Raw genomic sequence first — 288,358 nt, 5'->3', positions numbered from 1 at the left:
TTTGGGGGGAAGTGTAGTATTTCATGGGCTGTTCGGATGTAAGAATCAAAGTAAGCTCAGTTTTCATTGTGAAATGAGATCCTGTTTATTGTCTGACTTGACACGTTAGAATCTAATTTCCATGAGATCAGGATTCATGTCTCATCTTGCTTATTCCTATATCCCCAGTACCTAGAACAGTACAGTGGACCCTTTAACAATGTGTGGGTTACGTGTGCCGCCCCCCGCGCAGTTGAAAATCTGCATATAACTTTTGACTCTCTAAAAACTTGCCTACAGTTGACTGGAAGCCTTACCAATAACATAAACAGTCCATTAACACAGATTTTGTATATGTGTTAGGTACTGTTCCTTCAATAAAGTAAGCTAGAGAAAAGGCAATGTTATTAAGAGAATCATAAGGAAGAGAAAATACATTTACAGTACTGCACTGTATCAAAAGACGTCTGTGTATAAGTGGACCTCTATAGTTCATAACCGTGTTGTTCAAGGATGAACTGTGCTTGGCACATAGTAGGCACTCAAAAACTATTTCCTGGCGAATAAATGTATAGTCAGATTATTCCCAGTAAATTGTTTAAGGAAGCGAACATGCGTCTGTCTATATGTATCTGCACATCCTTTTGTTTATATTTTTTAGCTTTTACCATCACAACAAGTGCACTTTTTAATCCCCATCTCCTGTTTCACCCAACCCTCCAACCCACCTTCCCTCCGGTAACAAGCGGTTTATTCTCTATAGATTGTAGTTATTTATTCATTTGAGAGAGAGAGAGGAGGAGAGCACAGAGGGAGAGGGAGAAGCAGGCTCCCTGCTGAGCAGAACCACCCCCCCTCTGCCATGTGGGACTTGATCCCAGGACCCTGAGATCATGACCTGAGCTGAAGGCAGACACTTAGCCGATTAAGCCACCCAGGGGCCCAATTTGTTCTCTATAGTTAAGACTCTGTTTCTTGGTTTGTCTCTTTTTTTCTTTTATTTGTTTTATTTCTTACATTCCACATATGAGTGAAATCATATGGTATTTGTCTTTCTCTGACTTATTTCACTTTGCATTATACTCTCTAATTCTATTCATGTTGTTGCAAATGGCAAGATTTCATTCTTTTTTAGGGCTAAATAATATTCCATTGTATATACCACAACTTCTTGACCCATTCTTCCATTTATGGACACTTGGGTTGCTTCCATAGTTTGGCTATTGTAACTAATGCTGCAATAAACTCAGGGGTGCATGTATCGCTTTGAATTAGTGTTTTTTGGGTAAATACTCATTGGTGTGATTGACATCTTTTGTTGTTTGTTTTTAGATCTTTGTCAACACTGGTAATCATACTAAATGTAACAAGATGAATCCTCATCTTGGGGCCTGCATAGAAGGACAGCATGGCTCAGGGAGGGATGCCAGTCTGTGAACTTGGGGAAAGCTCAGTGTGTGTGAGCTTCCCTGGGAGGCACAAGAAAGCATCACAGAATTCCCCCATGGCACCTGAAGAGGGGCTTGGAAGTGGTTGGAAGGTGGATGGTCCACCTAGAAAGGCCTGGCATCAGAGCCAGGAAGAAGCAGAGTGAAGGGGCCCAGTTCCAGAGGCCACAGTGAGGTGTGACCGTCACAGTGAGACTAGTTCATAAGGACGAGGACTAGATAAGGACCACTAAGGCACTGTTCAGCAGAGCCAGCCACCCCTGACAATGGCTCTTGGTGCAGACACCTCCCCATTAGAAAGAGGGATGACAAGTAGGGAAAGGTAGAAAAGCTTGCACTGAGTTTAAACTGAATTCACCATGCCGAAATATGGAATCACCGAATTACATTAAACCTAACACACATGTCTACCATTTTATGCAGGAATCTGGCCAGACAAAAAGCTTTTATGATACCTAAAGTCAAGTGCTTAAAACCATATGATTTCGAAAATAGTCTGAGTGACAAAACAAAATTGTGAAATGTGTTCTCTAAAAACCTGGTGAAGTGGTTTGCCTGGCAGGTGCCAAGGTCACAGTTAATTTGGTAACTCATTATTTATCAGAAACGCAGCTGCTTGTCAGAATTAACCGGGTTGAACTTTGGTCTGGGTTGGCAGTTTCCAGAGAAGCAGGTGGCTGGGTGACCATCCAGGGTCGAGTTACACGAGCCAGTGTCTGCGTTTGTTTTCAGTGGGGTATTATGGCTTAGAGGGCAATGACACGCAGCTGCTGCAGCGGGTTTATGGCGCTCACATGGGGGACAGGAGACCCTGGGCTCTCGATGGCTGCTGCGTCCTCTAATTTTGTTTTCCTTGCTTTTCCACAAAAGCCCCGCAGGATGTGCTACTCAGCTGTAGGGAGTCTGGGTTGGGGGGGTGGTACTCAGGAGGTCAGGAGGACCAGCAGGAGGCATGAATAGGAGGCTGGGGATGGGGGAAACTTCTAGGCCTCCGAGCGGAATAGGAAATATACAAGAGGGGCGCCTGGGTGGCACAGCGGTTAAGTGTCTGCCTTCGGCTCAGGGCGTGATCCCGGCGTTCTGGGATCGAGCCCCACATCAGGCTCCTCCGCTGGGAGACTGCTTCTTCCTCTCCCACTCCCCCTGCTTGTGCTCCCTCTCTCGCTGGCTGTCTCTATCTCTGTCGAATAAATAAATAAAATCTTTAAAAAAAAAAAAGGAAATATACAAGAAATGAGACCAGAGCAAGAATTAGCGTGTCCCAAAAGGGGACTGGCTGACACCAGCAGTACCCCAGTTATCGGACCTGGGGCTAATCTAGCTGCTATCAGACCTGTGACGCTAAATGCCACATTAGGTGGCTGGTCTGGTAAAATCTTTTTGCACTGGGTCAAGATAGGGCCCGGGAGCTGGGAGCAACAGTGACGCTGCGTCGATTCTCTGTTCGTAGCCTCTGTGTTGTTGCCATGATGCTACCTATGAACACCCAGTGTAGCCAGCCAGGCCCCCTAGCCGGCTTCAGGGGCCTGGTCTCTTCCCTGGAAAGCTCCTTCTCTCTCCAAGCCTTAGTCCACTTATCTGCAGAATCGGACAATAACGTTGCTCTCAGTGTACTGTGAGGGTGGGATGAAATAAAGTAATTAAAGGCATTTCTTAAGAAGTTCAAGGGCCAAAACCATCGTAAGAGAAAGAGTTACAATTAATGATTTTCCCACCTATGGGAAGATGTGGATTTGGAAGCGTTGTGCATGGAGAGCTATACAAAACACTGATGTTTTTAATTCATTTCACGTGTTTTTTTCTTGTTTGCGTCAGATAATAGTAGGGGCCTCTAAGTCTGAGTTTTTAAAAGGTAAAGAAAGACATCAGAGAAATATTTGATAGACTGTGAGCAGAACCCAGTCTCCTGATAAGATATTTACATTTCCACTGGATATTAATGGACATGTGTTTTAACAGAAGGAAAAAAAAAAAAAGCTTTCCTGGCCTTGATAACAGTCTCCTTGAACCACATGTCTTAACTAAGTATATTTCTGCTTGCCCAGAAAAACAAGATATCTGCTGCTATTGGGTGTTTTTGATTTTTTTTTTTTTTTGCTAATTATCTTGGTAATCCTGTCACGATCCCACCTCTTTTTAGTATTTTATTAATAGGATCTTTATGGGATATTCTCAACTACAAAGATTTTAAAGAATTCTGATGACATCATTGTGCAGCAAGTGTTAACAGCATGGACCTGTTATCAAAGCGGGGGGTCTGTGATCCAAGGGGGGCTTCGGTGCTCCATCACAAATTGTCAAAATGTTAAAGAGAGGGAAAGAAGAGGTCTACTAATACAATTAAAAATAGTTCTTAAAGAGCTGGGTTAACACGAATGAGAAACAAATTTTTAATGTGACACCAGGGGGAGATCGGATAAAAAGACCAGGAATCCCAGTAAAAACTTTGAGAATTGAGGTAGCAATAGGGGGAAGGATGCCTAGTAGGAAAGCTTAAGAAGTGGGATTAGAAGTTTTGGGGGAGGGCCCCCAGTTGTAAGTAATATCCTTTTATCTGTACTGTTTTATCAAAAATAACTTGCTGACATTATTTTAATTTGAAGACTATGCTAATATTTCAGAAAGTTAGGAAAACCGAGAGGAGATGGTAGCCACAGTCTATTTTACCACAATGGTTAGAATCTCTTTCAATACCCTCCCCATCCTTATCTACTCGCTTTTCAAGATTACAGTCGTACACGTAGTACAGCATTATACATTTCCGTGTTGTGCCAGTCTTCATAATTACAGTTTAAATTGACACATTTTGTTTTTTGCCTTCTTCACTGCTTTTTCCCCCTTATTTCCCAAACCCAATCATATTTCTTCACTGTAAAAAAAAAAAAAATCTTCCTTATCTCTTTAAGTAGAGCCAATATGTATTGTCAAGTGAAAAAAAAAAGCAAAGCTCAGGAAAAATGTCTATGGAACGTTGCTTGGCCCTTAGAAGTAAGACATTCTCTTTGATTAGAGCAAGTATTGATTTTTGAGATTCCTCTTGTTAGGAAGGGTTATAACTCTGCCAGAAGCAAAGCTGTTGTGCTCTGTGAGCAATTCTTCAGCAGCTTTCTCTTTCGCTTAGGATTTCTTGTCTTCCCCGTATTGCTTTTTAACCTAATGAAAAACTGTTTCCATGTTCTGCCCTAGGAGCCAGATCTATAAAGTCATAGCCTCAACTTTCTAATGCAACACTTAACAGGTACCCATTATTAAAGGACAAACTGAGGCATATCAAAAATTTTGAGTTTATTGGACCAAAAAATCAATTCCAACTGGGCAGCCCCAATCCAGAAGTGGTTAGGAACCCTCCATCAACAAGAGCTCAGGGCGAGAACTTGATAGAGAAAAGGTGGAATCCAAGTAAGCAAATTATTGAGTAGCTCTGACCGAAAGCCTAGTTGGTGGTTTGTGATCGATTGTCCTTAGGGTTTGTTTCTGTAACCTTGAGACATTTACAGGCTTAGATTTTGGTTTGTCCACATACGTCCACCATTGTGTTAGAGCCACGTCAGTCAGTGGCCTCCTGTTTAGTGTAACATGATTTAGAGGACCCAAGGAAGGTTCAACACAAACCCCTTGACCTGAGGCCAGAACCTAAACTTAGTGCCGTACTTCCAAAGACTACATTGCTTCCAGACTGCAGCCATTGGTCTGCCTGAGCTCCTTTAGGCCTCTGAGTTAATCCCTACAAATGTCTGGGGCATGCCCATATTGTGCATTTTTATTTCTGTATCCTATTAATGCATACGCTTGGGCCAGTATTTCTTGAACGAAAGAGCGGACCTCAGCCAAGTATTTTAAGGAGGTCCCTCCAGCATTTAGATGAATTAATGCCAGTACTTGATGGCCTCATTCAGGAGGTTGTTTCACTTTTCTGAACCATTTTCCCAACTCAGACACTCACCCCTCCCAGCACCCTCCTCTTTAGAGCAGCCAAAGCCCTTGCTCTTGCCTGTCCTCCCCTCTTTTTAGAAATACACGTCTCAGCACTGTGAACACCCCCTGGTATGTAGTAGGTACTCAATAAATCTATCAAGTGAATAAATGAAAAATACTGATTCTCACAGAGCAATTACTAGATGCTGTACAAGGTCTTGCACACCAGACCTCCTTCAAGTCCTGTAACCTTGCAAGGTGTTATTATTCCCACTCTATAGAGGGGGAAAAAAGGAAGATTCTAAGAATATGGTGATTTTTTTTTCAAGATCATCTACCCATTTGTGGTGGGCTGAATAATGGCCCCCCAGAGATGTGTGCATCCTAATTCCCAGAACCTACAACTATGTTACCTTATATGGCAAAAGGGATCTTGCAGATATGTTACATTAAGGATATTGAGATGGGAAGAGTATCCTGAATTATTTGGGGGGAGCAAGGGGTGGCAATATAATCGCAAAGGTCCTTTTTTTTTTTTTAATTGAGCCAGCCACGCAAGCATGGGAGGAGGGGCAGGGAGAGAGAGAACCTTAAGCAGATTCCATGCTTAGCACAGAGCCTGATCTGACGCAGGGCTCGATCTCACAACCCTGAGATCATGACCTGAGCAGAAATCAAGAGTCGAACACTTACCTGACTGAGCCACCCAGGTGGCCCCACAAGGGTCCTTTTAAGATGGAAGCAAGAGGGTCAGCTAGAGAGAAGGCAATGTAACCAATGGTGATATGAACTGGTGATGTGATCTGAGACCACCACATAGGGAATGTGGGAGCCTTCAGAAGCTGGACAGGGTATGGAAGTGGAATCTCCCCTAGAGCCTCCAAAGGAACACAGACTTGATTTTAGCCTGTAGACCCATTTTGGACATCTAACTTCCAGAGCAGTCAGTTTAAAATGTGTGTTGTTTTATGCCACTAAGTTCGTGGTCGTTTGTTAAAACAGCAACAGGGAGCCAGTACACCACTGTAACTGGTCATTGAAAGGGCAGGACTCCTAACAATCTTACACCCATTTAGTCCTTTCTCACTGCTGCCCTGTACCCCCACTGTGGGGCTGGTTCTTTCCTGGCTTGAGATAAAATCTCGTGCAAGTGCCATAACTTCTCCTATGTAATAAAAGTCCCCAGTCACCTTAGTCTTCCAGTGGTCTCAGATCCATAATTAAAATGTCCAGTGTTATGTAATTTAATTTTTTAAACACAAATAAGCCATAAACTTCCAACATAAAGCTTCTCTCTTTCCCCAGTCAGGACCTCCTGTAGGAGTGAAGCCTGCTGTGGCCACTTTGGCTCTCCTGATAATACTGGCTTCTCCTTCCCTCATCCAGACTTGCTATAAATTCCAAAGACTGCAGAGCTGCAATAGAGAGAGGAAGCAAAGGGAAAGAACAGGAAAGGTCTTATCTGACCAGCACCTTTCTGGTTTAGTCTCCTCTGACCTAGCAAGTGTTTAGAGACAATTTTTTCTTTTGTGGATTTCTCGGCAATGTGCTTCCAAGTTGAAGATTTTTTCCCCTGCCGTTCCTTTGTTGGGGAAGGATATGTACCCTCTGGCTGGTCACTCAGTAGCTCCCCCTCTGCCCCTCTGTCTCTCAGTGTACTCAGCTCTCATTCTTCCAAGGCAAAGCCTTAAGGTGGCCAGGCAAGCCTTTCTGCCTGGGCCCTGGGCAAACACTAGCACGTCCTCTGGGACCTCCAGGACTGCAGTGACACCGGAACAGTGCAGCCCACTCTGCTGCCCAGGCTGCTTCTACCAACCTGTCCTCTCTAGTTGTCTCGCCCACAAAGGAAGCCCTTTGAGGAAGCCCTTCATGCCATGATGAGAGCATGAGGGGGGACCCCCCCAACACAGGCACATACACACCTCCCTCTCTGGAGTGGGGGCTGGGACCCACATCACACTGGCAGTTCTCTACAGACATGTTCCAATCTCTAAAATCCCTCCAGCTCTCTGATTTTAACTCATAGATTTGCAAGTGGTGACAGGGTTTCAGCCACCTCCTTTGAAAATAAAACTGACACTTTGTCCTCCTGCCATTTTAAGTCATGTGTATGTCATTTTCTCACAACCAGACAGGGGAAAAAACCTAAACCAGATTGCACTGGGAGATAAGCCAAAAATAATAAGCTCACCAAGTCTGGTTCTGATCCCTTCAATAAGTGAAGCCTTGACCTTCTGCAGTCTAAATAGTTTTCCAGACTCTATAATCCCTACCTCTCCCACTGGGGATGGGAGCTGTCATTTGATTCCTACCTGACTCTATCAAAAATTTTACCCTGACTTTTGCAGTGTTGACATCTGACCATATGTTATGACTTTGGAGGACATGATAATCATGTGGAAAAGTTGCTGCTTTTCTACCATGACAGGCTAATGTCGACGAGGTAATCTTGCTGATACTGAGGGGTTTTTTTTCCTTAAAATATCTCTCATGGATTTTATTTTATATTTTATTTTCGCCAGTCAGTCCTTCCGAAGTTTGACTCCCTCGAAAAAGTGAACTTCTTTTCTTTCTGAAATGCTTTTGTCTCTGAATCTTCTTTTCTCAAATCCTACACAGGGTGCTACTATTATACTTTGGAATGTGGGAGTGATGGGCACCTATTGTCTTGGAGTCTCAGACAAAACTGAGACCAGCATCATTCTCTTATTACATCCTGGCCCACGAGTCAGGGGCAAGCCTGGGATTCAAAGCTGGGTAATCTGAAGCCAGTCCATTTTCTACCACACTTCAGTGTCCCAGCTATTACGGAGTTAAAGTGCCCTGGTTTCATTCATATTTGAACAACTATCAACTTCATATAGACTGGTATTTGCAGGAGAGGTTATATACAAAACTAACGGTAACCGTATATTAAAAACCACTAATAGACATGTAAAGAATAATGAGAGAGAAATCCAAATACAGCAGTACAGAAAATCAGCAAAACATGAAAGAAAGGCAAGAAAGGATCAGAGAAAATCTCCAGAAACAACCACAAAACAAGCAATAAAATGGTAATAAATACATATCTATCAATAATTACTGTGAATGTAAATGGACTAAGCACTCCAATCAAAAGACATAGAATGGATAAAAAATAATAAGACCCACCTATACGCTGCCTGTAAGAGGTCATTTTAGACCTAAAACACCTGCAGATTGAAAGTGAGGGGATGGAGAAACATTTATCACGTAAATGAATGTCATAAGAAAGCCACAGTAGCAATACTAAATTGGACAAACCAGACTTTGTTTTTTTTTTTAAGATTTTATTTATTTGAGAGTGGGAGAGCATCAGCAGGGGTGGGGGAAGGGCACAGGGAGAAGGACAAGCAGACTCCCTGCTGAGTATGGAGCCGACATGGGGCTCGGTCCCAGGACCCTGAGATGATGACCTGAGTCAAAGGCAGACACTTAATGGACTGAGCCACCCAGGTGCCCCCAAACTAGATTTTAAAACAAAGACCGTAACAAGAGACAAAGAAGGGCACTATGTAGTAATAAAGGGGATGATCCATCTGGAAGAGCTAACAATTATAAAAATTTACACACCCAAATATATAAAACAACAACACATAAAGGAACTAATCAATAATAATACAGTAAAAGTAGGGGACTCTAACACCCCACTCACATCAATGGACCGATCATCTAAATAGAAAATCAGCAATGAGGGGCACCTGTGTGGCTCAGTCGTTAAGTGTCTGCCTTCGGCTCAGGTCATGATCCCAGGGACCTGGGATCGAGCCCCGCATAGGGCTCTCTGCTCAGCAGGAAGCCTGCTTCTCCCTCTCCTTCTGCCCCTATTGTGTTCCCTCTCTCGCTGTCTCTCTCTCTGTCAAATAAATAAATAAAATCTTAAAAAAAAAAAAATCAGCAAGGAAACAATGGCTTTGAATGACACAGTGGACCAGAGGGACTTGACTAACAGACATAGAACACTCCATCCTAAACAGCAGAATATTCATTCTTTTCAAGTGCACATGGAATGTTCTCCAGAATAGATCACCTATTAGGCCACAAAACAGGCCTTAACAAACGCAAGAAGATTGAAGTCATACCATACGCTTTTCTGACCACAACACTATGAAACTAGAAGTCAAACACAAGAAAAAAAATCTGGAAAGAGTACACATACATAGAAGGTAAATAACATGCTACTAAACAATGAATGGGTCAACCAGGAAATCAAAGAAGAAATAAAAAAAATACATGGAAACAAATGAAAATGAAAACACAATAGTCCAAAACCTTTGGGATGCAGCAAAAGTGGTCCTAAGAGGAGAGTATATGGCAATACAAGCCTTTCTCAAGAAGCAAGAAAAATCTCAAACAACCTAACCTTATACCTAAGGGAGCTAGGGGGAAAAAATGAAGCCTAAAGCTAACAGGAAGAAGGAAACTATAAAGATTACAGCAAAAATAGATGATACAGAAACTAAAACAAAAACAAAAAACAACAGATCAATGAAAACAGGAGTTGGTTCTTCAAAAAAATTAATAAAATTCATAAACCTCTAGCCAGACTTATCAAAAAGAAGAGAAGGGACCGAAATAAATAAAGTCACAAAAGAGAAAGGAGAAATAACGACCAACAAGGATATACAAACAATTAGAATATTTATGAAAAACTGTATGCCAAAAAATTAGAAATTTCTTCTGGAAATGGATAAATTCCTAGAAACATATAAACTACCAAAACCGAAACAGGAAGAAATAGAAAACTTGAACAGACTGATAACCAGCAAAGAAATTGAATCAATAATCATAAAACTCTCGACAAACAAAAAAGTCCAGGACCAGATGGCTTCACAGGTGAATTCTACCAAACATTTGAAGAAGAGTTAATACCTATTCTTCTCAAACCATTCCAAGAAACAGAAAAGGAAGAAAAACGTTCTAATTCATTCTATGAGTCTATCTGGTTTTGATGCCAAAACCAGATAAAGACACCATACACACACACAAAAGAACCATAGGCCAATACCTCTGATGAACATAGATGCAAAAATCCTCAACAAAATACTAGCAAAATGAATCCAACAATACATTAAAAAGTCATTCACCACAATCAAGTGGGATTTATTCTTGGGTTGTAAGGGCGGTTCAATACTCACAAATTAATGTGATACATCACATTAATAAAAGAAAGGATAAGAACCATATCATGCTTTTAATAGATGCAGAGAAAGCATTTGAAAAAGCACAACATCCGTTCATGATAAAAACCCTCAACAAAGTACGTTTAGAGGGAACATACTTCAACATAATAAAGGTCATATAGGAAAAATTCACAACTAACATCATACTCAATGGTGAAAAGCTGAGAGCTTTTCCTCTATGCTCAGAAACCAGACAGGGATGTCCACTCTCACCACTTTTATTCAACATAGTACTGGACGTCCTACCCACAGCAATCAGACAACAAAAAGAAACAAAAGGCATCCAAATGGGCAAGGAAAAAGTAAAATTTCACTATTTCCAGATGACATGATACTCTCTATGGAAAACCCAAAAGACTCCATAAAAAAAGCTGCTAGAACTGATAAACAAATTCAGCAAAGTCACAGGATACAGAATCAGCGGACAGAAATCCATTGCAGTTCTACACACCAATAAAGAAGCAGCAGAAAGAGAAATTAAGGAATCAATTCCATTTACAGTTGCACCAAAAAGAATAAAATACCTAGAAATAAACCTAACCAAAGAGGTGAAAGATTTGTATTCCAAGAACTATAAAACACTTATGAAAGAAATTGAGGAAGACACAAAGAAATGGAAAGATATTCCATGCTCATGGATTGGAAGAACAAATATTGTTAAAATGTCTATACTACCCAAACCTATCTAGACATTTAATGCAATCCCTATCAAAATACTACCAGCATTATTCACAGAGCTAGAACAAACAATCTAAAATTTCTATGGAACCACAAAAGACCTCAAATAGCCAAAGTAATCTTGAAAAAGAAAAGCAAAGTTGGAGGAATCAGAATTCTGAACTTCAAGTTATATTACAAAGCTATAGTGATCAAAACAGTCTGGTACTGGCACAAAAATAGACACATGGATCAATGGAACAGAATAGAAAATGCAGAAATGGACTCACAATTATATGGTCAATTAATCTTTGACAAAACAGGAAAAAATATTCAATGGGAAAAAGACTGTCTCTTTAACAAATGGTGTTGGGAAAACTGGACAGCGACATGCAAAAGAATGAAGACCATTTCCTTACACCATACACAGAAATAAATTCATAATAAATTAAGGACCCAAATGTGAGACCTGAAACAATAAAAATCCTGGAAGGGAACACAGGCAGTAACTTCTCTGACATCAGTCGTAGTAACTTCTTTCTAGATATGTCTCCTGAGGAAAGGGAAACAAAAGCAAATATAAACTGCTGGGACTACATCAAAATAAAAAGCTTCTGCATGGTGAAGGAAATACTCAACAAAACTAAAAGGCAACGTATGGAATAGGAGAGGGTATTAACAAATGACATATCCAATAGAAGATTAGTATCCAAAATATATAAAGAACTTATGAAACTCAGGGTGCCCGGGTGGCTCGGTTGGTTGAGCATCCAACTCTTGATTTTGGCTAAGACAATGATGTCAGGGTCGTGGGATCGAGCCCCACCTTGGGCTCTATGCTCAGAGTGGGGTCTGCTTATCCCTCTCCCTCCCCCTCTGCCCCTTCCCCCCTCAAAATAAATAAATAAAATCTTAAAAAAGATTTATAAATCTTTATAAATTTATAAAACTCAACACCCAAAAAACAACCCAATTTAAAAATGGGCAGAACACATGAATAGATATTTTTCCAAAGAAGACATCCAGTTGGCCAAAAGACATGAAAAGATGTTGAACATCACTCATCATCACGGAAATGCAAGTCAAAACTACAATGAGATATCGTCTCACACCCGTCAGACTGGCTGACACAAACAACAATTGTTGGTGGGGATGCGGAGAAAAAGGAATACTCGTGCATTGTTGGGAATGCAAACTGGTGCAGCCACTGTGGAAAACAGTATGGAGATTCCTCAAAAAGTTAAAAATGGAACTACCCAACAATCCAGCAATTGCACTACTGGGTATTTACCCAAAGACTACAAAAATACTAAGTTAAAGGGATACCTGCAGCCTGATATTTATCGTAGCATTATCTACAATAGCCAAAGGATGGAAACAGCCCAAGTGTCATCAACTGATGAATGATAAAGAGGATGAGGTATATGCATACCATGACCAGCCGTACACCCGCTCACCAAACGAGCCTCCCCCGGTTGCTCAGGGGATGTCCTCACAGGCTGTTCCCTCCTGGGTCCTGGAACCTGACAAGAAGCCTCTGTCTCAGGTGCTAATAGCATGTGTCTCTGTGACTTCTCACTAACCAAGCAACTAGCAGAGGCATTTCTTTTTAATACGGAAACGAAGGAAAAATGACCCTCCCAATTACCTAGCAAGGTATAACTGACTTCTATTCCACTTTGCTCCCAACTGGCTTTTGTTTAAAAAAAAAAAAAAAAGATTTTATTTATTTGAGAGAGAGAGTGTGAGTGGAAGGAGGGCAAAGGGAGAGGGAGAAGCAGACCCCGGGATCATGACCTGAGCTGAAGGCAGATGCTTAACAGACTGAGCCACCCAGGCCGCCCCCCGCCCCACCGCCCCAGCAGCTGGCTACTTTTTTTTTTTTTTTTAATTGTTTAGCTTCACACTCACTGTTGCTGCCATGACTTCAATGAGAGAGCAGGACAGGACGCAATGCATAGAGCAATTCGAAGGGATCATCAAGAGTTTTAGTGTCCTTTCTCTTCTTCGCAGGCTCTGCTCCTACCCAATGGCTTCACTGCATGCACACATTTGCTCTGAGAGCGGTGGGCTGGAGGGGGCAGAACACCTTCAGGATGATGTGCAGTAAGAGGAGACTAGATAGAACCCAACCCCCCTTGGAGGGGAGCCCACTGGGCCTTAATCAGGGCAGACTGCCTGGCTTGTCCCTTTCCAGGCCAGATGCTGTGACACCACGGCCTTGTTAGCCTTGCCCATCAGCTCTGCCACGTTTCCGTTTAGGGCTTTCCCCTGCTCACTCCAAGATGCCCCCTGCTGAACTACCTGTCTCAACCTTGTCTTCCCACCAGCGTCTGGCACCTGGCATGTGGACGCAGGTGCATGTGATGCCCTCACTCTATCTCTGCCCACTTGCTCTATGTCTCCCCCGCCCCCCAACAGGGCCTGACTGACTTGAGAGCATATTATTAACTGAGCCGAATTAATACTAGCATATGTGCTTGAGCAAGGTGACCGAAGTGGGAGTTTGTCTGTCCTGATGCCTCTCATACTCATTCTTTTTCTTTAAAATGTGTTTTAAAGATCAACTGTATGCTAGGCACTGTGGGGAGCTGACTAGCTCACAACCTGATGAGAGCAGCACACTTGCAAGCAAATAATTACTATTCAGTGTGACAGACTGCTGTCACGTTCATTCACAAAAATGGATGGTGAGCCTAAGGTGGGCTCCTTCCCAGGGCAGGCTCTGTGTGGTGTCAGGTACTGTGCTAAGTGCTTTGGCTATTTGATGAGTCTCTTAAAGTGGATACATTGTGTGTATATGTGGGGGGTGGGGGGCGTCCGTGCTGCCTGTATGAATACAATCACACACATCTTCTGGGGCTTCTCAAAGCCATCTGTCCTTTCTGTGATGCCCCGCATAGGGCCGGCGCCCCAGGCCTGCAGCGCCTCTCCACCCAGGGCTTTGTGTCTTGCACTCAGGGGGGCGGGCCTGCCTGCCCTACCGCTCAGGGTGCGAGCCTGCTGGCTGCTGCTGGGAAACCAGGGGGGAGGCAGTGAAGAAGAAGGGGCAGCCCGCCAGGAAAAATAGGAAGCTGGTGCATTTGGACGATGATGGGGCTTTTTTTTTTTTTTTGGGCTGGAAGATAAGAGTGTTTTTGTTAGTTTAAGGGGGGAAGGGAGCTCATAGCAGTTATCTGAACGGACCTGGTTTGTGGATGGCTCCAGACTTTGAGACCTGGCCAGTGCTGGCACTAGGTGAAACTGAAGTGTTTTTAACCCAGAGGAAAATCCCCAGTGTCTCCTGATGATTGGCGTAGTGCTGAAGTCTGCAGAGGGAACAAGCGCTCAGGCCAGCTCGTACCCACTTGAGGTGGTTGTAGGGACGCTGCAGAGGCCCTGTCACTTTTGTTGGGTTTCTACTGAGACCAAACAGGGGGAGGGTAGAGGGAGCCCTGAGAGTGTGAGGGTAGAGGACCATTCCTCTCTCTGATATGCGGTGAACTAATTGCAGCAGCTGATCAGGGGGACAGCTAAGGTTTGCCCATGTTCCCAAGGCCTCCTGGGGGAATGCTACGAAGACTTCACTGTGCTCCTAGGTGGGGCTGGCACGCCCTGCTGGGTTCCCATGGGGCTTGGTACAAACCTGCATTATAGCTCTTGCTGCAACCACACACATTGGCGTTTGTCTGCCCCCCTGGGGTTAAAGACTAGGCCTGAGTCACTTTACTTCTGTATTAAAACTCTAATCTATTTTGGAAGTATCCTGATAAACAGAGAAATGGATATTTTAATCTTTATTCCATATGGCTATCCAGTTATCTCCAATACTGAATATTAGAAAGTCCCACTCCTCCTCACTGACTTGGTATGTCCCTTTAACTCATTCTGAAGGAATATTTAATAGAAATCAGTGAGCGGATTCTAACATTCACATGGAAGAGAAAACATGAGGACTAGTTCCTCCCTCCAAAATATTTTTGCAAAAAAGAACAATAAAGCCAAATATCAAGATGAAATAAAAAATTAGAGCCAGGAAAACAGTGTGCTATTGACATTGGACTAAATTAGAGACCAAAAAGCCTTAAACAAAAACAGAGACTTGCAGATTTGAAAATGAGGTTTATGGTAAAGGAAATGTTTTAAATCTTTGGGAGAATGGGTAACGTTTATTAAATTGCGTCAAGACAACTGGACCCAAATGTGAGACCTGCAACCATAAAAATCCTAGAAGAGCTGCTCTCTGGGCCAAGGGTCAGTGGAGGGCAGCAATCAGATATGCTCTTGGTGTGTGTGCTCTTTGTCACTGGGTCTCACCCAATGCCAACAATAGGAAGACATATGGCGGTGAAACTGCAAAAGTTGGAAGACACAGGGAGAGCCTTAAAAGCAGTGAATGGAAGGTTAAGGGGGAAAGAGGTGCTAACTGAGGGAAGATTTAAGGGAAGGGAGTTGTTCGGGTTTGTTGGTTGGCTTTGTTTCTGAAGATTAGGGTGACTGAGAGCTACTTATGCTGAGGGGAAGATACTCTTTTTAAAAGGGTTTAAGGTCCAGGAGAAAATTCTCTCCACAGTCTCACCAATGGCAACAGCTTCAATTACCAGTCAAGCTGCTATTCCCAGGCCCCTCCTTCAAGATCCTTATTTTCAACTATTTCTCTAACTTCACCTTATCTGCGGCAACTTAATTTCTTACACAGAGAACCCACTCGCAGCTAAAGAGTAATTGGAAATTAATTTGAAAACACAGCCCCCAACATAGAAGGGAAGAATTTCTTTCAAAAGATGAGGTCCAGAGCATAGATGATACAAATGTTAGTCTTGGATAAAGAGGAGGGAATAGAGTGAAGATACAAGAAAACTAATGTACAAATAAAACTAAAGGTATTACCTGTCTCTGTGAAGTGGTTTGCACATTCTTTCGCCTGCTGGGCATCAGGGGAAATGTGTTTTTCTAACCTCTGCTGATTGGGGGAAGGTGCTTTTCAGCCTTCGGTGGAAGGAAGTGTGACCGGATCCTTTGCCCTACCTGCTGGTCAGTTGAATCTGGGGACATGGTCCTATATAGATAGCCATCTCTGGTAAACTCATGGTCAGTTCTGATCTGAGCCTAGAAAAGCTGCTGGTGGGTTAGACTGGCCTTGGTGGACTAGCAGGGGCATAAAGCACAGGTGAATCTACTTGGAGTAAAGGATTAGCAACAGAGTGGACCAATCAGAGAGGAGATCATCTGCCGAGTGTCTGGGAGTGGGGAACACAGAGAGGGTAAAATAGTGTGTAATGGAAGTTGTTGACCAACTGCCCGAAAGACCCACTTGTGTGCATCAAGGCGCCAAACGAAGTTCTCAGCCATTCTCTCCATATGTAAAAGGGAGATGAGGAGTGATTTTCTGTTTTATTTTATCTAAAATATCCCAACTTCATTAACTCATTAGTACTACTGAAAAATGATCATGTTTCTGAGTTTTCCCAGGGAACCATGCATTTCAAAAGCTTGCCTATAATATCAGTGATTCAGGAACAGTCAAGATTTGTACTGCCCTGAGTTACTTATGGTTGCAAATCATTGTCAGTAAAAGACAAGCACTTTCCTAACCCTTTAGTATGCTTATTTTTATGCAGACTTTATTTTAGTCTTTTTGTCTAGAAAGAAGCCAAAGTGGAACAGCTACCTTGACACAGGGGTTTAGAACTCTGAGAAACTCATTAAGAGCTCTGAGAAAGAATCTCAGAGTGTGGATCGTGATTTCACTATTAGAGTCACGCGAGCTTGCAAGCCATTCAACTTCTTTGGTCTCAGGTCCCTCACCCTGTATAGTGTGACCAGTAATAGCATGGGCCCCCTAGCATTGTTTTGAAGATGAAATGAGACAGTCCATGTGAAGCACTCTACACGGCACCAGGGTCTAGTAAACCCTAAGCACATCCTGGCCGTATACAACAAACATACTATAAATGTTAAACGATGCTGGGTAGTCCCTGAACTACTGAAATATAAATCAGAAGCTTAGAGCTGGAAAGGATGCTTGAGATCATTTACACCGGGATGGCAAATACCTAGCCTATTTTCCATCAATCTTTCCACCATCGCCCATGGCAGACATCACTAATCTATCCCAGTGTTCTTTCCCACTGAATTCAACATGCTGTTTTATGTGACCACTACCAACTGATTGGAGTTGATCCTTGAAATGAAACCCATGTGCCACCCCTAAATGTACTCAACAGGTGAGGAAGTGACTTTCCTAATGTGACAGAATTTTTCAGTTTCGGAGCTTAGACAAAAATACAGTTTCTTCTTGAACTGTTCATTGTACCCATTGCCATGTAACTTCAGCTTTATAGAATACACACTCTCCAAAGAATCTAACAATATTAATGTTCTTTGAAGGAAAATGGTATTTGGAAGAAAAATTTGTGGGCTAAATGGGAAATGGGGAGTTAATGTTCATCTGTATTTTATCTCTTTTTAATCCTGATTATTGGTCATGGTTTGCTTAATGGAAGGAATTTAGCTGAGTGCAGAAACCATACAGGATACATCATTTCACAAGACTTTATTCATGTACTTATTCAACAAACAAATATTTGGTGCCAGCTTTGTACCAGGCACTATACTACACACTGAGAAGAAAAGATGGTCAAAATATGACCTTGACTCTCAATCAGTACAAGAAACAGTAGGGGGGACAGACACGGACAAAACTGGGTGTATCAGCAGCGTGCACTTCAATAAAGGCACGCACACGGTACCACGTGAACAAAGCAGTCAGTTCTACCCAGGCAGATGGGAATCAGGAAGGCTGCTTGACCTGAATCATCAAGGAAAAAAGCAACCCTATAACAAGAGATCCTGGAAAATGTTAGTAACCTTTCCTGGAAAGCCAGAAGTTGCATTTTTGGGTGATGCAATATTTGTGGACCTGGACTTACTTCATTAAAAATTCCTCTTAGTAGCCCATATGGTTTTGTTAAGGGAGGGTTATAGTAACATTGCTGCCTGCTGTAAGACTGATGACACAAAGTAACGTTTGTTACAGTCACATTTTCAGGAGCAGATTTTTTTTGTACATTTGCCTGAGTGGCAAAAATACTTCCTAGTCTAGTAGACTCTCCTTGTGTGTCTGCAGGGCTGATGTCAGGGAGTTGAGTCTGACGCTGGGTGAACCAGGTACTGTTCAAACCTGCTTGAAACCACCTGCAAGACCAAGCTGATGTTTTACCCTGTTTGACGTCATGGCCTTAAAATCAAATTTGCTCACCCTCATTCTTTTGTTGTTAAGCATACTCTGGTTATTGTTCTGCTGTTTAGGTAAGGGGGAAGGATAAAGAGCCTGTATCCTGAAAACACTGGGTTATAAACAAACACATGGTGGTGGCTGTGAACCAACCATCCAGATGCCCTTGGGCAACTGGTGGCCAATGAAACCCAGTGCTAAGTAGGTGGCCCAACCTGTTAAGGCTAATGTTGGTGGACCAACTTCTAAAAGTGTTTTTCCACTCTCTTTGGCAGGGATGAGGGGAAATGTGCTCATTTAGAGAGGTCAAGAAAATCAACCTTGCCTAGGGCTCCATGTCTAATGAATGGCTCTACCCCAACATCAACCATGGCAAAATGTCATTGACCTAGATTCTATGCTGAATCAACACCACGAAGAGACAGTGACCTAGCTTCCGCAGGGCCTTTACTTTCTCTTTTTACATTTGGGTTGCAGAGGTTACTACAGATGTTAAGAGACAAAGGTCCCACTGAGTAAAAGACTTGGTGTGAATTCCCCAATTGCTCAGTTAGGAACCCTTGAAATGAAATTTGAGGCTGAGCCTGGGATGCCCTTGAACAGTATCACACATAGATTGGATTCTTTCTCCACTTGGGGGAAATTTGGCTAAAACAAATGTCATTCTTACTCAGTGGTGGCTTTTCATGCTGGAGACCATCATGGGGTGGGGGTCAAGTTTGGAATTTAAGATGGATTCAGAGGAACGGCACATTTAGGGATTCAGCATAGCGGAGGAGGCAAGATTGAACTGAGGTGCATGGGCACCCTGGGTAGGATAACAGTGTAGAGCCCCTTCGGAGAGTCGTTGAACACTCATTTAGAGGAGTGGCCTGCATGGGGAAGAGCAATGAGGCAGGTCTGTCACCACTAGGTGGTTTCGGCAATTCAGCTCCGGATCCAAACTTGTAAACCTCACTTGGCAAAGCAGAACTCTGAAGTGAGCTGAGGTTTTTATTACGTTTTGTTGCCAGAGCACACCCATTGGGGTTTTATATCCTGCATCAAGTTGCTTTAACTACAGACAGTTCGGAGTTGTAGTAACTACGAAGCATTGTATTTCTGGTGGGGTTTCAGTGCCCTTATAAAGGCCTGCCCTAGGGGAACGACTCACTGGCCCGTGCCTGTCGTGCCGAGATGAGAACCAGTAATGCCAGGGAAGAAAAGCCAGGATTTCCCCCAATGAGTCTGCTCTGAGACTCTGAGGGATCCCTTCGTTCACCTGAGGATGGGTGGCCAGGGCTGAAAGCTGAATCCTGAGACCAGAAGGGTAGCCAGCAGGTGGAAGCTGCCGGTGGCTGCGGGGCTGAGCTTGCCAAACAATGGTCCTCAGTGTCCATGAAATAGAAAATCTGAAAATGTGATAGAAATATAATCTGTAAAGAAATGTGAGCCTTGACATTCAGAGCTTCTCGATCAGTGACAAACTCTCTCAGGTTACATTTTGGCCCTTGACTTCATGCCACTTTTCCACTATCCTGACCCTCTATCTTTTGTTTGTTCAACACATGTTTATACAGTATCTGCTTTGTTTCCAGCACGATTCTAGGCTTGGAATAGTGAGGGGGAGAAACCAACTCTTGGCTCTATTGGACACTAGGTTCTAGTGGAAGAACAGACAATAACAAATACAGATGTAAGTATATACTACATACATGTCACAATATATATTATATTGTATTATATTATTATATTATATTTACACATTTTTAAGGTGGTATTAAGTCCCTCCTCCCCTGGGAAGGAGGCAATGAGAGGCTAGAGAGACGTGTCCCCTGCATACTGTGCCTCCTTAGGCTTAGAGCATGAATCCCCTCCCCTTCGTGAAAACTTGGGCCAGGGAATAAGTGTTCCTTTTAACAGGAGCAATGCCTGAAGCGGGAAGTGTGTGCAAGGTCAGAGGGTGACACTTCCATTCTAGGCAAGGTACACAGCAGTATTCCTCATCCCTCAGGCTGGAGAGCCCTGGAAAGCCCATTTCTTGTGCATGGTGGGTCTACAGAGAAGCAAGCTGTCCAGGGCAATGCTCACTCGGGGCTCCCCGTCCCTCTCTGACTGCTTCTATACCCGCTCACTCTGGGTGTCAGTGGTAGCGAGGTCCGCGGGCTTCTCTGCTGTCAGGGGTGACATGGCGCAGGCAGGGAGTCATCCTCATGGTTAATGAAATGACAATGGTGCTGGCCTTATGCTGGGCCCAAGGGACTTCATCTCTGGTCAGTCACCTAGCTGGTGATGGCTGGGGGATTCAAGGGGAGGGGAGTGGGGGGGGGAGCAAACAAGTCTAGAAGCAGGTGTTGGCACCCAGTGAGGGGGCATGGGGAGTGACTGCTAATGGGTGTGGAGTTACTATTTGGAGTGAGAAAATGTTCTGGAATTTGAGAGTGGTGATGGCTGCACAACTTTGTGAATATGCAAAGAACTGTTGAATCGTACCCTTTAAAGGGGGGATTCTATGGTATGTGAATTATATCTCAATTAGCAAGGCAACTCCAAATTCAGCAGGAAGAGGGGAAGTCTTCTTATTTCAGCTGTTACATTCTTCCCGTCACACCACAGCCACTTCCTAATTATATCATTATGTTACCTTATCTTCCATCAATGGAAAACACCATAAATTCAAAACCATTTGACCTGTTCTGCCTTAGGGTTCCCAGGGACTTTTGGTTCTGTGTTTGCTATAGGCTAAGTCATTTAATCCCAGTTCAGATAAAAATAAGAGCAGCACACTAACAGGAAGTTGGGGCCAAGGCCTACACACAATAGCACAGGCATGGATTACTATAAGAACCACACGTTTCTGAATCACCCAACTAACGGAAGGCAAGCGGGGTCACAGCATTGCTGAAGGTGAGAGCTTAATTATGTTTCCCAAACTGTGGAATTCTGGAAAGGCCTGAGAGGGGCTGTGATTACAGACAGTAACCCCATATTCTATTTTTTAAAAGATTTTATTTATTTATTTGACAGAGAGACAGCCAGCGAGAGAGGGAACACAAGCAGGGGGAGTGGGAGAGGAGGAAGCAGGCTCCTAGTGGACGAGCCTGATGTGGGGCTTGATCCCAGACTCCGGGATCACACCCTGAGCTGAAAACAGATGCTTAACGATTGAGCCACCCAGGCACCCCAATAACGCCATATTCTAAACATAACATGGCAACACCAGCTCAACTGGAGAGAGAAGGGAAGCACCTTGTGAAGAAGGTGAAAGTTTTGTTGGGACAATGGACGGGTCTTCCCATGGCTCCCTGCAACCACAGCAATACCTAGAATCCAATGGGCATATGGAGCCTCACCATGACCATCCCTGGAATGACTGGGGAAACTTAGCAAAGGTGAGGCTCTCCTGGCTATGCCACGTATATCTATCTGTAAGACCTAAAGGAAGTCACATCCCCTCCATGAACCTGTTTCTGCATCTGTCTAGTGGGGATATTAACAGTTCATTCCTGGTAATGTTGTTGAGAGGATTAAATGAGATGCTGCATGCCCACACGGCCCATACACTGTAAGATGTCCGAACTATGGTAGCTCTTCTGGGCTCTGAAGTAGCTAGGGGAGGGATTATGGCCTGATTTAACAGATAGAGAAACTGCAGCCAGAAGACAGATTCATGGCATCTTAGAGACAGAACTGAATACATTCTTAGTTTATGGCTAGCCTAATAAACTGTCGATGTTGTCTTAAAGACAACGTACAAAGGAGATGCACAAAAGCAGAGGACGGAGCCTCCCAGAGTGCCTCCCCAGAGAGCCCATGTTGCCCACTCTCTCCTGCTCTGTCTTTTGAAGTCATTTGACTACCTGCTCACCACATGTATTACCTCACCTCCCCTTTGGGAAGGAATTCCTTCCTGGATCCCTGTATGATGTTTGAGGCCCTTCAGAGATTGGCCTAGTTCCACTGCCTGGCCTCCCCCTACTCTTCCTCCTCTTCCCTTGGCCCCTGGCTTTTCCCATCATCATGTGCCATGAGTGCTACCCCACGTGCCTTAGCACAAACCAGGGCCTCAGCCCAGGGTGCCCTTTCCCTAGCCCGTCATCTCCCACTCGTCCGTGAAGGTCTAGTTTAAATGCTGCAGGCCCCCCAGAAGCTTCTTCCCTCACTTAATCCTTGTTAGTTCCTGCATCAGCAGTGTCCACATCAGGAGGGATTCCTTAAGCCCAAGGACTAGGTGCCTGGGAATCCATGGGATGGGAGGGAGTATTTTGCCTTTAAATAACTTACTTAAGGCTTATGAGAAACATAGAATTGGAGACATTGATGTCACAGATCTAAACACCCTTATTTCATTTTTACATTTAACTAAAAATAAAATAATAAGAACTGTACCATTACTAAACCATCAGTAATGTTTTTGCACCTATTAAGTAATAAGTCCTTAGAATGGTTTAGAATCTGCCTCCATTGCAGTTTCAATGATAAGCTTGTCTGTGCATGTACTTTATATGCATGCCTGGAGGTGTTTTGTTTTCCTTGTCTCATTTTATGACTTGGAGTCAGTGACTCTTGTCATCAACGACACCACCTTGTCCCAGAAACCCATTTAAATACATGCCTTCCCTCTCTTCCTTCTTATGAATGAAGGAATGCAGTTATAATGTCATGGTTTTCTTTTCCTTGTCATTCTCAATCTCTCCCCAGGATGCTTCGTAAATACCTTTACTCCTGCCCTGACATGTGGGCTACCATCCTTTTCCTTTCGGGCAAACCGTTTTGTTTTTTTTGGTTTTTTTCCCTAATTATATCCAGGAAAATGATTTGTTATTCTGTGGTTGCTGAGAAAGCGTGTAGCAGCAAATATGCAAATCCCCAAATTTGGCAAAAAGAGAATACATCACTAGGATGTAATTACCTAATTATCTTAACTGGGAAATGATGGAGAAATGTTGATTGAACTATGAGCAAGTTAAATACAAGAATCTGCCTCCTGCCTATAAGGTGTTTGCTCTATGAGAACAGGGCTATAATTTATCCAGCTTGGGATGTCCAGGTCAGGGCTTGTCTCATTGTGGATTTCCTAAGATACGTTTGTCTAATCAATGAATGAACAAATAAATTTGTAAGGAAAGAGTTGAGATGACTAAAGTCCAGGATGAACTTAGGCTTGAAGAATCATAATGACTTTTTATTTGGTTCAGAGCGGGAAGAACCACGGAGGCATGAGCTTAGAGTTTAGGGCAGATGATATAATAGTTATAGGAAACAAAGAGAAAACAGAACAGTTTTCTATCAAGGTTAATGGTCTGCAGAATGAAAAACGTGGGGACCAGGAAATGAAAGCCCAAGATAAGGGAAAGGAATAGGAAGAAATAGCGAATTGTTTGGAATAAGTTCATCTTGTGGTTCAGGCAAATAATATGTAAATAGACGAGCATGCCTGTCACAGTCATGGAAAACAGGAAAGTAGTAAAAGGTGGGAGATAGGAAAACACTGTCTTAATTGTCAATAAAGGAAGGAAGGTGGAGTCTAGAAGGTGGAGTCTAACTGTTAAATGGATGCTTTGTGAGCTCTCAGTGCAGTGAGTAGAAATCCACCAAGAGTATCAGTGATTCACTGTAAATCATGCCCAGTGATCTTTATTTCCCTTAAATAGGACTATTGGCAGGTCAGATCAGGGGTGTGCAGCAGGCATGGCGCACCTGGGTTGGGAGGAGGCATGAAACAGACTCTTCGGTAATAATTTGGGGGCAAGATTAGGAAATGGAATTATGAGAGAGCATAGTCTGTAACATTGTGAAAGATGGAACCTACAATACTATTGATTAAAGAATATATGACAGAACGGGAGGAGGAGTTCTAGATGCATTCTGTCAAATTTTGGTCTTTGTCATGGTCAATGTTCCCATCAATGACTTGGATGCACGCTGTATGTCTTGTCAAATTTGAAGTCCTAAAGACGAATGAGGTAGTGAGTTTGATGTAGAAGGAAGACACAAAATAAGTTCAGCAAGATGGAACTGTGGCGTGTTTTCAGCAAGGTGGAATGCCATAGATATAAGTGTAAACAAATCTTTGCATTTAGATTTTCAACATTAACTGTCCTAGTAGACGAGGTGTGAGAGAAGTAAGTCCACATACTAGTGAGCTAGGGGCTTAACTGATGACCAGTTCTGTGCCAGTCAACAGTATGTATGTTCTGGCTTCCAGAAAAGTGAATTTAAACCTCAGAATGTTGTTGAAAGTAATAGTATTCAATAATCAGAAAATAATTAATGACATTTTAAAAATTGGAGTGTGGTGTTTGGTTGAAAAATATTCTATCCTTTATTTTGCAAGGCAGACACCATCTGGAGCACTGGGTTCTGTTTGGGGTGCTACAAGTTAAAGGGACTTTGATGCGCTGGAGAACATCCCAGAGACTGGATTCTAGGCAGTTTGGGGTTCCTCGAGCTGAGATTATACACACAGTCTAACCCTGGGGGGCAATAACACATCAATAAATCTGAGCCTTAGTGTCTCATGGTGAGCTTGGGGCTGGACAGGGTCTGAAATACTGGCTGGTTGGTGTATGAACACTGTGTACCAGCGGTCAACTGTCTCTACATCAGGATCTGACCATTGGCGTGTAAATTGTTAGACACAGCCACCCTGTATCACACTTCTTCCTCTAACCTTCCCACAGAAGCTGAACGACCTTCCTACCATCAAGTCCCCTTGAATGGTTGAAAATGCACCTCTTTAGAGAAGAGCCCAAGGAGTGTGGCCACTCCCTGTGCTCCTCCAGGTATGCCCCATCTCCTTATGAGCTCAGCTTCCTGAGAGACCCCCCAGTTTCCTGCCAAAATTGTCTGTTTTTTGTTGAGCTAGTGTGAGAGGGTTTCTGTTCTTTGTTCCCTGGTTAAGATGCTCACATTACACAAGGGATAAAATGACAGTTACTTGCCTGAGGGAAGGGGGTCTGAGCCCCAAGGAAGGTGCAGCTGCTGCCTGGGCCTGGGGCTGCAAGAAGTTGCCTGTGGGTGGGAAGGGGGCATTAGCTTTACAGAGACGGGACTAGAAAGGCCTTTTAAGTGGTTGAGGTGTGGAGGGGAGTGGAATTTTTTTGTTAATTCAAAGTTTAATAATCATCTCTTTGTTCCATGATGAGGAAATGTGGGCTCATCCTTTAAAAACAGGGCTTCGCCGTCATTGGAAATGCTTCGTATTTTATTCTCGTGTTTACCATGTCTCAGCTCAGCAGAGGGAAAACACAGCCCATCCGTGACATTACTATTAACACGTACAAAGGGAAACATGAATAGTGTTTGTCTCTCGCAGAGAAGAACATACGATAACGCCGAGAGAAATGTGAGTAAATTATTTTGACGGGGACTCAGTAATTCTGCTGCCCCACATGAATCACTTGTAGAGGCCAAACAAGTATTAATACAGAGGACATTGTCCCGAACAGAGGGACAAATCTGACATTCTGTAATAGCTCTCTTTGTCATTTATGGTCCAAAACAGATGAGCTCTAGAACACGTAATTTTATTGCTGAAATCAATAAAGGCTGGCCTGGGGCCAGGGCTTAAAATAGCTGTTGCAGCTGCCTGGCAAATGGAGAGATCGCTGTCACAGCTCTCTGGAGCTCACCCTGTTTGTCAGTGTAGACGCAGATGTGGTGCCCACCCCACCACCTCCCGTCCCAGGCCACAGGCCTCAGTGCCCATCGTCCTTCCCCCGTAGTTACCGAAGGGCTTCCCGGCGCAGCCCCAGCACCTCCACACCCTGGTGTGATGTGTCTTGGCTTCTCTCCTTCTCAAAAACCAAACCAAACTAAACCACGCTCTGCAGGCTGAGTAATAAAGGCCACTTGTCATTTCAGGACTTTTCTCTCCCATGTGGGAAAAGGATTTCACGCTTGGCTACGTGCTGACGTCTGCCGCTGTCCTCATCATGGGTCGGGCTCTGCAGTCTCTGGGCACTTTGGGGTAGAGGGTAAGAGCGCTGATCTAGGAGCCTGAGGTTTAAGTTTCTCGTGGTCTCTTCTCATTGTCTGCCACTGATGGGCTGTGTGAGCTGGGCAAGACCCTGTGCTTCTCTGGGCCGTGTTTCCTGTATCGGGGTGGGATCGGACTGGGATCGGGAGCTTTCAAACTGTCCTACAGAGATGCTTCGAGGGATCCTAAGTCAAATTTCATTAAAATAGTAAAGTGTCTTTAAAAGTAATAAAAGACAGCAAGAATAATCAAATCGATTAGATTCTAATTTTAACGGTAGGCTATCTGAGGACATTAATTTGTATTTCCATGTGAACTTGCTCTGTGGCCGTGGAAAAATCTTGTCTGGACACCTGCTCCATACATGTAGAATTTAGATGCCTTGTGGATGCACACTGGCCTGGAAGACTGCCTCTCCTCACTGCTCGTACCTTAAAATCAGGCTGTGTACGTGCATTGCCTGGCTCCTGTGTGCCACGCTGGATTAAGGGCTAAGCCTTCCATGCATCTGCTTGGCACACACTCTCATTACAGATTCATTCTCACTTGTGCAATCATTTGTGAATGCCAAACATGTAGCAATGTGAAAATATTATGCTGTAGAAAATTTAAGCCATTTTGTGATTTCTGGGTGCTTACTGCCTGGTCTATATATTCTTACATAACATGTATACAATATATACTTTATATGTTATGTATCTAGAACCTTTCAGGGTTTGATGGTGGTTTTATCGAACCAAGCGTCTCCTGAGATTGACAGAAGAGCTATTAAAAGACTGGAACCATGAATAGTTACTTATCTGTGTGGCAGGGTTTTGTCCCTACTGAGCAAAAACTATGAACAACGATGACAATGGCAAAATAAGTTACTGACGGTGACAATCTAATTACCAATTAGTGTTCCAATTCCATAATGGTCTCTTGCTCATATTTTTGAGGTTATTATGTGCAAATTTTAAGTTTGAAGTAAAATAAATTTCTATTAATAAAATATGGCATGCATTTGTTTTATAAACATCGGGATCCAGGGCAGGATTTCGTTTGAAAGAAGAGAGGTGTTTCCTACTAAAAGTGTTTGCAGTCCCTTTGGGAGGATAACCCCACTTCCACTGCCTTTCCCGCAGAGCCCGCCCCTGTGAGCGGGGGACACCTATGTGATGTGATTTGGAGCTTCCAGAAGGCTCTTTGCTGTTGGTGTGATTTTCTTTGCCAAGATGTAAAGTCTTTTCCGTGATGAGGCCGAACAGTTGTCATGACATGCTTCTAAAAGAACTGTCTGGAGAGGTTAATCACATGAGGTGGGAAAGATTGACATTAGAACCTTCCCAGAGTGTAGGGTTTGGCTGCTCCGGAGGCTCTGGATATATAAATGGGGTAGAAATGGAGAACCAGGACAGTGGAAACTGGAATTTTCTTATTTCCTCAGTGGTTCTGGCCACAAAATATTTGCTCTAACGCTAGAAAAAATAATTTTCCGGTGACTGGAGAGAGGGGCCATAGAATACCAACCATGAACTCACCGTACTAGGAGACATTCTCACCTGTGTGATCTCCTAATCCCCATAACAACTTTGCAAGGTTCTTTCTAATCCTCATAACAACTTTGCAGGGTTATTTCCAAGTTACAGATGAGGAAATTGAGATGTTGAGAGATTAAGCAATTTGCCCTAAGTGATCTGCCTGGAGAAAAGGCACATCGGGACCGAGAGCCTGGTCTTGCTTTCACATTCCACGTGAAGCTCCTGGCATGGAAGACTGAGGGAGAAAGCAGGATGAGTCTGAGTTTCCAAACCTCTCCCCAAACTTTCCATGTGTTACTGATTTCGGACAGTCGTAACCACACCTCTTGAATCCAGCTGATTACAGTTACTGATTTAACCAGGGTGTGGTCATGTTCTGTGGCTGCTGTTCTGTGAGGCTTTTGAAGACGTCACTTCCATCCACAGGCCTGGAGCTCCCGGTGGGTGGGCCGAGGCTGTCCTGTTCAGCACCCTACCTGTCCCCCAGCATGTGGCACACCGGTTCTCAAGGACGGCTTTCCCCGACAGAGATGGGGCCCAGAAAAGGAACTGAAAACCAAAATCTCCACGGTAATTTTGTTGTGACGTAATCAGGTTACGACTCACCAAGGACTTCACAGGTGGTCCATTTATTTTTCTTGAGCAATTAAGTAAATGAAGATTGAGTGTTGTGGTGACCATGGAGATGCGCCACTTGGATCTCTTGCTGGCCGGAGATAATGAGCTGATGGCCCCAGCTTTATCCACGGTTGGATCCACCACTGTGTTCACAGGAGGCCGTGCTCCCTGCCAGTGACAGAACACGGTGGGGATGCTTGAGTCCCACTGCTGTGAGATGCAAGGCTCCTCTGACGGGCAGCTGTGGCTTCAGGATACCCTATGCTGTGATGGGCTGCATTATGTCCCTGAAATTCATATGTCAAAGTCTCAGCCCCCAGTACCTCAGAATATGAGTGTATTCAGAGATAGAGTCTTTAAAGAGGGGATTAAGTTAAAATGCGTTCGTTGTGGTGGGCCCAAATCCAAAATGACTGCTGTTCTTCCCAGAAGAGCCGTAAACAGAGGGAAGATGATGAACAGACACAGGCAGAAGGCAGCCATCTACACTCCAAGGAGAAAGGCCTCAGAAGGAAACCAGTCCTGCCAACACCTTGATCTCAGACTTCTAGCCTCCAGAACTGTGAGACAATTTCGGTTAAGTCACCCAGTCCATAATCCTTTGTTACAGCAGCCCTAGTAAACTACTTTCTCTAACTGAAATGTTCTTGGAACTGTCCTGCCTTCCGAGACTCTTCCTCCCCAGCCCTCCCATACGCCTCTCCCTTCACGGGGGGCAGGCCTGCACTGGGGCCTAACAGCTTTCTCTACCTCCATGCACGTTCCTGCTCCTTCTCCCTCACAGCTGCTTCCCTCAACAAATCTCTTGCGTGTCTAAGCCCATCTTGGTATCTGTTTCTCAAAGGACTCAAACTACTTGCAGAAAAAAATTACTTGCAAATGCACTATATTCCTGAGATTATTTTAAATTAAGTTATTATACTAGATGACAGATTTTTAAAAAAAAATAAGCCCAAATTTATTTGGAAGTAAGTCTCACTTGCCAGGATAGACAGGCTTTCTGCTGTGACCATGCTTCCTGCCCCGAGCCTCTGGACGCCACAGCCATGTTGGGGCTGCCTACCCCTGCTTGGGAAGGGAAAGAAGGGAAATGACCCGCATGGGTAGAATTATAGCATGCCAGAGCTCGCAAGGACCTCAAAGGTGATCACTCAAGTCCTGCCCCTCACCTTACACCGGGGAGACTGAGCACCCAGATGTAAATGTCCAGTTGACTCACTCAGGGTCACAGAGCTGACAGATGGCTCTTCTTGGCAATTCCAGGAATGCCTTTCTTGGAAGAAAACAGAGATTGTTATTTAAAGGAACATCTTTGGATTACCTGGGAGTTACTAGTCTCTTCTACTGGTTATCTCTGGTCCTATTAATGAAATACTGGGTTTTTTGGTCACACACGTGACCAGAAGGAGAGAGAGGCCTTTCTCCCTTCCATCAACCCTTGGGGCTATTTGTAGGCACAAGCTTCTGCCAGTGTGCGAGCAGGCTGACGTTTTATGAGCTGTCACAGAGGATAAAGCCAGGCTTGGTAACTGAAGCCACAACACACCCACGCAGAGCAACAAGACCCGCCTCGGGCCGGCAGCAAACTGGATCGGGTCCACCTCTCCACGCGTGTGTCTCCAGCAGGCCTCATGTGCCCTCACGCAAGCTGCCTGAGCCTGTCCTGGTCAGCGTGGGGTGGAGCACGTGAGTGTGGGGCCGGGAATTTTGAGCAGAAGCTTGGCTGGAGTCTGAGCCCTCCCCACCCTTCCCATTTCTTCAAAATCATTTGTCACTGAGTGGTTTGTGCGATTAATAGGGGGGCGATGGCTCATCACTTCCCCTTTTGGGATGGAGTTATCCATAAAATGGAGCAGGCAAATTGACCCTGGTGATGATGGTACATACCCGCACCTATGCTGGAAACCACTGAACTGTACGCTTGAAATAGGCGAGATGTGCGGTGCATGAATTATATCTCAATAAAGCTGTGTTTAAAAAAAACTGGGGGGATGAGCTTAGCTGTTGATAAGACGGGTCATCCTCTTTCTGCACCTCTCAGAGTCAGAAGGCCGATTTAGAGCTGAGTCAGAGGATAGGAAAATCTCACCGTTCTTGGATTAAAAGAGGCCACTGGGCCCAGAGAGTTTCTTCTAAAACACCAACAATTCTGTAGGCAGTGATGGGGCAGGGCCTGTGTCCCCAGAGAGGTAGCTCAGCCACTGTAATGAAAGTGCACTTATATAAAAATAGCCAGCTGGCCGCAGGCGATAGTTTGCCGCTAACAAGACTGTATTAAAATATTATTTACCTTGGGGTTGGTTTTTTGCAGCTCCCTTAAATTTCACACCCGAGGCGAGTCCGCCCACTGGGTCTTACTGCTTCTGCCCAGCATTTGCTCTGCTCCTTCTTCCTACCAGTATGCCAAGTCCCTTTGAAAACAACCCCTCTGTCTCTTATCCTCTGCTATGTGGTTCCAGTGGGACTGATCCCACTCTCAGCCCAGGAACGGGCCATGGTTGGCTTAAACGAGTCAACAGATCCCTTCCCCACAGGGTGGCTGGTTCAAAGGGATGGGTAATGAAATTCATGGAGGAAGAAGGAGCTGGAAACTTACGCTGGGAATTCAGGACCATGCATATATCTTCCTCCTTGGGTTTGTGGTGTGGGCAGGTGTGGCCAGGAGCTGCTGGGATACTGGAAATGACCTGGGAGCTCTGGGCCATCCTCTGGGTCCTGCCAAAAGGGAATCCAGGAATGCCGGCAGGTTCTGTGAGGTCTATAGCTGTACAGTTTGGGTGCTCTCTTTAAGAAAATGAATACGTAATTACAGATACATAAGTAAGGACAAACGTGATTATTTAACTAGAATGAGAGAAGACATTCTAACAAATTACAAATTTAAAAGACCCGATAAACACCACAAAGGCCAGGTAAACAATACACTTCTGTTAATTAATATCTGACACACGTCTAAAGCACTTTCCCATGGTTTTGGCTGCCTACTATTCAATCACCTCTTTATATTATGATTTAGTAATGTCATTTTTTATAGAGAGGATAAATAATAGTCTTTCCTTTAATATGGATGACTAAAATATTTTGCTATTGGTACTTTAGAAAGGTTTAGTTCAGGGACACCTGGGTGGCTCAGTCGTTTAAGCACCTGCCTTTGGCTCAGGTCATGATCCCAGGGTCCTGGGATGGAGTTTCGCATCCGGGCTCAGTGGGGGAGCCTGCTTCTCCCTCTGCCTGCTGCTCCCCCTTCTTGTGCTCTCTCTCTTTCTGACAAGTAAATAAATCTTTTTAAAAAAGAGAAAAGCTTCTTTCAGCATCCTAACTCATTGTCAGTAACATCACCTAACATTTTTGGGATTGCGGTCGGGTATAGAAAGCATAATCTTCATTAGCTTCACGATAGATCGACCTCTTACCTCGCTCCTCTCCCTGACATAAACTACATATTAGGTGATGCTCCCCTGCCTCTTAAACTCTATGTAAAACCTTGACTCAAATTCCTAATCCAGGCTTTATAAAACATAACGCCCTTCCCATGATTTTTGCAATTCCTGTGTAATGTATCATATACTTATGGTAGTTGTTTTTGGGTAGCTCAACATCTATTGACTGTATTTCTAGCGGCAGTATTTTTGGTCTTTCCTCCCCTCCCCCACTATGAATCTGTAGAGTTGAATGGAACCTAATATCATACCCAAGATCAAAGCCAAGAAATACATTACATTCCTCCTGGCCACCACCTTTGGCTCTGGGATAAGCATGAAACCATGATACTCAATTAGTCTTTTGTTGAAACTTTTGGGGAAGAGATGCTTGCTCCCTCCTGAGAAGGTGTGAGGTCTGATAAAGTATTGAAAGTCTCCAAGGAATTTTAGGACTGCCCGAGCCAGTTTGGAGAGAGGGGAAAAAGCGGGCTAATTTACCTATCTAATATTTGGGAAAAGGGAATCCATGTTTTGTTGTGAGGCAGATAGATACTAGGTTACTACTAAAGGAGAGAAGTCACCAAAAAGTGAACTGAGGAGGGTGAATAAAAAAGGGAATTTGATTTTCTTAGAAAAGGGAGACATTCAGCCCCTTGACCTTAAAGAGTAAATGATGTGCCCAGCCAAAGGCAAAACAATCCAGTCTCTCTATAGCCAGAAAGGTTTATAAACATTAACCAATGGCCCATATATTTCAAGTCACACTTAATGCCTAGAATGTTTGAGTCGGAAGCGCTCTTCTTAAAAGACAAGGTTTGGAAATAGTAGGATTTCATTACTAAAAATAAATTTCATATTCAAGAGAGTCTGATTTGTAATTTTTATTAATATTCTTTCTCAAAGCAAGACATTGGTATCCCCATCTCTACACAGAGATCATGAAAGTGCAAACCACATTCCAATCATGATGGCCTTTTTCTCAGTCTATGTGGGTACACTTACGGATCTATCTTCCCCACTAGATTTTAGCTCCTTCTAAAGATCTTGCTTATATTACGTTTTCCCCAACAAAGCCTGGCATAGAATGGGCACTCCAAACAAGCCAGGCAGATTTAGGTTTGGAATCTCAGTTCTTTCACTAGGTAGATATCCTTGAGCAAATTATTTTAACCTTTATGAAAGCTCTCAGCACATGCTTGGTGCAGAATATATACTCTTCCTTCTGAACAAATGAAACTGAGGAAAAAGTTGATTTCCCAGCAAACTATTAAAAACAGGTATGACCAGAATCCATGACTTTTAAATGCTTGGCCCAAGAGTCTTATATACCAGTCTTTCTTTGGTCAAGAGGAAGCCGTTTCCGGAACTCACTTCTCAAATCCAGCTTTTTCATATTTGACAGGAAAGCTGTAACCCATAGCAACTCCTAGCCCTGGTAGATAGAATGATCTACAGAGGAAACCATGTGGCTGGGCTGGTGCACAGCTGATTAAATATTTGAGCAACTCATTTTATAATGTGATTTCACTAAGTGCCTACCTATTGCACCAAAACCATTGACAATTAGAGGGCACAGAAATTGCCTCAGAATGCAAAGGCACATCTTTCACCGCTTAAAATAGAAAAATCACTAATGCTCTCCTGGAGGACGCAAATAGAGATGTTGGGACACATGCCATTTTTAATGACTCAGGCAGAGACAAGTCCATGTCAATGGGACTCCTCCACGTTTGGCCAAATGTTACATGACGAGCAATTGTAAAGCATGATTTAGAATTCGTGTTCTGGTGGCCAAGCCTAAGGAGTGTAGCTAAGGTTGGGTTTACCTTCACTTTCACCTCCTAGTGATCAATCACTTCTTTCTGAGTTCTCCATGGCTGCCTGACTTCCTCTGACGTCAATGAATTAGCCGGACTTCCTTCTAAATACATTTTTTTAAAAAGAATCTAATGAGTTAGAATTTTCCACTCATGTGGAGCATAGAAAACATCAGCATCCGTCACATATAGTAAGAGTAAGGGATGTTCCATGCAACATTTGTTTTCGTTTCATACATGAAATGCATTATGATAGAAATGTATTACTTATTGTGGATCATTTTACGAAAACAACAACAACAACAGAAAAGCCACTGAGTTTGAGGACTCCTGCTGTTAACGTGGTTTTTACCAAATGTTTGTCTTCAACTATTGCCCCAAATTTCAGTGAAAATCAAGTACAATCACAGCTTATTTTTGGTAATAATACCTTGTGTTGGTTGTATACCCACTACATCCCTGATAGGATGGAAGGTGACTCACATAACTTAATTTCAAGGTAAGGTAAAATATCCCTATTTTAGCATTGAGGAGTCCAAGGTTTAAAACTGTTTGTTGGTATGTCTAACATCATACCACTTGTACATATCTCCCTCTAGACCTGCCTTCTTTTCCTTATGCACAGCATTTTAATGAAAAAAATAATTAGTGCAGCATCTAATGAAAGGAGATAATTCAGTGCTCTTAAAATCTGTTGATTAAGATTTAGAAAAGCTTTGAACTGTTTGGACTTGGGTGTGTGGGAATTTGCACTCCCCCCCCCCCCCCCCGGCAAAGGTCTGGATCTACTGAGAGAATCCTGGGAAAGACAGAGGTGAAGGATGGATGCACCACTGTCCACACTTCCTAGAAACTGACTCAAATGATCTAAGGAAGATAAAAATAGGAGGCATTCTGCATCCTCTCTGAACTGGAGAAAAGTGTCCTCTCGGTTACAGGCTTGGAGGGATTTCTGTCATATATAACCACCCTGGGGTGCCTGCATGGCTCAGTCGTTAAGTGTCTGCCTTGGGCTCAGGGCATGATCCCAGGGTCCTGGGATCGAGCCCCACATCAGGCTTCCTGCTCCACTGGGAAGCCTGCTTCTTCCTCTCCCACTCCCCTTGCTTGTGTTCCCTCTCTCGCTGGCTGTCTGTCTGTCAAATAAATAAATAAAATCTTGAAAAACATATATAACCACCCTGGGCCAATTCATAGCTCTATGTTATGGAAAGTTCTAGCAGTCTCCCCATCCCTGGCTCATACATTCCTTAATTTAGAAGGTGGATACATTGTCCTCTCTAGCTCTAATCTCTTCTCTTTCTCTCCTTCCCAGTGCTTTTCAACACACGCAGAGACACCAGGGTGGGTTTGCCTAACCTGGGCTTGCTTGCTCTTAAAAGATTTCCTTGTTCTCTCCCCTGTTGGGGAGGAGGGTTGTAAGCAGCAGAGTAGGGGGTGTAGGAAAGGTAGCTGACTCCTGCAATTGTGGATCTCGGGTTCTTACATCAGCCAGCTGCTACTGGCAGGAGGTGCTGGTGGCAGAAGATTGGCCACTGGGAGGGAGAAGCTGGAGTATTTTCTTTACCTTCCTCTAACTCAGGGGGGCATCTCCAGCAACTCTGTATTTCCTCTGTGCCTCCAGGTCCAGTTGGACAGGCCTGCCATAATTTCAGTTTCTCCTGTTTGTCCCCAGTCTAGAGATCATAGCATAGTGGTTGCCTGCTATTGCTAATCTCAGAGCTGCCTCATCACACTCTGTTGGCTCCTTGCTTTTCCAACGCCTGTTAATTTGTTCCCTGCATTAAAATCCCATAGTTTTAAATACTTGGAGTCATTTCTCTTTTCCTGGTTGGACCCTGACTGATATAAGGGGGGGGGGCACTGGCCCAGAGCCATTCTCTGAACCCCAGTTAGGTTCAGCTGGATCTCTTTGCTACTTATTTATCTGAAGACAAATAACTATGGCTGTGTGAGTGGGTAAATAATCAATAAAGTGTCGGAGAACCTACTGACGTGTAGATGATGTGGCAGATGCAGGCTCGGGACCTTGGGTGACCTATATTCTGCAACGCACCTTGGAGCATCATGACTGCTCCCCAGGTCTGACTCTGTGCAGTGGACTCGTATCACTGTTGGAGCCCAGGACTAGTTAGATCTTGCTAAGAATGGGGAAAGGAGGAAGAAAGGAAGGGAGGGAGGGAGGAAGAAGGAAGGGCTCCACCAGCCTCTGCACTGCCCCATACTTAATCCTGTCCAGTGACTGTGGGCCGAATAAAGGTCTTGCATGGTTGCGAGGACAAGAACCTGGGATACCCTGGGGTTTCCAGCCAAGGCATATTCTTCCCCTGGCCTTGGCAGTTCGTTTGTCTCTTTTGCTTTTATAACAAATGAAATATATCCTGAAACAAAATTAGTAGATAATAAAGCTTACCTACACTTAGTCACTTTCAGAAAAAGCAATATAATGCAACTATAATATAATGAAGAAATAAAATAAATGTAACAATGATAAAATTTATTTCATGTAAATGGTGAGGTCTGATTTCCCGAGAAGCCATGAACTGGTTGCACCCATGCATAATACACGAGTCAAGCTTTAAGAAAAGGAAGCAGGTAAGATGCCACTCCGTATACAAGCTGTAAGCAACAGTAACAGAGCAGTGGTCCTGTGAAGGACACCAAAGTAGGAACCAGTGTTAGGATACATAGTAGCAGACCAGAGTTATTTAGCTGTGATAAGACAAAGCAGGAAGTAGACTTAATTGAAGGAGGGCTAACATGCCAAGACGAATGACATACTGACATAGCAGAGAAAATGAGGAAGTGTGACACAGTCTCTTAATGAGCTGGGACTTATTTATAAGTATAGTATCAATTACTGGCTTTATTAAGAAATAGGACTGAGTGACAGTTTCATGGAAAACACACTTCCTATATTGAAATCCTGCCACGCATTGACTTTTTTTTTCATTCCATCTCTAGCACATTAAAGACACTTCAGAGACCGTATCCTTCAGCAGGTGATGGAGAATGAAGGCGGACTGGAAACAGAACAGTTTTGTTCTGTTCATTGAGGGTCACTAGGAGAATAAGATGGGGGGAAAAAGGCAACCCTGAAATAAATGTTTAATGTGATTATTAGATTTCTTATCTAAATGGCCGTCCACTGGTTCCTCTACGCCGGCGCTGCCCAGGCTGCTGCTAACCCATACTGTGGTGGTGATGGTGCCTTCCTGAACATTCCTACAAGGCACCCATCCTGGACACTTCTGTAGAAAAATGCCTTAATGCACTGATTTTGTCCTAATAAACCTATAGATCCGTACTGTCTACAATGTGAATGTTCTCCTTCCTCCACTCCCACTGCATAATCAGCCCCACCCTTTTCTTCTGTATGATTCTGGCCACTGCTTCCTCCCGGTTTTGCTCATGTTGCTGTTTGTAATCATTCTGATTCTGAATTAAATTAGCAAGTACCTATTGATCACCTATGCATAGGCTCTGTGCTCGACACTGAGGGGGAAATAGAAGAGGCATCGAGACATGGCCCCCTGAGAAACTTCCCACTTGAGTTTGTGAAAACATAGTGTTCTGTATGTTGCCCCAGCCCCAGTTTCGGTCAGCAACTTCGTGTTAGAGCATTTGATTCACCTGACGGCAGATGGCTTTACAACAGAGATTCAGCAGAGATTCTCCTGCCAATGTTAGTAATCGTTTGAGAAGTGATGCTTTGGAGAAAAATATAGGTAACTCAGACATTTGAAAAGTAGGGGCTTACATGGTTCCCTTCTACATAAATATAGCGACTTTGGAACCTGAGCCTTGCTGGGAAAGTGTAAGCTCTTGCCTTCTAAGAGACTCAATTTTATCTTAGGCCTGTTGGAAGATATATCACTTTTTAGTGTCCACTGAGAATTTTCTTCTAGTGATTTCCTGGTGAGCTCCTTTTGTTTTTTTAGCTGATAAAGCACATAGGATGTGCCCTTCTCAGGGAAAACTACAAACTTGTAATAAGAAAAAAATGGATGGTTTTAATTAGTCTTTAATTAGTCTGACATAATGCAAAAATGCAGCAATCATATTTTCCTTTAGGGGCTCTTCAACGCTCTGCAACATGATTCAAGTGCACTAATAAAGTTGTCCCCATCATAGAAAGATGAGCAAACCATGCACAAGTCCTTAGGAACACTGGCATGGGAGGCTTCACTGTACTAGTCAGGTTCTTGGCTGCAAGCAACTGAAGCCGACTCTAGCCCTTTAAGCAGAAAAGGAATTTATTAACGGAATTTTTTAAAAAAGATGTTATTTATTTATTTATTGACAGAGGGAGAGAGTGCACAAGAAGGGGGAGCAGCAGAGAGAGGGAGAAGTAGGCTCCCTGGAGCAGCAGGGAGCCCAATGTGGAGCTCGATCCCAGGACCCTGGGATCATGACCTGAGCCAAAGCCAGATGCTTAACAGACTGAGCCACCCAGGCGCCCCATTAACGGAATATTTTTATGGGATTAGGAAGGCTAAAGAACCAGACTTAGAAAAGGGGGTGGTGGGGGTGGGGGGTGGAGGAGAGGATCTATATAATCAGAACAAGAGTCAAGAGCACATCCACCATTCAGTCAGGCTCATAAAGAGGATGCAGCCACCATAAGCCCGAATGCTGCCACTGCTCCCCACTGCCACGGAGAGCAGGTGCTGTGGCCAGCCCTGGCCCTGCCTCTCTGAGTGCATATCTGGAAGCATCTGAATGGCCACACCCAGGTCATGGGCTCCTGATCTAGTTACTGAGAGGGTTGGGAAAATGAGTGTGGCCTTTTCCGCTTCTGCAGTGACAGCTGGGCTCTGCATCCTACCAAACATCAAATTCAAGGGAATTCTGAAACATAGGAAGATGGTTCAGATGCTAGGCCATAAAGTCAGACAAACATTCCTTTCTCTCATGGAATGACTAAGGAGAATACTTGGGACATGAATGTGTTTTATCTATCTCAACTGGTTATCTTCATCACTTTTAAAATCATTATCCCTTCTTTTCTAAAATTAAAAAAAAATGTAAAAAGTCCAAAGTAGCACGTTGGCTGTGTTTGTCCAAGAGCTTATGCTTGGAAATAAATGCCTTTTCCTTGCTTAAGAAGCCAAAACCTGGGAATGTAAATTGGTGCAGCCATTATGGAAAACAGTATGAGGGTCTCTCAAAAAATTAAAAATAGAACTATCATATGATCTAGTAGTTCCAAAGTTTTTTGTTGGTATATACCTGAAGGAAACTAAAATATTACATTGAAGATATATCTGTACTCACAGCATTATTTACAATAGCCAACACATGGAAACAGCCTAAGTGTCCATCGACAGATCAATAGAAAATAAAAATGTGAGATATCTATAGAATGGAATATTATTCACCCAAAAAGGAAGGAAATCCTGGCATTTGCGGCAACAGAAATGGAATTTGAGGGCGTCATGCTAAGTGAAATAAGTCAGACAGAGAAAGACAAATAATGTATGACCTCACTCATATGTGGAATCTGGAAAAAATAAATAAACTCATAGAAACAGAATAGATTGGTGGTTGCTAGAGGTGAGGAGGAGGCAGCAGGCAGCAGGGGAGCAAACCTCCTCACAAGATAAATAAGTCAATAAGTCCTTAGGATGTAAGGTGATTGTAGTTAATAATAGATACAACTGTACTGTATGCTTGAAAGTTGCTAAGAGATTAGATCTTAGAAATTCTCATCACAAGAAATAAAAAATTTGTATTATACGTGGTGATGGGCGTTAACTTATTGCAGTAATCATTTCACAATATATACGTATATCAAATCGTTATTTTGTACACCTAAAATTAATACAGTGTTAGAGTTCTATGTCAAATATATCTTAATTCAAAAAACCAAGACAGTATTTGAGGCACCGGGTTTCCTATTGCCATCCTGTCTTTCATCATTTCATTCCCTGATCAAGAACCTTAAGTGACTCTCTATTGTCTGCCAACAGTGAGTCCCCCACTCTCATTTCTTTACAGCGAGCACTCAGTTCTAGGAGGCCACCCACCCGCAGATGAATGGAGACTTGTCGAGCAATCTGTCAGTGAGTCTTGCGCCATTAAACTAGTGTTCAGATACTAAAGAGCTGCCTCCTTCATGGTATGGAACCCTCTGGTAGCTTCCTCTGTATATCGCCAACAGAAAGTTGGCCGCAGAAATGTCCCCAAGCTAAGGCAGCCGACGTGTGGACTTCAGTCTGTGGGCCAAGGAAGGTCAATGTGATATGAATGTTTCAATTGTATAAATTATAGCCATCAAATTAATGATTGTACATTAAAATGAGTATGTAATTAATAATATTAGTCCTGAAACAAAGTTGTACTTGAATGGATACCGACTTCAGCTGGACTTTCTTTCAGGTCTGGCTACAGCATGATGGTCCTGGGGCACACATTTGATTTGGCTTCCTTCTTTCATGACAACAGAGGAGGAGAACAGCATAACTGTCAAAGCACATCTATGCTCTATTCTAATGACCTCTGGGTAATAAGTTATCCAGTCAGTTGCACAAGAACCTAAATCTTTCCTTCCTAATCCCTAACTGGCTGAGCAGTTGTAAGGCCAGATTATATTGCACTGACTAAGAAGTTAATGTGCGCATGGATCACCGAATTACCCTGTATAATGCAGATTTCCTCTACTTCTGCCAAAAGCTGCCCCTCTTTTATTAGTTACTCCTTAGGTTATTGAGATAGAATCTAGCCCACCTGGGTTATTATAATGCTCGAAGAGATCATGCATCCATTTTGCGCATAAAGACCAGAGCATCTGTGAAAGAGCTCTGAACTCTGTCAGCCTTTCAGGTGGAGGCCTCAGAAGCTTTTGTCACAATCAGCAAAGATAAAAAATTGTCACGATGATAGCTCTTTAATGCCTTACCTCTTTTTAGTCAACAGAACGTGAAGGTCTTTGTTAGAATCATACAATATTATAAATGTACAAGCCAAATGGACATTTATTTCTCAATCATTTCCCCCAACAGATAATTTCCCATCTCTTATACTTAGCGGACTCTGATATTTTAAAGCCTCTTTACCGTAAAATATAACATCATAGAGAAATGAGCAAGAGAACAAAAAGGTACAGCTCAAGGATTAGTCACAAAGCAAGTACTTGTGAACCCACCACCCAGGTCAAGAAATGAAACATGCTTATGTGAAAACCTGTACACAACTATTTATTGCAGCTCTTTTTGTAATCACCAAAAATTGGAAACAATGTAAATGTCCTTCAATGAGTGAATGAATTAATAAGCTGTGGTTTATCCACACAATGGAGTACTACTCAGCAATGAAACAGAACTGGCTGTTAATACATGCAACAGCTTGGATGAATCTCAAAGGCATGATGAGAAGTAAAAGAAGCCAGTCTCAAAAGGTTACATGCTGTATGATTCAATGTATGTGATATTTTTTAAAAAGACAAAACTACAGTGATGGAGAACAGATCAGTGATTGCCAGGGGTAAAGGGGTTGGGAAAGAGGTAACTGTAAAAGGCCAGCACGGGGGTGGTTTTTGGGTGATAGAACCCCCAATTTCTGGCTTTGGTGATGGTTACATGAATCTACACATGTGTTAAAATTCAGAGAACTGGGGCGCCTGGGTGGCTCAGTCATTAAGCGTCTGCCTTCGGCTCAGGGCATGATCCTGGCATTCTGGGATCGAGCCCCATGTGAGGTTCTTCCGCTGGGAGCCTCCTTCTTCCTCTCCCACTCCCCCTGCTTGTGTTCCCTCTCTTGCTGGCTGTCTCTCTCTCTGTTGAATGAATAAATAATATCATTTTAAAAAAATTCAGAGAACTGTACACCAACAGAGAAAGTAGTCATTTTTACTGTAAGATTATTTTAAATAGTAAAAGACAAGAAATGGGACAGGAGAAGCACTCTTGAGCCCTCCTAGTTTCCCCTCCCCTCTTCCTTCCATTGAAGAGGTAAGATTATATTACCTATATATTTTTATTTTTTATTTTTTTTAATGTTTTTTATTATATTATGTTAGTCACCATACAGTACATCCCTGGTTTCTGATGTAAAGTTCGATGATTCATTAGTTGCGTATAACACCCAGTGCACCATGCAATATTACCTATATATTTTTAATGATGTATTTATTTATTTTAGAGAGAGAGAAATCACAAGAAGGGGAAGCGTCAGAGGGAGAAGGAGAGGGAGAGGGACAGAATCTCAAGCAGATTCCCTGCTGAGTGGGGAGCCTGATGCAGGGCTCAATCCCAAAACCCAGAGATCATGGCCTGAGCCGAAACCAAGAGAAGGACGCTCAACCAACTGAGCCACCCAGGAGCCCCAAGATTATATATATATTTTTAAGATTTTATTTATTTGATAGAGAGAGCAGGAGAGTATGAGCAGGAGGGGCACAGGAGAGGGAGAAGCAGACTCCCCAGTGAGCAGGAAACCCAACTCAGGGCTTGATCCCAGGACCCCCAGGGATCATGATCTAAGCCGAAGGCAGACGCTCAACCAACTGAGCCACCCAGGCGCCCCCAAAATCATATTTTAAATAATGTATATCAACTGCTTTAGCTTATCAATATGCTTAAATCCATTCTGATTGCTGTCAGGTGTCGAGCAGTGCTTTAAGTCAAGGCGCTACTCAGCAAATCATAGGAGTTCAGGACTTGAAGTGTTGGCTTGTTGGCATTTCCTACTCCAACATATTTCATTCAAATTGAAAATAATAATATAATCTCAAGAAATACTTACAGAATCAGTAAATAAAAACTTAACAAAAAATATGAGATGTTCAAATCACTTGCAAATCGTTCCCCGTTCCACTGCCACTGTACCCAAAATCATCAGAAAGAGACCTTGGAATCCTCTGTAAATTAACCCAAAATCATCAGAAAGAGACCTTGGAATCCTCTGTAAATTAACCCAAAATCATCAGAAAGAGACCTTGGAATCCTCTGTAAATTTGCTATGATAGCACTGCAACCATGAAATGCGGGCCAGTTTTTTTGGAAGGTTATTCTTTACAAATTTTATTTTTGACAACTTGCATTCCTATATCTTTAGCAGAATGTTTTCTCTCTTCCCAAATACAAACTATTTAAGGAACTCTGCAGGACAAGGAAATTGAACACATTCCCATGACTTTGGATAAAAACCTAGGCAGCTGAAAAAAAAAAGTGATCAAATTAACCGTGATCTGATTAATATTTTAAAATTGGTTTTTTTCTTGAGAGAATATCTTCTTTGCTTTTTGTCGTTTTTGGTTTTAAGCTTCTAGGTTGATATGCATGGTAATTTTTCTTTCATCACAAAGAATGTTATTTGGTTATTAATAAAGCTCTGTACCCATGTGTGACAAAGTAAACTTATTTTTATGTACTAAGGGTGGGTGTTGGAGGACTAACATCTGTTGTTTTTGCTCCGCATCCCTGTGCTCTCTCTTCTGGGACAGCACCTGCTTCCCTGGGGGAACTGCCCCTCCTCGGCGCTATGAGGCTCTTGCACCCCTGCCAGCGGCAGTATCTTTGCCGCGGTGATTGGCTCACGGAGGGTCACATGACTAATCCGGGCCCATCGGAATCTTTCCTAGGAATTGTGTTGCTCTTTTTTCTTCCAGGGTCACTAGGCTAGTCTGACACGTGCTGGAAATGTTGGGAGCCACTGCTTCCACCCACTATTCTCTCTATTCCATGGAAGAAGCCTAATGACAGTAGGAGAAGGAGAGATGGAGAGAGAAACAGAACCACAGGTTGTGGTTGCTGCCAGGCATTGTTGAAGACCCCGGTTCCTGTGCCGCTTGACAATACCCTTGTGCACGCTCCTTGCCAGCGTCAGATGTCAGTTATCTATGCCCTGTACCCAACTGTAAACAATAAGACTAATAACAATAATCGCACTCACTGAGCTTGTATGATGCGTTAAGCTGCCCCAAGATCTTTGTCCCCTTCCCCCCCACCCCCTCATGTTTTATTTTCACAACCACTCTAGAATTTTCATAGGTTCAATCACTACCCCTACTTACCAGTTGAGGAAACAGGCACAGAGAGGTTAAGAAATGTGTCCAAGGTCACAAAGCTTACTAAGAAGCAGAGGTGGGATTTAAGCTGAGCAAGTCAAACCTCAGAGCCTCAGTCAGGTTTCCAGGCTTCCAGTGTGAGAGAGAGGCAGACACAGGAATTCATGCTTCCTCTTTGAAGCCTTCCTGCATTACACAGGCTACACTGAATTCCCTCGGTCCCAGCTTTATTTATGCTTATGGCCACTTCACCGAGGGGTTAACCTGAGAGGTAGTAGCTGTGGTTAAGAGTCTGGGTTCATATTCTAACTTGGCCTCCTACTAGCAGCGTGACCCCAGCCTCACTTTACTCATAGTAAAATGGGAATAAAAACAGTACGCGGTGGGGCACCTGGGTGGCTCATTCAGTTAAGCGTCTGTCTTCTGCTCGGGTCATGATCCCAGCGTCCTGGGATAGATTCCTGTGTTGGGCTCCGTGGTCAGTGGAGAGTCTGCTTCTCCTTCTCCCTCTGCCCTGCTTGTGCTCTCTCTCTCTCTCTCTCTTAAATAAATAAATAAATAAATAAATAAATAAATTCTTTAAAAAAAAACAGTACTTAGCTCCTGATGTTGTTTCAAGTATTAAACATGTTGATTTATGTAAGGCGTTTAGAGCGGGATCTGTCATGTGAAAAATTGCTAAGTGTTAGCTGTCATCATCCCAGTGTTCTCCGCGCTGCCTCCACATTGCCTCCCCCGGTAGAGTTTAAGCTCTACGAATGCTGGGTCGCTTGGTTCCTCTGGCATCATCTAAAGAGGCTGTTGTGGTAGGGATTGTACAGTAGGCACTTATGGGTTCAAATGCTCATGGGTGAAGCCTCCCACGTTTTGACTCTGTGTCCCCTCCTGTAAGCATTATTAAAGATGCATGGGGCATAAATGCTCATTTGGAATTTTGCTTTTTCTGTCCTAAGTTCATATTATCTGTGTCAGTGGAGGCCTTCAATTAAATGTTCCTGTCCTATAAAAGCAGAACGCAGACCTGAAAATCAGGCACACTTTCTGGGAAACATCCCACTCATGGCTCAGCATTTGGAAACCTGACGTTTCCCAGCAACTGTCCCAACAGGAGGCGGCCTGCAGAGGAGTGAGCAAGGGAGGGGACTGGAAAGGAAATGGGAGCTCTGAGAAAACAGTCATCTCTTTCAAAATATCACCAGCAGAATGAGGCACGTCACGTCCAGCTGACATTTCCATTTTATTGAAGAGATGCAAACAAACGATTTGGTAAGGGTTTCAGCCTTTATTGAATCAGTGTTAATTGCCCTTGGGGCTTTACTTAGTGAAATCACAAAGATCACCAGGCTTAAGCTACTGGAATCATCTTTGAGAAGAACAACTCCATCATTTGTCAGCTGGAGACACCCATTAGCGGGTAATTTTCCTCTGTATGAGGCTGTGCATGAGCTCACAGAGCTGATTCCAAATCTTTAAGACAGAGAAAGAGCAAAGTGTTGCGGGTGGGCAGAACTGGGTTCAGAACCCTTATTTGCCATCCATAGCTGTGTGACAGTCCAGAGTCTTCTACGTAGGACGGAAATAAATCACACTTGCTCTGCTGGACTGTGGTGAGAATTAAAGATAATAAATGGAAAGCACTGAAAGTGTGCCTTACAAGTCCTGGGTGCTCAAAAAATCACTTTCATGAAATGTGTGATGCCAAAGGCAGTGAACAAATACTGGGTTGAATGTTACCAGATTTACATCGAACAATTATTTCCTCACCAAGCAGATATGAGACAGGATATATTCAACTTAAGAATTAAGATACATAGTTGAGAAATGGAGCTTACCCCTGAAAACATAGATAACATTGGAGTGGATGTTCAACGGGCTTCATTCCTGGTAACTTTTTCTGTTGCTGTATTTTAGCTGGTGTCTTTGAATACAGGGCCTTTTCATGTAAAAGAAAGGGATTCATTTAAAACAGGGATAAAATACGGGGCAATACCTCCTTACCATGTGCCCATGACAGACATTACTTACCAATTACAGTTCTTATCGTTGAACCCGGTTGTGGCTTCTCTATTCTTCTCAACACTGCTCCAGACAGCCTTGACTAATCGAGCACATGCGGTATTTCCGATCAATCCTGGCTTCCTATTATTTCGCATCCTGGCTTACATTTGGTTAATTCCAGGAATCATAGAAACCTGTAGGGTAGGTAATTTTGGCAAGGTAGGCCTTCTGTGCCCCTTAGATCATCTCACAAGAAGCTGCGGATAAAACCTGACTTAAGTGAACAAAAACAAACATTTGTTCGCCTGCAACTCTTTGAGATTTTGCTGCTTATAATATTATTTTATGTGGAGTTAGCAACATGCATTTTAATCGACACAACCTGTTTCCTTTGAGAACTTGCTGTATGTAACCCACGGCGTTATCACGAGTACACTGTGCAGAAAGCACAGAGGCAGTGTATGGAGGGGCCTGAGACGTGAGGTGCCAACTGGTTGCTGCTTCCTTTCTGTCCCCCCGAGGAGGAGGGATGGAACATGCATACCAGGGACCACTGCAGTTTGACGCCCTGACAGGAGTTGTTCCCCACAGCGAGGCACAGGAGGCTGCCCTCGGAACCGGAATTGCTGGCGTGGAACGTTGGCTCAGACTAGACTCTGGTAATGACTTGCAAGCCTGAATAGTTCGCATTATTCAAAATTTAAATGTTCAGGCTGGGAAGAAATTAGGTTCAGCAGGTCACACCATCCCCTAGGCAGCTTCCTAAACACGGTGCTCTAGATCCCTTAGAGATGGGGACCAGGGGAGGCTTGGAGGTCAAAATGCCCATGGATTTGCAAACTGTGCTCCCAGGAGACCAAGAGATTCTGGAAGGTACTCTGGAAGCAGCTAGGGGGAGTGAGTAGGAGGCTGAGGGGTGGGGCCTTGAAACCATGTCCAGACCCCAGGACATATTTCTCACCCTTCTGCTGCTGCTGCCCTGGTCTGAGCTGCCTCATTTCTGGTACGAATGAGGCAATAGCCCCCTATTGGTCTCTTCGCTTCCATCTTCCTCACCATCTAGTCTATTCTTAAGGCAGCAGTCAGAGAGCCTGTTAAAACAGAAGTCACATCAGGCTACTACTCCTTGGCTCAAAACCCTGCAGTGGCTCCCCATTTCCTTCAGCGTGCATACCAAATTCCTGCGACCAGACCCAGAGTGTGGCTTGCACAGTCCAGCCCCATTACGTCTACAGTCTCCTCTCCCTCTGCTCTCCTCCCTGTTCATGCACGCCTGCCACCCTCCTGTCTTTGCTGTTCCTCCGATATGCCAGTGTGTCTCCACGTAGGGCCTTTGCTCAGCCTGCCCCCTGCCTGGGATGCTCTTCTCCCAGATAGCTATTTGGCCGTTTCCTCTTTTTTCAAATCTTTGTTGATGCGTCAGTATCTCCGTGAGGCTTTTCTCGACTTCCTTCTCTCTTACAGTTTTCCCCACAACAGTTGGGCACTCTGGACTCCCCTTCCTCTGGCTTACTTTATTTCTTTCTGTTATATGTATCACTTTCTAACAAACCATATAATTTGTTGATTTTTTATATTTATTGTTTATCATCTGCCTCTCCTTGCTAGAAAATTACATTTTATTAATTTTATTAACAAATAGGGACGCCTGGGTGGCTCAGTCGGTTAAGCGTCTGCCTTTAGCTCAGGTCATGATTCCAGGGTCCTGGGATTGAGTCCCACCTCAGGCTTCATGCTCAGCCAGGAGTCTGCTTCTCCCTCTCCCTGCTCTGTTTGCAGCTCTCCCTGCTTGTGCTCTCTCTCTGACAAATAAATAAATAAAATCTTTTTAAAAAACAGCATAGATTAATTTTATTAATAAAGGCAGCGATATTTGTCTGTTTCATTCACTAATGTTTCCCAGGCAGTTAGAACATTGCCTGGCCCATAATAGGATTTCAAAAATAGGATTTTAGGGCACCTGGGTGCCTCAATCTGTTAAGTGTCCAACTTTTGATTTCAGCTCAGGTCATGATCTCATGGTCCTGAGATCGAGTCCCATGTTGGGCTCTGCCCTGGGCATGGATCCTGCTTAAGATTCTCTCTCTCCCTCGCCCTCTGCCCCTCCCCCTACTTCTCTCTCCCCCTTCTCTAAATAAATAAATAAATAATGTTTCAAAAATAGGATTTCAATTAGTTTATAAATTAATCAATGAGTGAGGGTGTGAGCGAATAAGCGAATGGGTTTCTGGATACATCACATCTTCATCAACCACAGCAATGCCATCTTTAAAATTTGCTTTGATGTTAGGCTTCTGCATAAGATTCCATTCAAAGAAAAGATTCAGGAGCTAAAAAGTCCATGTAGACACCACCACTCTGATCCAATGCTCCCTTTATAAAGATGGAGGAGCCTGGGCCCTCGGGAGTCACACACCTGGTTAGAGCAGAACCAGTGGATGACCCGCCTCTCCTGATTTATAATCTCAGCCTCTTCGGTCTAGTTCATTCATCATTCCCACCTAAATGCCCTCCCTACTCTTGCCTTCAATCTTTACAGCTGCTTTTAAATGAAGCAGCATTTCCCAGGGCACCTGCGACTCTTCCTGGTTTTAGGTCAGACTCATGCTGTCAGGGTCATGCGACCGAGAGCCGAGCTGGGCTCTGTGCTGGGTGTGAGTCTCCTTGAGTTTCTCTCTCCCTCTTCCTCTGCCCCTTCCCCCCACTTGCTCTCTCTCTCAAATAAATAAATTAATCTTAAAAAAAAATTAGTCTACTCAAGAGTTTGACCACTAAGAAATAGTAGCGGAAGTCGTGCTCTGGACAGCCCCTCTGCCTTTTTCAAGCTCCGATTACGGCAAGTGACGGGTTTGTAAGTATGTGATAAGCTGTGTTTTCTATTCCCGCTCAACCACCCCAGGTGTGATTAGGCTTATTGATGCTGTTATTGCTAGTAATTAGCTTTTAGATATATTTTTTCTTCTGGCAACGCCCAGTTCCTAGAAATTTCGCAAGCACTTCTCACATATGCAAAGGTGAATGAAGCAATCGCCATCTGGTCTGTATTTTTCTCCACAGAAGGTGTTTTCCCCTCTCTTCTTTTTTCATTTATGGTATCTTAGCAGGGCAACAGTCAACCAGTCATCCAGCCAGAGTCATAGATACATATTATGGACTTTGTCTTGTTTCCAACTTTATTTTTCATTTATTTTTTTTTATTTTTAGTTTTGAGAGAGAGAGAGAGAGTGAGTGAGCATGTGAGCTGGGGGTGGGGGCAGAGGGAGAGGGAGAGAGAATCTTAAGCAGGCTCCACCCCCAGAGTGGAGTGCAACACAGGGCTTGACCTCACGACCCGAAGATCATGACCTGAGCTGAAACCAAGAGTCAGGTGCTTAACCAACTGAGGCACCGAGGTGCCCCTTGTTTCCAACTTTAAAAGAAGAAGAAAATTCCCTAAAGGGTTAGCTAGTAATGCTGGGGACACAGCATCGTAATGGTGGTCATTTTAGGACAAGTGGTCGAGGCCTCTAGCAGTGGCTGTTCCCTCTGCTTGGGATGCTTTACCCGCCAGGCCTGGCTGGGTTGGCCTGAGCTCCTCAGCATCATCACCATCATGTAAGACAGACCTTCCCAATCTATCACATCTCCGTTCTGTCATCTTCACATTACTTTCCTTCTTATACCTCGTTTATCTATTGCTTTAAACTCATTTACTGTCTGTCTCCAGCCCCATATAGAAGGTAGACCCCATGAAAGTTGGGATGTCATCTGTGTTGTTCCTTTTGCTGCATCCCAGGGCCTGGAAGAGGGCTTGTCATGAGTTAAGTGCATACTTTCCCTTACCAATAGTTCAGAAGGTTTACCTCATCTAGAGTTACTAATCTCTGGCCTACTTTACCATCCCTTTTTTGTTTTCACAGTCCTTCCCACCCTGTGTAAGCAATTCCCTGTATTATCCTACCTTTGTTCGAAATACACAGAGAGGTTTCTGTTTTCACGACTGGACTGGTCAGTGGGTGATGTGACCAGCACTCGACACCTGAAATGAAAAAACACAGCTGAAGGCATTGCGTCCTGTAGTAAGGGAGGATGTGTGTCAGGCGGCACATTCTCTCTAAGCAGAGAGATCTGCTAATATTATATAGGGGATTAGGGAAGCACGGAGTTCAGGAACGGGAGGACTTTCAGAGGCAAAGCTCTTGTTCACATGATCTGCAGAAGTGTGGTCGCTCGGCTGAGACTGTTGCTGACTGGCTACCTCAGAGTCATGTTGACGGAAGTGAGTCCGTCTCTGACTGGCTGACCTTTAGAAGTGAGGGTTGACACTCATTGGCTTTCAGAAGCCTGTTCAATGAGGCAAGCTGCTGATCAATTAAACGGGTTCGAAAACGGTTTTGGGGCCTTCTTGTTACCAGGCCACAGAACAATCAATCCTTTCTCAAGTTTGTGGAAATATTTTCTTTAATTAAAAAAATTTATTACTATTATTTTTTAATTCCAGTATGGTTGACATACAGTGTTATATTAGCTTCAGGCATATAATATTGTGATTCAACAATTCTATTAATCAGCGCTGCTCATGATAAGTATACTCCTGATCCCTCACCTATTTCACCCATCCCCCCACCCATCTCCCTTCTGGCAACCACTAGTTTGTTCTCTATATCTAAGAGTCTGATTGCTTGTTTGTTTGTTTTTTATCTCTTGTATTTTGTTTTGTTTCTTAAATTCCACACATTAGTGAAATCATACGGTATTTGTCTTTCTCTGACTGACTTATTTCACTTAGCATTATACCCTCTAGCACCATCCATGTTGCAAATGGTAAGATTTCATTCTTTTATATGGTTGAGTAATATTATATATACATATATATATAATACAATAATATACGTAATACATATGCCACATATTCTTTATCCATTCATCTATTGATGGACACTTGGGCTGCTTCCATGTCTTGGCCATTGTACATAATGCTGCAATAAATATTAGGGCACATATATCTTTTTGAATTAGTGTTTTGGTATTCTTTGGGTAAATACCCAGTAGTGGAGATACTGGATCATATGGTAGTTCTATTTTTAATTTTTTGAGGAATCTCCCTGATCTTTTCCACAGTGGGTTCTCCAGTTTTCATTTCCACCAACAGTGCATGAGGGTTCTTTTTTTTCCCACATCCTTACCAACACTTCTTATTTCCTGTGTTTTTGATTTTAGCCATTCTGACAGATGTAAGATGATACTTCATTGTGGTTTTGATTTACGTTTTCTTAATGATTAGTGATGTTAAGCATCTTTTCATGTGTTTTTTGGCTATCAGGTTGTCTTCTTTGGAGAAATGTCTGTTCATGTCTTCTGCCCGTTTTTTAATTGGATTATTTGATTTTTTGGTGTTGTATAAGTTCTTTATATATTTTGGATGTTAACTCCTTATTATATATATCATTTGCAAATATCATCTCCCCTTCTATAGGTTGCCTTTCTGTTTTGTTGATGGTTTCTTTCACAGTGCAAAAGCTTTTTCTTTTGGCATAGTCCCAATAGTTTACTTTTGCTTATAGTTTATTTCCCTTGCCTGAGGAGACATATGTAGAAAAACATTGCTATGGCCAATGTCAGAGAAATTACTGCCTGTGCTCTCTCCTAGGATTTTATGGTTTCATGTCTCACATTTAGGTCTTTAATTGTGGGAATATTTTTATTCTCAGTTTCTCCCTTTTGCTCCTCATTTACCCAAAGCTACGAGAGAGATCATCAAGGTATGTCCAGATCTTTGCCACTATCGCTGATTTTCCTAAAAGATGTGGTTTCATTTGTAGACTTCTGGTTTTCAGGGTGCACACTAATCAGTGTGATTCCATCTGTTTTCATCATAAAATGATTTGTTGAATGATCTGTCAGAACAATGGCTTCTCAGTAGCATTTAAGACTCTGGAAAACAAACACTGAACAACTAAAAGACAAATGAATATAACTAGAATGGTGATAAAAAATGGTAATGAGGAGAAAATACAGAACCATGACCAGGATTTTCTAGGACCAAGTAAGAAAGCAAGTCCAAATGTCTCCCTGAATCTATCTCAGACGGTCATGTGTAATTACTTCTTTTAGGTTTGACATAGATTGCTTTACTCACCTATAGCATTCATTTAGGTACAACCCGAAGTGCTAGCAATGGTGTGGGCTACCACCCAGTTGGGAAAAAAAATCCAAGTGCACGAAAGTGTTTTCTGGACGTGAACACTTCTGGAATTATAGAAACATAATCGAGGAACACCTCTTTATTGACTATAGAATATAGTGTTGCTGGATTTAGAATGTTACACCAGTGGATGCTGGAGAAGTAATAGTGATTCATAATCAGCTAAGTACTTAGTAGAAAAACAGTGGGTGATTTTTGCTGAGACTATCTCATCTGGAAGAGATTTTGAAAGACGAATGGAGTTGGAGTACAGGCGGCCCAGTGAATACAAGTGTTGGTCCAGGGGCGCCTGGGTGGCACAGCGGTTCAGCGTCTGCCTTCGGCTCAGGGCGTGATCCCGGCGTTACGGGATCCAGCCCCACATCAGGCTCCTCTGCTATGAGCCTGCTTCATCCTCTCCCACTCCCCCTGCTTGTGCTCCCTCTCTCGCTGGCTGTCTCTCTCTCTGCCGAATAAATAAAATCTTTAAAAAAAAAAAAAAAAAAAAAAAAAAAACAAGTGTTGGTCCAATATTCCCTGGAATGTTACCAAAATAGTCTTCAGATTAGTCCTAGTGGAACCTCCAAAAGTGTTAAAGGATCATAAGAACCTCCACTCAATATGTTTTTTAAAAAGTGTCATTTATTGCTTACTATAGTAAGAGAGAGCTACGTTGATCAGCACAGTATCTCTGAATAGAGAAGTCTGCTAGTATGATCCAGGGGTTTGGGGAAGCATGGAATTCAGGGTTTGGAGGATCTTCAGGGGGAAAATGTGTTGACTTCATCTGTAGATGCTTGGTTACTTATCTGAGACTGTTGTTGGTTAGCTGTCATTCGGAGGCACGGTTATGGAAGTGAGTCCAACCCTGACTGGCCCACCTTCCGAAGTAAGGGTTGACACTGACTGGTTGGCTTGCAAAAGCATGTTCCCTGGAGTAAGTTACTGATTAATTAAACAGGTTTAAAACCATTTTGGTGCCCTTGCATTACCATGGTTACATAACCATCAGTCTTTTCCTAAATTAATGGGAACTTTCATTTTATGTTCAACCCTAACTGATACACCTCCCTTAGTTTAGGTCTGGACTCTGGGTCTATTTCCCATTATGCCCTTTATTAACTTTGTGATGTTTCTTGAAAAGGTTACTTTACTGAACTTTAGATTCCTCATTTGTAAGACACGGTTAATGATACCCACCTTTAGGATTATTGTAAAGATTAATGTTACAATGATAGTGAAATTTGTAAATTATGAAACATCCTGAAAATATAAAACACTTGAAATCCTCTCAAATTGTGGTAATATATGCTGAAGTGGTGCTTAACTTCTAAAGCACTTTGTGATCATAAATATTTATATGATCATTTGTAGTATTTAAATTATTATTATCAGGAGCACCTGGGTGGCTCAGTGGGTTAAGCATCTGACTCTTGATTTCGGCTCAGGACATGATCTCAGGGTTGAGAGATTGAGCCCTGTGTTGGGCTCCATGCTGAGCATTCTTCAGATTCTCTCTCTCCCTCTGCCCCTAAACCCCGCACATGCATGTGTGTGCACACACGCACTCTTGCTCTCTCTCTCTCTCAAAAAAATAAAATAATAAAAAAATAAATTGCTATTATCATGCTCCATTCTTCAAGACCCAGCTCAAAGGTTCTTTTTTTCAAGAACATAGTTTTGGCTACCCAAGTCTTCACTGATTTTCCTTTTCTCTGGGTTTTCACATTTATTATCTGTACCATACAGATTAGACCACCTTGATTTATTCACTGTAATTTCTGATTGCAGGTCTTACTCCTTCGAACAGTTTTAAAGTTACTGAAGGCAAGAATCTTGTCTTCGTTGACATTGAAGAATGTCATGTGCTGTCTTAGAATTCTTTTCACCATAGCACGTGGGGCAGCCTCTGTAAGTTCCGTGGATCTTACACCTGAGATAATGCTTACTTGGTAGCCTGGATTTACTCCAACCTTCTCATTTTACCAAATGATGCGATCAAGGCCCAGAGAAGGAGTAACTTGCTCATAGAATACAGAGCCAGAACTAGAACCTTTGTCCTCTCGACCTTGTCATCATTCTTGCTTCAGGATCACTACACTGCTGCATTGTTAATATCCCCAAGGGTGCCTGCCACAGTTACAGAGCTCACACGGGGTGCTCAAAAAACACCTATACCCACCTTTCTCATGCTGGAAAGCACAGCATTTCCACAATTACTGTCGATACTGTTATTTAATACTGCCGGGTCTTCCTGAGGTGGCAGCTTAATTCATGATTGTGAATCATCTGACATTTCAGTTTGGATTTGTAGTTTTCATCCTCTTTCCCTTCTATAAGAAGTTCTACAAAGGATCTCCCAAATCTCTTAAAGTACATACCCTCCCTCACCACTTGCCAAAGTCTACACCAGTCACACAAATGGAAAGAATTACTAATTGCAGGAAAACTTCCTAGTTAAACATGGCAATGGAAAAATACATCAATCACATTGAAAATCAGATCTAAAAAGCATAAGTGTAAAAATGTATTTGTATGAGATTGATTTATTCTCATTCAAATTATTTAAGACTGAATTTGATACTTCTGAGCTAAAATTGTTCTTTCTAGTTCTTTCTCCAGGCCCTTAAATGGGCATTTAACAAAACAGTAATTAAAGGCAGTAGGTTCTTTTTAACTCCAATGCGCAAATGGCATTTTTGCTTTTTTGAGGCTGTTGCTGTAAATGAGACCCTGACATGGAAGAGAAGATTGGACAGGAAGGGGGCCCTTGCTCAGAAAATGCTCAGGACAGCAAACCCTTTCAGAAAGATTCCTAAGTTTCCATTAATACATAACAATAGTAGCTGCACTTCCCATACCCAGCAAACCATCCTCGTTGCTTTTCACTCGCTGTGTTATCTCTGGGAACACTGGGTCTTCTATAGACAGATACAGCTCTTTAGCTGAAACCCTATTTAATTTAGGATTTTTCTCTTCCTCCCACAAGAGTCCTTTCTTTCCCCGTTTTACTTTGTAAAAGAAAATATAACCAACCAGAAAGGGCAATATGTCAACATGCATTAAGAGCTATAACAATGTTCATATCTTTGGTCTTGAAATCTCTTCACTTGGAACTTATTCTAAGAAAAAGAGTCAAAAGAAGAAAAATAATAAATTGGGAAGAGTGAAAAATGTTTAATAATAGGGAAGTAGTTATATTATTACATATCTACTTCAAAGGTTGTATATCAAAGACTAAACAACTCTTAAATTATAATCATAAATTCAGAAGAGGAAAAAATGGTATGTTTATACAGACACTGTTCTTGGAACCATATGCATCTGGGTATACTTATAAACAAAGACTGGAAAATAGTGGACAAAGACGAAAATACTTAGATGACCGCAGCAAGACAATGGTTGTGTTTTGAAGGTGATAATTTTTCAAAATGTTTTTTAAACCCAAAAATTCATAGCTCATCAGTGTAGTTAGTCTTATGGCATATGGCATTCTAGTCTGGGGAGTCAGGAAATGCCACTAACTGGCAATATGACCCTGGAAAATGTTTTCACTCTTTGATCTTCCTTTCATCATCTGTAAAATGAGGACACTGAGCCATCATTTTCCTAAGTTGACTTGTAGTTTAAAATTCTATTATCTTTCATGGACTTATTTTCTTCTTTATTTAATGTTTGAAAGTATTTTAAATGTTTAAGAGGGGAGGGGCACCTGGCTGGCTCAGTTGGTGGAGTAGGCAACTCTTGACCTCAGGGTCGTAAGTTCAAGCCCCACGATGGGTGTAGAGATTACTAAAAAATAAAATCTTAAAAAATAATAAATAAATAAATATATGTTTAAGGATGGTAAACACTTGACAAATTTCAGGGCCTTAGTCTGGCGAAGAAACTCAAGCCTCAGTCTCAACCTTAGAGAAATGGGTTGCATAAAATAAAAAGTAATCTGTCTTGGCTCAAATCTAGTCATTTTTCTTAAGCTTTAACCTTGGATTTATCCACTTTTCAGAACAACTCATACTTTGAACCTGCTAATGATTACATCGTTAGTCATGCAGCAAATTATCTATAAAAGCTGGATAAATAGGGTTATCCAAGGGCAGTGTGGTATTATGAGTGAATAAATCACGACTGCTGACATAGGATGAGCTGTTCTCTTTTCAAGGCACAGTGGTATCTATATTTTAGTCTTATTGCTACGGTGTCAGCAAGTCGAAGTTCTCAGGAGGTGGCAACGTGATCACTGAAGCTTCCCCCGGGGCGGGGGGGCGCTGGGAACCTAAGAAGCAGTGTTTCCAGAACATATTTTACTTCTCTTGGATCGCATACTTAGTTCCTTTTCCAAGGCTTCCCTTCTCTCTTTTCTCTTTATACCCAAATTCAGCTCATGTCTTGTGAACCCAAGGCCTAGCAGTTGTATGGTCATATGTGCATGGCTCCAAATCACTGGCCTTCCCCTTTACCGGCTGGGTGACAATGGATCTTTCCTGAGCATCAGAATCTAGGTATCATGTCCTTCTTCACGCATCTGGGACACGAGAGATCTACTGCTTAATGTGTCTCTAGTACATGGCCTGGTACATGACGAGTGTGAAATAAATCTCAAAACCTTTCTCGTTTCCCAATTGCCTCTGTTAAGAATCCTGTCTATAGCACTGTTGTTTGTAACATTTAATTTGGTACTTCGTATTGTTTCTCAAATGACTCTATGGGTGGGGCGCCTGGGTGGCACAGCGGTTAAGCATCTGCCTTGCGCTCAGCTCAGGGCGTGATCCCAGCGATGTGGGATCCGAGCCCCACATCAGGCTCCTCCGCTGGGAACCTGCTTCTCTCTCTCCCACTCCCCCTGCTTGTGTTCCCTCTCTCGCTGGCTGTCTCTCTCTGTCAAATAAATAAATAAAATCTTAAAAAAAAATGACTCTATGGGTACAGCTTCTCTATTCAGTCTCTTAGATGGAGGGTCCCAGTTACAGGATAAGCACCTACTGAACATTCTAGAAGCTTGGGGAAAGTCCACTAACATCATCCATTATCAAGAAACCAAAAATAGAACTAATATTTATTAGGTGGCTCTACATACCAGGCACTGTGTGTGGATTTTGAATACATTAGCTACTTCAATCCTTAAAAAAAAAATCCCATGTGGTAGGTAATTTTACTGCCTCTCTACTAATGAAAACATGACATCTAAAAAATGTAATGGATGTGAGCAAGAAATACAGAGAGTAAACAACTGAGACCTGACACCCACATCTTTGTTATTTTGAATATATAGTCGTCTTAAAAAAATGAGTTTACTATCAACAACTTGTAGAGTTGCTGCAGAGTACCCGGCAGCCATCACCCAAACCCAGAACTGTAGCTGGTGTGGTGCTTTTGCAAAGGGACTGTTGGAAACTGGCTCCACAGCAGTGTTCTTGCTCTGTCACTAGAATCTCATGTTTCTGCTCCTCCAGCTGCAGGGTGATACAGAAAGGAAAGGAGAGATTGCCGACTCCTTGGCAAAGGTGATCTCTACTAACCTGCCTGGAAGAAAAGCAAGAGTGTGTCTAAGCCCTGTCTCTATTCAGACTTTTCTTTCTTTTTTTTTTTAAAGATTGATTTATTTTAGAGAGACAGAGAGAGCTGGAGGGCAGGGAAGGAGGCAGAGGGAGACGGGGAGAGAGAATCCTTGCAGACTCCCCACTGAGCCTGAAGCCTGACACCTGGCTCGATTTCATGACCCTGAGCTGAAGCCAAGAGTCAGAGGCTTAACCAGCTGCACCACCCAGGTGGCCCTATTCAGACTTTTCTTTAATGATATAATCGCTATTTCCTTTCTCTCACATTTGACGCTGGTCTATGATAAAATCTCTTTATCTGTATTGGTTTTATTTATTCATTTTTATTTTATTTTTAAAGATTTTGTTTGTTTGAGAGGGAGAGAGTGCTTGCACTCATGAGCAGAGGAGAGGGGGCAGAGGGAGAGGAAGAAAGAGAAGCAGGCTCCCCACTGAGCAGGGAGTCCACGGGGCTCCATCCCAGAACCCTGAGATCATGGCCTGAGTGGAAGGCAGCCACCTAACGGACTGACCCACCCAAGTGCCACTGCCTGTATTGGTTTTATTTATTTATTTTTTTAAAGATTTTATTTATTTATTTGACAGAGATAGAGACAGCCAGTGAGAGAGGAAACACAAGCAGGGGGAGTGGGAGAAGAAGAAGCAGGCTCCCAGCAGAGGAGCCCAATGTGGGGCTTGATCCCAGAACGCCGGGATCACGCCCTGAGCCAAAGGCAGACGCTTAACGACTGAGCCACCCAGGCGCACCTGTATTGGTTTTAAATGACTAAATTTATAACTTTGGGAAACAAACTCAGTAACTCTTACTGTAGTTTAAAGCTTTTGAATCGGCACTGAATATTTAAACATTCTGGTGTTCTAGGATTTTAAATGAGCCCAAACATTTTATGGACATTTTATACTAAGGTAATAACGATTACATTCCCTTACAGAATGTTGAATCACTATATTGTACACCTGAAACTAATACAACACTTTATGTTAACTATACTAGAATTAAAATTTAAAAAGTAATAATTTTAGGATAAAATTAAACAATCTCCTCATCAAAAAAAAAAAAAAAGATTACATCCCTTTGAACTTCTGTCCAAAATATGGCCTTTGCCTAATTGTTATTGCTATTTTTAATTATTAAAATAAAACTGTACTCAAAACCCACCTCTCTGTACCTGGGAACCAAAACACGTAAGGCGAAGACAGAGCTTGGGTATAAAGAAGGAAGTTAAGAAGGGTGATAGTTTATTACTTTGCCAGGTAAAGGAGGCTGCAGCAGGCAAATGCCTCCCAGTCTGCAAGCCTGCCTGGGGTATTTATAGGAAAATACAGGATCTGGGAGGTTTCCAAAGGAATCTGGTACGTGCTGCCAACCCCGTTGGTCTTGTCATCAAGGTGGTCTCCTGATTAGCACTGAACTGGCTGTCTAAGCCTCGGTACTAATTGAGGTCAGCGAGATATCAATATCGATACCAAGTTCCTGAAACAAAGGATTCTATGGGAAACCAAGTGAATGGAAGGGGAAGGCTTCAAGAATGAGGAAGAGAAAAATGTGTTCAGTTTAAAGTCAAGGCTTGCGGAAGCACTAGTGTGTCCATATTAATTTCCGTCCATCTTTATGTTTCTGTAGTGGTTTCAGAAATTCTCAGGGTTGGAGGTACGTGGCTGTAACAACACACCGGTGACCAAAAATAGAAACTTTGAGTACGTGTTGCCTTCAGAAGATCCTTATACGGGCGGGTGTTGTCAGGGACGTAGAACAAAAAGAGTTCTCATATGCTGTCAGTTGGAAAGTAAGATGATAACGACGACTTTGGAAAAGAAGTCATGGGTTTGTTAGAAAGCTAAATCCACACCTATCGCATGATGATTTACTCATTCCACTCTAGTTATATGCCCACGAGAAGTGAAAACATATACCTACACCAAGTCTGATGCATGAATATTCATAACAGTAAAAAATGAGAAACAATCGAAATAGCCATCAAGAGGTGAATGGATACAGACCTAGCTTCCCGAATGGGGTTCGCTTCTTTTCTTCAGCTTAGAATGAGTTCCAGTATGTAAAGAGCTTGGAAGGTGTCACTTTTATTTTTACAACAAGAAAAAAGCTGAACAAACTGAAAAATTTTGACTTGATGACCTTTCATCAGAGGTAGCAGAACAAACCACTACTCTGAAATCTAAGGAGAATACGGAGAATCCCAGCCAAGGGCAGCTTATCTGAAACAGAAGCCATGGAAGTCATAAACTGACAGGAATACTTAAATGAGAATTTTGACAAACTGCTGGACCCTGAGTGTGGACTAATGTGAAGGCGAGATATTTCTGACATCCAAGGTCTTGGGCGGGGGAGTTGTGGGTGCCACACTTTCATAGGTTTTACCTCAGGGAATCCCACCATGAATTCTCATGGTGAAGGGCCAAGCAAAATCCTTGGTAATCATTTTGAAATACTCCCAGCACTTTCTCTATAACGAAAGTCTACTCTACAGGGGAAGAGACTTTACCAGAGCCTTACTGACTTGGGGAGAAAGACAATTACCCAACTTTCTATCCTTCCCATCTCCCTAGGGGTGAAAGAGAAAAGAAAATGTGAAGGTCACAGCCCAGGGACAAAAACATGTGAGAAGACTGAGATTTAATCATAGTGTTATAGATTGCTTCCCCTTCCCAGTTATCTGCCACCACATCAGCAGGCCTCCTATATAATAACAGTGGATAACAGTGAAAAAGAGCTGTAAGGCACATAGTTAGTCTATTTTAGAAAGCGTTCCTGGGGAAACCCAAAGACTACAGATCAGACAAAAATAAGGACATAAAAGGAAACCAAAGCTTCAAATACCTACAGCTACGGCAAATAATATACACAGCATAACTCTGCCAGATAAACTAAAGCCTCACACCAAAGGTCTGTTTTGCCTCAGTTCCTGTTATTTAATACATCATGTCTGGCTTTCAATGAGAAATTACAGGCAAGGAATAAAAGGCAAGAAAAAATAGTATGGAGAGACAAAACAAACATTCAGGACCAGACTCAGATATGATACAGATCTTGGAGATCAGACAGGGATTTTTAAAATAACTATGACTAATATGTTAAGGGCTCTAATGGAAAAAGTAGACAACACATGAAAACTGATGGCCCAGGTAAGCAGAGAGATGGAAATTTGAAAAAATCAAAAGGAAATGCTAAAAATGAAAATACTGTAACAGAAGTAAAGGAAACCTGTGATGGGCAGACTGGATACGGCCAAGAAAAGAATCGATGAGGGGGTGCCTGGGTGGCGCAGTCGCTAGGCAGACATCGAGCCCCACATCGGGCTTCTCTGCTAGGAGCCTGCTTCTTCCTCTCCCACTCCCCCTGCCTGTGTTCCCTCTCTCGCTGGCTGTCTCTATCTCTGTCAAATAAATAAATAAAATTAAAAAAAAAAAAAAGAATGGATGAGTTTCATGATATGTCCATAGAAACTTCCCAAACTAAATACAAGGAGAAAGAATAATGAAGAAAAAAGCCCAAAGTAGAAAAAAACATGAACTGTGTGACTGTTTCAAAAGGTATAACATATGAGTAATACTAGGAGGAGAAGAAAGAGAATGGGACAAATGTAATATTTGAAGTAGAAATGGATGAGAATTTCCCAAATAGTTGACAGATACCAAAGAACAGATCCAGGAAACTCTGATGAACAAGGAGGAACAACACACACACACACACACACACACACACAAATCTACACACAAAAATATCACAATTCAAACTGCGGAAAACCAGAAACAAGGAGAAAATCTTGCAAGAAGCCAAGGGGGAAAATACCTTACCTATAGAGAAATAAGGAAAAGAATTATACTGGACTTCTCAGGGTGACTGGCTGGCTCAGTTAGTAGGACACTTTTTAAGCATAGTCATGCTTTTGTTTATTACCACATTTTATTTTCTGAAGCAGTATTGAAATTATTTTCTATTTCCCCAACTTTGAAAACTTAATTCCATAAGAGTGAGGACATTTTGTATCTTATTTACAGGTATAAATTGAGATTTTTAAAAAGTATTCGACCCATGATAGATATTCTAAATAAACCTTTTGTTTATTTTTTTTGGAAAGATTTTATTTGTTTATTTGAGAGAGAGAGCATGAGTGGGGAGGGGCAGAGGGGGAGATAAAGGGAGGGGGTAGAGGGGGGAGGCAAAGGGAGAGGAGGGACAGAGGGAAAGGGAGAAGCAGGCTCCCCCTGAGCAGGGAGCCCAGTGCTGGGCTCGATCTTGGAGTTGTGAGTTCATGCCCCAGATTGGGTGTCAAAATTACTTGAAAAAAATAAAATCTTTTTAAAAAAGATTTATTTCTTTGAGAGAGAGAGAGAGAACATGAGCATGGATTGGGGCAGAGAGAGAGGGAGAGAAGAAGACTTACTGGTGAGGAGGCAGAGCCCGTCTAGGGCTCTATCCCGTGAGCCTGGCTGAGATCATGACCCCAGCCGAAACCAAGAGCTGGACGCCTAACCAACTTAGCCACCTAAGTGCCCCAAGAAAAACGAAACCTTTAAAAAAGAAGAAAAAAAGAATTATATTGAACTTCTTGTTAGGGATCATACAAGGAGGAAGAAAGTGAAATGTTTAAAATATTGAAAGAAAGAAACCATTAAAGTAGAAATCTATAGCCAATGAAATTATTCTTCAAAAGTGAAGGAGAAATAAAGACTTCTCAGGCAAAGAAAAACTAAGAGAATTCATTATTACCAAATCTGCCCTGCAAGAAATGTTAAAATAAGTTCTTTAGGGAGAAGCAGAATGACATAGCTTTACATAAAGAAAGGGAGCATGTCAGAGAAAGAATAAATACAGGCTAAATGAAATATTTTATTGTTCTTATTCTTGATTGGTTCGATGGATAGCTGTTCAAAATAACAGGGGAGCCTGGGTGCCTCAGTGGGTTAAGCACCTGCCTTTGGATCAGGTCATGATCCCAGGGTGCTGGGATTGAACCCCACATCAGGCTCCCTGCTCAGTGAGGAGCCTGCTTCTCCCTCTCCCTCTGCTGCTCCCCCTGCTTGTGCTGTCTCTGTCAAACAAACAAATAAAATATTTTTAAAAAACTGTTCAGAATAACAATAGTAATATATTGGTAATATAGCATAGTAATAATAATAGTAATAATAATAATTATAGTATGTGGGTAAGTAAAATGAAAACATTATAAGAGATGAGAAGGAGGAACTGGAAATACTGTTTTATAGTATGCCTGCACTATCCATGAAATAATAGTGTCATCTGAAGGTGAATTTAGATTCACTGACAGAGACAACAACATGGGTGCATCCCGGAATAATGATGCTGAGTGAAAGAAGCCACACCACCCTCCCCCCAAAGAATATATATATTTTCCCATTTATATGAAATTCTATAAAGTATAAACTAATCTATAGTGACAGAAAGCAGGTGAGCAGCTCCCTGGGGACCAGAGAGGGGCGGTGAGGGAAGTTCGGGAGCGAGGGATTGTAATGAAGCATGAAGAAGCTATTAGGAGTGATGGATATGTTCATTATCTTGACTGAATTGAGGGTTTCATGGTCATATATGTATGTCAAAACTCATGAAATTGTATGCTTTAAGTGAGTGCAGTTTATTGTATGCCAATTGTATCTCAAAAACAGGTTAGAACAATGGCTTACACGAGAAAAGACAGAAATGAAAAAAGTAGTGAGCATGGAGGTCTGGGAGGTCTGCAATTAAATTAATCATTTGCTTGATGATGGTCTTAGGCAACTTATTTAAGTCTCCTGATTCAAAGTGTCCTTCTCTGTAGAATGGATATTGTAGCAGTTAGGATTGTGTTCATATGTTTCTGAACACTGACAAGAGCTGAAACAAGTTAAGAATGTATTTGTCTTATGGACAAGAACTTCGGGGCTGGGGGGCCAGAGCTGGCATGGAGGGTCAGTGGTGAAACCTATATCCTTTAGCTTCCTTAGTGACGGCTGGTGTGTCTCAAAACTTGTGTATTCCAGCAGGATGAGGGAGGAAGGGGGAAAGACACCGTTAGCTGACCTCTTCCTGTGTTTCATTGGCCAGAACTGAGTCACCTTACTGTCCGTAGCTGAACGAGGGTCTGGGAAGGCGATGTTTGTTTTCTAGACTCTATAGCACATAAGGGAAAGCAGTAACGGGCTGGGGTGGGTGTTGAAGGGGCCTACCTACAGCATCCACCCCAGGCACAGTAAGAGCACCTACCACAAATAGTTGTTGAGGAGTTTTAAGAGCATAAAGGATAAAAATTAGTTGTGAAGACCATAAAATACAAGCAAGAAAAAATCATGTTGTTATTTGCTTCCTAAATGCACCGGAAGGCCTAATCTGACCAGAGTTTGTCATCCTCTCAAATTAATTCAAGTGCCATTATAATGCTGTAACAAAATTCTTAGCTAATGGTCTGATAATATGCAAATGATAGTATGCAAAATAGTAAAAATTGTGTTTGTAAACACCCTGGGCTGCCTCAGGATTATTCTACCTGTTAAGCCTGGAGGCAGAAGAGCTTCTACACACTAGAGCTGAACCACCTGGAAGTACTTCCCACTGGTGATAAGGTATTAGTGTGAGATTTTTCTCTGAATATGTTCGTATATTTAAACCACAAGAGAGGCAAGATTGTGCAATATCACTTGTGCAAAGATGTGCGTACCTAAACTGGATTGAGAAACAGAACTCTAAAAACAGTTTTCTGCAGCCAACAGATAAGGCATTTGTCAGGCTGGCCAACAGATAAGGCATCTGCCAGCAAACTGGCCTTACAAAATTAGCACACATCTTCAAGGTCATTGGGTCTGATATTACATTGGTCTTTACTATTTAGTTGAGATGGTCTAATACCGAGGAGTAAAAACACTGACAAAATTTATGAGGGATCCACTAGAGGGCAGCAAAGTGCAAACCAAATTTAAATTTGCCCAAGGCAAGGCTGATGCTTTCCTGGAAAAATTTGTATTGCAAAGATTTGTTAAATGCAAAACATTCAAATTAGTTCAGTGGTGTAAAAGAACTTACATACAAATTGTTTCTCTTTCTTGGAAGTAGTGGTCCAAAGACTCAGTAGGGTGAAGAGCAAAATGAGAATAGAATTGGTCCTAGCCCCACCTCTTATACTAATTGTGTGATTTGGGACAATCCACAGTTTGTCTTTTTGGTCTTTTTCAATGTTACACGGGTTTGCACAAAATAATTCTTAAAGTTCTTTTCAACTCTAAAATCCCAAGGTTTTATGATTTATGATTATATTTTAGTCATTTAAGTCTTGCTCATTAGGCTCTTACATTTTTTGATCAACCTTAACTTGACATTAGTGGAGATTTTGTCTGGAAATACCCACCATTATTTCATGGAAAATTTAGGTCCCTGAAATATGTTGATGTTACCTTAATAAAATGATACGTCTGCTCCCAAACTATTACTTGTATGTAATGTAGTGACAATAGTGATTGCAATGTTTTCCGGAATAGGTTTTGCTATTTAAGTGATCAGTGTAGTCTGTTTTTTTTTTTTTTTTCTTAGAAAGCAGCAAAACAATGGGGCGCCTGGGTGGCACAGTGGTTAAGCGTCTGCCTTCGGCTCAGGGCGTGATCCCGGCGTTACGGGATCGAGCCCCACGTCGGGCTCCTCCACTATGAGCCTGCTTCTTCCTCTCCCACTCCCCCTGCTTGTGTTCCCTCTCTCGCTGGCTGTCTCTATCTCTGTCAAATAAATAAATAAAAAATCTTTAAAAAAAAAAAAACAAAAACAAAATCCCAACATGATATATTGTATGTAGCCAAGTTTTTTTCACTTTCCATTTATTTTCCTTTTAAAGTACTATATATGTGAACTCAGTATTAGTTACTCTACCAAAATTCTGAAATCATGAAGAAAGTTATACATTTTTTTAAAAGTTGTTGGCTTGAAGGCCAGGGATATGGTGACTTAGAGTAGACTGAAGAGCACGTGAAAGGTCTGAGCTCCTGTTATGTCATAATTCACTTGGTCAACCACATGGAGCTTCTGGATGTGGCTGATTTTGACAGTGAATTCACAGTCATTTTTCACATTTGTTCAATGATGGTCATTGTAAGCACCCACCACAATAACCCATTTTCAGCTTATGCCTGAATTGTGACTAAAACTGAAACCCTGTTTTATACAGCATTTTTTCATGAGCACCAGGGGTTAAAACTCAATGGTTTAGTGAAAGCAGAAATGGTTTCTGAATCCAGACTGTTGATGTAGTCATATTTAATACCACACCACATATTTAAATATTTTCAACTCTCGTTTAAGGACACATTTTCCTCCTATATACATAAGGAGAAATATGCTTGTTTGGCAGTGGATGTGGTGAGGAAGGAAAATCATCCCTTAAAACATAATACACTTACTATCAGAAGCCAGCGGTAGAACAATATTATAGGTATGTTCTAGACTCCCTGCCCTGGCACATTAGCTCCGCTGGGGCCAATTAGGCTGGCACTCTTTTTTCTATGACTCCGAGGCTAGTTAGCATCTTCTCAGACAGAACCTTAGACATTAGTATTAGGTAATAAATTGCTCATTTGAGTAAGCACCAATTTGCTTTTCCACTAGGGTGTGAGGATGTGAAGAGACTCCCAATGCAGAATCAACAGTTTCAGATATAAATTGCAGTCCCACAATGGTCATGAGATGAACCCTTCAGATGCTTGGTATTTTTCAAGAAAGTAATGCGTAAAATACTGATTGCCATACGTGCAAATCTTAACTCTGCTCTATATTCTGTGTTTCAATGTCCTCCTCCCTAAAGTAAGGATAACCGTGCCTGTCTTTTAGGTTTGTTTAAAAATTAAACAAGTTCAGAGGCGCCTGGGTGGCACAGCGGTTAAGCGCCTGCCTTCAGCTCAGGGAGTGATCCTGGGGTTATGGGATCAAGCCCCACATCAGGCTCTTCCGCTATGAGCCTGCTTCTTTCTCTCCCACACCCCCTGCTTGTGTTCCTTCTCTCGCTGGCTGTCTCTATCTCTGTCAAATAAATAAAATCTTTCTAAAAAAATTAAACAAGTTCATACTTGTAAAACTTAATTAGCTTAGAATATTAAAATGGCTTCAATTTTTCCAGTGCTTTTCCAGCAAGATGTAGTTAAAGTATCACGTTTGAGTTTCTATTAATAATTCACTGTTGACCTTGAACAAATTACTTCACCTCTCTTGGCTTCATTTTCTCACCGGGGATCTTAAACGATGCTTCAAAGGTAATAACACGCTCTAAAGATGGTCTCAGCGGATGTTGTGGAATAAACAAACTTCAATATGAAGAGGTTGGGGCAAATAGGTCACCAGGACACCCTCTAGTTTTAACACTTCCTGTGACCCATTATCTCCCAATAGGGCTGTTGGGAACATGAAGTGCAATTATCTACCTATATTGGGGAAGATAAAGTGCAATTGCGTGTCTCTATTGGGAAACAAAACTGCAGAACACCTTACCACTTGCTGAAACGAATTTTGAAGGTAGCTACACAAAATACTACGTTCTTTATTGTGATAATTAATCTAGCAACATATGTGCCAATATTGGCCCGGGTAGAAGAATAAATAGCATTTATTTTGTACGAAGCGGCTGTCGGTGTCCGAGTTCCCAGCGGGCGGAGGGCGCCCCGAGGGGACGGCCTGCGGCGCGGGCGCCCTCAGGGCAGCAGCAGGGAGCCCAGCAGCAGCTCGCCCTGGCCCAGCAGGCGGCCCCGCTCCGGGCCGCGGCCCCGCTTCTCCGCCTTGACGCGCACGGCCAGGCGGCGCACCTGGTCCTCCGAGAGCCCGTCCAGGCACACGTCCTGGTCGAAGGCGGCCTTGCGGCTCGGCCGGACCACGGCGCTGCGCTGCGGCCGCGTCTTGCCCGGCGGTCGCAGGACGAAGCTGACGCGGCAGCCCAGGGCGCGGGGCTCGGCGCTGCCTGCGGCCAGGCCCTCGGCGCCGAGCAGCCGGACGCGGAGCCGCCCGCTGGCCCGACTGTACTCGGCGGCCAGGCGCAGGGCGCCCCCGGCGCGGCCCAGGGCCACGGTGCCCTCGGCCTCCAGGCGCTCGGGCCGCGGATCGGGCCCCGAAGGCTGCGGCGACGGCGGCGGCGGGGCGGCGGAGGGGGCAGGGGCCGGGGGCCGCGAGCCGGCGCCGCGCTCCTCGTCCTCGTCCCCGCTGGACACGGAGCGGGCGCGCGCCAGGCCGCGTTTCCTCCGGGCCCGCAGCGCGCGGCTCAGCAGTCCTTCGGGGGCGCGCAGGAGGCGGCCGGCGCGGGGCGGCGGGGCGGGCGCGTCCGGGGTCGGGCGGGGGCCGGCGGGCAGCGCGGGGGTGTTCGCGGGGGCTGCGCCCGGAGCCAGGAGCCGGGCTGCGCCGGGGCCCCCGAGGAAGAGCGACTCCTTGCGGCGGGTGTGCGGGCTCTCGAGCAGCGCGCAGAAGCCGTAGGCGGTGCGCGCGCGCGGCAGGTGCGGCAGGGAGAGCGCGGCCTGCGAGCGCGGGTCCCAGTCCGTGTGCCCCGCGCCGTCGTCTATTTCCCTCGCTTGGATCCAGGAAACCCGGAGTGCAGCTAGGGCGGTGCAGGGCGCCAGTCGCGGGGGGATGCAGAACTCCGGGATGCGGTCCGGGGTGAGCACGTTTTCCCACGCGGCAGGCGTGAGGGCCGGGACTTGGTGGCCCCGACCGTGAAGAGTCCCGTTCCTGCCCCTCAGGAGGCGCTCCGGACCCAAGCGGAGCCTCTCCAGGCACCACATAAGGCGGCGGGTGCCGGTTGCAAGCGACCCTCTGCTGGTGCTGGTCGGCTTGCACTGCACAAGCGTACAGGAGTCGTCAGAGCGAGCCCTGCAAAGCGCAATTCCCGTGTCTTTTCTTCTACTTTAGAGGTGCTTTCTCCTTCCTCCCCTGGGACAATGCAAGCTGCCCTTTACACTACTATTGCAAGCTATGTTTCAGTGATTGAAGAACGATCGTTCTTCTCTTGTCTCTAGTAGTCCTGTTCACTTCGGGGCTTGTTGATTGAATCTCGTTCCTCCGCTGGCTTAAGGCCGAGTTTCTCACAATGTTGGCCTCTAACTTTGGTCGTGCCGTCCTCAATGCCAAGAAGCGCTTTGCTTGTGCAATCGCTTCCCGAATCCTTGGCTTATTGCACTCTAGTCCTTGGCGAGAATTAAAATAATCATTATTCTCCCCTCTGGGACGCACGGCTTGCTCCCAGGGGAGTTAAACAAGGATGTGGGTCCCTCCTAGCGTACCTGGGGTCCGATGTCAGATGGGTGTCTGCACGGTTCTGCCTGAGGCTCACCTCTGGGAGGTTCAAAGCGCGCGCGGCGGGATTCAGCACCGGTGTTCAAGGACAGCCGGCCCGAGCCTTTATACCTGGAGCCCTGAACGCCGGCCAATGGGCGGGCGCAAGAGGCGCTGCTTGGTAACCCGACGCCAGGCCTTCTGCTGTGCCACGTGGCTAGGTCTACTGCGCAAATTTAAAACATCCAGTTCGTTCTTTCCCTTGCGTGTGGTGGGTCTGTTTTGGTCAGGAACCCTAAATAAACGTCTATTTTCTCACGTGCGAAAAAGGGTGTGCGTCCGGGGTCGGGCGGGGGCCGGCGGGCAGCGCGGGGGTGCTGGCGGGGGCTGCGCCCGGAGCTAGGAGCCGGGCGGCGCCTTCTCCACTATATCGACAGTTATTGGGTGGATCGCCGCACGTATGAATATGAATCCACGGAAGCACTGTACGCGCACCACCAAAAGATAAAAGTCGGGTTTGTCTTATTCTTACCTAATACCGTCCCTGTCCCCCAAAAGCCAGTTTTCGAAGTTTCTTACCCGCTTTCTGGTTTTCAGTCCTGATTTTAAATGCATTTTCTTTGTTGATAATAAGTCACTTGGTACAGGAACCTTATGGAGTGCTGAAAATATCCCATATCTTGATCTGGGTGGGGTTACAGAGGTGTTTCCATATGTTAAAAAATCAGCATACGCTTAAAATTACATACACGATTGTATCTCATACCTTAATTTTAAAAAATCACAACCCACTTCTTAAGCCATGTGTGCTGATTTTTTGATTGGGAAAATATACTCTGGCATACAACTGTGCTGTTGGAACCGACCTTTGAAGGCACCCCGACCACCTCTGGCCTTTCTAGGCTGTACCCACCTGGGATACCCTTTTTCTTCCTTTTGAAAACTGACCTATGCTCATTCTGTGAGAGAACCGCTTCCAGCTAGCTCAGGTTAAAACACCCAAATGTTCAGAATTTGGGTATATGCTATTTCTGCTTAAAATACTGCCTTGTAAGTTAATTGCTTCTTCAAATAATGTTTAGTAATTAAACAAAACAATGTTCAGTGAATCAAATTCATCCAAAGGTAGTTCGAGGCTGGGGCATGTGCATTTTATTTTCAGGATATATATACACAGGCACCGTGCTCGATGATTTACATGATAGTCTCTAGAATTGTCACATAAAGCTGCAAATTATGATTATTCCTAGTAACTTACCATGTTCACAGTGATGGGAAATGGAGGAAATAATGCACATTAGTGGGCATAAATGAGTTGCTTTGGGAATTAAATGAATCTAATAATGTAAAGTACTTAGCATTGTGCCTGGAACATGGTAAGTGATGAATACACAGAAGTAGTGATTATTATTAATGATAATAAAAATAGAAGAGATGCGGTTGAGTGCTGTGGTTAAGAAAACTGGGTCTGAAATTAAATCTGGTTTTGATTGTAGAATGACTCCTTACTATGTGACTTGAGCAAATTACTAACTAAACCTTTCTAAGCCAATGTATCAAATATACAATAGTAGTTGGGACCCTTGAGAGGTAATGAAATTAATGGTGGTATAAAAGAGACCCAGGAGAGCTCCCTCACCCTTCTGATAATAATAGTATGTATCTATAGGGTTGCCATAAGTATATAATAAGATAATACATATTAAGAGTTTAGCATACAGCCTAACATGTACAATGTCTGACATGATATTTGTTATTATACAAGAGAAGAAATGCTCATTAGTTCATTTATTTGTTCAAAGCAATATTTACTGAATGCTTCCTGGGTTTTAGCTGCTATTTTAGGCATGTGGATCCAGGCTGTACAAGATCGCATCAGCTATATACATCCATCGGAGGAGCAATGATGAGGATGAAATATTTGAATTCTGTCTAGCAGAGGCAGGAGTGAGAAGAAACTATTGAACAGGATTTATATGCTTAGTCTTGGTAGGGAGGCAGGGTTGACAGGTCCCTGGGCTTGCCATGCCCTTGATTAGCTATTTCTTTGTCTTTTTATCATCTCCATGCCTGGCCAAAGTTCTTGGAGCAGTGCTAAATCTATGGGAGAATGATTGCCGGATTATATACTTGAGGGTGATGTGCATGTGTTTTGACTCACATTTGTCAGGAGACAAGAGGCTGTTAGCTCTGCAAGTGAGAGCCCAGAGAGCCCTTGGTTAAAATGGTGAGGCTGACAATCTGAGAAGTTGTTAAGCAAAGCTATGTTGTGGTGGGAGAAAGGGAAAAAGCACCAGAGCCTGAGAAATGATTTATGGGTGAAGAAATACAGATTTGGAGTAAATCTGTCCTAGGTTGAATCTGTTTGTGCAACTTTTTAGCTATGGGACTGTGGGCAACTTAATTAACCTCTTTGAATCTAAGTTGTAAAATGAGGGTAATCATAACTACCACCCAAGACTGTTGTGTTAAAAATAGAGGAAATGTCTGGCACACAGTTAAGCGCTGGTGAACTATCAGCTGTTATTATTATACAGGTTTGCTTAGTCGGGGATTTGCTGATTCACACATGAAGTCCTCTAAAAATATTTTTCTTTGTGGCCAAGCAAGGCAGATGTGCTTTGTTTTTATTAACAATTCACCTTCTTCAGAGACACTTTAGAAGCATTTCCTGTGTAATGTTTCTTGAAAACAGCAGGCCCGTCTGTGCGTGACTGGTCCCCTGTGGCCACATTAAGCCTGTTTTCCTTACCTTAGAAGCATGAGCCATGGAGTAAACCTGGGAGGATGGTGTAACAGGGTCAAGCCCCATGCCTGGAACACACAAATGTACTCAGAAGAAGGCTGTGGCCCTTCAGGGCTCACAGCTAGAACCATGGGGACATCCAGTAATGGAGCTCTAAAATAATTTGAAGTAAGCATGAATAGTAGATGACATACCATCCAGGCCAGAGGTGTTCTTGCTGGAGGAGGAAACTGAACAATATAAAGTAGACTTAAAAGATTAATAAATTGGAGTGTTGGGTGTCACAGAAAGCAAGAGAAAAAGAGTTTACAACCAAGTAAAAAACACCAGTGTTCTGGCTTATGTGTCTTTCTCATTCAAGGAAGTAGAGTATGGAGCAATGGAAAAAACAGAGACTTGGGAGTCAGGACATTGAGTTTTAGCTCTGACAGTCACTAACTTGTTGTGGGACATTAGCAAGTCCCTTCATTCTCTTTCATGCTGTTCCCACCTGTCAAATGAGGGGGTTGGGTTAGCCAGATTTGTTTTCCTCTGGCTCTCAAATTCTGCAATCCACTCCAGTGCTTTCGGCCAGCTAGTCCTCCTCCTAACTTTTCTGACAGTCCATGATGTTATGCTTATTCTCTAACTTTCTTTTCCAGTTCCTTCTTTTCCCCCCAAATGCCTTTTGCTTCTCTCAACAAAAGGTAAGGAAATAGCATGTGGATATGAGGTAGTGCAAAGTTAAAATTTCTTATTTTTCAGTTTTTAAGCAAGAGTTTTGTGGGGTTTGTTTGTTTTTTTGTTTTGTTTTGTTTTGTTTTCTTTTGTTTTAGAGAGACAGTGCACACACACATGCCAGTTGGGGAAAGGGACAGAAGGAGAGGGACAGAGAGAATCTTAAGCAGACTCCTCCACAGCACAGAGCCCAATATGGGGCCTGATCTCACAACCCTGAGATCATGACCTGAGCTGAAATCAAGAGTTGGACACTTAACTGACTGAGCCACCCAGGTGCCCAAGAGTTGTTCATTTTTACAAGTGTTCCTAATTTTGACTTTCGTTTTTAAAATGGAAATTATATTTTGCTCATCTGTTTTTATTGCTCAATCCCACATTGCAGTTTACTTTTGCAATTGCCTTTGTTGTCACATTATTCTTAAACCAGATTGAATGTGAGAACTATAATTACTTTACAATGTTCACTTTCTTTAAAGCCCCGAATCCAAATTCCTTTGGAGATAGTGCTATACATCAGAGTGCTAATGGTATTTCTTTACATTACTTTGTTTTGGATTAGGACTGTAAACATCTGATATCTTCAAGAAGTATGTAGGATTTGGACCATTACTGTATGCAACTTATCAAACTGTCAAAACATACTTAAAAAGGAAAATATTAAAATTAAAAGCTTTTTCTATGTTGTAATAGCATTATTTATACTGCCAATATTAAGCTGAATTTTCCACCCTGAGATTTTCTATTCTTTGATTAACCTTCCAAAGTAAAATCTCCAAGAATTACTACTAGCCTAGCAGTGATTTGACTACAATTATTGAAAGAGAAAAGGGTGGCAATGTTCGGGGAGGTAAAGGAAATTAATGCCTGCTGTGTAATTTTGGGTAAATTGCTTGATATTCCTGACTTATTTTCCTGTAAAATGGGGCAGTACTACTACCAGCATTACTTATCTCTCAGATTTTTTGTGAGGATTACATGAATATGCATACCTTGGCATAATAATGGTATGATAGTTCATAAGTTATAACTGAAAATTAATAAAATGGAATAATCCATAAAAAAGCACACACATTATTCTTTCAAAAGTGTAAAGTACCATAGGAGTGCAAGGAATTATTATTATACGAGGATTAGTATTGCCCACTTCTCCCAGCAGATTATGCTATTTCATTTGCTTGACCATGCTATTCTGCCTACGGCATCTTCCGTATCATCTTGCACTGTTATTCGTACATCCTTCCATTTTTTGCTTAACTGTTTTATGGTTCATGCCATTCCCAACCAGATCATGTTGGTTTTTTTTCTTTGTTTTGGGGTTTTTTGCTTTCCCTTCAGTTGGCCTAGTTGGTGTGAGTGTACAGGGGGAGAGGGATTGTTGGAGGAGGATGGATGGACTAGAAACACCTTGGGGATAGATTGGGGAGTGCGTTCAGAACACTGGAAAGTTACTGGGTGGTTTTTTTTTTTAATTTTTTTTATTATATTATGTTAGTCACCATACAGTACATCCCCCGTTTCTGATGTAAAGTTCGATGATTCATTAGTTGCGTGTAACACCCAGTGCACTATGCAATACGTGCCCTCCTTACTTACTGGGTGTTTTTGAGCAGGTGACTGACTTGAGTTCACCTGTGCTTTAGAAAGTAGCTCCCATGGCAGTGTGCAGATGGATGGAGAAGGGAAAAACCGGGGAGACCAGTTAGAAGGTGATTGTGTGCTCCAGATGAGATGTAAGAAGAATTTAGGAAATGTGGCAAAAGTGGAGTAGACAGGTTTGGCTTTTAATTGGTTGCAGATGGTGAAGGAAAGAAGTGCAAAGTGCCTGCTAGGTACTTTGTCAGGGTGACTGAGCAAGGAAAAAGAAATGGTTAAGGATTTATTTTCTGTGCGTGGGAGTGAAGGATGGAGGTGGATATTGATAGTACTGATTCATATTGGTTCTTCTTTTACATCCATTTTACATAACACCAATTGCAGACACTTTGACTTTTTTTTCTTCTCCAGTGGATTTTGAATTTAAGAAGTGATTTTCCTCTTTGATCCTGTCTTAGTCCAGACTGCTATAACAAAATACTATAGACCGTGTGGTTTAAAAACAACGCAGTTATTTCTCACAGTTCTGAAGATTGGAAGTCCAATATCCGGGTGCCTGGCAATTCAGAATCTGCCGAGGACCCACTTCCTGGTTCATAGATGGCTGTCTTCTTGTTCTGTGCTCACATGGCAAAAGCAGTGAGGGGGTTCTTTGGGGTTTTTTTGGGGGGGTGGGGGTTCTTTTTTAAAAGGGTACTAATTCCATTCATGAGGACTTTGCTTAATGACCTAATGACCTAAGTACCACCTTAGGGCACCATCTCCCAATAACAACACATTGGGGATTAGGATTTCAACATATGAATTTGGGGGGACATGAATATTTAGTTGATAGTTTAGGAACGATTCAGTTTTTCAGACAGTACATGTAATGTAGCAAAGCAGTTAATAAATTCTTGACTACAAATAATCTTAGTCTTTCTTAGATTTATTTCTGTTCACTGTATCTAAACAGCTTTTTGAAATCTATTTTAGAAAAAAGTCCTGTTCGCTAAGAGAATTGGTTAGTGGGTGGTTAAATTTTATTAAGGTAGAGAGACTGCACTGTAAAAGCCCCCACTTTCAATGTCTTGCCACACTAGAACAGTTCAATGGTAGTATGGAAGAAAGTGACATATAAATAACAGCCAACCCATACTTAAAGGAAGTACTACGTTTGTTCTTCACTTCCTTAATTAGGTAAGTAACTAAGAAATGGCTCCTAAGTAAACTAAAAGTGAATCAAGCACAGGAGAAGGGTAAGAACAAAATGCATATTCCGTTGCTATTTTACCTTTCATCCTATGATACCGTTCTGTTCCCTCTCCTTTCTCTTTTAAATAATTAAAATTTTCAAGAAGCAAAAAAGAAACGAAGATGTTGCCCCAGGTGGGGTTAATGTAGCAGGACAAGGGTGCAGGATCTCCTTTTCCCCACCTGACGCCCAGGTGAAAGGGTGGTTGCCTAGGAGGCGCTGAGGGTGGACTTGGGGCCTGGGAGGCGCGGGACCCGTCGGGTCGGGTCCGCTCGGGGCAAAACGAGGCGCTGGGGAGCAGCTTTTGCCCAGGACGGAGAGCTCTGAGGACCCGAGGTCGACAGGAGGCGACGGCACGCAAACAGAGCTGCCACATAGATGTCGCTGTGCTCAGTAACTACTGCCCTTCCTTTTTCTGGACAGCCTTCCCATTTGGTGCCTCGGGCGCAGCTTCCCGTCGCTCCTCCGCCCGCCCTCGGGTGGCTGCGCCCGCAGCTGCAGAGAGAAGGCGAGGTTACTGCACGGCGCCCGCATCCTGGAGTTCCCGGCGGCGGCGGCGGCGGCGGCGGCGGCGGCGCGCCTGCGCACAGCCCGGGTCACGCGCGCGGCGCGGGGGCGGGCTGGCGCCCGCGGGGCTGTCATTCGCAGCGCGCATCACCGCCCTTAGCTGCGCCCGGCGGTTCCGGCTCCTCCCTCTCCCGGCGCCTCAGTCCCACCATGGTGCTGGAGTCGGTGGTCGCGGACCTGCTGAACCGCTTCCTGGGGGACTATGTGGAGAACCTGAACAAGTCCCAGCTGAAGCTGGGGATCTGGGGCGGTAAGCGAGAGGGCGCGGCCGGCGGGCTGCCCGCGCTGGCGGAGGGGCCCACGCCGCGGGCTCCTCTCGCCCGTCTCCAGTCCGGGCCCGGCTCCCTCCGCCGCCCGAGACTCCGCCTGCGGGGAGGGGCCTCGGCTGGGCCCCCTCCCCGGGCGGCAGGTGCGGGGTGCCAGGAGGCCTGTGCCCGCTTCCGCCGCCGTGGGGCCCCGGGTCCCCGCCCGGGGTGGGGAGAGGCGGCAGGGTCGCGCTCGCGCTGCCCGAGTTCCCACCTTTCGCGTCCCGGAGGCGGACTCCGTGCCCTGTCCCGCCCTGCCCTCCTAGGAGGGTCCTCTCGCTGCCCTCAGCTAGCCCGGTTCGCTCCACAGCATTTAGAAAAGCTTTCTCCTCCTGCACCGCGTGCAGTGGGCATGGCTGCGTGGTCCACACACGCTCTAATAAAGTGGCGCCAAGGAAGAAGAAAAAAGGAGATTGCGTTTCGCAGTTACCTTCTCTTGGCATTTTATGGCGAGCAGGAACTGGCTTCCTTCTCTTTAGGATTGCAGGGATTTGGGAAGGGATCTCTTGGCCCTGGAAGTTCATCACTAAAGGCCTCTTTAGTATGGCTTCTCACAGTACGTGCGGCTTTTGAGAAAACGATTTCTTCCCTTAATATTTACTTCGCCTCAGTAAGAGCACGACTTTCAGTTTTGTTTTGGATGATAGAAAAAAATAATTAAAGCCACGACAGGCATCGTCATTAATTAGGTGCGTGCTCAAAACACAAACGTTTGTGTCCTCAACATTGAATGTGTAGAAGTAGACAGTAGTATGCTTGCACGCTCTTCGGAAAGATTGATTATTTGCACTGATGGTGCATATTAAGCTTTGGGGATCTTGGGGATACTGTTTCACTCTACAGAAGACTTTTGGGAATTGTGTCAGCTTTGGAAGGAAATCGAAAGAACTACTCAAATGGATGGAACTGCGTTTAATCTAGTCAACAAATAGTTATAGACCAGCCCTGTCCAATAGGGTAGCCACCAGCCACAGCGGCTATTAGGCACCTGAAAAGTAGTTAGTGCGAATTGAGACTTGCTGCAAGTCTAAAATTACATGGAGTCTGGAAAATACTCGGTAGGAGCAATAGTGTAATATCTCAATCTTCTATGTTTATTATATGTTGAAATAATATTTGATTATATGGGGTTAAGTACAGTATATTATTAAAATTCATTCCCCCGTTTCTTTTTCCTTTTTAAAAAACTTGGTTCTTGGAATTTATAATTAAGTATGTGAACCATGTATTTATATTGAGCAATGTTGTTATAGAACCAGGAGTACTGCCCTGGTTGGGGAGGAGCCTTCTTTGAATAGGTCTCTGATCATTTGATTGGTTCTGTGTGGTTTGCCCAACACTACATCCTTTGTTTACATGCCCTCCCCCAACGCTAATAAAATGCAAGAGAAAGCGAAGTAAAGGAGGAGACACTTAAGGAATTAAATATACAGTGCCTTCTGCAGGAGTCAACTCCTTGTTCAGGATACTGTTGAATACAAATTATTCTTTCTAGTCTGTAAACATTATTTTTTAAGATTTTTATTTGAGAGAGAGAGAGAGATTGATAGAGAGCACGAGCTGGGTGAGGGGCAGAGGGAAAAGCAGGCTCTCTGCTGAGCAGGGAGCCTGATATGGGGGTGGATTCCAGGACCTCGGGATCATGACCTGAGCCGAAGGCAGACACTCAACCGACTGAGCCACCCAGGCACCCCTCTAGTCTGTAAACATTATTTGAAATCTGAAAAGGCACTGGGGTAGCATTTAGGAAACGTGGGTTCGCGGTTGTTGTGTTGGACAAACACTAACCTTCCTCCTTGTTCGTTTCTTCATCTTAATTTAAACTTCAAAAGAAAAAAAAATCGTACCAGATAATATAATATTCCTATGTGGTCACTACTCAAAATCATCTACCAAGTTAAAACACTGTGCCCTATTTACGTCAGATTTTTTTTTTAAAGAAATAAAGTTTATGGATATAGCCAAAGATTTCTTCTCTACCAAATCTTTCCTTTTTCTTTAAAATTGGGAGTTGAAATAGGTAACATCTGAGGGTCCTTCCAGTGCCAGTACTCTGTGATTTTAGTTGTAAATGTTTTTACTATGAAATTGTGAATGCTGCCTGGGGAATTTGAACTTTTTCACATCTGAAATTAGAATGCCACGATATTATGTCATTTATTCCGTTCTTTTTTGGTGGACTGTAGGAAAAGAAACTTTATTTTCTTTCATCTCATTTTCTTTCTTTTAGAATGAGGAATGCTGCCAGTGGCAAACATCAATTTTATAGTAGGCCTGAGAAAATAAACTCCTTTCTTTCAAGAATCGTATCCATTGGAAGTCGAATCTGGGATTCCCTCAGCTTTATCAGCCTACATCTCTGCTTCTATGAAGTTTTGCTGCTTTTTATTTTTGTGGTTGTTATAAAGGAAGGTTTTATAGATCTTTTTCAATATATTTTCTTTGTGACACAAATTCTCCCATTAAAAATGAAAGGCAAGATATGTGAGCTATTTTTCTTCTCTGAAAATATTCCTGAAGAAATTTTAACCTTTTATGGTAAACAAGTGGGTGTATTAATGAAATAGCTGATATTTATGACATTCATGATATTGACAAATTTTATAAAGAATTGAAAATTTTATATAATCTTATTTGAAAACTATTTGTTTCAGTAAATAAGGTTTATGTGTCGTAGAGTTTGGCTGTTTCCATTGTTTTTGTTGTTGTTTTGTTAAATCTTTACATCCTGGGACACCTGGGTGGCTCAGTTGGCTAAGCATCTGCCATCCTTTCAGGTCACGATCCTGGCGTCCTGGGATCAAGTCCCACATCGGGCTCCTTGATGAGAGAAGCTCCTGCTTCTCTCCTTTTGCCTGCCGCTTCCCCTGCCACCCCCCCCCTCTCTCTCTGACAAATAAATAAAATCTTAAAAAAATTTTTTTCATATCCTGAGAAAAGAATTCAGCCTGTGAAAATTTCACAGGGCTGATCTCAGTATTCTTTAGAAACAAATGGAAAACTAAATTGAAACATCTTAACTGGAATATTTGACTAGACTAAAGCAGTGGTTTTCAGCTGGACATGACTTTGCCCCAAGGGAGTATTTGGCAATGTCTGAGACATTTTTGGTTGTCACACTGAGTAGTAGAGGTGTGCTGCTGGGATCTAATGGGTAGACCCTAGGCGTATTGCTACATCCTGCCATGCACAGGACAGCTCTCCACAACACAGAATTATCCAGCCAAAAATGTTTGTTGAGGAACTCTAAGGAGAATATTGAGGTTGTCTTCTGCATTTTTAAGAGAACTTCTGGGTGTTGAACACATAGTAAGAAGTGAAAAAAGTACTTAGAGGTTGTATGTGCCTCATGAAATTTATAATTTAAGAGAGATACATGTCTTAAGTGATTGAAAGGTATCATCTTGTTAAAAATGCAAAATCTTTGGATGATATCAGGAAGTAGTTTTAAAAGTCAAAATATTGTGTGAACAATTTGAAAAGGATTGTGGTGTGCATATATTCATATATACATAGACATTCACAGTGAAATTCACGATAAACAAGAAGTTGTGTAGTAAAAAGGATGGGGAAATTTTATTTGAAAGTCTAGAATCAGGAAGTGTACTATGGATATTGCCTTTAAATTGGAGAAGCAAAAAAACTGTCTTTTCCTTTTTTCTGTTTTTGTTCTTTTGTTTTTTATTTATTTATTTGACACAGAGAGCACAAGCAGTGGGAGCAGCAGAGGGAGAGGAAGAAGCAGGCTGTCCTCTGAGCAGGGAGCTCGATGGGGGGGTCAGTCCCAGGATCCCGGGATCATGACCTGAGCCAAAGGCAGATGCTTAATCAACTGAGCCACCCAGGCTCCTCAATTCCTGTGGTTTTTTTTTTTTTTTTTTTTTTTTTTTTTTTTAACAGTGATTTAAGCAGAATGATCTTTTAAAAAATCTTGCTGTTTAGGAAAATGAGGCCCTGATTATTTACTAGTTGTGGGACCCATAGGCAAAACATTTTCATTCTTTAAGCCTGTTTCCTTATCTGTAAAATGGGGAAATAGCATCCTGCTTGTGACTAAATGGTGTGATATCCTTTGTAATTATAATTGTTAAACTGTTAATACTGATAGTAATAGTGAGGATAAACAAACCTAGCTGAGTTATGGAAAGCAGCCTGCTTTATTTTATTTTTATGAGTATGTTTCTTCTAGGCTTCAAACTTAGGGCTTTCATATTCTGTAGTGTGCCGGTTTGGTATAGAGCTAACACAACATATCTAAACATTTCTTATTTGCCAAACTTCTTAAAAGAAAAAAACCATTTGCATTTGAATTTACACTTAAAATACTTATATTTACACTTACATACTTATATGCCAGCCAATTTGTAAGTCAGGTTTTCAAAGGCTCAGAAAAGTGTGTGGTGGGCATGTTGCTTGCCTATGCAAGTAGGAAGGTTTTTGTTTTCCACAAACCGGTACCTAAAGATAACTTGTACAGCCCTTAGCTATTTGAGCTGTGTCCAGGATATAATTGTTTTAAGAGTAACATGTTTTTGAAAGGGTATGTGGAAACGCCATATCTTTTGCAACTTGGTTTAAGTAGTATTGTTGCAATGTAGAACCCCTGTCAGTTTGATTTTTGAAAGTGACTTACTCTGGAAAGTCAGCAGGAAAATCCTTCATTCTGAATTCTCACTTCCATTTGACAGGTAGGGTATGCATAGAGGCTATGATGTGTTGGGTGCAAGGAGTGGCTAGAAGCCAGGTGGAGTGCCCGCAGAATTTGTAGCTCTGCAAACCAGGCTGAACCCGTGCTGGTGACTGCACTGTCCTTCATCTCAGGCCTGACGCTTTTCTGCGAGCTGCCAGATACTGTTGGAGTAGAACAGCATAAGGAATGAGGGATCTAATTCCATCTTTGGTACTGCCTAGTTGTGTAGTTTTTGGCAAGTCACTGACCAGTGACCACTAGTTTCTTATCTGTAAATGAGAAGATTAGACAAGGTCATCTCTTCTGGCTCTTAACCTTTGTGATTTGAACAAGGCCAGAGCAGAGTGATCTCCTTCATTAGTTAAGTCTTTGTGTCTTTGTGCCACTTGCTCTTACATAGTGGGAAATTGTAATCACTGCATTTTCCTCTTTGTTCTTCCCTCAAATGGTGAGCGAAGAGTCACAGTCACAAAATGCAACAAGTTAAATGAAGTTCCAGTCTCATACTGATATCTGCAAGTTCAAATCTACTGTTTTACCCTGTCTTATGAGGTAGCTGTAGAGTAGCTTGAGAATACAAGAAAAAGCATGCCTCTTCGCTTCTTTTTAACCTTGGCAAATAAAACAGAGCAGTATCTAGATATTTCTAAACTTGTAGAGGAATTTTTTTAGTTCTTTCCTCCCAGCCAGCCCTTGGTGTAGTGAAGGCCACATTTATCAGTAGCTTGTCCTATACTATGTAAAATAAATAACAAAAAGTTTAGTATCGTAATATATATTTAGGCTCAGTTATTATCAAAGCAATGCTTAAAATCTTTAATTGAAAATACCTTACCATGCTTTTAAAAGCATCATAAATGAAAAATCCACTCTTTTCCCAGAAATAAAACTGGAAGTTGGTAGCTTGATAACCATTTTTCTAGGAAGCTCTGCCACACTACTCACTATTATGAGATCCCCAAAATGTTCCTGAAAGGGAGAAAGTTTGTTGGTAATCTGGCAACTTTCCACCTTTCTTTGCCAAGACTTCCTGTTTCAATAGGGAAATGGAAAGAGTAAGAGTCAATTGTTTCCTCTCCTGATGTCTCCTAAGACAAAGTCTCTGTGAACTATTTTTTTTTCTTTCTTCATTCTTTTATGGTAGACTCTCAACACCATTATGTTAGATTTAGACAAAATGTATTGAGCTCTCAGAGGAACATGTGACGGCACAGTCTGTGGGAGGGGATTACCTTTCTCATTGGGGAGGAGGGAGGAGCCAAGGAACCTGTATGCCTCTTGATCTTGGGGTTTTGATTTCAAGCCCCACATGAGGTATAGGGATTACTTAAATAAATAACACTTAAGAGAAAAAGGAGTCTGCATTAACTAGTTAATTTGGGTTGAATGGAAGGATTCAATTGAAATGAATTGCTACAATAGTTTCTTCAGTATTCTTTACTAAAACAGTGGTTATTAAAATCATTTGATTTATGCTTTAAAAAACTGTCAGTCATTTACTTGAGCTCACTTTTTTGGAGAATGAATATTTTGATATACTTTCAAATAAATAATGAGTCTGTGATATATAAAGGAAGCAAAACAAATACATAGCACTACATATTCTTTTTTTAATATTTTATAATATGTAAAACTAGTTTCATGGAGTAAGGCATGGCATTTTTGTTTGTTGGGTTTTTTGGTTCTGTTTTGTTTTTAAACATAATTTTGAATTAATCTCTGTTTTATGTTAAGAACATTGACGGGGGAGTCAGGAGACACAGGTTTTATTAGCACTGCTACACATTAAATGTATGATCTTAGATAAACCACCTGTTCTCTTTAGGCTTCCATTTTTTTCATATGTAAAGTGAGGGGGAATTAGGTTTAAAGATCCTTATGGTTCTGAATAGTTATAACTTATGAATTTCTTTTGTTTTTGTTTTTGTAAAAACATAGACTTTTGTAAAGTACTAAAATGGTCATTTTGCAATGCCATCTCTTCCTTCTGTGTTTTCCACTGTGGCACTATCCTTTCTTCTGATAATCCTCCTAACGTAAACCTTAACTCTATCTTTACTTACTGGTTTTGTCCTAGTTAGTTTTACTGATTTGAGTTTCCCTTTTGGTTTTGGATTTTTTTCACACTCTTAAAATGCAAAGACCAAAAGTGGATCCACCAACTGCACAGGCTTCTCAACGTATGGCATTTGTTTCTCCTGAAGGGAGATAGAATTATCTTCAAAATTAAAATTCTCTACCCATTCTGCTCTGCTCTTTGGGAGACAGTGTGATGTTCTGAGCAAAACACTGGGCATCAGAAAATTTGAGCCCTGGCTCTACCAGTTACTAGGTTGACATAGTGTCCTTAGGCCACTCATTTAGTCTCCCCGTGCCTCAGTTTCTTTTGCTTGATGTCTACATCCTATCTCCTTCATTAGAAGACTGTGAGGATCAAGAAAGGTTATAGCTCAGAGAGTTAGAACGATTTTATGTTCCTATTGTAGTTGTTCTATGCCAGTATAATATGCATTCTAAATCAATTATGTCAGTGTTTATTTTATTTATTTATTTATTTTTAAAGATTTTATTTACTTATTTGACAGAGACAGCCAGCGAGAGAGGGAACACAGCAGGGGGAGTGGGAGAGGAAGAAGCAGGCTCCCAGTGGAGGAGCCTGATGTGGGGCTCGATCACAGAGCACCGGGATCACGCCCCGAGCCGAAGGCAGACGCTTAATGACTGCGCCACCCAGGCGCCCCTATGTCAGTGTTTATTGAGCACCTACTATGAGGAGAATCAGTAAGGAGTTTATAATCAGGTTGGGGTTTTATGTAGTTAAGGACCATAAGAAAGGTATAGCTAAATTTCTGTGAAAGTTCAGGAAGATTTTTTCTACTGGAGGAACTTAACATCAGTACTGTCTTTCTTCATTTATTTTGTCGGCTCTTACTGAGTTTTAGAAGCCATTCTTGGATTTAGACTTGTTCCGTATTATTCCAGTACCATTTCGTTTGTGTTCGTAAATGTCTTAACTTGGTTGTTTTCTATAATTTAGCAACCATTTCTTTTTCTATTGTATTTTTTTTGCGATGACTCCAACTCTGCTTACCTTGGTGTCATTTGCTAATTTAATGGATTTACCAACATTTTTATCTTCTGATTCTTTAGTAAAGGTTATTAGATAAATTTTGATCCAGGATTTACCCTTTAAGGTACTTCTGAAAATACCCTTTAAGATTAACTTTGGGGCATCTGGGTGGTTCAGTTGGTTGGTCATCTGCCATCGACTCAGGTCATGATCCTGGGGTCCTGGATTGGAGCCCAGAATGCACTTGGCTTCCTGCTCAGCGGGGAGCCTGCTTCGCCCTCTGCCCCTTCCCCTGCTTGTGTGCCCACATTCTCTCTCTTTCTCTCTCGTGCAAAAATCAATCAATCAATCAATCAATCAATCTTTAAGATTAAGTTTGAAATTTTGTGTGTCACTCCCTAGCTATGTATGCTCTTCAAAGTATTTCTAGTTTATTACTGAGAGTCATAAGATGAGAATGAGAAACCTCTTCTGAAACATACTGCACTTACTGCTTGCTCTCATCCTTTAGGCCTGTCAGTCCATCATAAAAGGAAATCGCTTCATAGAACTTCCTTACTTGTCTGTCACCATGGTCTCCATGGAACTTCTCCGTGAGATTAGAGACATCTGATTGTGGGATTGGCTTTAGTGCCCTCTTTGCTGGCAGTGTTAAGTTTATCTAGTTTATCCATCTCCAATTATTATTTGTTCTTTTTCTTGTTTGTTTTTTAAGGTTTTGACACAAATATTTACCCTTCCTCCAGATTTTCAGGAGCTTTCTATGGCCTCTGTTCTTAGCCCTATGATCTGGCTATAGCAATAAAGTTATTGCTTACATATAGAATTATTATGTTATCTTGAAGTAAAAACAGGAAATTAAATATTAACTTTTTCCTTAGTATTCAGTTAAATATAACATGGTTGATATTTAGGAGGGGGTCTGCTTTAATCTTAGTCTCATAAATTATTTTTTACATAAACAATTTCTAACATTCTGAGGATATAGGCGGTTCAACTCCTGCATTATGTATCTGCTGAAAGGCATGAAGTTTAATGGAAGAGTACATGTTAGCACAGTGCCTTACCTAGATAAAGTACTCATCTACTGGTTGAAGGAGTGCCCTTTTACCCTGCTGTTAATCTGGAATATGCTGCCGTTCCTTCCCTTTGCTTTGTATTAGGGCTAGTGGCTCCTCCTTCAGTGCAAATAACTTACAGAATGTGTCATTCTTACTTCATTGTTATAGTTACTATTTGTTAGATAGCATTCACAATTTTGAGAGAGGAAATATGCATTTGTTTGCTAGACTCTAAGCAGAAATAAGATTTTTTTTTTAATGTGTCTTGTAAGTAAGGTAGATATTAGATGTAGGGGGGATGTATATAAAATATATTGAGGTCCTATTGACATTAGAATTTACCTTTATTTTGTTTTCCATTCTTATTACAACTTGTATAATTTTAACATAAAAATCATATTTGATTATTATAAAAACTAGAAAATACTGAAAAATATTTTAAAAATCCTTAATTTTGTTAACAATAATCACTAATCACTATTATCTCTTTTTGTCTGACTTTCTAAGTATACTTGTTTAACTATGTTAGCCGTGTTGGTAGTTTTCAGTGTTTCACACTTAAAATCTGTCTGTTCATTAAAGAATCAAAGTGCCACTATGGTAGAAACAGTCCACTTTTTCTAATCGCCTTTATGTTTTTACACACATTATGTTAGTGTTTTAATAATTGTTAAAAAAATACTTCATATCTAATGCAGATTATTTATGAGCACTCCTGGTGACATTTGACCCATGAGTGAGGATCGCCGGGTAGAGCAATCCAAATTCATGAACAGGTTTGCAGGTCTCTGTTGTATGGGCCTTAGATCTTGTTGAACTAGTTTGGATTGCTTCAAATATGTACTAGGGTCTGTGCAGTTCACTTCTTTTGGCTTGAATAGAGTTACCAGTTGTAACTATTTATAATTCAGCATCTGATGGAATTAAATCCAGGAATATTTTTCCTTTTTATGTAATTTTTACATATAATACTTCTTAAGGATTTTTTTTTTCCCAATTCCGGAACATATGTCTGTTTTCCACAACTACCTTATTATCCCTGCATTTGGTCTGTGATGTCATCTTGTCAGTTCTTCCTATAAAATAACTTCTTACTCTGGCTCTACCTCTTTGACCCTGAAGTTACTATTTCGCGGTTTAATTTCTCTTTAGTGTTTTGTTTGTTTTTGAAAGAGAGGGAGTGCACACGTGAGCAGGGAGAGGGACAGAGAGAGAGGGAGAGAGAATCTTAAGTAGGCTCCCAGGCAACATGAGGCGGTGGGGGGGGGCAACATAGGGTGACACAAGGTGACATGGGCTCTATTTTAGGACCCTGAGATCATGATAAGAGCAGAAATCAGGAGTCAGATGCTTAATGGACTGAGCCATCCAGACCCCTCTTATCTTTAGTGTATTGTAGATGCTGCTTGACTGCCTATATTCTTTCCCTTTCTTCCTATTATAATGCCAATAGTATTTTCTTCCCATTTGTGAGGCTTCTTACCTCCTTCTCTCCTTTTTTTGTAGCTTTCAACAGTTTATTTTAGGAAATTTAAAATATATCTATAGCAAATGAACTTTATTATATGGAAACAACCACTCTGATCATTATGGTGTCTAGTCTTACGGTTGTTTTCTTTGTATGTGTGCATATATACTCTTTAAATTATATTGGAATGGATCAATCTTTGCCCAAAAAAACCTTAATGTTCTGTAAATATTTTCCCATATCTGTTTTATTTTTTGCTTTATATTATAGATGTATTATGACTTATGCCTTCTTCTTGGACATTTAGTTCTTTAGGTCCTCCCTCCCTTTGTTCTCCCTCCTTCTTATTCATCCATTCTTTCTGCCCTTATAACCAGTACTGCAGTACCATTGTCGCTAAATTGTTTGGACAGATCCATGGTTATTTCTTAAAAGAACAGAGTGATGGTTCTAAAATATAGCTCTGATTTTTGTCATCCCTATTTTATGTGTTTCATCTCTGTGTTGTGACCAGTCTGAACTTTACATCCTAAAAACTCTTTGTTAGTCTGGCTCTTGCCAACCTTTCTGACTTTTATCTCCTATCCTTTTCTCACACCCTCTAGCTACACCAAACCACCTGTGGTTTCTAAAATGTGTCTTACTCATGCACGTGTGTTTGCCCTCTTTTCTTATCCACCTGGTAAATATTTCTTTGGCCTTCCAGCCTGGACTTTGGTGGGAATTCTTGATCTGCCTAGGCAGTTAAGTGTCTCCTTCTTTGCATCTGTGCACTCTTCTCCAGGAATGCCACTAGAATGTTTCCAAAATTTTAGAAATTTGGTCTCCTTTGCTAGGCCGTGAGCTCTGTAATGACAGGGATGTTGTTCTTATCATATCTCTCTTTTCAGCACCTAACTCATAGGAGGTGCTTTCTGTTTGAAAAAATATGTGATCTGGGGTAAAGTACATTTCTAGCAATGGCATAATATAATTAAATGTTAGTTTTAATTCACTCCAGGATACTGTGAGGGAAAAATTATTTGACTGAAAAATACTTATGGATAGCATAGTAAGTATAGTTTTTAAAAAATATACATGTGTCATGAGTGGTTAAGAAAATACATAACTGAATAATTCATGCTTGCATTTAATATTGAAATGATAGTTTTATAAACCTTTAGAGAATTTAAGTGAGATGGAAACTTTTTTTCTTTTGGTTAGGTTTTTATGTAAGCAAGAATATTTAAGTATAATATATCAACAAATATAATTACAGTGTTTAAAACTGGATTCATATAATAGTATCATGATGGCTTAAATAGATTTAAGAAGAATTGGACTAGTTAAGCAACGTTAGAACCATAGGGGAGCCTGGCTGGCTCAGTTGGTAGAGCATGTGACTCTTGATCTTGGGATTATGAGTTCGAGCCCCACATTGGGGGTGGAGAGTTTACTTTAAAAACAAAAAAAGTGACTTTAGAACCATAAACAGTAATCATTGGGAAGGTAGCGTGTTTGGAATTTTAAAAGACCACATTACATTCCTGTAGAGAATGTTCACTGATACCATAATTAAGGAGACAATCCTGGCTTACCATATAATCGATCTGTTCTAATAGTCATTTCTTTATGTCCTTTTTTTTTTCTTTTTGAGGTTTTTAACTTAATCATTCAAAATGATAGGTGTTTTCTTTGGTTCTAGAGTTCTCCAATCTGAGAGTCTCCAAATTCTTTCTCATTGTCTGTTTGAATGTTAGCCAGTTTAAATATTTTGTAATTTCTTTTGTATTGGGCTGACCTATATATATGCTACCACTTACACATATAGCAACTCTTTTTGTTGGTAGCTGCTTAAGATCTTAAAGTTTGCTTTGTTTACCCATTGTCTTAGCACTTAGCATAGTGTCATAGTGTTTGGTACTGCTTTATGACAGGTTACACGAATTGGTATTTTAACTTCATATTTTTCCTTCTTTTTTTTTTTTTTTAAAGGTAATGTGGCTTTAGATAACCTACAGATAAAAGAAAATGCTCTGGTAAGTTTTCAGACTATGTTGATTACTCAGTTAATTTGGTAAGCTCTTAGAAATTCTTGGTTACTTGGTATCTGGTACCAGGTACCAGATAAAGTTGATTGAGTCACTCAGAGAAGGATTACTTATTTAACTGTTTGCTATAGGAAAATCTGAAATTAAAAATTTAGATTTTTTTTTCCTCTTGATCAAAATGGTGTCTCTTGGAAAGCGGAATGTTTTTCCTTGACTTAATTTGACTGAATAGCTTTGTAGTAGACATTTGTCTTACGTTAAATAATTTTCTCCAGAATTATCTTTACATATTTTTTGGTAAATAAGAATTTTATTTTAACAATTTATCAAATGAATAATTGTATTTTTTGAAATACGTTGACAGTCCAGCCTTATAATATTATGGTAATATTAACAAGTCAAGTAGATTTTTTGAATTCTAGCTCTCCATCACCTACTCCTCCTCCCTCCCTGTTAGGCTTTAGCCTTTTGGACTTAATTTGATTTTATAAAGTCACTTAAGAATGAGTTTATTTAAGGTTTTATTTATTTATTTTAGAGAGAGAGAGAAAGAGCAAGCGGGAGCACACACAAGTGAGGGGTGGGAGGGGCTGAGGGAGGAGAAGGAGAAAGTGAACCCCAAGCAGACTCTGTGCTTAGTATAGATCCTAATGTGGGGCTCAGTCTCACAACCCTGAGACCATGACCTGAGCCAAAATCGAGTCAGACTCTTAACCCACTGAGCCACTCAGGTGCCTCAGAATGAGTTTATTCTTTAATTAATAGGTCAGATTTCTAACAAACTACAGTATGTTTTATAATCCTGGTGTTGACTTCTGGTTGGATTTCTACATGATGAACTGTGTAATTAAGGAGAGTCTTACACCCGAAGTGCTAATATGACTGGTCTCAGGGAAGCCAGTTTTGGGTATTGAAGATCCCAGGAATAGAACTTTGTCATGAGAAGTAACAATTGATTATATTCTACTGAAAACAACTTGGCAGACATGGTGGAAAAGGCATGGACCTTGGAGTCTGGCAGACCTGGGTTTCAGTGCTAGTGCTGCCCTTTTATCAGCTATGTGACTTTTGGCAAGTTTCTCAGTTTCTGTGAGCACCAGTTCAATCGTCCTTAAATTGGAGTTAATAATACAAAATGATATAATACATATGTGCTTTTGTGGCTTGAATAAGATTAAAACTAGAGCCTGGCAAGTAGTGGATACTCAAAATATTTAAATTTTCTTTCTCTTCCTTTATTTATATAGGATGCTGCAACTTTTAAAATTTTACCCCAAAATTTGGAACTTAAGACTCTTTTGCTGGAGATTAGAATAAATGTTATTTTTTCCCCATTTTAGGAAAATATTTTAGAAGGAAAGAAGTATAAATAGAATTGGGGTGAGAGGATATATATCTAACATACTTAAGAGACCAGTTGAACTCTGTGTTAGCCTAGTTTGAATTTGGGTTATAGTTAAATATAATAAATTCTTTTGTAATTAATATTCTCCATTAATTCAAACTAATATCCTTTCCCTGATTAAATTGGATTGATGAGGTTTTACTTTGAATATGGATTCTTTACATTTATTTTTTGTGAAAAATTATTTCATGAGGATCAAAGTGAGCATGAGCCCAAACTTTCAGAAGTGTATAGTTCAGAGTTGGTATTCTGCATAACATAAAGTACAATATGAATGCCCTTGAATGCATTCCCTGCCCCCCCCCCCCCCACCTGCTTCTGCCACCTTGGGTATAGAGCTGCTCTCTTACCACCAGAGAGAAATTTTGTTTTTGGTCTACAAAAAGATCAGTATTATATTCAGTTCCTATTCACCTAGAATGTTTGAGTAATCAGATGATTGGGTAAATTGATTATTTTAGTTAATTGTTACCTAAAGTACTACATTTCCGTCATCAGGTTGATAGTATGTAATAAGGTACATCTAACAACAGGGCTATTCCGATTGGTTTAATTTTTAATAATTCTAAAGATTCAAGTGATCATTGTGAATATCAGTTAGTGTTTAGTACTCTGTGAATAAAAAAGTTATTTGTACTTTCTAGTGGTTTGGAATCCAGCTAAATGAAAGTTTGTTTTTATTAATGATTGGTACCTGTCAGTAACTTGATCTGAAGTAAATGCTAGTTTGGTAAGTAATAAGAGGAGAATCTCCCTTTCCTTTTAAGATTCTTTTGTTTATTTACCAAATGTTTTATTTGAGTGAAATAGTTGTTCAGTTATTGTTTTCAACTAATTTTTGTGAAGGGACTCTTTTTTTCCTATTCTAGTATTTTAGATAAGCAGTGTCCATCATTATTTTAAAAGTTCATGGCATTTCTATCTGTCTTGATTTGGTTTATTAAAACAAGGAACCAGTTTATCCAATTACTTTCTTTAGCTACAAACTCTTTTCCTATTGTTCCTATTTATAGTTTTGTTTCTCTTGTGAATTCTTTCCTCAAAGGCAAATTTAAGTCAATAGAAACTTTTTTTCCCCAACAATGTCCTGAGTTACTCAAATACAGAAAATTTGTTTCATGTTTTTCCTTTGAGATGATGGTGTATTTAAATGATGATATATAGATGATTTGGGGGGGGCTTAATAGTTTAAAATTTCTTTTAAATTTTTTTCTTCCTTTTAAAGAGTGAGTTGGATGTTCCTTTTAAAGTCAAAGCTGGCCAAATTGGTAAGTACTATTCACTTGAGTTATTCTTAATCCTTTTAGTTTTTTTATTTTTCTGGTGTTATTTAATCTAAAACATTTTTTAGCTTGAACAAAAATGTGAGAGGTTTTTGGCTTATGTTGGCTAGAGCTCTTGGAGCTCTGGGCCTAATATATGTTGTATGTAATACATAAATACTTCAAAATTTCTGACGAAAGGGTAGAAAATTACCCTCTAAAATGAAAGGACATTTGAAGTGCAATGATACCTTTTAGGCTTTGGTTCTACTACACAAAGTATATCTTGATTTTCAAAATTGATATGTAAGTTCTGTATGCTTTTTCTTTATATGTGAGAGTGGTATAATTTGCAAAACTCTAGTAAAATTTAGGTGTAGCTTATTTTCCTCATGTTTTGTTCAATCATTTCGCTTGATATATTATGCAGCAACGTGGTATAGAGGATGTCTTGGTAAGTAGAAAGTCTTTGCAAAGGCTAAACTCTTACACTAAGATCATCCATAGCTAAGCCTTCATCTTTGTTGAAGAAATTTTTTAATAGAACGTTAACCCATGAAGTCCTCTCAACTATTCCATACTACCTGATTTTTACTTTTTTAAAAATGTCATTTACAGCCCTAGACAACTTGCTCTTACTTTAGAATTTTCACTTATGCCCACCATCAGTCCTTCTACTTCATCACCCTGCTATTTCACCATGTGGCTTTCCTTCTTCATTTATTTTGTATTCAGGGAAGGCTTTGTCTTTCACTATTCTAGCACTTCTTCGCGATTACTTGAATACTTCTGTTTGAGTCTACTTTATATCACCTGTACGTGTTCCTTTTAAAATAACATTTTTATGTTTCTGTCTCTTGAAACAGAAGACATTCCCTTAGATTGAAAGCATCCGTGGGCATGCATTATTCTTTTTCATTTGTCTGTCATACAGAGCCTTGTGCTGTGTGAAGTGGTGATATTTAGCTGTGGTGGTATCTTGAAGTATTGTGGTTCTGCATGCTTAATTGAAATCCTAGAGTAAAGTTAAAACCATTCATTCTTTCTTTTGCCTTTGAGGTATTTATGCACACACTGTTATGTGTGAGACTACATAGGTAGCTGTGGGAGAGGCAAGATGAATATATGTTTGTCTCCAAAGAAGTTAGGTCCAATTTTAGGACATATTGAAATTGTATTTTTAGAGTATTGGTTGAGTTGTATTTGACTAAAGAACTTTTACATTATTATATTATAGAACTAGGTTTATATTTTAGAAGAGGTTTGCTAATGTTTCACATTTTGTTCTTTTTTCTTTTAAAATACTGTAAGAATTTAATGACTCCCATCAGGGTTACTCATTGACTCTTTACATATAAGGATGCAAAGCATATTTTCTTATTATTTATCCCTTTTTTGGTTTATGGAGCATTTATATTAGTTATTCAATTTCTATTAGGTTAAAATATTACACCTAACCTGTAAAGTCAGTGTGGCTAAGTAAGCTCAAGAATGTTTTGGTTTTCTAAGGGCTAGACATATTTGTTCGTGTTCCTTGGTTATCCTTTTACTTAAAGATTTAAAAATTTCCTGTTCTATAAATGGGAGGCAGTGAAATAACTAACTTAATTACAGTGGAATTCAGGATAATGAAGGATGGGAAGATAATGAGTTAGGGTAAGTGGAGAGAAGAAAAGGTATAGGGAACAGACAATCCGTTTTTTGCTGTGCTCTAGTTAAAGGGGCATTTCTGACTTTTTCAGTCTCATGCTCACGATAAGGCAATCAAATCAACTTTTTTTTTTTTAAAGATTTTATTATTTTAGAGAGAGTGAGAGAGTACATGCACATGCACGTGAGCAGGGGGAGGGGCAGAGGGAGGTGGGGGAGAGGATCTTGAGCAGACTCCATTCCTAGCAGGGACCGCATCCGGAGCTTTATCTGAGGACCCGGAGATCATGACCTGAGCAGAAATCAAGAGTCAGACACTCAACCAACTGAGCCACTCGGCACCCCTCAGATCAACTTTTTAGGAGTTTCTAAGTTAGCTAGATATGTAACAGTATCTGTTATACATATAGGTGGTTCTCGCTTATAAAGTCATCAGACTTAGAAATAGCCCAAAAGTATACTGGCATTACCTCTAGACTCCCCTGACATGGGAGCTATTTAGGAAACTCAACAGATTTATAAACAGAAGAAAAATAAAATTTAAATGGAGAAATGATTTGAGATTTTAACCGTGGGAAGAGATTCCCAGGTAAAACTGGCTTACCTACATAAGCCATGCAGGTGAATCAAAATATGCTCCCTTACATTGCACTGTTTTATTTTCTCTTCTGCTTATTCTCCTGTTAAACAGTTCTTTGAACTTTGGGCATTTTTATTTAAAGGTGCCAGTAATTCTGGTGGTATAAGTAGTTGAGTCACTCTGGCATCCACACTGATGACTTAAGTAGACTTACGTGATTTATTTAACTTCTCTGGGAATGAGTTTCCTGTTTTCAAAATTGAAATAATAGCTGTCTCATTCTTCTCCTATGTTGGGAATATCAAATGAAATGATATCAGAAAGTTTGAAAAGTATAAAGCAGTATGAATAGTTACTTCTAATAGTAACTAATATGGAAGAGATCTTTGCAAACTTCAGTGTTGGAATCTTTTCATTTTTCTGAGTGATATACATATTATATGTGTGAAGGGTTTTGTTATACCTTTTCTCTAATTGGAAAGGGGAAATGTGTATCTTCTGGAGCCGCCCAAATAAGAATTTAAGGTTGAAATTATGTTTCTTTAGATAAATTAACTTTGAAGATTCCTTGGAAGAACCTTTATGGAGAAGCAGTTATTGCGACCCTAGAGGGACTGTACCTGCTTGTTGTCCCTGGAGCAAGTATGTTGTTTTGGGTTATAACCATTCAGCAACACCATAGTGAAATTAAATTGTTGCCTTGGTTAGATATTTTAATATGTTTAATAGAAGATACTTTAAATAAACTAAGCATATACACATATCACATATAGACATATATTTTACATATATACACATATATATTGCCACAATTGTACATAAAATATTTTTATGTTGTTGTTGGAAAGAATAATTCCAACCATTTGTTAAATTTATTCTCCTCTCTGTGAATATTTATTTTGTAACTAAGTCTTCATTTTAAGTTGAGATGCATTAAATAATTTCCTTTTGGAGAATGAAATGAAATAAGTTTTTAAAAAGTACTGATGCGTTAATCTGCAGATTTAAAGAATGGAAATTTTTTTCCCTCTATTTTGTTGCCTCTCGTTTTGAATAAATGTTCGTTCAAAAATGTGTGTGAAATAGGTAATTTTTTTTCATTGTAAATGAAAGTATTTTAATTTTTAATGAATGTTGTATGTAAAGCAGTAGTGCTTATTTATTTATTTATTTTAATTTTTAAATAATTTTTTATTATGGTATGTTAGTCACCATACAGTATATCCTTAGAGTAGTGCTTATTTAGGTAATATATTTTGTTATAACTCTTTTTTCAGTTAGAATAACAATATAATATTAAGAAAAGTTTGGATATTTTAGGGAGAAATTACTTGTTTTCCCAACAATAAAGCGAACACAATTTTTATTTTTATATTTTGCTTTCCAATCTTTACTATGTACGTATTTGATTTGATATAGCATTTATCACATTATATATACAACATGGATCTGTTTTTTTTACTTAATGTGTATATTTTTGATATGTGATAGTGGTAATTTTGAAAGGCTGTATGATATTTCATTGTGAGCTGGGCTCATACATTGAACATTATAAACACCTCATTCTTATAGATATCTTTTTTGTTCTTTTTTGTTATTTCCTCAGGATACATTATCAGAAATGAGATTTCTAGATGAAAAGGAAATATATATTTTCTGATTGTTGATATATATTCTTGAATTACTTTCTGAAAGTCTTTTTATTAGTCTGTATTGATACCAGCTAGTACTGGGTGTTACATGTATTTTATAGTTACTCAAAATTTTACCCCTCAGACAAAATAACTGGAAATTATCTGTTATATTTTCCGCCATCCTTCTGTTTCTCCCTTTTACCTTTCTACTCACTCTTTCCCCCCTTAACCTTTTTCCTTTCTTCCTCTATCCCTTTAATTTCTCTCTTTCCCTCGGTTCTGTTTTGATAAAAGCTTTGTAAATAAATAGGAATCATTTATTTATGTTTAAACTTTTTGTAAAACTAATTTAAAGAATTCAGCTCTTTTAGTTACAAAGAAAATGGCTTACAGGACTTACAGTATAAATAAACACTCAATCATAATGTGATTGAACTTTTCCTCTTTATTTAATAATTGCCTTTCCTAGTGTGTGAGCTAACTATATATTTTTAGGTATTAAATATGATGCTGAAAAAGAAGAAAAATCCTTGCAAGATATTAAACAGAAAGAGCTATCCCGAATTGAAGAAGCCCTTCAAAAAGCAGCAGAGAAAGGTACAATATGCTTATGTTTTACACATGATCTTAGCCAAAAGGCTGAGAAGTGGTACAATATGTTCATGTTTTAGATAAACTTACATACACCTATATTTTAGATATGTTTAATGCACTGTAGAGAGGATGCTTTCATAAGCCTCCATTAAGTCATGGTTCCAAAGAAAGAATATTCTTTTAAAATTATATCTCAAAATATTGACTATAAATATTTTCATGCCTTACATTTAGGAATCATTGCCATGTGATTGTATTATCTCACTGCCAGTTTAATTTTCCCACTTTCCTCAACTAGTCATTTTTACAGTGTTACTTTTTGGAGACTTTTCCGTGAGTTCTTGCAGACCTGTTTGTTTTTGCCAAATGTTAATAGGTTCTTAATCTACATTTTTAGATGTATCTATGGAAGATAATGAGGTTCAGCATATCAGTATAGTGAGATAAGGTTTAGAGGAAATGGTGCTGTAATTCTGTTCCTAGCTGTATCTCTTTATATTGTATAGGATACTTTTTAAAACCTGGTTCTTCAGATTTCAACATTTTAACATCTTGCCTTAAGTTTTACTTTTTTATTTTTATCTAAATAAATCTGATGACTATTTGGATTTGTCTTATGGAGCAAGAATAAGGATAAGATGAAAAAGCAGTCTATAGAGTGATAAGTTGAAGGATTTTTCCAAATTTCCAGTTTGTCTCTTTCAAGTCAGATTACACCCCAGTTGCTGATTGTATTCAGCATTATATTCAGATATACTAAGAAATTATATTCAGATATACTAAGATTTTGTTTCCTAGCTTAAGCTGCTGACATTTAATTGAATCAGTAAATCTCTCTTAAAAATAGCTTGCTCATTAAGATTCTTTATCAATGATTCTAATTCTTTTTGCCCCAAGTGCTTTTTCTTATACAAAAAAATTTCTTACACAAAAAAATTACTTAAAAACTTAAAATACAGAGGAGGCTGTCTTAATGGAAGAAAATTTTAAAAGCTTAAAAATGTTTTTTTCTTTCTCTTTTCATACTTGAGCATATTTTGTCTTCCGAAGTTTAAGAATTCTGTGTTTTTATGAAAACAGTGTTCTTCTTTCTATTACTTTTTAGTGCTAAATAAAGCAAGATGAAAATGGTTTTGTTTTATGACAATTCAGTGTGATTATTTACTTTTTTTCACTTTTTGGTAATTAGTATATATGGAAATAGTACCATAAAATGAGGAGAAAGACTTGGAGAGCACTAGAATTTCATTTCTTTCTTGATATAGGTCAGATTAAGAATATTTTTTAACACACTGTATTTAATGGTACATATCCTTGAGTAGGCATATTGACATATATTTAGATAAATTGATACAGGTAATAAAATGTATCATAATATATATATAACAGCATAATTATACACTCATATAATTTATTATGTATATACAAAATTAAGTTATATTTTTCCTTTTCAGAAACAAACCCCAAATTCCTCTTTCTTTTTTATTTTTGGATGGAAATAACTGTGATTGTTTAAAAAATATTTTCACGTTTCCAGTGAACTGTAAGAAAAAGCATGTATAGTCTCTCCTGTTTTAGTAGTTGACAGCTTAATTGGCAAATGATAATGTGCTATACATTTTATATTGAGTATGTATGAAATTTTGACTCCTGGATCTTTAATGCTTAGGAAATTTATATGTTTAGGCCTGGCAGAGAGGCTATTAAGGATGACTTGATATATTTATAGGGGCTGAACATCTGTGGCACTAAGTTTGTGTGAATAGGACTATTAGACTTATATAATATATAATAATTACACTGTAGCTTCTTGGATGATAAAATTTAGGTTTTGCTGATATAGAACTAAAATTCAGAAAGTGATACTGAGTTTTAACATTATTATTTTAGATTTTTTAGAAAAATGTTTTGAGTATAAAAGAGATGAATTCTGGTTGCCTGCCTGGCTCAATTGGTAGAACATGTGATTCTTGGTCTTGGGGTTGTGGGTGCAAGCCCCATGTTGGGTATAGAAATTACTAAAAAATAAAGTCTTAAAAAAATAAAAGAGATAAATTGTGATATATGGGATAATTGGGATATATATTGATATTGCTTTTTTAATTGCACTGAATTTAATTATCTTGACTGCATATGATTTTTTCCCTAAATTTTCTATGAATGTGGGTCACATTTTCATGTATTATTATTCATATGAATGATAAAAGACACCCTGGTCTTTGGATGCTTTGCATTTCTCCATTATTAATAATTATTACTTAATGCCATGCTTTATTTTTGAGGCTTATTATTTTTTCACTTATTTCTTGGTTTTAAAAGCATAAAAGTGGGGCGCCTGGGTGGCGCAGTCGTTAAGCGGCTGCCTTTGGCTCAGGGCGTTATCCCGGCATTATGGGATCGAGCCCCACATCAGGCTCCTCTGCTGTGAGTCTGCTTCTTCCTCTCCCACTCCCCCTGCTTGTGTTCCCTCTCTCGCTGGCTATCTCTATCTCTGTTAAATAAATAAATAAAATCTTTAAGAAAAAAAAAAGCATAAAAGTACCATGGCACGTGTATAGAGACTCAGAGAGGTAAGGAGAGAAAGTGATTCAACTCTTAGCAGCAGATGATAAAATTGAAAACAAAATCATCATGCTAATCTGCTTTAAGAAAGTATTTTTACTTTGTTTCTTTTGTTAAAGTACAGTACTGCCCACAATCATGTGGGAAAAAAATCAAATTGATATGTAAGTGAGTTCATTTCTAAACAGTTTGCTCAACTGTAAAAATAAACTTCTTGATATTTTTCTCCTTTTATTTTATTGTAGTAAGTTTATTTTCCTGGAAGGCTATTATAAAATAAAGGGAAAAATGAAATTCCTAGTGAGGCCAAAGATTCCCAAATCCTATATATTCTATATTTAAAATGTTAATTTTATCTAAGTGATGTATGTATACACACACCTTAAAATTAAATAGTTTTGCCAAAAAGACTTCTGTTGAAAAATGTCAGTCTCCTGTTGCGCTCTTCTTTTCCCTTTAAACCCATTCCTTAAAGGGAACCACGGTTTTAGAAAAACTAATGTTCTGTCATTATCTAATCTATTAATGGAAGGTATTATCTAGGTTTCCTCTTACGGTAGTCAAGGAGTTTACTTCTCTTACCATGTCCTTTCACTCTAAATTCCCCTCCTTCTCATAATATGGTTATGTCCTAATTTTTGGCCAATTAGTAGTCAAAATTTACATTACTATGATGGTGTAATTGTTCACTGTGTAGGTTAAATGTTGTACTATGGTTATATTCCTTTCTTATGCAACGTTTTGTTTTTCTTGAATTTGTAAATGCTTCTTTTTCATTTGCTTTGTTTTCTGTGTAAATTTACGTTTAATTCTTTTCATTTGCTACGTGAAATTTGTTACATGACTATCAGTGTTATTTTCCAGTTGCCCCTACTCACCTATTGGTCCCCTCCCTGGACCCTTTTTTCTCTTGGAGATCTCCCTTTGAAATGGTTGCTTTTTCAGCCCTGCTGCGCAGTTGTCATCTTGGGATTGTCTTCATCCCTATTCTGTGTTTAATTCACTGTTTTCTGGGTCCTTTGCCTATTGTTCTTTGTTAGTTACTTTGCTGTATCCCATAGCTTTTAAGAAAAATACATTAGATATAATTGTAAAAATGCTTTCAAGTCTGAAAGTCTTTACTTGAGCACTTGTTTTATTTGGCTGGGGAATAGAATGCTAGGTTTAAAATTAGAATTTTGAAGGCAATATCATTTAGTTACCAGGTACTTTTTAGAATTCTGATACCAATCTGCTCAACATGTTGTTGGAAACATAAAAATCAGAAAATGCGTGAATCCTGCTGTCAAAAACCTTACATTTTAGTTGAGAAAATAAGAAATGTGCGTAATCAATCCTAAACAGGAGAAAGTATTGAGTCTCTTCAAAGAGGTACAGATAAGAGTGGTAACGGAGTTCAGAATGAACATACCACGTTAAGCCAAAGAGATCAGGGCAGACACTGTGAAGATAAATATTTTAGCTATGTCTAAAAATGAGTTTGCAGAAAAGGAGAAGAGGGTCTTCTAGGTAGAGGGGACAGTAAAGAGAGGGAAGTATAGAACATGTAGGGGGAATAGCTAAGAATTTGGGGGTTTGAGGGAATGTAGTTAGTTAGATATAAGTTGGGAAGCTGAGTTTAGGTCAAGTTTCAGAGATTTGCATGCCATGATGGTGATAATGGTGATGGTTATGACAATGATAGCAGCTAACATTTATTGACTATTTACTATTTGCCAGTCATTCTTCAAATGCTTCATATGTATTGACTTATTTAATAGTCATCATTCTGTGATACAAGTCTATTATTGTTTCCATTTTACAGCTGAGAAAGCTGCAAGTTAGTCCTAAGTCACACATGTAGTAAATGATAGATCTATAATTTGAACTTGCTCTGGTTCTATCTAGATCCTATATTTTTAGTTCTGTGTTATCATGGACTTCCATCTGTAACCATTGGGAGAGTCAGTAATAAGTTTTCCTTTTCCTTTCTTTAAAAACCAGGGCGTGATGCCATCAAAGCTGTGTTTTAGCAAGGTTAAACTTGCCTTCATGTGTCTGTATGTGAGGAGGGAAATGGAGGACGGTGCTATGTAGCCAACACTAACAAGAATGGATAGAAAGGATTAAGACAGTATATCTAAAGGGAACAGATCAGACTAAACCTAACTCCGAAGTTAGTGTAAATATCACAGCAATATTTCATTCTGCAAATGGCTAAAACAGTGGGCAAAAAGGGAACCAAAATAGCAGACTTTGCTCTGTTTGAAAATTTCAAATAATTCAATGAGACATTAGCCATAATTGATATTTGTCTGCCTTGCTTAATTTGAAATTATTAATTGTTATAATTTTTATCACTAGGAAATTTTGTTATAATATTATGATGATAAAGTTTGTAAAGGAAATGGGTTCACTGTGAATATTTCCTTAGAAATAGATTGTTTTGGTGTTGCCACATTTTACTTGTCTGTTACATGATTTCTAATTCTTTGAATTAAGTTTAGACATGTTTTACATGTGAAATTAAATGCTTTGCATTCTGGTTATTGCTGCCATGCGGATGCAGGGGCACATTCAGGGGAGTTCATATATGGCTTGGAAAGCTTTGTTTACAAGGACATCAAGCCTGGTGGGTATGCATGGTTCATTATATTTAGCTATATAAAAATTATATTCACATCCACTTTTGAGCTTTTAATGGAGCCCATTTGATGATATGCCATTTTTTTAAAGAAAATATGGAAATGTAATTCATGTTTTTCTCCTTTACCATCATTTCCATTTCCCAACCTTTTGTAGCCATTTGTTCATTCACTAAATATTTAGTGTCTTCTTACGGCAAGCACTGTGCTGGATGCTGAATGTTCATGGGGTGAAGCAAAGATGATCTCCTGTCCTTGTGAAGCTTACAGTTCGATCTGTAGATAACTTTCAAATCCAGACTACCTTCCTGACTTTGGTTCTGTAGGGTAGTAGTTTCTCAATTAGTCAATTCCTCTCTATAGCAGTGGTTTTCAGACTTGTAAAAAGCATAAAATGGGACCTTTTTTAGTGAGTGAGACTTTATTTAGAGCCTTGATAAGAAGTGTTCCTCTGGGGTTCTTCATATTCTTCCTGATTTGCTTTATCTCTGTAGGAGCTCCAGAGGCACTATGGTCTTATACAGCATATTGAAATTTGAGGCTTCACAAAAGGCAGATTTGAAGGCTGACTGCTTTAGGATTTACAATAGGATTTTTTGTATGGAAGGGAGTTTAATACATACAAGTACATTAAAATAATTCTGATATTATAAAAATACTTTGATGTATTTGATTATATTTTCGATAACTTTATTGGAGTTTATTATATTAACTTAGTCACACTTAAAATTTGTTTTGATTAAATGGCAAGTGGGGTCTGTACTAGAAACGTAAACAATAAGCGTTAATGTTAGAATTACTTTTGCAGCTAGAAGCTTCTTTAATATTTAGGTTCATTTGACAAATGGAAGAAGAATTGCATGGCAAATTTCACAGCATTGAGTGAAATTACCCTGAAAGGCGTTTCTCTTTTAATAAAATCTATCCCTTTAGCAAGTGTAACTGACTATGTTAATTTGTCTTACAATTACTTTATTTAATATAAAAGATAGTCTGGAAATACTCATGGCTTACTGTTTAATTTTGTTATAATTAGACCAACTTTCTGCTGTCTGCCAGGGCAGTGTTTTCTGATCCTCCTAGGAGTAATCTGCCTTCAAGGTACAAATGAATTCTAGTGCCCATACAAGTCATAACAAAAATCACTGGGTAACATTGGTGGTAAAAACAATCCCTCTCCCCCAAAAAACCAAAACAGACAGTGGTCACTATAAAGCAAAACCTAATTGATTCAGAGTTTACTTTTTTTAAAACACTGCATTAACGTAGATAAAAAACTGGGCCCAGAATATCGGTGATTCTGAAGTGAGAATAGTTAATTTTGTTGATGATATCTGATTCATTTGGCTAGGACTTAATGTAGACTCATGATCATTTCATCTTTTTACTTTATGATGTATATTCCTACCTTATTTGATGTCATTTAAAAAAATTATTCCAGAACATATTTCTCAGAACATCAAAACTATTTTCATAATAATACTAGAATGTGATTTTTCACTGTGCCACCACTGGTTCTGGTGGTGTGAAAGCAATGTTGGGTAAAATTGTGGCTGTCTTAGCATGAATCAGGGTAGTGGCACCAAACTTTACTAGCAGCCATTGTATTGTTCAATACCATGTACTCACAGTAAAAAATAAGATGAAACAAAAGAAAAAGAGCACTAGTTTTACTTATGAATGTTTTTGATGGAATAGGAAAAATTTAATTTTAATAAACTTAAGCTCTTGAGTATGTGTCTTTTAATATTTTATGTGACAAAGTAGGAAAATAGGCAGTAAGCAGATAAGTAGGATAATTGTCACAAGGAAGAATACCTGTGCATTGTTTGAATTGTCAGCTGACCTAGTTGCTTTTTCCCTGGAAAACCATTTTACACGGAAGAGTGATTGACAGACTATTTTTCAGATTTGGGTGTTTGGGTGTTTAACAAAACAACTTCAAGAAAAAAACTGATGATGTTTGCTGCCAATAATAAGATTTTTTAGTTTTTGAGCAAAAATTAGAATTTTGGAAACTTGTATTTGCCACCTGGAGCTTGGCAGCTTGCCAGTACTTAAAAGACTTTTCTGGTGAGATTGGTGGTGATACTAACAAATGTGATTTTTGATTTTAAATAATGAAATCACTCAACATTGAGAAAATCTGCATAATTCAATGAAGCAATATTTCCATATTACCAATGCATGATAAAAAAGGAGGTATGTGTCAAAGGTCCATTTAAAGTGTAAGTAGACCAGTTGATTTTAATTCAGATGAAAAATTTATTGATTGAGTTTCAGATTCCAAAATGCACCTAACCTTTAAGAAATTACTACTTGTTGAGTTTGGGTGTAGTATCCATAATTACATGAAAAGACCATGAGGATATTCCTCCCTTTTTTATTACATATCTGTAGTTAGGTCAGATTTTCTTCATGTGCTTCAATCTAAACAACATTTCAGCAGACCAAAGGCAGAAGGAGATAGGTGAATCTAGCTGTCTTCTGCCATGCCAGACATTAAAGAGATTTGTAAGAATGTAAAACAGTGCTTCTCTTTTTACTACAACTTTTTGTTTGGAAAATATAGTTATTTTCATAAATATGTGTTATCAGTGCTATCACATGTTTTTTTTATGTAATGTTTTTTAAAATATGAATTAATAAACATTTTTAAAATTTCTGTTTTGATTTCCAATATGGTAAATATCAATAATTGTAACCCACACTAATAAAAAAACTTTTAAGGGTTCTCAAGTAAGTGTATTAAAGGTGTCACGATTCCCAGATATTTGAGGACTAATTTAAAGAGTGATACAGAATCACAAATTTATGTGGACTCTGGGAAGCAAACTGAGGGCTTCAGAGGGGAGGGAGGTGGGGGATTGGGATAGGCCAGTGATGGGTATTAAGGAGGGTACATATTGCATGGAGCACTGGGTGTTATATGCAAGTAATGAATCATGGAACATTGCATCAAGAACTGGGGATGTACTGTATGGTGACTAATATAACAAAATAAATATTATTAAAAAATAAAAGAAAAAAAAGAATCACAAATTTAGTATCCATCACATTAAATAGAAACTTTAAAGAACTGTGTAGCAGTCAGATTAGATTTTGCAACTATTTGGAAAGTTTTAAACATGATACATGTAACGTTGAGATCAAAGATGGAACATGGAGCTAAAACAGTTGTGAAGCCAGAAAGATGAGAAGAGTGAGTTATGGTAAGATCTAAACCCAGGCAGCTAAACCTGTTTCTGAAAGCTGTTCTAGCCAAGTGGGATGGTTTTCAGGGCCACTCTGGCTTTCTTGTTTCTTTTCAAGTCATATTTCTTTGAAAACTCAGTTTTTCTCTAAATGTTTAATTTATGAATGAAAAAGACTCAGGGACCATCATTATGGCAAGAAATACTGGTAATAGCAAAGTCCAGATTCTCTGTGTGTTTATTAAATATCTTCCTCTTGAAACTCAAGGTTTATTCTTGAAATCCAGGATTTGGTTCTTTATAGTTTTTATAGTGGCAGGACAATTTGCTTTAAAATATCAAGGAAGAACAATTTTAAAATTTCAATCCAAATTTCATGTATAGTCTGTCAAATACTATATAAAAAATAAGAACTGAACTTATATATTTTATTATAATGTTCAATGTGGATTTTTTGATTCATTTGAACAGATGTGTATCATGTGCTTTGTGCCCAGATACTGGATAATTCCTGCCCTAATGTGGAGTCCTGCCTGGTGACAAGACAGTTGTACAAACATTTCGATTTCAGTATAATCACTGGTTAGTGGAAGTCTATATAAAGTGTAGAGGTAGGTGGCCCTGGAGCTGCTTGAAATAGTTGAAGAAGGCTTCAGACAGGCCTTAGTGGACCTGCGATTTGGGAGCCTCCTAGGAGTTTGCCTGGTGAAGAACTTCAGGGAGGGTAACTGAAGTTCAGAGAATGATCTATATATATATAGAGAGAGAGCAGCATTAGCCATTAGGATGTTAGGCTTGTTTTGGAAATTAAGAATAGTGTTTCTGAAGTGTCCGATTCAAGGATGAGTAGAGGAGATAGAACAGCACAGGGAGTTAGGGGTTAGGTCATGAAAGGAACTTTGTGTCATGCTACACCTTTTCATTTTATCTGCCAGGCTGCAGAGAGCCTTTAGAAGAATTTTGAGCAGGGGATTAACAGGCCGTGAATGGTATTTTAGAAGGTATCAGTCTGGTGCACTGTGAAAAGATGTTTAGTAGGAGGTGGAGTGGAGACTAGAGGCAGGGGAAACCTACAGAGACCATCTTGTGTGCAGACTAGAGATGATGTCTAGTAGGAAGTCAAATGTAGAGGTTTGTAACTTGGATAAGATGGGTATTGGTTAATGCCATGAAAGTGAGGCAGTGCCAAATAAAAGAGGATGAGCTTTTAAAGGAATTAATTATTAAGCCAATTTCAAAGTACAGTTCAGTGTACTTTTTTTTTTTTTTTTTTTGCCCTTTTGGTGTTTTTTGTATCCTTAACTCATTAAAGTATTTTTGCTTATGAGATGTATCATCCAGGGAAGTCATCTGTCAGCAGCCTGCCCATTCATTTCATTTGTGTTCCTGTGTCCCTCCCATATATCTACGAAAGCCTTTCCCTGAAAGTTTTATATTCTGTTATTACATTTCCAATATTTTGATAACATTGAAATTAAAATTAAACTTTGTATTGTAAAAAGTCATAAATATTATGAAGGGCTTTATAGATGGATATTTTGCCCAGTTTTTGTGTAATTGTATTTGCCAAGTTATTTGCTAGATTAAAGGTTATTCTAGACTAAAGAAGGTGTGTGAACTTCTGTTTGTATTGAAATAGCAGGTTAGTTTAGAATAAAGTAAAGTGAATTGTACCAAAATTTGCTGTCAGGAAGAATTCTCTTGTTTTCTTTTCTGTCCTCTAGTCTGCTAACTTGAATTTTATCCTTTTCTCACTAAAATGCTTCCACTGAGAAGGACGTAAACGTAAAAAGCACAAAAAACATTTTAAGAAACCTTTTAAAGGTCTTGATCGCTCGAAAGGTAGGTAAAAGTAGTTTTTATGCCATGTGTTATTTATACACATCACCACTTGATTTCTGTCTTCAAAGGTAAAATGAATGTTAGATACAGTGTAACTTCAAAAATAAGTTTTAAGTTACAAGTGCATATTAAAATCTAAAATCTAAGATCAAACAAGGACACCAGAATAGGCTGTCCTTTCTATTGAGTAGTGCCTTAGCTGTCCTTTGGTCATTTGAGTACGAAGTATGTGAGAATTTCAACTCTTGACCTTGTATTTTTCTATTTTTTATAGATAAACCAAAAGAAGCCAAAAAGGATACATTTTTAGAAAAGTTAGCAACCCAAGTTATTAAAAATGTACAAGTAAAAATCACAGACATTCACATTAAATATGAAGATGATGTAAGTAATTTCAATTCATTTAGTTTAAGTTAGTAATTAAATGCATATTTTATTATAATAGTTATTGATTTGTGGGTTACCTGTACTGGATTTTAAATACAAGATTTTTTTTTTTCCTGGTGAATACACTACTGTATCTTCTTTCGTGTGTCACACTTTTTTTTTTTGTTGGGCATTTGTGTGTATAAATACAAAACCACCATATGCTTCTTTCTAAAGGTAAAATGACAGATTCTCCGATTGTCTTCTATTATTTATTTTGAATTTTAATGCCTTAAGACTTATTCTCTTATAACTTTAAGGAACTATATTGACAAAAAAATTAGTTGCAAGTGGTGATGGAATCAGTCAATTATAATGGTAGTTAGAGAGAGGGGACTAAACCCCAGGTCAGCAGACTGCTAGTCCCGTTCTCTTTACATTCCTTCAAATTGGATTGAACATGCACAGTTACTCACATACATGTGCAAAAGCATGTTTAGAAACCACACTTCACTTACAACCAGAGTTTAACATTAGTTGATTAAAAACTATTTGCTGATTAATTTTAAGCTAGATATACATTGCTCTGTTTTAAAGTTTGAAAAATATGTAAAATAACCTTGAATTTTTTCATTTACCTAAGATGATGGAAATATTATTCTATCTCTTTTAAAATTTGGATTTAATTAAAGCAGTACTGACATATATAGAATTTATTTTCTTTTCCTGATAAGTTCCTTATAGAACTTAAATTTCAGTAAGACACATTTGTAGTTTTTCAAGATATACTGTCTCCATCTTATATTGACTTTACCTTTTGGTTTTATGTAGTCATTAAACTGAACTTTGTCAACAAATAAATGTCAAAAAACCTAACTCATCAATGCCCTTGTTTAAACAAACTTAGCAAAACAAATCAACTCAACATATCAAGGAAGTGAAAGAATTATTCTTAAAACTAATGGCATATTGATGAATGAGAACCTCAATTTGAACTTAAACTAAGCTTTTTTTTTACTGAGCAAGTATAATTAGAAAGGTACATCATTTCTCTTTCTTTAATAAAAAAAATACAGAGATGCACAGGAGTGGGCTAAGTACATCAATTATGTTCAAGTTGGTATCACTGACAAAATACGCTAAAATAATCTAAAAGGAAAAGAATTAAAAATGCAGAGATCTTTCTTGTATCATTCCTTTTTCAATGTGATTACCTTAATTATTGTACGTAGGATAGTGAAAAATGGAGTTTAGGAAGTGGGGGAGGAAAAGTAATAATTTATCAGAAAAATGCTCATTGGGTGATAGCAATAGTTTGTGGGTAGTGGCTTAGCAAGTGAGGTTGTGTGTTGGGAAAGTTCCTTCTGAAATATGCGCAAGTGATTTTGAGCTAGTTGTTCGTAGGTATGAAAAGAGGAGTGTGGGAATAAAGGAGGTTATTAAAAACTGAGCTCATAATGCTATTTGTGCTTTTCAGTTATTCTAGAGCATGCATTTTTCCTGCATTTGAGAAGGGTCTATGTGACTATACTTTGGATGACTTAGAACATTATGTTTTTTTTCCTCTCTCTTGAGTTTCCCTGGTTTCTCTCATGGCCCAAAAAAACTCTATATGATTTGGACATCCTTATGATGTCTAAAACAATGACATTGTTCTCATTGTGGTACATTGTAAGCATGGTGTATCAATATAACTTAAGAATTGAAAAATTGAAAATTGAAATTCATAGGTTAAGAGACTATGGAAATTGAATGTTAAGAATCTTGGGAGTTTCCTAACAAAGCATTTTTGAAAAGTTAAGGGCATTAAAGACTTAAAGAGTTCACATTTCTAAGTGTGAAAATCATAAATGTTTGAAAAGTAATTTAGTGACAGTGTTATTATCTGTGACATCTTGTTTTATTTATATTTGAAGAACATCTTTAATGATAGACATAAAACTGTCTGTTTTTCACTGCTTAAACAAGAATCTAGTTAGAAAAGAGTTCACTTCATCAGAAAAGAGTTCCACTGGGAAAGTGTCATATCAGTGTCCTGCCTATAAAATATGGATAATCCTAGCCATGTTATTCCCTTTTTCTCCTATTTTTCTCCACAAATCCATTTGGGCTATGTGACTTACCTGTAGACTGATTGCCCTGTGTTGCCCATTGTACAGAGTGGAACATGAATTCACTCTCCCCATCAGTGTGTTTTAACGTTACCTTTTCTTTTTTGCTAGGTCACTGATCCACTGCAGCCTCTTTCATTTGGTGTCACACTGGGAGAACTTAGTCTGTTGGTAATGTTGGTCTTATTTACAATTTTTGTGAAACCTGTAAAATATTCCTAAGCTACAGGGTGAATTGCCTAAAATCAACTATCAATACAAATAGCTATTTAATTTTTTGTATGATTTTTTACAGTTTTTCTAGAGGTTCAGAATTTATAGTGATGCTGTTATTACATTCTCTAATTATTTTTGTCTTTGAACTTAAGAAATAGCGAAATACCAGTACCAAACATTTTTAAAGAATTAAAAGCTGTATCTTAAACATGTGGGAAAATAGGGAAAGGTAAATTTTTATAGATCATGTTCTCATTCTTGGTATAGGCAGATAGAATTTCCAAATGGCTTATCAGTGTGTATTTGTGTGTGTGTGTGTGTTATTGTGAGTATTATATTGAGATATATATAAGGTCATTTATTATGGTTATGTATTTTATAATGCAGTTTTGTTTTTCTCCTAAAGATCTTTAAGGATAGGTAGTGTGTACATTCAGGTTGGACATTTTTCCCTCTGTTTTCTGTGGACAACTAAGTGGTAGGAAAATGTTTTAAAGTTAAGGACAGTGAACAGTAAATCATAGTAGGTACATGTCTGTCTTATGATAGTTATATGGAGAGGACCTTAGTAGGGAAGGAACAGGAAGAGAAATAAAAGAGGATTGGAATTCCATAAAAAGAAAAAGGACATGGTACATATAGGCCTTCAGAATGATATTTCCCTACAGATAAGTAGAGATATCCATCAAATTGAAGACCAAAGCAGAAACATTGGGGGAAAAAAAATCCTGGAGAAACAAAGTTAAGGGAGCTAAGGAAGTTAATGTTTATTATACTGTTTATCCTCTGCTTCTTTCCAAAATGAATTTTAAGTGGCTTTTGATAAAAAAAGAAATATACAATAATAAAGACTAGAGATAATTGGTATCTCTAGTTACCAATTGGTAGTCTACCAATATTAGTTATAAATTTGGGCTATGTGACTACCAATATTAGTCATAAAAGAGCACAATATTTTATGTTGAGCTTCTAGCCAACAAAATAAAAAATTACAGAATAATCATGTATCTCTCATTGACTGATAGAGGCATAGTAGTGCATAAGAATGATGTGTAGTTTCCTTAGAGTGTATTGTTGTTTGATTCTCTGTATCTTTTCTCAGACTCTTCATGCTGTTTTCTTTGCCTGTATTACTTTCTTCCCTTTGTCTCCTTGGTGATTCTGTTCAGGTTTTAATTTTTGTTAGATATTACCTTGTCTTTCTCATTCCTTTTTCACTTCCCTCTTAGAATTTATCATTCTTTCTTTTACGCTCCCCTTTATATTTTCTTATAGCACCTGTAACATATTGTACTGGTTACCATGGTGATCTTCCGTCTAACCTTCATTCACTCACTGATAAAACAGTACCTTTATTTAGAGTTTCTGCAATGATTAAATGAGATAGTTTGTGTAAAGCATCTGGCACACGTGTGGCTCAGTTATTCCTGCTTCACCTGCTACATTGGCTATAATAACAACAGTAACCCCAAACTTACCTCTTTCTGTATCCATGTCATTCCTTTTTTCCGTCTTTCCAATTACAACCTAACTCTTACATCTAGGGTAATCTTCCCACCTTTGATCTGGAGCCCATCCTCCCCATATCCTTGGGAGCCTTTTTTCCTCCTTTCTCTCTGCCTTTTTTCTTCCCTTCTTTCTTTCTTTCCATCAATTTCCTTCTCTTTCCTAAATCTTCAGCTCCCCTCCCTCCCACTTTTCCCTCCTCTCACTCCTTCCTGTAAGCTAAATTTAAACACATTCCAGTCTGTCTTTTACAACAAAATTAAAAAGACCCTCCTGAGCCTTCTTCCACTCCACCTAGGCCCCATCTAAACTGCTTCCTTCTCTTTCTCTTCTTTCTAAACTAAACTTTTTGAGAGAATTCTCTACCTTTACAGTCTTTGTTTCCCCACCTTTCCTGACCCCTTACCCACTGTACTCTGACTCTGCTACTCCTTTGAAATTTTTCTTAATAAGTCCATTAGTAACACCCTGGCTGCTCAGTTGTTGATCATGCTGACTTTCTAGAAATATGGTCATGCTGTGATTTCCATATTCTCGTGGTTTTCTTTGCAATAATTATTTATTTGATTTTTTAAAAGAATATGGACCTTCACTATTTTATAGGCTCTTTTTTTTTTTTTTTTTTTAATTCATACCCAGTTCCTTCCACACAGACAAAGGTAGCTCAGCAGTTATTTTCTGGATGAATGAACTCAGTTAAATTAGAACCTCTTCAATTCTATTTTCACTGTTCCTTTGATTTTGTCATAGAGATATGTAAGGAAACAGCTCACAGTAGCCATGGTTAGCTAGATGTCTTTTCTTTTATCTAGGTTATTTTGTAACAGTTTATAAATACTAGAATACCGTTTTATGATATATATACTTTGTTTCACAGTTATTTTTTTCTTTTAGACTGCAAATGAACACTGGACTCCATGCATATTAAATGAAGCAGAAAAAATTATATACAAGGTATTAGACTGGATTAAGAATTTCTTGTTATTTTTCTAGGTACAAACACTTAAGGTAGTTTTCTGAAAGCTCGGTGGAGCCCAGTGTGCCATTGGAGTATGAGTTAAAAGTGTAAGGTCTAGTTTTGGCTCTGCTGCTTACTGTGTGACCTTCTGTAATCACTTACCTTTTCCGAGGCTTAGGGTCTTCACCTAGCAAAAGAAATCAGATAAAATTAATATTTCCTAAATTGTATTTTTGGAGCATTAGAAAATTGAGATATTAGATTTGTAGAAAAAAATATTCTGTGGTCAAGATTACTGACTAAAGTTCTAAGCTGTACATAGTTACCCCTCCTTCTAAACAGTCATTCATATCCACTGGCGGAATCATGTCTTTCTTATTCAGCAAAACATATAGAAGTCTGTTAAATAGTAAATTCTCAATTAAGATTTGATAATTGAACGAATGAATCTCCTTGGAAATAGTGTTGCTGGAAGCACAATTTACCAAATACTAAGATTAATAATAAAGTCTATGAATAACATGCGTGTTTTTTCCCCATTTTTGCCTAATTTTTTTCCTTTAAAAGTTCAGAATGGCAATTGGATAATTCTAGGGTGAACATGAGAATAATCTTTTAATACTGATTCATAGTTTTCGTATGTTAGTTGCCTGACCTCTTTCACTTTTCTTTTATAGCTTATACGACTTGATAGTCTTAGCGCCTACTGGAATGTAAACTGCAACATGTCTTACCAGGGATCGAAGGAACAGATCTTGGTAATTTGAGTTTATACCTGGAAGAACTAATTCCCTAAATTTTTTAACTTAAGGGGTCTTTAATGAGGATAGGGTATAGTCTTTTGTTTAAGTTGTATTTAACCAAATCAGAATTGTGAAACACAGTTTTTAGAATCTACTTTTTTATTAAAAACACATTTTTTTAAAAGAATTTTTATTAATTCTGGGGCGCCTGGGTGGCTCAGTCATTAAGCGTCTGCCTTCGGCTCAGGGCATGATCCCGGTGTTCTGGGATCAAGCCCCGCATCAGGCTCCTCTGCTGGGAGCCTGCTTCTTCTTCTCCCACTCCCCCTGCTTGTGTTCCCTCTCTCGCTGGCTGTCTCTCTCTCTGTCAAATAAATAAAATCTTCAAAAAAAAAAAGGATTTTTATTAATTCATTAAAGAGAGAGAGAGGGTAAGAGCACAAGTAGGAAGGAGGGTCAGAGGTAGAAGGATGAGCCGAAGGCAGACACTTAACTGACTCGGCCACCCAGGTGCCCCAGAATCCACTCTTTTTAAAAAAGCACTTATATTTTTGAACATCTTTGTGAAATCATTCACTATACAGTGAGATAATAACCTATAGTATTAAATTAATGTATTTATGGTTTTTTGCACTCTCATTTTGATGGCATTACATTGTGTTTCATATGAGAATGATTACTTAAAGAGTATTGTAAAGAAAGATGACACTTTTCAGATCTAAAGAATATATCCTTAGAAATTTTAAATCGAAGTATAGTTGACCTTAGCAAATGTTTTAAGCATTTGTGATAATGATTTCCTCAACAGCGAAAGATTAATTCAAAACTTCAGTGTGCTAAGTTAGTCCTCGTCTTTTTTATTTACTTAGAGGAAAAGGGAGAAGAGTTGACTTTTCTGAACTTGAATTAATTCCAAGATTCTATCTCTTAGTTCAGAAAGATATTGTAACAAATAATTTGTCTAGAAAGTGTGCGAGATCCCAATTCGTGGATGTTTAGTTGTCTTTTATTTTTAAAGATTTACTTATTTATTTGAGAGAGAGAAGAGAGCACACGCAAATGAGTGGGGGGAGAGGCAGAGGGAGAGAGAATCCTGAAAGCAGACTCCCTGTTGAGCTCAGAGCCTGACCCCAAGATCATGACCTGAGCCAAAATCAAGAGTTGGCCACTTAACCAACTGAGCCACCCAGGTGCCCCAGCTTTTGTTTTTGTTTTAAGTCAGAGGGGAACACAATGCTATAACATTTAGATATTTTAGAATTTTAAAAAATGATCCACTTACATATTTTATTCTGAAGAAATACATCCAGAAGTAATGCTCACTGTATTTTTCTTATGGACTACTAATTATGAAGAAGAGAATAAAGATATTGATTTAAGAACCATTTGTGTAATGGAATATGTGTGCATTTTTTTTTTCATTCTCATCTTTAAATTTTTGTTTAGGATCAGCTGAAAAGTGGAATTCTTACAAGTAGCAATATACCTGCAAACCATCAATATAGTAAGTAGTAGTAAAAGTTTATTTCATGTTATAGGAAGCATAGGATTAAATACTCTGTTTTAATACACTTTTTCTGGTAAAGTTACTTTGACAAAGAGAAAGAATTTTATATTTTAGTTTTATAATACACCGTATTTGGATTATAACAAATTTTTAGGCATAGATTATGACACATACACCACTGGACAGTAACAGAGAAGAGGGCAGTAGGACTGTAGTTTACTCCCAACAGCTAAACACCCTTGACCTCCGTGTTTTCCTTCTTGTTTTCACTTTTGTTTTCAGAATTAGGTTTTCTTCTCTTTGTTTAATAACTAAATCTCTGAGATTTTGGTATTCAGGTCAGCCTTGCCATGTCACTATTACAGTGTTATGACAAACCAGCCACTCTAGAGATTTTTCCAAGTGGCTTTTCTAATTCTTGGCATGCTCACCTTTACTTATTTTTAAATGGACTGCTAACAAAGCAGACTGTTTATTTATGTATGCCATCTGTTTTCTCCATTTTAGTTTCATTCCAAAGAGGCTATTTTTTTTAATTGAGTATACCCCTACCCCTGTATGTTTGTCTTCAGCTTTCATGCCCGTCTTCTTCCATATTCCATATAACTCTGGTTCACTATTGTTTTCATATTCTTTTATGGCTGACTGCCATTATGTAGAGTTGGCACTTACTCTTTATGTTCATAGATCTATTTGGTGATGTTTTCAGATGAAAGTGTTTAGTTTCATTTATGAAAGAACTAGTTCAGAAAAATCTACAACTTCATTTATAAGTGGTATCCTCCACTTATAAAAACCTCAAGTTAAAATTTTTATACAATCTTATGCAATCGTAAATAGTATAAGATATCACAATTTATCTAATTTTAATGCCATTCACAGTTAAATTTATTATATTACTTTGCCATGTCTGTCATCTTCTCCACTACACCTTTGCATGCTAGTTCTTAACTTCAAGAATATTTTCTTACTTGATTCTAAGGTTATATATGTAATGGTCATTTTGAAAGTTGTAAAGCAGTAAGCATTTTTTTTCTTGGTAACATGAATTTAATTTGTGATTCTGTTCCTAAATTCTGCCAATGATTAAATAAGACAAATTAATCAAATTTTGTTCGTACTTTGTTAATATTTTTAATGAATAATAAAATTATTAAATGTCTTTTAGTAAAGAAGAGAAGCCTACTTTTATGCAGACCGATTAAGAGTAGATTGTCTATTACTTTTGTACATTTTTACTTAGAGGCATAGGACTCCAATTTTCTCCTTGGAGATTCCACTTTAATTTGCAGTTGGTATTATGCAAATAAGTAAATGCTTTTTTGGTAGTGATTTTTTAAATTTTTTGCATATTTTTGATTATTTTTCTATATGTCCAGAGTAACAGTGTTCTCATAATTATTTACAGTTGTTCATTTGTAAGGGCATATAAACATATCTTATGTCTTCCCATGTGATGTAAGTTTTCCAGCCAATATCAGCTTCTGCAAAGCTCTACATGAATCCTTATGCGGAAACAGAGCTCAAAACACCCAAACTTGATTGGAACATAGAAGTACAGAATATTGCCATCGAATTGACCAAACCTCAGGTAAGATTCAGGTGGTCATTTCTAGCTTTGATTAACTTTGAATCTCAACTGCTTTTGTCCTTTGTGATTATAACTTCTCCAGTGCTCTACTGGTTCTTTTATATATATGTCAGTATATATATTTTTAAGAAAATAAATACCAAATTTAAGAAATCATTTCCTTCATTTTATCTGGTCTTTTCCTTATTGGTAGAGAATCTTAAATTATAACAAATATTATTTCCATTTTACTCCCAATTGATGGAAAATTTTAATATTTTTTTTCTTCCTCAGATTTAGTAGATGCTTTTATATTAAATATTGTCTATTTAATTTTTAGACCAACTACATTGGCAGCTCTTTTTCTTCACCATTTGTTTCTCATTTTGATTGTATTCCCCAGGAGTTTGGATAACAGACCTGGAGAACTGGAAGTAAAAGGAGGGCAAGAGATTTAGCTAAATCAGCTTTTGTGCAGTCAAATAAAAATATACAGTAGTTCCCCTTCTCCATGGTTTCCTTTTCCTTGGTTTTGGTTACATGGGTCAGGTGTGGTCTGGAAGCAAATGATCTTCCTTCTGATGTATGGTCAGAAGGTCAGTAGTGGCCTACCACTCTGTCACAGTGCCTACATCATTCACCTCATTTCATCTCACCATTAGGCATTTTATCACAAGAAGAAGGGTGAGTGCAGTACAATTAGGATATTTTGAGAGAGAAACACAAACCATATTCACATAACTTTTACTACGGTATATTGTTAGAATAGTTCTATTTTATTACTAGTTATTGTTGTTAATCTCTTACTGTGCCTAATTTATAAATTAAACTTAGTCATAAGTATGCATGTATACAAAAAGCGTATCATATGTAGCTCAGTACTATCCGTGGTTTCAGGCATCCACTGGGGGTCTTAGAACATATTCCCTGTGGATAAGGGGGATTACTATAATGCAGATTGTATATGTAATTTTAAATTTTCTAGTAGCTACATTAGCAAAGTAAAAAGAAAAGATGAAATTAATTAATAAAATAACGTTTTATGTAAGCTAACATTCCCAAAATATTATCATTTCAATATGTAATCAAAGTAAAAAATTGTTAAGATATTTTACATCCTTTTCTTTTTCCTAAGTCTTTGAAACCTGAGGTATATTTTAAACTTAAAATACATTTAAATTCGGACTACCCATATTTTAAGTGGTGAATAGTCACATGGTAACCATTAGGTAGAAGTGCATTAAGAAAAACCAAGAGGAAAAAGCTAGATTTGCCCCTTTCTTTATCTTATCTTGTTGTGTATGTGTGTTTCCCTCATTTGAGCTGTTTACTGGGTACATGCAGAGTTATATTGATGGTAAGATAGGCAATTAAATAGCTTTATCGTGCTTTAGTTATGTAATGATTTTCTGGAGCGATTTGCAAATCAGCTCATAGATTGCCAATGGTGAAATGATGGTCCAGAGGAAAATATGTAGTTTTAGGAACAGCCATGTTCCAGTCACTAGTTACAGATAGCGTATTTTGTTGTTTCTAAAATGTACATTTATTGCACACTGTAACGTATTTGAAAATAGGATGTATATTACTATTGATGGTATGACAGTTTATTTGGGAGCACTTTTTTTTTCTTTTTGTAGTAGAACTTGAGAATTATGTTACAACTTACAATTGATGGCATCTTAAATTTGATGAAATATAATATTAACAGGCAACCATGATATTCATTGTTCATGGAAGTTAGAGTTTTACTGGACTGAAAATATAATAAAATTTAGTGTTTATCCATGTGTGCAATGTAATAAATATAACTGTATTTTTGTTTTAATAGTACTTAAGCATGATTGACCTTTTGGAGTCAGTGGATTATATGGTTAGAAATGCCCCTTACAGGAAATATAAGCCTTATTTACCACTTCATACCAATGGTCGACAATGGTAAGTTAGAATCTTTTTGTTTAATGAGAAATAATACAGTTAGGAACTCTCAGATTTAAGAGACCTTTAATGCCATGTAATGAAGCCACTTTTTTTTTCTTTATTGACATGAGAGGGATATCTTTTGTATTATGTCTTTGTTATTTTTTTCATAAACACATTCTTTTGTGATCTTTTAGATTGTTCCCGAATTGTCATCTTAGCATTAAGACTTTAATCATTTTTTGGTTTTAGTGCCCTTTAGTCACCACATGGGCTCAATGCTACAACCATATTGGGATAGTATTAATTTTGCATAACATGTCATTTTATGTCTTTATGATTTTGCTTTGACATACCCTTTTACTGGAGTAATTTGGTCATTTTGTAATCTATTTAAGTCAGAGAATTGTACTGGGGAATTGAAATGTTAATTACCGTGCTCTTACAGGAGAACAGTTAATAAGAACAAAAAACGTAACAGTGTAGATCTAAAAAGTAAAAGCCATTTTCCTGCTGCTTCTTAAACCTTTGTATTCAAATGTGCATTAACAAAATTTGATTTGCAGGTGGAAATATGCAATTGATTCTGTTCTTGAAGTTCATATAAGAAGGTATACACAGATGTGGTCATGGAGTAACATAAAAAAACACAGACAGTTGCTCAAGAGTTACAAAAGTGCCTACAAAAACAAGCTAACCCAGACCAAAGTCCCAGAAGAAACACAGAAACAAATTCAGGTAGATCTCATATATATTGGTGAAAACTATTCTTTGTTAAATCATCCTTTAAATTTTCCTGAATTTAGTTTGAATTAAAATATAATTTTAGAAAGAATAGAACTGATCTCTTTTTGAGATAATTTTATGGGAAAATTCAGAGTATATTTTCTTTCAGTTTTTTTCTTTAAACAAATCTTTCCCTCCCATCCTAATATCAGATAAAAGATACTAGTAACTATTTGGAGAAATGTGTTTGGTTTTTATAATAATGTTTAGAAAATCAATATCAGAGCTATTAAAGTATATGTTTATTATTAGCTAGATGTATGTTATTAGTTTTGTTAGTGGCTTTTTTTAAGAGCTCAAAGTTTTGTATATAAAAAAATCAGCTCTTATTCCTCAAAATAGGAACTCCTTTTGAAATACAGAAAAATACCACACAATATATAATTTGCTTAATGTCGTATGGTCTTGATTATATAACCATTTCTGCCACAAATTCATAATGTGAAGAATTAATTGAATTCCTATTATTCTGAAATATATGAAAATCACTAATACTACATATTAGAAAAAGCATCAAGTTTCTCAGCATCTCAGGTCTGATGTTCTCTTGTATAAAATGGAAACAATATCTGTTTTACAGAGTCGTGAGAATTGCATGAAATAGCACATGGATTACCTCATACACAGGTCACTCCATACATGTTAGATTCTTAATATACTTTTATATAAATTCCCCAAATCAGTTTCTACTTTAACTTAGTTGTTGATTTGTAGAATTTTGCATTCTTAACTTCTGTGTTTTATAATGGTGCCTTTAGTACAATGGTTATAAAATGGTATGAAAAAGAGTGAGTCAGTACGAACCATAAGGATAATACCCAAAACAAGTCCCCCCCCCAATATTCTTGTTTCTATAATGGTGTCATTAAGTTCTTATTTTTATATTGTATTTATTAAGGACTTGCTTTCTTAGAAAACTTATCTCCCTTATTGCAAAAACTACAAGTATAAAAGCCAAGTGTACATTCAAATTTATACTTATCCTTTCATTAAATCACAGCTACTGTTTGTTCATGGACTGGATAAGCCTAGAAATTCTAGAATAAAATACTTTTAATCTAATGCCATTTTTATTGTTTACAAGTGTCTCTTTGTTTTATAGGATTTGGAGAAGACTCTAGATGTTTTTAACATAATTTTAGCAAGGCAACAAGCACAAGTTGAGGTAATCATTTTTATGAGTTTTAAACATGTTAATACTATTCCTTTAAACTTGAGATCAAGAAATCTTAAGCTTCATGGGAGTTGTTCAAGTAATAATAAATTAGGTTGATTTTCCATGCCTTCATTTAGTCTCAGGAGAAAAAAATTGGAACATTTGGAAAAAAACCCCACTAACATGGCAGGTAAAAAATTTTTAAATTTTATTAAAAAATCTGACCGCCCCGCCCCAAAAAGAAAGTAAATAAAATTTGTCTGTAATCGTAGCAATCTGGAACGCTGCTGTTAACATTTTAGCATACAGTCTTCCAGTTTTTCTCCCATGCATATGTACCAGATGTATGCTTTCTATCCCCCATCCTTTCACTTGACCTTTGCTTTTTTCCTTTACCTTCTCTTCCTTCCTCTTTTCCTTCCTCCTCTCTCCCTCTCTCCCATCTTTTCTTTTTTCCCATAATTGGAATCAGTTTATAGTCCATAATTTATGCTGATTTATGCCACTTGGCATATCCTACCTTGCCCACATTGTTCCATGTCAATCCTATTATTCTGTAATATGACTTTTTTGGTAATTAAAAAAATAAATTACCAGTGCAATACAACTCATGATAGAGAAGTTAGGAAATAGGATACACAAAGAAAGAAAATAGAAACACCTATTATCTCACACTAAAGATGCATACTGTTAATACTTTTTTGTATATTTTTAGTCTTTTTATATTCATGGATCTCCAAACACTCATGTTCTTAAATGGGATTAAAGCTTGTACCTGTTCATTCATTTACTTAGTAAGTACTTATTGAGTACCTATTTTACTAGCATCATGGTGAAGAGTGTGGACTCTGGAGTCAGCTTTGCCTCCTTGTGTGATCTTGGGCTGGCTACTTAACCTCTCTGTGCCTCAGTTTTCTCATTTGTAAAATAGGATTGTTTCATAGTACCTACATCACAGGGTTACTGTGAAGAGTGCATGATGATCCATGTAAAGCACTTAGGCTGCTGAGTACCTGCTACATAATAATCACTAAATAAGTGATTTTCAGCATCATCATCATTATTTGCATTAGCAAACGAAGTGAACAGACAAAAAATCCCTTATTTACATTCTAGTAGAAAGAAGGATAATAAAAACATAAATAAAAATAAAATAGAAATATAGAGGAGGAATACGTCACTGGCAAGGCAGTGATGATGAGGAGGATTGCAATTTTAAATCGGCTGGTCAGGGAAAGCCTCACTAAGAAGGAAACACTTGAGCAAACACCTGAAGGAGGTGAGGGAGTCACCAGAAAGCTATCTGAGGGAAAAGTGTACCAGGCAGAAAGAATATAGCAAGCTGAAAGGTTTTGAGGTGGAGGCATATCTGGTTCATTCACAGAACTAAGAGAGTGGTGAGAGAGAAGAGAGTGGTGGTTAGTGAGGTCAGAGCAGTAGCGTGGTGGAGGAGTGGGAGGGGTGCTTGTGGGAGTTGGGGAGGGTCCCAGATTGTAGGGTCTTATAAATAATTGTGTGAATTTGGCTTTTACTCTGAATTTGGGGAGCCATTTTGAGAACAGAATGATATAATCCAGCTTATGTTTTAAAATGCACTCTGGCTGCTCTTTTGAAAATAGACTCGAAGAGAGAGAACAAGGGTGAAAATAGGGAGATCAGTTAGGATGCTCCTGAAATATTTGAGGTAGAGATAAAGGTAGCTTGGCTGAGAGTAGTTGCAGTGGAGGTGATGAGGAAGGGTCAGATTCTGGATGTTTTTTGAACATGGAGCTAATATTTCCCAACTGATTAGATATGGGTTATAAGAGAGAGAAGTTGGAGAGGACTTCAAAGATTTTGGCCTGTTGCAGTTGGAAAGATGCAATTTTCATGAAATGAGATGGATAAGTCTGGATAGAACAAACTTGGGTGAGATGGAGAGATCAGGAATCCAGTTTGGGACCTATTAAGTTTTAGCTGTCTTTTAGACAGTGATGTGGAGCTACGGGGTAGGCTGTAGATACATGAATGTGTGGTTTAGAAGAAAAATCTGTGCTAGATATATAAACTTTGGGAAGGATCTGCACATAGATTGTATTTAAAGCCATGACATTGAATGAGATTGCTTAAGAAATTAGAGTAGCTGGAAAAGTGTTCCAAAGACCCCAAGTATTCTGTTATAGGTCAGACAGATGAGAACCAACAAAGGTGACCATGGAGGGGTTGTCAGAGGTGTAGGTGGGAAGCTCTGTGAATGTAATATCCTCAAAGTTCAGTGATGCAAAGTTCAGTGCTTGCAAAGAATTGCAAGCAAGAGGGGGTGATCAACTGTGACAGATACATGATTGGTCAACTGAGCTGGGGACTGAGAGTTGACTGTAAGATTTACCAAAATATTGGGTGTTTCAGCCATTATTTTTTCAAATACTTTTTTTTTTTTAAGTAGGCTGCACTTCCAGCATGGAGCCCAACACTGGGCTTGAACTCATGACCCTGAAATCAAGACCTGAGCTGAAATCAAGAGCGGACACTTAACCGACTGAACCACCCAGTCTCTCCTCTTCAAATAATTTTTTATCAAATTTCTTTCTACTTTCCTTCTTGGACTCCGATTTTATTACACACACACACACACACACACACACACACACACACACACACAGTTGACCCTTGAACAATGTAGTGGTTAGGGACCCCTACATAGTAAAAAAATCTGCAGATAACTTTAGACTCTCCCAAAACTTAACCACTAATAGCCTACTGTTGACCAGAAGCCATACTGATAACATAAACAGTTGATTAATACATATTTTTATGTTATATGTATTATATACTGTTTTCTTAAAGTAAGCTAGTGAAAAGAAAATGTTATTAAAATCATAAGAAAGAGAAAATACATTGATAGTACTATACATACATTTATTGAAAAAAGTCCATGTGTAAGTGCACCTGTGTAATTCAAACCTGTGTTCAAATCATTTCTGATCTAGATTTCTTTCTTCTTTCCTTCTTGGACTCCAATTTCATACACATACACACAAATGTTTGTGTCTATACATATGTACATATGTACTTATACATATGTATAAGTTCCTGAGTCTTTGTTCCATATTTTTCATCAATTTTTTAACTCTGTTCTTTAAATTGGATAATTTCTGTTGATACGCCTTCAAGTTTATACTTTATCATCTCTATTTATTACTGAGCCCATCCTAGTTTTTATTTCAGATAATGTTTTTCAGGTCAAAAACTCCTGTTGAGTTCCTTTTTATAGTTTCCATTTCTCTGCTGAAAATTCCAATCTTTTTAGTAATTTCAAGTGTATTTCCCTTTCTGTCATGTAGCAGATAACATTGGTTCTCTGCTGGTTTCACCATCTAGGTAGTCTGACTGTTGACATCTGTTGATTGTCTTTTCCCTTGAAAATGGGTCACATATCCTTTCTTTCTTTCTTTTTTTTTCTTACTGTGTGTTAAGTCAGCTTGGATTATATCCTAGGCATTGGGAATATTATGTAGTCTCTGGGTCCTTCTTATCTTCTGGAAAATGTTGATATTTTGTCTTAGCACACAACCTAAGGAGGCTCTGATCTTTAGTTATGCTTTGCATCCTGTGGATCATGGTTCAAATCTCAATTCCATGTTTTCTGCCTGTGGTATGTTGGTTTAGGTCCATTTTGCACATGAACAGTATAGGAGGTTGTTGGAGACTTGTGCAGGCGGGTTCATGTCTCAGTTCAGATCTCTAAACCTTTGCTACTTTCATTTAGGGTTACATTTATACATGGGAAGTTTGGGTTAGACTGAAATTCATGCAGGTTCATGTGCAGAATTAAGAGATAACCCATGTTATCTCTTTTTCTCCCTCTAGTATTTCTAGTATTTCCCTCGTCCCCTCTGGTTTTCATGGAGTCCATTTTCTCATTCCTTGGCCAGACTCTGGAGTCTTTCAGGGGTTCAGCTGCTTGTGCCTCTGCAGTGCTCCATGACTGAGGCCTGCCTAAGGGTGCAGCCATGTGAAGTAGTTTTCTCTGGCTGCATAATAAACTCAGTGGCTTAAAGCAATACACATTTATTATCTCAGTTTCTGTGGGTCACAAGTCCAGGTATGGCTTACCTGAGTTCTCTGCTTAAGGTCTCAAAATATTGCTGTCAGGGTGTGGCTGGGACTATGGTTTCATCTGGAGAGTCACTGATGAAGGATCTGCTTTTGTTGGCAGAATTTAGCTCCTTGTGCTTGTGAGATGGAGAACTTCAGTTTCTTGCTGGCTGTTGGCCAGAGGCTGTGCTTAGCTCTTAAATTTCATTTCATTTCCTTGCCAGATGGGCCTCCAGACATTGACAGCCCACAACATGGCAGCTTGTTTTTCTCAAAGGGAGAGACTCCAGCAAGACGCTGGTACAGTTTCATGCACATAATCACATACATCTCGTCACCTTTGCCATATTCTGTTGGTTAGAAACAGGCCATAGGTCATGTCCACACTAAAAGGAAGGGGACTGGTCAAGGTCAAGAATAGGAGGGAAAAGTTATGGAGTGGAATGGTGTAGGGAGAACATGTGGGGAAAAAAAAAACCAATAACATGTTAAACTCATTCTGGTGAAGGTCACTTCTCCAAGTTTTGATTCCTTTCCAGCATCTGCCTACTTTGCTTTTCAGAGTCTGTTGTAGACGATTTTTGTATTTTCAGAATTTTTGGTCATCAGCATGAAGGATGGGCTATAGAGGGCTTATATCACCATGGAACTGAACGTTCATCATTGGATTTAACAATAAGGAAATCATTTAAAAGGCAATGTTTATAGAAGAATGTGGGTAGAAACTTGATAGAAATGGGAGAGTGGATGTAAGGGGAGAGCAGGTAAATGGAGTGGTAACTGGTGGGGAATATGGAGTCAAGAAAAGGTTTTATAACTTTTATTTCTTTTAAAAATTTATTAATGTTTCATTTTTATGCCAAAAGAATAATTTATCCAACATTTTAAATAGCTGAATGGTATTCCATTCTGTGCCTGTATCAGAATTTGCTTCCCTATTTCCCACTGATTATATTTAATTATAAATGACACTGCAGTGAACAGCCTTGTCTCCATGCTTTCTCAAACATCTCTTGTTTTCTTAAGGGCAAGTTCCCCAAGGTGCAATTTTTGAGTCAGGGTGTATGAGTATTTTAGAAGGTATTTGCTACTACTGGGCTTGTTCCTATGAATTAAAGGAATTATTTGCCAGAAGGAACAGATCACTTCAGTCCTTCCTAAATTAAGTTGCTTGACTTTCATTGGATGTTCTTTTTAAAAATGTTTTGAGAGAGAGAGAGAGTACAAGTGGGGATGGGGTGGGGGTGTATCTAAATAATACATTTGAAATTTTTTGAAGCTACTTTCAGATTTTATTATTTCATATTTTGTTTCTTATTTCAAGTGCCTCTTCTCATTAACATTTCAACCCTTTCGACTTTTGTTGTTATGGACACGATGAGGTTAGTTCCACTCAAAAAATAATCTCAAGCAAAAGACAAACAACAGTAAGCACTTGGACTAACAATATTGTGCCTACGTCTGACATGAATTCAAGATATTGGTGGCTAAGAATTGATTTGCTTTTGCTGAAGCTTTGTGTTCATGAACATTTTAAAGTAGAAAGTTTAGTAACAGGAAGGAAAATGGTCGCTAACATTTTCTTGATCTGATTTGCTGGGTACCGTCAATTCTGAGGAAAGTACTATAATCTTCATTAGCGAATTAAGACATAGGTTAAATAAATTGTCTAAGTTCTACTTATCATGAAAAATATAAAAAAGCCCACTAATCTTCTATGCCAAGAGAATAAAGAAGTTAAATGTTATTTCATATAGAATATAAAGTAATCAGATACATATTTTTTACTTATTACATTTCTGACTGCAAAAATGGATTGGTAAGTTGATAAAAGATAGTTATGGCTGAGGTATAAATGATAAAACTTTGATAGTTTTGTTCACAGATGTAGACCTGTTCCTCTATTTCTTTAACATCTAGTTGTCAAAGAGAACTTACTTGGGTACCTGGGTGGCTCAGTTAGTTAAGCATCTGCCTTTGGCTCAGGTCATGATCCCAGGTCCTGGGATTGAGTCCTGCATCAGGCTCCCTGCTCAGTGGGGGGTCTGTTTCTCCCTCTTTCCCTCTCCCCGCTGCCCATGCTGTCTCTCACACTCTGTCTCTCAAGTAAATAATTAAATCTTTAAAAATAAATAAATAAAAATAAAGAGAACTTACTTAGTTTAAACTTCTCTTTACTAATTCAGCTCTTTTTTTTTCAACTTCTCTTTTGGAGTATTTCACCTTTTGTTATAGAAGGAGGCTTGCAATAAGTTACCAATTCCCTACCAATTAAAAATATTATAAATTTTAAGTGGGAAAATTATTAAAGTTTACTTATTCAGGGAATGAGAAGATAGAGTCTAAATTATTTATCCCCTTTATTCTACTTATCCTGTTTTCTGCTTTTTAGTTATTCATCTGTGTTTTAGTATTTCAAGGAGTTGCAGAAAATCAAGCCAGGATTTATTGAGAAGAGAATGAAATGAGATTCAAGGACTGTTTTTATTTATATTTGACCCCTCTCCCATGTCCATAGTTAGCAAACCAGCAATGTTTCTGAAATTCTGAAATGAATTCTGAAGTATGATTGTTTTAAACTAATACTTCTGGATGTGGAAGCATCTTTTTAGAGAACTTTTCATTTTATAAATCTGCAGTCTTAGTGGCTTGTTAACTTAAACATTTGGAAGACATATTGCTCAAAAAAATTCACTTGAAACTTTTACTGTATTTCTGTCAAAATGCAACATCATCAAAATTTGATCAGTAGGTGTGAAAAGTAAATTAACAGTGGAACTATGTTAACCAAGTCATTTTGAATACCATTTCAGAAGACTTTCTTGACTGTTTTTAACCTAATGTAGTGTTAAAAAAAATTAACCATTATTCTTACCTGGCTATACCTGAAAATGAAGAGGGCATTTACTCTTTAATTAAATTTAAAAAGTTTTACTTTTCAGGTGATTCGATCTGGGCAAAAATTAAGGAAAAAGTCTACTGACACAGGCGAGAAACGTGGAGGCTGGTTCAGTGGGTTTTGGGGTAAGAAGGAGTCTAAGAAAAAAGATGAAGAATCTTTGATTCCTGAAAGTAAGTTCCAAGTTAGATAATTTATTGTACACTGATAAGAAAAAATATATATAAATTCTATGTTAGCCAGTTAGTGGACTTTTACTGTGTTTATTATTAATAAACGTATAAGCAAATACTTCGGGCTGGAACATGTCTGGGTTTATCTAAATTAAAGCTTTGATATTTTTGAGGAAATTATTTGGGTGAAATTTTGTAAGTTTAAATTCAGAAGTATCAACATCTAACATTTCTTACTGTTACTTTTAACATGGATATCGGAAGTTTCCCTTAATTTTTAACATACTTAGGGAATTCTAAAATCCTTATACGAGACCAGAATTCCCTTAATGGTGTCTCTTTGCCTTTTCTTGACGTAAGCAGGCAAATACATGATGTTTGTTTCAACTAGGCAAAGTAGTATATTAGAGGAAATTACCTAACTGCTTTTGCTTTAGCATTTGTGCGTTTGCTTCAGCATTGATTTTAGGGCACTTGTTAGTGTGGTTTTATTTTTTTTTTATTGTATCTGTAAGACTGAAGCAATTGATTTCTTAAAATACTGTCCTTTCTTTGTAGCTATTGATGACATTATGACTCCAGAGGAAAAAGATAAGCTCTTCACTGCCATTGGTTATAGTGAGAGCACCCACAACTTAGCTTTACCCAAGCAGGTAATTATTTTTAGGTGCTTTAAGAGGTATTTTATTTCATTTTACTGTATTATCTTGAATTGGGTTAAGTGAGTTACTGATTTTTATAAAAATGTAATCATTTGTTTCTTCTCATGAGAGTGTGTGAGAAGAATTGGAATAAATTCTTTTTTAAATGTTTGATGGAATTGACCAGTGACATTATCTGGTCCTGAGGTTTTCTTTGTGAGGAGGTTTCTGATTACTGATTCAATCTCCTTACTCATTATTGGTCTGTTCAGATTTTCTCTTTCTTCATGAGTCAGCCTTGGTGGATTGTACATTTCTAGAAATTTATCTGTTTTTTTCTAGGTTGTCTAATTTGTTGGTATATAGTTGTTCATAGTAGTTTCTTATGATCCTTTGTATTTCTGTGTTATCAATTGTAATATCTCCTCTTTTACTTATAATTTTATTCATATATGGCATCTCTCTTTTTTTCTTGCTTAATCTAACTAAAGGTTTGTCAGTTTTGTTTGTTTTCCAAGAACCAACACTTGGTTTTATTAATCTTTTCTATTTTTTTTTTATTCTCTATTTCATTTATTTCTTCTCTAGTTTTTATTATTTCCTTTCTTTTAACTTTGGGACGCCTAGGTGGCTCAGTTGGTTAAGCGTCTGCCTTTGGCTCAGGTCATGATCCCAGGGTCCTGGGATCAAGTGCCGCATCAGGCTCCTGCTCAGCAAGAGCCCGCTTCTCCCTCTGCCTGCCACTCCCCCTGCTTGTGCTCTCTCTCTGACAAATAAATAAATAAAATATTTAAATTTGGGCTTGGTTTATTCTTCTTTTTCTAGTTCCTGGAGGTGTAAAGTTGTTTGAGATCCTTCTTTTTTCTTGTATGAATTTATCACTATAAACTTCCTTCTTCGAAGGAAGATGCTTCTGCTGCATCCCGTAAGTTTTGATGTGTTGTGTTTCTATTTTTGTTTATCTCATGCTGTTTTTTAATTTTCCTTTTGATCTATTCTTTGATACAGTGGTTGTTCAGGAGTGTGTTAACTTCCACATACTGGTGAATTTTGTAGCTTTCCTCTTATTAGGATCTTATTCCATTGTGGTTGGGAAAGATACTTGATATAATTGATATCTTCTTGAATTTTTTGAGACTTGTTTCATTGCCTAAGATATATGATCTGTCCTAGGAAATGTTTCTGTGGGCTTGAGAAGGATGTTTATTCTGCTGCTGTTGAGTGGGATGTTTTGTGCATGTCTATTAGGTCCCTTTGGCTTACAGTGTTTAAATCCATTGTTTCTTTATTGATTCTCTGTCAGGATGATCTATCTGTTGTTGAGAGTGGGTTATTGAAATCCCCAACGAATATTATATTGCTGTTTATTTCTCTTTTTAATTCTGTTAGTATTTGCTTTATATTTTTAGGTACTGCGATGTTGGGTGCATAAGTATTTACAAATCTTAGTTTTCTTGATTGATCTCTTTATCATTATATAATGACCTTCTTGTCTCTTTTGACAACATTTAACTTAAAGTTTATTTTCTTGTGATATAAATATAGCTACCTTTTTTGGGGAATTACTAATTCGCTTGGAATATCTTTTTCCATTCCTTCACTTTTAGTCTATGTGTGTCCTTAAAGCTAATGTGAATGTCTTTCTTGTAGGCAGTATATCATTGGATCTTATTTTTTTAATCCATCCTGCCATTCTTTATCTTTTTATTGGAAAATTTAATCTGCTTACTTTTAGAGTAATTATTTAGGTAAGGACTTACTGTTGCCATTTTGTTAATTGTTTTCCGTTTTGTGCATCTTTTGTTGCTCGCTTCCTCTCTTAATGTCTCCCTTTGTGGTTTGATGAGAATCATCTCCCTGGTTCTCTTTCCTGCCTCATCTTGACCTATCAATTTTTTGGTCAGATTTTTTTTTTCTCAGTGTTTTTTTAACCCTCTAAAGACATGAGGCAGGTGATCTCTATACTTTGTCCAGTTTTTGAGCGAGAGGATTGGTCTGAATTAGTTTGCTTTAGTAAAAGGTGGTGAATTGAGTCTTTATGTGACAAAATATTTTATCAAGTTTAATTTTTATTATCTCTAAAACTAGGAGAAATGAATTTTTGATCTCTTGTAGTTGTCCTATTTCAACAATTTTGTAATTTTGTATTGAAGTTTCTAATGTTCTTTTTGAACATATTGTATTTAGATCACTTTATAATTCAAATTTAAGTAAGAAATTATTAAAGAAAGTAATAATTACTTAAGCCATAACAATTTTCTTTCATTCTTTTTGTTTAGTATGTTGCCCATATAATGACACTGAAGCTAGTAAGCACCTCTGTCACAATAAGAGAAAACAAAAATATTCCAGAAATACTGAAAATTCAGGTAATTGGCCTGGGCACCCAAGTATCTCAGCGACCAGGAGCACAAGCACTTAAGTAAGTTTTAAAAACTTATTATTTCAGTTTTTATTTCTAGATATGACTTGGCCAAAATAGTGTTATTTAACATTAAACAACTGATTAATAGTAGTTCTTTAGTTTCTTTTCCTTTTATGTGTCAGATGGTCTTTTTATAGTTTAATTTGTTTTGTTATGAAGCTATAAGAGGAGTTCATCATTTATTCTACCCTCAGTTCTTTCCTTCCCGAATACTTACTGGATACTGTTAAATTTATCAGTTTGATACTATGAAGGCTAGCATAGGAACAATAATTTCTGTTTTTAAAAAGTTTATGCCAGCTGTGAAGAGAGGATAACCAAAAAGTTAATAATGTAAGAACTATGTAACATATTAGAGAGCTCATAGGTGATAAGATGCTGTAAAGTGAAATCCTTGTAGTTAATGCCACCCAGGCTCAGGTGCAGAGGAGAATAACTTGGGCTAGAAGAATTGGGGCTTAGGGTAGCTGAGTAGAAAGGACTAGGAGAAGCAGGGATGAGGGGGTTTTCAGGTGACATGAAATAGAGAGATGAGTTCCCTGAGTGAAGTGTAGCTTACATTCATGTAACAGTGATCAGAACTTCTGTAGTGTTTGGGAGTTGGCCAAAGTGGGTTTCTCATGTGGATGAGGAGTTAAGAGCCAAAAACCAAAACAAAACCCCAGATTGTATGGGTAATTAAATTCCAGACCAAGGAGTTTGGACTTTACCTCGGGTAATAGGTATTAGTACTGACTCTCAAAGAAGTTTTTTTTAAAAGGAAAATTTATATTTTAACCCGTTACATTACACAGCTTCTTAATTATATTGTTTATTTACTCATTGGTTTGTAGGGTGGAAGCAAAATTAGAACATTGGTATATAACAGGTCTGAAACAGCAGGGTATTGTACCGTCACTTGTGGCTTCCATTGGCGATACTACCTCATCCTTGCTTAAAATCGAGTTTGAAACCAATCCAGAGAATAGCACCGCTGACCAGATTCTGATTGTTCAGTCTCAGCCTGTGGAGGTCATCTACGATGCTGTAAGTGAAAAGACAAAGGTCAATCTTTATTAAACCCACTTTATACTTTTGACATATGGTTTTCTTATTTTTCTTTTTTCAATGTTAAATAAACTTAACATTTATTTACTTAGCAACTAAGTTTACTAACACTTTTTACTTGTTTTAAAAGCAGTACCTGTTTTAGCAGTTAATTTTGCTTTTTCATATGCTGCCATTTTTTTCTACTATATTTATCTATGCTTGTGTTAAACTAAAAAAAAAAAAATGTAATATACTATTCAAAAAGTCTGTGTTGGTGCCTGGGTGGCTCAGTCGTTAAGCGTCTGCCTTCAGCTCAGGTCACGATCCCAGGGTCCTGGGATTGAGCCCCACCCTGGGCTCCCTGCTCAGCGGGGAGTCTGCCTCTTTGTCTCCCTTTTGCAGCCCCCCCCCCCGACTTGTGTGTGCACATGCATGCATGTTCTCTCTCTCTCTCAAATAAATAAAATCTTTTTTTTAAAAAGTCTGTTTATTATACCAGCTACTCCCAAATAGTTATACACTGACTTCCTGTTCCAGTTCAGTTTTGCTTATTTTCCCTTTCCCCTAAATATCTGGACTAATTCAAATTGCTTTAGGAGTTATTAAAAGAATTTTAAATATTGTTCGTATGAAAGAAAAAGCATTGGCATTTAGATGTCATTGAAAATGCTGGCTTAAGTTCTGTATCTGTGGTTCCATCTTTTATTCAGATGCTCTTAACTGATCTCAGGCTAGCCATCAGGATCACTAGTTATCACATCCCTTGTAAGTTCACCCTACTTTGTTGTTGAGAACCATGACTTTTTTTTTTTTTTTTACTTTCCAGTTTAGAAGTGTAGTCACAGTCAAGGTGGGAGGCATTATATAAAGAGTCTAGACTGATTGTATTCTCTGATTTTTAAAAAATTTAAATTGTGGTAAAATACATATAATTTACCACCTTGGCAATTTTTAAGTGTACAGTTTAGTAGTAATGTCCATTGCTATATCGACATGATGCCTTAGAACGTACAAAGTCACCTAATGACATGCACACATTTGTTGCCTCTCTAGCAAGCTTACTTGGGCTATTCCTTTTTTTAGTTTTTTTTTGTTTTTTTTTGTTTTTTGTTTTCCATCAGAGAGAGATGCAGTAGGACAGAGTATCTTTGGAAGTTATCTCCTAAGTTTGGAGCCACAGTTGTTTAGAATTAAACTGAAACTTTAAAATTTATAATATGGAAAGTACTGTGTATAGCTTGCTTATATTTTAAATTATTTTACAGAAAACCATCAATGCAGTGGTTGAATTCTTTCAATCAAATAAAGGATTAGATCTTGAGCAAATAACATCAGCTACATTAATGAAGCTGGAAGAAATTAAAGAGAGAACAGCTACAGGTAAAGAATTTATCTCCGTAAACATCAGCGGAACTCAAAATTTTGTCTATTTTAATATAAATATTGTATTTAAAAGAGTGTAGGTTGCTCTTTTCTTTTCTTTTTTTTTTTTTAAGATTTTATTTATTTATTCGACAGAGATAGAGACAGCCAGCGAGAGAGGGAACACAAGCAGGGGGAGTGGGAGAGGAAGAAGCAGGCTCATAGCAGAAGAGCCTGATGTGGGGCTCGATCCCAGATCGCCGGGATCACGCCCTGAGCCGAAGGCAGATGCTTAACTGCTGTGCCACCCAGGCGCCCCTCTCTTTTCTTTTTTTAAATTCCATGAAGTTGCATCATGAGTACCTGAGTTACCCGAAGTCACACTTACCTGCTAGACTGACTGAGAAAGAGAGTGATATGGACACAGAGGGTTATGTCTGCCGTTATCTTTAAGAACCTGCGTCTCAGAGTGAGGTTGAGATGGAAAACGTTCCTTTATCTCAGTTCTTAAGCAACAGTTTATCATACTGTGTATTGTGTGTGAATCTGGTTCTGAAGATACATACTTTCGTACAACATGGTCTCTAAACTCCAGCCAACTACTTTATGTGGTTGCTTAACTAGAGAAATGATGAATTATTCTCTCTCTGGATAAAATACTAGCTATGTTGGGTTTACTTTACAGTGTAATGGTACGATTGTATACCATTGACCATATGCAGTTTCACCTTAGATGCTTAACTTTGAGACTCTGGTCTGTGAGAACTGATGCTCCTCCATAGTATTTTCCAGGTGATACTTGTATTCTCATTGTTAATAATATAATTACGTATTTCAACTTGACCATCTGATCTTTTATTATTTCTTTCAGGACTTACACACATTATTGAAACTCGAAAAGTCCTTGATTTAAGGATAAATCTGAAGCCTTCTTATCTAATACTTCCACAGACAGGTTTCCACCATGAAAAGTCAGATCTTCTCATTTTAGATTTTGGTACATTTCGGGTAGGTGTATATACATTTCTTCCTGCCCATTTTTGCTCAGGTTGGAAGCTAGTTATCTGACAGTTTGCTATTTTTCCCTCAGAGTTTACTCAAATTAAACTTTTTCTTCTTAGTATTTTGTCATGCCTAGCTTGGATTGAGTATTTTCTGTATATTTTATGGCTATTAAGAAAAGCATGGAAAACCCCTAAAATTTTCTGTAATGGTAAATGATTTGATTTTGGGGACTAGATTTCTGCTGTATTTTTTCTAATTGAAGAGAAATACTCCTAGTTTTCAAGTACTCCTAGATTTCCAGAGTTTAATTACACAGTGTTATTTGTTAATTTACATATTTTGACAATAGGAAATTATACACATATTAATATATGTTTGTTATACCACTGTCAGCAATTAAGTTGAGTAAGAGAACTCTAAGGTTTTGGGGTCAAACCCATTAGAAATCCAAGCATCTGAGAAAAAGTGAAGATTTGAAAAAATACAGTCCCAAATGGGATCCTTGCTTCCTTTGGGAAGAGGGGAAAGAAAGTAGAGATTGAAGCTGAATTCTAATGGCCCATTTATTCAGGTGATATAATGGGAAGAAGAAGGAACAAAATCAGCGATTTCATGGTGAAGAGGTTAGAATCAGTAGTCAGGGTGCCGGGCCATGAATGGCAATAACTGCTGAGAGCCAGGAAGAGTTGCATGTCTAGACAGGTTATTTGAGGTAGACAGCTGTCTAACTGATCTTCTAATTAATGCAAATATGCTGAGCACCTAGTACCCAAACATATTAAAGACATATACTAAATATTATATTCCTAATAAAATACTTGCAAATAATTGTCAGAAAATTGAGCAGGATGTGAACTCATTAAGGACAGTGATTTCATTTTAGTTAGTTTCAAGAAAACACAACAAAAGTATCAATATATTTTTCTGTTAAGAAAATTGAAGTTTTTGTCCATTTTTAGCTTAACAGTAAAGATCAAGGTTTGCAGAAGACTAATAATTCATCTCTGGAAGAAATAATGGATAAAGCATATGACAAGTTTGATGTTGAAATAAAAAGTGTGCAGTTACTCTTTGCAAGAGCAGGTAAGCTGTTGCTCAATTTTTAGGATCTTGAAATTATGTTGACTAGCGTAGGTAAATATATGTGTATGTACGTATGTATATCAACCCTGCTAATATTTTGAACACATATCTAGTTGGTCACTTAAGAAAACCAATCGGAGCCCATCAGTGCAAATCATTGCCACAGATAGAAATAGAGATACAGGGGGCGCCTGGGTGGCACGGCGGTTAAACGTCTGCCTTCGGCTCAGGGCATGATCCCGGCATTATGGGATCGAGCCCCACATCAGGCTCTTCTGCTATGAGCCTGCTTCTTCCTCTCCCACTCCCCCTGCTTGTGTTCCCTCTCTCGCTGGCTGTCTCTATCTCTGTCGAATAAATAAATAAAATCTATAAAAAAAAAAAAAGAAATAGAGATACAGATATGCCTGTTCATCTTCAGGTACTTAGCACCATTTCAATCTAGGTCCAGTCATTGCCTGTTTTGTTGTGATATGACCATGAAACTGCCCAGAACACAAAAATAGAAGTTGCCATTGGCTTAAGTTTTTCTGTGTCAGTGCTTTTGGGATGTCTCAATGTTGTCTTCCCTTGCTTCTTTATTTTTAAGTATTTTGACTATACTAGCCTAGTCATTATTTCAGTAGTATTACAATCTACTTTTGTAGATATCTGACAAGTATGGGTATAATCTTAAAACCCTAAAGATAGTTAATTATTTTCCAAAAGCTTTCGTGTTTTGTACTGCTTAAGTAAAGAACACTGGTTCTCCATACTTGTTTAGTTTCTGAAAGCAATAATTACTTGCTAAATATCTTTGAATATATCACTTTATGGTAGGTCATTGGAAGAAATAATGTAACTCTCTGTGCAGAGTATATGCTCTAGTAGGAATGAAGAGATTTATTAAGATGTAAATACATGATGCTTTACTTAGTTTTTATATATTATGAGCCTGTTAATTCCTTGGAGGGAAGTACTTTTACACAGACCATTTTACACAGACCATTAAAACTGCCTTTTCTTCCGTATGTACTTAATAATAATTGTTTGAGTTACAAACGATAAAAGATATTCAGTGATTGCCATCAGTTAAGATCTGTGTAGGATTCTGTTGGAAAGTCTGACCTTAAAACCTTTTTTTTTTTTTTTTTGAGAAAAGTGATTATTACACTTTTTTATCATAAAATCTTGCTCGATAAAACTCATTTTTGTTTTAGGATTATGTGCTAAACTAGTGTAATTTCTCTAAAGAACGCCAGAAACCTCTTTTTTTCCTCTGTCATTTTCTATTTTTTTTCCTTTTTTCACTGCAGCCACCTACCTTGGTCGCAAATTCCAGAATCAGGGCAGTAAATTCCTGGGTTTTTTTCCTATTTGCTTTAAAATGCAAGATGTTATATAAACAATCTTCAAATAAATATTTACAATTATTTTTATATCACAGTCTTTGACTCCTGTCCATCTTATTTTACTTAATTTAATTTACTTTTTGTTTTTGTATCGTTTATTTTAGTCTGTTATAAGCCATTTTGATTGTTTTGTTCCCCCATCACATATGCACTAATGCTTATAAACATATTTGTATATAAAACTATTTCTTTCCCACTGATTTTTTTCCTTTATGTTTTTATTCCCCACAGGAGACTATACTTTATCATAATTTGTGAATCACTTTATAGCCTTTGACTACATAAGCCAGATTGATAGCCTAGACATGATAGACCTAGGATGAGGATAAAAAATGTCAAATGGAGTTAGAGTAGATATGTGAAAAACACTGAAACTCCTTGTCATTAATAACCCTCATTTTTAGAGCATGGGTGAATTTTAATTTTTTTCTTTGATGTGGATTGTATAATTTATCATAGCAAATTATTTTAGTATTCATACAGCAGTAATAATCAATTCAATGAGAATTATTTAATAATTAAGTGGCGGAAAATGCCCACTTACTATGAACTGTTACTGCTAACTAGAAAACATTTTAAAATAAGCAGTTACATTATTAACTGTCAATCTTATTTTAAAAAATAAAGGTCATTTAACTTATATGCTGAAAAAAGTAAAAATTAGTATTTATTGAATATGTTTGTTGTTTTCTGTTAAGTTAGAATAATTTTTCACAGAACATCTGAAAAACTAGTTTAATTTAAAAAATTTTTTTTAAAGAGGAAAACTGGAAAAAGTGTCGATTTCAGCATCCATCAACTATGCATATACTGCAACCCATGGATATTCATGTTGAGTTGGCCAAGGCAATGGTAGAAAAAGACATTAGAATGGCCAGGTAATGTATGAGTTTCTTTTATATTATAAAATGAACAAGGTGAAATGTATCTGTATCAGTTACAGGGTTTTAAAAAACTATATTTGTGAAGGACAGAAAAAATGATTATCTTATAGCAGAAACACATTTTTAAGAAGATGTTTTTTTGAATTATGGTGTATCCCCTCTCTTATTTCAGAAGTATTTGGACTTCTGTATTGTGTAAAAGTTGGTTATCCGTGTTTTTGAATGGATCAAATCCATGTCTCAGTATCAATAAAATCTTCAAAAATTAGCGATGTGAATGGAGCTAGACATTAACATGCTAAGCAAAATAAGTCAGAGAAAGACAAACACCAAGTGATTTCACTCATATGTGGAATTTAAGAAACAAAACAGATGAACATAGGGGGAAGAAAAAGAGAGGCAACCCAGAAAACAGACTCTTAACTATAGAGAACTGAGAGATGCTGGAGTGGGGGTAGGTGGGGCAGATGGGTTACATGGGTGATAGATACTAAGTAGGGCACTTGTGATGAGCACTAGGTGTTGTATATAAGTGATGAATCACTAAATTCTACTCCTGAAACTAATATTACACTGTATGTTAACTAACTGGAATTTAAATAAAAACTTGAAACTAGGCAAAAAAATTAAAAGCTCTTTTGATTATGAAACCATATAAAATCTTGAGAATAATTCAAGGGAATGAAAAGTATAAACTGAATTTTGAATTTAAGGAGATAATTATGAAATATTTATGCTGCCTTCTTAACAGTCTAATCGAAGTATTATTGACATTCAGTACGCTACATCTGTTTAAAGTGTACAATTTGAAAAGTTTTGACATATGTATATGTATATGAAACCATCACTGCAGTCAAGATAATGAATACATCCTTCATCCCCCAGAGTCCTTGTATCCTTTTATGCATTTGTCCCTGGAACAACACAAGGGTTAGAGGCACTAGCCCCCATCCCAGTCCCACACCCGCTCATTTGAAAATCCATGTATAACTTTTGATTTCCCCTAAACTTAACTACTGAAAGCCTATCTTTAACTGAAAGCCTTACTGATAATATAAACAGTTGATTAACACATACTTTGTGTATGTGTTATATACTCTGTTTTCATAATACAGCTAGAGAAAAGAAAGTACTATTAAGAAAATCATAAGGGAGAGAAAATACAGTTACAGTACTGCATTGTATTTATTGAAAAAAAATATGCATATAAGTAGACCCATAGAGTTCAAATCCAAGTTGTTCAAGGGTCGACATCTCTATTTATGAGGGATATTTGTGCTTTCATTGTTTTCGTATCAGAGTATCAGGGTAACGTTGGCCTCATGGAGTGAGTTTTTTGGAAGAAGTTGTGTAGAAGTATTTCTTCTTTATATGTTTGGTAGAATTCATTAGTGAAGCCATTTGGACTTGAGTTTTGTTTTTGGGGGGGAGAGTTTTTAACTGCAAATTCAATATATTTCATAGATAGAGGGCTATTCAAATTTTTTTGAGTAATCTTTGGTAGTTTGTCTTTTAAGGAAGGAATTTGTCCATCTTGGTTTTTGAGTTTATTGTCATAAGATTGTTCATGTATTATTGTATTGGCTTTTCAATACATAGAGAATCTGTAGTGATGCTGTCTCTCTCTCCCTGCTGATGTTAGTAGTTTGTGCCTTTTCTCTTTTTTTCCTGATAGTTTATCAGTTTTGTTGATCATCTTTTGAAAGAATCAGCTATTGGCTTCTATTATTTTCTCTATCGTCCTTCCTTTTTTTATTTCATTGATTTCCATTCTTATGTTTATTATTGCTCTTTCCCTTCTGCTTCCTTTGGGTTTCATTTGCTTTACTTTTCTAGTCCTTTAAGGTGAAAATTGAAAACACTGATTAAAGACCTTTCTTTTCTACTGTAGGCATTTAATGTTATAAATTTCTCTTGAAATACTCCTTTACTGTACCCTTCACATTTTGAAATTCTTAATTCATTAAGCTGGGGTATTCCTAGGTCTTCCCTCATTTGTTTTCCATCTTTCATCTATCTTTTGTTGACTGATGCCCAATGTCTTTTAAACCATTATTTCATGTATTTTGTCCAACTTTGTGTTATTTTAGGTGGGAGGGTTCATCCAGTCCCTCTGTTTGAGATGCTTTTAGTTTTATGTAATGTTTCACAAATAATGAAGAAGCATCTTCCATATTTATGGTGCTTTCAACTGACAGAGTACTTATGTAGAAAGTTCAATATTTTGAGACAGCAACAGCCAACTGGCCTCTTTTGAACATTAATGGTTTGTGCATCATACAATCAGTCTTCACATAATGGTTAGGCTTCTGTCAACTTGAGCTGTTCACAGCTTAGTTGGCAAGTCAAAGATACACAGTAACTGGAAAGAACTTCATGAGCAGCAAACAGCTGCCACAAAGCTATTGAGACAGATAAACCTAGGGAGTTATGCTGAATAGGGAAGCAGAGTAGAAGCAAGTGCTGAAAAGTAAGCAGCTAATGAAAGCACAGCAGTGACTCAGCAGTGAGTAAAACAGATGTCCTCAGGGTGCTTATATTTTAATCAGGAGACATAAAATAAGCAAGTATATATATGATATGTTCGGTACTGATAAGTCCTAGAAAAGGAAATAAAGCAAGGCAAGGGGATAGAGAGTGATGGAGTAGATACTCTTAGATATGTATAATGCAAAATCTTTGATGCCAGGAAATAGTTAAAGAATGTATAGTGGTTTTAAAAATTAGACATTGTGTTTGAAAATACATTCATAGGGGCACCTGGGTGGCTCAGTCGTTGAGCGTCTGCCTTTGGCTCAGAGCATGATCCCGGCATTCTGGGATCGAGCCCTGCATCAGGCTCCTCCGCTGGGAGCCTGCTTCTTCCTCTCCCACTCCCCCTTCTTGTGTTTCCTCTCTTGCTGGCTGTCTCTCTCTCTGTCAAATAAATAAATAAAATCTTAAAAAAAAAAAAGGATTAAAAAAAAATATGTTCATAAAAATAAGTTAACTTTAAAAGGTTTGGCTGCTGAAGAGGGATACATGAAAATTATCTGGAAACTTGGCTTACATAGAACCTCTCATTCTCTGACAATGTTGAGGCATTAGTTAGATTAAAACATGTCCAGAGTTACTTTGACTCCATAGTGTAGTCTCTAATCCATCTCCCCCGCCCCCATAATAGAAGCTGGACCTTAAAAACCTTACAACTGAACTGTATTTTTAGATTGAAAGTATCCGGAGGACTTCCTTTGGTGCATGTGAGAATTTCTGACCAGAAGATGAAAGATGTGTTATGTTTGATTAACAGTATACCCTTGCCACAGAAATCCTCTGCACAGTCTCCGGAGAGACAGGTAAGTGGATATAATAAAAATGCTACATCTTTACGTTTGTGTACATGGTGAGTTTTTTTCATCTTTCTTTGAGCTAATTTGTTTTTGAATAGTTTTTAGGGACAGTTTCATTTATTTGATACACTTCTGAAGTTTAATGTTGTGGATTCTATTCCAAAGTGCATATGGCATTGAATGGATAAAGTTTGAAGCCTGTTTTCACTACTGTTTAGAGTGGTGGTGGAAAGTCAGCTTCAGAGAACAAAGGGAATAAAAATACATAAATGAAAGGAAAAATTGTTTTATAAATTTATGGAATGTGTTTAAGTAAAATTAGATATGGAAATCTTCCTTAAAATGTTACAAAATAGAATAATTTGTATGTGATTTTCTTACACATTAGACTTAAATGTTGTAGATAACTTTAATTGGAATTGACCTTTACAACATAAAATAAGTGTTCAATTTCCACTTACGTGGAAATGAAATTTGAGAGCGCCCACCAATGCTGATACCATTTTCTAGGAACCTGTAATACAGACATGCAGTTAGTATTGTCAGAGACAGCAGCGAAATGATACACTCTGATAAATAGACTTATCTGCTAGAGTAGTACATAGTCTGCCCTTATAAATACAGGTGGTAGTCTTAATAATTAGTAAACATTAGCCAACCATTAGTTAGTTGATTGCATAATGTGATTTGTTGGAAGATTTGTGTATTGTGTGTGTGTGTCTTTCCATCTCTCTCTATCCTTTTACTACTTTTTCGGTATTTTTCTCATTTATGTACATTCGATCCTGCTAAATTAGTATGTTAAGAAAACTTTTTGTATTCTTTGCTAGGTATCTTCAATTCCTATTATTTCAGATAGGACAAAAGACCTACTTGGTACTTCACTGTTGCTAGATGGAGTAGAATCAGGTAAGGAAAGTAAATGTTCTTTATTTAGTGAAGCCTATATCCATTTATATATAGAGATAAAATTTTCAAAAAATAAAGGAATTTTGAAAGTGTTAAAATAATTCACTGGTTTTAGTTCTAGTTGGTTAGTTCTACTAACCAACAGTGTCATTTTGAATCACTTTTTTTTGGTTTTATTTAAATTCAAGTTAACATATAGTGTATTATTAATTTTGGGGTAGAATTTAGTGATTGATCAAGACAGCATGGTACTGGCACAAGAACAGACACATAGATCAATGGAACAGAATAGAGAACCCAGAAATTTAGTCACTTTTTTTTAAAACCCAGTTTCTTCATTTGAATGAAAGGATTTTTATTTTTTTGTTTTGTTTTTGTTTTTAAGATTTTATTTATTTGAGAGAGAGAGAGCACAAGCTGGGGGAGGGAGAGGGAGAAGCAGAGTCCCCTGCTGGGCAGGGAGCCCCACGCAGGGCTTGATCCCACGACCCCAGGTTCATGACCTGACCTGAAGGAAGATGCTTGACCTACTGAGCCACCCAGGCGCCCCAAAAGGAGTTTTGTGATTGACAGTGCATAAGAGTCTAAATAGGCTATTTTTCTTTTTTGCCCCAATTTCTACCTGATTTTTTTTTCAAGCTCTTGACTAACTGATTTTGTTTAATTTCGAAGTAGAGTATAAGCTTCATGAGGATAAGGATCATGTCTGCTCTGTTCACTGTTCTGTCGTTAGTGGCTGTTACAGACTGATATATGATGGGCGATGCCCAACAGTTATTTATACTGAATATTGAATGAGTGAACTGAAGTGAAAAACAGAACTATTGAAGAAAAAAATAATAGGGTGGTTTGGTCTTTATATATGATTATCACATGGCAGGTTAAGTCACTTGGTGGGATTTAGAAAAACATTGTAACTGTATTCTGATTCTGAATATGAAGATTATATCTAATAAATGAATTTTACTTTTGAGAGATTTGAGGGTTTTATACAGCTTTCAGTGGACATTCTCTCAAGTCAAATGAATATGTTCTTTAGAGTCTGATGATGAATATTTTGATGCTGAAGACGGAGATACACAGACTGGTAAAAGTGTGAGAAGTTCAGAATTAAAAAAAGGTGCAGAGGCCCCAAATGAGGAGCTCATTAATCTTTTACTAAAGTTTGAAATTAAAGAGGTATGTATTTTTGTTTTGTCCATAAATAAATATATTGTTGTCATCACTATCCTTGTAAACTATCTCATGCTAGATCCAAACATTAAGTAGTATATTTAAAATGGAAGATACTGTGTCTCACTACTTTTTAACACACACACACAGACACACACACAGTTCCAAGAAAATGAAATGTTATTTTGTAAAAACTGATATGAGAGTGATCTATACTGTATCTAATCTATTCTGGAAAAGCTCAAGATACCTAAATGGGATTTTCTTTTCTATAGAAAATGTCTGTGACATGTTTACATTAATTTTTTTTACTTTTAAGCTTAATAGTATTGCTCATTGTTATAATTCAGAAAAGTGTAAACAACCTAATTTTCAGCATGTCTTTATATCCATTAAAAGTCATGTAATAAAAGGAAACATTGACATGGAAAGATGTTTATAAAATATCATTATTTTGGAGAAAAAAGAGATTATAATACCAAGGACATTATGGTTCTATTTAGAAATTACGCATGCATTTTTTTCTTTGATAATGCATGATGGACTGCACATCTCTGTACAGTGGAATTATATATAGTTTCTTATTTATGCCTGTTTGCTTTTACATATACTCTAAATTTTTAATAATAAATATGCATTGCCTTAATAAAACACAAAGGTCTAAAAAGATGTTTCTTATTGACTGCTTTATATCCCAGTGTGAGATGATGTCCTAAAATGTAATGTCAGAAATACCAGATTTTATTGTGTATATAGATCCCTCTAAGTATTATTGGTATTTGTTTTAAGGAAATATGTATTATTTATCTTTAGCCTCCCTTGACTTCTCTCTTTCTTTCATATGCCCATCTAAAATAACAGAAAATCCTTTGACTCTAACTTCAGAATACATTCAAGTGATTGCTCTTGTCTTGTACTGCACTGTCCAAGTCACTGTCTTGCTTAGACTAGTGCAGTAGCCTCATAATTGTCTCTCTGCTTCCATAAGGTACTCTGTTCTCAACATCGTAGCCAGAATGATCTTTTTTTTTTTTTTTTTTTTTTTAAGAGAGAGCGTGTGAGCGGGGGGTGGGTAGGGGCGGGGGTTGAAGGAGAGAAACAAGCCTGACACAGGGCTTGGTCTCAGGACCCCGAGATCATGACCTTGAGCCAAAATCAAGAGTTGGACACTTAACTGACTGAGCCACCGAGGTGCCCTCACAGTAATCCTTTCAAAGTAAAAGTCAGACATGATCTGGCTCCATCTTGATTAGAGTAAAGGGTTCAGTCCTTCCTATAGCCTGCTAGGCTTTACATGGCATACAGGTAGGTCACCCCATGTGACTTCTTTAGAGTCATCTTCAGTTCTCTTCTGCCTTGCTCACTCTGCTCCAGTCATATTTCATTCATCCCTTCAATAAATATTCATCAAGTGTCATCGTGGAGTGTACTGTTTTAGATACTGCTGTTGTAGCAGTGAGCACAACGTTTGCTTTGTGTTGTGTAACTTGCCTTTTTTCTCCCTTATATATACCAAGCACATTCTTTGTGCTTGCTGGGGTATTTTGGGGTTTTTTGTTGTTGTTGTTGTTTTGCCTGGAACACTCTTTTTCTGTATGATTTGATTCTTTACTTCTATTAGGTATTTGCTCAAGTGCCATCTTATTGGAAAGGCCTGACTACCCAATACAAGGAAACTTCACTTTTCCCCACTCCTCCTAGAATATAAGTTCCATAAGGACAAGGACCTTGTCTGTCCTGGTCACTTTGATGTTCCTGGTGGCTGGCATGGCCTCGTACATGGTAGATGATGTCCAATAAATATTTTATTGAATATTGAATGAATAAACTAAAATGATAATGGTAATCAGAATCATCTAAGAAAAAATAGTACTGTTTTTCCCAACTTGACTTCTTTTGCCATTTTGAAGTTTGAAATGTTGCCGTAGTGAAATATATTAAATTTTTTCTTTATATCTTAGTGTATGTTTAGAAAATTCCCCTCGATTACAAAAATATTTACCCACAGTTTAATATATTATGATTTCATTGCTTTCACTTAAATCATTGATCTGAAATTTACTTTGGTATAACAACTCTGTACTGAATATCTTATTATACTATATTATTGTTTCTATTTTTCAGTTGACGCTCCTAGTTTTTCTTAAGTATATATCACTGCCAGCAATGTTATTTTTGCTTTTTTTCAGTATTTACATTGTTCTAGTTATTATTGCTGCCTAACAGGTTATCCCAAAGCATGATAGCTCAAAACAACTGTTTCATTTTGCTCAGAGTATTATGGGTTAGGAATTGTGAAAGGGCCCAGCTTAGCAATTATTTTTTAAAGATTTTTATTTCTTTGAGAGAGGAGGAGGAGAGAGAGAGAGTGAGCATGAGTGGGAGCAAGGGGGGCAGAAGGAGAGGGAGAAGCTGACTCCCTGCTGAGTAGGGAGCCCGACACGGGGCTTGATCCCAGGACCCTGAGATCATGACCTGAGCCGAAGGCAGATGCTTAACCGACTGAGCTGCCCAGGCACGTCTCAGCTTACTAATTTTTGTGTATAGTTTTTCATGTGGTTGCAGTCAAATTCGCTGGAGCTACAGTGACCCGAAGTCTCAGAGGGTCTCAGAAGTGTCTCGCTCATGAGGCTGGCACTAGATACTGGCTGTTGGCTGGGAGCTCAGCTGGGACTATTCGAAATGCCTACTCATGGCCTCCTGAACATGGCAGTCTCTGGATAGTTGAACTTTTTACATGGCAGCCAGCTTCCCCTCAGTATGCATTCCCAGTTGGAAGTTTTATGGGCCTTTTTTTTTTTTTAATGATTTTTTATTATATTATGTTAGTCACCCTACAGTACATCCCCGGTTTCCGATGTAAAGTTCGATGATTCATTAGTTGCGTATAACACTCAGTGCACCATGCAATACGTGCCCTCCTTACTACCCATCTTTATGGGCCTTTTTTATCACTGGAAGTTATTATAGTGTTGCTTCCTCTGTAGTCTGTTGATTGAGTACTCACAAGCCCGTTGATATTCAAAGATAGTAGACAAAGATCTCTATCTCTTGATGGAATATCAAAGAGCTTTCATGTTTTAAAAATTGCCACATAAATGTTTTGTTTTTGATTGACAAAATATACTGGTTGTCATATCCAGAATAAATTTAAATAGGACTGTAAGAGTGAATAGTCTGTCTTACTTTTTACTTTAATGGGAATGCTTTTTTTTTTTTTTTTTAAGATTTTATTTATTTATTCGACAGAGAGACAGACAGCGAGAGAGGGAACACAGGCAGGGGGAGTGGGAGAGGAAGAAGCAGGCTCCCAGCGGAGGAGCCTGATGTGGGGCTCGATCCCAGAATGCCAGGATCATGCCCTGAGCTGAAGGCAGACACTTAACGACTGAGCCACCCAGGCGCCCCGGGAATGCTTTTTTTTTTAATCAGCAGACATGATTTAAACATGATGATAGGTTTAAACATGATAGGTTTAAACATGTAAACATGATAGGTTTAAGAAAACCATTAAGTAAGAATCCATACATTCCTGTTTCTACTAAATAGAAAAAGTAAATAAAAATTGATGTAAAATTATATCATGATTTTTATATAGATGTAGTTATATTCTGAATAATAGAATTTAAGGTGATAATTTCCTGTCATAGTAAATATCTTTATGGTAGTAAGAAAGTATGAGTAAAGTTTCTATTATTCTCGTGATGATATGTATGAAGAAAAATTTTGTTTTTAAGCATGATTCTAAAATTCATCAAGCTTTTATTGTCTGTCCTGATCTTTTAGGTGGTTTTGGAATTTACCAAACAACAGAAGGAAGAAGATACAATTCTAGTATTTAATGTTACTCATTTAGGAACAGAGGCTACAATGAGAACATTTGATATAACTGTGGTATCTTATTTAAAGAAAATCAGCTTGGATTACCATGAAATTCAAGGTAATAGTCATAAAAATAGAAATAATGGTTAATAAATGTAATATCACTGAGTATCTGAAACACTTGTGTATAAAATAATATTTATAATAAATAATAGCTAGCACTGTTTTAAGAATTTTATAAATAATAGCTCATTTAACCCTATGACAATGTTATTATCTCCAGTTTACATATGAAGAAACTAAGGCATAAATTTTACATACTTTAACCAGGGTCATACTGCTGGTTAGTGGCTAAACTGTGATTAAAACCCTGGAAGTCTGGGTTTGTATTCTTAACTACTATGATCTACTGTCTTAGAGAGTCCATATAAATCTCCTTTATATAGGGAATATTATTCTCATTTTACACAGAAAGGTTAAAGAAGGAGGGATTAAGTGGCTTATTCGAGACCATGCATCTTATGAATAGCAAAACCTAGAATTTATCTCTGATCTTATAGTATTAAAGTCTTTGTTCTTTCTATTGAATAGCATTTATATGTCAGAAGCAGTGCCAGGTTATGAAAACTAGAATGGGGGATAAAATTCATTATTTTAGAAGCTCTTGTGGTTTATTTATTTCAGTGTACATCTTGTGTGCTAATTATTTGACTATTAAGTATTTGGAATGTGTGAATCTACAGTAATTACTTAATATTTGCCTAATATTTTAGTAGAATATAAAGTCCTATTTTTGTTATTTTTTAATAGTTGAAACGAAAACACATCTCAGTTTAGAAGAAGAATGTTTTATATGTTAGTTTCTGTAAGCACTATGTTTGAATGGAGTTTACATTACTGTCTTGAGGGCAAAATGTAAAAAATTTGCTAGGCTGTTTTTTGCTTTAGGGAAGGTTATGACCTTGAAGGTGAAGTGAAAATTCTGAGATTTCTCAGGAGCAGGAGTTATAGAACTGAAAATAATGAAGTTGGATAAAACGGTGTATAAATCACCTCTACAGCTTTTTGAGGCCGTTCCTTCGTATGTCTATGTGAAGGATATAGAGGACATCCAATAGTGTATCTGTAGTTTTAAAAATTAAAAGAAATTTAGCAATTCCCCTCCCTAGAAAATACTTTCTTTTCTAATAAGCCTTCTCTCTTAGCCTAAGCAAAGGAAAATTATTTAAATTTCTTTAATATGAATGAAATATTCTTAGAATTTTATAGCTCAATAAGGTATTACATATTTTTGTAGTTCAGTCTTGTTTATATGGTTGCGAAAGCTGAAGTTGAGTATCTCCTAGTAAGGGTTGAAAGGAACTAGAATTAATTTTTCTTAATTCTTAACTCTTAATTAACTTGTAGTCTTTCTACTGCTGTACAAATGCACATATGTCCTTAAAAATATCTAGGGAGGTATTATTTTTGAACACAGATGTAAAATCAAATGAAAATAAATATACATTTTTCAAGTAAGTTGGATGCTAAAGGTAAGGTCAATATTTAGATTGGTTTATTTATTCACCAGTGCATGAAAATATGTGCAGATAGTCTTTTAAAGCTTAATTAACAACATTTTTTAAAAAGAAAAAGATACCCAGAAAATTCCAATCTTAAAAAAAGAGCAATTTATTTGAAACACTTTTTTCTTTTTCTTTAATCTAGGATCCAAAAAGAAGCCCCTTCACTTGATTAGCTCTTCTGATAAACCTGGATTAGATCTCTTAAAAGTGGAATATGTTAAGGTAAGGACCATAAAATGTTTGCATATTTATTGTATACTCTAAACTGTCCTCTGGAAGGAAAAAGATGACAGCAGATTGGTAAATGATCTGGATGTTTGTCATAGGTTTTAATCATAGGGATATCCACTATTTCTCTGAACACTTTCATATTACACTTTCTCTTTGACGTAAGTACAAGACTAGGACGAGTAAGAAGCTACCAAGCTCCCTGTCCTCAAAGATGGAAGCTTGGGATGAACTAGGATGCACTCCTGTCTCTTGGGGCATATTCACCTGCCTGTATTCGTTGTATATGTAGGTGAGATTTGACTGAGTATCCTTCATTAAAAGGGATAAAGTCAAATTTGATTGGAAGAGAACTGCCAGGATTGGGGGAGACTCAAAAAAATATATGAGAAATGCTGAAGGAAGTAATGGTATTTAGCTTCATTCAAGATTAGTTGATTTGTTTAATCATTCAACAACTATTTATTGAATGTCTTTGTCAGGTTCTTTTAGGCACTTGGGATATAGAGATGAAAAACATTCCCTGTTTTCTAGGAAATTATGGACTTGTAGGAAGATAGACAAGTAGATAAAAATTGAAATATATTGTGATTGATTCTCTCACAAAGAAGAGCATTAAGTTTTATTGCATTAAAGAGTCAGAGATGGACACCTGGCTGGCTCAGTTGGTTAAGCATCTGCCTTCAGCTCAGGTCATGACCTTGAGGTCCTGGGATCGAGCCCCGCTTGTGGCTCCCTACTCAGCTGGGAGTCTACTTCTCCCTCATCCTCTGCTTCCTCCTGCCCCTGCTCATGCTCTCTCTCCCTCTCAAATAAATATATAGAATCTTAAAGAAAAGAAAAAAAGAGGCAGAGAAACTGGCCTAGCCAGAAGGCTTCTCACAAGAGGTAAAATTGAATTTACTGTGGATGTTCCTAAGAGACAGAACTTGAACCAATAGATAATTATGAAGGGAGACAGATTTTTGACTTAGTATGAAGACCTAATTAAATCAAATTTCTCTTAAGATTGAATTTGTAAGAAAATGAGGTTTCTTTCACTGGAGAGAACCTAAAATAGACTTCCCAAAGATATAAAATGGACTCTGGATGGGCTAGATGACCTTTAAGCCTGTTGGCCTTCGGAGTTTATAATTCTGGTCTCTAGCTGTAGTTTCCCAGAAGTGAATGTTACCGTGGTCTTCCATATTTGAAGAGGAGAACAAATTCGCATGACTGTAATAAATAATTTGGCTATAAATTTAAAATAATGACAATAAAATTAATTATATAATATACATAAAATTACAGTTCTGAATAATTTAAAAAATTAAAGATCATAAATAAGTGATTTATTTACTTGGGTCTTAAATCCTTCTTTAGAACTTTTGTTCTTTTTTTTAGGCTGATAAGAATGGACCCAGTTTTCAAACCACCTTTGAAAAAACTGAACAAACACTTAAGGTAAGAAATTTTTTTAAAACAATATACCTTTTTTGAAAATAACTTACTGTGAAAGGCTCCAGTATCCTTTGAGGAATAATGACTGAGTAATTTGATAAAATTATCAAGAACCAATAAAAGTTATAAATTAATCTCATAGATACCTTCCATGCTCTATATTTACCTTTGAGTATCATAGAGCTGGTGTTTTAACTTACTGTAGCACATCCTAATTATTTCTTATAAAGGGAATGCTATAGATGATGGAACTTTGATTTACAAAAAAACAACAGGATTTTAAACAAATCATACTATATACTGCTGTTTAATTATGCAGGGCTGAGAAAGTATGTGAAAAACAAGGAGAGATGTTGAGTACTTCTGGAGCCACACTAAGGTAGTCACATGGAGGAAGAGGAGACAAAATGTAGTCGTGGGTTACATGAAAAAGATAATCAGAGATAGGAATTTTAGGTTACACTTTTGAGAGATGGGAGAATTTGTTGAATATTTATAGTTTTTTATATCCACTTAGTGCTTTGAGGTAATAAAAGGAAATTCTTTTATATAAGCAAAGATTTTTTAAAAAACTTTCATTTGCTACTAGAAAACCACATATTCCTGACAGCAATTTTTGTTGGTGTCTTAGCTTTCTGGAGTCATTGTTTTAAAAAATGTTAACTTATTTTTATAAAAGATATATTATCTGTCTGTCTATTTAAATGATAGGGCCATTATGGTTTTAGAAGATCACTTAGTAACTGAGAACTCACTTATTATTGTACTTGTTATATTTAAATCTCATGAATATCACATTTGAAATCATTTCTTGACCTAGTATTAACACATGGTGATTTTGGAGTTTCATGGTTTAACTTACATGTTTTATGTAATCATAATAGAGAGTCCATTGAAGATTCAAAAATATGATGGATATCGGGATGGCCATGACAAGCAGATTATAGGCTCCATGTTAATTATGTTTGGGAAATGGAGTAATTAGGTTACTTTGATATTCATAGGAACTCTAAATATGTGTAAGTGTGATTCACTCTATCTGTATTTTCTGTTTAAGGAGTCTGGGCTGTGGATCTTGATCTCCTCTCTCTTCCTTCCAAGCTGTAAAAGCAGTGATATGAGTCCAGCTAGAAGCCTTTCTGGTCCATCATGGATATTATGGGTATAATTGGCCTGGAAAACTAATTTTCTTTTTAAAAAATTTCTAGGTGGCGTTTTCATCTTTAAATCTGTTGCTGCAAACACAAGCTCTTCTGTCTTCTATTAATTACCTGACAACCATACTCCCATCCAATGACCAAGGAAGTGATTCCAAAGAAGTGCAAGTTTCAGATGAGAAGCAACAAAAAAATTCAGCTCTACAGAAAGGTATGAAAAACACTTTGTTTCTTGTTAACAAACATGTTAGAATCCTAGAGAGAAATGGGGACTCTTAGAGATCATTTAGTTCAGTCTTTTGTGTGCCATTTTCCCCACTTTGTCCTTTTCTTCAAACAAAATCATATGTGGGTAACTGCTATATAAGGTGAAGGTAACTAATACTGTTGCTTTAAAAAAAAATACCTGTTTTTGTTCTTTGGTGGTGGTGGGGATGCTTTAGGTGGATAATCAGGAAGAATACCTATATTTACATTGAGCTCTTCCTCTCCTGTCAGTGGCCCCTGAAGAGACTCCACAGAGGGTTAGTCTTCCCTTCCATTTTACGGTTAAGGAAGTAAGACCCAGAGACATGAGGTTTAGCAGTGCAGGGATAGCATCTAGTTGGTCAAGAGCCCAGATTTTGGATCAGAAAGAATTCAGCTTAAATCCTGCCTCTGCTACTTAAATTATGTGACCATAGGCACATTATTTAACTTCTCTGAGTTTCAGTGTCCTTATGTTATTTATTTTGTGGTTTTTTCTTGCTTTTAAATTATAAAAGTAACATATCTCAATATGAAAAATGCAAACCGTACAGAGTATATAAAGCAAAAAAAAAATATTTGAAATCTTTAGGAACTTGAGAATTTTATAATTTTTAAAAACAGAACTGTGGATCACTTAATCTAAGGAAGAAACCTTACAGAGTTTGAATTACTAGACTCCCATGTGATATAATGCTTTGTTTTATTTTTAGTGATTTTATCCTCTAAAGATAGGGACATTATTGACTTCAGGCTGTTTGCCAAATTGAATGCTTTCTGTGTCACTGTTTGCGATGAGAAGAACAATATTGCTGAAATCAAGATTCAAGGTAAAAGTTTTCACACTGTTAAAAATTATTTAAAAGATAGTTTTTTTTTTTAATATTAAAGAATATACAAACGGAGGGCGCCGAGCTGTGAAAACTGTATAGTTTTTTTATGACGTACTTGAACTGCATGTTTCCTTTGCTCTTTGGGATGTAGATGCTGGTCAGAATCTGACCATCAAATTGAAACACACAAGGTAGTATTTTGAATCTTTCTGGGAGTTGTCTTGGTGGTGAAAAGAGATACTAATGTCCATGTGGGGATGCTGTTGATGGGCTAGGATAGACGCCAACCCAGAATTCAGGTTAAGGTCTATGAATGTGCTTTATCTTGGTACAAATGCAAACAACCTCGTAATGAAGAGAAAACATATGAGCCCATGATGTCTTTCAGGCAAAATCTGCTCAAACTAATCTAACTCTGTCTTTGCCAGCTCACTGTGATCTGATAAACATAAAGAATATATTTAATGAAATTCTTGAATAACTTAAAGACCAAAAAATTACGGCTTTTTTGTTGTTGTTCTTTCCCAGTTGGCAGTGCATCTATAGTGAATTCGATTCATGAAACTTAGAGCTTCTATGTAAATAACTGGATATAAGATATAAAGGATTTCCTAAAATCCTGAGATAATCAGTTTGTACCAGGTGTAGTTTTTTCAGAAGGTTGAAAAGTCAGGTAACTGACTTACAATGAATTTATAAGTTTCATTGTTTATAACACTAAAAATATATAATATTGCCACTTCTTTATCAGTTGGGAGTTCAAATATAGCTAAGTTTTAAAAAATCTCACCCCCAAATAAAATTACAAATGAAAAGAAATATCTTAAAATTTTATTATGGTAGGTCTTTAGAAATTATAATAATATAATTTTTTTTTTCAGGTCTTGATTCTTCTCTTTCTCTTCAGTCAAGAAAACAGTCACTGTTTGCCAGACTGGAAAATATTATTGTCACAGATGTTGATCCTAAGACAGTCCATAAAAAAGTAGGTGTAATAAATAAATAGCTAATATGTTTTGATAATTGAATATGAGATTTTAATTTTAAATATACTTTAAGAAATATTAAATATATTTTGTTACACAAATGTTTGTTTCTATAATGATTAAAAATATAAGCCCCTTTTAAATGAGACTAATTTTGTCATTATCCTCTTGGACAGAGTACATTCAACTCTCTGCTTTTCAGGCTGTATCAATAATGGGAAATGAAGTTTTTCATTTTAACTTGGATTTGTATCCAGATGCTACTGAGGGAGAGTCCTATACTGACATGTCCAAAGTGGATGGTGTGGTATCACTGAATGTTGGCTGTATTCAGATTGTCTATCTTCAGAAATTCCTCATGTCACTTCTGGTAAAATCTCTATTTATATATTGATTTTTCAACTTAGAAATACTTAAGTTTGGTAGTTATGATTGCAGATCTTACAAACTTTGGATTTTAGGGTGTGCGTTGTTTTGATTATAGATGGTATTTATGTATTAATGTAGAGGTCAAAACCTCTTTTTAACAGCTGAAGTCTGAGTCATTTAATTAGATTTTTGTCTAGAACTGGAATTATTTTTTGCCAGAACATAGTGAAACCAAAGTTTCAAGTAAAAAAATACTGAAAATGCTTTTTTCCCCCTTCTGTTTCTCAAATACCCTAGCCTTTATTAGGTAGCTCATAAACACAGACGGATGATTGGTGATTCCTTCCTAATTCTAGATAAATAAGACTCAATTGAAAGTTATGTACAGGAAAAAAAATAGCACAGAGATAAAAAAAGGAAGATTGCATTATTAACGATGTGCTTGTTGTCTGTTTTTCTCCTTTTATACTTTGTGTCTACAGAACTTCCTGAGCAATTTCCAGACAGCCAAAGAGGCTCTAAGTGCTGCCACTGCTCAGGCTGCAGAAAAGGCTGCCAGAAGTGTGAAAGATCTTGCCCAGAGGAGTTTTCGTGTTTCTATCAATATTGATCTGAAAGCACCGGTTATAGTCATCCCACAGTCTTCCATTTCCACTAATGCGGTAGTGGTCGATCTTGGGCTAATCAGAGTTCAAAATCAGTTCAGCCTGGTGTCTGGGGAAGACTTTTTAAACCCTCCAGTAATTGATAGAATGGATGTGCAGCTAACAAAGCTCAAGCTCTCTAGGTATCCTCTCTTTTTCAGTAATTTTGGATTTAAGTATTACTTAACGTTTTCCATGAAATTTTGTGTACATTGAAATTCATACCCACAGTGCTTCTTTTGCACAGAATTGTTTGTTTATTCATCTTTTAAAAAAGATTTTATTTATTTGTTAGAAAGAGTGAGAGAAAGCATGAGCAGGGGGGTGGGGTGAGGGAGAAACAGGTTCCCTGCTGAAGACGTGGAGCTTGATCCCAGGACTCCGGGATCATGACCTGAGCCAAAGGCAGACGCTTAAACGAATGGACACCCAAGGGCCCCTGAATTGTTTATTTTTTAATCAAGTTTTTATTTTGAAAAATTTCAAACTTACAGAAAAATTCCAAAAATATTACCATGGACACACTTATAATCTTCACCTAGGTTCACCAGTTGTTTACATTTGCTTTAACTCTTAAGTGTATGCTATTATTATCATTTAAAACATCTTTTTAATTTAATTTTTCCAGTTGAGATGAAATTTACATATTATCTTAGTTTCATGTGCATGATTGCTGTTTGTATATAGTGTGAAACAGTCTCCACGAGAAGTCTAGTTAACATTCATCACTGCACATAGTTATAATTCTTTTTCTTGTGATGATCTTTTAAGATCTATTTTCTTAGAAACTTTAAAATATACAATACAGTATTATTAGCTGGCCACCTTGCTGTACATTAAATCCCTAGGACTTAATTAATTTTATAACTGGAAGTTAAAATATTTTTTGCTGAACCTTTTGAGTATAGATATCTTAACCCTTTGCTCTAAATGCTTTAGCATGTGTCTCCTAAGAGCAAGAACATATATCCTCTTATATAACCATAATGCAAGTATCAAATTCTGGAAATTTAACACAGATCCAGGATTATATCTAATATTCAGTCAATATTCAGATTTTTCCAGTTGTTCCAGTAGTTTCCATTATAGTAATTTCCCCCTTGATCCAGGATCACGTTTGGCATTTAATTATATCCTATGCTACTGAGGAGGATTTCTGTACTGTTAGGTACTTGCTCTGGAATAGTTCTTCAGCCTTTCTTAGTCTTTCATGATGATGACAGTTTTGAAGAGTGCAGTCTATTTTTTTCAGGGAATGTCTCTCAATTTGGTTTTGTCTGAGTGATTCTTCATGATTTAATTGAGCTTGTATAGTTTTATAAGTATCTGTGTAAGTAATGATGTATCTGTAGAGCTCCCACCAGATGAATATGAAAGTCTCTATACATTTTAAAATCATTTTCTACCCCATCCAAAGAGATTTAACTATCCCAAATAAAAAAGGAAAATTATAAGGCAAGTCTAGAAAATAATCATGGAGAAGAGCTTTATCAAACTCTTTAAAAAATGCTAACTGTTCATCTTGCCATTTAAAAAAAAATCTCTGTATCAATACATATATCAGTCCTTGTACAGCTATATTTGATGATTCCCCCATATATTCAACAATATGAATTTCTTTTTAAAATTTAATCCATGTGTGACCTGCTGTTTGAAGAAGAAGGTTTTCTTAATGGCTGATTGTATATCGTGTATTTTAATCTGTCCCTAAAGTGAATTATTGATTTAGGTTAGTAAATACTTAAATATGTTTCAAATCAATGTTTAGAGCAGCAACTTTTGATTCTGTGTCTTTTTAATGATAAGTTGCTTTTCTCTCCTATGTTTATGCATCAATTATATTTTTCATTAGGACAGTGATCCAGCCAGGCATCTCCCATCCTGATATTCAGCTCTTGCACCCTGTTAACTTGGAATTTTCTGTAAATCGGAACCTAGCTGCATCTTGGTATCACAAAGTGCCTGTTGTAGAAATTAAAGGACATCTTGAATCAATGAATGTAAGTATATGAGTGAAAAAAAGCTCCTTACTGAAATTTTAGATTCTGAAAACTTTCTTAGTATAAATCAATATGATACGTGAAATTTTTTACTGATTGGTACACAAAAATTTCAATGAGATGTTGTCCAAAAAGATGTTTATTATTTAGCAGAATTTAATCTTCAGTTAAGTGTTACTTAACATTTATGTATGTATGTATCTATGTACAATTGACATACAATATGAGTTTTGGCTGTATAACAGTGATTCAACGTTTATATACATTGCATGGTTTTTGTTTTGTTTGTTTTTTAGATTCCACATATAAGTAAAATCTTGCTGTATTTGTCTTTCTCTGACTTACATCATTAGGCATAAGTGTTTTTGTTTTCTTTGGGTAGATAAGCAGTAGTGGAATTGCTGGATCACATGGTAGTTCTATTTTATTTTTTTTTAGGAACCTCCATACTATATTCCATAGTGGCTGTACCAGTTTACATTCCTATCAGCACGGCCTGTGGGTTCCCTTTTCTCCACATCCTTGCTAGTACTAGCTGTTTCTTATCTTTTGGGTAATAGCCATTCTGAGAGGTGTGAGGTGATGTCTAACTGTGGTTTTGATTTGCATTTCCCTGATGACTAGTGATGTTGAGCATCTTTTCATGTACGTGTTGGTCATTTCTGTGTCTCTTGGAAGAATGCCTATTCAGGTCCTTTGCTCATTTTTTAACCAGATTGTTTTTTTTTTTATTACTGAGTTGTATGAGTTCTTTATATATTTTGGATATTAATTGCTTATCAGATATATGATTTGCAAATATCTTTTCCCATTCAGTCGGTTGCCTTTTTATTTTAATAATGCTTCTTTTTCTGTACAGAAAGAAGCTTTTTGGTTGATGTAGTTCCAATTGGTTACTTTTCCTTTTGTTGCTCTTGTCTTTAGAGTCAGATCTAAGGAAAAATCTTTAAGACCAATATTAAGGAGCTTAACACCTTTTTTTTTTTTTTTTAAAGGAGCACTATGGTTTCAGGTCTCATATTCAAGACTTTCATCCATTGGAGTTAATTTTTGTATATAGTGTAAGAAAGTGGTCCGGTTTCATTCTTTTAAATGTAGCAGTTAAATTTGAACACATCCCAAACTCTTCATTCCCCCCCAACAGAGTTTGTTTTTGATGTCACTTTTTACATATTTTATTTTTACTACTTTTGTTTTTTGACATTTTTAGTAGTTTTATAAGTAATTAATCTATTACCTTTACTATATATTTCCCTTTTCCAGTGAGATTTTTACTTTCATATGTTTTCTCTTTATTAATTAGTGCCAATTCTTTTCATCTTAAAGAAGTCTTTTTTGGAATTCTTATAAGGCTGGTTTAGTGGTTATGAACTCCTTTAGCTTTTGCTTGTCTGAGAAACACTGTATCTCTCTTTCTATTAGAATGATAAACTTGCTGGGTAGAGTATTCTTGGTTGGAAATTTTTTTTTAGTACTTTGAATATGTCATTCTACTTCTTTGGCTTGTAAAGTTTCTGCTAAGAAGCGCTAAGATTCTCTATCTTTAATTTTTGACATTTTAATTATAATGTGTCTTGGTGTAGTGCTTCTTGGATTCATCTTTTTTGGTACCCTCTGGGCTTCCTGGATGTCTGTTTTCTTCCCTAGGTTAAGGAAGTTTTCAGGCATTATTTCTTCAAAAAGTTGTCTGCCCCTTTCCTCTCTCTTCTCCTCTGAGACCTCTATAATGTTGATGTTCTTTTGTTCATTGTTGTCCCCAAAGTCCCTTAAGACAGCTTCATTTTTAAAAATTTTTTAAAATGCTGTTGTTGCTTTGTCTCGGTGAGTTCTATTGCTTTATCTTCCTGTTCACTAATCTGTTCTCCTTCATCCAGTCTGCTGCTAAACCCCTCTACTGTATTTTTCAGTTCAATTTTTGTATCTTTAGTTCTCTGACTTCTATTTGGTACTTTCTTATATTTTATATCTCCTTGTTGAAGTTTCCGTTGTGTTCATCCATTCTCTTCCTGAGTTCCGTGAGTATCTTTATGATCATAACTTTAATTCTTTATCAGATAGATTGCTTATCTCCATACCATTAAGATGTTTTTCTGAGGTTTTGTCTTATTCTTTAATTTGAAAATGCTTGTTTCCTCATTTTGCTTGACTTTCTGTGTTTGTTCCTGTATATTAGGTAAAATAGCTGCTTTTTTCATTTTTTTTCTTGCATGAATGGCCTTGTTTAGGTGATCGTCCTTCTCCTTCAACCTTGCCATAGCTTGTGGTTGTCTCTTGAACTGTCGTAGTTGTCTAAGCCACCTGAATTATTATTGGTATGCCCTTATTATTTAGTGTATACCAAGATCTGTCAGTGGATCCAAGGGGAGGAATATTATTTAGCACCTAGTTTCAGGCTGATTGGAAGCCAGACCCTCAGGCAACAGCTTTTGAAATATGCCAAGTGTATACAGTCCTGTGAGACTGCGATCATAATCCCTGCTGGGCTCAAGATGGGAGATCTGGAAGTCTCCATTGAGCAACAACTGAAAAAATTGATGTATTGCATTGGTGTATAAATGAGTGTATGAACTCCTTTCTGGAAAGTCTTGTCTAGTTATGATGAGGCCAAGGGGATGTGCAAGGCTGTTGTCTCCCTGCTTTCATACTCTGAAAGCTCTTCCTTAATCTCTAGGTGTGTGGGAAACCTGAAGTCTGTCCCTTAGGCTGATGCTCCAGGTTGAGTGAATAGGTCTTTTTCACAGACCGAGGTTGTGTTTCAGTCTGCTGTCTGTGCATTGCCCTGCTGGCTTTAGGACACCTTGTGAGTGTAGGGTACAGAGCATGCTCAGTGGCTTCAGAAAGGCAGTGGGAAAATGTCTTGACTGCATGTGCCCATGAGCTTCAGCAGCAAAACAGGCTAGTGCCTTGTATGTCTGTGTACTGACTTTAGGCTAGGAGTGGGAAAATGCCGGCACTGCTCACCAGCTCCAACCATGGGCGTGTTGCAAATGCCTGCACTTGCAAACTTTAGCTGGGAAGTGGGAGAACTCCACCGCAGTTTTCCTCTCTGGCCCAGCCAGGTTGCGAGGGAGCACTTCAATTGCCAGTGCACTCCAGCCTCAGCAAGTATCATGACTACTCTCCCACTCATCCCAGCAAGGCTCTGGGAAGGTGCTAGGTCTGAGCTCTCCTGTCTATGCTAGCGAGCTATGTGGAGAGTGCAACAGCGGCTCTGCTAGCATGTCAGTTTCCCAGAAGTATTTCACATGTCTCCTGCTCTTTCGGCCAGTGCCCCCAGATCAGCAAGTGGATTTCCCTCAAATATAGTCTAGGTGCTTTTCAAACTGCTGTTTTTTCACTGAATCTTGGGACAAGCCATTTAAGAGGGGAATCTCATTTTGGGACCCCTGGAGGTCATCCATGTTGGTTTTCCAAGCCAGACTTTCTGGGGCCTTCTCACTGTGGTGTAGATCTCAGGGGCACGAGTACCCCATGGGGAGCACCAACTCCTCGCTCCTCCATGAGAAACACCTCTCTGGTGATATCCTTCCCTTTTGTGTGACACCATACTGGGGGTGGGCTTTTTTGGGAGACCATGTCTCTCTGCCTCTCCAGCTCATCTCAGTGTGGTCCTTTTATCTTTTGCTTTGAAGAGCAGTTTGTCAGGATTCAGGTCTTTCTCAGGAAAATGATCCACATGTAGTTGTAGATTTAGTGTGTACGGGGGCGGGGGGTGAGTTCAGGATCTTCCTATGCCACCATCTTGGACCCCTCTTCATTACTTAATTGTTAAATTTGCTATATGTACACAATAGCAGAGATCTGTGTGTAAATTATTTATTAGTATATCTCATTTTATATGTTATATATCCATACTTCTAATTTTAGGGGTGTCTAAGTACACCTACAGCATTTAGGGAAAAGCTTATTTTTTATATTGAAGATAGCCTTTTTATTTCATTGGAGTTGTTATTTTTAAAAATATAGAATTTCTGTTTTTTTCTGAGTTTGTCACTTTTTTTAATGATCTGATTTCTTTCATCATTATTATCTTTCACTATAGTTTATATAAGTTAAGTTGATGGAACTAATACTGATTTATAAATCACATTTTTTTCTCCAAACATTTTATTATCTTTGAAACCAAAAATTTTAAAATATAATAAGTAGTGAAATACTTGAGTGCATAGTGAATATATAATTTTTCAGTGTTAAGGTAATTTTTTCTTCAGTGTCTTATGAATAGTAGTTTGTTTTCTATATTAAAATTGTTCCATTTTGTTTATCAATTTTTAAAGGAATTTTTTAAAAAAGATTTTATTTATTTGAGAGAGAGAGAATGAGCAAGGGGAGGGGTAGAGGGAGAGGTAGAAGCAGACTCCCTGCTGAGCAGGGAGTACAATTTGGGACTCGATCCTAGGACCCTGGGATCATGACCTGAGCTGAAGGCAGATGCCTAACCTACTGAGCCACCCAGGGACCCTAAAGGAATTTTTTTTTTAAGATTTTATTTATGTATTTGACAGGGAAAGAGAGAGCACAAGCAAGGGGAGTGGCAGGCAGAAGTAGGTTTCCCACCAAGAGGGGAACCCGACATGGGGCTCAATCGCAGGACCCTGGGATCATGACCTGATCTGAAGGCAGACGTTTAACCAACTGAGCCCCCCAGGCGCCCCTAAAATTGTTTCATTTTAAAATGAAATATCTTTATCTTTTCTTTTAATGATATTTCCACAGGTTAATCTCAATCAAGAAGATCTTAATCTTTTATTTAGAATACTAGCAGAAAATCTTGGCGAGGCTACTGAAGACTTAAATAAAATGAAACCAGGAGTACGAAAGACAGGTAAGAGACTGACAGTAGGTGGCATAGTACACGTATTTGTTTATGTTACAATTTAGTAGGGGAGACAGACAATAAAAATGACATAAACAAATACATACTTACAAATTGTGATTTGTATTACCATGAAAACAAAGAGGATGTTTATTTGTTGAATAAATATTGCATAAAACTATAGTTAGAGCTGATGGACTCTCTGTAGTTATGGCAACAGTCAGTTATAGATTCAGAACTTTTTTCCTAAGTTGCATTAAGTTAGAAGGAACCATAAAGAGACATTTTAAATCTGGTGGATTCCTGGAATAACTACTGAAATTGCATGTATACAAATAAAAACATTCAAAGTTGGCAGTAGGCTATGGTAGCATACTTAATCTGATTTTTAAATTAGGTTTTATGGTAAAATATCTTTAAGAATTGTAACATTTGATAAATTACACCTCGGCAAAGAAAATACTGAAAAATTGTACTGAAATAAAAACTCAGAGAATTTAAATTATTAGTTGCAATGGCCTTTTGACCTAAAGGCAAAGTAGCTACCAGACCTAATTTTTGAAACTGTTTTATATATGTATATTACACACACAGACATATAGTCATTTTTTTCAAACAAATGGCACTATCCAATAAATGTGTGTATGTGTGTATTTCTGTACTTCGCTTTTTTCTTTCAAAGGACAGCTTATCTTGGTGTTCATTCTGTATCTGTAAATATACTACGTATAGGTCCGTCTTCATTCTTTCTGATGACTGCCTGGTATTAAATTCTCTTGAAGTATTATAATTTGTTTAGCAAGTCTGTGTTGATGGACATTCCAGATTGTTTTCAGTCTTTCACTCTTACCACATTGCATTGAATATCCTTGTCCATACACTTTTACAAGTGCACATATATCTGTAGGGGAAATACCAGGACTACTTGATTAAAAGGTATTTAATTTTTATTAATATATGTAAAGTTAATGAATTTAGTTAATTTAAATGAACATCTTTGACACATCTTGCCAGTTGCTCCCTTTAGAACTTGTACTAATTTTGTACTCCCGCCAGCTCATTTTCTATATTAAAATTTTCGCTAAATTGCTAAGTGAAAAATGGTATCTCACTATATTTTTATTATTTAAAAAAACTTTTTTACTATATTACAGAGCACAAATAGTAGTCAAGAGCACATATCTTAAGTATACAATTCAGTGAATTTTTATGTATAGCTTTATCATATAGTTATTAATCACCATGGTTAATATATAGAACATTTTCAGCTTGCCCCAGCAGGCCTCCCTATGCTCCTTCTCAGTCAGTACCAAACACCCACCCTGCCTGCAAATCCACCCAGAATTGACGGCCATCCTTATTTGTAATACCACAGATTAGTTTTGCCTGTTCTTGAATTTCACGTAAGTGGAGTCATACAGAATTTACTCTTCAGTTTTTGGCTTCTTTCAGTCATTATTTTGTTTGGGAGATTGCTCCATGTTGTGTGTGTAGCTGTAGTTGTTCTTTTTAATCCTGTGCATATCCATCGTATGAATGCATTAATATTTATTTTATCCATTCTATCTTTGATGGAAAACATTTGGGTTGTTTCCATTTTTTTGATTGTCTTGAATAAAGTTGCTATGAATGTTATTATACATGTCTTTTGCTATATACTGTCTTCTTTTGGTTGTATAGCTAAGCTTTACATGTTAGGTTCATTTGTTAGGCTTATGTTTAGCTTCTGTAACTTATGCCATATTATACCAAATGATTTTCTGAATGGTTGTACCAATTTACCAGCAATGTATGAGAGTACTAGGTGTTTCACGTTCTCACTGGTCCTTGGTATGGTTGATATTTTTAAATTTAGCCATCCTGGCTGATATGCAGTAGTATTTCTATGCTTCTTATTTAGTCCCTGATTACTAATGAAACTGACACCTTTTCATATGTGTACTGGCCATTTGGATATCCTTTTCTATGACATGACTATTCACGTGTGTTGACCATTATTTTTATTGAGTTTTTTTTTTCCTTAGTGATATATTGGAGTTCTTTGTTCATTTCAGATCTGAGCCCTTTTGTGTGTTGTGTGTGTTATACGTATATGTGTTGATCTAGGCATAGAAATATCCTACCCCTATCTCTGATTTGCTTTTCATTCTTATGGGTCTTTTATGAGCAGAATTATTTAATTGTAATGTAATATATCATTTTTGAAAGTGATTAGTGCTTTTTATTTCTTATTTAAGAAATCTTTGCCTCTTCCAGGAATTATTTTGTAAAAGCAAAATATTTGCTAGAATTATTTCCCCTGGATCACACTCTAACAGTGTTGGAATAAGGTGATAGTTAAGAAACCTCACCGTGTGTATTTCTTTCTCAGAGTTAATTATTGACAGCAGTGGTTTTCCATATGGTTTTCTGGTATGGCTTATGGTACAGGATTCTTGTGTTAGTGATCATAGATAATGTTAACTCCAATAATATTAGTAACTAATGTAATGTTATTGAGGGTTCGTTGAGAGTAAAGGCTATCGTGAGCCTGGTGAGTTTGGACTCTACCATTTGGCATCTGTGTGATGGTGGGCAACATCCTGAATCTGTCTAAACCTCAATTTGCTCAACTGTGAAATGAAGACAATAAAGTTTTTATCTTGAAGGGTTGATATAGGAATGAAATGAGACAATCCATATACAGCCCTTAACATAGTGACCAGCACCAAGGTAAGCACTTAGCAAGTAACAGCTATTATTAGTTTTGTATATTACAGTTTAGAAAGCAATTTTATTGCATTTCCGAGGATGTGAATTTTAGCACAACAATATCAGTTTCATATAACTCTGCTTTTACTTTTTTCTATGGTATAAGAGGTGGTAACCATCCCTCCCATTTTTTTTTTCTTTTCTAGCCTTAACTGTTGTTGTTCTCCTCATGATTTAATCATATCAAACTCTGTTTCCAAAACCTATCATGATGTGCTATCTACAATTTTCCACAATCTCTTATTCTTGGATGTCTTCTCTGTATGAGGAGGTCCTGAAGCTCTACCTGAATGATAACTCCCTTATGAAACTTTTCGTGACCTCCCCATAACAATTTCATGTTCTATAGTTTCTGCAATTTTCTATAGTCTGTTAACATTTGTCTACTTAATGTGACCAGGCATAGCCTGCTTCTTTTGTTTGTTTGTATTTTAAATATATATGTCTCTTCTAAACTGTAAGCATTCTAAGGGGCTGGAGCTATGTATTACTGATTTGTGGATTTTCAGTGCTTACACAGGTCCAGAGTACTCATACATGTCCTCAGTGAGTATTTGTGGAAAAAAATGTGTGGATAGAAGTGAAAGAATTTCTTTTAAACATGTTTAGGTGAAATTAAAGGGCCACTTGAAGCCTTTACAGCAAAACAAGATGTACATGCTTCCCAAGGTACTGTAATAGCTGGAGTGGAAGAAATGAGATCTGTAGACATCATTAATGTCCTGCTGAAATTTGAAATCAAAGAGGTACGTAATTTTCATCTGTTTCTGTTAAGTAAATAAATAATAGATATTTGGAATTACCTCTACTAAAACTTGTAGATTATTGATGTGGATGAAAAAAATCTTTAAGTAGGCTATTTATAATTTGTATGTAGCAGTACAGTTTGTGGTAAATTTGAGAGTTTATGAAAGATGAGTTATATTGGGGTATCCAATATTTCATAGAGAACATGGTAGCATGTCCTGCTTTTCAAATGATTTTAGGGCACTTGGGATGTGGCTTGCTTTGAATTTCTATAAGGAAGTCAGGAAAGGGAAGTAGTGACAGAGAAATCCTTTGCAAATTTTAGAAACCCGTGATAGAATAAAACACGGTATATCTACATTTTTTAAATGTTATATTACCACTATCTGCTTTCCGTTTGCAGATCTTTGAGGAAAACTTAAATGGATTTTCCTCTTCTGTATTCACACATTAATATTCATTGCTTGTGCTAAGTGCTGAGGATACAGAGTTAAAAGGCAGAGACTCTGAACTCTAACAAGAAAACAAACAATAAAAATTTTTAAGTGCTCCCATTAAAAATGTGCCTGAGGAGCTTGTGGCTGTGAAAGTAAGCAGGGGGCATCTAAGCAGGCTGAGAGTGTCAGGGAAGATTTTCAGGAGGAAGTGACATTTGAGATGAGCTTTTAAGGAAGAGTAAGTAGAGTCTAAGAAAAGGGGATCAGGAAAGGGGCTGAGGCAGGGTTAAGGTATGAGTATATGACAAAATATCATAGATAAAAGGACTTGCAAGAACTTCCTGCAAAATCCCTTCGTCATTAATGGTAGAGGTTATGTTCTTATTCTGAGTTAAAAATTAATAATAAACTTTAGAATAAATGGGTTCTACTTTTCTTATCTGAAATATATGCTTTGGAAGTAATTTCTTTCATCTTAAAACTTTACTGTTTTTCTGGTTAATACTAGAGTTATTAAAGATACATAAGCTTTAATAATTGAAACATTGATAGATGAATCATTCTATTTGTAAATGGGCTTCATTAACATATGTGCATAGAAAACCCATAATTGGTTTTTAATATCATTCATAATAAATACTATGCCCTGAGCACACGGGAAGTAGGGGAGAGGGAGCTGCCAACAACTAGTGTTAGAGGCCAGTGTTACCACTAAACATCCTACAGTGCACAGGTCTGCTCCCTCACTACAAAAAATTATCCAGCCCAAAATGTCAGTGGTGTCAAGCTTGAGAAATCTTGCCTTAGGATTAGTATAGAAGTTGACCGTTTATCATATAGACTTCCAGTTGAAAGGCTGTCCATCAGACTAGAACTCCTGGGAATTAGGCAGAACTACTTTGTTTTTTTTAAATTTCATCTTGACAATCACTTGAATAAAGTGACAGTGTTTCACAAGTCTGAACAAGGAAACGGACCTGCTCTGCGGGGAGCCTGCCTCTCCCTATCCTACTCCCCCTGCTTGTGCTCTCTCTCTCTCTCTCAAATAAATACATGAAATCTTTAAAAAATAATTCAAAGAAATGTACCTTCCAAAGTATATAACACTAGGCCATTTTTCAGGCACAAATAGTAGTATGCACCTTTACATTGTGTGAATTTTTTTATTATATCACTCTGGATGGTTATGAAATTGTTGACTTACCTTCATTATATATAAGTGGAATTGTTTGTGGTAATACTGGGCCTTTTCTAGGTTGTGATTACTTTGATGAAAAAAGCAGAAAAGAAAGGAAGGCCTTTACATGAACTAAACGTCCTGCAGCTTGGAATGAAAGCTAAAGTTAAACCCTATGACCTGACTGCTAAAGCTTATCTAAAAAAAATTAGTATGCGATGCTTTGAGTTCACTGGTAAGTGTGAAGTATAGTCTGTGTAAATTATTCATGTTATAGGCAATGGTCCGTCCGTTTTTGTCAGTAGTAAGCACATTTATTAATGTCACCATAATTATTTAGTTAATTAAATTTATTACCTTGATAAAAAGGAATTTGATTTTTAAAAATTTTTTGTCTATGAGTTACCATAAAGTAAGACTATATCAAAAAATATATATCTATATTTAGCATGAAGTAGAATATATTTAAATCCACTTTCTAATATGCATTAGGCCAACTTTTAAAGTTGCTATGGATGTTTAAAGTTTGTAGCAACTCTATGGGGTAACTTTTAGTAAAGTGAACATATTGAGAAAAATCCCTAGTTCATGTATTTTATAGCTTTGTTCTTCAATATATTCTTTCTGATTTATTCAAATGATAATACCAGTAGTACAGATGTTACAAAAGTTATAATTGACTGGTGCTGGGTTATTTGTTTTTTTTTTCCAATTTTTTTTAATGGAGTTTCTTTTTTTTTTAAAGCCACTTTTATTGAGGTGTGACTAATGTAGAGTAAAATTCCGTTTTAAAATACATTTGAAATGTTTGAAGGACTTACTAGAGCTACCCTGTGTTTTTTATTTTTAGACTCTGCAGGAGAGGCGCTTCACATTATTAACTCTTCTAATGTAACTGACGAGCCCCTGCTGAAAATGTCACTGACAAAGGTACCTGGTTTCCTTCTGGGATTCTTTAATATTGGAATATATGAAGTTATATAATTCTCCCATATTTAATATTTAAATAACCCCCCCAAATTTTCATTCTAAGCTCATTGATTGTAGTAAAGTATGCAAGCATCCAATAATAACCTTTTGAATTACCCTTATATTGTTGAATAAGTGAGTGTGTACAAAGTTCTATGGTAATCCAAAGCACATTTGTTATAATCTCGATATGCTAGCATTTTTCCCTACTTTTAGCATTTACTCCTAAGTAGGATAAGGAATTTGAGTTTTTGCTTCTGTAGGATGTGAGAAATGCTTCAGTTTTTTTGGCACATGCCTCTTCGCTGTTAAGAAATAGGTTTATAGTGTTTTCATAGCATACTTTGAAAAGTAGAGAACATATATATATATATATATATGCATATATATGTATGCACATGTATATGTATTTATGTATGTGAGTGTATATATATATTTCTTTTCAGTGTGTGAATTCTTAGTGTTTTCAACCCAGTGGTTTAATCTTCCACTATTTCTAGGCAGACAGTGATGGACCAGAATTTAAAACCATTTATGATAATACCAAACAGAAACTGAAGGTAAATATTTTCTAATTCACTATAAGGCAATGTTATATTAATGATTAAATCTAGCTTTATAGCCATCCTCTTTCTCCTCATTCTCACCAACAAATAATATACTTTTTAAGGGAATTTTATGCATGGTTATTTGGCCTAGTGTTGATAGAAGTATTAAACATTTGAATTATGTATCAGCTTTAGGTTGAGAATAAAATTAAGGATGAAGCTAAAAGCATGGCTCAGTACAGATATTGCTTACAATACATTTGAGCTTGTATAGTCTGTCTTGGACCCATCTGATATGTGATTGACCTAAGTCCTGCTAATACATCCCTTATCTTTCCTTAAAACCCACCAATTAAGGTCAGAATTAGAGTTGGGCATGAGAGGGGGCAGAGTGTTGGTTTAATGTCTGGTTGAGATTAACATTGTAAGAATGAGTTCTTTTTTTTTTTTCTTAAAAAAAAAAGTACTTTAATTGATCTTAGATGAACTATTCTTCACCATATACTTATTTGTATATGTTGAAGCTTAACATAAAAATGTCACCATATCTGAAATCTGTCTTTCTAATTGTTCATTTTCTTAGGTTTCATTTTCATCCTTAGACTTAGTACTTCATTTGGAAGCTTTACTGTCCTTCCTGGATTTTTTATCATCTGCTGTTCCATCCTCTGAACCTTCCTCTTCTGAGAAGGAATCTGAGCTGAAACCACTTGTGGGGGAGTCCAGAAGTATCGTTGTCAAAGCTGGTATTAACTTTTGAGTCATGGTTTAGTACTTTCTGTCTGAAGTTTTAATAATCCTATGATTACTTATATTTTCAAGCTAAGACAAATATTTATCACCTTAATATTACAGTTACTCTGACAGATTAAGTTCGTTTCAAAAGAAAGCAAATTTTTCCCTGCAGTAGGATAATTTTGTGAGGGATTTAAAATAAATGTTTAATATTAATCATGTATTTGTATTTGATTTCACTGTCTTATCTTTTATGGAAAATAAAGTTGTACGTACATTGCATTGATGTCTCTGCAGCTTTCACTTCAGTGCAAGTGAGAACGGAAGGAATTAAACTATGAATACAATCAGGCATAGTACAAAAGCCCATTTCTGTCAGTCACGTAAACCTACCTGGTGCTCAACAATTTTAAATGCTTTGCAGGGCACAAAAGGAAGAAGATCATGGAAGAGACAGACTCACTTTGGTTTCTATCCAAACTGAGTTTAAATCACACACAGATATGGGATGTTCTGCAAGCAAATGGCTTGTGCTTTGAATTAGATATGAAGTCAATCTGAGTGAACATGCACCTGTTTTTAAGCCAAATGTCATTTAAATTATTTTTCTTTCATATTACATGATATGAATATCTAACATCTAGCAGTTTAATTTTCAGACCATTACCTGTTTGAGTGACATCTGTATTATTGACATCTTTAAAGCATAGAACTCTTAGTAATATTAGATCTAAGGATCAGATTTTTTTTAACCAGGGATCAGAGCAATACTTTTGCTATAAACTAGAGTTAAAGAGTTTTTTGTTGTCTTTAATGTACTTGCTATATTAATATCTGTGGAAATGCTTCTTTATATAACATACATAAATACATACATGTACACACACAGTTGAATAAATGAAAGAGCAGTGTTTAAGTTCACAATAAACTACAAAAATTATTAATCCAAGGAAATGGTCTTCCAGTTATGCTATGTAGTTGATATTAATGGTTTCATTATAGTTTTTATGGTTTGATTTCCATCTTAAGGGAAAAAAAAAATCCCTGTTATCACCTTGGTGATTAAGGACTGATATCCTGTTCTTGTACAGTATTATAGGAAAAGTTCTGTTTCCCTCAGGCAAGACACATCTCTAGAAAAATATATTCTAAATTTATCAGTTAATACTTGGACCAAAGTAGATTAAGAAAATCTATTTGATTATGATTCTTATACACACACACACACTGTAAGTTTTTTTGTATTTTTTAATCTTAGCCCTTTATGTTTAAGTCTCATAGACATAAATGTTTTTTCCCAGAAGAAAAACTATAGGAAAGTTTCCATGTAGCAAATTGAACTTTCGGGGTACTATTAAAGGTTGCCTTTATTCTTAAGTTGGAGGGGAAATGCTAGTTTCTGATTGGCATTCGAAAATTGAGTCAAAATCCATAATAATTATATGTTATCTTAATGGAAACCTTTTTGATTCTTCTTAGTTCATAATGTACTTTTTGTGAATTTTACATTATTAAGTGTGTTATATCATCTTTGCACTTTGCTAATCACAAGGTTTCTATTATTTTTCAGTATCCGGCAGTATTTCTCAAGATGATGTTTTTGATTTAAAAGTCATAGCTGAATTAAATGCATTTAATATCTTTGTCTGTGATCGGAAGTGTAACATTGCAGATATTAGAATACGTGGTAAGTAATGATATTCCTTGGTGTAGGTATTTCTGTTTCTTTACGTAGACCTCCAGGAAGAGTGAGCTTGTATATGGCAGATTTCTTATGAGTCATCATTTTGTTTACTTATATTGAAGACTTGCACAAACTTTTCAAAGATGTACTTTGAAATGTGAGATGTGAATTTGTTATGATTCACAGCTGACATGAAACATTTCTTATGTATTTTTCAAATTTTAGAATAAATCTAAGGCTTAATCGCTTATGTTCCTTTTGTATTTTCAGAATAATATGACCTTAGTTTAAACTGAGAAATTAATACCACAACAGCTCACTAAATAAAGAAAATATTACTATGTTTATTTCCCTTGTCTTTTGTACATGTATAGCATCAGACTAGTAGTACCTAAAATAAATTTTGTGTTACTCATCATCAGCTTGATAAAAAGATAGGTTCATATTATACCATGGGTTCTTGTGTTGGCTCTAACACCTACTAGCTGACCTTGAGAAAATTAATAAACCTTTCTATATCTTAGTTCCCTATGGAGGTAGTTGTAATAATTATTCATGGGATTGTTGTGATAGTTATGATAATTATTTGTAGGATTATGTACACATTTACATGTATTTAGAAAAGTGATTGGTAAATAATAAGCACTTGAGAAAAATTAAAAAATAAGTACTGTTCAACAAATATTACTAAGTATTTCATGGGTGGCATGGTATTAGGTTGAGCTTATTACTGGTTCTTAGCTATAGGCATTCTCTTTTACTGAGGAGCTATTTTAGAAATCATTATCCTTTAGAAATTATGAGAATAACCAAAATTTTTTTGGAGAGAAAGATTATATTTTAGATAGAGTTTATTGTAGAATGACTATTTATTCATCAAATTATATTCATTTTTGCTCAATTATCAGAGCATTAGTTTTCATAATAAATGCTTGTGAGATGGCTGTTTAAGAAATAGTGTGTGTCTTCCTCTGTGACCAGTTGTGATCTTGCCAATGCACAGGATATTTGTTTGGAGACCTGCCACTAATTCTCTTTGAAATTCAGTTTCTTTTGTTTTTAAAATTTCCACTTTTATGTATGAAATACCTGTAGCACTTAAAGATCTTGTAACCTTTATTAGACATCTCATACATAGAAGTTGATACCTCTAATATGTGTAATAGTAATTTTATTTGTTCTCTATCTTGGTAGTGTATTTTTTAACTTGACTAAATACTACTGAATTGGTTCACTTGGATTGGGTAAAAAGTTTGTAAATGTTATATTTCCCATAGGAATGGATGCCTCTATTTCTGTGAAGCCAAAGCAGACCGACATGTTTGCCAGACTTAAGGATATAGTAATTACAAATGTTGATTTGCTCTCCATTCACAAAAAGGTAATTAAAAAATAGGTTTTAGGAAAAGAAGTCTGTTCAAGATGACAGGGTAGGAAGATCTTCAACTCACCTCCCCTACAGCCATAACAATTCTACAGCTACAAATGGGATAATTTTCTCTGAAAAAGTCTTGAGAACTAGATAAACAGCACCTTCACAACAGAAGATAAAAGGGCCACATTGAGTTGGGTGGGAGAGGCAAAGACGTACTCTTGCTGCTATAGCTTGCAGGCATCCACTGCATACAGAGGAGATGCCCCTGGAGTGCCTGGCTCTGTTGTCCACGTGGGATTGTGCTTCTGGGCCCAACTGGTCATGTCCTCTTCAAGGCCACTCCTTCAGTGGGAAAGGTAGCTCTTTCACCTAATACATAGAAACAAACACAGAGAATCAGGCAAAATGAGGAGGCAGAAGAATATGTCCAAATGAAGACAAAGGCAAACCTCAAAAAAACCCTTAATGAACTGGAGATAAGTAATTTGCCTGATAAAGAGTTCAAAGTAATGGTCATAGTGATGCTTACCAAACTCAGGAGAAGAAGGGATGAATAGAATGGGACCTTCAACAAAGAGATATAAAATATATGAAAGTACCAAATGGAAGTCATAGAGCCTAAGAGTACAATAACTGAATTAAAAAATATACCAGAGGGGCTCAGCAGCAGACTGGGTGAAGCAGAACAGATCAGTGAGCTGGAAGACAAAACGATGGAATTTACCCACACAGAGAAAAAAAAAAGATGATAACTTAAGGGACCAATGAGACAACGTGAAGTAGAATAATATCCGCCTTATAGGAATCCCCAAAGGAGAAGAGAGAAAGGGATAGAAAATCTATTTGAAGAAATAATGGCTGAAAACTTCCCTAACCTGGGAAAGGGAATATCCCAGAAAGTTCCAAATAAGAAGATTCTAAAGAATGTAACACCAAGACACATTTTAATTAAATTGTCAGAAATTAAAGAGAATCTTAAAAGCTGCAAGAGAAAAAGAACTTGTTATCGTACAAGGAAAACTGCATAACGCAGCCAGCAGATTTTCAGCAGAAACTTTGCCAAGCCAGAAGATGGCATGACAAATTCAAAGAACTGAAAGGAAAAAACTTTCAACTAAGAATTGTCTACCTGGCAAGGTTATCATTCAGAATAGAAGGAGAGAGAAGGAATTTTTCAGACAAACAAAAGCCAAAGAACTTGTAACGATTAACTGGGCTTACAGGAATGTTAAAGGGACTCCTTTGAGCTGAAAAGAAATGGCACTTATTAATAACAAGACAGCATATGAAAATGAAAATCTTACTGGAAAAGGTAAATATATAGTAAAGGGTGGATTAACCACTTATTAAAGCTAGAATGAAAGTTAACAGACAAAAGTAGTAAAAATAGCTATGGTTACAATAATTAGTTTATGGATACAAAGGATAAAAAGGTATAAAATGTGACTTGAAAAATAAAAAATGGGAGGGGGGGACAGTAAAAATATGGAGTTTTGGAATGTATTCAAGTTTAAGTTTCTGTCAACCAAAACAGGCTGTTATCCACATAGGACGTTTTATGTGAACTTCAAGGTAACCACCCAGCAAAACTTACAGTAAATGCACAAAAGAGAATAAGAAAGGAATGTAAATAAAACACTGAAGAAAGTCATCAAACCACAAGGAAAGTGAGACTCCATCAAAAAGCTGTTAGAGCTAATAATGAATTCAGTAAAGTTGCAGGATACAAAATAAACATACAAAAACCTGTTGCATTTCTATATAGTAATAATGAACTATCAGAGAATTTAAGAAAACAATCCCATTTACAGGTGTAACATAAAGAATGAAGTACCTTAGAAAAAAATACCTAGGACTAAATTCAACCAAGTAGGTAAAAGACCTGTACACCAAAAACTGTAAAACGTTGAAAGAAATTGAAGAAGACCCAGGTAAGTAGAAACATATTTCATGCTCATGTATTGAAATAATTTATATTGTTAAGTTGTCCACACTAAAGGATTCTACAGACTATGTGCAATTCATATCAGAATTCCAGTGGCATCTTTCACAGAACTAGAACAATTCTAAAATTTGTATGAAAACATGAAAGACCCCCAAACAACCAAAATGATCTTCAGAAGGAACAAAGCCAGAGATCTCATGCTTTCTGATTTCAAACTATTCTACAAAGCTATGGTAGTCAAAACAGTATGGTCTTGGCATTAAAACAGACACATAGATCAATAGAACAGACTAGAAAGCCCAAAAATAGACCCATGTACATATGGTCAATTAATTTTCAACAAAGGATGCAGGAATATACAGTGGGGAAAGGGCAGTGTTTTTAGTAAATGTGTTGAAGAGCTACATGCAAAAGAATGTAATTGTCAATAAAATGGCACAGCTACATATAAAAGCATGAAACTGGACCACTGTCTTTACGCCATATTACAAATTTAATTCAAAATGGATGAAAGACTTGAATATAAGACCTGAATCTAATACTCCCAGAAGAAAACATACATGGCAAGGTCCCTTAAATTGTTCTTAGCTAAGATGTTTTCTTAGATCTGACTCCAAAGGCGAGAGCAACAAAAGCAAAAAATTTTTTAAGTGACTACATGACACTGAAAAGCTGTATAGCAAAGGAAACCATCAACGTATCAAAAAGGCAGCCTACTAAGTGGGGAAAGATTTTGCAAATCATGTATCTAACAGTTAATATCCAAAATATATAAAGAACTCATACAACTCAATAACAAAAAGAAACAATCTGGTTAAAAAATGAGCAAAGGGTCTGAATAGGGATTTTTGCAAAGAAGACATACAGGTTGCCAACAGACACATGAAAAGATGCTGAACCTCACTAATCACCAGGGAAATGCAAATCAGAGGCACAATGAAATATCACCTTACATCTGTCAGAATGGCTTTTATCAAATAGACAAAAAATAACAAGTATTGGTGAGGATGTGGACAAAAGGGAACTCTCATCCCCGAATGGTGAGAATGTAAATTGGTACAGCCACTATGGAAAACAATATGGAGGTGCCTCAAAAAATTAACAATAGAACTTTCATATGATCCCCCAATTCCACTTCTGAGTATGTGTCTGAAGAAAACAAAAATACTAATTTGAAAAGATACATCACCTCTGTGTTTATTGTGGCATTATTTACAATAACCCAGATATGGAAACAACCCTAAGTGTCCATCAATAGATGAATGGATAAAAAAGATGCAGTATATATATACAATAGAATATTACTCAGTCATAAAAAAGAAGGAAATCTTGCCATTTGTGACAATATGGGTGGAACTTGAGGGAATTATGTTAAATGATATAAGTCAGACAGAGAAAGACAAATATGGTATGATTTCACTTATAAGCAGAAACTAAAAACCAAACCAAAACAAAAAACCCCCCTCAGACTCATAGCAAATAGAGTAGTGGTTGTCAGAAGGGAAGGTATTAGGGAGATGAAATAAGTGTAGGGGATCGAAAGGTACAAACTTCCAGTTATAAAACAAATACGTCATAGGGACGTAAAGTACAGCATGGGGCATACAGTCAGTAATATTGTTATGAACTTTGTATGGTGACAGGTGGTAACTAGACTTACTCTGGTGAGTAGTTTGCAATGTATACCAATGTTGAATCACTATGTTGTACACTGAAGCAAATACAATATTTTATGTCCGTTATACTTCAATTAAAAAAAAAAAGAAAAAGGAAAACCAGTCATACTCCAAAATAAGATGCCATTATCCCCATGAAAAGTTGGGGAAAATATTAGAAAATACTTCACCCAAAAAGATTATGAATGGTCATTAACACATTAAAGATGTTCGACATCACTAGTTATCAGATAAGTGCAAATTAAAGCCACAAGGAGATACATACCCATTTCAATGGCTACATTAAAAAAATTGACAATATCAACTATTGGCAAGGATTGGAGCAACTGGAACTTCTGTTGCTGGTACCATTCTGTACCATTATATAATCACTTTGGAAAACAGTTTCAGAGGTTCTTAGAGAAGCCAATATATATTTACCACGTAACTCAGCAATTCCAGTCCTCTGCATTTCCCCAAGAAAAATGAAGACATATGTCCACGGAAATCTTTGAACATGAACACTCATAACAAGTTTGTAATTATAACCCCAAACTGGAAACAATCCAAATGTCCATCCAGAGAAGAATGGATAAACAAGCTGTAACATATCCAAACAGTAGCATACTACTCAGCTATAAAAAGGAAAAAAAAGTGATATATGTAATGGGGGTGAATCTCAACATTATGCTTAATGAGAGAAGGCAGACACACAAGAGAACATATCCTATGATTCCACTTACATGAAGCTCTAGAAAAGACTGATTTAGTAAGAGAAAGCGAATCAGTGGTTGTTTGGATCTGGGTTTGGGGGAGGGGCTCAAAGGAACTTTTTGGGGTGATGGGATGTTCTATATCTTGTTTTGGTGGTATAGATTTGTCAAAATTTGTCAAAGTATATACTTAGAAAATAAATGCATTTTATTATATGCAAATTATACCTAAAAAAATTAAGAATCATTTCACTTGGGGGCACCTGGGTGGCACAGCGGTTAAGCATCTGCCTTCGGCTCAGGGCATGATCCGGGCGTTCTGGGATCGAGCCCCACATCAGGCTCCTCTGCTGAGAGCCTGCTTCTTCCTCTCCCACTCCCCCTGCTTGTGTTCCCTCTCTCGCTGGCTGTCTCTGTCTCTGTCAAATAAATAAATAAATAAATAAATAAATAAATAAATAAATAAAATCTTTAAAAAAAATCATTTCACAAAAAATTAAAATGTACAGATTAATAGAAACTAAAAAATAAACATCAAAAAGTGCTTTATAATGAAAAGTAATTTCTGTATTGAAATTTACTTTGGGATGCCTGGGTGGCTCAGACGGCTAAGCGTCTGTCTGTCTTCAGCTCAGGTCATGATCCCAGGGTACTGGGATCCAGTCCTGTAACAGGCTCCTTGCCCAGCAGGAAACCTGCTTTTCCCTCTCTCTCTGCCCCCTCCATCTTGCTGGTGCATGCTTTCTCTTTATCTCTCTCTCTCACTCTCTGACAAATCTTTTTAAAAAAATTTAGTTTTGATTTTTGTGTTTGAGATGCCTTTGTTCATTTGTTCATTATATGTTCATTAATTGTCATGTGTCAGGCAGTTTGTTAGGGATTGGCCATGAATATGGTTATTACATGCTTTCACATTGTGTATAGACTAGGTGATTTATAAGTTATGTCTGACCAATTAAGTGATTGGTATTTCCATTGATTAAAACAATTTTTGTAGAAATAGGAAAAAGTTTTGTTAAGTAAAATGTTTTTAACAATTTATTGAAGGTTAAATATAAATGGTGCTTCTTCATATAGCAAGGATTTTTTAATAAGGAAACTTATTTATAATACAACTCTTTTGATATAGGTCTTTTCATGTAATAACCAGTTAATTTAATACTTTTAGGCTGTCTCTATTTTGGGAGATGAAGTCTTTAGGTTCCAAATGACTCTTTATCCAGATGCTACAGAAGGAAAGGCCTATGCTGATATGTCTAAAGTAGATGGGAAACTTAGTCTCAAAGTGGGTTGTATCCAAATTGTTTATGTTCATAAATTCTTCATGTCTCTTTTGGTAAGTATATTTTTAAATGTATTTATTTCTCATTGAGACCTAAGTATTTTTGCCTATACATCTGAACCTAGATAGTCAAAACATTTACTAATAGGGCTGTGTGATAAACACCCGAATGCTGAACAGAATATTATAGTGAAGGAAATCCTTTACATGATGAATAACCAAGTGAATTTTGTTATCATTGTTACCATTCTTTCACATTTCCATAGTTATATAGTTTAAAAGTACTTTTTTGATGTTTTAATTTAGGTATTTGCAGTGTTGTTTTATGAAATACCCATAAAGGTATTTAGCTAAAAGATTTTTTTAATGAAGGACTAGTATTGGAATTTACAACTTTTGATTATAATTGTGATCAACAAGTCCATAAAATTATTTTCTTTTAATTATTTCCATGTGAATGTCATGGGCTGAAGAGTTTTAAACTGTCTGTGCCTCTTAGCAGGGCTATTATTCAAGGCTTATTAAGTCATGGATTTCTACCTAAACCATGAGAGGTGACAGTTGTTAAATTCTCAGAGTATGTCTTTCTAGACTTACACTCTCCATATATACAATCATAAGTAGTATCTCTTTTATTTTAACTTTTAGTTCGTTTTTCTTTTTTAAAGTAAATGCTTTCTAAAGTTAGTCCTGTTTTTTAAAGGAAGTCTAAGTTATCAGTCTCTTCCAACAGAATTTCCTCAACAATTTCCAAACTGCCAAAGAAGCTTTGAGCTCAGCCACAGTCCAGGCTGCAGAAAGAGCTGCTTCCAGCGTGAAAGACTTGGCTCAAAAGAGTTTCCGCCTTTTGATGGATATTGACTTGAAAGCACCAGTTATTATCATTCCTCAGTCTTCAGTATCGCCAAATGCTATTGTAGCAGATCTGGGTTTAATCAGAGTTGAAAACAAATTTAGCTTAGTTCCCGTGGAACCTTATTCTCTTCCTCCAGTCATTGACAAGATGAACATTCAACTAACTCAGTTGAAATTGTCCAGGTATAAATATATAGTTCATTTTATACTACTGCTAGAAATAGAATTGTTATAAAATCTTTCCTAGGGATAAAATACTCCCGTGATTGTGGTTCTCTTTCCTTATTTTTTTTATAATTACAAAACCATGACCATTGGGTTTTGATCAGTGATAATACTAGTGCACCTTGTATAATTTGTTTTGTCTTACTACATTTATAATGTGATTTTCTCCATTTTACAAAAATTTCCTATTATAAAATTAAGATTTACTCACTAGCACTTAATTTAGATTTATTTTTTGCTTTGCATATAGCTATTTTCTGTAGATAGAAGATTTCTTAAAATGTAATAAAAGTTAAGATTTTTTTTTTCTCATTTCCAAACCTTGTCACATTTCGGAATTCTTAGTGTGGTATCTAAAGGATTATTGACTCCAACTGGGAAAGTGTTGGGTCTGTTAAATGACAAGAATGCTCATTTCGTTGTACAAATGGTTGTTGGCAGTCATGCTCAAAACGACTGTTAACATGTTTGTTTAACATGTAGGTTTGGTGAGATTTTCCCTTTGAGTTTGGAGAAGTACCAATAACACAAAACTAAGTATTAAGTAGACTTTCTTTGTCCTCCAAGCTTTGTTTTAGAAAGCTCTTGATTTATTCTGATTTGGTTTGATTTGTGAAAAGCATATTTCAAAGAATTCTGATAGCAGCCTTCAATATTTAGGAAAACTGGAAATTGTTGCATCATATGATAGTCTTTATTTTAAAATGTAAATTTCAAAAATATAAAATAAATTGTTGTTTATCTTTCAGAACCATTTTGCAGGCTGGCTTGCCACAACATGACATTGAAATTTTAAAACCAGTCAACATGCTTTTGTCCATACAACGGAATTTAGCAGCAGCATGGTATGTGCAAATTCCAGGGATGGAGATAAAAGGAAAACTAAAACCTATGTTGGTAAGTGTATGTATACAGTATATGAAAATTGCTGGGTGGGCTTTTATCATTGACCATGGTGCCATTCTGGCGAACATCAGAAGTGATGAAGCAGCAGCGCCTGGGTGGTGCAGTTGGTTAGGCATCCAGCTGTTGGTTTTGGCTCAGGTCATGATCTCAGGGTTGTGAGATCGAGCCTGTGTTGGGGGCCACCCTTGGCGCAGGTGTGGAGTATGCTGGAGTTTCTGTCTCCCTCTGCCCCTCCTGCTTGTGCTCTTTCTCTCTTAAATAAATAAATAAATCTTTAAAAAAAAAAGTGATGAAGCATTAAAAAGGAGTACTTTTTAACTGAAAACGAGGTCATCCTAATTCTCACACTCTTCTTTATTTCACTTTAGTCACATATCTGGTAAACCCAGCAAGAAGTCTGAGATAAAACCCATTGGAGTCTACTGAAAATATGAGTAATTTTGGAAAGTTCTATTAAAGCTTTAGGCAGTTGAATAGTAAGACAATATGAAGTAATATTTAGATAGCACATTCAAAGCACCTTAGGAATTTTTTTTTTTAAGATTTTTAATTTATTTGAGAGAGAGTGAGCACAAGCGGGGAGAGGGACAAGCAGACTCCATGCTGAGCTTGGAGCTTGACGCAGGGCTCAATCGTATAACCCTGAGATCATGATCTAACCTGAAATCAAGAGTTAGTCACCTAACTGACTGAGCCACCCAGGCACCCTGCCCCCCACCCCCAGCTTGGTAGTATTTTTAATGTATGGAAGCACTCTTTTAATTAGAAAAGTGGACATTTTGGGGTGCCTGGGTAGCGCAGTCGTTAAGCGTCTGCCTTCGGCTCAGGGCGTGATCCTGGCGTTTCAGGATCGAGTCCCACATCAGGCTCCTCGGCTAAGAGCCTGCTTCTTCCTCTCCCACTCCCCTGCTGTGTTCCCTCTCTTGTTGGCTGTCTCTCTGTCACATAAATAAATAAAATCTTTAAAAAAAAAAAAAAGAAAAGTGGACATTTTAAATAGGTGAATATGTATATTTGGTAAGCATGTGAGTATAGAAATATTTATAATAGTGTAGTTAGCAGGTCATGTGTTGGCTCACAGGGAGAGATATTACTGGTCAAAGATGGCTATGGAGGTATAGGAATCCTGTGGTTCTTTTGTGCTTGTATGTGAAACCATTGAAGCCAAACAGTAGGGGACTGGGGAGGAGAGAAAGTGACTAAACAGAGTATGTGATAAACAAAAATTTAGTCATTTTTAATACCTGTGATTACTTCAGAGTTAGTTCTAGATAAAATAGAAAGGGTCTTCCCTACTAGGGAAGAAGTTAAAATTGAAGTTTGCAGTAGGGATGAAAGGTCTGTGTGTAGTTATGAGTGGATACAGTATGTGGGAAGAGTGTCTAGAGTAGTCGTAAAGACTTCTCTTTTTCAGAGTATGTGGCTCTTCTTTTAACTTCTCCCTTTTTGTTAAGAGATTAGATCGCAGGGCTAATATTGGACCTTTTCCCCTTGCTTTCAAAGATTGTGTGGTTATGGGTTTGCTCAAAACAAAAGTAAAACCTTTATGTCTATCAGTAGGAGAATGTGGACCAAACAATGGTATATTCATATAACGAATATTATAAAGCAGATAACATGAGTGAGCTAAAACTATATGAAACAAAATGAGTATATCCTAAACATAAACATGGAAAAAAATTGAGTTGCAAAATGATAGTACAATTCTATATTATTTCAAATTTTGCAACAAGCAAGACAATGGACAGTGCGGTATATTGTTTATAGGGAATGCAATAGCGGTAAGTGGCAAGAAAGCATTCATGGGAATGCTTACCAATAGTGGTAAGAAAGCATTCATGGGAAGAATAATTCTTTAATTCAGCATAGTGTCTTTCTCTGAAAAGGAACATAGAGAGGATGGGGTCTCATAGAAGTAAACTTGGGGCTTCAACCAAACCTGTAATGGGGAAGCAAGATCTGAACGAAATATAGTGACTTGTAATATTTGACAAAGCTAGGTGATAGGTACATGGGGAGGATTATCATATTCCCTCTGCTTTTCCTTTATGCTGAAAGTATTTCAAAAGAAACAAGAAAAAAGTAGTAACAAATCCATCAGTTTAACATCAAAGCCTGATCAGCACTTTCACTAAAAGGACCCCTGTTAAATCAAGAATATAGCCATAGTGGGTACAGTTTCCACTGCCTAATGTAGTAGCAATCCAGGCCTCTCAGAAAACCTCCTCATTGATATGAGTCTGTGTACTTTTCCTGGGTCTGGAGTACAGCAAAGAAAAGATATCAGGTAGGTGACATCAGTAAATTGTTTTGGGTAGATCAGCCTGACAGTTCTTAAACAATTGTGGGGCCATCTCTCAAATTGTCCTTCATACTTACTAAAGGGTCAGTCTAGGTATGTGATACAGTTGCTCTTTTCAACCACAGTAAACCAGAGGAAGTGGCGAAGTTAGCTCCTTTTCAGGCAGTTGTAATATCTTGATTGGTATCACACTCGGGAATGAATATACAAGGAAGTTCTAGGGAGTTCAAGTGACATCTGTTCTCCCAGGACTGGGGCTTGGGGGCAAACAAGAAATCCTTGGTCATTATCTGATGCTAAAATATCTCCCCATTTTCATTTAGGCTGGGAATCAGGCAGTTTTTCTGTCAAAAGGGGCCTAATTTGGGGAACAATGCAGGGCTTGCTGGATCTCAGGACTCTTAGAGCACAACCTGAACAGAAATCAAGAGTTGAATGCTCAACCAACAGAGCTACCCAGGCACCCCATATTTCTCTTTTAAAGATTGAGAAACCAGAGTTAAGGAGTCTAAGAAACTTGGCAGACAGCACAGCCTGAAAGTGGTAGGGTTGCTACAGAGCTGCCTGATTCAAAAGCTCTTGATCTTTCTTCCTCCCTCCCTCCCTCCCTTCCTTCCATCCTTTCTATCTTTCTCTCTCTCTTTTCTCTTCTTTTTTGTCACATATCCCCTTTTATAAAGGTAGGAGATGAATAAGATATTCCTTTCCTGCTCTGTGCTTTGGTTTTTAAAAACTCTTTGTAGATGCATTAGTTATTGTCTAAGTCACATTATTCTTGATGAGTTGAACAAATGTCTTAGGTATGTCCAGATGCATATATACAGGGAATAAGAGCTACATTGCAGGAAAGAATCTTTTTACTTCTTGGTGGGGGTTAGAAACTGAACAGCACTCTTCCTGTAGTAAGTTTGGATGGAAGTGAAGTGGAGCTGGTTTTGGGCCAGAAGAGAGAGAGGCAGAGTGGAGATGAGATAGGGAGAGGGGAGAGAAGCCCAGGTCCAGGAACATACAAGAAAGATAGGAACAGACAAGGCAAAAAGAGTGGTGGATGCAGGGGCTTGGCCGTGGGTGCAGGCAGAAATGTGTCTACACACACGAGGAGTGTCTCATACTATACAAGATGAAATACCCTCTACTGTATTTACTGCTGCAGCTCCTTTTTTTTTGTTCAGATGGACATTGAATTTGAGGAACTGTAAATTAAAAGACGAATGTGATATTCTGCGTTTTTCTTCCTTTATATTAACAACAACTTAGTGTTGCTTTCTAGGTTGCTCTCAGTGAAGACGACTTAACGGTTTTAATGAAAATTTTGCTGGAAAATCTCGGAGAAGCTTCTTCACCGCCAAGCCCTACACAGTCTACCCAGGAGGCTGTAAGAGTAAGAAAAGATGTTCTGGGTGGGCCCGACCACCTCAAAGGTACAAACTGATGAAGATTTTTGCTTTGATCATGGAGAAAAATTAGTGTTAATGCCATATTTGTGTTTAGTGGTCTTTTTAGTTGTCCAGCATAATGTGGTGTGAACTGATTCAGTAGTGTAGTGTTTACTGTGGGAAATTGGCTGATACAGGTTCTGGGGCTCCTCGGAGCTCCCAAGGAATGGAGGTATGCTCATTTTCTTCTGTAATGGGAGAGGCCACCTATTGTCTGCAGGATACCTTTGCCCTTTACTTGTAAAATGTGAATTGGCTCAATTCAAGAGCCACCGAGGTGGTAGACCTTAAGAAATAGCAAATTAGGCATGCAGCATAGTAAGGTCCCAAAATAATAGAGAGAAAAGGATCTTGGTATCCTACTCAGATGACTGGCCCATAAAGCTGTATAAAAACAGCTTTACTTATCTGGCTTTATTAGCAAATGATATAGTCACATGCATAAGGACATTTTCTAGATTATTAGAATGGAATCTTTTAAAAGCACTGAGCCTTTTAAATTCAGGCATTTTTAAAAGATAATTTTTATAAAATGAAAGTGTCCTTGCTCCAAACAGTTATGTAAAACATAGTTTTACTCTTTTTTCATCATTTAAAGTCATTGACGTGAACATCATATGTTTTATTAGACTTGTAAATATTAGGTTAAAATTTCTATGGCTGAAAAGAGATGAAGTACCCCTTGCCCTTCTAATAAATGTCCCCAGACTGCTGTGCATTTATAGCTCGGATCATCAGCATAACTTCACAAAGTAATAAATAAAAGTGCCAGTTAATAATACCATTAATATTGCGTCTCCTATAGTTGGGCCCGGTGTGTTTTGAAATCACAAAATAGATGACTAGAGTAGTGTGCATAAAAGGTTTTTGTTTCAGGTGGATAGTAATGAGTACTACATGAGCTTGATGAGGCCAGCATCTCCTCCCCAGATTGGGTTTATACTACAGTACAGATAAATGCTAGATAAGCAGGCTGTTGCTATGGTTAGACAGGAACTATCTACACATGAATAAAAATAGCAGGCAGGCTTTATGTGATTAATGATCTCATTATGTTCAGCTGTGGTCAATTTGTGTATCTGGTTCTGGCTATAGGGTTAATGTGGTCCTTGGGAAAACTTGTGAATTTAGATGAAAGCAGCAAAGACAGTGAAGATTGGAATGTGAATTACTTTCAGGAAAAGTGAAGGAAAAAAACTCTAGTGTTTTCCAACTTGGAGAAGCCTTTATGTGGTTTAAGTTATGCAATCAATGTTTGCTCTTCCAGCATCTTGTAAGAGCACGTCCCTATAAATGATCAAAGAATAGACTCAATCTCCAAAAGAGATGATAAAATGACTTTGTAAGGGGGATTGAAAGCAGTATCTATTCTTAATTTTACTGTCTAAAAGGTTTTTGCCTAATAATGAGGGAATGGACAAAATTACTATTGAAATCTCTTTTACCTCAGAATTCCAAAGGCTCCCTGCCCCATATTGTACTTGAGCTCTGTTTGACTCCGCTATTGAATTATATTCTTTTCTTGTCAAGGTAATGATTTGGGTGATATAGGTAATTAAAGATGGTGAGAACTGCACTATGCTAGCAGAGGATCTGTTGCTGTCTAGTTATCTGGTCAAGGACAAAGTATTCTATTTTTCCGTGCCTCCAATTTCATAATCTCTTGACATCGGCTTATAACCATTTAAGTGAAATGCTTTGATCTTGCTCTGGGAGGCTTTTTAAAAAATATTGCATTGAAACTCTACAACACCCCCTCTTTTTGTTGCTTTTTTAAAAATGTAGATGGCCTGCTCCTGTCACTTTGCCCTGTACTAAACATATAGAATAAATCATTGCCATTTTAATTAATTGTCTCATAATATGGTCTAAAGAATCCTAGAAAGTATGATACATATTTAGAATAGTAAGTTATTATCTTAGCTTTTTAAATAAGTATAAAATAATGTACCTGCTTAAAGCTTTTTAATTTTCATACTTATGTTTGAACCGTCAGAACAAGATTTGACAGACTCAAAGCTTTCTACGGACCAAAATGTCACTCTCCAATTTGACTTTCACTTTGAATCTCTTTCCATTGTCCTTTATAACAATGATATCAACCAGGTATGTGGTAAATGTCTTTATTTAGAAAAAATCTTTAGTTCTTGATATTTACTTTTAGAACATTGGCATTTTTTGATTTGGCTATTTAAAAAATTAAGATGTCTATTAAATTCTATTTGGCCTACAGAATATACATTGGTCTTGCTCTGTCTTCACTTTGTTAGTATTTCTAATTTTACTCAGCTAAGAAAAGTTTTTACTTCTTTCCAAGTAACATCAGCACTGAAACCACTTAGATCCATCTCTAGTAGAGGAATTTTATATGTGAGTAATTACATGTGTAATTTTATGACATAGCTAATAACTATTTAAGGAGAATAAGCTTTGGAACAGAGGATTCTTTTAAAATTCATGATTATCCAGGATACATAAGCACTAATTATGTTTCTATTGAATAAATATTATATGTAATAGGTATGTATGAAAGATACCTATTAGTGGATTGAAGAACCAAGATCTACTGCCATGATTTGAAGTGATTAATGTACCAGTGGTATTTTAGAAAGTTATTTTTTGTTATGTAGATAGTATCTTCAGTAAATATTTTTATTAGATCAATTGTCATAGTACTCATAATAAATATATCATATGATAATAACCATAAATTGCATTGATTATATCTGTTACTGCTTATTTATATTCTCTTATGTTTTATATTGTTTCCTCAAAGTTACATAATATTCATATATTATTACTGTTGAGCCTTCAGCTAGTATCTGCCATTTATGCAATTGAAGTACTTTCATTTCTAATGTTTAATGTTAATGAAAAGAACAGAAAATGACTTAATGGAAAATGAGCAGTTAAATGTATTCTTCGTCTCACTTAAGGTACCATCATTCTCCTGGTTCCCTAGCCTTAGAATGTTTGTATTTTTTTTTTTACTTCTTTCTTTGTTGACCTTTATTCATTAGACACTGAGTATTGTCATTTTTTTCTTTGTTGGTTCCTGTCACTTCCCACTGCTACTTTATTTGAAACTTCTTTGTTCACCCTACTGCAATGGCTTCCTTGTTTGTTGCTCTTTATCCTTTCATCCATACTAGACGTTGGCACACGTTTGCTTTCCTGAATGAATCTCATGTAGCCATTTACAGCTTCCCATTCTACTAAAAATCATTCAGTATTATGTTATCTGAATTTTACCTTATTAAAAAAAATTCAGTGTGGGGCGCCTGGGTGGCACAGCGGTTAAGCGTCTGCCTTCGGCTCAGGGCGTGATCCCCGCGTTCTGGGATCGAGCCCCACATCAGGCTCCTCCGCTATGAGCCTGCTTCTTCCTCTCCCACTCCCCCTGCTTGTGTTCCCTCTCTCACTGGCTGTCTCTGTCTCTGTCAAATAAATAAATAAAATCTTAAAAAAAAACAAACTCAGTGGCTCTAAGTTGTTTACATCAGTAACTGTATATTGTGATCAGCAGATGTGTCATAGGTCATTTCTATTAATAATTACAGATCAAAAGTTTTTAAATTATTTACATTTTTTAAAACTTACATTCCAAATTTGCCAGTAATAATGTCAGTAATGCCTGACTCATCTGCTTGCAGTGTACTGTCTGCATGCAATGTGACAGATACAGAGTTATAACCAGTGTGCCAGGGATGGCATGTCACCAGTACTCCTTATATAAATGCTGTTGTCTATAGTGAACAATTACAACTGAGGTTCTTTACTTCCCTGAAGAGATTTTTATTGGTTGGTTTGTTGTTGTTGTTGTTGTTTTCTTTGTGGGGGGTTGTTTTGTTTTGGTTTTTGGGTTTTTTTAAAAATCTATATTATTTATTTGACAGAGACAGACAGAGAGGGAACACAAGCAGGGGGAGTAGGAGAGGGAGAAGCAGGCTTCCTGCTGAGCAGGAAGCCAGATGTAGGGCTAGATCCCAGGATCCAGGATCCGGGATCATGACCTAAGCCAAAGGCAGTTGCTTAAGGACTGAGCCACCCAGGCGCGGGGGTGGGGGGAGGGGGGTTGTTGTTTTTTTAAAGTGTGGGCCTACAGACTTTACCTACAGAATTTGGAGGTATGTGTTAGGATTAAATAAAGATTGAGTTCCTTTTTCCTGTACATGAAAGTTTAAATCTTTATTTCGAGATTTGAGATTAGGCCCCTATATTTCCAGCCCTCATTCCCTATCATTCTTTTTTTAAAAAAGTTTTTATTTAAATTCTAGTTAGTTAATATATAGTGTAAAATTGGTTTCAGGAGTAGAATTTAATGATTCATCACTTACATATCCTACCATTCTTTAATTGGAATATTCAAGCCTAAGCAGCTTGTACCTTGTGCCCTCAGAGCATCTTTGTACTGTTTACTCATGTTTTCTCCCCCACCTAGAACGTCTTCTCTTTCCTCTTAGCCCACCTGATCTCACCCAGTCTCTGAGGCTCAATTCAGTTCCTACCTTCATGAATTTTTCTCAGCCCACAGTGATCTCTTTGACCCTTTGAGCTTTTGCTATTTGTATTCTTTACCTAATCACTTAATATTCTTTGTGGAATATGGGAGGATTAAATATGAATAAATAAATGATTACATGTTAGTCTTTGATCAGTTATAACTTACAGCATCTCCTTGTGATGTTTCTTGTAATGTGTTTCTGTTTTCTATATTTGTTAAAGTGTAAGCTCACTGAGATCACGTACTATGCCTTGTTCTTTTTTATAAACCACATGGTTCCTATCGCAGTGTTTTTTTTACAGAAGAGCCCATAAATATTTATTCATTAGACTGATTAATAAAAATATTTCCTGATTATTTTTATTTGCATTTAACTGTGAGATAAATGTTTATGTATTAACCATTGTTGAATATCAGCACGCACACACTTTTTTTGTATGTACCTATACACTCACAAACACATGTATTATTCTGTTTTATTCTTGTGTTTTAACACCCATACTTTTAAATTTTGTTTTATCGATTTCCCTTTTGTCTGAGTTAAGAAATGTGGTTAAAAGTAATTACATAGTATTTAAAAATAATTGATTCTTTTGCTTGAAAATATGCCACAGGAATCCAAACTTTCATTTCACAATGACAGTTTCCGGCTTGGTGAACTCAGACTACATTTTATGGCCTCTGTAGGGAAGATGTTTAAGGATGGCTCAATGAATGTCAGCCTTAAACTTAAGACATGCACCCTTGATGATCTCAGAGAAGGCATTGAGAGAGCAACATCAAGGTTTGTCACTTCTGAACTTGCTGTACATTATGTAAGGTTGACATTGTACCTTTCATTGCTACCAGGCATGGATTGCTAGGCTTGGGATTTTCAGAAGAAGTCTTTGGTCAAACTTCAGTTTGAAGTGCATCAATAAGCAGTGCTAATATCAAATTCAATTGCTTTAAAGTTGGAATTAGAGGGACATTTAATAATAAAACAGAGTACTGTCTTTAAGGTGGGAACTAAGAAGTGTAAGAATTTTAATAATGAAATCCACATGGGCTGATTTGTTGGTAATATATTTTTCTAAATTTTACCCAATAGGTAGGATTTTTTTAATGTCTGAAAGTTTTAGATCTTTGTCTTATTTATTTTGTCTATATATGTATTTTTTAAGGATTTATTTATTTATTTATTTGATAGCACAGGTGGGGTAAGGAGCAGAGGGAGAAGCAGGCTCAAGTGGGGTGAGGTGCAGAGAGAGACGGAGAAACAGACACTCTGCTGAGCAGGGAGCTGAATGCAGAGCTTGATCCCCGGACCCTGATCATGACCTGAGCTGAAGGCAGACGCTTAACCGACTGAGCCACCCAGATGCCCCTATTTTGTCTATGTATTTTAAAACAGTGTTCTGAAATTTCTTTCGAAGTTTTACTAGAAATGGAATCCCTAGCATTTTCACCTTATCAGCCCAGTTTTAAAACATTAACTTATATCAGCCTTCAATAAAGTGGGAAATAATGTAACTTTAATAGTCTAATTATATTTTTATTCCTCTCTCAAATAATGAGACATAATATTCTTGTCCTTGATGTTCTTTGGAGAAAAACTATGCTGCTCCCTAAACTGGGACTCCATTGAATACATACTGGATACTTCTGAGCCCCTTGTTTTTCCTAGAGATGAATAAATGAGGAAAGAGTGCTATCATGCAACCAGCTTTTCTGGTTTGCACATTTCATTTCATGTTTGGGGTAGCTATCCACTTTTGTGTAGGCAAGAATGATAAAGGCCATCCTCTATTTGGTAACCTGCTTTTCCTGCACATGTGAGGATATGTGGGAATGATCATTGCAGACACTTGATAAACACGGGCTGATTTGAATTGGATTGAATACTTTTAGACTCAAATTATATAAAATGTTTGGAGATAAATTCATTCAGAGAAGTTTTATTTTGTAAAATAATATAAAGAGGTTGTCCTTTAAATTTTGCGAGACCACAGTAATATGTTTTGTTAATTGCTGAAATTCCTTTCAGTAGTCATATATTTTTCTGATATTGCATTGTAATTATAAAACATTCTGTAATTGCTTAATAACATGAATCTTACTGTGGAGATTAGGAAACTATGTCTTAGTTTCTTATTAGCTAATTAGACTCTGGTTAACATTGACCTGTTTTCTATTCAGATTAAAAACTTGAAGGTGAAAGAAAGATTATTAAGATGTTCAGGAAATTTTTCATCTTTTAAATTAGTTTTGCAGGAATAAAATAATGAATGTATATATTTTTTTAGAATGATTGATAAAAAGAATGACCAAGGTGACAACAGTTCTATGATTGATATAAGTTACAAACAAAGCAAAACTGGAAGTCACATTGATGCTGTTCTTGACAAGCTATACGTATGTGCCAGTGTGGAGTTTCTGATGACTGTGGCAGATTTCTTTATCAAAGCTGTGTCTCAGAATCCAGAAAATATGGCGAAAGAAGCACAGATTCCACTACGACAGGCGACCACAGCAAAAATCAAGATGGAGAAAGGTTAGCAGAATATATCTGTCGTAGATGACAACTTGTCGTATATTTTAACAAAGATTACAGACAAGAAAAAAGATGAATGGACAATTTAAGAAAGTAAAATTGCTCTTTCCAATTTAAATATATTCTGTGGAAAAACTTTAGTAAGCGTACGTTTTTAACAGAGGTAGAGTAGAAATATATATTGGATTAAGGGGCTAGAAAACCTATGCTCCGGTTCCAACTCTGCCATTAACATTTCTTTACTTACCCAAAAATTGAGGGAGCTAATCTGGGTCTTTGGTTGGCAGCCTGTTTTATAGAAGGGCAACCTTTTATTCAAAGAAAATATATGAAATAATTTTAGCACACTGAAGAACAATTGAACAGATAGAGACAGAGGGTGGGCGTATTGGAGCACCCAGCATGACGCCCCTGGACATCACTCTAAACCCCTTAAACTCAGTGAAGTGTTTGCAAATGTCTGGTCTTGATGTAGATTGAAGTCACTTCCCTGTTCAATAAATTGTTTATTCCAGCATTACCAAATAGACCAGTGATTTTCTGTGTTAAATTAAGATTCTCTAAGGTGAGGCATTTATCTTTCTAATATATAAGTCAGCAAGATTGGAAAATGCCATTTATTGGCAAGGTCAGAATTTTATTTTCCCATTTACCTTTCCTAAACAGTAATCACATATGATACTTTTATATTCATACACATATTTAATGTATTTATACTATAGATTGTAGTACACTGACTATGTATTTTATGGTAAAGTCAAAACCAACTTTGATATAAAGAGTCTCTTATTCTCTTCCTGATATTCCCCTCTCCTGTTTTCCCCTCCTTGTCCCTGCAGCATAACCCAATACACACTTGTGTACATAATGTACACACCTTAATTCTGATAAAAACAACTTCAAAACAAGATTATTCTTTCTAGGTCACAGTGGAAATGATCTTCTTATGACAGAAATCAGATTGCATTATCCCACACAATTAGCATTTGTTAATAATCATTTATCATTAGTATTAATCAACTATTAGTATTGTTAATTCTGCCATATCTATTATAGCAAGATATTAGAAATAGCTTAGTGACTTATAGACAACATATACTCAAGGGATGAGATATATTTTACTACAACCCTTTTGGTTCCTATTTTTTTTTTCTTCAGATGACTCTGTAAGACCAAATATGACTTTAAAGGCCAAGATCACAGATCCAGAAGTGGTGTTTGTTGCCAGTCTGACAAAGGCTGATGCTCCTGCTCTGACGGCCTCATTCCAGTGTAACCTCTCTCTGTCAACATCCAAACTTGAGCAGATGATGGAAGCTTCTGTGAGAGATCTTAAAGTCCTTGCTTGCCCTTTTCTCAGAGAAAAAAGAGGAAGAAACATTACCACAGTAAGAATTAGCTTACTCTAAGCTTGGATTGAGAATGGCAGAAACGGTGGATTCATAGAGTCCTAGAACGTGTGAGCTGTAGAGGACTTCAGAGATTATTTACTACAAACCTGAGGTTTTACAGATAAGGATGTTGCGTTCCAGAGATGTTAAATGATTCAGCCATGGCTGCTAGTGACAGAACTGGGAACTGCCTTTAGACTAATTTTCTTTTCGTTGTGCCGTCTTTTGTTGAGCAGTATTTGAATTTTAGTACCAATCACCATTCCTTTTCAGCTGTTTCTTTTGTTTACCACAGTATATCCGGTGAATGAATGAACGAATGCATGAACGATTATTAAAATCTTTAAGCTTAGAATGAAATGTTTTGCTGTATTAAAAGTTGACTGCAGTTATGCGTTCACACTGTTGTTGAAAAATATAATTTTAATTAACTTAATTGCCATACCAATAACTTTTAAGTATTAAATTGATGATTTAACATTAAAGAGGATCTTATATTAGATGACTCATTTGCAGTGTTATTTTAAACTAAAATTTGTGAGCAAAGTGGCTTACGTAAAGACATGCAATGCTAGGCTTAGCCTGTACTTTATCATGAGGCATTCTGTAGCAGAATCTTCTTTTGGCGTGTCACAGAAAGCTTGTATTAATCACGCCGTTAAAAGCTCATCCTAATTTTTTAAAAATCAAAGTTATGCAACACTAATTCCCTCATTCAGTTCAGGCGCAAGGTTAGTTTATTTCTTTAATGATAAACGTATGTAAATATAAGCTTCATAGTTTTAATACATCGTTGGGTTTGAAGGTTTGAAATTTGTTCTTAAAAGGACCTTGTATGATATTCAAGACTGACCTCTTGTTGATCATATGGAAACTGTTCATTAACTACCTTACCACAGTCTTTTTTTAAGGTATTAACAGAACTTTTTGTTTAAAATAACAGTTTCAGGTGATTTAGTGGTCATCAAAATTACAATGAAATAACAGTATAATTTCCTCATATACTTCTTTGTGAATATAGACTTTAACATAGTCTTTACCTCATTTTTACAGATATTTTAAATGCATGTTTTGCAGAGGGCATCATTTAAAAGGTATTTTAGTGAAAGGAAACATTTTAAACTTCTATTAGTAAGTGTACATCATTACTTAAGAATTTGATGTAGAGGAATTGATCAGAGCTGCTTCAAGTCCTTTTACAATGTTCACAGATTGTCATAGTTCAGAAGAGCCCTCACAAGAAATTCTCAGCTAGTTTAATTTGCCTTTTGCTTTCAGTAGTAGGCTATAGTTAAAGATCCCCACTTAAGACATATTCTTGTGTGTATTTTATACATATATATATATATATATATATATATATATATGCACAACAGATCTATTACTAAGGAAATATGAATTTCATTTATTTGTTTCTAGGTCTTACAGCCTTGTTCTTTATTTATGGAAAAATGTATGTGGGCCTCAGGAAAACAAAATATAAGTATTATGGTTGAAGAATTTATAATTAAGGTTAGTGCCTATCATGTTATTTGTGTAAAAATTCTTATTTTTCTAACAATATCTTTTGATCTCTCTTGTAACTAGAGCAGTATGCTAGTCATATCACATATTCAAACAGTAAATACCACTAACATTAAAATTCCCTCATTCAATTCAGAATGGAATTTAAATGTTTATTTCTGTCTTTTTTAAAAGAGTACTTTTAAATGTCTACAAATGATGCGGATAGTTTCTATCTATTTGCTTGTATGTGTGTTGGGGAGATTGGGTTTGGGGAACAACAAAGATGGGGTGGGAAGAAATGGGAAGGAGGGATAGAAAAATGAAGTTGCTATTATTTGTCATAAGTTATTTTTAGGCTTTTATTTGAGGTATAATTTGAATTTAATAATTATGTAATTAAATGTTTTGTTTGTCTTATATTATAATGACAGATATGTGCTAGAAATAAATTATTAGGATTTGCTTTTTTAAAATCTCTTGCATTTGAAGTATTTGAAGTATAGAAAAACCGATCTCTTTTCTCCAGTGGCATTTGTGTTGTTTAAGTATGACCTCATGATTGGTTATAAATGGAAGATATAGAATACTTTCCAAAATCTGTTTCTCTCTACAAAATTGAGGTTCTTTTTTTTTTTTTTTTTTTTTTTAAAGATTTTATTTATTTATTCGACAGAGATAGAGACAGCCAGAGAGAGAGGGAACACAAGCAGGGGGAGTGGGAGAGGAAGAAGCAGGCTCATAGCAGAGGAGCCTGATGTGGGACTCGATCCCATAACGCCGGGATCACGCCCTGAGCCGAAGGCAGACGCTTAACGACTGCGCCACCCAGGCGCCCCCCAAAATTGAGGTTCTTATAGTAGCTTTACTATAAAAGAGCTGATAGTGATTAAACCAAGGCTCAAACTAATGTCATTTGAATTACCATACAAATAACAACGTGATTTTCTCTCAATATTTTAAAATACTAGGTAGTTTTAGATTGTATTTTGTTAACAGATTTACTTTTTTAAAAACTTAAAGTAGTAAATGGAGGGGGGAAGTTCTTGAATTTGCCTGCACTTAATCTAAGACAATAGGTTAAGGTGCTGGGGGGATTATCTTTCCTTTTCTTTGTATATCAATTTATTTGTTTATTCAGCTAACATTTTTTGAGCTCTTACTATGAATGAAAAATGTCCTGTAGAAGGCATCGGCGATACATAGTCCCTACCTTCAAAAAACTGAATGATATGTGACAGAAAGAAGTAAATCAGTGAGTCCGGCTCTCAGAGCTAGAGGCATGCACAAGGTGCTATTGGGAGCACAGGCAAGGGGCCTCTAACTCAGACCAGGACATCAGGACAAGCTGCCTTGAAGTGGGGCTACTTGGACTAAGTTTTGAAAATCTGATGGAGGTTAGATGGAGAGGGAGGATGAGGGTTATCAAGACAGAACCGACAATAGACACAAAAGCAGAGGTATGAAAAACCCTTTAAGACTTAGAGGGATGATCCCACATGGCTGGAGAGAAAGGTGTGGTGGAGTTGTAAGATTGAGAGCGCTAATTATAGGTGACATTGATAAGGCAAGGACAAAAAAGGGACTTAGTTGACAGGTAAGTTTGGGAAGAGGTACATACCAGATCCTTCTTTTGGTGATGTAATCATATGTTTTTAGCATATTAAACAAGTAAAGGTTGTGAGAACTGAACAATATAGTTTATTTAACCGAGTGTTGTTCAAACTTTGGGAAACCCTTGCTAGCTCATTGATTAGGCATGAGATTATAAAGGCCTTTGTGTCCTAAGCTAAAAAGAAGTTTAAGCTTTATCCTTAAAGTTATGGGAAGTTGAAGATTTTAGGCATAGGAATGGCATGCCCAGGTTTGGGTTTTAGAAAAATAATGCTGGTGGAAGTGTGGACGGTGGGTTGTGAGGGTGCTGACCGGACCTAGAAGACATCATCAGTGTAGAACTAAGGCACAGTCATAGGAATGAGGAGGCGAGCAAAGATAATTTACAACGTTAATAAGTGGTAGAATTTGCAGATCTTGGGCGAAGTGTAAGGGAATCCGTGGTGATTAATAGGCTTTTCGTTTCAGTAAGACAAACGAAAACCACGTGTGTATACCTAGATGCGGATCGTACACTGTAGCTTAGTTAATGCAGCTGTTGGAAACATGAAAGATTCAGTTATACTTCACGTTTTTCTGTTTGCATAACACTGTTTTACTCTGAATTGATCAATTTAACTTTAGGTTTTGACGATTGACATATAATGTCAATTACTTAATTCCAGAATAGCCTGGGCAGTAATCATTGTTACAAGGTTAGTTGACTTGACATAGGATTTTGTGTCTTCCCTTTTGTTTTCCTTAGGTATGAATGTAATATATTAAATATTTACTTATATTTAATTCATTTTTTAACTTTTATGTTATGTATTCTTCTCATCTGGGAAATAATTTATTCTTAAAATTTTTCTGCTTTCTTTTTTAAAGATTTCACCCATAATTCTGAATACTGTGATGACAATCATGGCTGCTATGTCTCCGAAGACAAAAGAAGATGAATCCAAAGATACATCTAAGGAAACAGAAAATCTCTGGGATGTCAAATCTATTAGTGATTATAACTCTTGGTTTCTTGGTGTTGACACGGCAACAGAAATAACGGAAAATTTCAAAGACATTCAGCATCCATCAATAGAGGAAAATTGTGCCGTTGTTGTAGAGTCGGTTCAGGTTACCTTAGAATGTGGCCTTGGGCATCGAACCGTACCTTTATTACTGGCAGAGTCCAAGTTTTCAGGAAATATTAAAAATTGGACTTCCCTTATGGCTGCTACTGCTGACATGACATTAGAGGTATGACCACATCATTTTGTACTTCCAGAGCCAGCTCCTCAAAAGTACAATTGCAGAATTAAGATGTGAGCTTTTCTTGTTTGTGCATGGCTACAGCAAGTGTATATATATAAATAGATAATACATTCTAATATTGAACTTGTTGATGCATGGTATTATTTAGTTGGTCATTATTTTTTAAAGATTTTTTTGTTAAACAGTTTGTTTACGGCAGTAAAGTAAGAGAGAAAAGGCAAATGCACCCTCTTTATAGATATCCTTTGTGTCTTTAGGTGTGTCGTTAAAATGACAATTGACATGTAACATTAATTACATAATTTTTTTCCTACTGGCTATAGAAATATGTGGTTAAAGTTGAAAGACTCTGTTATTAATTATAATTCTGTGCCTTTCCAGGTTCACTATTACAATGAGACCCATGCTGTTTGGGAGCCACTAATTGAGAGAGTGGAGGGGAAGAGACAATGGAATTTAAGGCTTGATGTAAGGACACCACAAAATATCTTTATGTTGAACGGCACTAAGGGCATTCACTTATATTTTTTAGTTCAGTGATTCTCAAGATGTGGTCTAGGATTCTGGAGGCCCTTTCAAGGGGTTCATGGGATCAGAACTCTTTTCATAATGATACTCAGACGTTATATATCATTTTTATCCTCATCTGCTCATGAGCATACAATGGAATTTTCCCGAGACTGTGATATTGCAACGGAATGAATACTGAGGCAGAAATGAGAATCCACCTGTCTTCTCTTAAGGCAGGCACTAGAGAGATTTGTAAATGCCCCTCTTTTTACTATGAAAGATAACTTTAATAGGTATCTTTTATTAAAAATAGTATTCAACATATAATTATTATTTTTAAATGAGTATTTCAAGTTTTCTGTTTTAGATTCTAATAGACTTCACATGATGGATATGATCCATATAAATGGAGATCTTTGAGATCCTCCTTGGTTTTAAGAGACCAAAAAAATTTGAGAAAACTTGAATTCTAGTTCATGATTTTTTTTGTATGTTATCTCTTTATGATATTTCTTGAGAGCACTTCAGAATCCTAGATACCAAAGCACATTTTTCTGGGCTCAAAGGAAAATGAGTTATAGACCCTTAATGCATTATCACAACACAGCTGTCTGCGGTAGCCTGACTGAGCTGTGAGGCACTGAAACCACCTCAGCAAATTCTTACTTTAAAGATGAGAAGTCACTTAACCTGTGTCCCAATTTCCTCTCGGTGAAGTAGTAGTATTTCTGACCTACCTGTCTCTGGCACAGACAGGCTAACAAATAATTTTTCAGAAGGCTTTTGAGCTCTTTTGGAACAAAAACTATGATGGAATCTGATGGCTGGTTGAAAGCTTATCATATTATTTGTACGTGTTAACAGTAAAGAGTAGAACCAATTCCACATTACCTCCAATAAGTATCAGTTTAGACTTCAGGGTCGTCTTAGATTCCTCATCAACACATAAGGACTGCTAGTCAGGCGACACTGGGTCAACAGTTTGCTCTGGGGAATGCACAAGAGACAAATATCATAGCTGACTTTGAGTGCTTTCATGGCACCGTTCTAAACATTACCCCATGCACTGACTATACACTGAAAGAAAGACTGCGGATCTGTGCTAAATCTAAGTGGAGAACTGAGTATTTTTTAAAATGAAACTTCTGAGGAGTTTTAATATAAAGGGACCAGTTTAGGAGAATTAACTCTTTGAGAGTTTTTATTTTTTATTTTATTATTTATTTATTTATTTATATATTTTTTAAAGATTTTATTATTTTTTTTATTTGAAGAGATAGAGACAGCCAGCGAGAGAGGGAACACAAGCAGGGGGAGTGGGAGAGGAAGAGGCTCATAGCAGAGGAGCCTGATGTGGGGCTCGATCCCAGAACGCCAGGATCACGCCCTGAGCCGAAGGCAGACGCTTAACGACTGTGCCACCCAGGCACCCCTCTTTGAGAGTTTTTAAACTTTATTATTAATTGACTAATACCTTAAATGTGTTATGTTATTTATCATCATAGGTAAAGAAGAATCCAGTCCAGGATAGAAGTTTAATGCCAGGAGATGATTTTATTTTTCTTCCTGAGCCACAAACAGCATTTCATATTTCTTCAGGAGATACAATGAATATAACAATATCCAAAAGTTGCCTGAATGTTTTCAACAATTTAGCCAAAGTATGTTTGGTTTTTGCTTGGAATCTTTCAAATAAGATTTTAAATTGAAACGTGTAGATTATTGATGTTTGTCATCAAAATTAGTTTCTTAAAAATGTAGTCTTGTTTAATTTTGGGGAAAAATTGCATTTTGCAAAAATTTTATTGTGATGTTATGTTCCTTTTCAGGGTTTTTCAGAGGGCGCTGCTTCTACTTTTGACTACTCTTTAAAAGATAGGGCTCCTTTTACAGTGAAAAATGCTGTCGGTGTTCCCATTAAGGTGCAGCCCAATCATAATCTTAGAGTAGTAGGCTCCCTTGAGAAAAGTGGTGTTTATGATGTCGATGCTGGTCAGAATTTGGAATTGGAATATGCTAGCATGGAACCTTCACGTCAAGGAAAATTATCTGTATTGAGCCGTCAAGAAAGCTCCTTCTTCACTCTAACCTTTGGTATGCTATATTTATTTTATTTTAAGGGCATATTTGAAATTGTAGGTGTGGGGCTTATTTTTGATAAAATATGAAGATATTGCTGCTGATACTGTGGGAAACACATTTCTAAAGGCTTGTCTCGTTTTCTTCCTCTAAACTTGAGAAAATTAAATTTGATTAAGAATTACCTTAGAGGGACACCTGGGTGGCTCAGTCACTTAAACATCTGCCTTCAGGTCAGGTCATGATCCAGGGGTCCTGGGATCGAGCCCCTTGTGGGGTTCCGTGCCCAGCGGAGAGTCTGCTTCTCCTTCTCCCCCTCTGCCCCCCACTTCGTGCTGGCTCTTGTATTTTCTCTCACTTGTATTCTCTCTCTCACTCTCAAATAAATAAATAAAAATCTTTAAAAAGTTTTAAAAAATTAAAATAAAGAATTACCTTAGATCATGATCTCAGGGTTGTGGGACTGAGCCCTGCATCCAGCTCAGCACTCAGCTCAGAGTCTGCTTGAGATGCTTTCTCTCCCTCTGCCCCTCCCCCCACTAACATAGGTCCAACTTGCTTTTGTAATAGTCTTCTTTTTAGATGATTAAACACATGCACGTGCACATGCTCTCTCTCTAAAATAAATAAATCTTTAAAAAAAAGATTTACCTTCGAAAATTAGATTATTTCTGTGCCCTTAAATAGTACAATATGTAGTATGCTTCAAGAAGAACGTGTGTTCAATGAGGAGAGGAAAATTAACTATATTCAGAAGTCTTAAAATATTGACAGTAATTATCACCATTACAAAGAAAAGGTGTTATTGCTATATAGTTGAAAGAATAAGGAACAAGTTGGATTTTGTTTGTTTTAATACATTTTTTAGAAGTTTTTATTTTAATTCTAATTAGTTAACATACAGGGTATTACTAGTTTCAGGTGTACAGTATAATGATTCAGCACTTCCATATACCAGTACTCATCACAACAAGTGCACTCCTTAATCCCCATCATGTTTCACCCATCCCCCCACCCCTCTCCCTGCTGGTAACCATCATCAGTCTGTTCTCTAGGGTTAAAAGTCTGTTTCTTGGTTTGTTTGTTTGTTTTTTTTTTTTTTTTTTTTTTTTTTTTTTTTTTTTTAAAGATTTTATTTATTTATTTGACAGAGAGACAGCCAGCGAGAGAGGGAACACAAGCAGGGGGAGTGGGAGAGGAAGAAGCAGGCTCATAGCAGAGGAGCCTGATGTGGGGCTCGATCCCGGAACGCCGGGATCACGCCCTGAGCCGAAGGCAGACGCTTAACCGCTGTGCCACCCAGGCACCCCTGTTTGTTTGTTTTTGAAGATTTATGTATTTGTTTTGAGAGAGAGAGTGTGTGCATGAGTGGGGGCAGGGGAAGGAGGGGCAGAGGGAGAGAGAGAATCCCAAGCCGACTCCCCGCTGAGGTTGGAGACTGACGCAGGGCTCAATCCCAGGTCCCCAAGATCATGATCTGAGCCAAAATCAAGAGTTAGTTGCTTAACCAACTGAGCCACCCAGGCGCCCCTCTTTCTTGGTTTTAATACAACTTAAAACAAGGGAAATTGTTTGGGTCAAAAAATTTTATAACTAGTTTTTTTTTTTAATTTTAGTTTCTTTAGTTTCCTTTCTTTGTTAGTTCCTATGTCTTAGAAAAGCATTTTGTGTAGTCATCAGTTTTAGTCATAAAGAGTACTCTTGTCATTATTTTAAGTTGCTGAGACTTAGACATTTAACATTTGGAATGCTTCTCACTTATGCTCTGCTCTGCCTTAGTACCTCATGGATATACAGAAGTTGCAAAAGTTCCTGTTGCCAGATCTGGAAGACAATTGTATAATGTACGGAACCCCAATGCCAGTCGTTCTGACTCAGTCTTGGTACAAATCGATGCCACCGCAGGGAGTAAAGTAATTACCCTTCGGTCTCCTCTGCAGGTAACGCATTAAAGTGAATTGTGTCCCTTCGAGTAAAACAAGAAGTATTCAGTCATTTAGCTGAATATAGGAAAATGGTAAAACGTTAAGTCAATACTGATTATTCAGAAATAAATTATAGATTCAGCCGACTGCTATTTCCAGTCCAACTTGCTTTTGTAATAGTCTTCATTTTAAATGTCCGATTAAACAGTCTCGTGACTTGAAAGCCCATTTTTGTTGTGGTCTAGGTTTACAATTAATGAAGCTTTTTTCTATTTTTTTTAAAGATTTAGAACTGGGAGTATTAATAATTATAACTGGTTGTCAAATAGGATAACATTCCATTCTCTTTGTATATCACTTGGGACTGTATTTTCCAAGTATATGTGAAGGAATATTGGGATGATCTCACCAGAACGAAATCTTCTATCTTAATCTTTTCTACCTTTAAGGCTTTATCCATTTTTCTTCTGTGCATTATTACAGGTTTCATTATATAGTCATCAAAAGAACATTTCTTCCTACTTTGTAACATCAGATACAAAATAAAAGAATTTCCATTTTTGGCCATTGTTCCCTCTCAGTTTGCTATTAGCCCTAGCCTGTATCATATTTAGTTAAGAAAAGAGGGCTGTAGTACTTTTCCTCATATTTCCTTTGCTATCCTTTCCTGTTTTCATATGGTGCATTGAAAAAAGGTTGTAATGGGGAAAATATCATGGCTGAAGTCTTCAAAATTAATGTATATTATACACTAACAATGAACATAGAGGAAAGAGCATGTGAATATCCTAGAAATTTTCAACTGCCACTTAAACATTAAGTCTCTCATATATAGCATTTAAATATCCCAAAGTTTTTCAATCATCCATAAAAATATCTTCTAATATTGGGTTTAAACTTTTTAGCTCTTAAAGTAACTGTGTGCAGCTCACATTTTTCTTTTGAGCATCTATATCTTTTTAAACAACGTGTATGTCTTTTTATCTAACAGATTAAAAACCATTTCTCTATTGCATTCATCATCTATAAATCTGTTAAGAATGTTAAGCTGTTGGAGCGCATTGGAGTAGCCAGACCTGAAGAGGAGTTCCATGTTCCTTTAGATTCATATAGGTACATACTTCCTTGAATATACTACGTTTTTAAAGGTTCACAATACATATTTTTAATTCTTTGAATTAGGATCTCTATTCTAGAAAAAAGAAGCTTATATTTTCATTATCTGAAAATATGTAAAAGCCGTTTTAAGACATAGAGAAATACATTTATTTAATCACTTAATTTACCAGATGAAAATTTCTTATTGTATATTCAATGTTTTAGAATTTTCTGAAATCTGTCTTTATTAGATTGTCTTTATATTTGAAATGACTATTTTTTTCTAACTTGTCATTGTTTACAGATTTTTTTTTTCCCAGACAGTTCCTCCATGGGTTAGCTATATGACTTTGGGCAAGTTTCTTAACCTTTCATAGCCTTGTTTTCCTCATCTATAAAAATTGGAATAATAGTATTTACCTTGTAGCGTTACCAAGAAGATGTAATGAGATTCTTTTTCTTAAGTTTTTGATAAAACCTTTTTTCCCCCCCACTCTGTTTTTTTTTTCTCTAGATGTCAGTTGTTTATTCAGCCAGCTGGTATCTTAGAGAATCAGTACAAAGAATCCACCACTTACATTTCTTGGAAGGAAGAACTTCACAGGAGCAGGGAAGTCAGATGTATGCTGCAATGTCCATCAGTAGAAGTCAACTTCTTACCTCTCATTGTCAATACAGTTGCTCTGCCTGATGAATTAAGCTATATATGTACCCATGAGGAAGACTGGGATCCAGCTTACATTATTCATCTTTATCCTACCCTCACTTTGCGGAACCTTCTCCCATATTCTCTAAGATACTTACTCGAAGTATGTCTCTGTATTTTGTTTGACCTTTATTATTGCAGAGTGAATTCTGTTTTTTTTACTGTTTTTTTAGTTGAGGTCAGTATTTTCTATAGTATACTTGTAATGCTTTAATATTAATAACAGCAAGAAATGATATAGCATTTAGTATATGGCAATCACTGTACCATGTGCTTTACATGTATTAACACATTTAATCCTTGCAATAACTTTGTGAAGTTGGTACCATTATTAGGCCCATTTTGCAGATGAAGGAACTGAGTCACACGGTTTAAGTGACAGGCCCAAGAACCCATAGCTAGTAAGTTGTAGAGCTGGGATTTGAACCTAGGCAATTTGGCTCCTTTGCTCCCTTCCATTGAACTCTATTGCATCTGCTGTGAGTTAAGAACCATAATAATCTCTATTAATTAAGTAAAATTCCATTAGCTAAGGGATAGAAAAAAGGCAATGGGGAAATACTTCATTTAACTTTATTCTAAAGTTAATTTTAAGGTTTTCATTTTAAAGTTAATAGTATGATTATTTGGTCCAGGTTTCTGTTGAACTTAAAATAATTAGTCTATGGGGTGCCTGGGTGGCACAGCGGTTAAGCGTCTGCCTTCGGCTCAGGGCGTGATCCCGGTGTTGTGGGATCGAGCCCCACATCAGGCTCTTTCACTATGAGCCTGCTTCTTCCTCTCCCACTCCCCCTGCTTGTGTTCCCTCTCTCGCTGGCTGTCTCTATCTCTGTCGAATAAATAAATAAAATCTTAAAAAAAAATAAAAATAAAAAATAAAATAATTAGTCTAAGAAATAACAGGGAACATTTTTTAGTAATGATGTATGATAAATATTTTTAGATTTTCATGCCACAACATTTTAAAATACAAAAGGCTGGAAAGTGTTAGAACCTAAATTATTTCTTTTCTTTATCTGACAATGAGTCATCCCTGAGGAGTAAAGACTAAAATGAATTAAATGAACTAGACAGTACTTATGCAAGAGAAGCTTTCAGAAACAAAGCCTGATTTATTATGTGGCTGTTATTCATTTTGAAAATAATTCTACCTTACTTAGATAGCTTGTCAGAATAGTTTGATATCACTTTCCTTCTCTTTGTGTGAGAACCACTAGGCATAGTGTGTGAATAGCAGATGAAGCTGAAACCCAGGCAGTTAGTGGCTCATTTAATGGCATAGACAACAGCCAGCATGCCTGAATCTATCCTTTGATTCTTGGCATAGATCTGACTTTTTTCCCCAAACTTATGGCCATTGGCCTGCTCATGGCCAAAAGACAATTTCTGCCTTTGGCTGTGATACAGTGTTTTCTTTTTAGTGCTTAGTAATTACTGGACATTCCTCATATGTAAACATGGTACTTCATTGAAGACTTGTCTGTTAATCTGAATCTGGTAGGTTATTTGTTAGCATTTGTATAAAATATGGATATTGCTCTTGCACAGGGTTTAAAAAAATCACTAAGCAAATTTAGTTTTTGTTTGTTTGCTTTTAGGGAACAGCAGAAACTCATGAGCTCGCAGAAGGCAGTGCTGCTGATGTTCTACACTCGAAAATCAGTGGAGAGATAATGGAATTGGTTCTGATGAAATATCAGGGCAGAAACTGGAACGGACATTTCCGTATATGTGATACACTTCCCGAATTCTTTCTTGTGTGTTTTTCCTCTGACTCCGCAGAAGTGATGTCAGTTGACTTGTCAATACATGTCAAACGAATCGGCAGCCGGATGGTGCTATCCATCTTTAGTCCCTACTGGCTAATCAACAAGACTTCTCGGGTTCTCCAGTATCGTTCAGAAGACATTCACGTGAAACATCCAGCTGATTTCAGGGATATTATTTTATTCTCCTTCAAGAAGAAGAACATTTTTAGTAAAAATAAGGTGGGTTTTGGTTGATATAACAATTTAAAATAGATAAATTCCTAATCTGGAAACTCGTGAGTCATTAGCCTTCCCTAAATCCATGCTTACCAGTTTGCTAAGTGCCACTGGTAGGAAGTAGGCCCAAGGAGACTTTTCAGGAATACATAGTCAAGTGGGATGTTAGGACTAGCAAGAGTTTCCCAAAGCTGAATTGCCCTTTTCTCCATGGCCTTTGGAATTACTTCTGTTCTTTTAGTAGTGTCAGGTAGAAAGCTTGATTTCTATGTAGTTTACCAGTGATGAAATCCCATTTCAAAAGGTGGAAGAGTAGGATTTGGCTTCTATTAACTAAGCGCACCTAGGTATGAAGCACTAAACCAGGCTTCTGAGAGAGAACCTAGTACCTGAGCCTGGTCTTTTGTGCTCTGGTCCCTTCCGTCCTTTGCAGATCCCTGTCTTGCAGTTGCTTATCACACACTGTCCCAAGTCACTGTTAGGCCGTTGTCTGTGCTCCACCCTCTGCCAGAATGCTACTTCCCCTCTGCTTTCACTGTCTGCCACATCTTTTTGGTTACTTGCTGTTCATCCTTTGGCTATCGTTGTGCTCAGGCTTGACAGTGTGAGGGATTTCTAACTGTCTAAAGTGGAGCTAGATATTACATCCTTGTCCTTTTGGAGCAGTGGTTCCCAAATTTAACTTGTGCATTAGAATCACCTAATGGGCTTTTCAAACACATTTCTGGGTTGTGCCCCTATTTGAGTCAGTAGGTCTGGGTAGAGTCTGAACATTGCATTTCTGACAGATTCCCAGGTGATGCTGATGGTGCTGGTCCAGGGACCACATTTCGAAAACCACTGTCTTAAAGTATCGATTAATCCAGAGCATTATAATTACCTGTTTATGTATCCTACCTCTGGTTGTCCTCAGGCTTTTTATAATCTAGTTAGGTTGATGGAGGAGGACAATTAGATCTCTTCTATAAAACTTTATCTAAATCTCATAGCTAGAAGTAAACTTCTTACCTTCTCACCTTGGTAGCATTTTGTACCGCTCGTGTAGCTGTTAATCACATTGAGTCTTGCATCATAATTATCCCTGTTTAGTTGGAGCTCGTTAAAGACAGGAACTGTGTCCTGTTTTCTTCCATTCTGCTGATCATGATGCCTTTCATTTAACATTTGCTGAATAATGTTAAAGGCATAAATTCTGGGGCGCCTGGGTGGCACAGTGGTTAAAGCGTCTGCCTTCGGCTCAGGGCGTGATCCCGGCGTTGTGGGATCAAGCCCCACATCAGGCTCCTCCGCTATGAGCCTGCTTCTTCCTCTCCCACTTCCTCTGCTTGTGTTCCCTCTCTCGCTGGCTGTCTCTATCTCTGTCAAATAAATAAATAAAATCTTTAAAAAAAAAAGCATAAATTCTCTATGTTTTAAAACTTTACGAATTTGTTAGCTTAATATCTTAAGTGTAACACTTGAGAAAGTATCAGTTTACATTATAGTTTTTTTTTCTTTGGTATACATCTTTACGAATTTGTTAGCTTTTTTTTCTTTGGTATACAAACTTTTGTTAGCTTTTTTTTCTTTGGTATACAAACTTTTGTTAGCTTTTTTTTCTTTGGTATACAAACTTTACGAATTTGTTAGCTTAATATCTTAAGTGTAACACTTGAGAAAGTATCAGTTTACATTATAGTTTTTTTTTCTTTGGTATACATCTTTAAATTCACTAAACTCATTGCATAGGTGAATGGGAAGATCAGAACTCTGCTTTTATTTTATTAGCCTTTAGAATATCTGTGCTTCTGTGACCCGCTGGCAGTATGGCTTTGATTATTTTTTTCTGTGTCCCATGATACTAAGTAAATTTCTAGTGATCTGACAACTTTCCCTCAAATAAAATATTAATACAGTCTTTCAGGTTTCTTATATGCAGTTATGTGTTCTCTGGTGTAGGTACAATTAAAAATTTCGACGAGTGCCTGGTCTAGTGGTTTTTCATTGGATACAGTGGGAAGTTATGGGTGTGTGAAGTGTCCTGCCAACAATATGGAGTACCTGGTAAGATTCTGCTTGCTTATTTATCTCTGACTTCATTCACATTTTCTTCAGTTCAGTAAACCAGTTAAATTCTAAGGGGTACAGAAATTTGAATTCAAAGTATTATGTAAAGGACTGTCACCTCTATAAATTTCTGTGGCCACTAATATCAGGACAAAACCAGAATTTACAAAAGTTTAAGAAGTAAGTTAAATCCTCATTCCATACTATTCTCTGCCAAATGTTTCTTAAATATTAAATTTGATGGTAAAAATTTAAGTAATCTGATGCCAGTGGACCTGTTTTATTGCCACTTTGAAATTTTCATCTTAGTTCATTAGTAGAGAGATGATAAGGCAGCAAAACTTGAGCCTCTCCACTGATTATAAAATAATTTATGTTTGGAATGTTAAAAAATAAAGAATACAAATAAAACAAATATTACAGGTCATCATTAGTTAGATTATCACTTGGTATTTCTTGAATTGATTTCTGATGGAGCCAAATTAAGAAACCAAAATTTTTCTTTGTGAGAAGATAATCAGTAGTTGAAGATGGCTTATATTAGTTACTCTACTTAATAAGTGTTATTTTAAAATATTTTAAGAAATTCGTGTATGAATGGGGTATGTGTGTGTACATTTCAAAGAAACTATGTAAAGTACTGGGAAATAATAAACTTGTTTGTTCCTTTACACAGGTTGGTGTTAGCATCAAAATGAGCAGTTTTAATCTTACACGAATAGTTACTCTGACTCCCTTTTGCACCATTGCAAACAAGTCATCATTAGAACTAGAAGTTGGTGAAATTGCATCTGATGGCTCAATGCCAACTAATAAGTGGAACTATATTGCTTCTTCAGAGGTAAAATTTTCCTTTACTATAACTGGCTCCTAAAATGTACAAATAAATATGGACATATAGTAAGAATTGCATATACTTCTTTGTTACACTCATTCTGCTATAATATTTGTGTATTAAAATATGATAGTCAATTTTGACTTTTCTTTTGCACTAGCCAGTCTAGAGGGCTAACACCCAGGCTCTAATTCTTCCTATATGTATAGAACATATGGATGGGTATTGTGAAAAGAACATAAATATAATGTACTACGAATTATCATAATAGTCAGGATAATGTCTCTGCATTCAAGAAAGCATATAATCTTGTTGGAGGGCTTAAGACTCATATAAAGTAGCACATGGACGTAAAGATAATATATGCTAAGTTATAGGTGGTATTAGAATTTCTAAATAAGATTATTTGAAAGTTTCCTTGAAAATGTCCTAAAATTCAACCCCCTAACTTTACAGAGAAGGAAATTGAATCTCATACTTTTCTAAAGTCAGTACAGTCATTAGAAGTCACCATCATTGTGGCCAAGATAAAAAAGGAGTGTTTCATAGAAGAGGGGGGATTTGACTTACATTGCAGGTTCAATAAGATTTTTGGAGTGAAGAGAGTGAGGGAAAGAGTGGAGAAGAGGACAGGTGCAAAGATGAGCATTACTGCTTGAATTTGCCTGAGTTTTCAACCAAACCAGCTGACCTTAAAGAACCATTCTTCTGTACATCTCAAAAACAATACTGTATATATTTAAAAACATATAGCAATAAGCTTAAAAGGAAGGATTCCAGTGATACAAATTTAGAGCTCTGAGAGGCATTGGCTTTCCCAGACACTTAGAATGATCTCTGTAGACTTGGCAACAAATAAATACTCATTATCATTGATATGGGTTTGATAATAGTAGCGTTTTTATTCAGAAATAGAATTTACCTAGTGTTGAATAACAGAGGGACATTTTGTATTATGTTAGGAACTAAAACCGCAGTTTTACAGATAAGGCTTAGAGAGGTATATGCTTTGATTAAGATCAGTTAGGAAGGTAATGTTAGGACTTCCAGCAAGGTCCATGTGTTCTCTTCTCTGCCTTCAGTTGTCTTTCTAGTTTATCTAGGATAAGATAACACTGAAAGAATTCATAATACATTAAGGAATTATAATGGGATATGCACAAAAGCAGATGTTTTAAGATTATAGGTTTTAAATATTCAAGATATTTGAGGCATTCTTAATCAGTAAGCTCTTTAGTTTCTTATAATTATTTCATAAGTGCATACAGACTAATCGATCTATGTTCTTCTGATGGAGTTTTTTGGTTCCATAAATAGGCCTTATATTGTTAATAATTTTAACATGAGAGGTGGAAGAAATATTTTAAGAAACTTAGTAATAATTGTATCATGATCAGATTTAGAATTGAAAACTTAATTAGCCATTGTCTTATTTATACCTCCGTATTTTTTTAAGACTGATGTTAACTTTTATATTTTTAGTGCCTTCCTTTTTGGCCTGAAAATTTGTCAGGCAAACTTTGTGTGAGAGTGGTGGGCTGTGAAGGATCCTCCAAACCATTTTTTTATAACCGACAGGATAATGGCACTTTATTGAGCTTAGAAGAGCTGGTATGTTTTCATGGTTTTTAAATTAAATTTAATTTTTTTATTATGTTTTCATGTTTTAAAATAGTGTCTTCGATTTTTTAAATTTGCTTTAAAATATTTTATTTTATTTTATTTTATTTTTTTTTTAATATTTTATTAAAACATGCTATAAGATTGACTAATTGAATTTAAGTTAAGAAAAACAGAATTTACCTGGAAAAAAAATCTGGTCATCATTTGAAGGTGCTAATATATATATTTGTAAGGTGCTATACATATATTTGTAAGAGATCAGAGCCAGTGTGCTTTTCGTTAAGAACTTAAGAAAACCGATTTTTTGTTGTCTACGTAACTGATTGAAGTTCCACATGTCACTGCAAGTTAAACGAATACCTCAAAAAATTTTTTTTTCTGCAATAGAATGGGGGTATCTTGGTGGATGTAAACACTGCTGAACATTCAACTGTCATAACCTTTTCTGATTACCACGAGGGATCTGCACCTGCCCTGGTAATAAACCACACATCACAGGACGTCGTCACGTACAAACAGAGGTATGAAGAAAAAGGTTCATGGAAAATCTCATTTGCTTTTTACTGGCCCACATTCCTTTCTAGGAAACACTTGAGGTGGTAGATGTGTTTCACATTCCACATATTTTCTGATTTTAGAAAGGTAACATGGAACACATGCTGTGTATTATAACACCCTCAACAGGTTTTGAGATGGTTCTCTATAGTCCAATACATTAATATTCCGGCAGCAGAACTTATGAATATTCATACTAAGTGGGATAAATCAAAACTATTAATAATCTCACATCAGTTCAGATTAGGTTTTTTAGCCAAACGACTTTTGATACCAAAAATCTTTGGACTTTTGGAGCTTTTAAAATTTCAGAATGGCATATAAGGAACTGTGAACCTGTTACCTGTTTAAGCATTGTTATTCTTTTGTAATCTGGAAATGCTCAGTGAACCTCTCCCTATAAATCTCTATCAAGTTGGTTTTCTTCCCCCCAGTAGAGGTGGTAGAAGATTAAATGAGAGCTCAATGAATAGGTAGGGTATTGAGTTTAAGTATGGAATGATAGGAATTTTGCTGTTCTGTCATTTGGCTTGGATGATACCATTATTTAATGTCTTGGATGATACCATTATTTAATGATGTAACATAGTTTTAAATCCTTAAAATATATATTACATATTTACCAAGAATTATTATTATTAATCTGTAAGGCATTATTTTATATATGTACAAAATCTTGCATATACCTAAGTTTATTTTTACATATAGAATTATTTTATCTAAAATAATGCCTTGTGGATTTACCTGTTCTTAACTCTCCTGGTTTGAATCCAGTGGGAGGTTTAAAAGTGCAGAATGGGATTGAAACCTAATTGGGTTCCTTTTGTTGTTGTTGTTCCCTGTAAAGTTTTTTGTAATGTGGACTAATAGTTCTTAAACTTTAATGATAAATTTGAAGATCTCCCAGAAATCTTGTTAAAATGCAGATTCTGATTTAGTAGGTTTTAGGCGGGGCCCAGAGTTTTGCAATTTCAGCAAGCTCCATGTAATGTTGCTGCTTCTCTGTAGATCATGCTTTGAGTAGCAACAGTGTGGACCTAATTTTTGTTTTTTTTCTGAGACTCGTGTTTCTTATCTATTGCATTTGATTAATAAACTTTAAGCACTGAGTGACATTCTACTGCTGCTAAAGGATTTATTGTTTATGGCTCTTTCTGCAGGTGAACTCTGATGTGCCAGTTTGTTTACTTTAATGAATTCTATTGCCTGCATGAATTAGGAGTATCCTGCAACTTCAGAAAGTCAATAATATTCCCTTCCCTCAAGCTTTAAACCATTAGTTTATTGGACATTTTAGGGTACTTATTTTTAGGCAGAGTTCTGTTTATTAAAAAAAGGCAGTTTTACAAGATTTTTGTGCCAGTCCCCTGCTCTGTAAACCACAGGTCTGGGTTTCTCAGGGCCTGGCTGTTTTCATCTCTCTGGTGGTTGTGTTTCAGTGGGTCACAGGAGGAAGTGCACTTGGTGCCAGGAGAAGCTCGACTTTTTGCATGGGCAGATCCTACTGGTATCAGAAAACTTACGTGGACATATGCAGCAAATACCGGAGAACACAGTCTGTTAAAGGTATCATTTGATGTGAACGAGCACTGTAATGAGTTGCCCGGTGGCGAAGGAAGCAGACAAGCCAGTTTCACACAGTCATCTTTGTCCTTACTGAACTAAAAATGAACTGAAAGTATTTTCAAAATAAGTTGGTTTTGGAGTTTAGATTGCAAGTAGTTCATACCAGTATTTTAGATTAGTCAAAATAATTTATTTACAGTTTAAAAAATAGGCCTGCTTTATCTTGCCTAAGTAAAGACCAGTAAAGTATCTTTTTATATGCCTTTTTTTTTTTTTTTTTAAAGAAAAGATGTTTAACAAACTATAGAAATGATCCCTGACATAAGAACTAGGATGATCGGTAGGAGAAGAAAGGGAAGAATGAAGGGGGGTAATCAGAAGGGGGAATGAAGCATGAAAGACTATGGACTCTGAGAAACAAACTGAGGGCTTCAGAGGGGTGGGGGGTGGGGGAATGGGATAGACTGGTGATGGGTCGTAAGGAGGGCATGTATTGCATGGTGCACTGGGTGTTATATGCAACTAATGAATCATCGAACTTTACATCAGAAACTAGGGATGTACTGTATGGTGAATAACATAATATAATAAAAATATTATTATGAAAAAATAAAAATAAATAAAGAAAGAAAGAATACTTCCAATATTAGAACACTTTGTAAAATGTCAAAAAAAAAAAAAAGAAGTTTAAAGCTAAGTGAAAACAACTTTATTTTGAACATATGCATAGCACTGTTGGCTCTGAGGTTTTTAGGCATATTTTCTCAATAAAGACCATATGTTTTAATTAAAGGAATCTGACAGTATGCAAATTATCCCATATAAGAAATTTAATGAAATATTTATTGAAACAATATTTAGGTGCTAATTTAATCAAATATGTTATTCTTAGACTCTTAAACGTTGGGAAGGTCTTAAGGAGTCACCTACCAGCCTTTCTGTATTGTAGGAGTTGCTCCTGTATTAGTGATGCAGATCATTTATTTCCGTAGAAATATATTTATTATGAAAAGTTCATACAGTGTTCTGTTCTACTGTCTGATAATGCCAGTTGTTAAAAAAGCTTTATTGACTTTTGCCTTAAAATGGTAATTGGCCAACAGTGGCTGAATTATCCTCTCCTATATTCCCTCTGAAATACCCATAAAAGAGATAAAGACTTATCCACTTTTGAAAAATCAGACTGGTAGTTCCTCTGTTAGAAGATTCTTGGAATAATTTTCACCATGACAATTTGATGGAGCTCTACAGGCTTGCTTGTGCTTTACTTTTTACAAGACCGAAACTCAAGGTTTGTAAATGGTATAGAGGCTTAAATTCCCTGATCCCCTTAGCTTCCTGGCTCAGAGACACGGGAGCTCTAGCTGAGGTCTCTGACTGTGCTGGTATTGTTTCCCCTCTCCTCACATTTAACACTGTGCAGTAACTGTGACACCCACTGGTAGTCTGTAGACACTAGAGAGAAAGTGGGAAGGACCTCCTGGAGGAGGATATTCAGGTCTGTATATTGAGGCAGATTCAGGAAGAATCTGGGAATCTTGTATGTGGGGATTGTGCTTTTTAATATTTCTCTTCTATTTGGTGTTAGAGAACCAGGCAGTAGGAAAAGTAGATAATTGTGCCTCAGCACATAATCTGCCAGATTCTAGAAACTGATCTAGAAGCAAGGCAGTTGCCCCTTCCCTTGTCTGCTAAGTTGATTTGAGAAGGGAGTTCCACTCGGGCCCAGGTGGACATGGTGAGGGGGTTCAGAGAAAATCCATACATTATTGGCAAACACTAGGTCTGAACAGATCTTTCCTCATTAAGTGTGAATGAACAGGAAAAAAAAATATCAGCAATATGAGATTTATGAAAAAAATAGTTCAGGAAAAAAAATGTAGTACTATCCTGTAGAATCAGAGGGTGATTATACCTCTGAAAATTTTTTTACTGCAGAAGGACCACAAGAAATTTTCCAGATTTATGCCTTGCATCCTCAACAAAGTTATAAAGCTGTAACAGCTATGAAATAGAAGAATGCATAGTGAAATAAAAGATACAACCGAATGAAGTGAAAGTGGAGTAGGGAAATAATATATTCTGTTCATACCATAAATATACCATTTAATCTTTAATTTTAATTATAGAAGTGTAGATGAAGGCTTTTTTTAAAAAAAAACTATTAGTAGAACTAAAAATCATTGGTAAGAGAATTTTAAAACAATTGAGAAAATAAAAATAAAGATAATTTTGCCCGTAAAGGAAGGAGACCTAAGGAAAAATGTAACAAGTGGCAAATACCTTTTACTGAATCTATCTCCTGTGTTAATGTTTTCTGCATAGTATCGCTTATTCTTATCAGAATTCAGAACTGCTGATTAAAATTCAAAACCAGGTCTGTCTGACTTAACAGTCCACAGACTTTTCCCGCTAAATCATGTTTCCTATCAATTATGTCAGTAAATGAAAATGGTTTAAATTCTCCTTATTAAAAGACAAGACTCAGATTAAGCTAGAAAACACTATCTAACTATATGCTACTTACAAAAGATGTGTCTTAGCCATACCAACACAGAACATTATAAGCATGAAGAGGCACTAAGGATTTAGCAGGCAAACAGAAGTAAAAAGAAAGCAAAGTTGTTGATTTTAATTTCTGAACAACTATAATTCAAAGCAAAAACCTTTAAATAGATATGACGAAGAAGGCATGATTGCCACAAACTTTCATGCAAAGAATAACATCATATCAAAATATAGATCTTAAAATGCTGGAAGTCAACTGAAACACAGCAGAGGATATTTTAACACACCTCATTTAATTTTTAACAGATCAAACAGATGAAAAATAAATAAGATTAGAGAGTACTTTAGTAATAACTAAGATTGAAACCAAGACATCAAATTTTGTACTTTACAGAGAGAATTCACCTTAATAGGTATCTCTGAAACATTTGCAAAATTTGATTGCATTTTAGAATTTTAAAAATTGAATAGGCTACTTTGACATATGTTAAAAGCAATAGATTTTTAAAAAGAAATATGCTGGTGAGGATGTGGAGAAAAAGGAACCTTCATGCACACTTGGTGGGAATATAAATTGGTGCAGCTACTGGGGCAAACAGTATGGAGGTTCCTCACAAAATTAAAAATAAACTGTATGATCCAGCAATTCCACTTCTGGGTATTTATACAAAGAAAACAAAAACACTAATTCTGAGGGCTTCAGAGGGGAGGGGGGTGGGGGAATGGGATGGACTGGTGATGGGTAGTGAGGAGGGCACGTGTTGCATAGTGCACTGGGTGTTATACACAACTAATGAAGCATTGAGCTTTACATCGGAAACCAGGGATGTACTGTATGGTGACTAACATAATAAAAAAACATTAAAAAAAACAAAACAAAACAAAACACACTAATTCGAAAAGGTATATACACCCCTGTGGTTATTGCAGCATTATTTATAATAACCAAGATACGTAGTCAGCCTGTGTAATCAGTAAATAAATGGACAAAGAAGATGTGGGCTGTGTGTGTGTGTGTGTGTGTGTGTGTGTATAATGGAATATTACTTAGTCTTAAAAATAATGAGTTCTTTCCATTTGTGCCAACATGGATGGACCTTGAGAGTATTATGCTAAGCAAAATAAGTCAGAGAAAGACAAATCCCATATGATTTCACTTAAACATTGGAATCTAAAAAACAAACAACCAACAACCCCCCCCCCCCCAGAAATAGACCCATCAATTCAGAGAACAAACTTGTGATTGCCAGAGGTTGAGGTGGCAGGTGGGTGAAACGGGTGAAGGGGAGTCGGAGGTCGAGGCTTCCAGTTATGGACTAAGTCACGGGGCTGACAAGTATAGCAGAGGGAATCTAGTCAATGGTAGAAGAATAGACTTGAATGGTGACATGGCAGCTATGCTTGTGGTGAGCATAGGATAACATATAAAGTTGTTGAATCATTATGTTGTACACCTGAAACTAATGAAACATTACGTGTCAACCATACTTCAATTAAAAAAAGCAATAGATAGATGTTAAACAGCAACAACACTCAGCTATTCCTATGCTCTTGATAAATCCTTTATTTGCTTTTTTCCCCCAAGAAAGCATGAAATGAAAAGCACATAGTAGGTACTTGTACTGCTTGTTGAAATGAACTGTTATATTTATGTAAAGCCCAGAATGAGGAGGAAATCACTATTTCAGTCTCTGAAAACACTGACCAAATCAAGTCTTATATTTTTAGTGCTATATGAGACCTTCAGCCAAGAAGGTTTTGCAAAACAGTACAAATCTTAAGTACAAATCATAGCTTTATATAGTGTGATGTATAAATACTTGCAGTGTTATGTTATTAAAACATAAAAATAAACTAGGTTAGTTTTACATGAGATTACTGTTCTAATAAACTTAGGAACTTCTTCACCTTGGAGACAAGTAAGCATTTTAGAACACTGGTACCCTTGCAGGATACTCTTATTCCTGCCGAGTGCCCTTTGAGTAGTCAAACCTAGGGTACAAAAAAAATTAAGCACTGTTAATGTTTGTTATTGTTTGAAAAAAATCGGTGAGCAATGTTTTAAAATAGGTTATGACTTTAATTAATTTATATCATTTTGATGGTTTTCCAATTTATAGTCATGTTTTTTAAACTTTTCTAAATGTTCTGTGACTATAGTTTAACTTTATGTAATATGTAATAAAAGTTTACTACTTATGGGTTTAATATAAAGTCTTTCTTTTCCCCAGGATGAATGTGGCCAGTTTCCCTATGATGCAAATACTCAGATACACTGGGTATCTTTCCTAGATGGGCGCCAGAGAGTGTTGCTTTTCACTGATGACGTTGCCTTGGTTTCCAAAGCACTGCAGGCAGAAGAAATGGAGCAGGCCGATCACGAAATAACCTTTTCTCTGCACAGTCTTGGGCTTTCCCTGGTTAACAATGAAAACAAGCAGGAAGTTTCATATATTGGGATAACCAGGTACGGAAGAAGGAAGTTAAGGCATCAGAAATCTTTAAAAAGCATTGAGTTCATAATATCAAGTTTAATGAGAGTGAACAGGTGTTCTGAATTTTGATGTACTGCATAACTTATGAACGATTTTTTTCACTGCTAGTTGAAAAGCCCCTAAGATAGAAAGATGACTAAGATAATGGCTTTGCACTTACTGTACTCATCATCAGTTGGTGGGGGAAAAAAGAGGTTGGCTTCTTTGTTTTTGGTATGTATTCTTTTAATGAATTGTAATAACAGAAGTGCTGCAAAGAAGTATATATACATGCAATGGAAGTACAGAGATAGAAGCAACTAAGTTGTTTTGTGCAGTAGAGGCTGAGGAAACTGTCATGCATTAGGGGGAGCCGACAGCAGTGGGTCAGACACATTGGAGAAGACATTCATGGAGGAGGCAGTATTTGACATGGGTACATAGTCCTTAATGGGCAGTTATTTAGAACTTTTAAATAGTGATGGATGGAACCAGTTATTGTTTCTGATTCTGCTTGCGTCTGTATAAGAAAAATATTTGAATTTATTTATTTTGACTTTTTAAATCTCACTGACTTTGGTAAAAGACTCCTTTTCTTGGAGGCTGATGGGTGGAATGGTTAACATGTTACCATGTATAACCATCATGGCATCTATCAATAATCATGTTTAGTGAAGCAAAAAATTAGGTCAATAAACATCACGTATGTAACACACTTCACACAACACCTGGAAGATTAAGAGTTCTATAAAGGGTATACACATCCATTGATATAATATTAATATATTTCTGTATATATGTAATATATTTCTGTATATATATGTATATATATATTCTCTTGGTTATACACTTCAGTTTTTTATAGTATTTTTAACCTAAATATGAAAATAATTTTTAAGTTCTATAAATTCAGTTTCTTTACTCTGTTGTTCTTTAATATAACATTTTTATTTTAGTATTATGTATGCTACTATATTTTGTCAGATTGGTCTTTATAAGGACTTTTAAAAATTCATCTAAAAGAACTTGATTATATTTTTATATTTATATTTTTTCTGATGCAGTACACATTTAATACACATTAATTCAGTGGTGATGTGTACTGAGGAAAAATAAATCAGTTACATAATTTTTAAAAATAGACTTATTTTTTTTAGCAGTTTTAGGTTTACAGAAAAAATGGCTGTAAAGTACAGAGCTCCCCTGTGTCCTGAATCTTTCCCCTCTTATTAACATCTTGAAATAGTGTGGTATATTTTTTACTATTGATGAACTAATGTTGATACATTATTATTATCTAAAGTCCAGTATTGATGTTGTTTAAGTTAGTTTGCTCTTAGTGTTGTAAATTCTATGGTTTTTTTTTTTTTTAGGACTTTATTTATTCATTGAGAGAGAGAGAGCAGGAATAGGGGGAGGAGAGGGAGAAGCAGACTCCCCGCTGAGCAGGGAGCCCGATGCAGGGCCCAATCCCAGGATCCCAGGACCATGACCTGAGCCGAAGGCAGATGCTCAATTGAGCCACCCAGGCACCCCAGATTCTATGGGTTTTGACAAATGAATAACACATATCTGTCATTACAGTGTCCTATAGAATAGTTTCAGTGTCATAAAAATCACCTGTGTGCCACCTGTTCATCCCTTTCTCCCTCCCCTTGAGCCTCTAGAAACCACTGATCCTTTTACTGTCTCTAAAATTTTGCCTTTTCCAGAATGTCATATTACTGGAATCAGTGCGTAGCCTTTTCAGATAAGCTTCTTTCACTTAGCAATATTTTTTTTTAAGTTTTCTCATGTCTCTTTGTGGCTTGGTAAGTTATTTTTATAAAATCACTTAATAATATCCCATGCCTGGATGTACCACAGTTTATTCACCTATTAGAAGACATCTTGGTTGCTTCTAAGTTTTGGCATTTATGAATAAAGCTGTTATAACCTTCATAGGCAGGTTTTTGTATAGACATAAGTTTTTAACTCGTTTGGGTTGTTGGATTTTATGGTAGGATTATGTTTAGTTGTGTAAGCAATTGCCAAATTGTCTTTCAAAGTGGCTGCACCATTTTGCATTTCCACCAGGAATGAATGAATGAGCCTTCATTGCTCCACATCCTTGCCAGCATTTGGCGTTGTCAGTGTTCCAGATTTTGGCCATTGTAACAGGGATGTAGTGATATGTCAATATTGTTTTAATTTGCAATTCCCTAATTATGTATGCTGTTGAGCATCTTTTCAAATGCTTCTTTGCTATCAGAACATCTTCTCTGGTGAGATTCAGGTCTTTTGCCCATTTTTTAATTTTTCATTTTTCTTATCAAATTTTAAGAGTTCCTTGTATATTTGGGGTACAATCGTTTTATCAGGTATGTGTTTTGCAGATATTTTCTCCCAGTCTCTGACTGTCTTTTCATTCTTTTAACAGTGTCTTTCACACAGAAGAGGTTTTTATTTTTAATGAGGCCCAGCGTGGGTTCTTTCATGAGTTGTGCTTTAGGAGTTGTATTTTAGAAGTCACAAAAATGCAAAGTTACTTACATTTTCTCCTGTGCTACCTGCTGGATTTTATAGTTTTGTGTTTGATATTTAGGTCTATAATTAAACATTTTGAGTTAGTTTTTGTGAAATGTGTAAGCTCTATGTCTAACTTGATTTTTTTTTTTTTTTGCATGTTCATTTCTGTCACCATTTGTTGAAAAGATTGTCCTTTTTCCATTGAATTGCCTTTGCTCCTTTTCAAAATCAGTTGACTATATTTGTTTGGGTCTATTTCTGGACCCTTTATTCTCTTGTTGTGTTTGTCAGTTCTTTCACCCATACCACACTGTCTTGATTTATATAGTTTTGTGGTAATCTTGAAGTCATGTAGGGTCAGTCCTCCAACTTTCTTCTTCTTGAACATTATGTTGACTATTTTGAGTCTTTTGCCTTTCCATATAAACTTTAGAATTAATTTATCAGCTGGGATATTGGTTGGGATTGCATCAAAGCTATAGATAACTTGGAAAGAACTGATATTTTGACAATATTCAATCTGCATATGCATGTACACAGATCTTTGTATTCAGATCTTTGATCTCTTTCATTAAACTTTTGTAGTTTTCCTCATAGATTCTGCACAAATTTGTTAGATTTTGTTTATACCTAAGTATTTCATTTCTCTGGTGCTAATATAAATATTATTGTGTTTTTAATTTCAAATTCCGTTTTTCATTGCTGATATATAAGAACACAATTGATTTTTATATATTAACTTTGTATTTTGAAATGTTAGTTGCAGGAATTTTTTGATTGATTCTTTGGGATTTTCTGCATAGACATTCATGTCATCTGAGAACAAAGACAGCTTTATTTCTTCTTTCCTAATCTGTGTACCTTTTATTTTTTTGACTTATTGCATTGTCTAGGATTTCCCAATGTTGAATAGGAGTGATGAGAGTAAACATCCTTGCTTTGTACCCGATCTTAGTAAGAAAGCATCTAGTTAACTGTAGGTTTTTTGGAGATGTTCTTTTTCAAGTTGAGGAAGTTCCCCTCTCTTCCTAATTTGTTGAAGCGTTTTTATCATGAATCAGTGTTGGATTTATATTATTTATTTATTCATTCATTCAGTGTATTTTAGAGGGAGGGGAGGGGCAGTGGAAAAGGGAGAGAGAGAATCTTAAGCAGCCTCCACACCCAGAGAAGAGCCTGACTCAGAGCTCGTTCTCACAACCCTGACACCATGACCTGAGCCAAAATCAAAAGTTGAATGCCTAACTGAGCCACCCAGGCAGCCCAAGGTTTATATAATTTATATAACTTATAGTGGATATTTTATGCATTATCTTCTTTGACTGAATACATGATATAGTGGGGACATTGTTAACAGTATCATTGATTAGTACGAACAAACTATGTTAAATTAAAATATAATGGGGTTTTATTTTATCATTATGCAAACAGTATTCTCTAATCAGGGGTCAACAAAGTATGGCCTATGAGCCAAATCTAGCTGATGGCCTGTTTTTTAGAGACCTCAGTCTAAGAATTTTTTACATTTTTAAATGGTTGGAAAAAATTGAAAGAAAATAGTATTTTGTAATGCATGAAAATTATATGAAATTCAAAGTTTGTTGCCCACAAGTAAGGTTGTATTAGAACACAGCCTTGCTTATTCTTTTATATGTCTGTGGCTGCTTTTGCACCGCTGCTTAGCACGCAACAAAGGAAAAATAACTTGAGAGTGTATGACTGCCACACATATAGCTGTCCTGCAACTTGTATTTATTTTTTATTACTAATGCATGTTCATCATGTCAAAAGAGGTAGAGAAAAGTGGACTTCGAATGTGACTCTCTACTAGGTCACAGTTATTGAGTGAAATGGCAAAGCATTATTTTATTATGTAATGACCCTTACCTGTGCTAAAAGAATACAATATATATTGACATTTCCAAACTAAGCACATGTCAAAATATGCCCACCTCACAGGAAAGGAATGGCCAGAAAAATTAGAAAACTTCAGACAAAATAGCTCATACAGCAGAATTTCTTCACAAAAATAAAAAACCAAAAATGAAGCTGCAACCAAGTTAGTTTCTGAATGTGTTAGCCAGGCAAGGAACGTCTTTTACCGATGGTGAGTTAATTGAATCACCTGAATGTAGCAGCTGAAGAAATGTGTCCAGAGTAAATAAACTTAGGACCCTTAGCCTCTTTGTGAGAACAGTTGCTTGAAGAACTGAGGACATTCAGAGCAAAATCAATAGTCAACTAAAGGCAAATGATTTTGAATGATTTTCCTTGACTCGTGATGAGTTACCAGATGTGACCAATACTACTCAGTTATTGTGTATTTGAGAAGCCAGGGCTGAGTTTGAGGTGACTGAAGAATTAGCCTCTATGAACACTGACTTTGAGCCCTAATTCAGTGAAATGTTGTCACCACGGAGAAAGAAGTGTTAAAAAAAATTCTTTTTTTGGAAGTGTGTATGGTGATAGATGTTAACTAGATTTATTGTGATGATCATTTCACAGTATATGCAAATATTAAATCATTATTTTGTATACCTGAAATTAATTTAATGTTATGTATCAATTATACCTCAATGAAAAAAATTTAAAAACATATTTTTTCATTGATAGACTTGTATTTTTAAAATTTGTACTCAATTGTTTTTATATTTTGAATTTCATCAATTAGAAAAATCTATGCAATTTTTTTCTCGTTATTTAAGCACTTATGTAATAACCTCAATTTTGTCTTAGCCACAAAACCTAAAATATTTACTCTACGGCTCTTTATAAAAGAAGTTTGCAAGTTCCTTGATTGGTTGATGTCAGTGTGTGATAGAACATTTCCCCTGCCCCTTTTCCTTATGAACTTTTATAATACAGGTGTATTTTGCTGTTTAAAAAATCTCTTGTATAATTTTCATAAGAGATACATAGTTGCAATAATTTGAAGTTGAATGACAATTCCAACAAGCCTAATATATACTCCTAATTTAATTTTCTTTGTGAATTGTTTTAGTTCTGGTGTTGTTTGGGAGATGAAACCAAAACAGAAATGGAAGCCTTTTAGTCAAAAGCAGATAATGTTGTTGGAGCAGTCCTATAAAAAATATCAAGTATCAAAAGACCATGGATGGATTAAACTAGATAATAATTTTGAGGTATACCAAAATTTTTTTGTTTTAGTTTCTATATATGTATTTTGTTGGCAGATAATAAGTAAGGAAAATTTAAGTAAAAGTATGTGTGCAGGAACTAATTTATTTATTAGCAAATAAACTCTTGTTAGGAGGATCGACATGACTGATACTCATTAGTACATTTTAGATTAAGATATGTTATTAAATCATATACTGTGAAATATGATTTAAATATGTTGCTCTTTTGCATTTTTGTAATTTCTGTTTACAAGACAGTTTCATGGAACTTGTTTTCAGTAAGATTATGCAGAAATTAATATTGTTTATTGGAACTTTTGTTCTGTGTTTAATGATGCCAATATATATTGGTAAATAAAGGCTGTGCAAAATTATGTATTTCAGTAATGAGAAACCTGTAGAAAACCCACGCAGTTAAGTTCATTAAATGTGAGCGATTGTTGGACTTGGGTAGATGGCACAAATACAGGTGTACTCTCTGCAGGCCCTTAACAGTATTGTAGCTAAAGGTCACTTTTGCCCTAAGAAGACCCCAGAAGCTTGACTGCAGTTTCTCATTTGCTGTGGTTCAGTCACACAGCTTCAGTTATTCTTTGACATCTAATGGTTGGGTTTGCATTGGCCACCGGATATGCTCCCTACTCCAACCCTTATCCCTATAAATGTTGGCAATGCTCAAACGTAAACAAACTGTCAGACATAAATAAACGATTAACTATTCATTGTTTAACTTAGTTAAAACAAAATTTAAGAGTTACCTAGAGTTACTCATTACTATTTAGGTTTTTTCAAAATATAAAGCATGGTGTCTTTTCTTTAACGGCAGTTTATATCATTGAAAATTTCCTCAGTTGTTTTCTTGTTTTCCTCCTAATTTTGGTGGAAAAGTGATGATTCTGCTTCAAAGATCTCAACTGTAGATCACCTTAAGGCAGATCTTTTAGTGAGTTGTGGAGATTAAACTATTTTCTCCTTTCAGTTTGTGAGTAAGTGAATATTTAAAATGGGCTCTGCTGCTAATACCAGATCATCATAAACATATGTGTTTTTTTTCCCAGGTCAATTTTGATAAAGTTCCCATGGAAATGCGCCTCCCTGTTCATTGCCCAATAAAGCGAGATTTTTTGTCAGGGATTCAGGTTGAATTTAAGCAGTCTCCTCACCAGAGAAGTTTAAGAGCCAGATTGTACTGGCTTCAGGTAACATTGTCATTTTCTGTTCAATAAGTATACCTAATCACTTTGGGAAACGTGGGGATGAAAATTTTCTACAAGGCTCTAGCTTACATTGTAAACAGTATTTTTCTTTTTGTTTGTATGTTTCTTACTCTTCTCCCATGTGTCCTGTGGATTCTCTACGCTTAGCGTCCAAGACCTTGTGACTGTTGAGATTATTGAATTTGACCAGTTAGCCTGCAAGAACATTTTCCTGCACTGAAGTTGTTATTTTTAAATATTCCTTTGAATTTGTCATGGGATCCCAAAATAAGATTTTCTTTTGTCATCCTACACAGGAGTGAGCTGGGCTTTATTGGAGAATGTTTTTGTCTGCTTACTTGCTTGCTCCCTTCTTGCTTTCCTTCCTCTCTTCCTTTTAATTACTAAATACTACTTAGGACACTTTTATCCTTTTTCTCCTTTCTAATTTCATATTCAGTTTCCACTTACATTTTACTTAAATTATAAGCTGTCAAAATCAAAAGGCACAAATATTTTGATTGATAGTGTGTATGCTGTACAGTGTTAATGTGCTTATGAGGGTATTAAATATTCCTTTATGTAAAAGGTTGCCCTTGCCTGCATATGTACGAATGTTAGATTTAAAGTGGAACTTTTAATAGCATCATATATACAATGCAGATATTTAATTATGATGAAATAAGCAGCCTCTTCTATAATATTATCTCTAAAGCTAAAAGTTATTACATTATTTCAAATCCTGCTGATTTATTTTCTTTCTTTTCTTTTTTTTTTTAAGGTTGATAGTCAGTTGCCAGGTACAGTGTTTCCTGTTGTATTTCACCCCGTGGCTCCTCCAAAATCTATTGCTTTGGATTCAGGTGAAAAAAAGAAAAAAATTGAGACATCCTATTTTTAAAATTAAGTAGATATTATTTTTATCTAGTATAAAGTTTGACTCTTTTCTTCGTTTTTTTTGTTTTCTTTCTTTCTCTTAGAGCCCAAACCTTTCATTGATGTGAGTGTCATCACAAGATTTAATGAATACAGTAAAGTATTACAGTTCAAGTAAGTAAAGATTCCCCTATTTATTGAAAGGAATTTAGAATGAGAATCTATTTTAAAAATAAATTTCACTCTTGTGAGGCTCACTTCCATATAAAACTTATTTTCCACCTGAACGTGTGAATCCAGTTTTGGTCAAGTAATTTTCTATGTTGAAACTTAATTTAATAATAACCCCTCTATATTTTAAAATGTAAAATTCCTTAACCACTTTTCCTCTTTGTAATTGCAATTAGAATATAAAATAGCCAGTGAAATATAAATGATTTATGTATTCGTGAAGTGTGCTCTTGAAAGCAATTGCTGTGGACCTTAAAAATGTAGTAACACATGCTATATCATCTAATTGTATTTTTCTCTTCTGTAACATGATAAATATGGGATTTGGGACTTTTTTTTTTAAAGATTTTATTCATTCATTTGAAAGAGACAGAGAGAGACCGAGTGCAAGTGGTGGGAGAGGCAGAGGGAGAAGCAGGCTCCCCACTGATCAGGGAGCCCGATGTGGGACTCGATCCCAGGACCCTGATATTATGACCTGAGCTGAAGGCAGACACTTAACCGACTGAGCCACCCAGGCACCCAGGATTTGGAATTTTAAATGCTATGTGTCAATACAACAGTATGACCTCTAGTGAAACCTTAACTCTAGTGAAAAAAAAAAAACCAGCTTAGGTAAGGAGACTTTGATCTTGTTAATGTAACACTTTTTAAGAGATGAAGGAGTAAGATCTTATTGTGACTTCTGGTCAAAATCAAAGTTTAACATTGAAAATTACAAGATGTGATAGAAAGCTTTTTCTGTATTTAAAAAAATTTTTTCCCTCAGGTATTTTATGGTCCTCATTCAGGAAATGGCCTTGAAAATTGATCAGGGGTTTCTAGGAGCTATCATCGCACTGTTTACCCCAACAACTGACCCTGAAACTGAAAGAAAACGGGTAACAATTTTTGTTTCTTGGGAAAATTATAAACTAAAAAAAATCATTCAGCCATTCTTTGAACTAACTAGAGAAAAAAATTAAAATACTAATTCTTGATTTCATGTTTTTCAGACAAAGTTACTCCAACGAGATATTGATGCTCTAAATACAGAGTTACTGGAGACTTCAATGACTGATATGTCCGTTCTTAGTTTCTTTGAACATTTCCATATTTCTCCTGTTAAGGTGTGTTGTAGTTATTATTTTGAAAATTGGGCAGAATTGTTGTAGGATTTTTAAAGGCTCTGTGTATAAATGTGTGTTTTAATTTTTTGTATCAAATATTTGTTGGGAATTTTGTTTGATTAATTGAAATAATTAAGGCACTTCTCTGTAACATATGTACAACCATAATTCCCACAGAGAAACCGTCAGAGCGTGTTCCCTAGTCTTGAATTAATAACCCCTTTATTCAAGGAAGGAGCTGACAAAAGCATTTCTTAATTAAGCGAAGAAGTGCTCACCAACATTTAATGTTTTGGTTGCACTTTGTAACTACTCTCACTGTCTAAATAGAGAGCTATAATGGGTGCCCTAAGCAGAATGTGAAAACGCTGAGGTAGGTATTATACTGTTGATGTGGTGTTTTTCACCCTTCCAAAATTTGATCGTAACTAGGGAAGTGGAAAATTGGATACCTTTCACTTGCCTGATTTTGTACTTTATGAACCCATTTCCTTTTCTCCTTTTGTTGTTCCTTTTAGGTTTTATAGGAAGAGGTGACTGCTTAGTAAATTCACAAATGCTACCAACCACAGTGCTCTAAACTTGTGTAATGGGCCAGATTTACAATTAAGTAACTCTAAAATATTGATGATCCTTTACATTCTCAAAACCTGTTCATAGCACATTATTTTCAATTGCATACACCAATCCTTCCAGCTAAGTAAATTAATTTATAAAATGGAATTGAATTATTATTTTAAATTGATGTACTGGTAGTATTAGACATATTTATGGGTTAGGTTTAAAATTTATATCTTTATGTGGTAGGTTATACACAATTTCTTTTTCATTGTTAAGTGAAAATCACGTATGTGTTTGAACAATACCTTCAACTAATATTTGCTGAATGCCTACTATCAAAGTTGCTCTGGAAAGTGTAAAATGACTTCATGGAACTTACAATCTTAGGGGAGTGTTAAAGATTGTTAATTTATCGATTCTTGATTTTACACACATCGGGGATTATGCCATGAAGTTAAATAATTAAGATCATGAACTGTAGTTTTCTTATTCCATGGTGACTTCGCCTTAGGGAAAGGGTGGACCTCTGTCCACCTAAGCTCACCTTTCCTGGATCTTTATACTCTCTGATTCTGCAGATGGGCAGAAGTCCACATCAAAAGAAAAAACAAAACAAAGACCAGAACCAGGCTTTCCTCATTTTACCTCAGGTCCCCTCTATTGAGCTCTATGCTGGTTACGTAAAATGCAGAATAAGAAAGGAGAGTCATCTGCTTTATTTGCCCCGATAGAACCAGCTTCTGCCTGTGTCTTTTGCCACTATTGAACTATCGGTGATACAGCACAAAGTAGAAGCAGCTAAACGGGAACGTGAAAATCTCATGTTTAAGTACCGAGTGGAGGGAGTCTGTGGAAGCTGAAAACCTAATTACTCTTTTAAAAATGTATTTAGCAACTTGCCAATCATTGCCATAATTGTCATGTTGTTGTTACTATTATTGTATAATTATCATTGTTATTGTTAATTACTGCCATAAATTATTTACCTTCGTTGGATGAAAATAAATGATTATTTATTATTTTAACCGGTAGACATGTTTTGTGTGCCAGTTGACATGTTTTTCTTCTTAAAATGATTATACTATTTTTATAAAGTGTTTTGAGCCCCTCCATATAAACACAATGGTCTTTATATGCTTTAGATAAAATTTTAGTTCTTTGGAACAGACTAATTTGTGTTTTATCAAAAAGCAAATATGAGAATCAGATATTAGTGAGTTATCCTGTGTGGGTGTGTAGAATAACAAATTATAACTTTATTTAGGACTCTGAAAAGTACGACATCTGTTTGTTTCTGGAAGATCTGATTCCTATGTACGTAAATTGTTTGGTTTTTGTTTTTAGCTTTTATTTATTAAACATTGTTTTTCTTTTAGTTACATTTGAGTTTGTCCTTGGGTAGTGGAAGTGAAGAGTCGGACAAAGAAAAACAGGAAATGATTGCAATTCATTCTGTCAATCTGCTGTTGAAAAGCATAGGTGCTACTCTGACTGACGTGGATGACCTAATATTCAAGTAAGATTTATGTTAAAGTGGGGGGGGGGGTTGTACCAAGGTTATGTTTCTGGATATGAATTCTTCCCACTTGGGCTAGAATGTTAGCTTAGAAAATGATAATTCTCACTATATTTGAAGTTTGGCCCCTTTCTAATTATGCTTTTTAGATATGCTTATTTTACTCATAAAGAGTTTTATATTTTCTTCAGTTATTCATATGTTGATAATACATGAATGTCGAATAAAAAATGGAATTATTTTAGTAGTAGCTTATAAATTGACCATGTTTTAAAACAGACTTATATTTAGAAATATGTAACAGTATGGTGAGATTTCAGTATAATCATATGGAAAAGTATAGAAAATAACTCTTTGTAACATTTAATCTGAGAATACTTACGTGTGCTAGACATATATGAATTCAGTGAATGTTCATTGAATTGAATATTCAGCAATGATACTGGAACAAGTAGTTGCCTTGGAGAAAGGAAAAAACCCATTTGTATTGTTTCTACCTTACTTGTACACTATAATTTCATAGGAATGGAAGGATTAAATGTAAAATTCAGATGAAAAACACTGAGGAAAATATCAAGGTTAATTGTTGTCAAATCTGAGTAAAGGAAGTTTTCTCAGTTTAAAAGCAATGGGAAAACCCGCAGTGGAAAATACAAGATAGATTTGACTACATAAAAATTAAACACTTTACAAAACAATATCAGTGGAAACATTTAGAAAATGAACTGGGAAAATATAATGATGAGTGTGACAGAGAGAAGATTGATAGTCTTAATATTAAACATTGATAAGACAAACCTAAGGATTCCAGTACCATATTTGCCAGTGGACACTAAGAGATAATTTGCAGAAGGGAAGATACAGTAGCTGATAGATATTTGAAATGCTCAGCTTTATCATTTATCATATAATATATGCAAATTAAAGCAAATTATGAAAGATTTCAAAATGTGAATAATCCTAGTACTAGAGAGGGTTGGGTCTGGCAAATGGGAACTTTTTTTTTTTTATTTGTATGAGTGGAAAGAGAGATATATATATCAAAGCCTCAAATGTTTTTTTCGTAGTTTTTCACTCAGTAATTATTTTATTGGGAATTCAGTCCAAAAAATAATCATGCAATGCAACCAAAGAGTTATATTCAAAATTTACATATGGCAATCCTAGTTATTACTGTCAAGATTTGGAAATGTCTGACAGCGGTAGAATTGTTATGATATTTCCACATGATGGAATGCCGTGCATCCATTAAAAATGGTTACTTAGAATTTTGAATAACCTAGAGCAATACTTATTCACAATGTTGAGTGTAAAATGCATACAAGAATGTTTTAAATATTTTTGACTTGGATGGAAAAGAAAGAATTCAAAGTGGGAACTCACAAGAAAAAAAAACCTAAAAAATCCACTATATGATGGGATTATGGTTGAGTTTTTCGACATTTTTACTCTGTGTATTTATGAAAGACTTGTATGAGAATGCACTATTTTTACAGTAATTTTGTTACCATGATATGAAGATCTCAAACGTAAATTATATGTGGCAGATGTATAAATCGAACTGTGAAGGAATTAGCGATGATTAATTTATCATTGAAATTTTAAGTCTCGTTCTTTCAGAATGTAATCATTGTGCCTTTGCATCTTTCTTTCTCCTCTCAGGCTTGCTTATTATGAACTTCGGTATCAGTTTTACAAGAGAGATCAGCTTATGTGGAGTGTTGTTAGACATTACAGTGAACAGGTAATTTCCTATCATAGGAGCTCACAAGCAATGTATGTCATAAAATATCAGACAAAACGTTTGTATGTGATGGCACACTGTTTATCTAATTTACCTCAATTTGCAGTCTCATTACTTTCTGGTTTTCTTGGATTAATTTCTATGTCTTTAGTTTTTTTCCCTCCATATGTATAAAAATTTTTTAAAGTTTCCTCTGGTGCCTTTTTCTCTTTACAGTTATAATTTACCACTTTGGGAAAGAATGCTGATGTAGGAGGCATAACACTTATTTTGTAAATGTCTACAGTTTGTCAGCACAGTCTAGTAAAGTCAGGAGAGGAATTCTAAGCCAGGTGCTTTCCCACACCTCAGTTACTCCATGGCTTGAATTGGATGCAGAGGCATAGTAGTTGTGTCGGAGTAGTAGGGTACTGTTGCTGTACCATGGAACTCCCGGGTGACATTGCCCTTTCCTTCCTCTGCTGGAAGGTCTTTTCTCCTATGGTGTATATAGACATTATAGTTATTACATGTTCAAATAAGGATATATTTTCATTTGTGTTTTGTTTTGTTTATTATTTTCCCATCTAGTTTTGTAATAATAGCAATAGTTACATAATAATAAAAATAAGTAAAAAATAATAATAAAAATAAGTAACTATTATTGAATTATATATTCATTTAATATGTGTACTCAGCCATGCAAGGTCAGTGCAATCCGCCTCTGATTTTTTATATGAGAAGACTGAGGCCCTATTATAGAGACTAATTGACCTGTCCAAGGTCATAGCTGCTAACTGGCAGACTGCCTCGAATCTGTACTAGCGTAATGCCTGGCCCACAGTGAAAGATCAGTTAATGGATGTAGTCATGGTTATTCTGCATTGATTTCTTTTAACAAACTCATGTAGTCAGTACTCTCCTTTCTTCCCAAGGCATCATGATACTGTTTCTTACAGCAGTAGTAAAGGACTCACTATACTTTTTTTTTCCCCTTTAGTTCTTGAAACAGATGTATGTCCTTGTATTGGGCTTAGATGTGCTTGGAAACCCATTTGGATTAATTAGAGGTCTGTCTGAAGGAGTTGAAGCTTTATTCTATGAACCTTTCCAGGTATTGATCTTTTATTTATTTTAAGGATATGTAGAGAAAATGATACTCTATTTTTTTAATGACAAATAATTTGTATTTTAATTGTATCTGTGAATTGAATAATGTTCAGATAACAAAAATACATCAACGTTATATTTTATTTAAAATTCCTTGAGATGACATTAAAAGATTGTTGTAGAATTAACTGGGTACTTCTAGTGTCTGGGTGATAAAACGTGCCCACATTTTCCAGGATTTCACGTAGTTGTAAGGAAGAATGCTAGGTAGGTTAACACCATTCCACGGCTGTTTCACCACCATGGAAAGGACTCAGGGGTTATGAAAAGCTGACTTTGTTTTGTATTCAAGCTTTCCTCTAACCTGTTTACCTCCATTGGGTGGAGGAATCCAGGAACCCAAAGTAGTGAGGGTTTTAGCAGGACAACGCAGAGAGAGCACATGGGAGAAGAAGATTATGTGGGCTCTTAGTCTTGTTACCAGTGCAGCTTGCTGCAGCAGTCTGATGGGACTCGGTACTGGGAGGCCGACTTCAGATTGTGACTGAAGCCATGATTTATTCCTGTCCAGTTTTTGTCATCTCAGAAGAGTTTGCCGAGACCATGTGGGTTGAAGGTATCTTCAAACACAGTAGGTGTGCCGTCAATATTTGAGTTAGAGGGTGAAAACTGTGATATCACAGTGTTTGTAGATCTTTACAGGTTCTCTATCTTCATGGAAACCCTGAAATACTAGATCAAAAGTCTTAAGCTTATTTAAATTTTAAATAGCAAACTTTTCTCTCTCTCTCTCTTTTTTTTTTTTTGGCCAGGGTGCTGTTCAAGGCCCTGAAGAATTTGCTGAGGGATTAGTGATTGGAGTAAGAAGTCTCTTTGGACACACTGTAGGTATGTATCACCTATTTGTGTATATAAATATACGTATTTTTATTATAATTATTCTAAAATGCATTGTTTATAAAAAATAAAGAGGGATCAGTTTTCTAATAATCCCTTTTAAAAGATGTGTTCCCTTGTTCTTAAATGGAAAATAGCACAGACTTGCTGGGTTGTTTATATGTCTTTCTAGTGTTGGATCATTGTGCTTTTTTTTTTTAATACAATACTTTTTAGAACAGTTTTAGGTTTACAGAAAAATTTTGGAGAATCAATGTACTTTAAATAGTTTTATTTTTCTTGATAAATGGGAAATGATAAAAATACATTTCTATATGTTTATGAGAATCTGAAAGAGCTGTTTAAAGCAATGGTGTGCTGTATACTGCAGTAATGGTCTTTAAAGAAACAATGTGACTTACTTCTCTGGGTCTTCTGATAGGTGGCGCAGCAGGAGTTGTATCTCGCATCACCGGTTCTGTTGGAAAAGGTTTGGCAGCAATTACAATGGACAAGGAATATCAGCAAAAAAGAAGAGAAGAGATGGGTCGACAGCCTAAAGATTTTGGGGACAGCCTGGCCAGAGGAGGAAAGGGCTTCCTGCGTGTAAGTCTCTTACTGAATCTTCAAGAAGCCCTGAACTTTGATATACACTTTACAAAATGCACTTTAGCTGGTTTTTTTGAAACTTGGAATATTTCTTGTGGGTCAAGGTCTGTTACAGTAGCAGTAGTTATAAATTGTGGACTTTTCTGTTTCCTTGTGTGCTCTCCTTCCCCAATATCTCTATCACATCTATCCTCCAAATCCCAGATTAGTTTGGCACTTGGGCTGGAGTGAGAGCTCTGTAATGATGGCCAGTTAGCACTCTTCTGGAAGGCAAAGAAGCAAAGCAGAGAGAAATATGGTGCATGGTGCTAACTAGAGGGAAGAGGACTTGTTCGGGTTGTCATCAGTTGACCATTTCTGTGGAAGGGGAGGTATACAAGCTGAGTGTTTGTAAACCAGGAACCGCCTTTCACTGTTTTTCAGTACTTTAAAAATAGTACAGGTAATATATGAATATTGTTAAATTATACAGGTAATATATGAATATTCTCTGTATAAGTAATTATAAGAACTTATAAGTTCTCATTTTAATAAATAATGGAAATACTATAGGTAAAGCTATAAAATCCTATTTGATCACCCTCACCTCTTCCCAGAAATATCTAATCTTCTCAACAGTGTGTACACTTCAGTTCTCTTTCTGTGCCACTTGTGTGGTGTACAGGTAGTCTTATTTACTACCATTACTTGGCAGACATTAAGAATGTATAAACGTATTACTGTTTTAATTTTGGAAATAGCTTCAGGAACTATAACTTCTGTGTTTATACCAGTGACTTACAGTGTTGTATGTTGTCTAATCAAAAGTGTCTTACTGGTTATGCTATTTGTAATCCTTCACAGTTCCCTTCATTTTCGGTTTTTCACACTTTCACTAAATTACAAAGTAATTTCATTAAAATTTATAATTAGATCTTAGGGATTATTTGGGTCAACTCATTTATCTTACTGGTACGGAAACTGAGGTTTAAAGAGATTGAAACGATTGCCCGTGTTTACATAGCTAATTGGTGCCAGAGCCAGATATAGAATCTTTTCATCTGCTATCCTGTTCTTTCTGTTATAAAATTTTACTTCTACAAAGTGCCTTTGTTTAAAATTTTCTATTGTACAATATTTTAAAAATCATAGTGCTCACTTAGGTACATGTTCACATTATCAAGTAAGTCCTCATTCTTTAAAAAAAGTTATTTCTAGTATGTATGTAGAGACCTCTAGTGGTTAGCTTAAAATTAAGCACCTTCCGTTCAGGTTTATGACTGATCTGTCTTTCAGGGAGTTGTTGGTGGAGTGACTGGAATAATAACAAAACCTGTGGAAGGTAGGTTGAGAATGTTTCCTTCCAGTACAGAGTCTGAAGAGTTAATATATAATGAACATAATAGATGTTATTGCTACTGGTTATTTGAGGGAATTTCTAATTTTATGTTCATAGTCCTAAAGTGTTTTTTAATGAATGTACTTTCTTCAGAAAGTAGAAAGAGTCTGTTAAGTAATAGACTCTGACTCAGACTTTGAATGTTATTTTCAGCAGGACAATAGTTAAACCAGGTTCCTTTAGATTCTCAATAGCAATTGATTCATTTTGTTTTATCCTGTTAAAAAAGTACTTTATTCGATCAAAACCCCAGTTGGCTTCTTTGCAGAAATTGACAAGCTGATTCTAAAATGTGTGTGGGAATTCAAATGGCCCCAAATAGCTACACCAGTCTTGAAAAAGAACCAAGTTGGAGAACTTACACTATCCAATTTAAAAACTTACCATAAAGGTATAGTAGCTAAGACAACGTGTTACTGGCATATGGAGTTGGATAGACATACAGATCAGTAGAATAGACTTGAGATTCCAGAAATAAACCCTTACATTTGTGGTCAGTTGATCTTCAATGAGGGTGCCAAGATAATTCCATGAAGAATGCCGTTTCGACAAAGGGTGCTGGGACACCTGGATATAAACAGAGTTTACATGTCTGGCAGCAACTCCACTTCTAGGTGTATACCGAAGAGATTTGAAAACATACATTCACTCAAAAACTTACATATAAATATTCATAGAACATAATAGCCAGAATGTGTTAGCAACGTAAATGACTATCCGCTAACGCATAATTTAACAAAAACAATGGGGTAGTATCCAGCTGTAAAAAGAAATCAAATGCTGATTCAAGTACAAGATGGATGAACCTTGAAAACACGTTGCCAGGTGAAAGCAGCCAGTCACAAAGACCACATATTGTTTGATTCCATTTGTAGGAAATATCCAGAATAGGCCAATCCACAGAGATAGAAAGAGAAAAATTTCTGGTTATTTCTTAAACCTTAGATTCTTAGGTCTAAGGATCAGTGGTTGTAAAACTTGAACACGACTCAGGAAGACCTGGAGGACGTGTTCAAACACAGATCGCTGGGCCCTACTTCTGGAGTTTCCGATTCAGTAGGTCTGGGGAGGGGACTAATAATTTGTGTCTTTAACACACTTTGAAAACCACTGTTTTTTATGTGTTAGGATTAAATTTAACTTCTTTAGAAAGCCAAAATTTTGAAGCTTCTTGGTAAAACAGCTCAGTATTTGGCTTAGGCTTTTGTTGAGTTCAATCTTGCTTATTTTAAAATATCTTCATACATTCATTGTCCTTGGTCCTGAAGGTGCTAAAAAGGAAGGAGCTGCTGGATTCTTTAAAGGAATTGGAAAAGGGCTTGTGGGTGCTGTGGCTCGTCCAACTGGTGGAATCATAGATATGGCCAGCAGCACCTTCCAAGGAATTCAGAGGTAATTAAGTACACATACCACGTGCAAAGTATGTGTCTGTGTGCTAACGGTTGCTAGAAATACATAGACAAGTTAAACACTTGGCCTGCTCTTCAGGATATTGACGTCTAAGTGAGAGCTATGACGGGTTCACAAGGTGGGGTGCCACCAGAAAGGAGTAAGAAGAAACAGTTTTTATGATTTCTCCTTTGCTCAGCAAATGTTGACTGGTACCTACTATATGCCAGGCCCTGTGCTAGCTGCCTGCACAGAGTGGACAGCCTAGTCGGTGCCTTTGTTATTTTGTTATTTTCTTTTCTTTGAGGAAAGGTGGGAGAACTTGAAGTCCAACAGACTTGGTTTTAATACTCGTCCCATCATAATGGGCACGTTATTTAAAATTACTCTGTTTTTTATCAAATGTTGATATAAGATGGAATGTAGTACAGTATTTAATCTACATATATATTTGTAATGTATTATTTTGAAAGATTCTTATGTATTTTCTTATATTTACTCCACTGCCTTATACAGAGCAGCAGAATCAACCGAGGAAGTGTCCAGGCTCCGTCCCCCTCGTTTTATCCACGAGGACGGCATCATTCGCCCATACGAAAGACAGGAATCAGAGGGCTATGATTTATTTGAGGTATAAACTCTCTTCTTCATGGTCATGGGTAAAATTTTAATATTAAATATTTCTAGGACAAGGATTTCATGGGTGGTTCTTTAAGTTCCTGATTCATGAACTTCTTTAAGGATTACCCAGGGAACGTGGTTTGTAGAGTAGAATTTATTATCTTTTTTTAAATTTTTGCATAAAGTGTTAAGTGGGAATGACTGGTAATTCTTTTCTGCATAGGAACAAAGCCCTTTTGTGCAGAAAGGATAATGTTAAAAGAAGTCATAGGCTTTATTACTGTTTGTGTGGTAGCCCGTTTAGTTAACAGTTAACTTTGGTCTCCTACTTGATAGCTAATTACAGGAATTCCACTGCTTCCTTTCTCCCAGCCAAATTAATTTATTTGGATTACTCTGTAAATCTAGATTTATTCAGGTAAACAGAAGCTGGAGGAGAGGAAAAAAGATTGTGTACATTTACAATCTTTTTAAACCTAAAAATATTTTAAGGTGGATCTTTTTGACTTTTGTTTTAGTTTTAACTTTACTACCTTTAAATAATATATACATACGTAAATTGCTTTTCTCCTTTGACTGGAAACCCCTCCCCATCAAATTTATTAATATTTTCCTACTTTGACTTCGAAATAATACGACTCTTCATTGTTCTTAGCCTTTGGTTTTTATTGTATGTTATTACATTTTATCTTTCTGCATGCTTCTAACTTTATTTTCTTTCTTTTTCTGCCTACACAGCAAGAACCGGAAATACAGGAGTAAATGTTTCCTATACTACTACTTGATTTCATCCTTAAAAATCAAAACAAACTGTGGTATTAATTGACTGTCTTTGATTTATTTAGATTGAGTGTTCATTTCAGTGAAGTTTTCCTTACAACTCTCCCCTCTCTCTCAACTTTTTGTCATAGCGGCTTGACTACACACAAAGATGGTGGTATTCCTGGTAATACTGCACAGGAATAAGGGATCAGTATGAAAGATTCAGGGGTGTAGGAGATTAACTTTCCTCTTTTTTTAGTTGGTGAAAGACTTTCTAGTGTCCAGAAGCAGACAATTTTACTGTCATTTTGAAAATTTTATCTTGTCTTATGGTATTCATGTACTTTCAGGTAAAGTTGAAAAATAAGGACAATTCTCATGTCCAGTGTATTATGTGTTCTTTACATTTGTGAGTCCTGATGATGGAATCACATAACTAGGTTTCACACATCACCCGGGATCGACTCCAATTATGGGGCTGTTGACGGGGGCATATGTTTTAATAATTGAAATATAAGTTGCTGTTGATCTGTTCTTAGACCTCAAATAAGAGTTGAGACATGAATATTGAGATTTTCCTTAATCTCTTTTTTCTTCTTTTACCTCTCAGTACTCTTGCTGGTCAGATGGCAATCATTTTATAATTATGTTATACACAGTCTCAGCCTTGAGCATTTTTGCTTTTCAGAACTTGAATCTCCTTGTTGGTTACACTTATTTCACAATTAGCGTTTTAATTAACAGAAGTAGAAGTTGAATATATAATTTGGCAAATTATGTGTCCCCTGAATTTATAGATATCCTTATTTTTTATAGATATCTTTATTTTTAAAAACCAGTCCTTTTTGCTTTTAAGTTCTTAAAGAGGATTTGTTATCTTAGTGAGAACAAAAATAATTCTAAACTATTATTTTGCAATTAGTACCCTCATAGTTAGTTCTGAAAATAAATTGTGTCTTGATTTCTCTCCTTACGATAAATGATAGAAGTGTTTGGTTTGATTTAGCAGCGTCTTATCTGGCCACTTTCCTTCTTCTCCCCAAAACTGAAACCAAAGTGTACACTTACGTTTAACGTGCCGTCCACTTGAAGAGCGTGAAGCCGCTGACATGTAACTGTTCAGCTGGATTGTGTATTGTTTAAACTGCAGTTACCAAAAGAATAAATTGATTGCTTATTTAAAACAAGCACTTTAGAGAAGAAAGAATGACAGCCAAAGATCAGCCTAAACCCATAGCTGACAAACTTTTCTTGTGCCTAGATAATTGAGGGTTGGCAAAAATGTCACCGCATGTACAGTTTCTCTGAGAACCAAGCACAATAACTAATTCAAGATGCTGTCTTAAATCATCACTAATAATTAGCCTTCCTTCTTAGGTAAAAGTAATGATTTTTAATTTTCCTGGATGTATTGCAATTTTAATGAGACTTGACTTTGAGGAAATTGTATAACTTTTTAAATTTTTTTCTTATGGTTTACTCTCTGTTTGTTTAGCTCTCTATGTATGTTATTAACCTTGTGATTTCCCTTTTTATCACTGCATGTCTGTAAGCACAAAATTCAAGTAACTTTTCATTTTAGCTAAATATATCTTGTCTGATTTATTAGTTTTTGTTGTGATATCAGACAGCCTTTTAAACTTTAATATATTATAGTTACTGGAAAAAATAGAATGGTCATACATTAATGAGAGGACTTGGTAGTTTTTTTCCATGGATGACAAAGATAAGCATGGATACTTAAATTCAGGCTATTTCATTCCTTGCCTGTCTTGCTGTAATCACTTTGGTATGAAGTAGTTATTGATTATTTAAACTGTGCTGGATATACAAAAGAAATAAGACTTCAGTCCTTAAGGGACCAAATATAACAAAACGTGTAAATATTAAAGAGCACTAGAGTATAAAATTCTGTCCTCCCAGACCTTACTGTAACATGGGTACATTCTAAATAATTTATTTGGGAATCTTTTCATTTACCCCGTTTTCTTTTTCCCTTGAGTATTGCTCTGTATTCTTCACTCCGCTTTGAAAGTTACTAAATCATATACTATGTTGTCATAGGATATACTGCTTATCCTTTATTCTCCTAAGATAATTACTTTTTACACATGCATATATATATGCACACACACATATATTATATAGCCAGTTTTTATTTAATATTCTTTTGGTTTACATACTTAACAGCCATATAATATTTAAAAGGTGTTTGTTGCTTTTTTGTTTTGATTATATTTTTCCGTGTTCACAGAAATGCTTCATTCTTAATTCTTGCATTACCATCTCTTGAAGTAACCTTACAGTGTGTATTTGACCATTCCAAGTTGTTGGCATTAAAGATGCTTCTGTTATTTTACTAACAGTAATAATTCTGTGATGAACATCATTATACATATTGCTTTTTCATGTGTTATTTCCTTAGAATTTACTTGAAAATATTGAATGCTTTTGCTAAAATATTGTAAATTGAATCTTCAAGTTGCATTTTGGGAGGGGGGAGTGAATATTTTATCAGCTAATCTAGTCTCCTGCTGCCATCAGTGACTGAATATCTTAATCTGATCTCAGAGTATAGTGGATTTTAGTCATGCTGAAAACAGTTTCTATAGTGTAGTATGATGATAAATTATGCTTTAAAAGCTTTCAGTGGTTCAAAGCACAACAGCCTGATAACTAATGAGAATGCATACAAGACGGAGAGTGGGTAGTATTTCTTCTACATTGCATCTCAGATCTAAATAGTTTAACATTTAAATTTCAGAGCTGAAAATAAAAGTACTGAATCGTTCTAGTCATTTCCCATGTTAAATATTAAAGATTTTAGCTAATTCACACAGGCAAGATGTGAAACAAGAGACTTAAATTCCACTTGTCTCTGAGACTCATTTTGAAGATGAGTTCCCACTTCTTTAGGGATTCATCTTCTGTGTTCCTGGCTTTTCATAATTGTCAAGGAATGACTGAACCAAGGATTTTTGAAAAAATGTGTATGTAAGCATTGAAATAACAACAAATGTGCTTTCTCTGCTTGTGATTATTATTGATGATGTTATCCTTTTAATAATATTGCTGTTGTATTCTTGGTTATAAATGTTGCAGTCTTATTTATTAGGTATATTTATGTTCTGTAGTTTCATATACATTATATCATCTGATCTTTAATCATGCATTATAGATAATGTCAATAATGTTTCATTAGCATTGATTATAAAAAATAACTTTTATTCATTTTTTAATGTGTGCTAATTCAAACACAATAGTTTGGAGATAGTTGAAAGTAAATGTATTTTAATGTGCTACTATTTATACTTGAATTATTTATGCTTGTTTTATTGTCTTTAGCAATAAATTGTGCCAGCTATTTGAAATCTTAGAAATTCTTCATGTTTGTGTTAATATTGACATTACATTTTCTTTTCTATCAAGAATATAATTTGGTACATACATGTACTTTTCATGCATGTTTCATCTATAAGACCAAATACTCAAAAACATTAAATATCAGTTATCTTGGAATTTTATTATGTGTATATCTATCTCTTTATAAATCAGTGGTTCTTAACCTCTGAGAAGGATCCCAGACCACTTAAAAAATCTGATGAAAAATATGAACCATCCTCTGAAAAAAGTTGCAGAACCACATTTTCAAAATGTTAAATGCTATTTTAGGTGGTTCATAGACACCCCCCCCCCCAGAGTCCTTCCATGGACCTGAGATTAAGAACCCCTGTAATGTTAATGTCACACTATATTAGTGTATGTTCATATTCCATTAATGAAAATGTGTGATTATTTCTGGTAGATATTTTTAAACCTCTGAGTTATCACAGAATGAGGTATATTTTATCAGAAGATCACTTAGTAAGCATTTAATACAGTATTTGTATTAATTTGTATTAATTGTATTATTTGTATTAATACAGTATTTTAAGACAATATTTGTCTTTTAAGGCACAGTGGAAGTTAATTTATAAACATGCTGTGAATATTTTTCTAGCTTCACGTGCCAGTATTGTGCCTTTGTTTCTAATAATTTTTTCCCAAACTAGCACTGTTACTATGATTAACTAATATATAGTTAATGCTTGTACTATGCAAATCTTGAGTCTTGTTTTCTTTTCAGAATCATATCAAAAAGTTAGAAGGAGAGACTTATCGATACCACTGTGCTATTTCTGGAAGCAAGAAGACAATCCTTATGGTTACAAATAGGTATTAATTTCAAGTGACATTTTTTCAAATGCAGACTACGTAGATGATAAGAATTTTGAAAACTAAAATGACAGAGGATTTGGAGAACTATACTTAAATTATAAAATGTTCATGGTCATTAAATCACAAAAATACAATCTAGATGGGTCCTTTGAGGTTATCCGTTGCAACCCTCTCACTTTGGAGATGCCAAAACTGAGACTCGGTATGGTGTAGGGGTTATCCCAGTTACACAGGTACTGAGTGGAGTCTAGAATGGACTTTGTAGGTGTGGTAGTCATACTGTTACATGTGAATTGTAAATCCAGCTATGGAGACTGAATTCATGAATCACTTTTTCTTACTAGGTTTTATTTTAGATGAGTCACATACCTTTTTTAAGGATGGTATTACTTCTGTGTATTTTTTCCACTTTTTTTCTAAGTATTTTGGTAGTGGTAGATAATTTTTCCAAATAAAAGAACTTAAACTACTCAGTTTATTTTCCTGAGATTTTTCTTTATATCACTTATTTCAAAATGACTATTTTATGTAATAATTTTGAAAGCCTTCTAAGTTATGTATTTCATAGGACTAAGCCAGAGTACTTAAACAGTAGGCAAAAATCTGTGTTAGAGGCCTTGAAATATATTTGGATGGGAATAAGAGAGAGGAAAACTAAAATGACAGGATTCTGACTTAAACCACGAGCTTTTTCAAGGAATTAACCAGTCATATGATTTGCCCATTAAGTACAAATATTCACAGAACAATCTAGAAAGTGTTTTTTACTGATTGGACAAGTAATCATTTATTTTTTATGCCCATAATTTTGTATTTTATCCATTAGAGTAGGCCAAAAACAGTGTTTATTTTTATCACATGTTGTACTTAGCTTCAATGACAGTGTGTTAATTCATTTTAAAATTGTATATCTTTTATGTAATTCAATACTAGGTAATGGAAATCAGTTAGGGTTTTCGGGGGAGGGTTGTTTCTGGTAATACTTAACACTCAGAATTTGTTTGATTTAGGTATTTTGTGAGAATATTACTGTATATATTATATATCTGGTTTTTCTTCAAGTAAAATGAGAAATCATAGTAATTTTAAATCTAGTCACAGAGCTTTTTGGGAGGTGGTTAGTAAAATATTTCTGACCAGTACAGTGACTTATTCTCCCTGTAGCTTTAGAAGACTCATAGGAAATTCTTTGATTGAGGTAATTATCATTATGCTGATCTGTTTTACCTTTAATGATTCCATAAAAATAGTATTTCTTCTAAAATTGGTGTTTAAAAATATAACTCTTTCATTGCTAGAGTTATGCTTATTCATCGTGGATAATACAGATCAGGAGTCAACAAAATTCCTTTAAAGGGCCAGACTGTAAATATTTAGGCTTCGGCAGCCATACTGTATTTCCCAACTATTCAGCTCTGACGTTGTGGTGGGAAAACACTCATGGACAATATGTAAATGAATGGGGGATGGCTGTGTTCCAGTAGGATCTTATTTACTAACGCAGGCCATGGGCTGGATTTGGCTCAACAGGCTGTAGTTTGCCCACCCCTGATAAAGACAATAATTTAAAGGATGAAAATAAAGTAACCATACATTGTGGTTTGTCTAGGACAGAGCTGGTTTGCACTCTTTGTCCCAGTGAAATTATTAGTAGCTACCCTTTCATTCTTAAAAATGTCCTGATTTGAATCATAAATTATGATAACCCCCCAGAATAGCCTTTATCAGCAATCCCATCAGCGGGCTGTAAATGTATTTTGTAAAAACTATGTATTTCTGCGGCCAGCTGCAACATATGTATTTTGTAAACATTATGTACAAAAAATACATTATGTATATTTAACTAACCTATGTTTTTCACCAGTGTATTATGATCATCTTCTCAGATTCTTAAGACAACATGGTTTTTAATAACTATAATATTGTATTTATGGATATACTCTAAGTTATTCAAATGCCGCTTCCTATTTGATATTCAGTTTTTTTCTTCCCAGTACTGCATTATTATAAACACATTTTGCAGCTAAGTCTTTTTTTCTATAATTATTTCCTTAGGATGAGTTCTTATCAGTGGGATTGCTGATTTAAAAATCGTGAAGATTTTTGAGACCCTTTTATATATTGCCAACTTGTTTTATCAGAGCAATTGTATTGATTTGTTTTACATACAACTAACAGTGTAAGAGAATGCCCTTTATCCTGTGAGTTTTGCGAAGACTAATGTTATCATTTAAACTTTTTTGTTTTTGCTAATTTAATGGGCAGAAAATAGTTGTTTGTTTTAATTTATTTGATCGCTAATCGGTATGAACATTTCAGTACATTCATCATTGATGTATATTTTCTATTCCATGAATTGCTTTTTCATATCCTTTGTTCCTTTTTTGTTATGTTGGTCTTTTTCTTACTGAATTTAAGTAACATTTTATAAGTTAATAATAGCCCTTTTTACCCAATGTATTTTTAATATTTTAATGACAATTTTTTGAGTTTTCCATTATATAAGGCTTTTAATTTTTCCATATTGAAATTCATCCAAAATTTGGTTTGAATTTTTTTTCTTATCAGTTTTTAGAAAGAAAATAGGAGTTCTCATGACCCAGATTTATTAGGCTGTATCTCTGCTAGTTGTTCCTAACGCCTGCTTAGTATTTTATTTTAGTAATCTTCATTAGAAAATTGTTCTCTGAGTAGACATTTTTTTTTAATCATCTGTGTTCGTCTGTATGGGCTACTATAACAAAAATTCTATAGACAGGCAGCTTAAACAACAAACATTTATTTCACACAGTTCTGGAGGCTGGGAAGTCCAAGATCAAGGTGTCAGCAGATTCTGTGTCTGGTGAGGGCTCACTCCCTGGTTCATAGACGGCCATCTTCTTGCTGTGTCCTCACATGTCAAAAGTGGTGAGGGAGTTTTCTCAGGCCTCCTTTAAGAGGGCACGGATCCTATTCATGAGGGCTCCACCCTCATGATCTAATCACCCCAAAGGCTCCATGTCTAATACCATCACATTGGGGTTGGGATTCAATGTGTGATTTGGGGAAGGACATAAACATTCTGACCATTGCACTATCAATGTCTGACAGAAATAGGGACACAGATAAAAGTGAACTCTTCTGTCCCCTCATCTAAAGGGGGGACCTGTACATTATTAGTGACATCACAGTGTGCTAGGTGCTAAGATGAAGTGATATACAGAGACTCTGAAGACAGAGGAAAATCTCTTGGTTCAGTAAGGTGGGAACCAAGGTGTCAGGGGAAGGTGTTAGGGAGGAGGTACTTGAGCTGTGTCTTACAGAGTGTGGAGTTTTCATACACGTAAATACCAGGCAGTCAGAGGGATAAAACAGCATGGCACTTTGAGCGCTGGACAGTAGGATGTTGGTGGGGAAGCATTGGGAGGTGAAGTAAGTCATAGGTGTCTGCTCATGACATCTGAAGGGTATCCATTTTATCATTAATGTGATGGAAGATTACTAATTTCTTTAAAAGTATAAACATTTTATTGCTCATTATTACAGCCTTTCACATAGAGGTATGTACACATAGTTCACACACAAGTCTCACTTTTTCTCACTCCCACTGAAGGCTTTTACACAAGGACTGATATGATGAGGTTTGCAGTTTGCAAAGATCTCCGGCAGCAGTTTGGATGCTGGATTGGAGGAGGGTCACCATGGAGTCAGGGAGACCAGTTAGAGACCAATTAGTTTTCTATTGTTGCACAGAAAATTACCATAAAATTAGCAGCTTAAAACAACACAGATTTACTGTCTCACAGTTTTTCTGGGTCTGGAGTAGGCTAGGACATGGCTGGGCTCTTTGCTCAGGGTCTCACAGGCTGAAATCAAGGTGTAAACTTCCTTTCTGAAGGCTCTGGGAAAGAATCCACCTCCAAGCTCATTTAATGTTGTTGGCAGAATTCAGTTCCTTGCAGTTGTAGGACTAATATCGCAGTTTCCTGGATCTCTGTCAGCTGGGCACGTGCTGTCAGCATCTGGAACCTACCCTCGTTTTTGCCATGTGGCTTTCTGCATCTTCACCCCAGCAACCACACTCTGGATTCTCCGTCTCCAACCCAGATTTAAAGGGCCCTTGTGGTTATGTCAAGCCCACGCAGATAAACTTTTTCTTAAAAACACCTATGCCTTATAATAAAATCTACTCTTGGGGGAGAAATCCATCATATTCATAGTCATGGAGGTTATACAGGTCTATATACCAGAGGATGGGGAATCTTTGGGACCATTGTAGAATTCTGACTGCCACACAAACTGGCAGTTATCCTGATAGGAAGCAGTGAGGCCTAAACTAGAAGAATGAAGACAGATATAAGGGGGCAGCCTTGAGAGACCAGGGCTTGGCGACTGATTGAATGTGGAAGAGAATGGAATACGAGATGACTTTCTGGTTTCGGGCCCAAATACCAAGAGGGTTGGTATTACCATTTATAGTAATTTAAGGAAAACAATTGCTTTTGTTTCTGTTTTTTAATTTAGTGAGTTTGACATAGCTTTGAGATATCAAAGTAAAGGTACCTCAATAGTCAGGGGGACAGATACAGATGTAGATTATAAATGTAGGTGTAGGTAATTGGAGTTTAGATAAGGATTGGAGTTGAGATCTTGGAGATTTTCCTGAGAGAGTGTGTCAAATAGAAGACCAAGATTTGACCTCTGGAAAACATGGAACAGGTGGAAGAGAATGAAGGAGATTTAGGGTGGTAGGAGAACAGTATTATTGGCATGGTTAAGAGAAGAGAGAATTGAAGACAGTGGGAGTGGTGAATTTGCATTTGACACAGTGATTTGTCATAGTTATCTCTAACAGCTCTTGGGATTCTCTTCTGGAACAGGAGGTGGAGGGAATGGAATCTGCTTCCTAGAGACTGTTTGGAATATGGTGTGGTGTTAAAGGGTGTCACAAGGATGAGAGGGCCCTACTGGCACTTGTAGGCTGGGCTAGGGATGCTGAACTTCCTACAGTACACATAGTCCCAAGTCAGCCCCAAATTCCCTTAGTTCCTCTACTGAGAAATATAGAACCCCACCCTCCATCGTTCACCAAGTTCATTCAGCTTTACCTTCTAAGTGTCTAGAATCTAGCTTGCTGTCCCCCCTTGTCACAGCTGCTGTCTTAACTGAGGTTCTCACTGTTTCCTGGTTGGACTATCATAGTAGCTTTCTACCTTGATTGTCTATCCCTCCTCTCCTCCCTTGGCCACTAGAGCCATGACTCTAAAATAGGAAACTAGATCGTGAAATTTCCCATCGCCTATAGATTAAAGTCAAAATTTACTAAAATTGCAACAACAAAAAACACACAAAAAAGTCAAGATCTGGCACTAAGCTAATTTTTTCACCTCTGTGTAGATCTGGTATTCCAGCTACGGACCTCTACACTCATCAAATCAACCTTCCCTTTCTTACACTCCTCGTTATGTCAATGCTCTGTTCCCTTTGTCTGCACTGTCTTTGCCCTTTGCCACCTAGAGAACTCCTTTCTTTCAAGAATCAGCTCTTACACCACATACTTTACCCACATAATCAGTCCCTCTTTCTTGTGCTCCAGAAGAATTTTCTGCACACTGGTCTGTCAGATATATTTACACGTTTATTTCCCTTCTAACCTAGGAGTGCCTCTCAAGCAGAAATACTACATTCTGTGTTTCTCCAGCACCCTGGATATTTGTAGAATTAACAGTTTCTCTACGTTCCTAGTTATGCTTTCTGTGATAGAAACTTGAGAATCAAGTCTGGTTATATCAGTAATTAATCTGAATCACACACTGGGAAATCGGTGTGGATGTCCTTTAATGATTCTGTGATTTTTCTTTCCTTTTCTTTCTTCTTCTCCTCCTCCTCTTTCTCCTCCTTTTTTTGCTATTGAGTAAAATGGGGTACTCACCCTGTGCTACGGTGCATTAGTGTTAAAGTGTTCAAACCTGATCTTTATTAGTAGGCCGAAAGTGAATCTTTGCTGACATTTGAGGTTTGTGACATTTCCTGCACATTCTTTCTTGACTGGAAGGCATAAATGATTGACAGTAAAGAGCAATTAATAATTTTCCAAGTAAAACATTTTCAGGGGCTTCTGCCTTTATTGCTTCCCAGATGAGAGTACAGCCTGTTCCTTATGTGTTTCAAAGATGATTTCGGTTTTTCGGTCAGTTAAAAAAAATGACACTTTTCTGAATTTTGCAAGATTGGCAGAAGGGGAATTTTTGAAAGTCCGCCGTGTTAGTTTGTAGGGGCCATCTTTGCTCTTGACAGTTACCTAGACTTTTTTTTCATGTGAAGCATACTTTTTTTTTTTTTTTTTTTAGTGCCAGGTTATGTTGTTTACTGAGTACTACCTGTACCATCCAGAGAGTGAAATATTAGAATAATTAACTATGTTTTTGACTACCTGCATGTTTTTGTTTCCTTTTTGCAAAATAGGCGAGTGTTGTGTATAAGTGAAGTTGAAATCCTAGGCCATATGTCCATAGACTGGCAGTGTCCATTTGAAGATTTTGTGTTTCCTCCCAGTGTCCATGGAAACCTGCTAAAAATTCCAGTCAAGGTAAGAAAACATGAATCACATGTTTAGAGCCAAGACTTTGTTAAACGAGTGGAAACCAGTGTTTTCTGGCTGTCTTGTAAGTTAACTACACAAAGTGTTTGAAGGATCGTCATTATGATGACGATAGTATTACTGTAATTATAATAAGGTAAAATGTAAGGAAAGATGTATTTCTGTATTTTTTGACAGTCCTTGATTATGTTGAGTGTCCGCTAAAAAAATTAGGTTGTTGATGCTTCCTTTTTTGGTAGAATGAAGCATTAGTAAATGCAGGTTTTTTTGTTTGTTTTTTACTTCATATGAATAAAGATTTTGCTGTAATCTTAGATGCTTTTTGGAACATTCCCTTTTTTAAGCTTTAGGAGATTATTATAAATATTATATCTAACACACTTATGTTTTATCATATTTGGCACTCACAGGATACTAGTACAATTTAAGTATATGATAATACTCTCATGTCTTTCCTTCTCATCATTTTCTAAAGAAGGACTTTTAATTACATAGCAAGTAATTAGCAGAAATGATACCCCAGCCCTTTGCTTAGTTCTCAGGCTCACTTTACTTTGAAATGTATCATTTTTCTTATATATGATATATTATAAACTTATTTTCACCCCTTTAAAAAAACTACAGATTGTCATTCTGAGGATGGTAATTCCTGGAGTATGTATTTTCTCCTAAACAGTAATGATGTTATCTCTATTACTGAAACTATCTGAAAACATTTATCATAAGATTTAATAGTTAATAGTTTAATATTATCCTTTAATTTATGTTTTCTTTTCATAGAAGTTTACAAGTAAAAGAAACTGTGAAACAATACCATTTTGCATTTTGGCCTTACCTCATTGTAGAATGTCGAAATTGAAAGAGCCCCTTGATATATGCAGCATAGTTTCCAAACCAGGAAAGACTCTGTCACTCTGCATATATATTCAGTTATCACTTTCCTTTCACATCAGTAGTGAGAATTGACTCAATGTGTTTTACATTATGTAAGAATTTTATCTGCCAGCCAAGGAAATGAAGGAAGGGTTTTTTGGTTTGTCAGATGTGGTGAGTTATCAAGTGGTGTTTCTGTAGGCTATTTATCATAGCCTGTAGAAAGCCATTATTCTGTCCAGATAGATATGTACTCATCCAATTTCATAAATTCTAACAGCTCACCTATGGAACCACTATCCTTGTACCAAAATGATTTAGTTCCTATCATACCTGAATATGGATATTTGGTTAGTCTGTTGGTTATAAAATGGAGTTGACATTTAAGCATCCAATTAAAGGATATGATTTTTTTTCTTCCCCAGAATAATTTCTTTTCTATCGTTGTTTCTTTTGAAACAGGAGCAGGGTCTGTTCCACAAAAAAGACAGTGCCAGTTATGGCTATCGGAACGTTTACCTGCGGGACATGGCCACAGCAGAGGTAAACAATTTACTGTAAGGAATGCCCCTTTAGTTTTTTGAGCTGCAAGATTTTTTTAAAAATCTGTTATAATAATACCCATTAATTCTCCCAAAAGATTTTCCAGTTTTAACTCTGGATGGATATGTGAGCTTTAAAATAATAGATTGTGGGCTAACAGGTCAGGAGTGTCTTACTTCACGCAGCATGTATACTGTATTCTTTTTTTAATAATTTTTTATTATGTTAGTCACCATACAGTATATCCTTAGTTTTTGATGTAGTGTTCCATGATTCATTATTGGCGTGTAACACCCAGTGCTCCATGCAGTATGTGCCCTCCTTCCTACCCATCACCGGCAGACTGTGTATTCTTGTCCTTCGCTGTTGCATCTGTGTGGAGAGCCCCAACTCTTGCTTTTATGTCTTTCTCCTCCACGTGAGCCCGTCCTTGTCTTTGCCATTGATAGTAAATATTCTATTTTACAGAGAGTATGTAATGCCATTGATGACGCACAGTCAGTGAGACGCCAGCAGACACTGATGAAGCAGTCATCACTGAAACTTCTCAGGCCCCAAATGCCACTGTAGTCACAGGTCCCAGGGGGCTGCTACTGGGAGAAAAACCAACCATCGGTCTTGTCTATAAGTCACTCTTCTTCATCTTGCTAAAGAGAATTGTTTAAGCAATCCTTCAGTTTCAGAATTTTTTTTCGAGGATCGCTGGTATTGGATTTTCCATTTTTCCCCTTTAGTTTTGACCCTGATTTTGTAACCATCTGTATGTCAGCAACTCGCTTCTACACCGCCACCTAAATGGGTCAGGCCCTCAAAGAAATAACACTTGAAACTCAGAGTGAAATTCCCTTAATGTTAGAGTTGTGAAGCAAAGGGCAATGGGCCTGTTTTTAATTAAAGTTTTTATTGAAATAAAAGAAAAGAGCTTAGGATGACTAGTGTTCTTTGGGAGGTTTTGGACAAACCTTTGGACAGGTGTTGGATATTTTATTAAAGGTAATTTGTTCGATTAATTGAACTGAGATCATATTTTTGGTAATTGACTGAAGAAAAGCCACTGAAGGGAGAGATGACATGTTTTCTATTTTCTTTCCATGAAAACATTATTTTTCTCCTAATAAAAATATGTTTTATTTTGCTGCTTATTTTTCTTCCTTGCATTAGAATATAAAAACATGGAAAATCAAATCTGAAAATATCTGTGGTCTGTGCCCTGTAATGTAGCCTTCATAAAACTTTTAAAATTATTTGCATGCTCTTTCGAGATGAACTTAAGTGGCATAGTTGTAACTTGCTGATACATGGAAATATTGTACTTTGTGTTTTTCAAGACTCAGAAATATGAAAAGCTCAATATTTTTGTATTTCTAGAAATTTTTTTATAAGTTGAAAGATTTTTAAGCGCATCATAAACAAATACTTAATCCTATTGCATACCTAGAAATGTATTCTAAATACTTACTAGAAAGAATGAAAAATCTCTGGTTACTTTATATATAATTAAAATAAGGCATATATAACAACACTGTGGAAAATACCTGGTAAGCGTATCCTTTGAAGGAGCAAGCTTATGAGGCTCCGTTCAGTACAGGAGGATTTTTGTCCTTTCCACATGTCACTTTTGCTGATCAGAGATACGCTGCCTACAGAATGCTCAGATCTGATTTCCTGGAACGAATCTTTACGTTCACTCCTGGATTGTAACCTGACATTGATTTACATCACTGAATTAATGATGAAATGAAGATGTGGACATGCCTGGTTTGCTCTGTTTTTGTTGATATGTGGTCAGGTTTCTACTATCTTTATTTATGTTTTTTAAGACCAGCCTTAAAACATTTAAAATTTTTCCCAGTTGATAATGACTATAGACTCCAAAGAGAGGATGTAGTAACTGATACCCTAGATATTTGGTCTCGGATCTAGTTGTGGTGGGCTTTGCCTTTTCAACATCACTTCTCTGTGAAGGAGCGTGTCATATACAAAACTTCTAGCCTTAAACAGAATTTCACAGCAAATGTGCTAGTTTTTTGTGTCTTTAAAGCTGACTTAATCAGGAATTTGAGATATCTGATTATATAGTTCATAGGAATCACAGCTGTTGACAATGTCCTAAATAATTAAGAAACCATATTGTACTGATGGCATGTACAAAACATTGAACTAAAAAATTTTATAGAAATATATAAATTCATCATATCAGTTGGCTTCAAAATAAACTTCCAAATGTTTATAACATTTTAATTTGATTTAATCCCCTGGGACAGAAATAATTCACTGGTAAAGTATAATGTCTTTTGTGTTTTTAAGAACGCTTTGAGAGTCAATTACTTGCATATGAACATATGAAATAAAATATTTGGTGCGTTGTTTACAAGTGTGAAAACTTTGTGGGTTTGTGTTAAATATTCAAATAACACTTACCTTTACTTTCTGTGTCTTTCCCTTTTCCTCTCCCAATCCTGTAATAGTGGGGAGTTAAATTAATAGTTATGGAGTGCTTAAAAACTGCTAGTTAGGGAAAGGCTTTCCTGGAGGTTACTGAGCCCCTTTACCACACTGGAGATCTCTGGCACAGGTCTCCAGTGCAAGAGGACATATTTGACAAGGGTCCTGCTCCCACACTGAAATCCTTGGCTCCTTTTGCACGGGGGTTCTGCCTTCCGTGGTTTCTCTCCGTCACTGATGGTGTATGGCAAGGGTGCGAGGGCAGGCCCATTCCTGGAGACAGGAATTCCTCTGATAGCTGACTGGCTCGAAGACTCTTCAGTGTCCTTGCAGTACCTTTCTTAGACTGCATGGTAGTCTGGGAGGCTCCACCAAGTCTGTTTCTCCCCACTTCTCCCCCCCCAGTCTCTTTACTGGGAGATCAGACTCCAAATCTGCAGACTCTCCCAGTACCGGATGGTGCAGTAGGAAGAACAGGTGCATGGTGCAGACTGTGGCAAAGCAGGGGTACAAAATGAGAGAGGACAAAATATGGGAAGATGCATAGACCAAAGTTTCACATGAAAAATCTGATCTAAGATGGATTTACTTGTGTTTCATGATTTTGAATTATGTTTGAGGGAGGACACTGTCTTTTTTGGGTTTTTTGTTTTGTTTTTTGTTCGTGCTTTAAGGCCTCTAAGTGTATTTTTTTTAAACATTTTTTTTTTATTAAGGCTTTTATTTATTTCACAGAGATAGAGACAGCCAACGAGAGAGGGAACACAAGCAGGGGGAGTGGGAGAGGAAGAAGCAGGCTCATAGCGGAGGAGCCTGATGTGGGGCTCGATCCCATAATGCCAGGATCACGCCCTGAGCCGAAGGCAGACGCTTAACGACTGCGCCACCCAGGCGCCCCAAGGACTCTAAGTGTATTAATCTAGTGTTACCTCTATCTGTATTTTTAAGTGTTCCACGTGCATTTCTGAGGAACAGCCAGGATGAAAGATTAACACTCTGGTCTTAAAAATAATTAAAGAAGAGTTCTATAAATATCTATGCCAGTTAAAATATAGAGCTGCAATGACTACCAGAGCTGCAATAGCCATCTTTTTACTGGGGAGCGAACTATCTTCAAAGCCCAAGTCCTTTTGGTTGAGAATTACTGCCAGAATGTCCACTAATACTGACAGAAATAGGTTCACCGCATGGATGTGTTGGTTCTGAAAAGAGAGGGAAACTCCCTGGAGCAGTGGTGGGAGCACATTTCTCTTGGTAATTGTGCCTATAGTGGAAGGCATTAGGCTTATTCTTGATTTCATGCTGGAAAGTATCTTGAGTTACAAGGCTGTATCATTCAAATATTCAACATAGTGGGTCTCTTAGATATGAAAAAGCCTTTAGAAAAGGCCTTTTGGGGTTTTTTTTGTTTTTACATACAACAGACCCACCATCCCTTACCAAAATTCACAAAGCTCTGAAAACTAAAAAGTTTTTCATAAATTTGAAGTAAAAACATTCGATGGAAAATCGGAACTGATGTGTGGCTAATTTTGGCATTTGTTATATTTGGTATAAATGAGTTGGGCTGTAGCAAAATTAATATATTGCGTTATGGGGTACTGCTCCAGGCGGCTCTGGAGGGATAGGAGCTCTGTGGTGTCTGAAGCACACTGTCTGTCTAAAATTTAAAAAGCTTCGTATTCAGAATCACATCTGGCAGAAGGGTTTCAGATAAGAGATTGTAGATCTGTATACCCTCAAAATTATCAAAGTATTAAGTTGCTTCCCAAATTTTAGAAAAAACCCTGAACTACAGGAGGAGCAACTGAATTGTCTTCTACTTCCGACCAGGCCAATGTCCCATTTTACAGTTATGCTAGAAAATTGTTCTGATAAAGTGTTCAGAGTAATTGATATTGGCATACAGGAGACCGAAATGTTACCATAGAATAATGCATCCTACAGATTTGTGAAAACTCTGGAAAAAATATACAAATCAGAACAGTCATGATTTCTGTCCCCCTTATTATAAATACTAATTAAGTCAATATCTGATGGATGAAAAGTTTTTAGAATTGACCTCTAGTGGAAGATAATTCGAATAGTAACGAAATAAGCTAACATGATCCTCTGCATTGATGTATCCACTAGGTTAATAGTGAACACTTCACAAAGAGGATTCAGCTCTTCTGTAGTTTTTTTAACTTGAGGAAGAACCAAATGGCTTCCCCAGAGGCCGACTATAATGCTTAAAGTTTCCCAGGGGTAGTTTAAATTCCATGATAAATAATTTTCATTAAAAATAGATTTCAGATCTTGGTCTTTGAGTTTGTTTTTGTAGAAAACATTTACCTTGGGTGCCTGGATGGCTCAGTCAGTTAAGTGTCTGCCTTCAGCCGACAGTGGGCTCCCTGCTCATGGGGGAGTCCGCTTCTCCCTCTCCTTCTGCCCCTCTCCCACCCCCACCCCCGCTTGTGTGCAGTCTCCTTCTCTCTCTAATAAATAAAATCTTTAAAAAATAAGATCTCTAAAAAATAAAATCTTTTAAAAATCTTTAAAAAAATGGAATTTACCTTATAATTCCATTTTTTTCCTCAAACCGCTTTCCTCCTTTGTCATCATTTAAGTTGTATACATCTTCTTTCCTTTTTTAATACATCATTTTATTTCCTTTTACAGTACATCTCCATTATTAAATTCTCTTCAGTAAGTAGATTTTATACTGGCATTTGGCAAACTAGCCCAGGGGCCAAAAAAATCTGTTCTTGTAAATAAAGTTTTATTGGAACACAACAGCACCCATTCATCTGTCCTGGTCATGGCAGTTCCCACTCTACAGTGGCAGATTTGGAGAGTTGTGACAGAAGCAACATGGCTGACAAAACCTATCTGACCCTTTACAGAACAAGTCCGTCAATCTTGATATTATACTATATAATGAATCTTATAGATGGAACAGAAACAAGACACTTTAGATGATTTACCCAAGATCTTTTGATGAGATAGCTAAAATTAGGATCCAACACCTACCAACTTCCCTCTTTTATCTCCGCCTCTTCCTAGAAACAAGGATACTTGTGTCAGTTTTGAATGAACATGGCCAATGTTAGCTTCTTGGATTTCTTTTAGAACCTCATGCCCTTATCCCAAAATTATTTATGTATTTTCTCCTCCTCTGTGTTTCAGGCCTAACAGTGATACAAGCATTTCCCATAGTAACATTCAAAATCTAAAATGGCCCTTTGTCCAAATTTATTTTTTCCTAGAGAATTCTTATGGTGGCCTAATATTATGGTGGCAGTTTACTAGCAAAGATAGCTTGAGGTATAAAAATTAGGAAATAAAAACTTTGGATATAGGACATAAAACTTGCATCTTTTTTAAATGTACAGCCGGAACAAAGAATCAAATGCAGGGTGTTCAGGCATACTCAAACCATTAGAGAGTTCTACTGATATCAGAAGCAGAGAAAAATGCCAAAGATACATACTTTATCACAACTAGATAGGAGCTTGCCTAGGAAGAAATGATATTTTTAAGCACAGTACATCATATGATAGATTAATAATGTAACAAATGAGCAGGTGTTTGAAGATTGCAATTTAAATGGAAGCTACAACATTTTAGCTTCATCAGAGGATTCTGCTGCGAATCAGTTAAGCAAGCACCTATTGATGGTTTAAATTAAGAAGCCACGCTTGAACAGGGCCCACTTCCCTTCCCTCTGGAGTGCTGTTAAAGATTCTTAACCTACTGTGACACTTTTGATCAAATCTTCCCTATTTCATTCAATTCAGGTTGATTCACATTTTCAGAAATAGTTTAAGAAAAAGGATGTGTGTGGCATGAATAGAGGATTAACAGAATTCTTAATTTTTTTTAAATAAAGATTTCCTAGACAATGCAGTCATTTGAATATCAGTAACTGTGTTACGTCAATAGTAGATTTTTTTCCTTTAAGCTAAGATAAGAGAGTCTTCTGAGATTCTGAAATAGTTGTAAGGTCTTTGTGACGTTTTAATACATGTGGAATTGTTGACCACAAATACATTGCAGGAAACAGTTGCTTGCCCATGTTAAAGATTCCTATGGTTAAAGTTCAGGGATGTAGAAAATGCTTCTTTTGAGTTGACCCCAAATGAATAGAGTGGAAATCTTGCATGACTATTATTACAATCCAGATGGTGAATGGATACTATTGAAAAACACTGTTTTGTAAGGGCCATAAAGACTGATTACCCATGACTTAGACTGGTGAATAAGAATAAATTGCCCATTCTGCCTAAAATTAATGACTCAACCAGTGTTGAGTTATAATGCAGCTCTTTTAGAAGCACCGATAGTGCTTATTTTTATGTCTGATTGATCAATTTTAATATCGCATTTTTTGGGAGGAAAAATTCATTCAGAGACCTTTGTTTTAGTTGTACTTAAATTCATAGAATTATAATAGTCCCTGGTTGGAAGGTCCTTATATTCAGCATGAACCTGTTTTCCTGTGGCTTCCACCTACTGAACTCAGTCCCAGGTACTTGGGGCCATCAGAGTAAGAATGGCTCTTTCTCTATATATGGAAGCCTATGGGAGCACTGCATAATGGAAGTAAAGGTTGGTCTCATGTCCTACCATTCATTCAGTAAAGCATGTTAAGTCTTCAAGTTCTCATCTTTTTCTATCTACTATCCCTGATTAAACATTACTTCAAGTCATCAACAAACAGTTGACCCATGTCCCTCTCAGATATGGTACACAGCTGAACGAGTGTTGCAGGAGCCAACTAAGGCAGAATGGAACTTGGACAGTTCCATATTTTCTTCGCCTTTCCTGATAGTAATATGTATCCCAACCTATTAACTACTTAAATAAAATTACCCCATTGTTATAATACTTGTCCCCATTATTCTACTTTATTCAACTTATAACTTCTACTTACACAAGAAGATTGTTGAGTTATCCCTTTGGTCACTGTTACTAAAAGCAAGAGTGAATTTGTGTGGTACTATAAATTTAAAAATCAAAAGACCCCCCCCCCAAAATCCTTTTGCCTCCCTCAGCCTCAGTTTCTTCATTTGAAAACAAGATCTTTAGACCAGATCTACCTTTTTGTGGCTGTTACGGATTTTAGTTATTGATAAAACAGTAAGTTTGTAATTGTTATTTTGAAGTGTGAGTTCTATTAAAGTTTTTATTCTCTCCTTCTCACAAAATCCCCATAGACATTAAATATATATTTTAAATGATCAGTAAGGTTTTGTTTTGTTTTGTTTTGTTTTAAAACCACAAAGCCTTTAACAGGAAGAGAAGTTTGAGATACTGTTGCTAGTCCTGACATGTGAGCATAGTCTGGATGTGCAGAGTGCAGGTAACTTGGTGCCAAAAGAGAGCCTTTACATGACCTGTGAAGAGGAATGGCCACACTCGGAGCCAGGCTATTGCTGTGAAGATAGAATCCTGCTCTTTTTTCTCAGAGGCACACCCTCAGCAGTGCCCTTTAGTTGTCTGAGGATCCAGGCTATAACTGATGGAGTCATAGCTCAGACCATGCCACACCAGGCCAACCTAGGCTCTCTGTAAGATAGCACTCCACTGGTCTGAATGTTTATGTCCCCCCAAAATTCATATGTCAACATTATAACCCCAAAATGATGGTACTAGGGGGTGGGGACTTTAGGAACTGATAAGTTATGAGGATGGGGCCCGCATGACAGAGATTAATGCCTTTATAAAAAAGACCCTGAGATGCCTGGCTGGCTCAGTTGGAAGACCATGTGACTCTTGATCTCAGGGTTGTAAGTTCAATCCCTGTGTTGACTATAGAGATCGCTTAAATATTTTTTTTAAGATTTCTTTTAAGAAATGTTTGTTGCTTATAAGCCACCCAATTTATGGAATTTTTGTTAATAGCAGCCCCAAATAGACTAAGACAATCTTCTACTCAGAAGATTCTCCTGCTGGTTAGCGCTATCACCCGAAATTTTGTTGGAAACCTTGCTTTGGATAGAGGATTGTAAATGTTAGCCATGTGGGTTAATTTACCAAATCAGAAAGAGGGTAGGTCACTGCTGGGATTAGACTGCCAAAAAATTAAGAAGTATCCAGTAAAAGATGTTAAATAGATATACTTAAAAAGTATCTAAAATGACATACTATACAAACAGAGCAGGCAAATTCGAATAAGAACTAAGTGGATCTTCTAGAGATGGAAAATATCATTGAAATAAAAAAATCAATGAACAGCCAGAACAGTAAATTAAACATAGCTGAACTAAGAATTAGTGAACTGGAAAATAGAATTGACTCAGTACATATATCCTGGAACACAGTAGAAATCAAGAGATGGAAAATATAAATAAGCAACATAGAGGATACAAAGAGAAATCCAACATACTTCTAATCTAAGTCCTAGAAGGAGAGAATAAAGAAATTGTTGATACATTCCAGAATTTATGAAAGATATGATAGATACAGGGGAAAAAGTGAGGCAAGAGTAGGATAAAAAAAAAAAAATCCAAACCCAACATACATTGGATTGAAACTATAGCAGTGCCAACACAAAGAGAAAAACAGAAAAAACAGATTACTGACAAGGGTCAACAATTAGACCCACAACAGCATTCTCAACGTTAAAGTACCTAGAAGACAATGGGATATTTACACGTTTTTGAGAGCAAACCAACGGTCTGCCTAGTTGTGTTTAATCAGCAAAATTATCACTGAAGAGTATAGGTTAAATAACCATTTTCAGAAAAAAAAAATACTATTTCCCACTTTCAGATCTTTTAAAAATTACTAAAGGATGACCTTCAGGCAGGAAAAAAGAAGTTGAACTCAGAAGGAAGGAATAAAATATAAAGCAATGGGAACAGAGAAATAGATAAACTTTAAAATACCGCTTTAAATAGCAACAAAGGTGCATAAGAAGTTTATCAGAACTTTGCAAGACGTGGAGAACATTATAAAACCCTATTGAAATAAAGCTTAAATTTTCTTAGATGGGAAGTTGTACAATGTTTATGAGTAGTAAGACTCATTAAAGAGTAATCATGTTCAAACTCGTGTAAATCCTATGCAATTCTAATCAACATTCCATGAAGTACTTTTTGGGGAACTTGAAAGGCTGTTCAAGCATTCACATGGAAATTGGAAGGCCAAAACCTGTCACATCAATTTGAGGAACAAGATCAAGTGGAAGGTATGGTTTTTTTTTTTTTCTTTCATATTTCAAGGCTTACTAAACAACCTGTAGTTTTAATGAAAATGATGTAATATTTTTGGAGAAATAGGTATATGTAACAAAATAGACTAATAAAAGAACCATGTATATATGGAAATATGTAATATAATAGGAATAATAAAGATAGTGAATAAAACATTCTTACTATATAAGTTTCAGGCACGATTGTTAGTGCTTACTTTTTTTTTAAGATTTATTTCTTTATTTTGGAGAGAGAGCAGGGGGAGGGGCAGGAAGAGACAATCTCAAGCAGACTCAATGCTTAGCATGGAGCCTGACATGGGGCTTGATCCCACGACCCTGAGATCATGACCTGAGCCCAAATCAAGAGTTGGACACTCAACCAACTGAGCTACCCAGGAGCCCCAGTGTTTTACATATTCAAACTCATATATCCTCAGAGGTGTATTAAATTTCAGTCAAGCCCAGCAGCATTACTCATGATAGTCATGAATGGATGGATAAACAAATCATGGCATACATATACAATGGACTATTGTTCAACCATGAAAAGGAGTGAAGCATTGAAACATACTACAAAATGGAGAAGCCATTTTGGTAAATAAATACCAGGTATATTAAAGCCCTATACGCAAGTAATACTTTAAAACTTATGGAAGAAAATGTAAGAGAATATCTTTATGGTCTTGAGAAGCTAGACTTTTTTGCAAGAGAAAGGACCATTAATAAGTGAAGTGACGAACAGCCAGGATAACTGACAAAGGGTTATTAGTTGAGAATATGTGACAAACTCCCTCATCTCAGTAAGAAAAAAGACAACCCAATAGAAAAATGGGCCAAGGCAATGAACAGACAATTCCCTGAAAAGGAAATCTGAACAGTAATCAGGAACATGCAAATCGAAACAATGACATGCCCTTTTGCATCTGTGAGATTGCCAAACAATCCAAGTTTGGGCACAGCTGATGTTTCACGGGATGCGGAAATGTGGGCCCAGTAAAACACTGCTGATGGGATATAAAATCGCTTTAGAGAGCAATTTAGCATTACCCACACAGCTGAACACAGGCGTACGAAACAGCTCCACTCTCAACATCCAACCTAGAGAAACTCAAACAAGCAAAGAGGAAATAAGTAAATATACAAGGATGTTTACTGCAACGCTTCAAATAAAAACAAAAATATGGTAACAACTGTCTATCAGTAGTGGATAAAAAAACATAAAAAGAATACTAAAATGGCAGTTGTAAGAAATGAACTCTGTGTGCGTTCACGCATACATGCATATATAAACCAAAGAATTGTAGAGCGAAAAGAACAAGTTGCGAGGCATTTCAGGCACATGAAAATCACGTGCCAAGTCCAGGACACTGACCATTTTTAGGAAGGGTGGGTGGGGAAAAAAATGGGATGAGAGAAGGATGGCTTTCGGTGTGTCTACGGTGACTTGTTTGTTAACAGTGAAAGGGGGATTGCGAACAAAAATGGCAAAATGTTGACATCTGTTAAATCCGGGTGGTAAGTGCACGAGTGTTTGGAAGATTATTTTTCACACTGCATATATACAAAGCATTTCATATTTGAAAGACAGAGAAAAAGAAAGGTCACGGCCTCATGCTCATGGTAATATCTGCACTGAAGAAGTCTGTTAGCACAGCTCGGTGAGTTGGACCCAGACTGCACAAGGACTGTCTTTCAGGCCAGAGCTGCACGCATTCTCTATGGACACTTCCCGTCCAGGGGGGCCTCCTGGTGAGAGGAAGAGGGCAGATGTTGAGCTAACTCTGGGTCTTGGCAAAAGGCAAGGAGGGAAAACAGGAGAGAGGGGGCCAGATCAAATACAGAAGGCATCCGGCTCTGAGGATGTCTGCAGAAACAAAGCAGAGCTCGTGCATGCATCTGCGTTCTCCCCACTCCCTCCACATGACAGCAGTGAGACAGACAGGGACTTCCCAGAGGAGCACAGCCAATGGGAGGTGTGCGCAAAAGTGACGGTATTTGAGCAAACTGGGTAGAGCTGACACAAGGTTTGGTGGGGACAGTTGGGGAGGAGGGGATCATGCTGAGGAACCCTGTGGAGACTTAAAAGGAAAGGGGGCCATGTGTTGAGGTAGAGCTGGAAAGAGGAGGATTCCTTGAAAGTCCTAAATGAGTAATGAGATCCCCACATCTCCCCAGCCCCTCGCAGCCAGCTCATATCCCTTTTCTGAACTTTGAAGGAGACAGGTGGGAGGAAGGAGGTGTGTGCAGGGGTGTGGTGGGTGGTGCGGTTCGTACCCTGGGGGAATGGACAGAGCTGCTGCATTCTGAGATACCAGACCCAGTGGGGGGCAGTTTGGGGTGCTACACTGAAAACGGGGAGCAGTTAAGGAAAATTAATATTTTGATGAAGCAGGCCTCCGCCTGCTTCTCCATCCCCACCCCCACCCTCCCCTTCTCCCCTTACACTCCCAAAACACTGAGCACGCAGGCTCAGAATCCCAGACAGAAAACGGACCCGTTTTCCCTCTAGAGAGCTAATTTGCCCAAGAGATTTTTGACATTTGATGGTCTCCCGACAAAGTAGCTGGTTTGGTTCTGACACGTGGGGGCGGCTGCACCAAGGGGAAGCATGGGCCCTCGGAGCAAGAAGGAAGCGGGGAGGCAAGGCCCTAGTTTCCCAGAGCTGTGCACCCAGTCTTAGGGAGGGAAGGGGCCTGCGCGGTGAAAGGAGGTCCGACTCCACTGTACTCCATACACCGCAGGCGTCTTTTCCTCACAGATAGAAATGTTATAAAAAGTGTAGTAAAAAGGGACAAAGACGCTGTGGAAGGGAGTTTTTAAGGCAAGTCAATTTTATTATTTTCAGGTACACATGGTTTTGTACGTTGAACTAGGCTATCAAAGTATGGTCTGGCCAGGGCTCTGGGGGACCCACTTTAATGAATTAGACCAAGTTGATTCATATCTCATGTACTAAATGTCGATTGCTGCTTCTAAGGTAATTGAGAATGCTTCAGAGTCGTTTAAGTGACACTTTACACTATTAATTAGCTCTACGTAACTTTTTTATTTCATTGACAGAGCAGAGGCCTGGCTTGGATCACTTCAGCAATCCAAGTTAATGAGGTTTTCTGGGTAAGGAAATGTTTCTGGATCTAGTGTGACCTGACAGGAATCTGACTCGGGTTTAGGAAGCTCTTGACCTTGGGTGGTACTTGCTTTGCCTTTCCATATGGCGGCCGAGCCCTCCACGGACCTGTTTAACACACACGGACCGTGTCCATCAGAAAGCTCCCTCTTCAAAAGCACAACACACGTACTTGAAACAAACATGTTTTAGGGCTGATTCGATTAATTAATTTGAAAATCAGAGCTCTGGGCAGTTAGTTGCTTCCAGAAACCTTTGCTTTTTGATTCAACATCTTGGTCAAAACAGGGACAAGGTGGCCTCCGAGAGAAAGAAAATGTTTTACTCATTGCTTTCTAAGGAAGCTTGCCATGTCTTTTTCCCTCGTGTCAGAAACATATGGAGTGCCTTTTCGTAAAGAAATACTGTATGTGTGCCCAGAATGGCTCTTGTCTTCACGGGGCTGATAGTCTAAGCAGGGGACCCCGGAGAACGCAGGGCAGGGATGGGGTGCGTGGTTAAGGAGCGGCTCAGACAAAGCCGCACTGTCTGCATTTGATTCCGCTTTATGATTTTTCCTTCTTTTCCCCCAAATTCCTTTTTTTTTAAACCCGTCCCCTTTCTTAGTTCCCAGCTGCTACAGTGGAGAGACTCTGACCTCACCTGTGTTGGCATCAGGCAAAGCCCATTGTGCATCTTGTCATGTGCTCCTGGACTGCCCGACTGCGAGACTGTGACAGCTGGGGTGGCCATTGTGGACAGAGAAGAAATACTGTTATTTATCTTGACGAAGCTGCTTTTCTGTGATGTGGGCAACCCCTGGGGCCCCAGCTGCACAGGATAAGAGAGAAGCGCCAGTCTGTAGTGGGAAGGCCTTGGCAGGGGTCTCAGGGCTGCCCTCACCTCTCGCCCGTCTCCTTGATGGGAACTGAACACGTTGGTTCTGAAAGCCCTTCTAGTCCTTTAGTGGGCTGAGTAGTTTGAACCATGAGTAAAAAGCCCTGGTTGTAATGAGCTTGACATTCTTTTAGGAATGGCAGGTACGTTTGTCCTTGGTGAAATTTAGAAACCTTTCTAGGGATCAAACCTGCAACCCAGTCATTAGCACAGGTCCATTAAAGAAACATTTAGTGAGCACTTACCATGTGCCATGGGCTGCACTAGCTGGGGACACAAACATAACCGGTTTCTGCTTATCCGGGCCATTTGACCGAGGTCAGGAAGAAAACAATCGGGTCTAACACAACTTTATAATGTTCATTGCTCTTGAAATTTGAGAATAAAGTTTCCTTATGTTAATTCTCTTGCAATAAACTTATATATTAATATGTGCATAATTAGTATTAATCTAAGCACACTTGAATTGTAAACTTCAGAATTAAATTATGAAGCACAGTCTTATTAATGCAAAAAGAGAATGGATGGGCATACTGACGGGTTTAGTTACCTTTTATAAATGCTGAATTGGCTTCTTGAATTAAAATAATCATATGTGTCTCTTGAAAAGATATTTACACTGACAGGTTATAAATGCTAACTAAATTCCTTTCAGACCAAGCAGCCAGGTCCCTTAGACTTGAAGGCATTTAATTTAGGAAAGGTGAAGTTTAAGATTAATTAATGATTTTAAGTTATTTTTTTACATTATTTACAATGTTTTAGTTAAGTGCTCCAAAGAAGAGCCAAAGTCTTCTTTTTGCAGGGAGTGTCCTTTTGTGTTTTCAAATCTGTTATTCAAAAGCCGTGCTTTTGGTAAATTTGGATGTTGGGTCTTCCCGGGAGTACTTACCACTATGCTGTGCAGAGTCTGATTTTGGTTTTCAAGGTTCCAAGTGTATTCATGTCCTTTGGACTGGAGACACTGTTTTGGACCACGTTTCTTTTCTAAAGCCACCTCTGTATGAAAACCTTTCGCTGAATGTTCCACATCCTCTTCCTTTTAAACATTTCCTTGAATTTGACCTTTCTGATTTGAAATTCTAGTGTCTGCATTTTTTCTCCCCCAGTCATCATGGATGCTGAGTGTGGGTGCTGGAGACGTGGGTTGTGCCTGCCCCCGTGTACAGCACGTATGGGGGAGACAGTAAAGCAGAGAGGAGAGAGCAGTGCCCTTTCCAGCAGACGGTGTGAACCTCTGCACAGTGGCCGAGGGGCTCTGTTAGTTCCTCAACAATAACATGGAAATAATAAGACCTGTCGCGTGGGGGCGTTGGGGAGATTATATGTGTAAAGTGTCTGGCAAGATGCTTGCTGCTCAGAGGATCCAAGTAAATAACTAATAATTAAGCCCCAGTGGTCTTTGATTTTGTCACTTTGACCCAATATTCCTGTTAAGTATCTGTTTCCCCACCCTGTTATCCCATTCGGTAGGTTGCATCAGTATCCAAAACCACACAAAAATTAACTGTGCAGAAGGTATAAACCTGTATTGATAATCCTTATTTAGTGCTGAACTACTGCTGTTTCAACGACAATTTTTAGTTCAGGTGAAAATGCAGGCCCACCTCCGTTCATGCCCACAAAGTAAGGCAGAATGCATCTGTGGGAAGCATTGCTGGAGTGAGTCGAGGTCCTGGGACCGCGTGGGCACTGCAGAATGGACTTGATACTTGAAAGGGACTGAGAAAAAGACCAAAATGTTTTGCAAATAAAGTGATGCGATTTTAAAAGAACAGCCACTGCTTGTCTGGGTTTTCAGACCTCCTGTTGGAAAGGGCTGCGCCCGCATTGGACGCCCAGACTTGAAAGTTCCCCGAAACCAGGAGAACCATGTGTGAAACCCATCAAGGGAGTAAGGCTTCCCAAAAACCCGACTTCATTGTTTTTCTTGGAGATGGAGAGAGCTGCTGTTCAGAAAAATTTGCAAGGTTTCTGTGAGTTGTTATGAATCGAAGGTCATTCCCTGGACTGGATTCGTAGGAGGCACCGGAGTCCGCCGGTCGGTCAACGTGGAAGCAGATGTGTGCTGGCAACCCCGAAGCAGAGGAAAGAAAATCTAGAAGAAAAACTCCCTTGGCTCTCCTGGTCAGGTGTCACTTTGCTGCTCTCCAGACTGTCTTTCCCCCGGATTTCCACTAGAGGGCGCCGAGCTACCAGCTGTGCCGGCGCCCAAGTAGGGGTCTTTACTGATCCTGGTCCCAGGAGAGGGTTGGGGCCTGCTGCAGAGACCCCGGACGATTCTGGGTCCAGTTTGGGGTTCAGACTTCCCTCAAGAGGTGACCCTTCGACTCCCCGGAGAGGGTGGGGACCGCGAGAGGCCTACACTTCAGGACTGGGACTTTAGAAACCCCAATGAGGGTTTTTTGATTTTTGATCTTCTCTTTGTTTCAAAAGGGCACTGCAGGGATGAATTCTGTCGGACCCCAGGGCTCTGGGGACTCTATTTCCTGAACCCCAGTTGCCAGACCCCCCCTCCCTCCAACATATGTCCTTTTGGGAGCACTAGACTGGAATATTTGAAACCAGAACTCCAGAAAATCCAGAACAGATGTTTTCCCTGAAAAAGGCAGGCTCCGCGTTGCAGAGCCCCTGGGCCTCCGTGCCCCTCCCCGCCCCTCCCTCCCGCCCGCCCCCAGCCGCCCTGCCAGGGTTGCTCCTGCAGTGGCACTGTCACCAGGGCGCGGAATCCCTCCTGACTGCAGATTCTCAGGAACAGGTTAGTGGTTCATGGCGCCCTGAGTAGGCTCCCTCTCTGCAGGCTCTGTAGGCGGCAGGATGTGATGTCTCCCAGTCCTGCCCGGCCGGCCCCGTTCTTTGTTTCTCTTGGCCTTGTGTTGGAGGACCTAATCTTGAGCGACCTGCCTCTGTATAAATTACTTCTGCCCCTTTGCAGCATTTCCTGAGAATAACCGGGAGCCACGTTTCCACTGCATTCTACGTCTTACAACGTGCTTTTTGCACACATTATGTCATTTGATACTTCCGCAACCATAAGGCATGGCTCTTGCCCCTCCCACCTCACAGATGAGAAAAACAAGGCCTAGAACGAGTAAGTGCTGGCCCTAGGACTTGAACTCACGTAATCTGATTCAACAGGGAGTGCTCGGATTTTTTTTTTTCTTCTTCTTCAGGTCTTGGCAGCAGTAAGAATTTATTTGGGTTTGACTCCAGGGAAAACCTTCTGACTCCTTGAGCCTCACATGGGTGTGTGTTACCGGGAGATTATGACATCCCCTCCAGACACTCTTCAGAAAATGGCAGCATGTTTTTTTCCTGGACTGGTTGAAGGGCATCCTTCCTCAAGGTAGGAGGATGAACTGGACAAGCCCTGGCGCTGGCTTCTAACCATTCTGTTCTGTAGAACAAAGCCCCCAGAAATAGACGAATCGGTCCCTTTTACCATAAGAACATTTGCGGATAATTGCAGGAAAACAGGCTATTTCCAGGCTAATTAGTAACTAGCGTGGAGTCTTTTAGGAGGTGCCCATCTCGGTAACAGATTAAAAAATTCTATTCCGCTCAAGACCTCATTGTTCCGCATCTCGGCGGCTGTCCCGCGTGAAGCCTGCAGTTCTCCCCGTGGCCACAGGGTGGCGGAGTGACCTTAAGCTTCTTTCTCGCCTTTCCGTCTCAGGACAGGAAGCAAAGCTCACGATGAGCAAAATGGAAGCAGCTAGGAGCGCGTTCAGAGTGACATGGACTTCACGTTTATAACCTCTTAAAAAGGGAGCGGAACGAGCTCTGTTTCCAGAATGTCAGTGACGGGAGGTAGGCAGGAGAGGGGATGCTGGCTTCTGAGGTCGTAGAAGAGGCTCTTAGCGAGGAGGACCAACTGCCCTCCATGGCCCTACCACCTGGCCGATGCGGAGTGGGCTCTGCCCTGCGGAAACCCACGTTGGGCATTCCAGAACTGTTGCCTGTCCTCCTTCTCTCTCTGACCCTTCTTCCCTGGGGCTTTGCTTTTAGAGGTGTTTTGCCCCCAGTTTTTACTCATTCTTCCTTAAAGGGATGGTTTAAGTGCTGTGTAAAACAGGGGGAAGGGGATGAGGCACAGTCCAATGGGCTAACATCCGTTTCTGAACCTCAAATTTAGACATATGTATCTGACATGAGTGTCTATATCCGGGGAGATGGTGAGGAAATATTTAAATGTGGCACTAATTTGGACTCCGGGTGGTAGAGGCACTGCGCACGCGCGTGCGCGCACACACGCATGAAGCAGCTAGACGTGCAGGAGCGTTCACTGCGTGCCCACGCCGTGCGCCGTGCGCCGTGCTGTAGGCGTGAGCCGCTGCCGGGACGCCGAGGGCCTTGGTAAGCTCCCACAGCAGGGGGAGCAGGCAGGAGCCTGGCAGGTCCGACCGCTGCCCACGAGGAAACGCTGGGCTTTCTCCTCCTGCAGCTCGGCCGGGCTCCCCAGGCCGCCATAGAAAGACAGCAGAGGTTTAGTGTCATCAGCTCTAGTCTTCTTAGCAAGATTAGCAGAAACAATGTTGAATTTCAATGTGGGAACAGTTTCCATGCACATCTTGAGAGGTGGGGGAGCCTGTAACATTCCTCCGTAGAAATGATTGATATTCATTTTCTCAAATCTGAGGCTGTGGACGTGTGCACGCGTGCTTGCCTGTGTTTGTGCATCAGGCGCACGCACACGTAACACACACGTGCCACAGAACAGGAGGCATTGCTGCTCGAGTCTCAAGACAGAGGCTGTATGTAATAGCTTCTTTCCTCCTTCCGGAGGCACTTTCGCATCAACATTTATGCCATTAATTTATTAGTCTTTTATAGATATTCATAGAACACCTACTGTGTGCCAGGCAAATTAAAATGAATCAGAGGCATGCTTATTTTTGGAAAAAGGCAGACCCCAGGGAATCCACCCTTTATTGGGTAGGGAAAAAGCAGTGTTGGAGCTCTGAGGCTGAGGATGCGGGCTTGGGGCTGCTGCCTGGTGGGCATCCTGGCCCAGGCTCTTCCTGTCTGTGTGTCATTCACTTTCTTCCAGACAAATACCCGGGTAAGAGTAGCACCCCCATCACTACACTGTTGTCAGGAGCAAATGAATGAATACAAAGGGCTTTGCATGCAGGTGGAAAGAACTCAATAAATACAGAGCCATTAGTATTCTTCCTTTCTCTTTGTGAACTAAAACCTCCCACGATCTTCTTTTAACAGAGAGCTCTCCTGTGCTTATGGACCAGCTAACATGGAGACTACAGGTGAACCGGACACAGCTATTTCTCTTCGGGAAGCTGGGGGCAGCTGGGGAGGCATGTCATCGTGGCCACCAGCGAAGGGGTAGGTGGTGATGCGATGACTTCAGACATAAGCCTATCGCTCTGGCCAGTTGGGCATGGGGTGAAGATTGAGGGACGGCTGCTGTGGCCCCTGATTCCGAGCGGGTTACCTGCCTGGGAGCCTCCAACCTCCTGAGGCATCTCTTCTGAGTCTTATCAGCAACTGCAATTCCTTAAGGAGAGTAAGCTCATCAGAAACAAAGGAGGACCCTTCTTTGGTCAAGAGGAGTCTAGGGCATCAGGGGATCACCTTTAGAGACAGTCTAAGGTCTGGTTTCTGAGGGATCCCCAGGTCACGGAGCCCCTGTGTCATCTTTTAGGACTCAGTGGTCAGGTCCGTGCTGGTGCCCATGAGACAAGACGCCCCTGACAAGGTGGCGTCTGCATACTTTACACCCGGAGCCATGCCTCACCCAAGTTCTTCCACCTTCCCGGTTGGAGTGTGGAGAGGAGCCATGTGCTTCGTTCCCTAAGCCTTGAGTTTCCTGGGTCGAGAATGAGTGACCCCAAGCTCTCAGCAGAGGTTGGACCAGCTCCTGTCAGGGAGGCTCCAAAAGGCTGTGAGCCGAGATCCACTAGGGACCTCATGCTGCCCTCAACCCAGGACTGTGGTGGTTAATGGGTCGGTGCCAGGCACGGGGGGGGGGGGGGCGCTCTGTAAGTGTCTGCTGGGAGAGAGATGGAGAGAGAGGGCAAGAGTGAGCATCAGGGCCCCACACCAGGCCGCAGAGTGGCAATGAGGTACCGTGGGAGGGGTGACACTAGGGATCTGAGATTCTTTGCTAGCCTGGTGACCTTGAGTAGACTATTTGACCCTGTGGGACCCCAGTTTTCAAATCTATAGAACAGAGAAGAACTGTTGTTGCCACCCTCACTGGGTTGGACCAATGTCAGTGAGTCAGGCTGGTGTGTGCAGGCAGCTGTGGTCCTTGAAGAGAGGCTTCTCCTCAGGGACTGGCATTCTGGTCACATCTCCTGCCTCCGACTCCCCTCCCCAAGGTGCGGAGCACCCGGGTGTTCACAGCCCATCTGTCCTCACCGCAGGGCTAACACATGCCCTTTCCAGGGCCAGGGCTGGGTCGGTTTTGAAGTCATGAGGCTCTGACCTCACCGAACTTCTCCCTTCCTCACTGACCCTCCCACCTATGTTGTGCTCCCTCACACTGCGGTGTCTGGGGGGAAGCCTCACTTTGCCAACACCCTTTCCTTCAACCAAACCCCAGGCTCCTCAGTTTCTAGGACTGGCAGACTGGGCAACATGGGCATCATGGTGGTAACACCGTAACCCCCTCCCCCCACTCCCACTCCCACCCACGGCACTGTTTCTGCAGTGCGTCAGACTTAAGGTTTGCATAAAGAAAACTATTTGGGTCTCATGACAGGGCCAAAGGTGTCAGAAATTCCTCTTACCCTTCAGACTATCCAGGAGGCTTTGCCAGGGTGTTGGCTTTGCTGCTGTGGTTCCCCCTCATTCCTCCCCGTTTGAGCTTGTGGTGAGGACACTTACAGGGTCCCCTCTCCCTGGACTCCTCCCCACACCCCCCATGTTCTCAGCACCCGTACTGCTTGTCCCCCTGAAGTTCCCACTGTCATGGGACATGGACAGTTTCTTGCTCCCAGGTCTGGTAGGTTTGGGTCTTGTAGCGTGACTAAGATATGTCGCCATTGACAAGGTGCTCGTAGGCTGGTTGGGGGCGACAGACGGGCTGTAGATCTGGCCTCGTTCTTGCATCTGTAACCTGGGTTTAGCTGGGTCCCTCTGCTGAGCAACACCAACCATCCTGGGTGTTCCTCGGATCCACTGAGGCCAGACCATCCTGTGTCCCCATTGACAAGTGTCTACTGAGCACTTCCTGTGTTACCAGTACTGGCTTGGGTGCTGGGGGATTTACAGTGAACAAGGCTGTTTTCTCCATGGAGCTTCTAGTCTAGTGGAGAAACAGAGGAAACCTGAAACTACATAAAGTATTGTATGTATCAAAGTCATGATAATTACATACTTGTTATCCTCGCTTCTGTCCTGTGGCATGCAAGGGTGCTGCTATTTTGTGGGAAGCTCTGGGTTTGTCTTCTGTGCGTGAGCCCCATTTGCTTATTTTGATGTGTTCATGCAGCCCTTCTCCACCAGTGTTGCTCTTGGGAACCACAGAACACAGAAAATGATCTGAACGACAATTTTCTCAACTCTGAACCAGAACCACTCTGGATGCAGAGGAGAGAAGCAAATTCACTATATACCATGGATGCCTTGCGGCACTGGGCTTTTTTTTTTTTTTTTTGCTCTCTGCTCTTTGTGACATGTTCTTCCATTTCTCATCCTCTGAACGTTGGTTTCTGTCACTGCCTCTTCTGAAATTTTTATTTTTTAAATCTCCCTTCTTGGATTATTTCTTCTATCCTTTATCGTCCAGAGCACAGAGGAAGAAAGAGAAACCTGGGGCAGTGGTGGGGAACTTTCATTGGCGATGGTGATGGTTTTTCTGAATTGGAAAATCTACATGCAGAGGAGTAAAATATAAGATAAAACGTGTTGCCATCAGTATCCAAACGGGACTTTTTCGGTTAACCATTAAGAAGAAAATAAAAGCCAGCGAATACCTGTACTTATGCCCTGCCCCCCCCCCGGGGGGGGGGACACTGCTGTGCCTTTTTCTCCTGACTCCTCCCTGGACCCCCAATTCCGTTGTGTAGGGGCATAAACCGCATTCAGTGTGGGGCAAGGCTATGGTCCCTACTCACTGTAGTCTGGGGTCTCTCTAACCCTGGGTGGAGCGCTTGGAGGACAAGGAGATAAGTAGGATTTCCTTCCAAAAATGCCCGGCCCAGCTGTGACTTTGGTGCTGAAAGAGGTTTTGCAGGTTGAAGACAGTGATTTGTTATTGTTATTGTTTTATATTCATCAAAGGCCTGCAATGTGCTGGACGACATTGAAAAAGACTCGTGGTAGGTAAAATGACACTGAGCTCAGAACTGGCCCGCTGCCTCCGGGTCTGGCAGGCCAAGTTCTGGCGTCTTCTACTTGTCCACAGGAATGACCTCAACAAACCAGGAATGAAAGGCCCCCCCCCCCCCCCCCCCGCCGCCCCACATGGCTCTACTGATAATTCTCCTTAAAAAGGGCATTAATTCTTATCATCTTCCCTGCCTTGGGTTAAAGAGGGGACAGTGATATGATTACCTTCAAGAATGAAAGATCCAGGGAGGGAAGGTGACCCAAAAAAGTAGCAAACAAATCAGTGTGAACGACATCGTTGAGCCAAATCTATGACGTCAGCACAGCTGGGCTTCAGTTCTTCCCCCCCCTTTCCCCTGGTTTGGATGCTCCCTCCCTAAGACAGGTGGGGTCCTCATTGTCCCTCCCCCATCAAGACCACCTGCCAGGAAATGATTAGATGCTCATTCAAACTAAAGAATGTTAAAAAGAGACAATAGGCCCAAAATGGTGGAATGGAATGTGAAACCAGTCAGTCTCCGATTACCTGGTCTGCACTAGTGACGTATTATTCCTGAGAGTCTCCTGAAACTCTCCAGAAGGAAGTGACCTTACCACAACCAGTCTACTCTTTGCTGGTAAAACTTCTTGTCCTCTCCTTCCGCCTATAAAAATTCGTCATGGGTTGGGTTAGAATGACACTAGGTCACCCACCAACCTCATGAAAATGTCCATGGTGCAAGGTAGACAGTAAAACAGCACACAATCCCCAACCCAGTGGTACATCCCCCTTAAGTATTATTTGGCTGCAAGGTACCCAAGGCTTGTTGAAAGAAATGTCATCCTTGAATCCTAAAGAGTTGGGTATGCTATTTTCTCTCATACCTACTTATTTTATGTCTAAGAACTGTGGCGCTGGAAGCAAAAAGTGTCTAGAAAGAGACAAAATCTTTTTTTTATTTTATATTAGATTTATTGGATTATGTTTTGACCATACAAAGGTTACTCTAGCCCTGTTTTTAGGTGAAATTTTCCATGCTAAATTTTCAATATATTAGAAAACAGGAGATGGGAAATCCTACTAAGCCATTGCTATTTTTTAAAATAATTTTTATTTTGTTATATTGAAAAAGACGAAATCTTAAAACGGCCTAAAGTACAATGACCATTATGGGGAATGCTCCAATTAGACAAGATCATTCATTTAAGACATGCTCTTGAAAGCAAGGTTCTTGAGTTAAACAGGCAGAATGGGATACCTATATTAATTGGTATTTAAAGCTTCCAAAAGGCTTCAAGATTTCAGAATAGCTTTTTTTTAAAAAAAGATTCATTGCAAAATCTAATGAAAAATTAAAGACACAGAGGCATCTAAAACAAAAGACTATGAGGCTTCCATGACCCCTACTGCTCCCCTCTGTCCTCTTTTCCCTACACACGCTTTCCAGTTATCCTCTGTCTAAACTGTCTTTCCATTCTAAAGAGCCCACACAACGATACACAAAAGTCTACCGAGTTAATAACCTTATAGATGTCCCCCATATATACCTTTGAAGGAGTCCTCCCATACAGACCCATCTAGGATGGATGGGACTCTGAGGGGTTTTCTGGTAAACTTCTATGTTAGTCCCTTAAACAGCTAAGGGAAATGAAAATTAAAATTAAAGGACAACCTTACCAAGTTCTGGCATCTAACAGAGCCTACAGATGGGATCCGTTGCCAGTGAAGGGTGAGAGTTCTTACCAGAATTTCTACCTGTAGTGCCCGGTCAACAGAGGAAAATAAAATTTCATGTGATACCTTCTTTTTCAAATCCAGACCCATTGGCTATAGGGACAGTCATTACCTTCTTGTTTGTGTTGTTTTGTGTACTGATAATTTGGCTTTGGTCAAGTTGGGGGTCAAATTGGGGGCCCCAAAATATGACCGGACAGAAATGTGGTTTGCACCCCATTTGTGGCAATCCATGTGTGGACAGAACTCCATTTGTGGCTGGGTTCCTACCAAATGTTGCCAGACCTCAGGGGAATTGTCAAAGTCTTGCTTTTTTCTGGTTACTTTGGGAGTGGCTCTGGATCTTGGGAGGGTAATATCTATACCCTCTTTGGGCTTCCCTCTTATATCCAGGGCAGGTTATTTAATATTTCCAGGAACATTTACTGTTTGTCTCAGGTTTTAGCCCGAGAAAGGATTTTTTTAAGTACCTCTGTGGTCAGAAGTCAGCCAGCTTGGAAGCTGATATTCAGAGCCTGGTAGAAATGTTTTTCTTCCCTAAGCTAAATGTATCCAGGGGGTGAGAGAGGACACCTTCTGAAGCCTTTTTGAAAAGGCTTACTAAGACATTCCGAAGACACACAGCTCTAAATCCAGAACATAGAAATAATGTGGTTTGATAGATAGGCAGATCAGCTCCTTGATAGAATTTAAGCTGCAACCCAATTCTTTGAGGAATGAAAAGCAGCTGTCCTTAATCTTACAAATCTTTGCAAAACCAGAAATGCAGCTCTAGAAACAATTCAAAGTCTGCCTATCCTTTTTGCCAATCCCAGAAATTTCCCTATTTATCTCAAAAGGCTTGTAAGTCTTGTAGGAATTCTGGCCTTAAGAAACGAAATTTGTAGCTGAAGCAACTTGCATTCTTTCCGCATGCCTTTGAGATGTAAGTGTTCTATCTGGCCTTCTCCAGGAACGCCTGTCTGGGTCACCTCTTTGGAATGTGAATTTCAGGGAGGACATTGTTATCAGAAGGACAACAAAACGGGGAAAAGGTGATTTGGAGCTTTGGTGAATGCAGAATCTTAAATGTCTTCTCCACAAATACTAGTAAAAAGCTGTAGTCACTGAACAGGCCACCTTAATTTATGCCATCTGCCAGAAGCACAATTTGGATCTAACTTTTTTTGTAACTAGTGTTCTTTGTATTATTTTACCTGATTCATCACTAGAACTTGAGAATGGAGTGTGTGACATCTCTGTTTCTGTCTGTAGGGTTATGTATGTTTCTCTCTACATGTTGTAAATGTGTGATACTTCTACCTCCAGATAGTATGGCTAAACTAACTGATAAAAGAGCTCTATTTAATTGATTCAAAGATATCTAGTTACTAGGTAGGAGGGGCTAAGGTGCCTAACCATTACCCGATAGCATGAAATGTACCACATCTGGGATGGTTTACCCTTTAGGCCAGTAGGTTCAGCCCTGACTGAATATTAGAGTCATTTGGTGGGGGTCTTTTAAGCCACACCAATGACTGGGCCCCTCTCCTGAGATTCAAATTTAATTGTTCTGGCGGGGGAGGGGGAGCAGCGTTGGTGTATTTAAAACACTCTCCATGTGACTGCAATGAGAAAGCAGAGCTGAAAACCCCTGCTAATGAGGAAGGCCAGAGAGAGGGGCAACGAACACAGAGGAAGTTTCTCCAAGGATTGGGTGAGAGCTATGACTGTGCTTACGTAAAGAAACTCAACCTTAAGTCCTGGGAAGTAGAGCAAATGAATTAACTCCCAGGGAAGAAAGGGTATGGAGTGGCTGGGCCAGCTGAAATCCTGGAGCTCAGGAGCCAGTTTACTAAGGCAGCATCATTAGGGTAGTCCTTGAAAGCACTTAGTTCAGAAAGAGACCCAGAAATGTGGGACTATTCCAGCAGCCCTCAGGTCCTGACCTTTATTTTTCTTCATCCCCTGGCAGTGGCTGGCTTGACTGGAGGAGCCATTCTCCAAGAGTCTGGAGGTGCCATGGAAGAGGGCCCCAGAAGGGGGCAAGAACATGGCATAGGGCAGACCAGGGAAAGAGAATCTGAACCTTTGAAATTGTGCCACCAGCATGAGAATCCTCCCATAGTGTGGAGAACACTGAGTCCGATCTCAGAAGGCAGTTAGTCTCCCTGCGGCTTCTGTCGTAGGGCATGCTGCCCATGCCTCCGCTAGATGAATTCCATCAGAGTAGGGTTGGTTGTTCCCCAGGCTGCCCTCATTAGCATTGCAAGGCCACCCGCCAGTTTGAGAGGGTATCTTGTTCATCTTTGTACCCACCCCCAATGCTTAACAGTCAGAAGTAATAGGTGTCCAAAAGGATGAGCAACTACCCCAGTTTGCATGAGACTGAAGGGATGCCCAGAGTGTGGAACTTCTAGTGCTTAATTGGAGAAAGTCTTGGCAAGCTGGAATGTATTGATCACCTTACTGCCCAGTGACACCTCAGAAGCAAGACTCCAAACTGGTGAGTGGTTGGCTGTCCTAAGGCTTCAAAGCGGCCTTGGATCGTGTTAACATGGCCTGTCTGGGGGGCAGCTGTCTTCCTAAAGGATGTCTCCGACCTGACATGAAGACCCTACCAAGGTCACTGATCCCACCAATTATTTCCCATTTCTTCTGACACATGGAAAAGAAATGATACCAACTATATGGGTGGTGGGAAGAGAAGTGGAAACAACATTTTAAGTCAGAGGCTGAGAGATAGATGGGAAATTTACCTCTGCTTCTGAGAAGAGAGGAATGTCTGGAAAACAACATCTGCCTACACGAATGGTACAGAAGAATGGTACTAGGCACAGTACATAGTAATTACCAAAATAATGGCTATTCTCTTTGAACACTTGTGTTATGCCAGATGCTGTGGTAAGACATTTTTTTAAACATTTATTTGAACAGTGTAGGAAAACATAAAAAATTAAAATGTCCTATAATCCCAAATCTGAGATGGTAGGTGTGATTACATAAAGTTAGACGGGAGAGTTCTCCTGCCTTCGCCTGGGCCATCCAGTGTGAACACAGCTTAAACAGGGCGGGTTCTTCTTGACTTTCTCCACGTAATGCAGATATATCTATGTCTGTGTCTGTGCAGATGTGTCTTCAGTAGAATCAATCAGTACGTTTGGTCTGCAACTGTTTTTGTTTTGTTTTTAGTAAAATATAGGCAACCTTCTTTCCAGATCATTGGATATCGATCTTTGTTCTTTTAACTTCTGCATAGCATCCAGTGTATGAATATGGCATAATTTTTCTATTTCTCCCTTATTGGTTATTTACTTATTTCAGATATCATTAATATAATCAATATAGTTACAATGCCGCAATTAAACATTTTTACATCTTTTTACATATGTGTACAGATCTTTGTGTTGAATACAGTTTTCTAAGTGGGGGTGTCTGGAGCAGAATTCATCTACATTCTGATCTTCATACGTATTGCAAAATTAACATCTGAAAAAAATCCAAAATTACCAGTTTATATTTCCAGCTCCACTTCTCTATAACCATGCCATTACTGGATGTTATCATTTTCAAAAAAGCATTTGCCAGACCTATGTGTGCAAAGTGATATTTTCCTGAACATGCATTTTGCTGATTATCTTTTTTATCTGAATCTAAGCATCTTCTCATTTGTTTTTTGGCCATTTAAATTTCCTCTTCTGTTTGTATCCCCTACCTAGTTTTTCTATAAAGTGCTTGTGTTTTTCTTATAAATGTGTTACAGATCTTTTTGTGTAAGACATACAAACACTTTGAGCACTATATCTTCTCTATTTTACTATAGTTTTTGTTTTTCAAATAACATTTTAATTTTGATTTGGTAAAATCTGTCCATTCGTTGCAGCTTTTTCTCCCTTCCTTAGATTTTATATGATGGTACCATCCTTGCTAAATTCTTCTCCCATATTCTTACATTTGAATAAATGGTGCAAAGGGCCAGGAAAAATCTGTAGGACCTCAGAGATATCGGTAAATAGGGAATGAGTGACAAAGTGGGAAAAAATGTCACAAAGACAGAATGTAAATTTCATAGATGTTGCCAGGTAGAAACCTGGCCAGATTTTGTTATGGGAGAAGCATATAAAAACCCTCTATTCTTTTATTCCCTTCTCTATTCATTTTTGGGTTTGAAAACACTCATTTTGGAAAACCTGGCTTAATCGTTCTAGTTGTGAGCACCCTGCCTGCCCTCCCTCACACTTCCGTAGCTATGCCATCACTGCCACGCCCTGGCAAGATAAAGCTGTAAAAGAAAGAAAGAAAGAAAGAAAGAAAGAAAGAAAGAAAGAAAGAAAAAGAAAAAGATGGAAAGGGCCACCCATGGTGGCAGAAAGTGAATTTCTAGCCACTGAAGGTGTTTAAACCTCTCGACGGAGTTTTAGAGAGAAAATGTGGTCGTAGGTTCCAGTGACCTGTAAGCCCCCTTCTCACCCTGAGATTCTCTGATTCTGGGATTCAGCAATGGAATGTATTAATAAGAAGGAGTATCATATAATATGTTTCATAGTAGTAGAACTGGAAACCATAGAAGGGGAAGGGGAGTATAGCAAGTTTTCACTGGAGTGCAAATCCCAACAGGGAAGGAGGGTGCTGGTGGAGAGGGCAACAGGAGGCCTATTTTAGGAGTGTATGGATAGTACTTTTTACAGACCTAACACAAAGCTGGCATGAAGGCAGGATCCAGGAGTGAAGGAAGACTTCAACCATCTGGCCATCAGCCTGAGTCTCAGGCAGCTAAAAACAGATAACGTCTTGTCTTGCCTTGCTGACAATTTCATCTCCAAAGGGAGAGAAAGCAAAGAGGAAAACTGGTTAATTGGGACCTGAAGGAATCGATCTGGGGTAGGAGAAGACAAGTCCCTGGAAGACTGTGGCCCCCGTGGAATCAGTCTACGAGGGAAGAGAAGCTGAGAGTGGAATGGGTAACATCATCCCCGCATGACCCCAAAAGGGTCGCAAAGTGGAGGGGTGATTCTTACTCCCCCAAAGCCTTAAAGATAATCCTGGTTACAGGGACAGGAGGCTTTCCAAAAGAAAGAGGTGAAAAAGACTCATAAAGAAACCACTTCAGCCACACCAAAGAGGGGTGGAGTGTGTTAGGCAGCCTTCTCCAAAGAGACAGAACCAATGGGATGGACACATACTCACACTTTTTTTTTTTTTTTTTTTTTAAGGAATTGGCTCACATCAAAGTCCTGAAATCCATAATGCAAGCTGCCAGATTGGAGGTTCGGGTAAGAGTTGATTTTGCCATCTTGAGTCCAAATTCTGCAGAGCTCCAGGTTGGAAACTCAGGCTGGGTTCTTAGGCTGCAGTCTTGAGAACTCCTTCTACTTTGGGAAACCTCAGTCTTTGTTCTTGACGCCTTCAACTGATTAGATGAGTCCCACATACATCATGGAAGCAAATCTGCTTTACTCAAAGTCTGACCTAAATGTTAATTTACTGACCTAAATGTTAATTTCATCTAAAGAAACCCACCTTCCTGGTGACATCAAGACTGGTATTTGACCAAACAACTGGGCCCTGTAGCTTAACCAAGTTGAAGCATAAGTAACCATCCCAGGGAGCATATGGCCAAGGGCAAATTTGAGAACACTGCCATAGTGTAGGGTGAATCCCAGGAAGGCTAAGGTGGGAAATGGCTGTAGAGCCACCTAGAGACCATGGTGGGGACAGTAACAATTAGCATGCAGCAGGCAGGTGGGGCACGGAGTATAGCAGAGCACATATCACTTGTCTTCTCTCTTTACCAAGGAGAAATATTTCCAACCTGGAGTAGATAAAACTTGAATGTATAAGAGAGATCGGAGACTGGAGACAAGAGATGTGAGCACCTTTAAATGGACAAGGCTGAAAGCGGAGACCAGTTCAGCTCAGGCTGCTGGAACTTCCTGGAGATGCTGGACCCCTGTGTGGATCGTAGAGAGATCACAGAGAGCAAGAAAGACTCAGGGGCTTGCAGGCTAGTATTCAGCTTTTCATACAGGGAGCATACTGGATGTATATTGCCAGCCAAATTCTAAAATAAATTATAAGCCTCTGGTCTGAGCATTTAGAAATGCGGGGTTTGCTGAGTGAGAGCCAGCCCGGGGTCTCAGGCTGGAGATGTACCTCATGGCTGTGCATATGCACTCCTGAACACACGCTCGTCTTCGCCGAGTCCCTCTAGTATCCCTTCTGGGAGCTGAGTGGAGTCAGAGGCTAAAGGGCTTGCCCCAGATCCCACAGCTGGAAGTATGGGACTCTGAGCATTAGTGGAACTCGAGCTTTTTCTCCATCTCTACCGCCGGGCAGCAAACTATGGCCGCGGGCTGAATCTGGCTCTCCAGCTCTTTTTGTATGTTCTGTGAGCTAAGAATGGATCTTTTAAATGGTTGGGGGGGAAAAAACCAAAAACAACAAAAGGGATTGTATTTTTCAACATGTGAACATGATAGGAAATTTAAATTTCCGTGCCCAAAGACAAAGTTTTATTGGGAGACAGCCATGCCCTTTGTCTATCCTCTACGACTGCTTTTGTATGAGAACAGCAGACTCGAGTAGTTGTGACAGAGATTGTTGACCTGCAGTGCCTGAAATATTTCCTCTCTGTCCCTTTGCTGAAAAAGTTTGCTGACCCCTGCTCTCCAGCCTCTGAGGCCGCTCCTCTGTTAGCAGTGACTGTCCTACCAGAAAGCATCTGCAGAAACATGCCAGAACCTTGGAACCCAAAAGAGGAGACATGTTTTTCACATTGGCCCGGCTTGAGTGAAATGACACCACGTGGCAGGGGAAGGGGACAGGACAAAGGGGCATGATGAAATAGATCCTGGGATCTATTCTAGTCTTCCAGACAAATGGGCCTGGCTTTCAGTAGAGCCTTTGTCAAGTCTCTTGTGATAGCTGTGGATCTAATACAGAAAATGTGACTCTGATGCTATCAGTTCGATGCATGTGTCATGGGCTGGTCAACTGTTCCCACAGGACGGGATTAATGAATTGTGGCCAACCTAAGGCCTCTAGTAATATGCAGCTGGGTCATGTCTCTGAGCCCGTCCTCTCTCACAATTACATCAAATGTTTGGATGAAGACACAGAGAGCATGTTTACCCAGTCCAAAGTAAAATAAATCTGATGCATTAGGAGTTGAAGTCAGAAGACTAGGAGTTTTGCATTAACAAGGAGATTATAAGATACAATATCATGAAAAAGCAAATGCAATTTTGAGGCTAAGAAGAGGTGGGGGGTGCCCAGGTCAAGAGAAACCCCAGGACATGCAGTGCGTTGGGCAAATGTGCTGGCAGCATTGTGTCCTGTCCCAGGCACCACCTTGCCAGAGAGATCTTTGCAAGCGAGATGACCAGTGAGAACGTGGCCAGGGTGGTGACAGGTCTGGAAACAGTGCTGCATGAGGAACAGGAGAAGAGGAATATCTGGCTCGGGGAAGAGAACTTAAGTAGGGCATTGCCTTAGTTGTCTTCCCCAGAAACAGACCCCGAGACGAGGAGTAGGGCATGTGTTTTATTTGGGAAGTACAGAAAACCCTGGAAGGGGAGTGGGGAAAGGCAGCTGGGAAAGGGTGTGTTATCCCGCCGGCTCCCACTGTGGGGAACTGGGCTGCAAGCTTTGGGGAAACTTGGAACTGGTGGAGAGCACACATCTCAGTGATCCCACCCAAGGGGTGAGGGATCCCGGGCCTGACTGAGGGCTGTGCTCAGGGGTCTACCCAAGGCTTCCGAGGGAGCCCCCAGACTCAGAGAGCCACACTGGGACTGGGAGGCTGTGTGGGCCTGGTGCCAGCACATGTGCTACGGGCTTCAGAACCGTCCCCAGAAATCTGAAGAGCTGTGATGTGGGTGACAGTTAACAGGAAGCTCCTGCCACAGCTTGGCTATTGTGGACATTGTTGCTATGAACATGCGTGGAATATAAGAAACGGTGCAGAGGATCATAGGGGAAGGGAGGGAAAACCGAATGGGGAAGAAATCAGAGAGGGAGACACCATGAGAAACTCTTACTCCGGGGAAACAAACAGGGTTGCGGAAGGGGAGGTGGTTGGGGTGATGGGGTCACTGGGTGACGGCATTAAGGAAGCACATGATGTGACGAGCACTGGGTGCTCTACGCAACTAATGAATCAGTGGACACTCCATCAAAAACTAGTGATGCACGATACGTTGGCTAGTTGAATTTAAATAGCAAAAAATAAAATGAATATTCATGGCGGCAAAAAAAAAAAAAAAAAAGAGTTGACAGGAAGTGAAGCTGTGATGAAGGGAAAGGCTCTTCTAAGGGTTGTAACTCCATGAATTGGTGGCATCACAAAGCAGTGCAACCCCCAGCGGCAGGGCCTGAGGGGCCCAATGTCGGATATGCTCTGGAGGCGTTCTGGCTTTGAGGGCGACACTCAGGACAGGCCGTCCCTTTCCAAGTGCTAGATGCTCTAATTTTCTGAATGAAATTCTAATGGGCTGTGGAGCAGCGGGTAGTGGGTGAGAGAAGCTGGCGGTGATGGCGAAGGGCTGGGGGTGGGTGAAATCACACCGTGCACACTGCGCCCCACGCCCCCCCCGGGGCCGGGGCCAGCCCTGGAGTGATGGGGAACTGCAAGCCAGCTCTGGGCCAGGGCTTTGATCCTCCCGATTCCCAGCATCCATGTTGGTGAGCAGAATGGAAGGGTCCTTGAAATAAAGCCCGAGTTCAAAAACAGCCCTTTGGGCAAAAGCATTCATGCAAGAGGCAGTGGGGGTCCTACATGCCCCCAGCCCAGTGGCCCCTCAGCTTCATTTCAGAGGCCTCTGCGCCCCGAACCCCTCCATGCCTTCCCTCCCAGACCCTCTGAGCTGGAGTCAGCCGTTCACGACAGAGGCAGCTCATTATTTTACTGCAGTTGACTTGAAATCTGAAATCAATCGGGTATCAAATATGCAGTCCTCAGTTTGATACCGTTTTTCAAAGGTGCAATAACGTTCAGAAATGACACCGCGTTTCCTAATTATGAAATTCTGTCGCTGCCGCTCCGTCTAGGATGACTTGGCTGCAGGGTTTTCTTTTTCTTTCTTTCTTTCTTTTTTTTTCCTTTCTTCTTCTTCTTCTTCTTTTTTTTTTTTTAAGGTTTAGCATACACCACGATTATTTTAAAATTGCTTTGGAAGAATGTATTTCATCAGTGAACTACGAGCGTGCTTATTACTGAAGTTTGGAGGCAATTTGAGAGGAATGATAAATTAGCACAGAGACTCTGGAGGCCTTGGAAACATGCCCTACCGCTTCCTTCTTACCACAGCTAAGAAAACTTTTCACCGTCAGGGCCTCCAGACTCTTCTGCCCGCCTCGCCCACGGCACACTAGACAAGACGGTGAACTTGCTGGGGATGGGAAGGGGGCTGCTGGGGGATCCCTGCCTGACACCAGAGCTGTGGAGCAGCTGGGAGGAAGGATGGAGGAGATGTGAGAACCCCCAGGCTCTGTCGGGCCCCCTAAGCGCCACAGCCCAGAAGAGCCGCTACAGAGGCTGGAGCTCCCGCAGAGCCGAGGCTGTCCTTGCTTGGGAACACAGAGGCCTGTGTGTGGGCGGTACTGTGCCATGAGGTCCCAACACTGAAAAAGTGGTTCGAAGCAAGTCACGGACACACAAAGGCATCTTGAGTCTCAAAAACATTGCGTTGAACGAGAAAAGTCAAACAAAAATGGGCACATGCTTTCCGAGTGCACTGGTATCACTGTTCTGGGATTCTCGAAGCTCACCTATGGTTATGGATGTGAGAACGGTGGTGACCCTTGGAGACGCTGACAGTAAAGGGGCAGGAGGGACGTCCTGGGGAGATGGGAACATTCTCTATCCCAATTAGGGTGTTGTCACACGAGTATATAGGTTTGTCAAAATTCATGGAAACGTACACTTCAAAAACACCTTGTGGTGACCCGATACTACTTCGATGAATGCAGACAGAGGCTTACAGCTAACTACAGCCCACGCCCGACACCCTCCAGTTACTCAAGCCTCTCAGGAAGGCACCATTTCAGGGCTTTCTGTTGAGAAGTAGAGTTCCAGTGGCTGCCCATTTCTGCTTAGGGATCTGCCCTGTTCTAGCCAGGAGCCGAAGACCTCACTACTGCTCCACTCTGCAGGGAAGCGGCTTGGCTTTCTTTTTTTTTTTTTAAATAATAATTTTTTATTATGTTATGTTAGTGACCATAAGTACATCCTTAGTTTTTGATGTAGTGTTCCGCGATTCATTATTTGCGTATAACTTCTAAGTAATAGATTCAGCCTAGAGTCCACACCCTCCCCGGCTCAGCAAGCCAGTGACGGGGAGCAGAGGTGCAAAATCAAGTGCTAGAGGACAGATGCGGGCAACACGCACGTACCTCCCGGGGCTGGGGTGAAGGGAACCCCGCAATTCGTATGAGAGGACACTTCCCAAGGAACTTGGCTTTTCCTTTTCCTAGCTTTCCTACTTTTTCTTTTCCTTTCGTTCTTTTTTGCTTTTTTTTGGTAACAAAGACCTCTTCACATTGGCGAATTATGAATATGCAGGAACGATGGTGTGAGACCACTCTGCGTCTCTGAACTGAGGCCAGTTTAATTCCTAGGACTCCAGTCCCTGGTACTTTTCCTGCATTTTCAGCAGCACCTGAAATAGATTTCACTTCATATGAAATGCAAAACACTGCAGAGTAGAAAGCTCACCCTGGTCTCTGATCCAGGCGAGTGTTCTCAAGCCTGGTGTTCATATTTTTTTCTCCCTTTCTTCAAAATACTGCCTTGCTAAGCCCACAGATGGGGATCATAGGATAAGTAGATGCATAATATATTACCCAAAATATTCCACCAGGCATCTCCTCTTACAGGTCAGGAGGACTTGCAAATGGAGTCTTCTGGGTCACCGCATTTCCATCCGAGAGAAATTCTCTCTCATAATTAAGATTATGTCAGCATTTCCATTACAGACCCCAGTGGTAAAATCCACTCTGAAGTGGAGCTTGGTTTTAAAGCTCTTGGTCTTGAAGAAAACTCCCCTGCTCTGACATGGGTTGTGCGGCGCTCTTCCCCTTAGAAACTCACCTGGGCAGTGCCCTTCCAAGCATATTCTTGCACGCATCTGGCACGGTCTCCCTGCCCCACCTGCCCTATCCAGGCAGAAATCGGGATGGGGCCTGGGAATCGGCGTTCCGTACCTAAGTTTCCCAGGTGATTCATTTTCTCAGGGAAGTTGAAGCCTCCTAATCTAGGCTTTGCTATTTTGGTGCTGGTGACCTTGGATGAATATCTTCACCTCATTGTGCTTTGTATCCTCATTTATAAAATAACAGCTAACATTTATGTCAAGTATGTTCTGAGAGAGTCCTGTGATTCAGCTCATCTAATCCTCACAGAAGCCCTATAAGGTTGGCACTATACTTACCTCCATTTTTAGAATAAGGAGACACTGAGAGGTCAAGTAAGTCCCCCAAATCACACAGCTAGTCGAATGGCAGAGTTGGGCTTTGAACCCTGGGCACCTGGATATGCCACATTGTGCTGCCTTTTAGAGGACAGTTGGAACTCTTGCCATCCTGGGCTGTAAAAGGCAAATGAAGAAGAGAATGTCAGATTGCTCTGTGGCCTGTGATTATTTGTATGGACCTTTGACACCAGATTCCCTGAACTCTGGGTCCATGCCTCTTTCCAGTTCTTTGTGTAGGACCATCCTGGCTATTCCCAGTGTCCTGTTATCCTTCTTCCCTCTTCCTGGTGCCACTCGAATCTTTGACTTCTGAACAGCTAATCTCACCAGCTCATTTACACTCAAGTGTTAATAAATGATGATAGCCTAATGCATTTGCTTTTCTCAGATAACACACTTTCATTTTAGCTGAAGTTTTAACTCAGAATTCCCTAATCTCCTGACACAAGGGAGCCCCCTCACTATCTTTCTCCTTACCAGCTCCATGCTCCATGAGATGTTTCTGAAAGAAGCAAACTTCATTAATTAATTAGGAATCAGTTCCACATACACATCTTTATATTTTATAAAATGGAAGAGAATTTGTGGGCATTATTTCAGTGGCTTATTTGACATCTTGAAAACTTCAGAAGGAACCTTCCTCATTGCCATCTTAATGGGTCACCAAGTGTCTGGAGACCTCTTGCAGGAAGCCATTGTCTCTCCCCAAGGGCTAAGTAACATGGCAGACTGGAATCTGCCCGGGTGGGCGTGGGAGGCGGGGGTAGTATGATTACGAATTTGTAGCAGGCAGCGTCCCACTCTGTCTCTGGGTTGGGCCAGTCAGGCTGCTCAGGATGCTGCCCCTGGGAACCAATGAAAGGTTGGACAGTAGTCTCGTTAAGGGGCAGTGCTGCAGTGTGAAGCCCATAGAGGCAGGATGGGGGTGCCTCTGTCACCTGGCAGTCTAGGGTGGGGACAACGTGCTGAAGTTGCCGTGAAAGGTATGTTTGACTGACAGTCATTTCAGTGCCTCATCTCTCCGTGAAACACTTTCCCCTGTTTAGTTAAAGGATATATATTCCCTGTACTCAGTGTGCGTACCCGGCATACAAAGGTGCTCAATAGTCACTGGGCATACAGGTGACTTTGTGGCTTGTGGGCGGCCTCTGTTTCTTTTTCCTCTCCCCTCGCTTGCTTCTGGCCCACTGGCCTCCTAGAACACACGGGTCATGCTCCTGCCTTGGGGCCTTTAGCTGGTCTCTTTCTTAGGGTTTAAATGCGGAGAGTCTTGGTGTTAGTACTGGTTTTAGCCCCAAAAGTCTTATATCCTGGACAACCCTGCAGTGCCGGGCAAACCGAGGTAGCTGATCACCTCCATTTCTCTGGAACATGCTTCTCCAAGATACTGATCAGAGAACACCTTCTCCCCCATCAGGCCTTTGCTCAAATCTTGCTTTCTCCATGCAGCCCACCGCTTCCTATCCTCACTACCCTGATTCCCCTTACCTTGTTTCCTTTTTTTTTCATAGCATTTTTTACTTTCTTTCTTACCATGTGCTTTACATACTTATTATATTTATTATTGATTGTTCATCTGTTGTCACTAGAATTAAGCACTTAGGAGGGCTATCTGTTTCATTTTCTGATTTAGCCCAAATACCTGGAACAGCGCCTGGCAAAAAGCAGATGCTCAATAAATACTGAATGAATGAATGAGCGCTCACGTCTTCTATGCAGATTGTACTAGATGCCATGGGGTGATTTACAAAAGCATAAATTATAATCCCTGCTTTCAAAGAATTTATAATCTAGCAGGAGAAGCACAGCAAGAAGACATTGTCAAGACTTCATCATCGACATCATCTGAAAAAGATACATCCTTTATCCAGAGGCCCACTTTGGAGATAATCTCGTTCCTTTCACCCCTGTTTGTATAAACTTTGTGAAAAGACAGCCTCCTTTTAATGCGCCCATTTCTTCACTGCTTATCATACCCGGTACCACCTGACTTTCACTTCTCGCGCTTCACTGAAATCCTCCTCCCTAAGGCCATCCATAAGCTCTTTATTGTCAAATCAGTGACTAGCTCTTGGTCCTTTGCTTACTGAACCCTCGGCCACATCTGCCTGCACTGAAAGCTTCCTCCTTCATCAAGGGCTCCCTTCCCTAGATTTTGTCGTATCTCCTTGGGTAAACTCTTCTTTTGCAGGTTTGCATCCCTCTGAGCACTTCCTAGATGCTGCTTTCCTGAGAGTTCCATCCTTGACTTGCTTCTGCCCCCTCTTTACTCTCCCTAGGTGGCCTCACTTACTCATAGGGTTTCAGTACTTTTATACTCCTGATCCCCATGTGTGTGTCTGTCTCCAGCTCAAAGTCCACCTCCCAGCCCTGGCTACTTAGCCTCTTCCCGTGGTGTCATCCAGGCCCTTCATGCTGGCCACATCCCCACAGAACTAACCACCAGCCACTCCTAACGTGCTCTGCTTCCTGCTTCCTTTATTTCTCTCCATGGCACCATCACTTAGCTCTCTGTCAAGCTGGAAAAGTGCAAATCGTCCTTAACTAGTCTTTTCCCCTCACCTCCCATGTTTAGTAAACCATCAAATCCTGTTAATATTACTTCCAAAATATTTCTCGACTATGTCACTTTTATTCTATACCAACAACCTCCCCCCAGTTCCATTCAGGGTTACTCTAACAGCCTCCTAACAGATATCTGGCCTCTGGTCTTGTCCCCTCAAGCCCGTCCTCCACTCCACACAGCTGTCATTCTTTCCCTATTTAATTCCTATGCTGTATGAAACACAGTGATACATATCAGAGAAACAGCAGTGAAAAAGACGAAGGCCCTATTCTGAGACATCAGTGGGATCCCCATAAATAATACATCTCACACTGGCCATCTCTGGCCTACAAACTTTAAACACGTTTCAACCCTTCTCCCAGTTACCCTTTGTGTCTTTGGGGTCATGAGTTTCTTGTAGAATCTCATAAAAGTCGAATTCATGCACAAAACTTTGGTTACTAGATTTTTTTTAAAGTTGTTTGCTTATATATTTTAAACCTCAGTGGAGAGGGCACTGGACCCTGAAGGTCAGACTTTAAGAATCCCTGACCCATACTATCAAGTTTAAGCCTTTTTGAACAATACACACGGCCCTCCACGGCCTGAAGTGTGCGCTCCCCTCCGTCCCCTGTCCTGGCCCTGCCACCTGTGTTGCGGCATCATGTCCACCTCTCTCACTCTTTGGTGTCACGACGACACGGAACTTCCTGAAGTTCCTCACATGCATCATTCATTCATCCAGTGACCATTTATTAAAAACCTATTTTTTTTAGATTCCGAGTCACCAAAAGTACAGAGGTAAAAAAAGAATAAGACCTGGGCATTACATTCTAACGCTGTGCCTTTTTCTCACTGTGGCTGTACCTTCTCCTGGTGCCTGTCTGGTCCTTCCCATTAACGGGCCATTGCCCACTTTAAAATACAACTCAGGCATCTTTCTTCCCAGAAGACTGTCCTAAATGTAACCTCCCTCTTCATATTGGCGTCATATTGTCGTCCTTCTCTGGGTACCCCTATTTCCCAGCAAATGTATGTTTCCCGTCCCTTAGTACGTTGTGTGATAATTTTCTGTTTATGCGGATGTTACTTGCACTAAATTAGGAGCTTTTAAGGACAGAAACGGTTTTGCCCTTGACTGCCTTATTTCTGTGCCTGCTGCAGTTCGGTACACAGTAAGTATTTGTTGAATGGATGGATGAATAGGAAGGTGCAATAGGGCTACACAGGCTGTATCAAGCTACACCAAAGGAGATCCCAGAGTGCTGGCCGAACGCTGTTGGTCTTTACTGGGTAGCTTATGGAACAGCCACTGGAAGTGGTGGATAGAGGGTGACAGGGTAAAAGGGAGCCTCGGTAACGGCAGATCCGGCTATGGCTTCCAAGGTGGGTGGAGGGGGACAGGCCCCTGCCAAGCGCAGGACCTCCGCAGAAGGGGAAGAGGCAATGTGGGCACAAGGAGGAGGCCTGGATGAAAGGCTGGCCTGAGGGCTCAGGCACCAGCTCGGCCACGTTTCAGCTGTGTGCGAGTTATGAGGTCTTTTCCTCTCCTGGCCCTACTTTCTCCACCTGTTAATTTAGGGCTTTAATTGGATGTGTTCTGGGGTCCTGTTTTCTGTGTCTGGGTGTTTCCTCCTTGATAGCGCCTCTATCGCAGGCCCAAACCCGCAGCTCTTTTGGAGCCGGAGATTTTGGGCGCGTGTTAGAACTGGCCCCCGGAGGCCACCGTAGCGCCCTCGTGCCGCGCTTAATTTGGATGCCTGCGTAGGTAGGTCGAATTTGGAAGGCTACCGAGGGTATTTCAGGGTTGGTAGGGATCTCGAATGTCACCAGGGCTTTGACTGCCGGATCATTAGGCCCCCAGCGACGACTGGCTGCATCTCCAGCCCCTTAGTCCCGAGGCAGCTCCGTCATTTTCTCTTCTTGGTTAGAGGGACGCCGCTGGCTGTGAACTTCCCGCCGGATCAGCCCCTCAGCAGAGCCGGACATGGCGCCCTTGTGAAGGAACCTCGTGCAGGTAAGGGGGGCCGCCGGGTGTCCGCCACGCCTTTAAACAGACCCACCATCCCTGAAGGACCGGGGAGGACCAGAGCAGGACGGTACCTCCCACGCGGTGGGACCGCCGCACCCCCTGCCCCAGGCACGGCCCTGCTGGGCGCTTGTCCCGGGGCGCCCCTGGTTCCCCTTCCCTAGAGAGATGAGGGCGTCAAGGCCCAGAGAGCTGGAGGAACTGCCCAAGTCTCAGCCCTGTTTCCCCCAGGGCTCCTTAACTTCGGAGTCTGTGGTCTTTCTAACCCCAGAGGCCTAGGGAATTAACCCGCGGGCACCACAGGTTGCCCACACTGAGACTTCATTAATTATTACGGAAAAAGCAAGGCACCTGGGAATCCAAGATGTGGGTTTGAGTCATGACTCTGCCACTTACTGCGTGACGTTGGCAAGTGATTTTACACCTATGAGCTTCATTTGCCTTATCTGTAAAATGGGGTGGATTCCACTTACTGTATGACCTCCGTGTGAGGAATAGCTGGGAAAACCCAAATGCTGATCCTTGTCACTCCCATGTTGGTGGGGATATTTTGGAGGGCGGGGTGGATGAGCTGAGCACATCTCCCCCTGTCAGCTGCACTTGTGTTTCAGACCTAGGGCTTGTCCTGCCCATCCAGCCCCATGGCTGACCCCTCCAGGCAAGCCTTGGTTGCCGGGGGTGGGGGGGGGGTGCAGAGACTCAAGGGAACACAGACTCTAGGCTTCCCTGGTAGTGACAAGACCACTGTGGGAGGAGGAGGAGAGGGACATCTCCAGGGCACCCTTTCACCCTGCCTTTGTGGGGCTGCCCTAGTGTTTCAGGAAATGGGGCTGGAAGGGCTCAGGGGATGGGAGTGGGAAAAGAGGTGAGGATAGTGGAAGCCACACACTGGGAGACAGCGACCTCTGGAGTGAAGGCCAGGCCCAACACTTGCTGCCTGGGTTACTCAACCTCTCTGCACCTCAGACCCTGCATCTGTGATTCAGTGTACTCAGAAGCGGTTACACAGATTTAAAAAGGAGGGGGGGCTGAAGGGGGAATAACAATATTGAGGCTACATAGTTTCTAAAAATTTGGGTTGTTGGGTTAACATGGAATATTTTTTCCTAATTTGTGAATTTATTGATATAAAAAGTCTTACAAATGGACAGCATTAAACTGTATTTTGGTGTAACTTAATGAATAATCTTTGTTTCAAAGACCCATAGCACGTTGGAATTCTGGTTAAAAATCTAGGCTACTTGATCAGTGTTGATAAGGAACCCTTTTTACTCTTTCTTCCTAATGTCAATTGCAAGAGGACGTTGGGAGAAATTATGACAAAAGCAGCTACGAAAAACAAAGCCTTCACTGTCTCTTATAACTATTTTGAACACATCCACTGAATTTTTTTTTTTTTTTTAACCTGTTGACTTACTCCGCGACAAAGACACTCTTCCTCCCTGAATTCTTCTTTGTTTCCATTTTCGGTATTAATTCCATGATACCCTTTTCTAGAAACTGAAATAAGGATTTGCTTGATGATAAATAATGACACAGTTCGTGGTCCTGGACTAACACAGCACACCAGTTCAGGCTTGATGTTTCCTGATTATTTATTGTGCTATGAGCACAGCTCTCAATTGGATCCTGGTCTTAAATCAGGGATCCCATCATAGAACCTAATGTGAAAGAAAGCCAGATGCGCCAGGGGCCTCCTTTATTTATCCTCCCTGGCTTGTCAAGCAGTCAGAAAACGGAGACTCGACATTAAAAGGTATGTGCTGAATAACTCTGTCTGGTTGCTAATGACACTGTGATGTGGTGAAACTCTGAGCAGATCTGCATTTTCGAGGAGTCAGGCCCAAAGTCCTTTGTCTAATAAGACATTTAGCATTTCAAACTTGCAGCCAGAGCATCCTCGAGGCATTTTGAAATTTTATTTGAGTCTTGTGGGAAATGCAAAAGGGTCAGGGGATGAGAAGAGCTGTTTAAAGAGTTTTAAGGATGACTCAGTTTGTTAAAATCCACTGGAGGCGTGGCTTGGCATCCCTGGATATGGTATGGGACTGGGCCCCCTGTGAGCTGCATCTGGGTTCGGTGGGCGTTATTCCACAGGCACATCTACTGATTGCCAACTGGGTGCCAGGCACTGGGCTGTATGCTGGAGATGGATGCAGAGGTCAAAACCCTTGGTCCCTGCCCTAACTAACCTGTACTCTCCAGAGATGGGCAAACAAATGGTTATGGTATCTAGGAAAGGCTTCTGCACGCCTCCCTGTGAGGGTAACCAGAATCCTTTTGGATGCTGGCTTTGGGGTATCAATTCTGAGGAGGTTTTCTGGGTCCTTCTCCCTGACCTTTGCCTCCTAGAGAGCAGAGGTGATTTCAGGTTCCAGAAGGGTGATTTTCAGGGGTCCTCTTTTTTCACTTCCTGACAGTAATTTACTAAAGAGCAAGGAAAGGCATTTCAGTGAAAGAAAAGTGGTAGCAGGTGAGATCCTGGATGAAGTCTTCATGTGCACAGATGGATGTCTCTCTCTGCCCCTCCCTTCCCACCCCCACAGCTGGTAGGGGGCAGTGTGGTTAAATGGAAACTCTGTCCTCTTTCCTGGCTGTCACTTGCCAGGCATGCAACCAGTGATATGCTGATAAACTGGCTCTCAGAGGAGGGAAGATAAAGCCCTGATGTGTAATGTTTGCCCATTTCTGTGGTGTAAATACTCCCATAATAGCTGATTTCAAGTAGTTGAATGCCTGGCGTGAAAATTTAATAGGCTCTGGGAAGCCACAGAAGCACACCACTGCATGGGACCTTGATGAACCCTCTTTTCTCCAGGGGTAATAGTTTCTGCCCTGGTATCTGCAGGGCTGTGGTGAAAATGGAAGTGAGGTAGGCCAGGTCATGGACTGGCATGGTGTGTGGCACACAGGAGGGTCTCAGTAAATGTTGGTTTCTTTAACTCGTTTTTTTCTCTACCCTGGGAACCACAGAGAGATGTGTACTGCTACTTGTTCATCCACTGAACATTTATTGAACACCTACGAAGTGTCAGCTGACCTACTAGGTCCTGAAGGTTAAACATAGACTAAGTCTATGTCTAGGAGTCTTGTTTGCAAGCATCCTACAGACTGGCATTGGGGACAGAGTCATGGGTCAGAGCCTTGGACGGGAGCTCTGGGATGAGTGCTATGAACTAGCTGTGTAGAGAACTTCATGGGAACAAAGAGGAGGGGGAAAGAGAAATGGGTGTTCAGAGATTTTTTTGTAGCAGTGGACATGTACTGAGTTGTGCAGCATGAGTCACTCTCAACCCGTGTAGACAAGTGACTGTCTTTTCATTATTGCTCCCCTAAGGAGCCTTTTCAGACATTTTTTCCCCAATCATTTCTCCCTTCCCTCGTGAGATTTTAAAATATGCTGCATATCTGTTTACATAGTGCATGAATATTTGTGCTTTATATATTAAAAGAGTAAGATTTTTTTCTGTTCTCCAAGAACCAAAGGGCAGTATTGCCTCCTGTTGTAAGTGTGTGCTCCAGGTGAAAAGCCCCAAGCAGGTGGGTGGTTA

The 288,358-nt window shown here is 38.4% G+C and overlaps 2 protein-coding genes across 3 annotated transcripts; one reads left to right on the top strand and one right to left on the bottom strand.

The window, feature by feature from the left end:
* Window positions 1-65,411: 65,411 nt before the first annotated feature.
* C2CD4A (C2 calcium dependent domain containing 4A) lies at window positions 65,412-68,873 on the bottom strand. The gene has a single exon (XM_026518666.4). The coding sequence runs from the start codon at window positions 68,234-68,236 to the stop codon at window positions 67,163-67,165; it is 1,074 nt and encodes a 357-aa protein (XP_026374451.2). The 5' UTR covers window positions 68,237-68,873; the 3' UTR covers window positions 65,412-67,162.
* Window positions 68,874-75,637: 6,764 nt separating this feature from the next.
* On the top strand, window positions 75,638-247,529 carry VPS13C (vacuolar protein sorting 13 homolog C). Of its 2 annotated transcripts, XM_026518614.4 has the most exons (83): window positions 75,638-75,836; window positions 88,155-88,198; window positions 90,841-90,883; window positions 93,654-93,749; window positions 95,237-95,338; window positions 105,832-105,941; window positions 108,146-108,205; window positions 110,651-110,710; window positions 111,392-111,472; window positions 112,904-112,961; window positions 114,428-114,555; window positions 116,366-116,472; window positions 117,021-117,192; window positions 118,343-118,405; window positions 125,416-125,545; window positions 126,104-126,198; window positions 128,466-128,608; window positions 129,445-129,637; window positions 130,906-131,020; window positions 131,874-132,010; window positions 132,967-133,090; window positions 135,242-135,359; window positions 138,571-138,700; window positions 139,525-139,603; window positions 140,643-140,782; window positions 144,563-144,716; window positions 146,306-146,385; window positions 147,775-147,834; window positions 149,040-149,199; window positions 149,948-150,064; window positions 150,949-151,052; window positions 151,256-151,423; window positions 151,905-152,209; window positions 153,919-154,066; window positions 158,783-158,891; window positions 162,243-162,379; window positions 164,073-164,229; window positions 164,845-164,924; window positions 165,464-165,523; window positions 166,095-166,257; window positions 167,817-167,933; window positions 169,208-169,311; window positions 174,787-174,954; window positions 175,634-175,938; window positions 176,730-176,877; window positions 180,459-180,609; window positions 182,621-182,730; window positions 185,743-185,912; window positions 187,414-187,661; window positions 188,820-189,049; window positions 190,472-190,564; window positions 193,037-193,402; window positions 193,799-193,885; window positions 195,433-195,588; window positions 195,757-196,021; window positions 197,786-197,946; window positions 198,923-199,044; window positions 199,544-199,838; window positions 201,334-201,723; window positions 203,659-203,763; window positions 204,443-204,607; window positions 206,084-206,212; window positions 206,612-206,745; window positions 208,219-208,345; window positions 213,085-213,320; window positions 218,837-218,978; window positions 220,034-220,174; window positions 220,953-221,034; window positions 221,152-221,221; window positions 222,048-222,159; window positions 222,274-222,387; window positions 224,325-224,464; window positions 226,127-226,208; window positions 227,188-227,301; window positions 228,110-228,185; window positions 228,616-228,779; window positions 230,058-230,103; window positions 231,429-231,552; window positions 232,066-232,180; window positions 237,059-237,147; window positions 243,595-243,718; window positions 245,066-245,146; window positions 245,615-247,529. In XM_026518614.4, the coding sequence occupies exons 1-83, from the start codon at window positions 75,737-75,739 to the stop codon at window positions 245,714-245,716; spliced, it is 11,130 nt and encodes a 3,709-aa protein (XP_026374399.2). In that variant the 5' UTR covers window positions 75,638-75,736; the 3' UTR covers window positions 245,717-247,529. The 2 variants fall into 2 exon arrangements, with proteins under 2 accessions (XP_026374399.2, XP_048075779.1); XM_048219822.2 differs by lacking the exons at window positions 75,638-75,836; window positions 88,155-88,198 and adding an exon at window positions 90,255-90,345.
* Window positions 247,530-288,358: the final 40,829 nt, after the last annotated feature.

This window comes from Ursus arctos, unplaced genomic scaffold (assembly GCF_023065955.2).
Source record: "Ursus arctos isolate Adak ecotype North America unplaced genomic scaffold, UrsArc2.0 scaffold_36, whole genome shotgun sequence".
Lineage (NCBI taxonomy): Eukaryota > Metazoa > Chordata > Mammalia > Carnivora > Ursidae > Ursus > Ursus arctos.
Note: the sequence above shows the minus strand (reverse complement) of the source record. Positions and strands in the feature narration are given on the sequence as shown.

What these genes read in the sequence shown, in the direction of transcription:
- C2CD4A (XM_026518666.4), bottom strand. Translation starts at nt 68,236, where the DNA reads ATGTGGTGCCTGGAGAGGCTCCGCTTGGGTCCGGAGCGCCTCCTGAGG.
- VPS13C (XM_026518614.4), top strand. Translation starts at nt 75,737, where the DNA reads ATGGTGCTGGAGTCGGTGGTCGCGGACCTGCTGAACCGCTTCCTGGGG. An exon ending in GAGGAAGAAACATTACCACA is followed by an intron (nt 189,050 to 190,471) that starts GTAAGAATTAGC and finishes ATTTGTTTCTAG; the next exon opens with GTCTTACAGCCTTGTTCTTT. An exon ending in CTCTAAGATACTTACTCGAA is followed by an intron (nt 199,839 to 201,333) that starts GTATGTCTCTGT and finishes GTTTGCTTTTAG; the next exon opens with GGAACAGCAGAAACTCATGA.